Consider the following 247,622-nt stretch of genomic DNA (forward strand, 5'->3'; position numbering starts at 1 on the left):
AAGGCAGCCGAAACACGCCCTGACACTTTCAGGATCAATGGCAATGTGGCTTTGGTGCCAGAAGGAGAGAGTGAAGCGGTGATTTCAAGGTTTTTGTTGTTGCGAAATGTGGACAGTTTCATAAATACCTGTCTACCTCCAGAACATTGAGAAATCAGATGTGTCAGGAGTTGGAGTGTCCCTAAGTGAGTAATGCAGTGCACACCCCTTTCTGGTGGGATATGTCTCTAGGTCAGTGGTTCTCAAAGTGGGGGTCCCTGGATTAGCTGCATCAGCGTTATCTGAGAACTTGTTAAAAATGCAGCTCCTGGCCGGGTGCCATGGCTCACACCTCTAATCTCAGCACTTTGGGAGGCGGGGGTGGGTGGATCACCTGAGGTCAGGAGTTCGAAACCAGCCTGGCCAACGTGGTGAAACCCCGTCTCTACTAAAAATACAAAAATTAGCTGGGCATGGTGGTGTGCACCTGTAGTCCCAGCTACTCGGGAGGCTGAGGCAGGGAGAATTGCTTGAACCCAGGAAGCAAAGGTCGCAGTGAGCTGAGATCGCACCACTGCACTCCAGCCTGGGCAACAGAGCAAGACTCTGTCTCAAAAAAAAAAAAAAAAATTGGCTATAAGGATGGGCACGGTGGCTCAAACCTGTAATCCCAGCACTTTGGAAGGCTGAGGTGAGAGATCATTTGAGCCTAGGAGCTTAAGACCAGCCTGGGTAATATAGTGAAACCCCATCTCTACAAAAAGAAAAAAAAACTGTCTATGTTTATTTATTATGCACACATATAAACAGCGAGGATCACATCCAAGCATTTCATCACAGGCATTCCACCAGTTCCATGCACACATGTGCAGTTGCTCTGGCAAGCGTAACACAACCAGATGATTTACACAATTTCTAATGGTTAGAACATCAATATTGAAACCCTTCTCCTCTTGTACAAAGTTTCTCTGCAGAGGAAAATAGTGGCGAAGATGCCAAGTGTTGTTGTTTTTTAAACACTAGTCAAACACGAGGCTCGCTTTTCCAATGTTTGCGTGAGTGAGATCAAACCAACTGTTCTTTTGGCGTGGCATCTTTTAATGTATCAGTGATGATTCTTTCTAACTACAGTGCAGGGAAAACCCTTCTAAATGGTAGCCTACCTTAAAGCTTCAAATGCATAAAAACTTGGTCCTCTTCCTTTTCTTTCTTTTTTTTTCTTTTTTTGAGACGGAGTTTTGCTCTTGTTGCCCAGGCTGGAGTGCAATGGTGCCATCTCAGCTCACTGCAACCTCCGCCTCCCAGGTTCAAGCGATTCTCCTGCCTCAGCCTCCTGAGTAGCTGGGATTACAAGCATGCACCACCACACCCGGCTAATTTTGTATTTTTAGTAAAGATGAGGTTTCTCCATGTTGGTCAGGCTGGTCTCGAACTCCCAACCTCAGGTGATCTGCCCACCTCGGCCTCCCAAAGTGCTGGGATTATAGGCGTGAGCCACCGCGCCCGGCCCCTTTTTCCTTTTCTTGAGACAGTCTCACTCAGTCTGCACTCCAGGCTGGAGTGCAGTGGCACCGTCATGGCTCACTGCAGCCTTGACCTCCTGGGCACAAGTGTTCCTCCCACCTCAGCCTCCTGAGTAGCTAGGACTACAGGCACGCACCACCACACTCAGCTAATTTTTTTTTCTTTTCTTTTCTTTTTGTGAGACAGGGTCTCACTCTGTTGCCCAGACTAGAGTTCAGTGGGGCGATCTCAGCTTACTGCAACCTCCGCCTCCCAGGTTCAAGCAATTCTCCCGCCTCAGCCTCCTGGGTAGCTGGGACTACAGGCACGCATCACCACACCTGGCTAATTTTTTAATTTTTTGGTAGAGATGGAGTTTCACTGTGTTGGCCAGGCTGGTTTCCAACTCCTGACCTCAAGTGATCTGGCTGCCTTGGCCTCTCAAAGTGCTGGGATTACAGGGGTGAGCCAGCGTGAGTGGCCTAATTTTTGTATTGTTTCTAGAGACAGAGTTTTGCCATGTTGCCCAGACTGGTCCCAAACTCCTGGGCTCAAGCAATCCTGCTGCCTCAGCCTCCCAAAGCATTGGTATTATAGGCGTGAGCCACCGTGCCCAGTCTTTTTTCCTTTTTTGTAATAATAGTTTGAGTTTGTACAGCAATCCAGCTGTATGCTTAGTGAGACATTGCCAAGTTTACCAAATGTGCGTTCAGAACCACATGGAGGAGCCCCTTCTTCCACTCCTACATTCTGGTGGCCCATCCATCTAACATGATTATCTTGCCATTCGTTGATATGTTCTTGCAATTTTTTTTTTTTTTTTTTTGAGATGGAGTCTTGCTCTGTCGCCCAGGCTAGAGTGCAGTGGAGCCATCTCAGATCACTGCAACCTCCACCTCCCAGGTTCAAGCAATTCTCCTGCTTCAGCCTCCCAAGTAGCTGGGATTACAGACGCCCACCATCACACCTGGCTAATTTTTGTGTTTTTGGTAGAGACAGGGTTTCACCATGTTGGCCAGGCTGGTCTCGAACTCCTGACCTCAGGTAATCCGCCCACCTCAGCCTCCCAAAGTTCTGAGATTACAGGCTGAGCCACCACGCCCAGCCTGTTCTTGCAATTTGAAGGAAAATGGCAACGGCCAGGAATTTCCTATGAGCAATGGGTGCTGAGTTAGCATTAACTTAGTATATCATATTTTATTTATTTATGTTTTAGATACAAGGTCTCACTCTGTAGTCCAGGTTGGAATGCAATGAAACAATCATGGCTCACTGTAGCCTCGACCTCCTGGGCTCAGGTGATCCTCCCACCTCAGCCTCCCAAGTAGCTGAGATCACAGGCATGTGCCACCATGCCCAGCTAATTTTTTTTTTTTTTTTTGAGACGGAGTCTCGCTCTGTTGCCCAGTCTGGAGTGCAGTGGTGCGATCTCGGCTCACTGCAAGCTCCACCTCCTGGGTTCATGCCATTCTCCTGCCTCAGCCTCCTGAGTAGCTGGGACTACAGGCGCCCGCCACCACGCCCCGCTAATTTTTTGTATTTTTAGTAGAGACGGGGTTTCACCGTGTTAGCCAGGATGGTCTCCATCTCCTGACCTCGTGATCCGCCCGCCTCGGCCTCCCAAAGTGCTGGGATTGCAGGCGTGAGCCACCGCGCCCGGCCTTAATTTTTAAGTTATTTGTAGAGACTCCAAGTCTCCTTGTATTGTCCAGGCTGGTCTCAAACTCCTGGGCTCAGGCGATCCTCCCACCTCAGCCTCTCAAGTAGCTAGGACTACAGGACTGCACCACCTGGATAATTTTTAAATTTTTTAGTGGATACAGGGTCTCCCTATGTTGTCCAGGCTGGTCTGGAACTCCCGACCACAAGCAATCCTCCCACACTGGTCTCTTAAAGTGCTGAGATAGTTGTAAGCCACCATGCCTGGCAGCAGATAATATTTTCTTACGGGCCTGATGAGACACGTCACCTGACTGTTTTCCAATTTCCAATGCCAGAAATCCTGGATGGGAAAGAGAAGCCACTTGCCCCAGTGAACATGCAGAGGCTGTGGCGAGAGCAGGGAGAGAATTCCCTCATTTTCTGTACTACTCCCCTGAGGCCCCTTTCTCTGGGTGAAAATGCCCCCCTGAGTTGCAATGACAGGCCCTGGGAAGGGGAAGAGAATTCCTCTGTGGGAACTCTCTGTCTTCTAGGGATAAACCGAGTCTGCTGCTGGACACAGGGCGGGGAGGGGAGGCTCGAATGTAAAGAGAAAAGACACTGTGGGCCGGGCGCGGTGGCTCAAGCCTGTAATCCCAGCACTTTGGGAGGCCGAGGCGGGAGGATTGCCTGAGCTCAGGAGTCTGCTACCAGCCTGGGCAACATGGTGAAACCCCGTCTCTACTAAAACACAAAAAATTGGCCAGACGGGACGGCGTGCGCCTGTAGTCCCAGCTACTCGGGAGGCTGAGGCAGGAGAATGGCGTGAACCCAGGAGGCGGAGCTTGCAGTGAGCCGAGATAGCGCCACTGCACTCCAGCCTGGACAACAGAGCGAGACTCCGTCTCAAAAAAAGAAAAAAGAAAAAAAAAAAGAAACGAGACTGTGCCCACATGGAGGCGCAATGACGGCGAGCCTAAGGTGGGAATACTCAGCTCTACACCACTCTCCCCGCACCTAGCACGTCCCCAGCAGCAGGCTTGGTGGGCACCCAAGGCCAGAGCCAGGACTGGGGGAGGCAAGCCAGGAAGCCAGGAAGCCAGGTACAGCGTCTCCAGAGGTTTCCACTCGAGGGTGCCCACCCTGCGTGTGCGCAGCAGGAGAGTGAGCACCCCCTTACAGTCTGCACTGGAAGCACCTCGCTTGCCTCCCCTCATCCAAGCCTCCCCAAAGACACAATTAAACGCTACAGAGGATTATTTAACAAGATCTGGGATCCTCAGAGCCGTGAGGATGATGACGGGCTGAAGCCAGTATCGAGCCTAATTCTTCCAACCATTACATAGTCAGCAGTAAACTATGCAAGAGGGAAAAGGAAATAGGCGAGGGAATTGGAGTTTGTTTCCAAATTCCTATTTGGCCGTCAGTATCATGGTATCAGCAGAAACTCCTTGGCTTCCTTCGTTCTTGTTTCCAGCCTTACTTTCCAATTTGGGAACATCCTAAGGAAGGCGCTGGACGAATGGCCGGGGCTAGGCTCTCTCTGGTCCTGCCACTGCCAATGGTACACGGTGGCGTTGGGCAAGTCGTGGCTTCTACGAGCTTTGTTTTCCTTATATAAAAATGTACATAAGGCCGGGTGCGGTGGCTCACGCCTGTAATCCCAGCACTTTGGGAGGCCAAGGCAGGCAGATCACAAGGTCAGGAGTTCAAAACCAGCCTGGCCAAAATGGTGAAACCCTGTCTCTACTAAAACTACAAAAAAAATTAGCCAGGCTTGGTAGCAGGTGCCTGTAATCCCAGCTACTCAGGAGGCTGAAGCAGAGAATCGCTTGAACCCGGGAGGCGGAGTTTGCAGTGGGCCAAGATGGCACCATTGCACTCCAGCCTGGGCGACAGAGCGAGACTCCGTCTCAAAAAAAGAAAAAAGAAAAAAGAAAAAAAAATTTAAATAATGCCTACTGTGGCAGATCACGAGTTGTCATGAAGGTCAGACAAAACTTGTAAAAGTTCTTTTGAAAATGTAAGATACTCTAGAACTGGAAGGCATAATAACAGTTGCTGTTTGCTCTTTATCATTGACAGTTCTGAAGCAGCTCTCTAAGTATCTAGCCAGTCATTTTCATTTTATTTATTTACTTATTTATTTAAGACAGGGTCTCGCTTTGTCACCTAGAATGTACAGTGGCACACACACAGTTCACTGCAGCCTTGACATCTCGGGCTCAAGTGATCCTCCCACCACAGCCCAGCCCAGATATGGGGTTCCACCATGTTCCCCAGGCTGGTCTCAATCTCCTGAGCTCAAGCAACCCTGCCCACCTCAGCCTCCCAAATTGCTGGGATTACATGTGTGAGCCACCAATGCCGGGCTTACTTTATTATTTTTTTTTTTTTTTGAGACAGGGTCTCACTGTGTAACCCAGGCTGGAGTGCAGTGGTGCAAACATGGCTCACTGCAGCCTCAACCTCCCAGTCTCGAGCAATCCTCCTGCCTCAGCCTCCTGAGTAGCTGGGACTACAGGTACATGCCATGATACCTGGCTAATTTTTTTGTTTTTTGTAGAGACAGGTTGTTGTTAAATTGCCTAGGCTGGTCTTGAACATCTGGGCTCAAGCAACCTTCTTGCCTTGGCCTCCAAACTGCTGAGATTACAGGCATCAGCCACTAGGCACAGCCCTATTTTCATTTTAAATTGCAGTACCCTTGTTTGAAGTTGCAGGAATTAAGAAAGCAAGCCCTGGTGACTTAAATGGAGACTTACAAAACACATAGTGTTTAATTTTTTTCTATGTTATTTCCTGTTTGTGCTTACAAAGCCTATTTAACCCACTAACCCACTAGGCCAAACTAATGCAACTAGACTGCTTCCACACTGGGTTCTGAAAGCAAGGAGGAAATGCAGGCTTACCTATGAGTAAAGGGTAGATCCAACTTATAAATAACACCTGGGCTGGCCTGAGACTAGAGTCACCCATGATAGGCTCAGGAATTGTAAGAAGAAATGCTTTCCAATATCCAAACACTCATCTCCATTACTCAGCTATCTTAATTCATTCACTGACATCTCAAAATCCTCTAAGGATTTTGCTGGGTATTAAGCTTAGAGAAGGAACTGCAAGCTGTCCTCCAGCAAGGGAGACCAAAGGACAACCACGGAGTTCCATTATGAGTATTCCAAGGATTGTGTGTACTAAGTAAGTGCTGAGGAAGACAGAGGAGACACCACCTCCATGGAAGGACGTTGGGAAAGTTTGTCAAGATGGGCCTCAAGGGCTGGATGGGAGCCTGGGAAACCTTGACAAAAACCCGTCTCTACAAAAAAATACAAAAATTAGCTGGATGTGATGGTGCACACCTGTAGTTCCAGCTACTCGGGAGGCTAGGCAGGAGGATTGCTTGAGCCTGGGAATCGGAGTTTGCAGTGAGCAAAGATCATGCCACTGCACTCCAGCCTGGACAACAGAGTGAGACTCTTGTCTCAAAAAAAAAAAAAAAAAAAAAAAAAAAAAAAGCCAGATGGGGCAGAAACATCCCACAGCATTGCAGCTGTCTCAGGCCGGTTGTCCCCTATTTAGTCATTCGTTGACTCTCAACAAATGTCTGCATTGTCTGCATTTCTACACAGGCTCAGGCACTGTTCTTGCCACTGGGCAAGTGAAGGACAGGGACAAGTTCCTACAGTTATGAGAGCTTACGTTTTGGTAGAGCAGACAGACAATAAAATAAATCATAAATAAGTAGAATGGTTTCCTATGTGATAGACACTCTGAAGTGAACAAAGCCAGGAAATGGAATAGGGAATGCGTCACTGAGTGAGTGGAATGGTGGGTGGGATGTTGTTTTAGCTGGAGCTGTGGGTATATTGAGGGGAAGAGCATATTGGTCACAGGGAACAGCCTGTGCAATGGCCCTGAGGAAGCAGTTAGCTTAGTTTGAGGGACTGATAGGACCACAGATGGGAATGAAAGAAGTCAGAACTCGGACGGGCAAGGTGGCTCACGCCTGTAATCCTAGCACTTTGGGAGGCCAAGGCAGGCAGATCATGAGGTCAGGAGTTCGAGACCAGCCTGACCAACATAGTGAAACCCCATCTCTACTAAAAAAAAAAAAGAAAGAAAAAATTACCTGTGCGTGGTGATGCGTGCCTGTAATCCCAGCTACTCAGGAGGTTGAGGCAGGAGAATCGCTTGAACCTAGGAGTTGGAAGTTGCAATGAGCCAAGATTGCACCACTGCACTGCAGCCTGGACAAGAGAGCAAAACTCCATGTCAAAAAAAAAAAAAAAGAAGAAGAAGTCAGAACTCAAGGGGACTTGGCCCTGATGAGGAGTTTGGGTTTTATTATAGATGTAGCAGAAATCCATTTGTAGAAATTTTCAGCAGAGAACTCATATGATCTAAGCTTTTTGAGAGCCAGGACTGTGTTTCTTTTTCTTTTGTTTCTTTCTTTCTTTTTTATTTCTTTATTTTTTTGTTTGTTGAGATAGGCTCTTCCTCTGTTGCCCAGGCTGGAGTACAGTGGCATGATCTGGTTCACTGCAGTCTCGACCTCCCGGGCTCAAACAATCCTCCCACCTCAGCCTTCTGAGAAGCTGTGATTACAGGTGTGTGCCACATGCTCAGCCAATTAAAAAAAATCTTTGTAGAGATGAGATCTATCTATATTGCCCAAGATGGTCCTGAACTCCTGGGCTCAAGCAACCTTCCTGCCTCAGCTGCCCAAAGTGCTGGGATTGTAGGTGTGAGCCATCGTGCCCAGCCAGGACTCTCTTTCTTAATGTTTTCCAACCATTTATTGAACTGAATTGAATTTCACTCACTCTTCCAAGAATTAGCTGTCTGACCTTGGCCAAATCCCTTCACAGACAACTGTTCCACAGGGTCTTCTTTGCACTTAGTAGGCATTAGCCCAGTGTTTGTTGGATGGAGACCTGCAGCTGCCTCACTGTTATAGGAAGTGAGAGGATGACTCCACCCAGCTCCACCATTTGCATGAGTCTGTGACCTCAGACTGCTGAAATGATCATAGAGTTATCCATGCTTCTCCAAATGCTTGGTTCCAGGTGCCTTATTACAGCCTTATTACAGACAAATGTCTCCAGAATGACCCAAACCCCTCCCTGGACCCTCGGCCACAAAGGGGAAATTAACAGTAACATAAAAAGTTAAGCAGGTGAGAGAACATTATCACTCTTGTCAACAATAAAATCTGCTGCTGATCTTCAGTTGTGAGGACAGGCACATCTATTATTTATAGAATACAGATTGTTAAATATTAAATACTTGAGCCTGGGATAGTGTGAACGTAAAACCAGGAGTGTGAACTTGTCAAAATCGTAAAAATGGTAACTCTTTGCAAGGGTGAAGTGCACCTACATTTATTACTGCTTTTATTGCACTATAAATTAAGGGGGGAAGCCCATGATGTGTCAATTTCAAGTTCTTATTTATTTATTTATTTTTTTTTTTTTTTTTTGGGACGGAGTCTCGCTCTATCACCCAGGCTGGAGTGCAATGGCGCGATCTAGGCTCACTGCAACCTCCACCTCCCAGGTTCAAGCAATTCTCCTGTCTCAGCCTCCCGAGTAGCTGGCACTACAGGCGCACGCCAACATGTCCGGCTAATTTTTGTATTTTTAGTAGAGACGGGGTTTCACCATATTGGTCAGGCTGGTCTCAAACTCCGGACATCAGGTGATCCACCCACCTCGTCCTCCCAAAGTGCTGGGATTACAGGCGTGAGCCACCACACCCGGCTGTCAATTTCAAGTTCTAGGTGATAAGCATTATCGTTGGGATGGCATCTGTCTGTACCTAGCTCTGCTTTACAAACAGCTCCTAGCTGACTTGCCTAGAACTATGAACTATTTCATCTGGGAAGGTGGTAAGAGAGAGGATTTCTTCCTTATTTACCACATGACAGAATGGCAGGCAAGTCAAACACTTGATGAACTAGTAATTTTTCTTGTAGTTACTTGCACATATGTCCAAACGTTTGTGTTGATGAAGGCAAAAATACTTCTTAAAAATATTAAAAGTTGAGCCTGGGTGCAGTGGCTCACACTTGTAATCCTAGCACTTTGGGAGGCCGAGGTGGGTGGATCACCTGAGGTCAGGAGTTCAACACCATTCCGGCCAACATAGTAAAACCCTCATCTCTGCTAAAAATACAAAAATTAGCCGGTGTGGCTGCGCATACCTGTAATCCCAGCTATCTGGGAGGCTGAGGCAGGAGAATGGCTTGAACCTAGGAGGCAGAGGTTGTAGTGAGCCAAGATGGAGCCTGGGCGACAGAGTGAGACTTTGTCTCCAAAAAACAAACAAAAAAAACCTTGAAAGTTGCCAAACATCTTACTTTTTTTTTTTTTTTTTTTGAGATTGGGTTTTGCTCTTGTTGCCCAGGCTGCTGGAGTGCAGTGGTGCGATCTTGGCTCACTGCGACCTCCGCCTCCCAGGTTCAAGCAATTCTCCTGCCTCAGCCTCCTGAGTAGCTGGGATTACAGGCGCACACCACCCTGACTGGCGAATTTTTTGTATTTTTAGTAGAGATGAGGTTTCACCATGTTGGCCAGGCCGGTCTCGAACTCCTGACCTCGTGATCCACCCGCCTCAGCCTCCCAAAGTGCTGGGATTACAGGCGTGAGCCACCGCGCCTGGCCTCATCTTAATTTTTATATGATTTTGACATCCCTCAATTTACCCTAATTTATTTCTGCCCTGAATTTTTCATGCAAATTTAGAACTTAACCCACCACCATTTGCTTCATGACATGAAGTGAGATACCATGAGATTTTTCAGTCTGCCCCTAAGGACTCATAGATGTAAGAACTTGATTTCTTGATTTACTGCTCATAATAAAATGATTTTTTCCCTTTTCTTACAAAGAAGATTTGCACATCCAATTTGTTTTTCCTTTTTAAAAAATGTGTTGAATTAAGCCAAAATCTTTCCAACGAAGCACCTGATTCAAACACAAATTCTGTCCCCTGGAATATGCAGCCTCATGTTTAATAAGCACCCAGCAGGGATTATGCATTAAATTATCTCCCTTAAAAACTTGTTGATAGATTTATCAATATTTGGATTAATTTTAATGTTAAAGAATTAAATCCTTAATGTTTCCACTTTAGGTAGGGAAAGAAAACTACAACTTAATTGTATAGCAATTTAACCTTGATTATCTTTTTTTCTGATTGAACCCTATACAATGATATCAAATTCAAAAATTAACCTTGCCCGCAGGATGGATAATTAGTCAAAACCAGGGAAAAGTCAGAATAAATTAACAATGAAATCAATCCCTTCATTTTATGTCACATTCTGGGAATTCTGAGGCACATTTTCAATATGAGCCCATCACCTTCTTCCAAATTCTGCTGAAGTTATATTCTGGAAAGATCTAGGCTACTTTTAGAGATGGGCAAACTGAGGTTAAGCAAAATTCCATAATGACAGGAGTAATAATCAGAAGAAGAAATGATTCAGGTAGAGACTAACCAGGAAGGAGGGAAAAACCAGAGTTCAGAGGAGCTGAGATGACCTGCCCGAGGAGAGAGTAAGGACTTGGGATAAGACAGAGGGAAAATTGCTTTCAAAAAGCTGCTGGCAGCCAGGTGTGGTGGCTCATGCCTGTAATCCCAGAACTTTTGGAAGCTAAGGCGGGAGGATCGCTTGAGCTCAGGAATTTGAGACCAGCCTGGGCAACATAGCCAGACCTTGTCTCTACTTAAAATAAAAATATGAAAATTAGCCACGTGCAGTGGTGCAAGCCTGTAGTCCCAGTTACACAGGAGGCTGAGTCAGAAGGATTGCTTGAGTCCAAGGAGGTCAAGGCTGTGGTAAGCAGTGACTATACCATTGCATTCCAGCCTGGGAGACAGAGCAAGGCCCTGTCTCAAAAAAAAAAAGCCAGTGAGCAACCATCCATCCAGTTTAGATCAGGAAGGCAGAGCGTGCTCAGAGAAAGATCTCTGGTGAAAAAAGGAGATTTAATAGAATAGATGGAATAATTGAGAGCTTAAAAAATAATTAAGAAAAGGATTAACACAAGTCATGCAAGAAAAAAAGGAAAAGAAAGGCAATTAGACACTCTAGGAAAAACAAGCGTATACAAGAAATAATGGCCCACAAATGAAGCAAATGAAATGTGTCATAATGTTAAGCAATCAGTGGAACATGACAGATTTTTTTTCATGTTTGGAAGAATGGTGTACAGCTCACTACTGGGCCAGGCAACAAACCTGAGAATGGTATCATAATGGGAAGCCGTTCATGGGTTTCTGACTTTTAAAGTCAAGCTGCAGACATCGCACCCAAGACTTGGTTGTGTTGGCAAGACAGAACACAAATGTTAACAAGCACTAACACGTGAAAAAGTTAAAAAGTGAAACTGATAGATGTTGTGACGTGGAGAGGAGGAAAAATCGGGTGTAAATATCCTTGTCTGACAAAGTGGAGGATCAAATGAAATTGTGGAAAGTGAATATACAAGAAATCAAAATAGATCCTTTTGCAGTTCATTAGCATAATGTGAGAAAACGTTTTAAATGGTCCATTTTTGGTCCGGTGCAGTGGCTAATGCCTGTAATCTCAGCACTTTGGGAGGCCTCCAGTGATCTGCCCGCCTCGGCCTCCCAAAGTGCTGGGATTACAGGCTCGAGCCTCCGTGCCCAGCCAGATTTTCTAGTTCTTCTTGAATCCTTTCTTGAGTTTTTCCCCTTCTCTTAATGGTTGATGTTTATATTATTACAGTACTTAAATTATTCTATCCATCACCTTTCTAACTTTTAATAGGCTTATATTTTGATTTCTTATTTTATTTTATTTTTCTTTATTTCATGTCAGATGGGTAACGTCCTGATGTCGTAACTCGTTTTGAGGGAGGCACTGTCACACATGCTCGTGAAAACCTAATTATCATGCGTGAGAAACACATATTCACTCCTTCAAACCCAAAGAATAGACTCGGAGACACGAAGAACAGCAGAAGTGAGACTTTTAAAGGAAGTCTTGTAAGATGGGGTGTCTGGTAGGCAGGCACAGCCAGGGCAGCTACAGCAGGTAATTGATCTCCTAGCACACAGTCCCTCCCCCAGTTGCTCATTGGTCTAGTACTATGGGGTTACAGTCTTCCTGGACGTCACCTAAGTTTCATTATCCCCCTTTAAGGTCAGACCCAGGTCCCCTTCCCTGCTAAAGTTTCGATTTCCCAATAATGAAACTTTCTCCCCTTTTATGGGCTGACCCTTCCTCTACATTCTGTTCGCTTATCGTGACCTTCTAGGTGCATGGGCCCTCAGGTTTGTTACACCCGCAGGCTGGCTGCCAGCACTCAGATTTATCATACCTTGAAGATGGACTATTTATGTATTTATTTTTGAGATGGAGTTTCCCTCTTGTTGCCCAGGCTGGAGTGCAATGGCAGAATCTTGTCTCACTGCAACCTCTTCCTCCCAGGTTCAAGCAATTCTCCTGTCTCAGCCTCCCAAGTAGCTGGGATTACAGGCACCTGCTACCACAACAAGCTAATTTTTTGTATTTTTAGTAGAGACGGGGCTTCGCCATGTTGGTCAGGCTGGTCTCGAACTCCCCACCTTAGGTGATCCACCCTCCTCAGCCTCCCAAAATGCTGGGATTACAGATGTGAGCCACCGTGCGAGGCCAAGACAATTTCTTGAACCCGGGAGGTGGAGGTTGCAGTGAGCCGAGATTGCACCACTGCACTCCAGCCTGGGTGACAGTGCAAAACTCTGTTTCAAAAAAAGAAGAAAGGAGTAGGAGGAGGAGGAGGAGGGGGAGGGGAAGTAGAAGGGGAGGAGGATACCTATAACGAGTAAGTAAATTGAATTAGTAATCAAAAACCTTCCTCTACACACACACACACACACACACACACACACACACAAAGCCCAGGCCTGGAATTCACTGGTGAATTCTACCAAATGTTTAAAGAAGAATTAACAACAATCCTTCGCAAGCTCTCCCAAAAAATAAAGCAGGAGGGAATACTTCTCAACCTATTCTCTAAGACCAGTATTCCCTAGTACCAAAACTACACAAAGGCATCACAAGAAAATCACATACCAATAGACCTTATGAAGATACACAAAAAGCTCTACAAACTAGCAAACTGAATCCAGCAAATACTAGCAAATCAAATACTAGCAAATTGAATCCATATAAAAAAGATTATAGGCCGGGCGCGGCGGCTCACACCTGTAATCCCAGCACTTTGGGAGGCCGAGGCGGGCGTATCACGTGAGGTCAGGAGTTTGAGACCAGCCTGGCCAACACGGTGAAACCCCGTCTCTACTGAAAATACAAAAATCAGCTGGGCAGGATGGTGAATGCCTGTAATCCCAGCTACTTGGGAGGCTGAGGCAAGAGAATGTCTTGAACCCGGAAGGCAGAAGCTGCAGTGAGCCAAGATCGCACCATTGCACAGCAGCCTGGGCGACAGAGCAAGACTCCGTCTCAAAACAACAACAACAACAACAACAAATAAAAAAGATTATAGTGGGGCATAGTGGCTCATGCCTGTAATCCCAACACCTTGGGAGGCTGACATAGAAAGATCACTTGAGGCCAGGAGTTCAAGACCAGCCTGGGCAACATAGCATGACTCTATCTCTACCCAAAAAAAAAAATTAATTAGTGGGGTGTGGTGGCACATGCCTGTAGTCCCAGCTACTCAGAAGGCTGAGGCAGGAGGGTTGCTTGATCACAGGAATTGGAGACTGCAGTGAGCTATGATTGTGCCACTGCACTCCAGCCTGGAGGAGACAGCAAGCCCCTCTATGAAAAAAAAAAAAAGAAATCAAGAAAGAAAGAAATTAACATTCTAGATAAATGGAATCTATGTTCACAGATTGGGAGACAATACTGTTAAGATGCCAACTCCCCATATTAGTCCACAGATTGAGCACAATCCCTATCAGAGCAATGAGGAAGACAGTTAAACTATAACCTAAGAAGCAGCAGTTGCAAACATGCTATGTGACAGTTTCCGGGGCTTAACTCCCCACATGGCACAATCAGCTCTGAATGTAACAGCGAAGACTATACAAATCGTAGAAGAAAACACAGGAGTAAAAAATCTTCACGACCTTGGATTAGGCAATAATTTCTTAGAAACATCTCGAAAAGTGCAAGTGACAAAAGAAAAAATAAATTGAACTTCATTAAAAATTTAAACTTTGGTCATGTAAAGGACACCATTCAAGAAAATAAAAAGGACAACCCATAGAATGAAAGAAAATATATGCAATCATATATCTGTAAGGGTCTAGTATCCAGAATATGTAAACAATTGTTACAACTTAACAATAAACAGGCAATCCAATTTAAAAATGACTGAAAGGTTTGTATAGACATTTCTCCAAAGAAAATATATAAATGACCAATAAGCTCGTGAAAAAACAAGCTCAAAATAATTAGGGATATATGCAAATCAAAACCACAATTAGATACCACTTTACATCCATCATGATGGCTATAAGAAGAAAGACAGCCAGGTGAGGTAACTCATGCCTGTAATCTCAGCACTCTGGGAGGCTAAGGCAGGAGGATCACTTGAGCCCAAGAGTTTAGACAAGCCTGGGCAACATAGCAAAACCTCATCTCTACAAATATTTTTTAAAAAAATAATCGGGCATGGTGGTGTGCATCTGTGGTCCCAGCTACTCAGGAGGAAGGTTGAGGTGGGAGGATGGCTTGGGCCCAAGATGTTGAAGGCAGTGAGCTATGATCATGCCATTGCACTTCAGCCTGGGCAACAGAATGAGACCCTCTCTCAAAAGAAGAAGAGGCTCAAGAGGTTGAGGACAGTTAGCTGTGATCATGCCACTGCACTTCAGCCTGGGCAACAGGATGAGACCCTATCTCAAAAGAAGAAGAGGCCCAAGAGGCTGAGGACAGTGAGCCGTGATCATGCCACTGCACTTCAGCCTGGGCAACAGAGTGAGACCCTATCTCAAAAGAAGAAGAAGTCCAAGAAGTTGAGGGCAGTGAGCTGTGATCATGACACTGCACTTCAGCCTGGGCAACAGGGTGAGACCCCATCTCAAAAGAAGAAGAAGAAGAAGAAAGAACGAGAAGGAGAAGAAGGAGGAGGAGGGGAAGAACGAGGAGAAGAGGAGAAGGAGAAGAGGAGGAGAAGGACAGACAGAAAAATAACAAGCATTGGTGAGGATGCCAGGGGTTGAGAAGAATGAATAATAAGAGTCCTTGCTAATGAAGATAGGGGCTTCTTTTTTGCAGGGACAAAAACGTTCTGGTTTTAGAGAATGGTGCACAGTGGATTTACAGATGGTTGCACAACTTTGTGGATCTGTGTACTAAAAACCAATGAGTGGTACACTTTAACGGAGTGAATTTTATGACCTGTGAATTATATATCTCGTTAAAGCAGTGATGAAAAATAAAAAGAGAGAAAAGGGCAGAGAGGGAAGAGGTAGAATGTTTTTGAGCTAAATTTTCATCTTCCTATTTAGGAGTTGGAAGGTATTGTCCAAAACTGATAAATCAAATCAGAGAGGTGTATTAGTCTGTTTTCACACTGCTATAAAGATACTACCCAAGAGTGGGTAATTTATAAAGGAAAGAGGTTTAATTGGCTCACAGTTCTGCGTGACTGGGAGGCCTCAGGAAACTTACCATCGTGGTGGAAAGGGAAGCAGGCATGTCTTACATGGCAGCAGGAGAGAGAGAGAAAGTGAAGCGGGAAGAGACCCTTATCAGGTCTCGTGAGAACTCACTCATTATCACTTCAGCCTGGGCAACAGGGTGAGGCCCTATCTCAAAAGAAGAAGAAAAAGAAGGAAGAAAGAAGGAGAAGGAGAAGAAGGAGGAGGAGGAGGAGGAGGGGAAGAAGGAGGAGAAGAGGAGAAGTACCACTGCACTTCAGCCTGGGCAACAGGGTGAGACCCTATCTCAAAAGAAGCATGAGCAAAACTGTCCCCATGACCCTATCACCTCCCTCCCCTGACAAGTGGGTTTCACGGGTCCCTCCCTCGACATGTGGGAATTACAATTCAAGATGAGATTTGGGTGGGGACACAGAACCAAACCATATCAAGAGGTATGATCATAGAGCAGCAGAGGAAATTCCAGAAGAATTAAAGAAAGAAACAGTTAAAATCGCTTTGGGGACTGGGGTGAGATTGCCGCTTTTCAATATTATTATCTTTCTGCTTTTTTTTACTTGTTATTGTGTGTATACTATTTTGATATGTCAACTTAAAATAATCAAAATGGTCAGAATCTGGTTTAAAGGGAGTTTATTCAGGCACAAAGTTTGAAGATGAGCTGCCTGGGAAGCACGGATTCCAAAGAATGGAAGTCAGTGCTCCAAAGTGTAGAAGTTTGCGACTGTTTATATAGACAAAGCTTGGGGAAGCGGAACAGAATCTCAACGTCTTTCTATATAAGGTTTAATGCATAATTACAATATCTGGTTGGTTGAGGTAGTCTTTTTCTTTTTGGGAAAGGTATATTTAACCTTCCACACTAAAGATGTAATAGACATGGGGTCTTTTGTCCCATCTGGTCTAGGTTAGGCACGGGACAATAAAGAAGGCAGTTCATCTACAACAAAGATCAGTGATTGGAAGGGGAGGAGGTTTGGTCTCTGGTCTCTCCCAGTCATTTACAGAACAAGAGCAATGAGGAAGAGAGTTAAACTATCACCTAAGAGCAGAAGTTGCATACATGCTATGGGAGTTTCCAGGGCTTAACTCCCCACATGGCATAATACATTTAGAGAGTCCTGAATATTTTTTCTTTTACAGATACAAAATATATAGATAGATAGATAGATATTCAAAATGCAAGCATATTTTCCAGGCTTTTTTTTTTTTTGAGATAGCGTATCACTCTGTCACCCACGCTGGAGTCCAGTGGCATGATCTCAGCTCACTGCAACCTCTGCCTCCCAGGCTCAAGCGATTCTCCTGCCTCAGCCTCCCAAGTAGCTGGGATTACAGGTGCTGACCCAACACCACCCAGCTAATTTTTGTATTTTTAGCAGAGATAGGGTTTCGCCATATTGGCTAGGCTGGTCTCAAACTCCTGACCTCAAGCGATCTGTCCGCCTCAGCCTCCCAAAGTGCAGGGATTACAGGCATGAGCCACCCGGCCCGGCCCAAAATGCAAGCATTTTTTCAAAGCTCCTAGAGCTTGAGGCCAGGACAGGGGAAGCTTTGAAAGGTACTCCTGGGACATGGAGATGCAGCTTCGGACCCAGCCTCTTCCCGGAAACTGTCTGCACAGTGAAATCTTGTCTCAGCTCCATGCCTGCTGCTGTTCCCCGCTGCATCTCCTGCTGCTGTTCCCCGCTGCATCTCCTGCTGTGGCCAGATGACCCAGTCTGGGCTTGAGCAAGGGTAATGACTGATACAGATTTTTCCCAACCAGCTGAGAGATCAGAGAGTGACACTGTCAAAAACAGAACGGTGAAAAGAATGAACTGTAAAATTAATTAAATGTCATGCACTCAAAAACGCAGCAAGCCTGGAATAAGAACGTGGGCCAAGGCTTCAACAGTCAGCACTCAACTCCCATGTACCTCTTTATTGTCCCCCCAAGAGCGTGCCAAGAAATTGGGGGTTCATGCTGTCATCAATGTCACCCCCCCCCGCCCACCCTGAGCTTCTATCCCTTTAATTCCAAACTGCTCCTCTCCTGGGTTGACTCTGTTTCTTAGCTAGCACACAGCTCAGACAGCTCTCCATTTGATCCAGTACTCAGGAAATTTAAGAAAAGAAAAAACATCCAAAAAAAAAAATGGTGTGTAAGGTAATTTTGTCCCAGATCTTTCCCTCCGAGTCATGAACATAATAGATTTGACTTTTTACGTTGTGTGCCCCCCTAAGAAGCATAAAAGAAAGGTTACCCTGGCAAGCAGCTAGAAAAGAGTTTAATTAATCCCAAAGTGTGTGCCTCGTTTGGAAAGCACATCACAAAAGAATCCTGTGTTTACTGAACTAGATCCTTAAGGCTATTATCCCTCCACCAATGGTGAGATTTTTCTGAGGGAGCCGCGTCCCTTGTGGTCTGGAAGGTACTGCCATTAAAACTAAGATCCACACAGGGAACTATGATTGAAGATGCTGAAGGTGCAGGAACTTTGCCCTTGGCAGAGGGAATTGGGGGTCCCTAAGTTTGTGCAAAGCTGTCTAAGCCCTAACCCTGTGGATTTCTTCACTCTCCTGAGCAGAGGGGAGGGGTGCCCAGCTGGCTTTCCCCAGACCATTCCCAAGGAGCAGAAGTGGTAGGGAGCTGCCTTTGGCGTGCTTCTGGTTGGCCATCCCTTTTTTGAAAGCAAATGCTGCCCTACCTTAGCAGATATGCTAGGACTAACCAGAAACTGGTTGCCTAAAATAAAAAAATGCAATCATGGATTTTTGTTTTTGTTTTTGATTTTGAGACCAGGTCTCACTTTGTCACCTAGGCTGGAGCGCAGTGGTGTGATCATAGCTCACTGCAGCCTCGACTTACTGGGCTCAAGTGATCCTCCCCCCACCTCAGCCTCCCACCGAGTAGCTGAGACTACAGACACACGCCATCATGCCTGTCTCATTTATTTATTTTTTGGAGAGATGGGACCTAGCTATATTACCCAAGCTGATCTCAAACTCCTGGGCTCAAGCAATCCTCCCACCTCTGCCTCCCAAAGTGTTGAGATTACAGGCGTGAGTCACTGTGCTCAGCCTCCTCTATCAATTAAATGGGTGATTTTTTTTTTTTGAGATGGAGTCTCACTCTGTAGCCCAGGCTGGAGTGCAGTTGCATGATCTCGACTCACTGCAACCTCCATCTCCCGGGTTCCAGTGATTCTCCTGCCTCAGCCTCCTGAGTAGCTGGGATTACAAGCACCCGCCACCACACCCGGCTAATTTTTGTTATTTTTAGTACAGACAGGGTTTCGCCATGTTAGCCAGGCTGGCCTCGAACTCCTGGCCTCAGGTGATCCACCCGCCTCGGCCTCCCAAAGTGCTGGGATTACTGGTGTGAGCCACCGCGCCCGGGCTTTTCTTTTTTTTAAGAAGCTTAGGCCACTACATCATGGGTGAAACTTGAAAACATTATGCTCAGTGAAATAAACCAGTCACAAGAGGACAAATATTGTATGATTACACTCATATGAGAGACCTAGAGTCATGGAATTCATAGAAAGTAGAATGGTGGTTTCCAGAGGATAAGGGGGTGGCGGGGGAATGGGGAGCTCTTGTCTAATGGGTACAGAGTTTCAGTTTCACAAGATGAAGAGCTCTGGAAATGAATGGTGGTGATAGTTGCACAACTGTGAATATACTTATGCCACTGAATGGTATACTTAGAAGTGGTTAAAATACGACTGGAGCGGTGGCTCACACCTGTAATTCCAATACTTTGGGAGGCCCAGGTGGGCGGATCACCTGAGGTTGGGAGTTGGACACCCGCCAGACTAACATGGAGAAAACCCATCTCTACTAAAAATACAAAATTAGCCGCGCGTGGTGGCACATGCCTGTAATCCCAACTACTCGGGAGGCTGAGGCAGGAGAATGGCTTGAACCCGGGAGGTGGAGGTTGCAGTGAGCCAAGATTGCGCCATTGCACTCCAGCCTGGGCAACAAGAGCAAAACTCCGTCTCAAAAAAAAAAAAAGTGGTTAAAATATTAAAATATTACATTTTATGATATGTATATTTTACTAGAATTTTAACAAATAAATTGGGCCAGGCAAGCTGGCTCACACCTGTAATCCCAACACTTTGGGAGGCCATGGAGGGAGGATCACTTGAGCTCAGGAGTCCAAGATCAGCCTGGACAACTTAATGAAACCCCATCTCTACAAAATACACAAAAATTAGCCAGGCGTGGTGGCGCATGACTGTGGTCCCAGTTACTTAGGAGGCTGAGGTGGGAGGATCACTTAAGCCTGGGAAGTAGACGTTGTAATGAGCTGAGATGGTGCCACTGCATTCCAGCCTGGGTGACAGAGTGAGACCCCATCTCAAAAAAAAAAAAAAAAAAAAAGGCCGGGTGCGGTGGCTCATGCCTGTAATCCTAGCACTCTGAGAGGCCGAGGTGGGCAGATCACCTGAGGTCAGGAGTTCAAGACCAGCTTGGCCAACATGGTGAAACCCCATCTCTACTAAAAATACAAAAAATTAGCTGGGCATGGTGGTTCGCGTCTGTAGTCCCAGCTACTCAGGAAGCTGAGGCAGGAGAATTGCTTAAACCCAGGAGGTGGAGGTTGCAGTGCGCTGAGATCGCATCACTGCACTCCAGCCTGGTAACAGAGCAAGACTCCATCTCAAAAAAAAAAAAAAAAAAAAAACCACCAAATTAATTAACAAAAAAAAGCTCAGGTCTTAGTCTATTAAAAAATATATGGTATCCTGCTTTATTGTAGGTGTTAGCATTATGTTGATTTCAAAGACAGCTTAGACGCCCAGGCAGGGGCAGCTCAGTGGGCATCTGAGGGCAAGCCCAGACTCTTCTGGAGCCTGGGAGGGAGGAAACTTCTCCTCCTCATGAGTAATGACTGTGGTTTTCTGGCAAACATTAAGGAGGAAGGAACTAAAAATACTTATCGGCCACTCTGCCAAAACTCCACAGTGCTCGGAACGTACCAGGCCAACATGTTGAAGCACTTTCAGAGTGAGAGGGATCTGCCTAAACACCAAGGTCAAAGTCATTTCACACCTTCGCCTTTGCCTCTCGCTGGGGCTGGTGCACAGGAGGAAGGACGGGGCCCCCAGCACAGCTCTAGACCACTGTCCACCTAGGAGAGAGGCAGCAGCAAGGGGAACCAGCCCAGACCCCAGGCGTGTGGCCACAGAGAGGCCTCCCCCAGCCAGCTGCAGGGCCCAGCCGAGCGCTGCCAGGAGGGGCCTCTTCTGCTGCCAACTCTAACAAGCTAAGGCAGAAAGAGCATCATAGACATTTCCCTAATGCGTCCTCCCGAGCTGCAGGAATCCAAGCCGAGACACCTGCGGAGGGGGCAGAAGAAGAGGAGAAATAGGTGTGAGAAGACAGCCCAGGTGGAGCATGGTCCTGGAGGGAGGAGCTTCTTAAACTCCACTGTACACGTGACTCACTGAGGGGGCTCTGGTTACAATGCAGATTCTGATTAAGCTGATCTAGGGTGGGGCCGAGATCCCGCCTTTCCAACAAGTGCCCAGGTATGCCGACGCAGTGGGCCCATGGACCACATTTTGAGGAACAAAACAAACTCCCCCAACCCCCCGCCAGGCACAGAGGGCAAATAGGGATGGGAGTTGGGGGTTGGCAGTGGTGACTCGGGTGTGGTGAGGTCCTGGTTTGGGGACTGAGGAACATTTTCTGAATCCTGGCCTTACCATACAGGTGGGCATGAAAGCCAACGGCCTGTGACTTTGCATCAGGTGTTGTGATGGTTGAGACTGAGTGTCAACTTGATTGGATTGAAGGATACAGAGTATGGATCCTGGGTGTGTCTGTGAGGGTGTTGCCAAAGGAGATTAACGTTTGAGTCACTGGGCTGGGAAAGGCAGACCCACCGTTAATCTGGGTGGGCACCATTTAATCAGCTGCCAGCTCGGCTAGAAAGTAAGCAGAAAAATGTGGAGAGACTGGCTTAGCCTCCCAGCCTTCGTCTTTCTCCTGTGCTGGATGCTTCCTGCCCTCGAAACATCACACTCCCAAGTTCCTCAATTTTGGAACTCGGACGGGCTCTTCTTGCTCTTCAGCCTGCAGATGGCCTGTTGTGGGACCTTGTGATGGTGTGAGTTAATACTTAATAAACTCCCCTTTATATATATATCATATAATATATGATATATACAAATATATATATTTATATAAATATATATTATATATAAATAAATATATAAATATATAATATATAAATATTATAATTAATTATAAATATATTTATATATTTAAATATAAATATATTAATATATAATTATTAATATATTTATTATATAATTTATAATTTAATATATAATTATATAATATATATTAAATATTTATATATATTATATTATATTATATTATATTATTATATTACTATATATTATTATATTATATTATATATTCTATAATATAATTATATTATTATATTATATATAATATAATATATATTATATTATATTATATTATATAATTATATTATTATATTATAATTATATTATTATATATTATTATATTATATAATTATATATTATATTATATTATATATTATATATACTTATATATAATATATAATTATATATAATATATAATTATATTATATATAATATATAATTATATATTATATATAATATATAATTATATTATATATTATATATACTTATATATAATATATACTTATATATAATATATAATTATATATTATATATAATATTTATATTTTTATACATATTATATATAATATATAAATATTATATATAATTATATATAATTATATAATATTATATAAATATATAATTTAATATATAAATATATAAATGTATTAAATATAAATATATTTATATATTTATATAATTAATTAGAATAACAAATTATATATTTATATATAAATTATTTATATATAATTATATATAATTAATTATAATAATAAATATTATATTATTAAATATAAATATATTTATTATAATGATAAATATATATAATATAATATATAATATATACATATATAATATAATATATAATATATATGTATATAATATATTATATAATATATACGTATATATTATATACTATATATAATATATACGTATATATTATATATAGTATATAATATATATGTATATATTATATAATATATAATATATACATATATTATATAATATATAATATATACATATATAATATAAATATATATTATATATAAATAAATATTTATAATATATAAATATATTTATATTTATATATAAATAAATATATAAATATATTTATATATATATAAATATAAATATATTTATATTTATATATAAATAAATATATAAATATATTTATATTTATATATAAATAAATATATATAATTATAAATATATTTATATTTATATATAAATAAATATATATAATTATAAATATATTTATATTTATATATAAATAAATATATAATATATAAAATAAATAAATATATAAATATGTAAATATATAATAAATATATATATAAATATATAAATGTGTATTCATATAAATATATATTTATATAAATATATTATATAAATATATAAAGAGGAATTTAAGTATTAAGTTTATATATAAATATATAAATATGTATTTATATAAATATATATATTATGTATAAATATATAAAGGGGAGTTTATTAAGTATTAAGTTTATATATATATTTATATATATATATTCCATGAGCTCTGTCCCTCTAGAGAACCCTAATACTGGTGTGAAAGAATGTTACTCAGTTTGGGTGCTGCCAAGTGGGTTTGGGGAGTACAGGCACCCACTAACCACTGGGGGAAAGAGTGCCATTGCAGAAAGGGCACACGCTGACCCAAATGAGTAAGCCTCGGTGTCTGACACACCTGGATTTAAATCCCAGGTGTTCCACATCAGCCATGTGCCCTTGGGCAGGTCATTCTGAGCCTCAGTTTGTTTATTTATCTATCACCTTTCTGTGACCAATAGAATAATGGCCCACAACCATGTATGAATACATTTCCTAACCCTCAGAGCCTGTGAATGTGTGACTTCATATCACAAAGGGTCTTTTTTTATTATTATTTTTTTTTTTGGCGGGACTGAATCTCACTATGTCACCCAGGCTGAAGTGCGGTGGTATGATCTCAGCTCACTGCAACCTCCACCTCCGGGTTCAAGTGATTCTCCTGCCCTAGCCTCCCAAGCAGCTTGGATTACAGGCATGCACCACCACACCCGGCTAATTTTTGTATTTTTAGTAGAGACGGGGTTTCACCATGTTGGCCAGGCTGGTCTCAAACTCCTGACTCCAAGTGATCCACCTGCCTCGGCCTCCCAAAGCACTGGGATTATAGGTAAGAGCCACCTCGCCTGGTCCGCAAAGGGTCTTTACAGATGTGATGAAATGGAAAGATGTTGAGTGAGTTATGGGGACTCTCCTGCATCATCCAAGTGGACCCAGTGGGATCACAAGAGTCCTTAGAAGAGGGAGGCATGAGAGTCAGAGTCTGAGAAGGAGATGGGATCACAACCGCCAAGGTCAGAGCGAGATGTGAAGAGGCAGCACTGCTGGCTTTGAAGAGGAGGAGGAGGGGACCACAAACCAAAGGATGTGGGCAGCCTGGGGGAGCTGGAAAAGGCAAGGAAAGGGATTCTCCTGCAGAGCCTAGAGCAGGAACACAGCTCGGCCAATGCCTTCATTTTGGTCCAGTAAGACCCATTTCCTCCATAACTGTAAGATAATAAATGGATGTGTTGTTTTAGGGCACTATGTTTGTGATCATTGGTTACAACAGGAGTAGGAAACGCATATATTTTCCCATAGGATAGTTACAAAGATTAATGAAATTGGCAGCGGGCAGTGGCTCACACCTGTAATCCCAGCACTTTGGGAGGTCAAGGTGGGTGGATCACTTGAGGCCAGGAGTTCAAGACCAGCCTGGGCCAACATAGGGAAACCCCATCTCTACTAAAAATACAAACATCAGCCAGACTTGGTGGCGGGCACCTATAATCCCAGCTACTCAGAAGGCTGAGGCAGGAGAATCACTTGAACCCAGGAGGCAGAGGTTGCAATGAGTTGAGATGGTACCACTGCACTCCAGCCTCGGCTCTGTCTCAAAATAATAAAAATAATAATAATGAAATTATGCATCTTGGAGCACAGGGTCAAAAAGAGAAAAGAAATTATGCATCTGTAGGGTTCCCAGCACAGAACCCTGCTCTCCTTAAGCTGCAGTTGTTAGCAGGCTTGTGCCATGTCATGCATAGCAGGGTCAAACATGTTTATTACTGTCAGGAACATAGGTGCTGCTCTATCATGGGTGCCCCCCACCGTCCCCTGCACCAGAAGCAATGGAGATTTCTCATACCACGGCTGATCACTAAATGGTGACCACAGACCTCCTGAATCCACACACTTCGATGACTCTCAGGTCGGACAATCACTGGAGTGGGGGAAGGAGGGGTCCCCAAAGTAAGATCAGGAACCACTGATGAAGCACAAAGGGGACATTCGTCCTGAGGATTCCAGCCAGCATCATGCCCTTTCCTTTACCTAAGAGAATTAAAGTCCACTGGGAGAAAAGTCTCTAAACCTGCAAACCTCACAGACACACACACACACACACACACACACACACACACACACACACACACAATGCCATTTGAGGCCAGACATCGTGGCTCACACCTGCAATCCCAGCACTTTAGAAGGCCAAGGCAAGAAAATCACTTGAGCCTCAGAGTTCAAGACCAGCCTGGGCAATGATGTGGCAAGACCTCGTCTCTACAAAAAAATTAGATAAAATAACATTAGCCAGGCATGGTGGTGTGCACCTGCAGTCTCAGCTACTCAGGACACAAAGACAAGAGGATTGCTTGAGCCCAGGAGTTTGAGGTCAGCCTGGCCAACTTAACGAAACCCCCTCTCTAAAAAAAAAAAAAAAAAAAATGAGCCATGCATAATGATGCATGCCTATCTGTAGTCCCAGCTACTCGGGAGGCTGAGGTGTGAGGATCGCTTAAGCCTGGGAGACAGAGGTTGCAGTGAGCTGAGATCACAGCACTGCACTTCAGCCTGAGCGACAGTGAGACCCTGTCTCAAAAAAAAAACAAAAAAGCCATTTTGGGAATGGGGAGGCAATAGTGTAAAATGGGCTCATCTGCAGTCACAATTTTGGGTTGATGTAAATGAAACAGACGCAGAGTGGAGGCTCCGTAAAGGAAGGGGTGGTAGGGACCGAGGCTGCCTAGTCCTAACCAAAACCGAGGTCTCCCCCTTGGCTCTGGGATTACCAGCCTTAGGCCTGGGCCCGGGCATAATGTATCATAACTATGAAGTAAGTTCTTCAAATTATGATCATTTCAGGAACCATTTTTTATGAGAAAATAAATTTTAAATAATAGCATTTTTAACTTTTTATGGCTACATTTGCCATGTGACCGGTGACAAGGTATATTTTTGCACTAAATGGGATGCATTCATTATCTCCGAGGTAACACTCACTCACCGGAACCACATGAGCAGGATGAAGGGACAGGCTGAATCAGACAGCCATTCTTTTCACCTGTGACACATGAGCCCACGTTCAGTGGGAAAAACACACACACACACAAAGATAAAGGTAGGATAGTCGGGCCCGTGAGTCTAAAGTAGGTCCCTAAAAGGCAGAGGAAGATTCTGAACAGAGAAATAGATTTTTGAGACAGAGTCCCAGGCTGGAGTGCAGTGGCGCAATCTCGGCTCACTGCAACCTCTGCATCTCGGGTTCAAGTGATTCTCATGCCTCAGCCTCCCGAGTAGCTGGAACTACAGGCATGAGTCACCACGCCCAGCTAATTTTTGTATTTTAATAGAGTTGGTGTTTCATCAAGTTGGCCAGGCTGGTCTTGAACTCTTAACCTCAGGCGATCAGCCCACCTCGGCCTCCCACAGTGCTAGGATTACAGGCATGAGTCACCATGGCCGGCCCAGACCAGTAGATTTTAATTCAGGCCCAGCAAACATAGTAGTTCGTGTGTGTGTGTGTGTGTGTGTGTGCGTGTGTGCGTGTGTGTGTGCGTGCGAGTGTGCGTGTGTGTGCGCGTGTGTGTGTGCGTGTATGTGTGCGCGCGTGTGTGCGCGCGTGTGTGTGTGTGTGTGCTTTACTCATTTGTTTAGCTGTTAATTAAATAGTTCAACTTTGGTCTTATACTTCCCAAAACTTCCAAAAACGGAAAACAAACTTCAATGGATAATGAATTCTCTACCTATCTCTCCACGTTCCTATGGGAACACAGTAGGTCGGAGTTGACCCGCTGTCTGTGCAGGCTATCAGGGATCGGGCAGCAGACAGTTGGAGCGTATGGATGGGAGGTTTGCTGGCAGGAAGACCCATGAAACTAGGCATAGGAGGCTCACATAGTATCTTTTGTCCCTGGGGAGAAGGACAGGATGCTTTTGTATAGTGCTTCACAGTTTACACACTCCTTTTCTAAATGTTCTGTCACCTGCCTGGGACTGTCTACATAATTCTTAGGGCCTGGTGCAAAATGAAAATGCAGGCCCCTTGTTAAAAATGTATAACTGGATATAGTGGCTCACACCTGTAATCCCAGCACTTTGGGAGGCCAAGGTCAGAGGATCACTGGAGCCTAAGAGTTCAAGAGAAGCCAGTGCAACATACTGAGACCCGATCTCTGCAAAATAAATAAATTAGCCATCTATGATTGTGCACGCCTGTAGTCCCAGCTACTTGGGAGGCTGAGGCAAGAGGATTGCTTGAGCCCAGGAGTTTGAGGCTGTAGTGAGCTATGATCGCACCACCGCTCTCCAGCCAGGGCAACAGAGCTGGAGCCCATCTCTAAAATAAAATTTAAAAAAATTTTTTTAATAGGAATTTTAAGACAGCAAATCATTAAGCCAAGTACAGGGTCCTCTGTGACTTCTCGGCTGTCTGCTTGTGGAGCTGGCCCGCCCCCTGCATAATATTCAGAATTCACCATTTGAAATCACACCCTATGCATTCCCCGCCAGGCCCACAGGCACCCCCTACCCAGCCCACCCCCTACTCCCAGCCATGCTTTTAGCTGCAAATTACAAAAGCCCAAAACTGGCTTAAACAATAAGGACATTTATTGGATCAAATGACTGGAGGCCAAGAGAAAGGGTGGGCTTTGGGACCTAGCTATTCCACTGGCTCTGCCTCAGTTTCCCTGCCATGCTCTGAGTCCTGCCCTCTTGAGCTTGTGATGTCATCCTTGGGGCAGAAGTAAGAATGGCTGCCGCAGCTTGGGGCTCTCCCATTTATTTGTGCACAGCAATGTCCAAAGGAAGAGAAACCACTTCTCCCTACGGCCGTTCCTTAAAAACAAGGACATTTCCTTCCCAACAATGTCCTTGAGAAAACATCGAACTGATCTGCAGACCCATCCCTGAACCTCTCCCTGTCACAGAGGAATGCCACTTGCTGGCCCAACCTTGGATTCTTGGACCAAGAACAGGCAAGGGGAAGGAGTGGAATTAGCTTGATTGGCTTCAGCAGCCCCCCTCCCCGCCCACCTGGTGTCAAACCACTGCACCACATTACTGCTGCACAATGGAGAGAGTGTTGCCCACCACTCTAAATGACAGTCCCCATGACCCGCCTTATCCTTTGGTGAAAACTGTCTATGGGCAGCCATGTTTTGTAGCATATGACATTGACCCTTAGCCACATTTGATAGGACTGTGGGTCTCCTGACCTAGAACAGCCAATCCAGGGACTGTGCATCATCCTGGTTTAGAAAGATGAGGTAGCCAGGCCCAGTGGCTCATGCCTGTAATCCCAGCACTTTGGGAGGCTGAGGAGGGCGGATCACTTGAGGTCAGGTGTTCAAGACCAGCCTGGCCAACATGGTGAAACCCGTCCCTACTAAAAAGACAAAAATTAGCCAGACGTGGTGGCACACACCTGTGGTCCCAGCTACTCGGGAGGGTGAGGCAAGAGAATCACTTGAACCCGGGAGGTGGAGAAAGTTGCAGTGAGCCAAGATGGTGCCACTGCCCTCCAGCCTGGGCAATAGAGTTAGACTCCGTCTCAAAAAAAAAAAAAAAAAAGAGAGAAAGAAAAAAAATGAGCTGGACCAATCAGATTCTTGCCTGGGGCATTTGAAGGAAGAAAGAGTAAGCTTGAGAGAATGGGGCAGTTAATGTTAAAAGTTGATATTTGCAGCCGTGAAAAAGAACAAAATCATGTTTTGTTTTGTTTTGTTTTGTTTTTTTAGATGGAGTCTCACTCTGTCACCTGGCTGGAGTACAGTGGCATGATCTCAGCTCACTGCAGCCTCCACCTCCTGGGTTCAAGTGATTCTCCTGCCTCAGCCTCCCTAGTAGCTGGGATTATAGGTGTGCACCACCACACCCAGCTAATTTTTTGTATTGTTGGTAGAGATGGGGTTTCACCATGTTGACCAGGCTGGTCTCGAACTCCTGGCCTCAAGTGTTCCATCTTCCAAAATCATATATTTTGCAGCAACGGGGATGCAGCTGGAGGCCATCATCCTAAGCAAATTAACGAAGGAACAGAAAACCAAATATCACATGTTCTTACTTATAAGTGAGAGCTAAAATTTGGGTACTCATGGACATAAAGATGCCAGCAATACACCCTGGGGGGCCAGGCATGTTGGCTCACATCTGCAGTCCCAGACCTTTGGGAAGTGGAGGCAGGAGGATTGCTTGACCTGAGGAGACCAAGACCAGCCTAGGCAACATAGCAAGACCTCATCTCGACTAAAAATTAAAAAAAAAAAAAAATTAGCCAGGCATGATGGTGCACGCCTGTGGTCCCAGCTACTAGGGAGGCTGAGGTGGGAGGATCACTTGAGCCTGGGAAGTTCACCAGAGTGCCACTGCACTCCAGCCTGGGCAACAGAGTGAGCCTGTCTTAAAAAAAAAAAAAAAAAAGAAAGAAAGAAAAGGAAAAGAAAAAAAAAAGAAAAGAGACACTTGGGAGTCCTAGAGAGGAGTGGAGAGGAGAAGGAGGGGGACAGGGTTGAAAAACTGACTCTTGGGTACTATGCTCACTCCCTGGGTGATGGGTTCCATTGTACCCCAAACCTCAGCATCACACAATATTCCCATGTAACAAACCTGCACAGGTACCTCCAAATCTAAAATAAAACTTGGAGGAAAAAAAGTTGACCTTTAAACATTATAACATAGAAAGAAGCCAGAGAGGCCATTGTGGGCCCTGTGCAACTGAAGTTATGAAGGAGAAGAAATGTGGATCGGATGAATGTATAAAGTAGATGTAGACTGACAGGCGAGACACAGCAAGAGAGAGCAGGGAACAGGAGGCCTGGAGGAGCCCATGACTGTGTCAAGGGCAGAACACCCGAGTGAAACCCACACACTCCTGCTCCCGCAGCCCCTGGGGCAGCCCTAAATCCAGAAGTGTCCTTTTGCAGCTCCAAGACTTCAATTCGCCTGTCCGGGTTTTCCCGGGCTCCTGTGCCTGGATATCTCCTTCATCACCCACCAGGCTCTCGTTCCTTGAGTGTCTTTTGTTTTTTTCTTTTTTGTTTTTTTCTTTTCTTTTTTTTTTTTTGAGACGGAGTCTCGCTCTGTCACCCAGGCTGGAGGGCACTGGCGCGCGATCTCGGCTCACTGCAAGCTCCGCCTCCCGGGTTCACGCCACTCTCCTGCCTCAGCCTTCCGAGTAACTGGGACTACAGGCGCGCCCGCCACCAGGCCGGCTAATTTTTTGTATTTTCAGTAGAGACGGGGTTTCACCGTGTTAGCCAGGATGGTCTCCATCTCCTGACCTCGTGATCCGCCCGTCTTGGCCTCCCAAAGTGCTGGGATTACAGGCATGAGCCACCGCGCCCGGCCTGTTTTTTTTTCTTACGACCAGAAGAGTCCTTTCTTAAACAGGGATCTTAGATGTAATTGCACTTTTCAGCTGAGTAAGAGGAGATAAATACAAGAAAAGAGCCATTCATTCGCTGAACACATGTTGAGAACTCTCTGTGCCCTGAGCCACTTTGGGGAGACAATGATAACTTGAATCCACAGTATTATAGAGGGAAGAAAGAAGACAGACAGCTAAGCAAGTAATTCTACTGCGATGAGATGAGCATGAGAGGAGGAGGAAGGAAATGATTGTCTCCAAACCCCAGCATCCTCAGAGTCAAATGTCTCCAAAGCATAAACCACACTGGAAATGTATGCTTCGAGTTGAAGATGAGATGCAAATGTTTGATAATGAACAGGCATATGAGAAATTTATTTCAGCTCCCCTCCTTACCACTACCCCGGACCTGCAATCCTTCCATCTCTATTAAAAAGAATTAAAAACAAACAAACAAACAAGGTGTATCCTGAGAGCTTTGCACAGATTAATTTTTACAGTGGGTGAAGCCCACAAAAGTGCAGCCTTTGGTTACGAAGAACTGTGATAACAAAAGCGGTATCCATGGTAACTGATCAGAAACATAGGAAATCTATGACGAATCTCTGATGAAACAGATAATCCGACTAGATGATACTGACTCATTAATCTAGTTATGGAACCTTACAAGAAAACTAATTGTACCTTCAGAGAAGCAGGAGACCCACGTCTCAACACAGTATCCATCTGCATCAGGGATTCCAAGGGAATCACCTTTTTCTCCGAAAATAGATAGGGATCTGAGACCCAAAATCTCAGTGTGTGTTGGCAAGTTGGGGGACGGGCAGGAGGCATGTAATGAGGAAGAGCTTGCATATTCTGATGGGGAAAATTTAGCCTCACTTTCTTGATTCACTTATCTCATGGGCATTTAATATATCCACTGGCCCATGCGTGTAATCCCAACACTTTGGGAGGCCGAAGTGGGAAGACTGCTTGAGATCAGCAGTCTCAAAAAAAAAATCTTGTTTTTTTTGAGACAGGGTCTCATTGTCACCCAACCTCCCCCTCCCAAGTTCAAGCGTTTTTCCTGCCTCAGCCTCCTGAGTAGCTGGGACTACAGGCATGCACTATGACTCCCAGCTAATTTTTGTATTTTTAGTAGAGACGAGGTGTCACCATGTTGGCCAGGCTGGACTTGAACTCCTGACCTCAGGTGGTCTGCCCGCCTCGGCCTCCCAAAGTGCTGGGATTACAGGCATGAGCCACCATGTCTGGCCTACAAAGAAATTTTACAGGTATGGTGGCGCGCCTGTAGTAACAGCTACTTGGGATGCCGAGGTGGGAGGATTGTTTGAGGTTGGGAGTTCAAGGCTGCAGTGAGCTATGATCGCACCCCAGCACTCCAGTCTGGGTGACAGAGTGAGACCCTGTTTCAAAAAAAGAAATTTTTTTTAAGGCCAGGCAAGGTGGCTCATTCCTATAATCCCAGCATTTTGGGAGGCCTAGACAGGCGGATCCTCTGAGGTCAGGAGTTCGAGACCAGCCTGGCCAACATGGGGAAACCCTATCTCTACTAAAAATACAAAAAAATTAGCGTGGTGGCGTGCACCTGTAATCCCAGCTACTCAGAGCCTGAGGCAGGAGAATCACTTGAACCCGGAAGGTGGAGGTTGCAGTGAGCCGAGATTGCACCACTCCACTGCAGCCTGGGCAACAGAGTGAGACTCCCTTGAAAAAAAAAAAAAAAAACAGGTTCAAGCGATTTTCCTGCCTCAGCCTCCTGAGTAGCTGGGATTACAGGCGCATGCCACCGTGCCTGGCTAATTTTGGTATTTTTAGTAGAGACGAGGTTTCACCATGTTGGTCAGGCTGGTCTCAAACTTCTGACCTCATGATCTGCCTGCCTCAGCCTCCCAAAGTGTGGAGATTACAGGCGTGAGCCACCGTGCCCGGCCAAAACCAAAATTTTTAAAAATCTACTGTGGATTCACAGATTGATGTTAAATATTGAAAGGCACGTTTAAGAAAGAGGTAAAGTCCTGTGTTTGGGGAACCCTCTGCCCAGGCCTCTGAAGCAGGAAAGGTCCAAGGAAATTTGTGCCAAACTTTGCAGAAGGACTTTAGCTTTGTGTGTGTGTGTGTGTGTGTGTGTGTGTGTGTGACAGTGACAGGATTTCGCTCTGTCATCCAGGCTGGAATACAGTGGTGCAATCATAGCTCACCACAGCCTCCATCTCCCGAGCTCAAGCAATCCTTCCGCTTCAGCCTCCCGAGTAGCTGGGACTACAGACATGCACCACTGTGCCCACCAGGACTTTAGCTTAATTCTCACAGACTTAGGAGAGACATATGCCATGCACAAGACCCCAGCAAAGGCCTGGGGTGTGATTGCTTGGCAATTAGCCCTGGCCCAGTGGCATTTCTGCTAATGTGGCTTGGAGAGTAACCTGCAACCCTAGGCATGGATGGATAGGACTTTATGCCCAGCTCTTCCTCTTTCTATGAATGTCTCTATACACAAAAGCTGGACAGAATTATGGACCTTCCCCTTCTTGCTTTGTGGGGACCTTGTGAACATGCACTATGTGCTGTTCACTTCTGAAAGAAATAGCACATAGGCGGCCGGGCGCAGTGGCTCACGTCTGTAATCCCAGCACTTTGGGAGGCCGAGGCGGGTGGATCACGAGGTCAGGAGATCGAGGCCATCCCGGCTAACACGGTGAAACCCCATCTCTACTAAAAAATACAAAACATTAGCCGGGCATGGTGGCGGGTGCCTGTAGTCCCAGCTACTCGGGAGGCTGAGGCAGGAGAATGGCCTGAACCCGGGAGGCGGAGCTTGCAGTGAGCCAAGATCGCGCCACCGCGCTCCAGCCTGGGCAACAGAGTGAGACTCCGTCTAAAAAAAAAAAAAAGAAAGAAAGAAAGAAAGAAAGAAAGAAAGAAAGAAAGAAAGAAAGAAAAGAAATAACACTACATAAATCATATGGGCTGAAATTTAATTTTTATATTACAATCGAGAAAATCAAGCCTGTGAAGATGGCCCTAAGGTCAGCTGAAGGAAACGGGAATTGATTTCTTCATGAAGTCATGGTGTGACAAACCCCCGGCCAGATGTGACCTGGCAAATGTCCACATCTGCATCAGAGAACCCACACTGTCATCCTTTCATACTTAGAAAACAGTTTAATAACGTGGCAGGGAGTGATTACATTAACCGTGGAACAGCTGCCTATCTGATGAATTGGAATGGGCAGCAGTATATGCAAGTTACATTTCAGAGTCAGTGAGTTTTGATAATTGAGTTTATCCGTAGCAATGAGTACAGTTCTAGGAAGTCTAGATAAAAGCGTTATGGGTTCTGTTGGCTTAAGTGTTTCCTGAGCAAGGACCATTAGCTTTGTGTGACTTTTTTGGACTTTTTGTTGTCATTACATCTGGGATAGAACTTCAGTGTTCTCCAGCCTCGTTGCTACCCCACAGAACCCCTTTTTATTGTTTTTGTTTTTTGTTGTTGTTATTTTGAGACAGGGTCTCACTCTGTCCCCCAGGCTGGAGTGCAGTGGTGTGATCTCAGCTCACTTCAACCTCCACCTCTGGATTCCAGTGTTTCCCCTGCCTCAGCCTCCCGAGCAGCTGGGACTACAGACGCACACCACCACACCCAGCTAATTTTTGTATTTTTGGTACAGACGGGGTTTCTTCATGTTGTCCAGGTTGTTCTCGAACTCCTGGCCTCAGGTTATCTTCCCACCTCGGCCTCCCAAATGTTGGGATTACAGGCGTGAACCACCTTGCCCGGCCCTAATCTCTTCTTATGAAGACAGCAGTCATGTGGGATTACAGCCCACCCTAATGACCTCCTTTTAACTTAATTACCTCTTGAAAGACCCTATCTCCAAATAGAGTCACAATCTGAGGTACTAGGGGTTACAATTCATATGAATTCATATGAATTTGGGGAACCATAGCATCAAGATTTACATTTACCTTATATATTCATGTTATAATATATACTACATATGTTAATATAATATACTTATGTTATAATTTATAATATATATTTATGCTATACAATATAACTATTATATATATTTAAAAATCATCTGTCAATCGTGCAAAATAAATTTGATAGGCCCCAGGCATAGTGTGGAAGTGGAAGGAGTGAAAACAAGGTGAATCTGGAAGATGCAGCACGTAGCGCTGTAAAATAGCACAGGTGCAATAAGCGGAGAGCAATAAAAGGTGGTAGTAATTAAACGCTGGCCAGGATGGTGCAATCCCTAACTACCACAGGAGCTCGGGGAAGGGAGAGAAATCGGCGGTGGGCAGAAAGTGTGGAAGAGGCTTGTAGAGGGGTTGGACCTCAAAGCATGGGGCGGTTGTAGGTAGGAGAATTAAGGGGGAGCTACCTTAATAAAGAGGTGCAGGCAGAACCATGAGGACTGGCTTCATAGCTGGAGCTCCAGTTTGCAAAGCTCTCTATTTAAGGTCTGGACAGGACTGCATTGCTGGGGTCTTCTCAGCCAAACTCATTAGCTTAGGAAGCCGCTGCTCAGGGCACAGTATTTAAATATGCAGGACTCTGCCCTTGCGTCTTAATTGATCCTGAAGCAATGCCCAGACATAACGCTGAGAACCCCAGTCAGCAGGAAGAGCACTTCCTTCATTCAGTGACTTGGTATTTTGCATCGGCATCCTATTGGAACCCACCAGGCAACCTCTTACTGCCTCCGAAGCCCTCTGAGGAACTTACAAATGCCAGCCCCCGACGGGGGAGAAAGGTGGGGCACCGCAGTGGGAGCAGTCACAGGAACCTGACACCCGCTGTCGGGTACATGGCTGTGCGTGTTTCAATGGGACTGATTTTTTTTTTTTACTTATTTTTAGACAACCTCAAATAACAATCTAGAAAAGCCAGACTCCAGAGAACAATGAGAAAATGTAGAGAAGCCAAATATAAAAATACCGGCACATGCAAAACATAAAACAAAATAAAAAAATCAATTCACTTCCACAGATTACAAGTGGAAATTCCCAGAGGGACGAGTAGATTTTTGGAAGAGAAAAAGAGATTATATTTTATGGGAAGAGATACAATAACCATTCTCTTCCCATAAAACAAGTGATGGAAGATTGTCTCTGCTTCATAGATATACACTGCACATTTTCAGGATGATACTAACAGGAAATCAATAGGATCTTTTATATGTGAAAAGACATTATCTCTCTGGACTCCCAGCACGGCTAATCGGGCTACAGAAGATCTTCACGAAAACTTACCACTGGCCATTAATCTTGGTCCTGGGACAGTAAGTAGCCTGCAAATCCAGATCTTTGTTTATTTTTAAATTATACTTATTATTTATTTATTTTTTTATGGGGGAGATAATCGCGTTCAAAGCATCACCCTCCATTAGAGCCACAGAGCCTCCAGATGACAAGTGTCTCCACAGCAGACCAGATGCTCCCAGAGAGCCCCTCCTGCCCGCATCCACGCTGGGTGATGGCCATGTCATTAGCCACCAGAAGCTTTATCTGGGTATAATTTGATAGCTATGACAGGCTCAGCGGGATTTATGGGATCTCCTGGTTTTTGCCTTTATTGATCTAAAATAGAACCAAAGTTAATATTAGCAAAAAACACTTTGTGCTGGGGTCATTTACCCATGAAAGGCTTTGGTGACTGGTGGCTTTGAACATTTATTATACAAGTGTTCTTGGCCAGCTCTAGGTCATGAGCCTCATGATGGCCGACAGACTACACATTCTGGCCTCTCCTGCCACGGGAGTATCTAACCACTGTCCTGGTAAGACCCTTTCTTTTTCCAAGACACCTTAATCATCACAGGGTATAGAGCCCATTAGTATCAAGTTTGGATTTAGCACTGGCAGAGCCAGTGGCATTAGTTTGCTCCAGCTGCCCTAACCAAGTACCAAAGTCTGGGTGGCTTAAAACAACAGAAATCTCAGTGGGGCACAGTGGTTCATGCCTGTGATCCCAGCACTTTGGGAGGCCAAGGCGGGAGGATCACTTGAGGCTAGGAGTTTGAGTCTGGGCAACATAGTGAAACCCCCATCTCCAAGAAAAATACAAAAAAAAATACACACAAAAAAAATTACAGGCATAGCAGTATGTGCCTGTAGTCCCTGCTACTTGGGAGGCTGAGGTGGGAGCATTGCTTGAGCCCAGGAGGTCAAGGCTGCAATGAGCCAGGATCATGCCACTCTACTCCAGCCTGGGTGACAGAGACTGATATATACATATATATATATATGATATATATGTGATGTGTATATATACACGTATATATGTATACATATATACGTGTATATATACACATCTCATATATATATACACATATATATATATATGACAGAACATATATATATTCTCTCATAGTTCTGGAGGCTTGAAATCTAAACCCAGGCATCCCCAAGGCCATGCTTTCCCTGGTGGCTGTAAGGGAGGATCCTTCCTTGTCTTTGCAGCTTGCAGAGGTTGCCTCGACATCCCTCGACTTGCAGACCCATAATCATGCCCAAAAGGTGGCCGTCTCCTCCCTGTGTCTTCACATCATCTTCCCTCTGTGTGCACCTGTGTCCGAATTTCCCCTCTTTAAAAGGACACCAAGGCCGGGCACGGTGGCTCACGCCTGTAATCCCAGCACTTTAGGAGGCCAAGGCGGGAGCATCATGAGGTCAAGAGATGAAGACCATCCTGGCCAACATGGTGAAACCCCATCTCTACTAAAAATACAAAAATTAGCTGGGCGTGTTGACGGGTGCCTGTAGTCCCAGCTACTCGGGAGGCTGAGGCAGGAGAAACGCTTGAACCCGGGAGGCAGAGGTTGCAGTGAGCCGAGATCACGCCACTGTACTCCAGCCTGGCCACAGAGCGAGACTCTATCTCAAAAGAAAAAAAAAAAAGACACCAGTCGTATTGGATTAGGACCCACCCTAATGATTTCTTTTTTTTTCTTTCTTTTTTTTTTTTTTTTGAGACAACGTTTCATTCTTGTGGCCCAGGCTGGAGTGCAGTGGTGCGATCTTGGCTCACTGCAACCTCTACCTCCCAGGTTTAAGTGATTCTCCTGCCTCAGCCTCCTGAGTAGCTGGGACTACAGGCATGAGCCACCGTGCCCAGCCTAATGATTTCAATTAAATTACTTCAAAGGCCCTATCTCCAAATACAGGCACATTCTGAGGTCCTGGGCATAGGACTTGCCTTCAACATAAGAACTGGGGGACCCAATTCAACCCATAACAGCCCTCAAAAGACCTCCCTCGTATTAAATGCAGACTAGATCATTCCTAATATGATCACTGTAGATTGGGGTTCTCAGCTTCAGCACAGTTGACATCTGTCCAGGTAATTTTTTGTTATGGGAAGCTTTCCAGAGCATGACATAGGGTATTTATTAATAGCAGGATCTCAGGCCTCTACCCGCTAGATGCCAGTAGCACTTCTCCTCTCCCTTGTAAGAACCAAAAATGTCCCCATTTATTCATTTATTGCCAAATGTCCCCTGCAAGGGGAAGAGCGCCCCCAGTGGAGAGCCACTGAATTAAGTGAAATGTAGGCCGACCTTAGAGAAGCATTGCAAGGGGACTGAACACAGATGAGGAGGTTACAGCGCTCACACATCAGGCAGAGAATCTTCCCTAAAAGCGGCGGATTCTGAGGAACCCCCTAAATGTCCAGATTCCTTCATGAATTTCAAGAGTGGTTATTGTGTGCCAAGTATATATCAGGCGCTGATCTGGGCACTGGAGGAAAAAAGAGAACAAGACATTTTATTTTTATTTATTTATTTATTTTGTTGTTGTTGTTTTTTGAGATGGAGTCTCACTCTGTCACCAAGGCTGGAGTGTAGTGGCGTGATCTCGGCTCACTGCAAGCTCTGCCTCCCAGGTTCAAGCGATTCTCCTGCTTCAGCCTCCTGAGTAGCTGGGATTACAGGCGTCCGCCACCACGCCTGGCTAATTTCGTATTTTTAGTAGAGACGGGGTTTCGCCATGTTGACCAGGCTGGTCTTGAACTCCTGACCTCAGGTGATCCACCTGCCTCAGCCTCCCAAAGTGCTAGAATTACACGTGTGAGCCACCATGCCTGGCTGAGAACAAGACATTTTAAAACCCCTGCCTTAAATATCATACATTTGAGTGGAGAAGACTGAAAATAAATAAGATAAATAAAATATGTAGAATGCTGGATCATCATATGTGTGAATGTGAAAAAAAAAAAAAGGGAAGCAAGGAGGACAAGAAGTGCTGGGAGGATGAAAAAAAAGTGCTTTTTGTGTGTGTGTTAGATGGAGTCTCGCTCTGTCGCCCAGGCTGGAGTGCAGTGGCACGATCTCGGCTCACTGCAACCTCTGCCTCCCAGGTTCAATCAATTCTCCTGCCTCAGCCTCCCAAGTAGCTGTGATTACAGGCACGCACCACCACACCCAGCTAATTTTTGTATTTTTAGGAGAGATGGGGTTTCGCCATGTTGGCCAGGCTGGTCTCAAACTCCTGAGCTCAAGCAATCTGCCTGCCTTGGCCTCCCAAAGTGCTGAGATTACAGGCATGAGCCACCACGCCCAGCCTGGGATGCTGAGATTTTCCAGGGTGGCCCGGGCAGGGCTCACTGAGATGTGGGGACAGGCTGAGAATGGGGGAGTGGGCATCGAATCATGCAGATTCAGGAAGAGCATTGTAGCAGGAGGGAATAGCCAGGGCAAAGGCCCTGAGGCAGGAGCATCCCTGGGGAGTCTGAGGAACAGAAGGAGGCCTGTGGGGCTGGGGCAGCGTGGACAACAGGGAGAGGGTGGCAGATAGAGTCAGTGAGGGAGGGGCGGGAGACAGATGACGGAGAGCTTTCGGGTCATGGCAGAGACAGGCTGGCACCCTGAGAGTTATGAGGAGCCAGTGGAGCTCCTATGTGTGTGTGGCGGGGGGTGTGGGAGGTGGGGGGTAAATCAGCCAACATTTAGCAGGATTCCTCTAACAAGGGGCTGAAGAAGTGCCAGGGCAGAAGTCCAGCTATGTGACTATTACTACATCCAAGAGAGAAACAGGGATCCACGGACTAGCGCGGTGGGTGGCGTGAAGTGCGGGGAGATCCTAGACGGATGTGTTTGACGGCAGTGCCAACGAGATTCGCTGATGTGCCAGACCTGGGCTCTGAGAGAGCGGGGAGGTCTTCGGCTTCAGCAAACGGAAGACAGAGCCGTGATTAATTTGAGACGAGGAGTCAGCAGAAGCAGCAGCTTTGGAGGGAATATCAGAACGTTTGCTATTTGTTTTCATTGGGGTAAAACAGACATAACATAAAATGTGCTCTTTTAGCCACTGTGAAGGGCACAGTTCTGTGGCCATTATTACCTTCACACTGTTGTGCAGCCATTGTCACCACCCATCTCCAGAACCAGGGCAGGAAGCCCGGGCACTTCGACACTGAGTTCCATAGTGGAGCCAGGTACAAGTTGGCCTAAAGATAGGGTTACAGCCAGCTGGGCGTGATGGCTCACGCCTGTAATCCCAGCACTTTGAGGGGCCGAGGCGGGTAGATCACCTGAGGTCAGGAGTTCGAGACCAGCCTGGCTAACATGGTGAAACCCCCATCTCTACAAAAATACAAATATTAGCCAGGCCTGGTGGCGGGCGCCTGTAGTCCCAGCTACTTGAGAGGCTGAGGCGGGAGAATCAGTTCAACCCAGGAGACAGAGGTTGCAGTGAGCCAAGATCACACCACTGTGCTCCAGCCTGCGTGACAGAGCGAGACTCCATCTAAAAAAATAAAATAAAGATAGGGTTGTCAGATGTCCCTCTTCTCCAGGGACAGACCAGATTCTAGCCATTGCCCTATAATTAATAGCGGCTCTTCTCACTCTGGAAGGTGTTCGAGTCTGGGTGATAACATGGCCACCCCTCTTACTCTGAAGTAAGAACTCCCAGGCAGCATCTCTTGTAAAGTAAAGATGCAGAGCTTCAGGGACTCAGAACCTCCACCTGCGCTCCTCCACTAGAGGCACATCTCAGTTACTTGGACCCAGTTCAAGGATGGGTGAAGGCCTGTTTTTGCCAATGACTAAACAACCTTGGAGAAGTCTGTGCACATCGGTCGCTATGTCCTTGGTTCTGGCAGGAAGCAAATGTAAACTCCCGGTCGTGAGGGCAACCGCATAGCCTTGGGTCTCCTTTCCTCCTCCACTCACTGGTTCTGACGCACTAAACAAATGATAAGCCTAGATTGCTAGTCTTTGGCTGTGATATCTCCTGCTAGAACTTCCATCTCTCCCACAGCCTACCCTGTGGGACCATCTGCTTCTTTACAGCAAATCTCACCTCACCTGTTGACATTTACATGCACATGCCAAAACTAAGAGAAAGCCTGAAGAATGTGGAACATGAGGAGCTGGGATGTTCCTGGGTCGCTCCACGCTTCATGAGTCAGGCAGGCTGGAATGTGGTTGAAAATCAGGGAGTTATGGATACACATTCCAAAGTCCCCGGTGACATGTTCAGAATGAACGGAACTCCATGACAGGCAAAAACAACAGCCCTTGTTTAATTCTGAAGTTTACATGCACATTGGCACTGTTCTATCCTAACCTTTTGTTGCCATGGAAACCATTTATGATACCACAAAAAGAGGATTCTGACCAAAGTAAGGAAGGAATAGCAGCAGTGGAAACTTGCTTTCAAATGAGCTTCAGGTAGAGGGAAGGACAGGGAAAAAAAAAAAACAAAGAAACAAAATGTGGAGCCTGATACGGTTTGGATTTGTGGCCCTGCCCAAATCTCATGTCAAATTATAATCCCCAATGTTGGAAGATGGGCCTGGCGGGAGGTGATTGGATCATGGGGGCAAACTTCCCCCTTGCTGTTCTCGTGATAGTGAGTGAGTTCTCGTGAGATCTGGTTGTTTGAAAGTGTGCAGCACCTCCCCCTTCGCTCTCTTTTCCTCCCGCTCCAGTCACGTGGGACGTGTCTGCTTCCCCTCCGCCTTCCGCCATGATTGTAAGTTTCCTGAGGCCTCCCAACCATGCTTCCTGTACAGCCTGTGGAACCGTGAGCCAATTTAACCTCTTTTCTTTATAAATGACCCAGTCTCAGGTAGTTCTTTATAGCAATGCAAGAACAGACGAATACAGAGCCATGCCCAGAGCTATTGTTAGGGAGAATGACTCTCTCCGGATGCCCTAGGATGGATGTTTGTGGCCCACTCCTCGCAGAGTTGATTCTGACGATCTAGCTGGCTGAGTAACCCTTCCAAAAACTGCTTTACCCTTATGTTTTCTTTTCTTTTCTCAAGAAAAAAAGTGTTGTTCAACCAAGGGGAAAGCACTCTCTGTTGTAACCCAAGCATGCAGAGGCATGGGGTGGAGGAGCAGACGTCACCTAGAGTATTAGTTTCCTGAGCCTGCTGTAATAAACTTGGTAGCTTAAAACAGTAGAAATTTATTTTCTTACAGCTCTGGAGGTCAGAAGTCCAAAATCTGGGTGTCAGCAGATCCACTCTCCCTTTGAAGACTGTAGGACAGACTCCTTCCTTGCTTCTTCTGGTATCGGTGACTTGTTGGCCTGTGGTTGCTTCACTCCAATCTCTGCCTCTGTCTTCTCATGGCCGTCTCCCCTGTGTCTGTGTCTCAAATCTGCCTCTACCTTTTTCTCATAAGGACACCTGTCAGTGGAGCTAGAGTCCATCCTCAATCCAGGATGATCTCAAGATCCTTCATTACATCTGCAAAGACCCATTCTCGAAATATGGTCCCTTTCTCATGTTCTGGGGGTTAGGACTTGGACATCACTTTTGGGAGCCACGATTCAACCCACTATACCCATATAACAGGAGACTTTGCCGTGGCAACTATAAAAATTCACATTCCATTTTGGGAGGCTGAGGTGGCAGATCACGAGGTCAGGAGACCATCCTGGCTAACACGGTGAAACCCCGTCTCTACTAAAAATACAAAAAAAATTAGCCGGGCGTGGTGGCACACGCCTGTAGTCCCAGCTACTCAGGAGGCTGAGGCAGGAGAATTGCTTGAACCCAGGAGGCGGAGGTTGCAGTGAGCCAAGATCGTGCCACTGCACTCCAGCCTGGGCGACAGAGCAAGATTCTGTCTCAAAAAAAAAAAAAAAAAAAAATTCACATTCTGAGCACCAAATGGGAAACCCCGTAGGTCTTGAAGCTTTGGCCAATTTCGGAAAAATTGCATGAGCAGTTCCTACCACTCCAAGACCTGGGCACAGCAGGGAATCTGGGGCGTTGCCATGGTGATTCTAAACCTTGAAACTTTTGTCTTTTCATATTGTTTGCAAGGAACTAGTTACTCAAACCTCATATGAAATGCAGGAATCCAACAGATAGGCTGTTTCTAGAGTAAGCTCATTGCTTGGAGTGAGAACTCCCCTCTGCCTTCATTGAAGAAACAGCACCTGTGACGTTCTTGGGATTCTCCCCAATGACCACCATACTAGGCTTAGCAACAACCTTAAACTTTCAATATAATCAGACATACCTGAGAGTGAGGAGGACAGACGAGGTAGAAGAGAAATGCTCCAACACAGCCCTCCACCACTCCTATTCAGAAGAAATTTTGAAAATGCTTGAAGGAGGCCAGGCACAATGGCTCACGCCTATAGTCCCAGCATTTATAGAGGCTGAGGCAGGTGGATTACTTGAGCTCAGAAGTTCGAGGTCAGCCTGGACAACATGGTGAGAACCCGTCTCTATAAAAAAAAAAAAAAAAAGAGGCCGGGCACAGTGGCTCAAGCCTGTAATCCCAGCACTTCGGGAGGCCAAGGCAGGTGGATCACCTGAGGTCAGGAGTTCGAAACCAGCCTGGCCAACATGACAAAACCCCATCTCTATTAAAGATACAAAAATTATCTGGGTGTTGTGGTGTGTGCCTGTAATCCCAGCTACACAGGAGACTGAGGCAGGAGAATTGCTTGAACCCGGGAGGCAGAGGTTGCAGTGAGCCAAGATTGTGCCACTGCACTCCAGCCTGGGCCACAGAGCGAGACTCTGTCTCAAAAAATAAATAAATAAATAATAAAAATAAATTTTAAAAAAGAAAGAAAATGCTTGAGGCTGGGTGTTGTGGCTCACACCTGTAATCCCAGTAACATGGGAGGCCTGAGGTGGGAGAGGATCACTTAAGGCCAGGAGTTCAAGACCAGCTGCAGCAACCTAGTGAGACCTCATCTTTATTTAAAAATTAAAAAATTTAAAAACAAAACTCTTGACTCTACTAAGATACTGTTGGTAACACGGACAGTGAGTGAAAAGCCTCTGTATGAACAGCTTATCATGATTGGCATGACTCTGCCACCCACATCTGTATTTATAAGCAGCTACAGAGGGCCAGGTGGCAGGTGAAAGCTTGTTTCTCCAGGAAACAACAAACTCAGAGAAGCCGTGGCTTTTGTTGAATCTTCCTGGAACTGTCATGCAGGAAAGCCTGGGAAAGGGAAGATTTGGGTAAGTTCATCAGAGTTTCAGTCTGGACAGGATTTTGGCTGCAGATTCTCTTGGTAATTTCCTTTTACATGAAGTAAAAACCTGAGTGACTTTCCTCATGTTAATGCATCCATCACCTTCTAGATCCAGCATCCCGCTTCCAGTAGCGTGCTGGGGGCCTCCTGTAGCATGCTGGGGCCTGAACACATGGTCTGACTTCGCAGTCATGGCACTGAACCCCTGAGAACCTACCAAAAAGGAGGATGCAGAGGAAAACCCTCTCCTTGATGGTGTCCCGCATGGCAGAAACAGGCTTTGCTCCTGGAATACTTTCAGGCCCAGGATCATCTTCACAATGAAAAACCAAGACTAGGCCCAGGCGTGGGGGCCCATGCCTGTAATCCCAGCAACTTGGGTGGCCAAGGCAGGCGGATGGCTTGAGCCTAGGAGTTTGAGACCAGCCTGGCCGACATAGCAAGACCCTGTCTCCACACAAAATGCAAGAATTAGCCAGGCATGCAGGCATGTGCCTGTAGTCCCAGCTACTCAGGAGGCTGAGATGGGAGGATTGCTTGAGCCCAGGAGGTGGAGGCTGCAGTGAGCCAAGATCACACCATTGCACTCCAGCCTGACAGAGTGACAGAGACACTGTCTCAAAATAAAAAAATACAAAAAGATAAACCAGGACTGGGAAAACAGAACTAAGGTGGTATGCCCACTTATTGTGAGCCTTCTGGAAGGAGGTCGTGCACTTTTGAAAAGAACTAGAGAGGCCAGGCGTGGTGGCTCATGCCTATAATCCCAGCACTTTGGGAGGCTGAGGCGGACAGATCACCTGAGGTCAGGAGTTCAAGACCAGCCTGGCTAACATGGTGAAACCCTGTTTCTACTTTAAAAAAAAAAAAAAAAAAAATAGCCGGGGCCGGGCACGGTGGCTCACGCCTGTAATCCCAGTACTTTGGGAGGCTGAAGCGGGTGGATCACAAGGTCAGGAGTTCAAGACCAGCCTGGCCAACATAGTGAAATCCCGTCTCTACTGAAAATACATAAAATTAGCCGGGCGTGGTGGCGGGCACCTGTGATCCCAGCTACTCGAGAGGCTGAGGTAGAAGAATCGCTTGAACCCGGGAGGCAGAGGTTGCAGCGAGCCAAGATCACGCCATTGCACTCCAGCCCGGATGACAGTGTGAGACTCTGTCTCAAAAAAAAATTAGCCAGACGCGGTGGTGCATGCCTGTAATCCCAGTGACTAGGAAGGCTGAGGCTGGAGAATTGCTTGAACCCGGGAGGCGGAGGTTGCAGTGAGCCAAGATTGCGCCATTGCACTCTAGCTTGGGCAACAAAAGCAAAATTCTGTCTCAAAAAAAATAAAAATGAAAAGAAAAAAGAAAAGAACCAGAGAATCAAACACATTGTCCACAAAACAGCCCTGCTTCTGCACAAGCAGGTGATGGGGGCGCCATTTTCCTGAAACATCCCCCTTCCTATTCTAAACCTTCAAGTGCTGTTTCTTTGTACGCTTCTGTTCATTGGGACCACAAGTCTGCCCTCTGCTGGTTAAGGGACATGCAAGCATTATTACAACTGGGAAGGGGACCAGTGCTGTGGCCCCTTAACCGACATTTTTCCCAGAGGGGCAGTGATGTAGGCAGTAATGTACTTACCTCCTAACTCATAGAGACTTTATCTTAAGAGTCAGAGCTATTGAGTGGCCGATAAAACATTCTCTACCTTCATGGGTCACAGATAACATCTACACGCCGCATATCCCAGGGAATTCTAAAATCAAGCTGGTGTTATCACACCTATGGCTAAAAGTCCTCTGAAACATCATCATATAAGTTAATCTCAAAGAGAAAACATAAATAAACCAAGGAAACATAAAAACAGTCATTGAAAGATACAAACCTGAGTCTGAATCCTGGTCTTTCTATTTACTAGCTCCGTGAGCTGGAACGAGTACTCAGCTTCTCTTTTTTTTTTTTTTTTTTTGAGACACGGTCTGACTCTGCTGCCTAGGCTGGAGTGCAGTGGGGCGATCTCAGCTTACTGCAACCTCTGCCTCCTGAGCTCAAGGGATCCTCCCACCTCAGCCTCCCAAGTAGCTGAGACTACACACAAGCACCACCACGCCTGGCTAAGTTTGTATTTTTTGTAGAGATGGGGTTTTGCCATGTTTCCCAGACTGGTCTCAAACTCCTGGGCTTGAGCGATCTGTCCACCTCAGCCTCTGAAAGTGCTGGGATTACAGGCATAAGCCACTTCGCCCTGTTATTCAACTTCTCTAAACCCCAGTTTCCTCAACTGTAAAATGAGGCTGTCTATAATTACATCAGATAATTGTTGAAAAGATTAAATGAGATCATTAATCAGGTAGCACAGTGCAGTATCTGGCACATTGTAAACATTCTTTAAATCAGGGGTGTCCAGTCTTTTGGCTTCCCTGGGCCACATTGTTAGAATTGTCTTGGGCCACACATAAAATATATTAAACACTAACAATAGCTGATGAGCTTCAGCAAAAAAAAAATAAATAAATAAAAATAAAATTAAAAAAAAGGCCAGGCACCGTAATTTACGGCTGTAATCCCAGCACTTTGGGAGGCTGAGGCAGGCAGATTACCTGAGGTCAGGAGTTCAAGACCAGCCTGGCCAAGATGGTGAAACCCCATCTCTACTAAAAATACAAAAATTAGCCAGGCGTGGTGGCACATGCCTGTAGTCCCAGCTATTCAGGAGGCTAAGGCAGGAGCATCACTTGAACCCAGGAGGCAGAGATTGCAGTGAGCCAAGATCACGCCACTGCACTCCAGCCTGGGCAACAGAGTGAGAGTCCATCAAAAAAAAAAGCAAAGACATCTCATAATGTTTTAAGAAAGTTTACAAATTTGTGTTGGACCACATTCAAAATCATCCTGGGCTGCATGCAGCCCACGGGCCACGGGTTGGACATGCTTGCTTTAAATGTTAGCTTAAATATTTTTCTTTTTCAATGCATTTTATTCTAGAAGCTAGAAATCTTTGCTCACAGTGGCGCAGTAGGAAAAGCCAGTGTTGGAGAAGAGAAGTGTGTATTGAGACAGACAGCTTCGTCACCAGTGGTCCTCAACCAGGGGCAATTTTGTGTGCCCAGGGGCTTTTGGCAAAGTCTGGAGACATTTTTTGGCTGCCACACCCGGGGACTGGTGCTGCTAGAATCTGATGAGTAGAAGCCAGGCATGCTGCTAAATATCCTTCAATGCATAGATCAGTTCCTACAACAAGGACTTATCTAGCCCAAAATGTCAATAGTGCTGAGATTGGGAACCCTCTCCGGCCTCACGAGAAGCGTCTTCAGCTTTAACACTGAAGACCTGAGTCCTTGGCCAGCCACTGTACACAATCAAAGCTGTGCTTCTCTAAAGTTGAAAACTCATTTAGTAATGCCAGCTGTGAGCACTGTGAACAGGTATGGCACTAAGCAATGGTGACTCTGCTGAGTTCCAGAACTTTCTATCTCTTACTAACCAGTAGCATTTCTGCTTACAGCTTGGCTTTCCAGATGACAATAAAAATAGAAGCAAAGTATCTGGATTAAAAAGCCACCCAAAGTCAAGGGGTCAAGGCTCCATATATATATATTTTTTAATCATAATAAAATACACATAAAACTTACCATCTTAACCATTTTTAAGTGTTCAGTTCAGTAACACTAAGTACATTCACGTTGTTGTGAAATCAATATCCAGAACTCTCATCTTGCAAAACTGAAACCCTATACCCATTAGACAAGAACACCTCCATTTTCCACCCCAAGGACTCTCAGTATTTTCATAAGATAAAATACTCACAGAAAAACAAATTGAAACAAAACAAAACACAAACCCACCAACAAAAACCCAGAAGGTTTTTTGTTTGTTTTTTTTTGTTTTTTTTTTTGAGACAGAGTCTTGTTTTGTCACCCAGGCTGGAGTGCAATGGTGCCATCACAGCCCACTGTAGCCTCAACCTCCAGGACTCAAGCGATCGTCTCACCTCAGCCTCCCAAGTAGCTGGGACTACAGGCATGTGCCACCACACCCGGCTAATTTTTCAACATTTTTTGTAGAGATGGGGTCTCACTATGTTACTCAGGCTGGTCTCAAATTCCTGGGCTCAAGCTTCCTGAGTAGCTGGGATTACAGGTGCCTGCCACCATGGCCGGCTAATTTTTATATTTTTAATAGAGGCGAGGTTTCACTATGTTGGCCAGGCTGGTCTCGAACTCCTGACCTCATGTATTCCGCCCACCTCGGCCTCCCAAAGTGCTGGGATTACAGGCATGAGCCACCATGCCCAGCCACAAAATATTTTTAAAAATTATCTGGGCATGGTAGTGCACGCCTGTAGTCCCAGCTACTTGAGAGGCTGAGGTGGGAGTATTGCTTGAGCCCAGGATTTGGAGGCTGCAGTTAGCTATGATCATGCCACTGCACTCCAGCCTGGGTGACAGAGCAAGACCCAGTCACTAAAAATAAAAATTAAAAAATAAATAAATAAAAGGGGCCCTGGAGAGGCACCTCAGCCCTTCTGCCATATGAGGAAACAGAAGACAGACGTAAACCAAAAAGCCAGCCCTCACCAGACACCACATCTGCCGGCACCATGGTCTTGGAGTTGTCCAGCCTCCAGAACTGTGAGGAATAAATGTCTGTTGTTGAAGCCACCCAATCTATAGTCTTTGGTTATGGCAGCCCAAACGGACTAAGACACGAAGCTTACCAAATGGCAGAGCCATGTGCTTCCCGAGATCAGCGATGCTGAGGAGAAGGCTGATGTACCCCAGTGCAGGAAGAGGGACTTAGGGCTTTCCTTGGCAATGTTCTGCTCCTGGGGGGTCCTTGGTACTCAAGTGTGAACTCTGTTCCTCTGCCTATCAGTGAATGAAAACATCTCCTGGCTTCTCCACTTCCATCATTTTTTTGTTTCCAGCTCTTTCTCTCCTCCCCGTTTTAGCATACAGTAGTCCCCTCTTATTCACAGGGGATATGTTCCAAGATCCCCAGCGGATGCCTGAAACCTCAGATAGTACCCATCCCTATGTATATTGTTTTTTCCTACAGACTACATGCCTATGATAAAGTTTAATTTATATATTAGGCACAGTAAGCAATTAACAATAAGTAATAATAAATAGGACAATTATAACAATGTGGCAGCATCACTACTCTTGCAAGTTGGGGCCAATGTTAAGTACTACAGGGGTTTCTTGAACACAAACACGGTGATACCATGACAGTAGCCCTGACAACCAAGATGGCTAAGTGACTAACCAGCAGGTAGAGCCTGGATGCACTGGACAAAGGGAGGATTCACGTTGCAGACGGGATCAAGCTTACAGCGAGAGATCTCATCACGCTGCCTAGAATGGTACACAGCTTAAAACTCATGGATTATTTCGGCCGGGCGCGGTGGCTCACGCCTGTAATCCCAGCACTTTGGGAGGCTGAGGCGGGCGGATCACAAGGTCAGGAGATCACGACCATCCTGGCTAACATGATGAAACCCCGTCTCTACTAAAAATACAAAAAATTAGCCGGGCATGGTGACGGGCACCTGTAGTCCCAGCTACTCAGGAGGCTGAGGCAGGAGAATGGCGTGAACCCGGGAGGCGGAGCTTGCAGTGAGCTGAGATCGTGCCACTACACTCCAGCCTGGGCGACACAGCAAGACTCCGTCTCAAAACAAAACAAAAGACTCATGGATTATTTCTAGAATTTCACATTTAATATATATTTCTTTTCTTTTCTTTAAGACGAGGTCTCACTCCATTGCCCAGGCTGGAGGGCAGTGGTACCATCAGAGCTCACTGCAGCCTCCACCTCCTGGGCATAAGCCATCCTCCCACCTAAGCCCCCCAAGCAGCTGAGATTACAAGCGCATGCCACCACACTCGGCTAATTTTTGTATTTTTTGCAGAGACGAGGTTTTGCCATGTTACCCAGGCCACTCTTGAACTCTTGGACTCAAGGGATCCACTTACCTCGACCTTCCAAAGTGCTGGAATTACAGGCATGAGCCACCATGCTTGGCCCATTTAATGTTTTCAAACTGTAGTTGATCATGGGTAACCGGAACCTGAGAGGGTGAAACTGTGGATGAGGGAACTACGTACACTAAATACGTTCCTTCAGGTACATGCGCGAAGAACCGATTGTATGCTAGGCACACAATGCTGCTGGAAATAGAAATATTTCAACCGCTTTTCTCAAGGTGTTTACAGACTAATGAGAAATTAAATTTAGTTTTTTGTTTGTTTTTGTTTTTGTTTTTTTGAGACAAGTTCTCACTTTGTCTCTGGCTGGAGTACAGTGGCACAATCTCGGCTCACTGCAGCCTCTGCCTCCCAGGTTCAAGCAATTCTCCTGCCTCAGCCTCCCAAGTAGCTGGGATTACAGGCGCCCGCCAACATGTCTGGGTAATTTTTGTATTTTTAGTAGAGATGGGGTTTCGCCATGTTGGCCAGGCTGGTCACAAACTCCTGACCTCAGGTGATCCACCACCTTAGCCTTCCAAAGTGCTGGGATTACAGGTGTGAGCCACCACGCCCGGTCCAGAAATAAATTTCTTTTTTTTTTTTGAGACGGAGTCTCGCTCTGTTGCCCAGGCTGGAGTGCAGTGGCACAATCTCAGCTCACTGCAAGCTCCGCCTCCCGGGTTCACGCCATTCTCCTGCCTCAGCCTCCTGAGTAGCTGGGACTACAGGCACCCGCCACCACGCCCGGCTAATTTTTTGTATTTTTAGTAGAGACAGGGTTTCACCATTTTAGCCAGGATGGTCTCGATCTCCTGACCTCGTGATCCGCCCGCCTCGGCCTCCCAGAGTGCTGGGAATACAGGCATGAGCCACCGCGCCCGGCCAATAGATTTCTAAATGAAGGAAATTTGGAAATGAAATATAAGTTGTACAAATGGACAAGTGGCATAATATTATGTTGTACAAAGGGACTTTCATTATTCCTGATGAAAACTCATGCCAGAGCTTACATTTGTTCCCTCCAGAAATCTCAATAAAATTTTTAAAAAAGAAACATTTATAAATGCTTATGGACAAAAGGAATGGAAGAGAAGATGATATCAGACAAAAGACATCAATGAAATTTTGGAAGATATAAAATGGAGGGGCCCGTGCCACCTGGAAAGTAAACTGGTTTGTGCTGCGGGACCCAGGAGTGGTCAGGGATCGGAGGCTGAGCAGCAGTGTTGATGATAGTCTTTAAAAAGAATAGATAAGAACCCCAGATCTCCTTTCCCAGCCCACGCAGCCACGCAACTACACCACCTCCACCACTATGGGAAGTTTATTAACTCCAAAGGAAGACTTTGGAGCCTCAATATCAAAACATAGCTAGACACCAGATATTGTTCCAAAAAAGGGAATTTTGTGAACATTTGGGTACTGAGATGCTATTCCCAGATCCTTCCCCTGCAGGGCTTTTACCTTCCCCAGGCAGGAGAAAGGAGGAAAACTCTCTGGGAAAACTGATCCATCGGCCGGGCGCGGTGGCTCACGCCTGTAATCCCAGCACTTTGGGAGATCGAGGCGGGTGGATCATGAGGTCAGGAGCTCGAGACCATCCTTGCTAACACGGTGAAACCCTGTCTCTACTAAAAATATGAAAAATTAGCCGGGCATGGTGGCGGGCACCTGTGGTCCCAGCTACTGGGAGGCTGAGGCAGGAGAATGGCGTGAACTCGGGAGGCAGAGCTTACAGTGAGCCGAGATTGCGCCACTGCACTCCAGCCTGGGCGACAGAGCGAGACTCCATCTCAAAAAATAATAATAATAAAGAAAGAAAACTGATCCACCCAAGGGGGAAAAAAAACTACAGATCTAACATCTGGGGACCTGACCTAATGACTCTTCATGACACTCACCAGAAGAATAGCTTCGAACATGCACATGGAGCTGCGATGAATAGACAGCCAAAGACTACTAGAGCTCTGAGGGAAGTCCGCCCCGCAAAAAAAGACCAAAACATGGCTGGGCGCAGTGGCTCACACCTGTAATCCCAGCAATTTGGGAGGCCAAGGCAGGCAGATCACCAGAGGTAAGGAGTTCAACACCAGCCTGGCCAATGTGGTGAAACCCCGTCTCTACTAAAACTACAAAAATTAGCCAGGCATGGTGGCAGACGCCTGTAATCCCAGCTACTCGGGAGGCTGATGCAGGAGAATTGCTTGAATCAGGAGGTAGAGGTTACAGTGAGCCAAGATCGCACCACTGCACTCCAGCCTGGGTGACAGAGCGAGACTCTGCCTCAAAAACAACAACAACAACAACAACAAGAAAACGCCCATACAAAGTACATCACATGGAATTTCAGAACACCAAGAATGAAAGCAATGCTTCCAAAGAAAGAAAGAAAAATACAGTTACAAAGCCTAGGACAGAATCAGTCTTAGTGCTAACAATACTGGGAAATTGAAGATGGTATAATAATGTCTTCAAAAGTCTGTGGAAACATTTTTGCAATCTAGACTTTTATACCCAGCCACACAATCTACTATACAGGTGGAATAAAAATATCCAAGTTCTCAAAAAATTGTGAGAAGATTTGGTCGATCAAAACAATGGAATAAAACAGACAAAAGAATAGGAAACAGAGCATTCAGGAAACAGGGATGCCAATACCGGAGAGAGAAAAAGGGTTATCCTACAGTGATGGTATAGAGAAGATACAGGATTGGAGCAAGCCATATGATTCCATATATAAAATTCTAGAAAATGCAACTAATCTATAATAATAGATAGTGGACCAGTGGTTGCCTGGACATGGGGGTGAAGGGAGGAATAGATTATAAGGGAGCATGAGGAAACTTTTGAGTGTGCTGGAAATGTCCATTATTTTAATTATATTAATGGATTCATGGGTGTACACGTGTCAAAACTCATAAAATTGTTCACTTTAAATATATGCATTTTATTGCACCTTAAATCAGAATCAAGTTGTCAGAATCAATAAAAAATAAAAAACAATAAAAGGCCAACCCTGATAAATGAGTCAGAGAAGGTCCTGAAGAGAGGGTTCTCATGCTTGTATGCCTCATAAAACACTATCACAAATGTTGCAAAACACAACCTAGTGCAACAGCCATCCCAACCTTACACAAAAAATACTTCTGCAAGGACATCTGCTCGGCAATTGCCTGTCCAACCTCAGACTGGTGCCACCCTTGTTACTGATCTTTGTAGCAAGGATAATTATTTCAAAACAACAATTATGTAATCTTTCTCTTTTTTTTTTTTTTTTTTTTGAGATGGAGTCTCCCTCTGTCACCAGGCTGGAGTGCAGTGGCACGATCTTGGCTCACTGCAAACTCCACCTCCTGGGTTCAAGTGATTCTCCTGCCTCAGCTTCCCCAAGTAGCTGGGACTACAGGTGCACACCACCACACCCAGCTAATTTTTTTTAAATTTTCAGTAGAGACAAGGTTTCACCATGTTAGCTAGGCTGGTCTCAAACTCTTGACCTCAGGAGATCCGCCCACCTCGGCCTCCCAAAGTGCTGGGATTACAGGCGTGAGCCACTGCACCCCATCTCTTCCTTATTTTTTCCTGTAAACAATGTGTCTTCCTATCTGAATATGCACATAATTTACCACGGCATGCATATTTCCATTGCAATGCTCTATTCCCAAACAATACCTTTTTCTTTCGGAGAACTTCTCTCTCTTTGTTTTTTAGGTTGACACTTTTGTTTTTCTTTTTCTTTTTTTGAGACAGAGTCTCGCTCCATCACCAAGGCTAGAGTGCGGTGGTATGATGTCAGCTCACTGCAACCTCCGCCTCCTGGGTTCAAGTGATTCTCATCCCTCAGCCTCCCGAGTAGCTGGGATTACAAACACCCCCCACCATGCCCAGCTAATTTTTGTATTTTTAGTAGAGACGGGGTTTCAGCATGTTGGCCAGGCTGGTCTCAAACTACTGACCTCAAATGATCCACCTGCCTTGGCCCCCCAAAATGCTGGGATTACAGGCGTGAGCCACTGCACCCGGCGGCTGACACGTTTTATACCAATAAAGCAGTAAAAAAAAAAAAAAAAAAAAAAAAAATTAGGAAAACAAGTGAATTGGTGAAGTGGAAGATTGGTCAGAGGTAACTATCCACAAAGAAGCCATAGAAATAAAAAGAAGCAAGATACAGAAGAGATAATAAAAAGCAGATATGACATGCTCGAAAGGCCTACCGTGTTTTTTTGGAGTCCCAAAATGAGAAGAAAGAATCCCTTTCCAATAGCTCTAACAGAACCTAAAGGAAGAGAAATGATATCACCAAAGTGCTGGAAGACAAAACAACTGCTAAAACAAATTTTCTACCCAGAGAAAGTATCCTTTATTAATGAAAATAAGAAAAAGACATTTTCAGATTAGCGAAAGCTGAGAGAGTTCTCCAAGAGCAGGCCCCCCCAACTCAAAGAAATTCCATAGCGTGTTTTTTGGGCTGAAGATCAATGACCTCCACATGGAAGCTCAGAGACGCAGCAAAGAATGAAGAACTAAGACGTTCAAGGAGTGTTCAGAGAATAAGCGATATATTTTTCTGACTAGAACCAAAGATCTATAAAGGAAAGCTGGAGGGTATAAGGCTGAAAATATGTGAACCGAGATCAACAAGGGTCCTAAATCCCAGGCAGGAGGAAGAAGAAAGGGGAGCATATCTGGAGAAATATTAAAGTTAAGAGAGGCCAGGCATGGTGGTTTATGCTTGTAATCCCAGCAACTGGAGAGGCTGAGGCGGGAAGATCATGTCAACCCAGAAGTTTAAGGCTACAGTGAGTTATTATGACGCCACTGCACTCCAGCCTGGGTGACAGAATGAGACCCCATCTCCTTAAAAAAAAAAAAGGAGAGAGAGAGAGAAAGAAAGCTCACCAGCCAAGGACAGAGAGGTTACAATGAAGAGAAGTCAGGTGATATTGTTAAATAATGCCTAATCCAGGCAGATGGCAAGAAAACAAGGCCACTGGGTTCAAGAAGTCATAGGAAACTTTGAGAAGGTGATATTCATGAAATGATGGGATAAGCAAAGAATTCAAGAATGAGTGGTGGCCAGGCATGGTGGCTCACGTCTGTAATCCCAGCACTTTGGGAGGCTGAGGCAGGGGAATCACCTGAGGTCAGGAGTTCGAGAATAGCCTGGCCAACATGGTAAAACCCCATCTCTACTAAAAATACAAAAATTATCTAGTTATGGTGGGAGGCTGAGGCGGGAGAATCGCTTGAACCCAGGAGTCGGAGGTTACAGTGAGCCAAGATTGCACCACTGCACTCCAGCCTGGGCGACAGAGCAAGACTCTGTCTCAAAAAAAAAAAAAAACACCAAGAGTGAGTGGTAAAGGAAGGAGAAGCAGTAGGTGCTTCCACTTAGAAGTCCAACAAAGACCAAACTCTACTTCTACAAAATAGGACCCTTGGTCACTCCCCTCCCCAGCCTGCCTCTTCCCCAGTCTTCCTCAGCTCCACAAACAGCCTTACTACCTAGTAACTCAAGCCAAAATATAGAAGTAATCACCAATTCTTCTCTTTTCTTTATTCCCCAAGCCCAATCAATCAGTAATTCCTGTTGCCTCCAATCCAATGTGTGGTCCATGTGTGACCATTCCCATTGCTCCTGACTGAGTCTAAGTCCAAGGCCACCGTCATCTGTTCCTTGGAACACTGCAATAGCCTCTGATGGGGTAGGGGTGAGGGGATGCCTCCATTCTTGCTCCTTTGAATCCAATCTCCCTGGAGAGATCATTCAGGTAGGACAAAAATCAGACCATGTCATTTCCCTGCTTAGAATCCTTCAGTGGTTTCTCATTGTGGCCAGAATGAAATTTCAATTGCTGAGCACCATGTTTAAGGCCCCTGGTGATACCGCCCTGGTGTGGCTTCTCTAACCTCCTTTCCTATCACTCTCCCACCTTCGTCAGCTCTGCGCTCACCTGCTCTCTCCCTGGTCCTGCACACCAAACTTGTTCCTGCCTCAAAGGCTTTGCCCTGGAAGATTCTTCCCCCTGGTCTTGCAAAGCTGGGTCCTTCCCATCATTCAGTTCAAAATCACCTCCTGGGATAGATCTTCCCAGACCAACCAATGTAGAGTATCTTTCCTGCACCGGAGATGTTCCACCATTACATCACTATGTTGTATTTTACTTACAGCACTGATCATCTCAAATTATCTTGTGTATTCACTAATTTGTTTCTTGTCTGCACCTGCCCCGTGCCACGCTGAGTGTTCATGTGGCGCCCGGCCTTGAGTGTTGCTTTCACTAGCACAGCACCCATTTCTCTCTTGTGAATTGCTGAGACTCTAGTGCCCATTTCAGGACTCTGTCTTCAGACTTAAGGATAAGAGGAATAGACACTAGGGTTGGGGGAATGTATAGGGTATTAATATGAGATGAAAATGAAAAGATTGCCAGGTAACACTGCAGTACAGTTGAAGTTAGATAGCACGAACTCTGTATTTTCCAAGACTTTCTCCACCTACTCTTGACAGCCTGGGAGGGAATAGAAAGGTTGACAACAGAGACAACACAAATTTTGGGCAGAGCCAAAGGACAAAGGACTGTATCACTGAAACGGCCAAGAAAGCAGACTGGAATGGGGTACCCCTAAGAGATCTGACGGATTTTGATAGATCAATACATAGAGACTAAGGACCTAAAGTCCCAAGCAGTGAAAACCAGTCCCACAGGCACAACGGAAGAATGACATTGCAGGTAAAATGCTGAGTGGCGTTAGATTCTCAGCCTCTCTGGGCGGCTATCTCCAAAGAGGCAGGTGTGGCTCTTCCCCCGGGGTATCCCGACCCTTCTGTAATGATCATCTTGGCTAAAGACTAGTCAGTGAATACTCAGAAAGAAGATAACATCAAGAAAATTTAATTATTGAATGCTGGCAAAGTTCCCCTTCTTTCCTTAAGCAAAGGATCTTTTTTCCCTATCTCCTTTAACAGGGTTGTCAGAGCTCATGAGGGAGAGGAAGGGCAGGCTATGAATGGCAAGCATGCAGTAAATCCCAGTCTGGACTCAGTGACAAAGGAGTAATAAAAAGATTATAGGTAATTTTTCCTCCTGAATTATAGAGAGGGTGTGGATTCAGCCTGGCCGTAGAAGGGGTGGGGCAGGCTGCCCACCTCTGCTCTCAGGAGCGTTACTCAGGAAAAGGGGGAAGGGCTGCAAGGCCCCCAGCTGGGGTTACAAATCAAAATACAGGATTCTGGCCAGTACGGTGGCTCACGCCTGTAATCCCAGCACTTTGGGAGGCCAAGGTGGGCTGATCACCAGAATTGCTTAAACCTAGGAGGCGGAGTTTGCAGTGAGCCAAGATCATGCTGCTGCACTCCAGACAGGGCAACAAAGCAAGACTCCATCTCAAAAAAAAAATAAAAAAATAAAAAATAAAGCAGGATTCCCAGAAAAGTAGTTATTTAGTATATGTATACATCCCCATACAATGTTTGTGTGTGTGTATATATATATATATATATATATTTTTTTTTTTTTTTTTTTGAGACAGGGTCTCAATCTGTCACCCAGGCTGGAGTGCAGTGGCATTATCACAGCTCACTGCGGCCTCGACCTCCCTGGGCTCTGGTGATCCTCCCATCTCAGCCTCCCAAGTGGCTGGGACCAAAAGCATGTGCCACCATGCCTGGCTAATTTTTGCATTTTGTGTAGAGTTGGGGGTTTCACCATGTTGCCCAGGCTTGTCTTGAACTCCTGGTTCAAGAGATCTGACCACCTTGGCCTCCCAAAATGATGTGATTACAGGCATGAGCCACTGCACCCAGTCCTTGGTATACTTATACTAAAAAATTATTCATTGTTCATCTAAATGCAAATGTAACTGAGCACAGTGTATTTCATCTGGCAACCTACCTCCAGTGCTAGAGGGAGGGTCCCAGCGCTGGACTGAGCCATTAACAGGGAAACCTTCCTGAGTGGCTACACAGAGTAGCTGTGCTGGAAGCCAAACTGTTTTGGGGTCATTCTGCATATGAATCATGGTGGAGGTAAATATTCTTATGTTTACTATTTAAAGATGGGGCCGGGTATGGTAGCTCAAGCCTGTAATCCCAGCACTTTGGGAGGCCAAGGCAGGCGGATCACCTGAGGTCAGGGGTTTGAGACCAGCCTGGCTAACAGGCGAAACCCCCATCTCTACTAAAAATACAAAAATTAGCTGGGCATGGTGGCAGGCACCTGTAATCCCAGCTACTTGGGAGGTAGAGGCAGGAGAATCACTTGAACCCAGGAAGCCGAGGTTGCAGTGAGCCAAGGCTGTGCCACTGCACTCCAGCCTGAGAGACAGAGTGAGACTCCACCTTAAAAAAAAAAAAAAAATTGGCTGGGTGCAGTGGCTCACACCTGTAATCCCAGCACTTTGGGTGGCCAAGGTGATCAGATCATTTGAAGTCAGGAGTTCAAGACCAGCCTGTCCAACATGAAAAAACCCTGTCTTTACTAAAAATACAAAAATTAGCTGGGCGTGGTGGCACATGCCTGTAATCCCATCTACTCGGGAGGCTGAGGTATGAGAATCACTTGAACCCAGGAGGTGGACGTTGCAGTGAGCCGAGATCATGTCACTGCACTCCAGCCTGGGCAACAGAGTGAGACTCTGTCTCAAAAGAATAAATAAAATAAAGATGAGAGAATTTGTTAGCAGTTGCATAAATGCGTATATCTCATATAATATTTGCATAAATATAAAATACATATGCCCATGTATGTATAGTTACATAAATATATTACATCAGTTTATATTTAAATGTCACCTATTACGTTTTGCTTTACAGCTATGTTACAGACTGTTTTGTGGTTTCACCCAACAAAAAGAAACCAAAAGGCCAGGCACGGTGGCTCACACCTGTCATCTCAGCACTTTGAGAGGCTGAGGCGGGCAGATCACTTGAGACGGGAGTTCCAGAACAGCCCGGCAACGTAGCAAGACCCCGTCTCTACAAAAAATACAAAGCTTAACCAAGTGTGGTGGCGGGCACCTGTAGTCCTAGCTACTCTGGAGGCTGAGGTGGGAGAATTACCTAAGCTTGAAGAGGTGGAGGCTGCAGTGAGCCATGATTGCACCACTGTACTGCAGCCTGGGTGACAGAGTGAGACCTCGTCTCAAAAAAAAAAAAAAAAGAAAGAGAAAAGAAAAAGAAAACAAAGTGCAAGGCATGAGTTAAAGCGGCAGGGTTTTGTCAGTTGCTCGGCGTGAGTAGTTTGTTGGATGTGCGTTTTTAACTTATAAATTTGTACTGCCTTTGGTTTCCATTATTTTGCCCGTTGAAGATTAGGGTTTTGGAGGAGAGAAACGAGAGAGCCAGCCTCAGAAATAGATACATTCCTCAAGCCTGTGGAGCATCTAAGTTAGCTTTCTATTTATCACCACCACTTTCCAAGTAACCATAACACAAAATCTCGTGGGCCCAAGAGAGGACAGCCACAGAGCATTCCTGAGTCACTATTTATCTTGTTTGAGTGGTGATAAAAACCAGGTCATTCTCAATCATAGAAACACAGACCTGGGCGTAGTGAAACATATGTTATGTTCCATTTATATAATTCCTAGAGGCTGTGTTTTCCAAAGCAGAGGAGGGATGGCAAAGAACTTCTCTACCCAAGTAAGCAATATGGCCCAATTAATGTCTACAAACCTAAGGAGGCCGGGCGCGGTGGCTCACGCCTGTAATCCCAGCACTTTGGGAGGCCGAGGCGGGTGGATTACTAGGTCAGGAGATCAAGACCATCCTGGCTAACATGGTGAAACCCCATCTCTACTAAAAATACAAAAAAAAAAATTAGCCGGGCATGGTGGTGGGTGCCTGTAGTCCCAGCTACTCGGTAGGCTGAGGCAGGAGAATGGCATGAACCCAGGAGGTGGAGCTTGCAGTGAGCCGAGATCGTGCCACTGCACTCCAGCCTGGGCGACAGAGCAAGACTCCAGCTCAAAAAAAAAAAAAGGAAAAGAAAAAGAAAAAAAAACCTAAGGGAAAAAGGAACGTCTCCATATTGTCGTTTTTACCCCCAGTCTCTCTGTATGAAATTCTTGGCTGGGTGCGGTGGCTCACGCCTGTAATCCCAGCACTTTGGGAGGCCGAGGCAGGTGGATCACGAGGTCAGGAGTTCGAGACCAGCCTGGCCAACATGGTGAAACCCCGTCTCTACTAAAAATACAAAAATTAGCTGGGCGTGATGGCGCACACCTGTAGTCCCAGCTGCTTGGGAGGCTGAGGCAGGAGAATCGCTTGAACCCGGGAGGCGGAGGTTGCAGTGAGCCAAGATCGTGGCACTGCACTCCAGCCTGGGCGACCGAGTGAGACTCTGTCTCAAACAAAAAAAAAAAAAAAGAAAGAAATTCTTAAAGACTGTCAAATGTCAGCATGCAGTTTGGCCCTAACGACAGCTCTTTTCTCTGCAAAGGAGAAAAAGGCAAAGCCCATAACGTTGCTGGAAGAGCTGATGGACCATGGAAGCTGTTGTGGAGAAGCTTCACACAACTAAAGAAATAGCCCTTAATTTACAACCTGGGCTGACAGTTTGTTTCAGGCTGACTCAACCCACCCGAACAATCTGTCTCAGCACACCGAAGTGTCTCATGCCAAAAGATCCTAAGAGGGCTGGGCAACTTGGAAGGGATGAGACAGAGGCCCAGATGGTGCACATCTGGCCAAAAATTAGAAAGAGAAAGAAATCAGCGTCTCAAATCCACAGACAGGTGTTCGGGGCTTCCCAGGAGACCTGCTTATGAAGGGCAACGGGGATGGCTATGGACTGGTGGTTAGTGAAGGAACAACAAAGGTTTCTGAGACTTGCGCAGGTCAGCGGGAACCAAACAGGTGGCAAGAGTGGGCTGCTGTCCACCTTCCCTTGACAATGGCGTCATTTTGAAGACCTTTAAATTATTTAGATTATTGTAACCAAGACATCTTTAATAATGCACCAAACAGCAGGCACCAGGTTGAAATCAATTACACTCCACCGATAAATTATAAGGGAGAAATTTACAGGAGAATGGCTCTGGGGTAGGGACTGCAGGTACACATGCCTGCCAGAGACAATTATATCAGGAACCAAATAGTTATTGCTTTGTCATTTAAGCAGCAGGAAAGATGGCCAGGTGCTCCTAAATTAGAGCAATAACAAATAACTAAAATGAGGAGGCCTGTTCTGGGCGGGAAGGCTTCTGGGTGGCCAAGAGAAAAGACAATGGAGGTAGGAATAAATCTCATTTGGGGGATATCTGGGATCCGGATGCACCCTGCACTGGGTGCACCTCACGCTTCTTCCAGGAGTTTGGGGCCAGTGGGGTAACAGGTGGTATCACAGGGGTTTGTCTCCCAGAGGATGACAATCTCCTGGAGGTGACTTCAAAGTTTCCCTTTCTAGGCAGGACGCGGTGGCTCATGCCTGTAATCCCAGCACTTTGGGAGGCCGAGGATCTCCTGAGTTCAGGAGCCTCAGACCAGCCTGGCCAACATGGTGAAACCCTGTCTCTACCAAAAATACAAAAAAATTAACCGGGCGTGGTGGCGCGCGCCTGGAGTCCCAGCTACTCGGGAGGCTGAGGCAGGAGAAGCGCTTGAACCCGGGAGGTGGAGGTTTCAGTAAGCCGGGATTGCGCCACTGCACACTAGGCTGGGCGAGAGAGTATAACTCCGTCTCAAAAAAAAAAAAAAAAAAAAGCAAAGTTTCCCTTTCTAGTACAAGAAAAGCCCTAGGGAGTCCTGGCTGGATCTCAGGCCCCCGAGGACGCTGCCACGCGTCCATTGGGAGCACGAAGAGAGACCCGCGTGGTCACCCCGCCAGGGCTGCCTAGGCGCCGCGTCCGGCCCTCGGCCGCGCGGGGGCGCAAAGCGCAGGCGCACTCCTGCCGGGCGCGGACGGCTCCGGGCCGCCAGGGGCCGCTGTGGCGCAGCCGGGCTGGCCCGCGCTGTCCCTGACGCGGATCACTGGCCCCTCTTGAGCACGGCCTTGCCGGTTTGGCGGGGTGAAAGGTTGCGAAGATGGCGACGGCCTTGAGCGAGGAGGAGCTGGACAATGAAGACTATTACTCGTTGCTGAACGTGCGCAGGGAGGTGAGGCCAGCGGCTGTACGCTCTGGGGGCTGAGGCCGAGCCCGGTCGTTCGGGAGGGCCGGGCTGGCGGCGGCCGCCCCGCCCCCGCCACGGGAGGCTCGGGTCCGGCGGGGAGGCCGCGTGACCCCGGCGACGTGCACGCCAGCCACCCGATGGAGCCGTCCCCACCGCCCAGACCCTTCCGCCGGGGGTGCCGGGGCCGGCCTCCGCCCCAGCTCCTGGAGGCCAGTGCGCCGCGTGCACTGTGTCCGGGCAGGGCCAGAGGCCCCCGCACGCACAAGAGGAAACGGGGGGCCCGAGGAGGCCACCGTAGTGGGGTTCGCAGTCCTCCGAGACCCCGTCTCGCGCTCAGCCCACATACTCGTCCTGGCTGAGGGGCTGTGTCATCGCCCGCCGCCAGCAGGATGGCGAACTGAGTCTCACCCACCAAGGTCAAAGCCACTAGGGAACGTCCTTAGGGCTTTTTCCGGTCCCCGAGTCTTTCGTGGGGACGCTCTGCCTCTGAAGTGGGTCCAGCCTCAGAGGCACGCGTCTCGTGCCCTCTTTCATTCCCCTGGACCCGCTGTCTAGAAATTGCAGGCAGAGCCTCCGGGACACAGACCCTCGGCTCGGAGGCTGCAGATTAGGAAGAAGCCCCAGGCCAGAAAAGTGGTGCCCTAACAACAGCTTCAACATTCACACCAAGCACTTGTACCCTGTCTTCTCAACGAATAAAAGATAACATGAGAGAGTCTCACATAGTCTGGCAGTAGTAGGGCCCCACTACACTCCTTTGTTCATGACTAGTCTGGAGTTGAGATAGGTGTGAAGGGCGAGAAGGCTTCCAGGGTCAGGTCATGAGGTGGATCAGTTTCTTTAAGCCGATGGGTCCAGACTTTTCAGCCCTGCCAGAGAATTCCTAATTCCATCTCTCAGGTTTTCCAGTGGTAATGAAAGCTAGCCAAGTTTGGCTATGCTAACCAAAGCGGGTTCAGTGTGTGTTGTCAGTAAATATTAGTCTATGTGGTGTTAATAATACGAACTTATCTTGTGTGGGACCACTATGCTGAATGAACTTTGTACTGTTATCTCATTTAATTCTGAGGATAGCTCTTAAGGTAAGTATTATGATAGCCCTTGATTTACACTTGAGGAAACCAAGGCATAGATTAGTGTGTCTAAAGTCACACTACTAGAAAGTGCAAGAGCCTGAACTCAACCCAGGCAGTCTGACTCTGGAGCCCAGCTTGTGAGCTCCATGCTAGTCTGTCACCTTACCTTACCAGTCCTTGGACTACAAAGCTGCTAGTTCTGGTACTGTATCCTTGAGTGTCACGCGCGTCCGTGTGAAGAGACCACCAAAACAGGCTTTGTGTGAGCAATAAACCTTTTTAATCACCTGGGTGCGTATGGGCTGAGTCCGAAAAGAGAGTCAGCAAAGGGTGGTGGGATTATCATTAGTTCTTATAGGTTTGGGATAGGCGGTGGAGTTAGGAGCAATTTTTTGTGGGCAGGGGGTGGATCTTACAAAGTACATTCTCAAGAGTGGGGAGAATATTACAAAGTACCTTCTTAAGGGCGGAATATCACAAAGTACATTATCACAGGGGTGGGGAGCGTGTATTGTCATAAGGCCAATTGACCAGTTAGGGTGGGGCAGGAGCAAATCACCATGGTGGAATATTTTCCGTTAAGGCAGGACCTGGCTATTTTCACTTCTTTTGTGGATCTTCAGTTGCTTCAGGCCATCTGGATGTATATGTGCAGGTCATAGGGGATATGATGGCTTAGCTTGGGCTCAGAGGCTTGATACTGAGCACCTCATGAAAGAATCCCTCGAATGTATGGGCCACTGTACTGTGAGAATGTCCAGTGAGATATCTTTGGGAATTGCAGATTTTGTTAGGCTGCCATAGGGCACCTGGGGGTTCTTGTTCTCATTAATCAACACTTTGGGCTAATCACTCCTTTTTTTTCCTTTTTTTTTTAAATTATACTTTAAGTTCCGGGATACATGTGCAGAACGTGCAGGTTTGTTACATAGGTAAACATGTGCCATGGTGGTTTGCTGCACCCATCAACCCATCATCTAGGTTTTAATGGGCTAATCACTTATTTAGCCTTCAGTCTCTTTCCCTTTAAATGAAGATGTCTGGCTAGTTGTACTTTTTTTCCAGTTTTTAGAAGTCAAGCAATAAATGAAGCCAGCGTTTCTGAAATCATTCGTACTTAGTCTGGGTTGTCAGTAATTGAGCAGCCATTTATCAGGTGTACTGAACCGTAGGCAGCTGCTGCAGATGATCAAGCAGGTCTAGAATAATAGTTTTAGCCAGAGTCCTAGGTGAACATTTTGTCAAAGGTATACCTTGAAACTGCTGAAACTGTAGAGCCTGTCATTGTTTTTGGACTTACGGATGGGAGCCAAAGAAATTTTGTTTGTTTGTTTAGAGACAGGGTCTCGCTCTGTTGCCCAGGCTGAAGTGCAGAGGTGGATCATGGTGCACTGCAACCTTGACTTCCCCGGGCTCAGGTGCTCCCACCTCAGACTCGCTGGCAGCTAGGACCACAGGCACATGCCACCATACCCAGCTAATTTTTGTATCTTTTGTAGAGACAGGGCCTCTCTGTGTTGCCCAGGTTGGTCTCCTGAGCTCAAGCGATCCTCCCACCTCTGCCTCCCAAAGTGCCGGGATTACAGGCATGAACCACCATGCCTGGCCAGGCCTGTCGCTGTTATTAGACTTAAGGATGAAGTATATATAAAAACATAGATATAAATATTTATATATATAATTAAACTTCACCCAGGCTGGAGTGCAGTGGCGCAGTCGTGGCTCATAGCAGCCTCGACCTTCCCCGGCTCAGGTGATCCTCCCACCTCAGCCACCAGAGTAGCTGGTATTGCAGGCACACACCACCACAGCCAGCTGATTTTTGTAGTTTTTGTAGAGACAGGGTCTCACTGTGTTGCCCAGGCTGGTCTCAAACTCCTGAGCTCAAGCAGTCCGCCCATCTTAGCCTCCTAAAGTGCTGGGATTACAGGCATGAGCCACGGCACCCAGCCAAAAAATATTTCTTAAAATTTTTTTTTTTTACTTCTCCCAATGAGTGAAGGCACTTTCCATATTTATGGCTATATGACTATAGGTTAAATCCATATGAAATATGCCCCCTTGCAGAAGTCACTTTCTGTTGTCTTCGTCAGCAAACTCGGTGTTAAATGTCATACTCAGGTGTGGTGTGCTGGTTTTCCATCCCGGGATTCCATTAGAAGCTCTGAAGGTGATGTCTGAACTTGATATTTACTGGAATTTTTTGTGTGAAATCAAACGTGAAGTTGAAATAACGTGATTTAGTTGGAAAAAAGTCAGAGTAATCTTAAATCTTCATGTGTGGTTGGAAGAATATCTTAATACCTGTTTGTGTGTTTGCTGTCAGTTCTAGAGTAGTTGCCATTTAAGTATAGCTGTGAGAGGCAAGGCCCTCTTCCCACTTATACTTCAAAGTACCTTCAAAAGAGCGTCCTCAAAACTCTCAATGTTCAGTAGAGTTCAGAGACTTTTCTTTAGAAATCTCAAATGGAAACAATTCTAGACAAAACCAGGGAATCCTGCTTTAAAATTATAAGCATAGGCTGGGCGCATGGCTCACGCCTGTAATCCTAGCACTTTGGGAGGCCGAGACAGGCGGATCACGAGGTCAGGAGATGGAGACCATCCTGGCTAACACGGTGAAACCCCGTCTGTACTAAAAATACAAAAAATTAGCCGGGCGTGGTGGCGGGCGCCTGTAGTCCCAGCTACTCGGGAGGCTGAGGCAGGAGAATGGCGTGAACCCAGGAGGTGGAGCTTGCAGTGAGCCGAGATTGCGCCACTGCACTCCAGCCTGGGTGACAGAGCGAGACTCCATCTCAAAAAAAAAAATTATAAGCATAATAGAGGTATATAATTGGATTAATATAGAAATGTCAACAATCAGCTGAAGAATCTCCCTCTCCAGGATTTAAACTTTAAAATATCCCCTTAAATTTGTATTCTAGAGCAGGGGTCCCCAACCCCCTGGCCATGGACCAGTACTGGTCTGTGGCTTGTTAGGAATTGGGCCGCACAGCAGGAGGTGAGTGGCGGGCAAGCAAGCGGTTAGCATCGGGCAAGCAAGCATCACCGCCTGAGCTCTGCCTGTCAGATTGGTGGTGGCATTAGGTTCTCATAGGAGCATGAACCCTATTGGGAACTGCACATGCAAGGGATCTAGGTTAGGTGCTCTTTATGAGAATTTGACTAATGCCTGATGATCCCAGGTGGAACAGTTTCATTCCACTCCCACTAGTCTGTGGAAAAATTATCTTCCGTGAAACCAGTCCCTGGTGCTAAAAGTTTGGAGACCCCATTGTTGCCGCTGTTGGAGAGAGTGAAGCAGGCAGCTGGACAGGACCCCCCGTTCTCCTATGACAAGACCTATGATCTTTAATGATTCTCCTTCTAGATTTCCTGTTTACAGAGCAGGGCCATCATCTGTCGTGCCTGCCTCACACTGAGAGGAGGGAGTACTTTATCACTCACTGGGCACACCAAAGCCAGACTGGTTTTCTGGTTTCGTGTTAGATGCATCATCTGGTGCCTAAAATCTCACTCCTCTGAGATTTCCAGGATGATTTTCCAAAATTTATTTGGAGAAAGGATTCCTTAACTATAAATCAGAGTTAAATTTACCTGATCCATTAATTAGGAACTTTAATTGACACATTTCAAACCTAATTTATTCCCAAGACAAATGGCTACAGTTCTAACTTTATCAATGTCTTTGAAAGAATTTCATTTTTGCAGTGTTTGTAACCTGTTTGAAGACCTCTGGTCCCAATTGTTTTCACCTTAAGGAGCCATCCTCCTTTTCAAGTTTTAAACACTTTTGGAAAAACACAGTTAAGTAAAAAATGAAGTTGTTAATAAATAAAGTTTTTTTCTTGCAGTCCATATATGGAGGTCAGTGTTCTGAGATCTTCATCCTTCCAGAACAGCCATGAAACTAGAAGTACAAAAGTATCACCTACCAGGAAAAAGTTTACCCCAAGTCCCTGCATTTTCATTCCTTCTCTGGTACAAGGTAGATCATTATTTTCACAATTCTGTGTTGTTGGGGTTTCTTTAGCTGCAGGTTACAGCCACAGAGTAAGGCCCACCAGTTGAGTTTGAGCTGCAGATTGAAAGAAAGGGCTAGAAGAGTAGAGGAAGGTCCCCTGGTCACTCTCAAGATTGTCCTGGGGTCAAAGTCACCCACAAAGAAGGAGGCAGCAGACCCTCCAATCAGGACCACTGACTCAGCCATCTGCAGAAATTGACATGTAAAGGGCTCAACTGTGCCAATTTGAGCCACTCAAATACCTAAAGCAGTGAGGCGGTGTGTGTTTACACATTCATTGCTTTCTTATCAAACCTCATGAGGGGCAGTTAATTTTGTCTTAATAAAAGAAATAAAGATGGCTCTGAAAAGGTCAGTTCCTTCATTTTCCATCTACTACATTATGTTAAAGTTTGATATTTATAATGACTCCAGTTAAATGTGTGCCTCAGGCACATAGAATTAAGCCTCGGTTGTCCAAAAACAACTTATCCAGATGTCCACATTCCATAGGGTGTTCTGTAAGCCAAGAGGCTGAGAAGCAAGAATTTCAGCCCATGCTGCCTGCCTCTTGTGTGACCTTCAACGAGTCATTTAACCTCAGCCTCTACTTACCTGCAGAATGGAGGCACCAGTACTTCTTAGTTAACAATAGGATAGAGGGAGGCCACCATGTAGGGCTTTGCAGCTGGAATCCAGTATTCAAATCCCATTTTACTCTTCTGGAAGTTCTATGCTTCAGGGCTAGTAATTTAACCTTTCTGCTTCTCAATTTCTTTTTTTTTTTTTTTTTTGAGATGGAGTCTCACACTGTCACCCTGGCTGGAGTGCAATGGCACAATCTCAGCTCACTGCAACCTCCAACTCCTGGGTTCACGCAATTCTCCTGCCTTAGCCTCCCAAGTAGCTGGGATTACAGGCACACACCAGTACACCCGGCTAATTTTTTGTTGTTGTTGTTTTTTTTTTTTTTAGTAGAGATAGGGTTTCACTATGTTGGCCAGACTGGTCTCAAACTCCTGACGTCATGATCCATCCTCCTCGGCCTCCCAAAGTGCTGGGATTACAGGCATGAGCCACTGCACCTGGCCATCAGTTTCTTTAATGTTAGAATGTAGGTAACAGGTAATAATGGCTTAAGCACTTACTGTAGGCCAGGATGACCTGTGTGGTATGTGCGTTGCTAGGTGCTGAGAATGTATATAAATTGCCTGTCATAAGTAGGTATTTAGTTAATATATATTGTTATTTCTTGGATTTTGATAAGTTTGAAGTTTTGCTTATTTTAAAAAAAGACATAAGGATTGAGGGGTGGCTCACACCTGTAATTCCAGCACCTTAGGAGGCTAAGGCAGGAGGATAGCTTAAGGCCAGGAGTTTGAGACCAGCCTGGGTGGCATAACGTAGCAAGACTCCATCTTTAATTTTAAAAAAGTTTGGTTTTTTTTTTGTTTTTTTTTGTTTTTTTGTTTTGTTTTTGAGAGAGTCTCACTCTGTCACCCAGGCTGGAGCGCAGTGGCGCAATCTCGGCTCATTGCAAGCTCTGCCATCTGGGTTCACGCCATTCTCCTGCCTCAGCCTCCCGAGTAGCCGGGACTACAGGCACCTGCCACCACGCCCAGCTGATTTTTTTTTTTTTTTTGATTCGGAGTCTCGCTTTGTTGCCCAGGCTGGAGTGCAGTGGTGCGATCTCCGCTTATTGCAAGCTCCGCCTCCCGGGTTCACACCATTCTCCTGCCTCAGCCTCCTGAGTAGCTGGGGCTACAGGCACCCACCACCATGCCTGGATAATTTTTTTTTTTTTTTGTATTTTTAGTAGAGACGGGGTTTCACCGTGTTAGCCAGGATGGTCTCGATCTCCTGACCTTGTGATCCGCCCGCCTCAGCCTCCCAAAGTGCTGGGATTACAGGTGTGAGCCACCGCGCCCAGCCAAAAAAATTTTTTTTTGATTAGCCAGGCATGGTGGCATGAGCTGTAACCTGTAGTCCAGCCTAAGGTGGAGGTGCAACCGAAAAGCAGGTCAGTTGTTTACCGCATGCAGAGTCCAGTTAACAAAAGTGAGGCGCATACAAAGCCAGTGAATTTACTCTGAAGTCAGCTTGGGGAAGGGGCACGATGTCCTGCTGTACCGCTTCACTTTTAGAGCAGAAAGCAGGCACTTTTATAAGGTATAGGAGGAAATGAGCAAGGGCAGGGGTCCCCCTGCTATCTGGGTACTTTATCTAACTGGCAATTGAGTTGGCACCTTCCTGGGCAGAAGTAAAAGTGGCCATGGGGACATGATTTGGTCTGCAAATCCACTGTCAAGAGATCAGTCTTGGAGCACGTAGTTAGCTGAACTTGCCCCATAGAAGATGTCTGGTGAGGGGGAGGGGAAAGGTTATATTTGCATTTCTAAAGGGCTAAGTAGGAAGCAGGGTACCAGGGAAAGGGGGAGAGGAGAAAATAATTAAACTATCTCTTAGAAAAATGGGGCTGGGCATGGTAGCTCATGCCTGTGAATCCCAGCACTTTGGGAGGCTGAGGCCAACGGATCACTTGAGGTCAGGAGTTCAAGACCCACCTGGCCAGCATGGTGAAACCCCATCTCTACTAAAAATACAAAACTTAGCCAGACTTGATGGCAGGCACCTGTAATCCCAGCTACTCATAAGGCTGAACCAGGAGAATCTCTGCTGGGAGGTGGAGGTTGCCGTGAGCAGAGATCGCACCACTGTGCTCCAGCCTGGGCAACAGAGTGAGACTCTGTCTCCAAAAAAAAAAAAAAAAAAAAAATGAGGGTACTTGGTTACAGGAGGATTGCTTGAACCTAGAAGTTTGGGGCTGCAGTGAGCTACAGTCACACCACCACACTCTAGGCTGGGCAACAGAGCGAGACTTTGTCTATAAAAAGCGAGACTCCGTCTATAAAAATAATAATAATAAATAAAAGGCTGGGCGTGGTGGCTCATGCCTGTAATCCCAGCACTTTGGGAGGCCGAGGCGGGCGAATCACGAGGTCAGGAGTTCGAGATCAGCCTGGCCAACATGGTGAAACCCTGTCTCTACTAAAAATACAAAAACTAGCCGGGTGTGGTGGTGGGCGCCTGTAATCCCAGCTACTCGGGAGGCTGAGGCAAGAGAATTGGTTGAACCTGGGAGATGGAGTTTGCAGTGAAGCAAGATCGCACCACCACTGCACTCCAGCCTGAGCGACAGAGCAAGAATCCATCTAAACGATAATATAATAATAAATAAATTTAAAAATGTGAAAGACATACATGTACATAAATAAATTTAAAAATGTGAAAGACATACTTGGTATGCTTCATCCTGGCTAAGGATGAACTTTGCTATCCACTTGTAATATTACTAAAAATCATAGTGCTAGAATGTATGCTAAGCATTAGTTTATGAAATTCCTGAGGTTGGGTGTGGTGGCTCACGCCTTATAGTCCCAACGCTTTGGGAGGCGGAGGCGGGCAGATCACCTGAGGTCAGGAGTTTGAGACCAGCCTTATTAACATGGCGAAACCCTGTCTGTACTAAAAATACGAAAAAAAAAAAAATTAGCCGGGTGTGGTGATGGTCGCCTGTAATCCCAGCTACTTGGGAGGCTGAGACAGGAGAATTGCTCAAACCCAGGAGGCGAAGGTTGCAGTGAGCCGAGATTGTGCCGCTGTACTCCAGCCTGGGCAACAGAGCAAGACTCTGTCAAAGAAAAAAAAAAAAAAAAAAAGAGGCTGGGCGCAGTGGCTCATGCCTGTAATCCCAGCACTTTGGGAGGCTGAGGCGGGCAGATCACCTGAGGTTGGGAGTTTGAGACCAGCCTGACCAACATGGAGAAACCCCATCTCTACTAAAAATACAAAAATTAGCCAGGCGTGGTGGCAAATGCCTGTAATCTCAGCTACATGGGAGGCTGAGGCAGGAGATTCACTTGAACCCGGGAGGCAGAGGCTGCAGTGAGCCAAGATCGTGCCATTGCACTCCATCTTGGGCAACAAGAGCAAAACTCCATCTCAAAAAAAAAAAAAAAAAAATTCCTGAAGCATTTTTTACTTTCTGTTCAAAACACTGAGTTTGTTCTTTTTAAAAGACAGTGATCTCTGAACTTGTGCTTCCTGGAAAGTTGACATGGGGATAGGGAGCTTTCCTGGAAGTTGGGGCTAAGTATGGGAGTAGGGTGCAGGCTCAAGGATAACCTTTTTTGGGTGTTTGGGGTAAAGATAGGATAGTTGTGAGCCAAGCAGAGAGGAGGCAGAGCTGGGGGCAGGGGTGGGCTCAAGAGGGTGCCCGGGAAGTGGAGTTTAGAGAAGCTGCCTGTGTGCAGGGAGGGGGCTGTTGAGGATGCCCCACCACTTGCAATGTCATCTCATAATGTGATTGGCAAACCTGAGGTTACATTTCACAATGTGTTTCTTTAATGATCTATAAGCCAGTTATTTTCTGCTTTGGGCATTTCAAACAATTGCTTCTTGAAATGTTAATGCTCTAATTTTGCATTATCTACCAAAACACCTCTTTTATTTTCTTTCTTAAAGAGAATTCAATGGAAAACTTTTGTATTTGCTGTGAATTTAGTAATAAAACAATGGAAAATAGGGGACATGAGAGCAACATGTTTTGCTTGGCTGTAGAATTTTAGTGTCTGCTTTTTATTAACCTTTCATTTTAATTTTACTTACACCTTTGTTTAAGAAAGGATGTAAGACAACAGATGAAAAAATAAAATAGCATATATTTTTTAAAGGAGACACACATTTCTTAAAAAGAAGACAATTGAGAACATTGCTGCATTATTACCACTGTTACAGCATATGCCTGGTACAGATCTCAGTCCCTGGAAGGAGCTTGCAGCTTGGAGTGGAACCTCCTTCAAGATGAAAATCTGACAGCTGGATTCCTGTTTGGCTCATGGACTGTTGGAACCACTTCTGCATGTTTTGAGTGTGCAGCCTACCCTCCCTAGTTGACAGGAGCCAGAAAATTCTTCAGCAGTAAAATGCCAAGCCAATAGAGATCAACCACAAGAAGTCTGCATGAGTAGGCAGGGTATAACAGATGAACACGAATGACAGAAGGTATAAGGTCAGGCTTTTAGGGAGAAATAAGCCGATTTCTTACTGTGAAGATAGGATCTGAGCCATCAATTTTGGTGCAACTCTGGAGCTTGTTTCTAGAGACTGGGGCCTTTTGATTTTCTATTAGTCTCAAGGGCAACAAATAAATATATGAACATGACCAGGAAGAGTAATGAAAACCAAGTTGTACCATGGTAGCAGAAGATTTCCTGAGCCCTTGCAATGACCTCTGATTGGGAGTCAGGATTTTTGCTCCTTGGGCCCATTTGTTCTTGAATTCTGTGATTGTAGCCAAGATGTGTGCTGCAAGACCTGATTCCTTCTCTGCCCCGTAAACCTTACAGGTGATGTGCTTCCTGCCTTTTTTTTTTTTTTTTCTCCAGTATTTGGGATTCTGTTATTACTAATTGTGTAATCTTTTTTTCAAATTTATATTGCCATCTTGGAGGTATTGTGTTTTGTGAGTTTTGTAAGTTTTTTCCTTAACTTTGTGTTAAGTAGAACTCACTTAAGTTTCAAAAATTATTCCTATTTGTAGAAACTTTTTAGAATTGTTTTATCTGTTTCTTTGTTCAGCTTTTCTGACTCATTTGTGATTTGATTATTTCTCTGCTAAGCTCTTTCCAAAGTGAAACCTAAAATGGCTGTAGGAGCCAAACTTCCAAAATCAGTGTAGGTCAGCCTGACCTCTGGCCTCAACAAAGATGTGATAGAATTCAGGGTTTTTGTTTGTTTGCACCATTCTCCTGCCTCAGCCTCCCGAGTAGCTGGGACTACAGGCGCCCGCCATCACGCCCAGCTAATTTTTTGTATTTTTGGTAGAGACGGTGTTTCACTGTGTTAGCCAGGATGGTCTCGATCTCCTGACCTCGTGATCCGCCCACCTCAGCCTCCCAAAATGCTGGGATTACAGGCGTGAGCCACCACGCCCAGGCAATTCAGGGGTTTTAAGTGAAGGACAACTGAAATCACCTAGCCCACCCTTTGCGTGTTTAAGCATCAAGGAGCATTCATTGGTGATGATTTGAATGTCCTGGGACAGTGGTGGAGCTTCAAAAGGGGTCATTGTGAAGATAGCACAGCCGCAGGAGTCAGATCCGAGTTTGAGTTTCTAGCAGGTTTTGTGGGGGGCAAATTACCTAACCTGTCTGAGCCCATTCATCCAGAAAATCCAGACAGTTTTACTCTCATAGAGCTTTTGTGGGAATGAAGTGGGAGTGCATGGAAATGCTTGACATAGCAGTGGATATGCGACTGTCAAATGAATGCCGTGTATTTCTATTAGTGTCATGAGCATAGCCATTAATAAGGAAGGCTCTTATTGGTTACTTATATAATTTGGATGAATCGTTGATCTGGTATATATATATATTGTAAACGCCTCTTCCTTCTATGTTGCCTTTCACTTTCATGAACTAAGTTTGGTTTGAGTTAGGCTACACATTATTAGTTTCTAACAATCTTTCGGGTTAGGGGTCCATAACCAAATAAACTCCTCCTCCATCTTCAATAAGTCACTTGATCTTTCCGATCCTCGGGATTTTTATCTGTAAAATGGGAGTCTGATACCAACCTCAAGGCGCTTTGAGTATTAAAAGTATTAAGTGAGGAAATAGTGGAATTATTTTGTTAGCTGTAAATCTGTGTAAATGCATTTGTGACACCATTGACAAGCCTTTAAAGCTCTGTGATGCATCTCGGTCCTTCCTTTTCACTTTGCCAGTTGCACATTCCCTGTCCTCCTTACATAGCCCTTTCTCCAGTTCAGTCCTCACCTCCTTGGATTTTTTTTTTTTTTTTTTTGACGGAGTTTAGCTCTTGTTGCCCAGGCTGGAGTGCAATGGTGCAATCTCAGCTCACCACAACCTCCGCCTCCTGGGTTCAAGCAATTCTCCTGCCTCAGCCTCCTGAGTAGCATGCGCCACCATGCCTGGCTGTTTTTTTGTATCTTTACCAGAGACGGGGTTTCTCCATGTTGGTCAAGCTGGTCTGGAACTCCCAACCTCAGGTGATCTGCTCGCCTCAGCATCCCAAAGTGCTGGGATTACAGGCTGAGCCCCCTTTTTAAGTCTCTTGCTTCAACCCTGCATCTCTATCTGCCTTCTGGACATCACACCACCTAGGTGTTCAAATTCACCTCTGCCCCCAAGCCTGACTACCTCCCAATTTCTCCCTAACCCATATTCGAGCCAAAACCCTGGAATGCTCGTTGATTCTTTTCCATTTCACATTCAGTAACTGTCCCGTAGATCCGTGAATCCTCTAGGACTTCAGCAGACTCTGATCCTTCATTTCTGTTTCAGCTTCCAGGCTGCTGGCCGCACAACCTCAGCCTTGAATTTCTGCTGCTGTTTCCTTTAGCTCTGTCTGGTTTTGTTTTTTGTTTGTTTGTTGTCTGTTTCAGTCAAGCTGTACCAAATTAATCTTAACAAATAATACTGGTGACATTATTTCTCTACCCAGAAACCTTGTATGACTTCCTCTTATTTCTTGGGTCAGGGTCAAACTCCTTGGCTCCATTTTTAAAGCCCTGTATAAATTAGATGTTTTGTGTATTTTCTGGCTACTTTGTGGTGATGTTCTGCCCTCTTCCACCGCAGAGGAAGCACCGTGTGGTCAGGGGCCGTGGCTGTCTGAGTCACCATTATATCCCCTGCACAGTGCCAGGCACATAATGGTACTTAACAAATGTTTGCTGAATATATTGAGCAGATAGATGGGTGTCCAAATTAGTTTCTTACCTACTTCCTGCCTTCTTATGCCCCTTTACGCCTGCTGGTTTGGTCAGTGTTCTGTGTTTCTGTCCCCAACACCGGCCTGTTATTATTTTCCCCTGAAATGCCGCAGCCCATCTTGGATACCCAAAGCAAATCAGAGTCCACCTTTGTGTTCTCACTGGGGTCTCACCACCTCCATGAAGTTTTCTTTGCATTCTGACTTCTGTGAACTTCTTTCTGCCTCATTAATGTTAGCATTCCTGTTTTATATTGTTCAGTTAAATCAATGTTTGCATGGAGTTTTTTTGGGGGGTGGGGAATAGGAAATAGATAGGGATCTATGTGTAATTTCTTTGAGCTACGGACCATATTATATTTCTTTTGTGCCCCTAGTTGTTTCTAAAGCCGGTTGACATTCAGTAAACTTACTGATTGAAGGGGTAAGTATTTGCTAACGACATACTCACCTTGTCTACTGGTATTCTTGAGGAATACATTGCAATTTTAGCAATCAAATTCTAGAGGAACTTATTATTGGAAGGAATTTATTTGTTGTTAATTTGGTAAATCTAAGTCAGGTACAAGAGGAAGAGAGCAAATTCAAACATATGCCTTTATGCTCAGGCTCCAGAGTGAGTCAGGGCCTATGGAGACTCAGTGCAGGACTGAATAGCATGCCAGAAGAGGAAACAACGGCTTTTCCCTTTCGCTGGGCTTGTCCTTTTCATCTGGCAGATATTGATTATCTTCCTCTTATGTTTCTTATTGTGGTGGGAAAAGGTTACTTTATCATCTTTTGCACTAGCACCACTAATGACATTTGTAAAAGAAAATAAGTTTCAGATGGATCAGATATATTTTTTTGTATGGTATTTGGTTGTTTTTTTGTTTTGTTTTGTTTTTGTCAATTAAATGGAGCTGCATTTGTACCGTAGATACAGGTTAGTCTCACGTTAAATCCTGTTCTACTTGCATTGTTCCTGTGGAGATCAGTCAGACAGAATGAGTTACTCCAGTCTACACAGTGCTTGATGTTGTAGTATGATTCCAAATACATCATTGGGGTTTATTTCTGTTTGACGATGAATCCCGTATTTCCAGACTTTCCAAAGATATTCTACATGTGAATGAAAATGAGAGAAAGGGGGGGTTGAGCAGGAAAAATGCCATCAGGATATTGCGGAGCTGGGAATAAGAGGAACTGTGGCTGGGCACGGTGGCTCACGCGTGTAATCCTAGCACTTTGGGAGGCCGAGGTGGGTGGATCACGAGGTCAGGAGATTGAGACCATCCTGGCTAACACGGTGAAACCCCGTCTCTACTAACAAATACAAAAAATTAGCCGGGCATGGTGGCGGGCACCTGTAGTCCCAACTACTCAACAGGCTGAGGCAGGAGAATGGCATGAACCCGGGAGGCGGAGCTTGCAGTGAGCCGAGATCATGCCACTGCACTCCAGCCTGGGCGACAGAGCAAGACTCTGTCTCCAAAAAAAAAAAAAAAAAAAAAAGAGGGACTGTATTGTGTAAAGCCTCAGGCCATATGGTTGGAACCTTTACAAAATGAAATAGGGAATTTTTTTTTTTTACCAAGTCCAGTTAAGTAGTTGCTTTTTAATGCCTGATAAGTAAGTGGCTTGGTCTCTTAGTATAATCAGTATCTACTAAATGACACCAAATAATATGTGACACCCTTTCTCTCCGTAGAACAGCTCTTACTCAGCACAAAGCAGCCATGCTGTCTTGGTGTTAATTAGCTCTGAAATCTGCTTTTTCTTTTAAAGTGTGTAAGCACCAACTATCATAATAAACACTGCAGGTTTTTATGAGCTGATGCAGTTTCTTTCCATCAAATTATTGGGGAACATATGGACAGTAATGAATCTTCAATTGTGGTAATCAGGCAAACTTCCCAAAATCCAGTAGAATATAGTTTGTGGAGCCTTCATTGGTGAAATTTAGTAATACAGATACATCGCCTGGAAGTTCGAGTTTGAAAATACAGGCTAAAGCAACAAAAAACCTGGTGGCTTTAGTATTCCCAAAGTGAATATAAATATGAGGTATTATTAAGTTGTTATTTGCATGCTCTATTCAGTCTTCAAAGTATCAAATTAAGTATCATCATCATGGTAGGTATAAGTACCGTTCACCCAATGTGGTTGGTTCTTTGCTTGCCCAGCACATGGTAGGACTGCACTTGCTAGTGTCCTTGTGGTCAAGTGAGACCTTGGGACTAGTTCTAGCCGGTGATGTCAGTGGAAGTGAGGTGTGTCACTTCTAGGTCCAAGCATTGAAATGCCAGTGTGAGCCAGGGAGCCTGCTGTCCCCTCTGCCTTGGTGATTGGCACAGGATGACTGCTCTGTCATCCTGGGACCTGAAGACATTGCCAAACTGTACTAGCTGGCCTCAGATGGACATGTAAAGTGAGAGAAATAAGCCATTGAAATTTTTGGATTGTTTGTTACTGCAGTATCATCTAGCCCAGCAGTTATCAAACTTTTTGGTGTTAGGATTCCTTTACATTCTTAAATTATTCCTTACATTCTTAAGTTATTTGGTGTTAGGATTCCTTTACATTCTTAAGTTATTACATTCTTAAGTTATTCTTAAGTTATTCCTTTACATTCTTAATGTTATCCTTGACATTCTTAAGTTATTAAGTTATTGAGGATCCCAAAGAGCTTTTGTTTATGTGAATTATAGCTATCGATATTTAATCAGAAATTAAAACTGAGTAATTGCTAAAATATTGTTGTAAAACAAGACACAAATACAAATGTATTTCAGTAGAAGCACAAGGAAAACGTTTAAGGATTTAAAATGACTGTATTGGACAATAATGAGGTTATAGATACACAGACATCACCGCAGATATAACCAATGATAGCACAGTCAAGGAACTGAGAGCTAATTGAGTTAATCTCAAAACTCTTGTATTTATTTAAACTCTTGTATTTATACCAACCTTAGAAATTTCTAGAAAACATAAGACATGTACACACATTCCATTAAACATCAGAACAATGATATTGTAACTAAAAGTTCTCTGAAAGATAATTTGGAAAAAAGAGATTTTACTCCAGTGAATACTTTGCAAACCGGGGAAACCCAGCCTCCAGTATAAAACAAAGGTGGGTTCTAGAGAACAAAAGGAAAACTCAGGTTTTATAGCCAAAGTTCCTGCCTGGGTTCCCAGTCAGGTCCATTTATGTAAATGAAGGATAGAAACTTGCTTAGTTCTTATTGGTTGATACAGGTGAGTCCTGATTGGCTGGGGCAGAGGAGCTCAGATTGATTGAGGTGGGTGAGCTCCAAAGATAAAAAGATGTGGATTTTGGAAAACTCTGTGCGACCTCTAGTCAGCAAAAGGCCACCTGACTGTTTTAAATTTAGGTATGTCAGGATCCATCTTGAAGGATTGCCTCTTTTAGGCTCACGTTTGTTCCCAAGATCATCACACATCCTGTAACCTCGAGATTCCACTGTACACTGAAGAAAGGATGAGAGTGAAAAAGGCAAATAACAGCTTTGTGTTATTAGAAAAATAGTTTTGACTTTGTGGATCCCTGAAGGGGTCTCAGAGATTCCTGGGATGCCCCAGACCACACTTTGAGAACCACTGATCTAGCCTATCCTAACCAAATGCAATCGTGGTACAGACATATTATCCAGACATGTTTTAGCTTATTTTGCCTTAGCCTCCTGAGGTGCTGGAAGTACACCTGGATAATTTTTTTAAATTTTTTTGTAGAGTCAGGATCTCGCTATGTTGCTCAAGCTGGTCTTGAACTCCTGGCCTCAAGCAGTCCTCCCACCTTGGGATACCAAAGTGCTGGGATTACTGTACTGGTGTGAGCCATTGCACCCAGCCCTGTTATTGATTTCTGACTTCATCCTCTTGTGGTAGGAGAAGATATTTTGTATGATGTCAGTCTTTAAAGTCTATTGAGACTTAATTTGGGGCCTAATATATAGTCTATCCAGAAAATATAACCAGGTGATTGAGATGATGAAAGATTATAGACTTAAAGTATGATACATTTCTTAATTTTTATTAACAGAATTTTAGGATAAGAACGTACCTTTAGGTATCATTCTTAATGATAATCTCATTGCATTTTGAAATAACAGTATTTCTGTAAGAGTGAGAGGTTCTCATTTATGAAATATCGAACCAGTGACCTTAGCTATTCAGTTATAATGAAAGGACCAATCTAACCTTTTATTGAATGTGATATTTATTAAAAATGAAACATCTTATTTACATTACTTAATCAATAGCATATTAAGCCATTTATTAATAAGATTAAAGAATGTCTTGCAGAGTAGATATTCTACTCTCTTATCATCTAGTTTAATTTTAATAACCAGGAAATAGCAGTCTAACTGAGAGTCAGTCAATCGGTCTAATCCAGTACTTGTAACTTTATGAGACACAAAAAAGGACAATTAAAATTTGCAGAAAGAAAATGATTTGTGACTGGGTGCAGTGGCTCACGCCTGTAATCCCAGCACTTTGGGAGGCTGAGGCGGGCGGATCAGCTGAGGTCAGCAGTTCCAGACCAGCCTGGCCAACATGATGAAATCCCATCTCTATTAAAAATACAAACAATTAGCTGGGCATGGTGGCGTGCGCCTGTAGTCCCAGCTACTTGGGAGGCTGAGGCAGGACAATTGCTTGAACCCAGGAGGCAGACGCTGCAGTGAGCCGAGATCACAGCACTGCACTCCAGCCTGGGTGGCAGAGTGAAACTCCATCTTAAAAAAAAAAAAAAAGAAAGAAAATGATTTGTAATGGCCGTGTGGGAAAAAAAAATAAGTCCCTTTTACATCATCACATAAGTAAACCTACCTGGAAAAGATTATTTTCCCATGATTTATGTTTGAAACACCAGGGTTTGGTATAGGTGGTATATTGATAAGTGTAGCAAGAAATGCATTTAAAGTTGGGAGGAAAACAAAACACTACAGCAAGAAGAAGAAAAAGGAGAAAATGCAGAGATGGAAATATGGAGGCCCACCTCTTCTAGAGAACCTTGTATTTTTATAGAAATAGAATATACATGCAGAAAAGTGGTCATCTCCTGAGTATACAGCACAATGCACCCCTCTGTCACCCAGGCTGGAGTGCAGTGGTGCAATCATAGCTCACTGCAACCTCAGCCTCCCCAGTCTCAGGTGATCCTCCCACCTCAGCCTTCCAGGTAGGACCACAGGCAAGCGCCTCCACGCCCAGGTAATTTTTGTATTTTTGGTAGATACGGGGTTTCGCCATGTTACCCAGTCTAGTCTTGAACCTGTGGGCTCAAGCAATCTGCCCACCTCTGCCTCCCAAAGTGCTAGGTCTACACGTGTCAACCACTGCGTCCAGCTTTGTTTCTTTTCTGGATAGCAGAATCCAGTAAAGTTAGAGCCAGAAGGCTCCTGGAGGTCACCCACGCCATCACCTACTCCTCAGATGAAGCTGGCCTGAGCCTGGTCTAGGGCTGAGGAGATGGGCTTGAGGGAGCAGAACCCGGGCCCCAGCACCGCTGCCCCCTCAGGCATGTGGGACCGATGGGCCAATGTCCTCTGCACGTTTTCCAGTCACGTTTATTGTCTTCCTCTTGGAGTCCTTCAGAATTCCTTCTTTAGAACCCCTGGTAAACTCGCACAAATACCCTGGCTTTCTAGCATCTGAATAACTTAATCCTGTAGAAAATATTTAGATTCTGGGCCAAAAATTATTACTAAAGTACAGTAAAATTGTATTTTTTTTGCTGGTGAAGAAGCTCATTAGTCCTGGGACTGAAAGATATTGAAATATTGTGGAAGTAACAGAGAATACAGTCATCTTTTTTTTTTTTTTTTTTTTTTGTAATTATGGTCCCAGGACTAACTTATGTCTCTGTGACCTCTTTCTTTGAGGATCTGTGTTCCAGGCCCTCATCCTAGAGGACTGTCAATCCTCACATCCCCTCCTGGCCCCTCTAGCATGTCAGTGACCCAGAAATGCGCTTCAGTTGTCAAAACGGTGGGGATACGTCCTCAAATCAAATGTTCTTTAACTGATATACCAAAGGGTAGAACTGCCCATCCAGTACCACCCCGATAGGCCAAAATAGCCTCTAGAATCAAACATAACACTTCCCAAAAGCAGACCTGCGGGGCCAGCCACATAGCCCGCTCAGTGTCCCAAGGCCTCTGAGGGGCCCTGTCTAGAGACCCTCTTGGTGGCTATGAGGCAGGCCACAGTGAATGTGGGTTTGCCTCGTTGGCACCCGCCCCCCACTGTGGTTAAAGCACACCAGAGCCCGTCTGCCTTGTGCCACACCTTCAGATGTCCTGCATAGGAGAATTGGAGAGTTGATGCCTTTTGGTTTTTAGGGGGTCTGGGGGTTTGGGGGAGGGTTGGTTACTACAGGTTAGGGAAGCATTTCTGCCACTGAATGTGCTGCCTTCTGGAATTGGAGGTTGCATTCGAGTGCACGTGGGCCTTACAAGTTTGTCTTTGAATTTCAAGGATTCATGTTCGTTATGTCATTAAATTGATGTCATTTCTGTCTAATGGTATATAGCTTTTCTTTGCCTGAACCTGTTCTGTTTAGACTGCCTTGGCATGATTTACTTCAAATAAGTTAAAGAGTTAGCACGTCTCTGTGACATTTTTGTTTCAGCTCAGAGCACACTGAGCCATTCCAGAGACCCAAACGTTCATTCATTGGATAGCAGCACTTCCCAGCAAAACCCAGTCCCTATTGATGTACGTAATTGATCACTTTATTAACTGGCAAAAAGAAGCCTTGTTGAGGTGATAAACCGAACTTCATTACATCCTGTATGTCGAGAGCAAACACATTGGGACGTGGCTGATGGGTTCCCATTTCAAGGCTGATTCTGATAATGATAATGTTTAAGTAGCATTGATTGTTCTCTAATTGAATTTTTCTTTCTTTAGGCCTCTTCTGAAGAGCTGAAAGCTGCCTACCGGAGGCTCTGTATGCTCTACCATCCAGACAAGCACAGAGACCCAGAGCTCAAGTCACAGGCGGAACGACTGTTTAACCTTGTTCACCAGGCTTATGAAGGTCAGTGGAGGGCTGGGCTTTGTAGAAACATCCTGGTAACAGATATTCGATTTTTAGGAGGTGCGATTTGTAGAGGATAGAAAAAGAGAGTCCTTAGAGGTATATAAAACAGGTGGTTAGTTGAGTACTTTTCACTGACAGGGTCCTTTGAAAGAGTAGTATTTTGCTTTGGAAATCAATATGTGTCCAGTAAGTAGAAAATGACAGACCGGGCGAAGTAATAGACAGAGTCTCAATTGCAAGGGAATACTCAAGTTTTAAATCGTTTACCAGTTTTCTTCTAAAGGGAACTCTTACAGGTAAAAGGCTGATCGTTACAGGGAAGGTTTCTTTGTTCTCTTTTTTGTTAGAAGATACAAGGACATTTTTTCATCCAAAAGTGATTTTATTGGTTCTGAAGCAGTTATCGGTTCTAATAAAAGAAAGAAAATGATGTTAAGAAGGCTTATAGGAAATAGAACCAAGCGATTCACATTTTTATACTTATGTCTTATGTATGTCAGAAAGAACATTCTGTGATGTATTTGTTTATAAAATATGAAAGTCACTACCAGATTCAGAGCTTCTGTTTGGGATGGCAAAAAGTTCTGGAAATAGAGAGTGATGATGGTTACACAACATTGTAAATGTACTTAATGCTATTGAATTGTATACTTTAAAATGGTTAAAATGGTAAATATTATATGTATATTTTACCACCATTTTTAAAATTTAAATTTAAAAAAATGTTAAATCACTGTTATATACATCAACTACAATAAGTTATTTGTTCCAGAACCATCTGGTGATTTGCTTCTTAGACCAAAAATTAGATAATGTGTTTCTTTATAAAATCATAAAGTCATCTCACTGTATACATAATAGCTTGTAGTGTTTTTCACTTTATAGTTTTACCAAAAAGTTAGATTTTAATGGCCAGTGAAAATCAGGCTGCAGTGTGTGATAAATGTGTACAGTCGGTGTAGTGTCATTACCAAATTTAACTGTATTCAGATCATTTGCATGGCGGTTGTGAAGAGTAGCCTGTTCTTTTTATTGTATTCTGTTATCTAAATGGGTGCATTAATTTTACTGTTGTCTAAATTAGCCACATAGTTTGCTTGTATTGTGTTGGAGACCTGGGGAAGAGTTAAAGAAAAACCCTACCAGTGCTAGTGAAAGTGCCACAACAGCAGACCTGGCCTCATGTTTAGCCTAAAGGGAGACTCAGGCAAAATAGTGAATGAATAATTCCTTATTAAATGCTGGAGAGGAACACAAGTTTGGCTCCTGTGTTTTCCAGGGGCCAGCATTTCTTCCTTTCCCGTTAGATTTGATTATGCATAGGATCATTTATGTGGTTTTTAAATTAGGCCTACAAATATATGGGAACTGTCAGGGGAGAAGAGACCCAAAGGTCTTGGCAGAAATTGGTGAAGCAGAGGGGGAAGAGAACGACCATTGGCCTTGCTGACATTTGAGTTCAGTTGGGATATTGTTCAGTTGGGATATCGTTCAGTTGGGATATCGTTTGAACAGCCCTCACCGTTAGCTGAGAAATCCTTTTCTGATGTATTTTGGGTGATGTGGCCAACAACATGGTAAGAGGTGTTCTTGTCTTTTAAAATTATTTACAAATAGAGAGGAGAAGTGCACAAAAGAAATGTAGCCTGTCTTTGGAGTTAACAGAACTCTATAGAGTAAATAACAAATCAGCTTTTTCTAGTATCTGAGCCTGTTTCTACTTTTATAGCAAGCTTCTTTAGAAACTGGAACCCACTCTTTCAAGTCAGTGTACTTTTATACACCGTGGCAGAAATTTACCAAATTATTTTAAAAACAACGTTCATGTCCTTTCCCAATGCAGGAGCCCATGCCGCTTCCTGCATGGTGCACCTTGTACACCTTGTAGCTGTACCTTCCAATCAAGAGTAACTTGGACACTGGAAAATCTGACTTTTCTCATTTGTAGCCGCCTTTAAACATATCCTACATTAGCTGGGTGCAGTGGCTCACACCTGTAATCCCAACATTTTGCAAGGCCAAGGCAGGAGAATCATTTGAGGCCAGGAATTCGAGATCAGCCTAGGCAACATAGTGAGACCCCATCTCTACAAAAAATAAATTAGCTGGGCATGGTGGCACACACCTGTAATCCCAGCTGCTTGGAAAGCTAGAGCAGGAGGATTAGTTAAGCCCAGGAATTCAAGGCTGCAGTGAGCTATGATCTTACCATTGCACTCCAGCCAGGACAACAGAGAAGGACCCTGTCAGTCAATAAGTCAATAAACAAATCCTAGGTTGAATCGAAAAAGCAGTTGGGAGGAAAGATGTGTAGAAAATGAAAGGGGTCTCTAGGAAGATTGTGATCAGACAGGGAGAACAGGAGATGGGCTTACCTAATGATGTCAGTATTCTCAGGAAGGACTGAAGGTGAATTTTATATTTTATAAACATGTTTAATTTTTAATTTGCAGTGCTTAGTGACCCCCAAACCAGGGCCATCTATGATATATATGGGAAGAGAGGACTGGAAATGGAAGGATGGGAGGTAAGAGAAACTGTGCGTCTGGTGTTCCAGAAAAGTCATTGAACAGTTAGAGAACATCTCCCCAAAACCCTGCAATCTGTAATAATGTCTTTGGGAATATTTGAAACCATTAGAGCCCCCTTCCTTGCCCTGTATTTTTGTTTTAGAGGTTGAGTTCTGGACTTGGCTTTGCCACTTTATAACTCTGAACTTGGGCCAGCCACTCATCTGACTTGTCCTTCGTTCCCTAACCTGTCAAGTAAAACGGAAGAGGGATGGACCGGACCAGTAATTTTTAACCCAGGTGTGGGGCGGGAGCAAGCGGAGCAGGGGGTTGATGGGAGGCGATTTCTTCAAGGGTGCAGTTCTGTCTCCATATACACTCCCTTCCACCCTCCACAGTTCTGTGCCTCTCTCTCCACCTCAGTTCTGAATAATTGCTGTGAGGAAATATTTCAGATGGGAGTATGTTATGCACGTGAGCAAAATGGAAGCAGAGTTGCTGAGGTTGCATTGCCTGTAATGACCCTTTCAATTCTCATGTATTATAATATTCAAGCTTTGTCAAATGTGATGAGTGAAACAAAATATATAGCAAATGTGTCGCCCTGGGCAGCCATGCTGTGGGAGAGCAGTCACTAAAATCCAGACAATTTGTTTGCTTTCACACTGCCACTGACTAGCAGTAGAGTCTTGGGCAAGTCATTGGGCTACTAGTGCTTCCATGTTACTATCTGAAAAATGAATGTGAAGATTAGTTGTGAAACCCTTAAGTTGCTACAGGGATATATAGGTATCATTAAAGAAACTTTGTTCTGACCCAGGCAAAGTGGCTCACACCTGTAATCCTAACACTCTGGGGAGCCAGGCTGGGAGGATCACATGAGGCCAGGAGTTCGAGACCAGCCTGAGAAACATAGCAAGACCCTGTCTCTACAAAACATTTTTTAAAAAATTAGGCGGGCTTGGTGGCGCACACCTGTATTCCCAGCTATTCAGGAGGCTGAGATGGGAGAATCACTTGAGCACAGGAGGTTGAGGCTGCAGTGAGCTATGATCACGCCACTACACTCTAACGTGGGCAACAGAGCAAGACCCTGTCTCACAAAAAAAGAAAGAAACTTGGTTCTGATGCCCAATAAATTTTGCTAGTCTGTTTAATAACATTGAATTGACCTTCATTGAGTTATATTTTCACCATCATGTAAGATTACCCTTGAAGTTCCTTCGATTTTTTTTTTTTTTTTTTGAGACCGAGTTTTGCTCTTGTTGCCCAGGCTGGAGTGCAGTGGCGCAATCTTGGCTCACCGCAACAAGTGATTCTCCTGCCTCAGCCTTCCTGAGTAGCTGGGATTACAAGGCATGCGCCACCACACCCAGCTAATTTTGTATTTGTAGTAGAGACAGGGTTTCTCCATGTTGGTCATGCTGGTCTCGAACTCCTGACCTCAGATGATCCGCCCACCTCGGCCTCCCAAAGTGCTGGGATTACAGGCATGAGCCACCACACCTGGCCGAAGTTCATTCAGTGTTTAGTCTCAAGCATGCGTGCCTGTCTCTTCCAGTTCTGGCATCAAAGCCTTGTAAAGGCCTTCAGATGAGGAGTGGAAGAAAAGCAAAAGAGGATCCTATTTCCTTTCCTGCCTTTCCATTGCTGCTTCATATTGGTGGCTCATGGGCCATATTCCACTAATAGCCTTTTTTGGTGTGTGTGTGTGTGTGTGTTTGTGAGAGAGAGTGCGCACGTGCTCTGTCGCCCACACTGCTCTGTCGCCCAGGCTGCAGTGTGTTGGTGCCATCACGGCTCACTGCACCCTCGACCTCCCAGGCTCAAGTGAGTCTCCCACCTCAGCCTCCCAAGTAGCTGTGACTACAGGCACACACCACCATGCCTAGCTAATTTTTTAATTTTTTGTAGAGATGGGGTCTTTCTATGTTGCCCAGGCTGGTCTCAAACTCCTAGCCTGAAGCTACCCTCCCACCTCAGCCTCCCAAAGCGCTGGGATTACAGGTGTGAGCCACCGCGCCCAGCCTGTTGCCATTTTTTGATTGCCTCACACAGTGATTTCTAGTTGCTAACATTTCAACCCTGGGAGGTTCTGCATGATAATTCAGTCTTCTGTCTTTTCTTGAAACATCTGAAGATCTGGTAACAGTGGATCTGAGGAGCCCTTGCCCTTCAGATGGGGCTGGGCTGTCCAATTTGTCCCAGTCCCCACCACTCCCCCTTGCGTTATGTCTGGCTCTTCTCATCTGCATGTCCTCCTGGCTCCAGTGGGCAGTTGGTATTTGGCCTCTGGCTTGATGGGAATAGCAGTGCTTCCTGTCACATTGGTTCATTGCAGCTAGGTATTAAGCCAAATAACTTAGCATTTTCTCATCCAAAAAGGAAAGTAGAATTCTGTTGTATTTATTCAATTTCCCCCTCACTCTTTATACACTCCTTAAAGCTTCTTTGTTTTTTTAAGATGTGAGTTGGCTACAATTTTTCAAGTCAGCAATTGGAGTCACTGAAAAGCTGTAGGACTCCATTACATATTCCCTCTTCAAAGACTAGGTTTTTAGTCCCCAGCAGCATTATCCCAATCAGTGGAGCACTGGGGTCTGCTGGTAGAATATTGTATGGCTTCCTTTCATCAGACCAGATTATCTTCCCATTGGAAACAAAGCAAATCCACACTCAAAATGGTGGTTATACAAATATATAGGGCTGGGTGCAGTGGCTCACACCTGTAATTCCAGCACTTTCAAAGGCTGACACAGGAGGATCACTTGAGCTCAGGAGTTCGAGACCAGCTGGAGCAACACAGTGAGATCGCATCTCTACAAGCGATAAAAAATGAAAAAATTAACCAGGCATGGTGGCGAGTGCCTGTAATCCTACTTCTTGGGAGGCTGAGGTGGGAGGATCGCTTGAGCCTAAGGAGGTCGAGGTTTCAGTGAGCCATGATCACACCACTGCACTCCAGCCTGAGTGACAGTGAGACTGTGTCTCAAAAAATAAAAAATGAAATAAATAAATGAAAATAAAAATATGTGCACAGTCGTGGGTGGCAAGTGGTTAAACATTATTTTCGTATTTTTTTAGTAAACTAAGGAAGTCAGGTTCTCATAGATCAGAATTGGCTTTTTTTTTTTTTCTCATGTGGATACTAAGCTTTTGCTGCAAGATAAAAATGCTTTCAAAGAAAACTAAATGAAGATACCTCCCCAGATATTTACTCGGAGATGTATTAGTGCTTAACATCCAATAGGAAAATTGAGCCCATTATTCATAATACACAGAAAGTCTCATTGAACTCAAGCACATTCTGTGAAGCTGGAATCAACATTCCTTCAAGGAATTCCTACAGCTGGATGGATTGTTCCATACGAGGATTCTCTCACTGCAATAATAGCTTTCACTCCAGGGAGGAAGCTATATTCCCTTCATGCTGTTGCTGGTATTTTTAGACTGTTAAACTCTTCAGTTGCTGAAGGGTATCCATTTACCACATATTTATTAGGCTGCCATATGGGTAGTCAGTGAAGGGTGAAGGGCATTGACTGTTGGTATCCTGAGTGTCTGAGACGCCTTTAATCCAAAGATCTCAAAGTACTCCACCAACTAGAAATCACTCCCCAACCCTGGAGCTTCTTTAGAATGTACAAAATACTGGCCCAGTTGTCAGTCATTAGGTAAATTTTCAGTCTTTTTTTTTTTTTTGAGACAGAGTCTCACTTTGTCACCCAGGCTAGAGTGTAGTGGCACGATCGTGGCTTACTGCAGTCTCGATCTCCCAGCTCAGGCCATCCTCCTACCTCAGCCTCCCAAGTAGCTGAGACTACAGGCATGCATCACCACGCCCTGCTAATTTTTTTATTTTTATTTTTTGAGACGGAGTCTTGCTCTGTTGCCCAGGCTGAGTGTAGTGGCGTGATCTTGGCTCACTGCAACCTCTGCTTCCGGGGTTCAAGTGATTCTCCTGCCTCAGCCTCCCGAGTAGCTGGAATTACAGGTGCGCACCACTATGCCTGGCTAATTTTTGTATTTTTGGTAGAGACAGAGTTTCACCATGTTGGCCAAGCTGGTCTCAAACTCCTGATCTCAGATGATCCTCCTGCCTTGGCCTTCCAAAGTGCTGGGATTACAAATGTGAGCCACCATGCCCAGCACCCCCACTTTTTTTTTTTAAGGCTTCTAGAGACTGTTATTCTTTGGGAGGATTCCCAAGGAATGAGATGTAACCATTCCCAACTTATAAAACCAGCCATACTGTTTACTTCTTGAGGTTGGTTAGTGATGTTTGTGCAGATATCCACATTGAAAATGAAATTGGTCATTTTTTCAGAATGGCAAAAATCTAACCTTGAACTGTGAATACTTTGACAGGGTTGATTCTGGTAATGGCTGGCAACTGCCATGGAAACCACGTAACTCATCTCCTGCAGATGTCACTTTCAGATGTTAGATTACACCCAGAGTTGCATCCTTTGGCCCAGATCATCTGCAGTTTGGTTTTTGTCTGCAGTCCTTTACATTATTTATATTTTACTTTTCCCTGTCTCTGACATCGGTTTTATAGTATATGAGAAAGTCAGCCTGTATTAAAAGCAGTAATATGGTCAAGATCATGAAAAACCAGCAAAGGTTTAGAACTGTCACAGAGCAGAGAAGACTAAGGACACCTCGTGTCTAAATGCAACGTGGAATCTTGGATTGGATCCTGGAACAGAAAAAGGATGTTCGTAGAAAATCTAGTGAAATCTGAACCCTAGGTTTAATTAGTAGAAATGTATTAATGTTGGTTTCTGAGATTTGAGAGCTCTTCCATGGTTATAAAAGGTGCTAACATTGGGGGAACCTGGGTGCAGGCTATACTAGAAATTTCTGTACTGTTGTTGTAGCGTTTCCAAATCATTTTCTAAAATTATCCCAGAATAAAAAGTTTACTAGCTAGAACCAGATGACACTTTTCAAATGATGTCGCTTAACCCTCCTCATTTTATAGCAGGGAAACTGAAGCTTAGAAAGGTGACTTGCCTGAGGTCTCCCAGGAGGTTTGAGGTCCTGTCTGTCCTCCTTCCATTATGCCACCTAGCTTTTGGATATCTCCTCATTCCTTTCATCAATAAAGTCAGTCTTCTTGGTGGTTGTTTTTTTGTTGTAGAGATGGGGTCTCACTATGTTGCCCGGGTTGGTCTGGAACTCCTGGGCTGAGTCGGTTTTCTTTTCCTTTTTTTTTTTTTTTTTTTTTTTTTTTTTGAGATTGAGTTTCGCTCTTTCACCCAGGCTGGAGTGAAGTGGCACGATCTCCGTTCACGGCAACCTCTGCCTCCTCTGCCTCCTAGGTTCAAGCAATTCTCCTGCCTCAGCCTCCCGAGTAGCTGGGATTATGGGCGCCCGCCACCACGCCCAGCAAAATTTTGTATTTTTAGTAGAGACAGGGTTTTGCCATGTTGGCCAGGCTGGTCTCAAACACCTGACCTCAGGTGAGCCCCTGCACCTGGCCGCTCAGTCAGTTTTCTGGTTAGCATAGGGATAGACCTAGTTGGTGAATGCTCCAGTGAACAGCAGTTGTATGGATTCATGAGCTGCATGTGATACACTCTGTCCATGAGAAACATTGAAAATGTCTGGTATTTATCAACTGTCATGCAGCTTTGGGTGCTGTGTTCCCAGATGCCTCTGTCTGTAAGGGTTGCTGATAAGGAGAAGAGCGGCTCACAGCTGGCTTAGTCCTGTTCCCCTCTCTGGCATCATGTATTCTGTTTAAAGGAAGATATAAATAATCAAGGCTGGCAGAGGCCTGTGGGAGCTGAGAATGAAGTGCCCTGCCCTGCTAAGTGTCTTCACCGCTCCAGAAAGGCTGGCCATTTTGGCTTTGCTGTTAGCTCTGATTATGTACCAACTATTTGCAAAATTTGTGTAAAATATGACTAAAAATGGAATGATCTGCCACCTTTGGATTATTTGCGTTCGTAATTCATCACAGAATGTAACAGAGAGAAAGTAATTTTCAGCTGTTAGTTCAGTCTTCAAAGATGAAACAGCTAAAATTCCTGAAAATGAATCTTTTCCTGCTGCAGCCTTTGTGAAGCCTCACACTTTCCAGGCTTTGTTTTCTTTTTTCTCCTACAGGGTTTGAGTCCAGGATTTTAATTCTCAGCAGCTAGCAAACCTGTTTCTGAAAAAAATAGTAGTGTATGGGCATATTCATGGGCCTGCTCATGTCACTGATTAAAGTTATGGCGAATCAAACTTTCATTAAAATCTGCATTTTTTAAAACTAATATCCTGTTGAATAGAACACTCAATTATAAAATTTCTATCCAGGCCGGGTGCGGTGGCTCACACCTGTAATCCCAGCACTTTGGGAAGTCAAGGCAGGTGGATCACTTGAGGTCAGGAGTTCAAGACCAGCCTGGCCAACATGGTGAAATGTCATCTCTACTAAAGATAAAAAAACTGGCTGGGTATGGTGGCACAAGCCTGTAATCCCAGCTACTCGGGAGGCTGAGGCAGGAGAATTGCTTGAACCCTGGAAGCGGAAGTTGCAGTGAGCTGAGATCTCATCGCTGCACTCCAGTCTGGGTGACAAAGCAAGACTCTGTCTCAAAAAAATAAAATATTAAAATAAAATAAAATATCGCTGGGCGCAGTGGCTCACGCCACTTTGGGAGGCCAAGACAGGCAGATCACGAGGTCAGGAGAACAAGACCATCCTGGCTAATACTGTGAAACCCAGTCTGTACTAAAAATACAAAAAAATTAGCCGGGCGTGGTGGCGGATGCCTGTAGTCCCAGCTACTCGGGAGACTGAGGCAGAAGAACGGCATGAACCCATGAGGCGGAGCTTGCAGTGAGCTGAGATTGCGCCATTGCACTCCAGCCTGGATGACAGAGTGAGACTCCATCTCAAAAAAAAAAAAAATGGCCAGGCGCAGTGGCTCACGCCTGTAATTCCAGCACTTTGGGAGGCCAAGGCAGGCGGATCATGAAGTCAGGAGATCAAGACCATCCTGGCTAATACGGTGAAACCCCGTCTCTACTAAAAAAAATTAGCCGGGCGTGGTGGCGGATGCCTGTAGTCCCAGCTACTCAGGGGGCTAAGGCAGGAGAATGGTGTGAACCCGGGAGGCAGAGCTTGCAGTGAGCCGAGATCGCACCACTACACTCCAGCCTGGGCAACAGAGCGAGACTCTGTCTCAAATAAATAAATAAATAAATAAATTGAGCAAGACTCTGTCTCAAATAAATAAATAAATCAAATCAAATCAAATCAAATCTCTTTATCCAGATTGGAACATCCTGCGTCCTCTGGGCTATGTAGAGGAACTGTCTGCATTCAGACAGCCTCACACTTAGACCTCCTTGTCCTTGGGATGGTCACCATCCACTGAGTCCAGAGAAACTGTGGCTCCACAGTCAGGTCCACTGAATTGGGCTGTAAAGTCATGAATAATTTTTAAAGTATTTTAAAGCATATTTTCTGGATCTTCAAACTTAATGGAATAGTTGATTACCTACATTTCCCTGAAGCTCTTTCATTTTTATTTTCTTTCGATGCAGGGAGGGGCTGACATGAGATTGAGAAGATAATGGAAACTTTGAAAAATTGTACCTTGCTTTTGTCTATGTCAGGATGGGTGGTATTGGCAAGTGAGAGTGCTGTAGATAGGTGACGCACTCTCGATGATTTTAAGCCTGGGCAGCGGGAACGCATCTTGTTCACGAAATAGAACCCAGAATGCCCTTGCGAGGTCACAGAGCAATCACTGTCATGCCACTTAGGACCTTTAGTTTGTTCTTGGATGATTTTAACAATCTTTTTATTTTAAAGCTTCCTTAAAAAGAACCACTTCCCCCTTTTTAGTAATTATTGATTTATATTGGGTTATTAGAGAAGAAAATGTTTTCAATATTTTTAATGTTTAAAGTAGTGGACAAGTTCCTAGGATTTTTTGGATGCGTTTTTGTATTTTTTTTTTTATTTGTTGAAAAATAAAATCAAGTTGCACAAAGCCTGTAATATTTATATTGAATGTGTGTATGTGTGTGTGCACGTGCATATGCGCACATACGTAGGTACATAAGCATGCATAGAGAATTTTTAGGAAGAGATACAAAAAAAATTGAGTGTGAGCCTGTGAGATGAGTGTGAGCCCATGAGAAGAGGGAATATGGGTAAGGGGAATCGCATACTTTTTATTTCCTATCCTTCTGTTCTATTGATTTTTTGCTATAAGCTTGTATTTTAAAAAATAATTTGGGCGGGTGGATCACGGGGTCAGGAGAGCAAGACCATCCTGGCTAACACGGTGAAACCCCGTCTCTACTAAAAAATACAAAAAAAAAATTAACCAGGGGTGGTGCCGCACACCTGTTGTCCCAGCTACTTGGGAGGCTGAAGCAGGAGAATGGTGTGAACCAGGGAGGCGGAGCTTGCAGTGAGCTGAGATCGCACCACCGCACTCCAGCCTGGGCGACAAAGCAAGACTCCGTCTCAAAAAAAAAAAAAAAAAATTATTTTTTGAAACGTGAAATTTCCAAGGAAACTTTTTCTCACATCACACCTTTTTAGATAGTCTGTGAGCAGCAACTCAAGACTCCCCTGTGTTTCTCCCATGGATGGGCAGAATCTGCTTTCGTATACCCCTGCCGCCTCCCCCATCCATCTGATAACTTTGGTCGTGATAGAAAAAGAGTAACCACTGTTTCTGTCCTGTTCCCACACTGTGTGTTTCTCACCGGTGCACACAATTTCACACCATAAACAGGACCCTTAGAAATCGTGCAGTGCGGTTGCCTCTTTCACAGTGGCCTTTCCACTTCTTTGAAATGTCAACTAGATGGTCTTCCTTTCATGACGAGCTAAGAAGGGCTGAACTGGAATTGGAATGCCTTTTCTTTTCTTTTCTTTTCTTTTCTTTTCTTTTCTTTTCTTGACAGAGTTTCTTGCTCATGTTGCCCAGGCTGGAGTGCAATGGCGTGATCTTGGCTCACTGCAAACTCCGCCTGCCGGGTTCAAGTGATTCTTCTGCCTCAACCTCCCAAGTAGCTGGGATTACAGGCACCCGCCACCACGCCCAGCTAATGTTTTGTATTTTTAGTAGAGACAGGGTTTCACCATGTTGGCCAGGCTGATCTCAAACTCCTGACCTCAGGTGATCCACCCGCCTCGGCCTCCCAAAGTGCTGGGATTACAGGTGTGAGTCACTGCGCCAGGCCTCGAATACCTCATTTTCTTTTTTCTTTTTCTTTTTTTTTTTAAGAGAGAGTCTTGCTCTGTTACCCAGGTTGGAGTGCAGTGGCATGATCTCAGCTCACTGCAACCTTCACCTCCTGGGTTCAAGCAATTTTCCTGCCTCAGCCTCCCAAGTAGCTGGGATTACAGGCACCTGCCACCACATCTGACTAATTTTTGTATTTTTAGTAGAGATGGCGTTTCGCCATGTTGGCCAGGTTGGTCTTGAACTCCTGACCTGAGGTGATCCCCTCACCTCTGCCTCCCAAAGTGCTGGGATTACAGGCGTGAGCCACCGCGCCAGGCCGGAATACCTTATTTTCTCAGATTCGACATTACTCTGCGTCCCCGAGTTTAATGAGGTCTGCTGTGTGGTACCTGAGTATTGTTACGCCAGCCTATAACTGACAGCCCACATTCTAAGGTTCATATACTGTTATAACAAGAAGAGTCCCATGATTCTGAAAACACTCAGACCCACCAGACATGGTGGCTCGTGCCTGCAATCCCAGCACTTTGGGAGGCTGATGTGGGAGGATCCTTTGAGGCCAAGAGTTTGAGGCCAACCTGGGCAATATAGCAAGACCCCGTTTCTACAACAACAGAATAAAAACACCTAGACCCGACAGCTCGAGATCCTTGGTCCAAGAAGCTCAAAAGGAGTCTCTAGCGATTGTCTCAGACCACTAGGGAGAGCCAGCTTGCCTTCGTCTTGATATTTAACATTTGTTATCTGAGATTCATTAGGAAATTTACACTATGAAATTTAAGGTAGGCCGGCGCAGTGGCTCAAGCCTGTAATCCCAGCACTTCCGGAGGCCGAGGTGGGTGGATCATGAGGTCAGGAGATTGAGACCATCCTGGGTAACATGGTGAAACCCTGTCTCTACTAAAAATACAAAAAAAAATTAGCCAGGGGTGGTGGCGGGCGCCTGTAGTCCCAGCTACTCAGGAGACTCAGGCAGGAGAATGGTGTTAACCCGGGAGGCGGAGCTTGCAGTGAGCTGAGATAATGCACTGCACTTCAGCTTGGGCAACAGAGCGAGACTCCGTCTCAAAAAAAAAAAAAAAAGAAAGAAATTCATAAGGTGACATTTTCCTTGTAAGATTTCTGCAGCCTCAGAGATAAGTTGCTAAAATAAAGAATGTTTAAGTCACTCTGGAGAGCTGAGTGAAAACTCATTTCAACCTTGGGAAGGGCCAGGAGGGCAGTGAGCTCTCCCTCACCCAGGCCTGAGCCATCGGATGGTGGAACTCATGGTTTGGGGTCCTTCCTGAGGAAAGGCTGTGGCCGGACCCCAGGCAGCATGCACACACCAAAATCAATGGCTGCAGCTCTTTGTGTACGTTTCCCTTACCTCCTGGGTCCTCAACTGTCTTCCCATCTTGATTCTGTGCATAGGTTGTGGAAAGGAGGAGGACCCCTGCTGAAATTCGAGAGGAGTTTGAGCGGCTGCAGAGAGAGAGAGAAGAGAGGAGATTGCAGCAGCGAACCAATCCCAAGGTAAGCCAGGGGCCACGTTTCATGAGGACACTTCATGAAAAGGCCTCATAACTAGGAGCCAGGTCTGAAATAATGAGGTGCTGGTGGATTGTTAGAGTAAAAACATACAAGCTGCTGGGACAAAATTTAGCTTATATTATGTCAAAGTTGTGTCTTTCTGGAAAACACCTCCCTGGTAGCCATCAGTCATGCTGCTGCTCATCTCCAGGAGATGAAGGTTTTGTACCATGTGGAGGGAAGACAAAACCCATCCCCTGTTTTTTCCAGAAGTCTGGGAGTTTTGCCAAGCAGATATACAGGCTAGTCATTGAAGGCTGTTTCCTCCAACTGTGCTGCCCAAGTCCTTGACACTGGAAATCAGAGGACAGAGGCAGGCAGGGCAGAGGACAGCCACCTAACCACCTAAGCATTGAGGCAGCAGAAGTCCTTGCTTACCTGTTAGGATACGGAGAGCCAAATAATGCAGAGGGCTCAGGGCACGTCCGCATGGCCTTGAGCAGAAGTCCCTGCTCACATCACCCCAGGGCATTGGTGCCGTGACCACCGGTCACTGGGTTGTTTGAGCGGCATCGGTGTCCCAGATCACCGATGGAGTTTAAGTCCTTTAACTACTGAGTCAGAGTTACTTTTCAATGCTAAGTATGCTCTCTTTTTCCTTTCAGTTTGCTGGGGAGGTTGTTTTGCACGTGTGCCCCAGCTCTGTGGCAAGTAGGATAGCTTGGTCACTTTGAGATTCCAGTTGTACTGAATGGCTAATGAAACGTGGCCCGGTGTACTGTTCAGCTGTGTTTAAAAAGAGGGCTCAGTGGCCAGACCCTATCACTGTGGCCAGGATGGCCTGGCAGAGAGCCTGTATCTGTCATGATAAGGAGCTGGGAGCTCCCCGGTCTTCCATCAGCCTCTTCTCCCATGATCTGTGTCAAATCATCAACGTTGTTGGAAGGAGAGCAGAAGCCATACAAAGTTATAAGAAGCATTATTATTTTCTTTAAACCTTGTAAAGGAATAGAATAGGCCGGGTGCAGTGGCTCACTCCTATAATCCCAGCACTTTGGGAGGCAGAGGCGGGCAGATCACCTGAGGTCAGGAGTTCGAGACCAGCCTGGGCAATATGGTGAAACCCCATCTCTACTAAAAATACAAAAAAATTAGCCAGGCATGGTGGTGCATGGCCACCAGCCTCCCGAGTAATTTCAGCTACTTGGGAGGCTGAGACAGGAGAATAGCTTGAACCAGGGAGGTGGAGGTTGTGGTGAGCCAAGATCATGCCACTGCATTCCAGCCTGGACAACAGAGTGAGACTCCATCTCAAAAAAAAAAAAAAAAGAAAAGAAAAGAAAGAAAAAAAACAAATGCTGGCTTAAACTGGGATGCATAGTAAGATAAACCTCTGATGAAATACATTCCGGAAAGCAGTTTATTTAAGACCCATACAGCATTGAAAGGACCATATATCCAGAACATGTCCATCTCTTTGAATCCCACATTTCAAAGTATACCTGATCAGATAAAATTATGGATGGGAATGAAGCTTGTGTATCACTCATTATCATGTGTAATCAATAAATGATTTAATTCTCTTGGGAAAAAGGTGTATATTTGAAAATGGTAACACCTCTGCTCCCATCTACTCACTCTCCCCCTCAACAGAAGTGCAGGGTTACCTTTTGGTCAGATGGAGGTAGAGAATCAAAACCCTGGGTGAACCGAGCCAGGGAGTTAGGATAATTGGGAGAGTTGAAAATCTCCGAGGTGCCCTGAGCTGTGCTCATGGTTCCTGCTTGGATCTCCCAGCCAGGTGCCCGGAGGGAGGTCTGGCTTGGAAGGTCGGTATTGGCAGATGGAGGTGGGATGGGGGAGGTGGGGGTGCCTGGCAAGAGCAGGCTGTTCCTTTGGTGTTTTTGATGTTCTGGCTGGAGGTTTGCTGTGTTAGGAGCAGTGAAAGGGAAAGAGAACCTCACTATCATCCTGCATCCGTGTCCCATGATCAAATCGGCCGTCTGGGGGGGTGTGGCAGTTGCTTATTGGGACTCTATGCAAATGTGTCTGCAGGCCATGTTTCTGTAGAATGAGGGAGCACAGCTGTGACCATCTCACACAGGCATGCAAGTGATTTTTAAAATGTCCTATACTTTGCTACTTCCATAAAACTGCTTCCAAATACATAAAACATTTTCTAATCAGAAATATTGAGTGATAACCAGATGTTGGCTGTCCAGCATTTTAAGGAGAGGATTTGAGGTATATCTTTCTTTCCATTTCTGAGGGGTTTTTTTGCCTTTCAAGATGAGCAAACATCTTGTCCTGAGAAGAAAGGGGTGATCTCCGCTTTAAGGAGACCATGGAGGGTGGGCGTGGTGGTGCATGCCTGTAATCCCAGCACTTTGGGAGGCCAAGGCAGGAGGATTGCTTGAGTTCAGGAGTTTGAGACCAGCCTGTGCAATATAACAAGACCCCCATCTCTACAAAATATTTACAAATTAGCTGAGCACAGTGGCACATACCTGTAGTCCAGGCTACTTGGGAGGCAGACGAAGGAGGGTTGCCCGAGCCCAGGAGTTCAAGGTTGCAGTGAGCCGTGATTGCACCACTGCACTCCAGCTGGGCAACAGAGCAAGGTCCCGTCTTAAACAAAAACAGAAGGACACTTTTGATGACTTAGAGGTCAACCTGTCAGCTGGACCCCCCACAGAGGACCTCAGCTCAGAGGGGTTTGCAGGCTGTATCCCGTGCGTGATATTGCCGCCTGAAACGCGGGTGCATATTTCTCTCTGTTTTCGTCAATAAGAGCAGATTAGGTAGGGATTTCCAGTAGATTGATGTATCTACCAAGCAAAAAGGCCTAGTGAGGAAAAGCCCAGGTTAGAAGGTACAGCTGCCAGCAGGAGGCAGGACACAGAGTGAGCCGTTTGACAGTGCTCCCTTTTCTCTTCTGTAAAATGAGGACGTCTGTCCTGACTACTGTGCCAAGTTGTGAAAAGATTGAAAACACATGAAATAGATGTTAATTTATTAGGGAAAGATAATCTTGCTATATAAATGCAAAGTGGTACTGGTACCAAAATGACGTTCAGAACTAAATGTGGTGGTGGTGTTTCATTCAACACTGAGGAGGAAATTCTTGGCTTGGTCAGGAATGGTGGGACCTGTGAGTTGGGATTTGTAAATGGCCCTTGAGGCCGGGCGCAGTGGCTCACGCTTGTAATCCCAGCACTTTGGGAGGCCGAGGCAGGTGGATTACGAGGTCAGGAGATCGAGACCATCCTGGCTAACACGGTGAAACCCTGTCTCTACTAAAAATACAAAAATTAGCCGGGCGTGGTGGCAGGCGCCTGTAGTCCCAGCTACTCGGGAGGCTGAAGTAGGAGAATGGCGTGAACCCAGGAGGCAGAGCTTGCAGTGAGCTGAGATCGCACCACTGCACTCCAGCCTGGGCCACAGAGTGAGACTCTGTCTCAAAAAAAAAAAAAAAGAAAGAAAATGGCCTTTGAACCATTCTTGCAGCCTTTGCCTGGGGCCAGGCCCGGTGCTGTTTGCAGTATGGCTGGCTGTGATATGGACTAGTGTGGAATGTGCCTTACCAGGCACCATGGTGCCCAGGAAGGAACGTGTGAAATCCCCAGCCCCGGCGTGTGTCCACTTTGCCTGCTGGCTCCAGCTGATGAAACACGTGCATGCACACACACACACACGCAGGAACACAGGCACATCCATGGGAGGCAGCATGGGAGAGCCTTGGACTTGGTGTCCAGGGCCCTGCATCCAGACTCAGATTCCACCTTCCTGTCTGTGCCCTTGATCAAGTCCCTTCTGCATTCTTAGTCCAGTTTCTGCCTCCATGAAATGGGAGGCCCGCTTTCTGGGTTGAGTCTTTGGACCCCACAGTCCTTAGCTCTAATCACCTGTTTTCTGCCTTTGCTTTGCCCTGTGGGAGTAAATTCCTGTCTGTATGTCCTGCTGGAAAACGCCACCCTTGGGTTGCTGGGGTCCCAGTGTCTTTAGGGCCCTCCACATTGAACTGGCGTCAGGGAGAGAATTGGTGGCTGGGCAGGACGTGGGTTCATCCCTGAGAGCAGTATGCGAAACTGGACCCGACTGGACCACCCTGGGCATCCTCCTGCCATCTTCGGATTTCTGTTTTATTTGCATAATCCATCCGCATTTCTTGCATTTTAAGGACTTAAGATCATGTAACAGTGTCGTTCTGTGTTGTATTCACTTCGTATTGATTATTTTAATTCCTTTTTTCCTTAATACCCATAAATCTTCTCCCTCTGTGGAGGGCAGCCACTTTGAGCATATTTAGAAGGCAACTTGATCCCAGGCAGCTTGTCCGACTTCATTGCTGCCTCCTTCGTGATCTTGTTTAGATCCTGTGTGGAGCAGATGATTAAGTTAGGTTTGTTTGGGGGTGTGGGGGCAAAGGAGTTTGACTGTCTCTGCGGGCATATATTGCTTTAGTTTTTTGACCCTATGACAAAATAGTTTGATGGAGATTTACGTTATTTCCTGGCCATTTTTGCTATTACAGAGGTTGATATACACTCTTTGGCAAGACCTCTCTGATCTAGAAAACTCCATCATCAGCATGGTTTGTGTAATAGCTGAGAGACACAATTCAGCTTTATTAGAAAAAAATGTAAATGATGTATCGGCCAGGCATGGGGGCTCACACCTGTAATCCCAATGTGTCCAGAGTTCATTCCTTTTGGTGGGTTCATGGTCTCACTGACTTCAACAATGAAGCCATGGACCTTCGCGGTGAGTGTTACCTTAAAGGTGGTGCGGACCCAGAGTGAGCAGCAGCAAGATTTATTGTGGAGAGCAAAATAACAAAGCTTCCACAGTGTGGAAGGGGACCCGAGCAGGTTGTTGCTGCTGGCTGGGGTGGCCAGCTTTTATTCCCTTATTTGTCCCTGCCCATGTCCTGCTGATTGGTCCATTTTACAGAGTGCCGGTTGGTCCATTTACAGAGTGCTGATTAGTGCACTTACAATACTCTAGCTAGCCACAGAGCACTAATTGGTGCTTTTTACAGCGAGCTGATTGGTGCATTTACAATCCTCTAGCTAGCCACAGAGCACTGATTGGTGCGTTTTTACAGAGTGCTGATTGGTACATTTACAACCCTCTAGCGACAGAGCGCTGATCGGTGCGTTTTTACAGAGTGCTGATTGGTAACATTTGTAAGACATAAAAGTTCTCCAAGTCCCCACCTGACCCGGGAAGTCCAGCTGGCTTCACCTCTCACCAACACTTTGGGAGGCTGAGGTGGGTGGATCATCTGAGGTCAGGAGTTTGAGACCAGCCTGACCAACATGGTGAAACCCCATCTCTACTAAAAATACAAAAATTAGCCAGGCGTGGTGGCAGGCGCCTGTAATCCAAGCTGCTTGGGAGGCTGAAGCAGGAGAATCACTTGAACCTGGGAGGCGGGGGTTGCAGTGAGCCGAGATCGCGCCACTGCACTCCAGCCTGAGCGACAAGCTCAAGACTCTGTTTCTAAGTAAATAAATAAAAATAATGTAGCAAGAGCCTGGGCAACATGGTGAAATCCTATCTCTACCAAAAAAAAAAACAAAAAACAAAAAACAATTAACTGGGCATGGTGGCGTGCTCCTGTAGTCCCAGCTACTCGGGAGGCTGAGGCAGGAGGAATGCTTGAGCCCTGGAGGTGGAGGTTGCAGTAAGCCAGGATCGTGCCAGCCTGGCTCCAGCCTCCAAGATGTACTCCAGCCTGGGTGACAGAGAGAGACCCCATCTGAATAACGTATCAAGGAAGGCATATAACCATAAAAATATTTTTAAATGCCAAAATGTTTTCATAAAGATGTAAGCGTGCATCACTTGATTATTTTTAAAGGATGTTGGGGTTGCCCTGGCTAATAACCGTAGCCAGCAAAGTCGCCCATGGTTATGACTTCAGTCTGTTCTGCAGAAGTGATTCTGATGTCATGAAACTGCCTGGACTTGGCTGAGAGGATGATGGGGCAGAAGAAGGGTTGTTTAAGCCATATGTTTGTTGTGCTTAGTGGCAGGAAGGGGCAATTTACCGTCTGCAGAAATGGGCTGCTGTTGCAATTGGAGAACGTGAGAAGTTGTCTTGTAAGGAGAAAAGGGACGAAAGCCTGGTTAATCAGGTCTGGGAAAGCGCTGTGATAATGAAACTGAAACCCTGGAGAAGAAGAGTGGTCTTGGCAATCGGGATAGAAGGCACAGAGGGATTCAAAGGTAAAACAGCTGTTTGTCTTGAAATGAGTATCCGTCAGAGGGCTGTTTTCACCCCCTCATGTCAGCATAATCACTCACAAACAAGGTTTCAGAATTAAAGACTACTGTTTATACGGGGAGGACAGGCTCTGACTTCCATCTGAGATAAAGTGATTCTGTGGGAAGCGTCATGAGTGCCATGCTGGGTTCACCAGTTATAAAACAGGTGAATTTCACATTGCCTCGTATCACCTCTTTTGGTGGAATTTTCAGTTAGTAAAGAGTTCCTTTTGAGATTGCAGTTGACAGAAATTTCTTATGTTACCCTCATGGCCAGATAAATATAAACATGAAAATCATTCCACGTGGGTGGCGGTGAATGTGTTAACGTGATTGTGACCATCACTACACAGTGTCTGCGTGTATCACATCAGCACCTGTACACCTGGCACGTGTGCAGTCTCTATTTGTCAGTTAAATGTTTTACATGTTTTTAAGAAGATTTGAAACCAAAAAATTAAGACTACATTCCTGGCTGAATAAACAACTGATTCTACTCAACGAGTACAAATACATCATTTCCTACCTGGTAAGAAGTTTCTCATCGTGGGAGAAAGGCTCTAACTCAGGCTCAGAATTTCTGAATGATGTCAGTGAAGACGTGTTTATCACATTCACAGTTGACCCAAGGCAGAAGGTTCTAAAAGAGCCCAGTAAACAAGAATGAAGGGATTAAACTGCAAAATAACATTTAACAGGGAGAAATGTGCTAGCTACGAAAGGGGGGAATCAGGGAAAATGGTTATCTTTCGTTGACTTGGTTTAATATTAGCAATTTTGTGGGTTGGAGGTGGGTAAAAATGGTTGATTTATTCGCAAAGTAATTTAATTTGGGTACCTGTAATGTGCCAGACACTTTAGGAATGTGAACATTCCACAGAGAATAAAACAGACAACCTAATCCTGCCATGAAGCTTAATGATCTAGTTGAGGGACAGAGAAGCTGCAGTAAATGCAATATATAAATTATATATTAAGACTGGGCGCGGTGGCTCATGCCTGTAATCCCAGCACTTGGGCAGGCCGAGGCAGGCAGATCATCTAGGCAGGAGTTCAAGACCAGCCTGGCCAACATGGCAAAACCGCATCTCTACTAAAAATACAAAAATTAGCCGGGCTTGGTGACGTGCTCCTGTAGTCACAGCTATTTGGGAGGCTAAGGCAGGAGAATCACTTGAACCTGGGAGGCAGAGGTTGCAGTGAGCTGAGATCTCGCCACTGCACTCCAGCCTGGGCAACAGAGTGAGATTCTGTCTCAAAAAAAAAAAAAAAATATATATTAGAAGGAGAGAGAAATGACGTGGGGGGTACATAAAGCGAAGGAAGTGGGGAAGGCTGCAGTTTTTTTGTTTTGATTTTGGTGGTTTTTTTTGTTTTTGAGACGGAGTCTTGCTCTGTTGCCCAGGCTGGAGTGCAGTGGCGCAATCTCAGCTCACTGCAAGCTCCGCCTCCCGGGTTCATGCCATTCTCCTGCCTCAGCCTCCCGAGTAGCTGGAACTCCAGGCGCCTGCCACCACGCCCAGCTAATTTTTGTATTTTTTGTAGAGGCGGGGTTTCACCTTGTTAGCCAGGATGGTTTCGATCTCCTGACCTTGTGATCTGCCCGCCTCGGCCTCCCAAAGTGCTGGGATTACAGGCGTGAGCCACCGTGCCCGGCCTTGGTATTGTTTTTGAGACAGAGTTTCACTCTTGTTGCCCTGGCTGGAGTGCAGTGGCACTGTCCTGGCTCAATGTAACCTCCATCTCCTGGATTCAAGCGATTCTCCTGCCTCAGCCTCTGAGTAGCTGGGACTACAGGTGCATGCCACCATGCCCGGCTCATGTTTTTGTGTTTTTAGTAGAGACGAGGTTTTACTATATTGGCCAGGCTGGTCTCAAACTCCTGACTTCAGGTGATCCACCCGCCGCGGCCTCCCAGAGCACTGTGATTACGGGTGTGAGCCACCATGCCCAGCCTGCAGTTTTAATTAGAGTAGTCAGGCTTCACTGAAAAGGTGCCACTGGAGGAAGGATGGGAAGCAGATGACAAAGTTAGCCACGTGGCCATCTGGTGAAGAGTGTTGCAGATAGAGGGCAGAGCCAACGCAGAGGCCAAAATGGAGAGGTGAATCTGGTATGTTCAAGGAACAGCAAAGAGGCCAGTGTGTCTGGAACGATGAGAGAAGACATTAGTAGGAGTTGAAGACATTCCATTTCCCCAATGTGAAATAGGGACCAGGCTTAATGTGTGATGGTTCAAGAGACAAGAACCAATAGCAACAAGTCAGTGTTACTGGGAGATGATTTGGGGTTAATATAAGGAACATTGAGCAAGTTGGGCTGCTGGGGACTCATGGAAACTGCTTTGATCCACTGTCTAGTCATGAACACAATGTGATGAGGACCTCTGTCTTCCAACAGGTAGCAGTGGGTGGGATGGGTATGTAATTTAAATAAAAACTAAGTCTTACAGACTATTTGCAGAGCCAGTGCAGGACTAGACCCAGGGCCGGCAGGCATTGCTCCTATCTGGGCTGGATTAACTTGGATCAGGAATTATAGGGGCCATTGATGACATCTGCTGGCCAGGGGGGCAGCAGTTGGCCTGTGAGTATTGATGTCATATGGTTATGTTGGATCCTCCCATGGGAGAAGCAGCTGAGGTTTACGGACACAAGAACTCTACTAATTTAAAAATAGGCCTATAAAGAATTTCTCTATAAAGTAAGTTTTTAGATAGCTTTTTGTTTGGAAGTCCTTAAGATATGGGGAATTTTTTTTTTTCAATTTTTTTTGTCAGAGTAATATGTGTACAAGGTTCAAAAGTCAGGTATTTACTAGACTTATAAAGAAAAGCCCTGCCGCTCCCCCCTTTCTACTCCTGACTCCTGTTCCCTTAAGGCAGCCACTCCCAGCTCTTGGAGCTGTTTCTTCTGACATGTTTACGTGGTTCTCTCAGTTTCTTCAGTTTTCAGTCTACCCAGTGTAATTATAATTGGATTACATTAATATTCACTATATACATTGTGGTGACCATATAATTACTCAGTTGACCCAGATGATATACCAGGATTACCTAGCCTTTCTTAACACTTTTTCCTCTGTGTTATTAGTAATTGTCTCATTCGTTTCCTTTGATTAGTTTTCTGTAAATCTATCACAAAGTCATCTCCAGACTCTCTTGTCAGAGCCGAAATGTTCCTCCCAGTTTCATTAGACGCTTCAGGTATTGTGTCACTCATTCTGATCTCAGTGGCATCCCGGAGCCCTCAGTCCCCAGATCCCGTCTGAAGGTGTCACTCCATTGCTGCAATCTCACGATCAAGCTGGAGCAGATGAGGAGTATCGATGCACAGAAATGGTGGTTTCTTGAGATGGAACCTAGTCCTGGTGAAGATTCTGTGATCATTGTTGAAATGACAACACAGGATTTGAAACATAAGTTAGCGGATAAACCTATTTTCACTTGGTTATCTTTAAATCCTAGAGTCTGGCTGGGCACCGGGGCGCATGCCTGTAATCCCAGCACTTTGGGAGGCCGAGGCGGGCAGATCACGAGGTCAGGAGATCGAGACCATCCTGGCTAACACGGTGAAACCCCGTCTCTACTAAAAATACAAAAAAATTAGCCAGGCGTGGTGGCGGGCGCCTGTAGTCCCAGCTACTCGGGAGGCTGAGGCAGGAGAATGGTGTGAACCCAGGAGGCAGAGCTTGCAGCGAGCCGAGATCGTGCCACTGCACTCCAGCCCAGGCGACAGAGCAAGACTCCGTCTCAAAAAGAGTAGGAATCATTATTTGGGGCATGTGTCTACAGACTTTAGTCTGTTCACCAACCCTGTCTATCTCCAGTATCAGTGTTCTGATTATGTGCTGCTGTATAACCATTTCCAAACTTGGTGGCTTCCAACAATAATTCCATACTGTCTCACAGTTCTGTGGATTGGCTGGGACTTGACTGTGATGGGATGGTGCTCACAGGGGTTGCAGTCAGATGGCAGCTGGGTCTCATCCTCTGAAGGCTGGCTGGTCTGCATGTCAGCAGTGGCTTCTACATTCATGTCTCACGCACCTCAGCGGAGGTGGCTGGCATCGCTGTCTCTCTAGGCAACCTCTCCCCGGGCCAGCTCAGGCTTCCTTGCGAACAGCAGTCTCTAGGTAGTTGGACTTAATACGTATTAGCTAGTGTCCCCCAGATAGTGCATTTTAGAGACCTGGGCCAAGCTGCAAGGCTTCTTGTGAGCTGGTCTTGAAGTCAGCACCATCACATCCACGCATTCCGTTGGACAAAAGCAAGTCTGAGAGTTGCTTTTGTGAACCTGAGAGGTTCAGGATCAAGGAGAGGGCTCTGTACAAGGGCGTGAGTACCCGCAGGCATGGTTCCTTAGGAGGCCTTTGATCTAACTTCCACAGTGTGTCACACTATTTTTTGAAGAGTGTATTTCCTGTGTCTTTTTCTTTTATAACATTGCCTACCATCTTTATGAAAGTTGCATTTATATTTAGCAAGTTATATTTTACTTTGAGATAGGGTCTCATACTATCACCCAGGCTAGAGTGCAGTGATACAGTCACAGCTCACTGCAGCCTTGACCTCCCGGGCTCAAGGAATCCTCCCACCTCCCAGTGGAATCCTCCCAGTCTCCTAGGTGACTGGGACCACAGGCGGATACCACCACTCCCAGCTAAACTTTTTTTTTTTTTTTTTTTGGTTTTAGTTTTTTTGTGGAGACAGAGTCTCAACATGTTGCCTAGGCTGGTCTCGAACTCCTGGGCTCAAGCAATCCCTCCACCTCAGCCTCCCAAAGTACTGGGATTGCAGGAGTGAGCCACAGCACTCAGCTGAAATTTTTGACACATTTAATTGATTCATCTCTGTATATCATATTTTTAATTTAGAAAATATTCTCTCAATTCTAAATTTCTTCATATTAGAACATAAAAATATCTTGGCCCAAGTATTTTGACAGGTATTGTCTTTTTAACTTTATTCACAACAGTTTTCTTTGACACATTTTTCTAAATCATCTTTATTTATGATCTTTTGAATGTTTTATCAAATTTAGATGCTATAAAACTGTAGACCTTTTCAATTCCATTTCATTCTTGAACAGAATATAAATTTACCCAATTAAACATGACAGCTCCACCAAGATTCCTACACAAAATAAAGATACTCCAAAATGCCGTTATGGAATTTCAAAATTATATCTCATTATATCTCATAAACTCTTATTTATTTTGTATGGTTTTTTTCCCCGTAAAAAGATCAGCTTCAGATTATTTTTCATTACAAGCTTTATTTTCAGTGATTGTAATTTTTTTTTTTTTTTTTTTTTTTTTTAGATGGAGTCTTGTTCTTTTGCCCAGGCTGGAGTGCAGTGGCACAATCTTGGCTCACTGCAACCTCTTCCTCACAAGTTGAAGCAATTCTCCTGCCTCAACCTCCTGAGGAGCTGGGATTATAGGTGCGCACCACCACGCCCAGCTAATTTTTGTATTTTTAGTAGAGATGGGGTTTCACCATGTTGGTCTCAAACTCCTGACTTCGTGAGCCGCCTGCCTCGGCCTCCCAAAGTGCTGGGATTACAGGCATGAGCCACCGCACCCGGCCTGTTCTTGTTTTTGAGACAGAGTCTTGTTCTGTCACCCATGCTGGAGTGCAGTGGCGCAATCTTGGCTCACTGCAACCTCCACCTTTCAGGTTCAAGCAGTTCTCCTGCCTCAGCCTCTAGAGTAGCTGGGACGTGTACCTGGCTAATTTTTGTATTTTTAGTAGCAACAGGGTTTCACCATGTTGGCCAGGCTGGTCTCGAACTCCTGACCTCAGGTGATCCCACTCCCTCAGCCTCCGAAAGTGTTGGGATTACGGGTATTAGCCACCACACCTGGCCACAGATTGTTCATATACTGCCAGGCAGTTTTGTTGATTATTCAGAATCATCATCATGACAGAGATGTGTTCATGCTGTTACTCTGTGAATATAAAAAATTTGTAAATTTTGGCAACTACAACTTCATTTTCCATGGGTAGAATACCACAGCTTGTTTTGACACAATTATACATTATGCGTATCACTACAACTAATTCTAAGGATGTTTCTAGTCCATGGGTTTCTTGATTTAATAAGAAAATTTTTTACCATAACACTATACTGCCTCCAAGTTGGTATTTGAATATCACCGCAAAAACAAACACGTTTACCTTTAATGTGGAACCTTTTAATTGAGTTTATAGTAGCATTTATAATGTCAGGTGTTTCACCCTCAACAGAAATCAAGTAATTATTAGGGTTAATGCATTTTCAGATTGAAGCATCTGATAGAAAGCTAGCACCAGCTGGGCGTGGTGGCTCACGCCTGTAATCTCAGCACTTTGGGAGGCCGAGGCGAGTGGATCACGAGGTCAAGAGATCGAGACCATCCTGGTCAACATGGTGAAACCCTGCCTCTACTAAAAATACAAAAAGTAACTGGGCATGGTGGCGTGCGCCTGTAGTCCCAGCTACTCGGGAGACTAAGGCAAGAGAATCGCTTGAACCCAGGAGGCGGAGGTTGCAGTGAGCCGAGATCGTGCCACTGCACTGCACTGGACTAATGGCTAATGTTGCCTGGTGACAGAGCGAGACTACAAAAAAACTAGCAAAAAAAGCTAGCAAAAAAACATTGTTTCAATGGGCTGCAAAAAGTTTAGTTAAAAAAATGTGTGTGGCCATGGTTTCATATACTGGATTAAGATATATGTCCGTTTTTAAAGTTGTGACTATCAAAGAATAATAAACATTGATTTTCTGAGTAACAAGCATTTTTATCAGCAAAATTTTAGCTTAGAATTCCTTGAGCAAATACAGTGTTCTGTTTCTCAAACTTAATTCTCATTAATTTGAGAAGGTGGATTAATTTTAAAGTCTCCCATTTGTTCATAATTTGTGCTGCTTTATCTTTGAAGGTATTTTTATTTAAAGAGTTTTAGGGTAGTTTTGTGGTATAAGGTTGTTTACCAAAAGATGTTTAATCCATGTAGCTCATTTCTAGGTTGTTTTGTGCATTCTTGGGTCCTGTTTGGTCTCTGAAAATCAAACTGTGTAGCTCTTACTCCTTTGACTAACACTTTTGTCTTTGGCGTGTCATTGCTCTGCAGACATGCGGACCGGCTCTCCTGGTCAAATGATGTTTTCTAGCTCTGGATGTCTGTGGTGCTCTGCAGTTTGGTTCGGACTGTGACATTCATGCTTTGTGGGCTTCCTGGTGGAGTGTCCTACCTAAACCCAGTGAACCCTGAAGTCAAATGACTTGTTCAATTAAAGCGAGCTGGCTGTTGAAGTGTAGCATTGTCTTTCATTCCACAAATACCACCCGTTCTGCTGACGGCTTGTTTTTCTGCCCCAGGGAACGATCAGCGTTGGAGTAGATGCCACTGACCTTTTTGATCGCTATGATGAGGAGTATGAAGATGTGTCCGGCAGTAGCTTTCCGCAGATTGAAATTAATAAAATGCACATATCCCAGTCCATTGAGGTAAAGCACACAACCACCTCTCCGAGTACAGCAAGGGCTCGAGTTAATGAGGCACAGCACACCAAGCAGCTGGAATGAGAGTCTGCCCAGGGTTTTTCTCATCTTTATTTATGAAAGGATGCAATTAGCCACTTAAAAAAGAAAGCGCTTCAGTCCCAGCCGTGTGTTACCGCTGTGCTGGCATGTGAGCCAGCAGGAGTGTGGGCTGGGGCACTTGGCTCCCAAGGTCTTGGGCCTTTCCAGCAGAGGGTGTTAATGGTCTGGGAGAAGTAGAGGCCCAAGGTCATGGGGTTCTGGGAGAGAAAGCAGACCTCCATGGATCATTCTAACAACCGGTTTTAGTTTTAAGGCAAATTCTGCTAGGTGCCGCAAGGCTATAGCAGCTTTCATCCTGAGCCCTGGGCACGCAAAAATGTCACCATTCTGCCCACTATTTGGATGTGGCGAGGTCAGGTCATTCTCCTGAGCGTTTATAGTAGGTCTTTGTCTCCTCAGCTCATTAATTTATTCTCCATTGCATCAGCCAACAACGTGGAGTCCTAACTTGGGGAAATTTGCCCCCTCTTGGAGCTCCCTGAGTCAGTTGATACAGAATACAGCCATGGGAAGGTCTTCAGTCCCCCCGGAACCCTGATGGCAAACCACAGAGGGAAGGCACACAGTGAAGTCACTGTGCTATCTGATACCATTGGGACATGCAGCCCCATGTTTCCCCTGGTGTTGTGAAATGTGCCCATTAAAGCTTTTGCAAAGCATATTACCCTCGTGGTCACATGCAGACCAAATAACAAAGCGGAAGAAAAGTGAAGCTGTTGCGGCAGTTCTGCATCCATGTGTGCTTCTGAACAGAGGAATCGTCTGCACCTTTGGCCTTGGGCTCACAGTGCGTTCTTTAGGCTGCTGCCATTGGCACTTCCTGTTGTTTTGATTCATTCATTACCAGCAAATACCATTTTTAGGCACCCTTGACAGCGACAGACACAGCCATCCTCTCTGGAAGCCTCTCAACCCAGAATGGAAATGGAGGAGGTTCCATTAACTTTGCGCTCAGACGAGTAACTTCGGCAAAGGGATGGGGAGAGGTAAGAATGTCTATTGGCTGAGTTGTGTTGTCCGTGCAAAGCCTTATTTCTGAACATTTACACTCTCAAAGCTCACCCTCAAACTCACCCTGGGGGCCCCGTTGTTGTGTAAGAACGGTACCAAGTGTCAAGCTTCCATAAGTTGACTGGTCCTAAAAGAAAAATAGGTCTCATAAGCCTGGCCAACATGGTGAAACCCCGTCTCTACTAAAAATACAAAACTTAGCTGGGCATGGTGGCACCTGCCTGTAATCCCAGCTACTTGGGAGGCTGAGGCAGGAGAATCACGAGAATCACATGAACCCAGGAGGCAGAGGTTGCAGTGAGTCAAGATCGCACCGTTGCACTCCAGTCTGGGGGACAAGAGCAAAATTCCGTCTCAAAAATAAATAAATAAATAGGTCTCATATCTGAGAAGTCCTGTCAGTCTTCCTCACGGTTTAAAATTAGCATAGAAAAACAAGGTTTCCTATGAGATGCCAACTTCTAGAAATCCAGCCTCTGAAACTCCGTGTGTTTGTTCCCTTTGAGCAAAAAGCCTGTGGGCTCTTTTTCCTGCACAATTCAGAAGGCAGGTGCTCTCTTCAGCGTGATGGTTCACTGATTGGTGGCCATTTAACAGCCAGTTCTGCCGAGCAAATTGAGCTGCATCAAATTAACATCGAAGAGTTGCTTGAAAGTCACCCAGACTAGTAAACATGGCAGCCAGGCTCAGCTGTGACTTCCAAGGCGGTGCGAGTGTGGAACCACGGCTGGGCTTTAACATCAGGCCCCTGAGGACCGCCCCAGTGACCTGGGAGACATTTGGCGCAGGATGAAAATGAAAAGGAGTCGGCAGTGCATGCGGAGGTGGGGGGCACACCGGACCACAGTCGGTGCTCTGCAGGTGGTGGGGGGCTGCGCCGGGAGGGGTAGGGGGAGCCAGCTGGTCTCCTGACCTCAGCCTGGGAGGCAAGGAACAGAGGTGAGCAGTTTTTTCTTTGGAGGGACACCAATGAAACATGTGCCTTTGAAGCCTGGGTCTCCTTTGGATCTGTGGCAGCAGACAGCTCCATTTGGCAAAGGTTAAGATGAGACATTAACAATCTTCCACCCCCTTCTTTTAGAGCCCTGGCAAGACCAGTGAATTGAATGAAGGAATTATACCCAGAGGTACATACCTGAGCCTGGGTTGCTGCTATGAGATAAAACACCATTAATGCCTTCTCTTTTTCCTTTTCAAACAGTTGGAATTTGGAGCCGGAGACCTACAGGGGCCTTTGTTCGGTCTCAAGCTGTTCCGTAATCTCACACCAAGATGGTAAATATGAGAGACAGCAGCTCCTCTTTGGTGGTCTTTGTTGGCTTAGGAGACTAGAACTGTGTGTTCTTTTTATCACAGTGGTTGGCACTATCTTGTCTGTCCTACAAGGTCACTGCATACATCAAGGGCAGGTATAGCACTGGCGTGAAGCCCAGGCAGTGTGCAGGTGGGAAGAGGCGGGATTGCAGGGGCCGGACCCTTGTCCCAGCCCTGGCCAGGCTGCACCATCCAGGTCTCGCACCTCCCTTACCTATGCCACGAGGCCACGGAGAAAGAGTGCCTTCAGGGAGAGTTGGTCAGTGGACCGAAACACTTACAGACTTATGGATCGTTCCATTGTCCCAGAGAATGACAGACTGCCTCATCATCGGGTTGATTGACATATGCCAGAGATGTAGTCCCCAGCCAGCCTCTGCTTCCTGTCGTCTCTGCTGCTGCCATGTCAACACTCCTAGAACTGTATATCCCTGTCCCTTCTAGAACGACAGCAGTGTCTTCATTTCCTATATGGTGGGTGCAGTGATGTCTGTGTGAGCTCAGATAAAAGAATTGGTGGAGGGTAAATAATACCTCTTTCTTCCAGAGGAAGATATAGCTGAAGGAGTCCTAGAATGGAGCACACGGAGTTTATTTTATTTATTTATTTATTTTTGAGACAGGGTCTTGCTCTGTCTTGCCCAGCCTGGAGTGCGGTGGTGTGATCTCGGCTCACTGCAGCCTCTGCCTCCTGGGTTCAAGCTATTCTCCTGTCTCAACCTTCCGAGTAGCTGGGACTACAGGCGTGTGCCACCACACCCAGCTATTTTTGTATTTTTAATAGAGATGGGGTTTCACCATGTTGGTCAGGCTGGTCTCGAACTCCTGACCTCAGGTGATCCACCTGCCTCGGCCTCCCAAAGTGCTGAGATTACAGGCGTGAGCCACCGTGCCTGGCCTATTTTATTTTACTTTATTTTTGTTAGAGACGAGGTTTTGTTCTGTTGCCTAGGCTAGAGTGCAATAGTCCGGTCATAGTCCACTGCAGCCTTGAACTCCTGGGGTCAAGCAGTCCTCCTCCCTCAACCTCCCGAAAAACTAGGACTACAGGCGTGTGCCAACATGCCTGGCTCATTGTTTAGTTTTTTTTTAGGGATAAGTTATCTCTATGTTGCCTAGGCTGGTCTCAAGCTCCTGGATTCAAGCAGTCCTCCCACCTTGGCCTCCCAAAGCACTGAGATTAGAAGCATGAGCCACTTCAGCAAGCCTGGAGTACATGTTTTTTGTTTTGAGACAGGTCTCACTTTGTCACCCCGGCTGGAGAATAGTGATGCAATCTTGGCTCACTGCACCCTCAACCTCCCAGGCTCAGGTGACCCTCCTGAGTAGCTGGGACTACAGGTGTGCACCACCATGCCTGACTAATTTTTGTAGAGTTGGGGTTTCTCCTTGTTGGCCAGGCTGGTCTCTTAACTCCTGACCTCAGGTGATCCTCCCACCTTGGCCTCCCAAAGTGCTGGCATTACAGGTGTGAGCCACTGTGCCCAGGCACAGTGGCATGAATAACTTTCTTATCAAACATGTATTGTAGGCTGTACAAACATGTACAGGAGTTCGAGACCAGCCTGGCCAACATGGCGAAACCCCATCTACTAAAAATATAAAAATTAACCAGGCATGGTGGTGCTTGCCTGTAGTCCCAGCTACTTGGGAGGCTGAGGTGGGAGGATCTCTTGAATCCAGGAGGCGGAGGTTGCAGTGATCCAAGATCACACCACTGTACTCCAGCCTAAGCAGCAGAGCAAGACTGTCTCAAAAAAAAAAAAAGAAAGTTATTACACTTCCAATGAGACATGTATCTGTGTGCCTGCCAGGCTCTGCAGGGGTTGACCTAATCCCTGCCCACTAGTCTGGTCGTTTGTCTGTGGGGCATGGGGCAGAGAACACAGGCAGGCTTGCAGGTCAGCCTGTTGTAGGGAGAGCAGGAGAAGTTGGGAGAGAGCCTGCGAAACAGGAGGATGTGGCCTGTGGGGCAGGCGGAGGCCGCTTAGGCACCAAAGCAGTGCTTCCTGGCTGAGCACGGTGGCTCATGCCTCTAATCCCAGCACTTTGGGAGGCCGAGGCGGGTGGATCACGAGATCAGGAGATCGAGACCATCCTGGCTAACACGGTGAAACTCTGTCTCTACTAAAAATGCAAAGAATTAGCCGGGAGCGGTGGCAGGCGCCTTTAGTCCCAGCTACTCGAGAGGCTGAGGCAGGAGAATGGCGTGAACCCAGGAGGCGGAGCTTGCAGTGAGCCGAGATCGCTCCACTGCACTCCAGCCTGGGCGACTCTGTCTCAAAAAAAAAAAAAAAAAAAAAAGCAGTGCTTCCAGACACACAAAGAGGAAAAGGAGCCGATGTGACTCACACCTGCAATCCCAGGGCTTTGGGAGGCCAAGGTGGGAGGATTGCTTGAACCCGGGAGGTTGAGGCTGCAATGAGCTGAGATTGCACCACTGTACCCCAGCCTAGGCGACAGAGCAAGACTGCCACCGAAAAAAAAATTTTTTAAAAGATGGAAGGAATGTGGGACATGCTGCCATGGGGCATCACCTGGGTGCTGCTCACAACACAGCTCCACAGTCCCCTGCTCTACGTAATTGGATTCACCTACTGGGTCTGAGAAGGGGACTGGGATTCATACTTAGAAGAGAACAGCAGGGAAACAGCATCTGTATACACATCAGTGTTGTCCTGACCCTGTCTACTTAGATTGGTCACCCCAGATGCTGGTTAAAAGCCACCTCGGGGGCAGGGTGTGGTGGCTCATGCTTGTAATCCCAGCACTTTAGGAGGCCAGGTGGGACGATCACTTGAGCTCAGGAGTTTGAGACCAGCCTAGGCAACATGGCGAAACCTTGACTCTACAAAAAATATAAAAATTAACCAGGTGTGGTAGCACACACCTGTAGTCTCAGCTACTTGGGATGCTGAGGTGGGAGGATCGCTTGAGGCCAGGAGGTCGAGGCTGCAGTGAGCCATGATGACACCACTGCACTTCAGCCTAGGTGACAGAGCAAGACCCTCTCTCAAAAAAAAAAAGAAATGCTGGTCAGGTGCGGTGGCTCACTCCTGTAATCCCAACACTTTGGGAGGCCAAGGCAGGCGGGTCGCCTGAGGTCAGGAGTTCAAGACAAGCCTGGCCAACATGGTGAAACCCTGTCTCTACTAAAAATACAAAAATTAGCCAGGCGTGGTGGTGGGCACCTGTAATTCCAGCTACTTGGGAGGCTGAGGCAGGAGAATTGCTTGAACCCGGGAGGCAGAGGTTGCAGTGAGCCAAGATCGTGCCACTGCACTCCAGCCTGGGCGACAGAGCCGAGACTCTGTCTCAAAAAAAAGAAAAAAAGCTGCTTTGGGTCTTATGAGGGAGGGGACTGGGAATCTAGGTGTTTTAAGCGCCCCAGGTGATTCTTAAGGTCACACAAGCTTGGGAGACACTTCATTAAGCAAAATCTTTTGGCCGTTTTGTTCTGGTTGAGCCTCAGTGTCTATTCATTGAGTGGTCACCAAGAGTTTGGGGTGGACTGATCATCAGCATTTACAGGTTTGGAAATTGAATTTAGTTCTACTACTCAGAGCTTATTAGACTTGAGCAGATTTAAACAGAAGGACGACTGATTTATAAACAAGGGGGTGATGTGTGACCAAGGATGCCAGCTTCTTTTTTTTGTTTGTTTTGTTTTGTTTTTGAGACGGAGTCTTGCTCTGTCACCAGGCTGGAGTGCAGTGGCGCAGTCTTGGCTCACTGCAACCTCCACCTCCTAGGTTCAAGCTATTCTTCTGCCTCAGCCTCCCAAGTAACTGGAACTACAGGCACATGCCACCACGCCTAGCTAATTTTTGTATTTTTAGTAGAGTCGGGGTTTCACCATGTTGGCCAGGATGGTCTCAATCACTTGACCTTGTGATCCACCCACCTCGGCTTCCCAAAGTGCTGGGATTACAGGCGTGAGCCACCACGCCCGGCCTCCTAGCCCAGTTTCTTAATATATAGTGGCCAGGTTAGTTATGGATGTCTGCTAACCAGGGTCCTCTAATCCTTGGATCAAGTTGCAGATGTTCCTTGATTTACGATGGAGTTACGGCCGAAGAAGCCATCTTAAATCAAAAATATCGACCTGTTGGCTGGGCACAGTGGCTCACGCCTATAATCCCAGCACTTTGGGAGGCTGAGGCGGGTGGATCACCTGGGGGCAGGAATTCGAGACCAGTCTGGCCAACATGGTGAAACCCCATCTCTACTAAAAATACAAAATATTAACCGGACATGGTGGTGGGCGCCTGTAGTCCCAGCTACTCAGGAAGCTGAGGCAGGAGAATCACTTGAATCCAGGAGGCGGAGGTTGCAGTGAGCTGAGAAGATCACGCTACTGCACTCCAGCCTGGACGAGCGAAACTCCGTCAAAAAAAAAAAAAAAAAAATGACCTGTCCAGGCTCAAGTGCTCCTTCCTCCTCAGCCTCCAGAGTCGCTGAGACTACAGGGCGTGCCACTACACCTGGCTAATTTTGTGTCTTTTTTGTAGAGATGCGGGTTTTGTCATGTTGCCCAGGCTGTCCTTGAACTCCTGGGGTGAAGCAATTTGCCTCCTCAGCCTCCCAAAGTGCTGGGGTTACAGGTGTGAGCCAATGAGCCTGCCTACTGTTATTTTAATGGCATAAACATCACCTCCAGAGCTTAGAAAGGAGAGAAAGAAACTTAGGCAATTGATGTGGAGCTCTTTATTAAAGAAACCAGCTGTTAGTTTACCCTTCAGCACCTTGAATGAAGTGTGAATTTCTGTTAGTAAAATGAAATACCTCTTTTCAACCAGAAGATGGGGCTGAACTCCTTGGAAAGAAACTGCAGAGGCTCTTTTCGGGAACCGGTTTCCTGTGCTCGCTTTGCCTGTAGTTTCTGTCACTAGTACCCAGCTGTGGTCACTAGTACATCAGAAATCACACAGCAGCTCCAAAAATATACTGATGCCTCCACCCAGAAATTCTGGTTCCATAGGTCTGGGGTGTCCTCTAGGTAAGTGATTCTCAAACTCTACTGCACATTGGAATCATTGGGACACTTAGCACTCCAAGCCCACACTGAAGGAGTCAGCGTGCCGGCGGAGAAGCCACCAGCCGTGATTTGTGGATGAGCCGGGTGATTCCAGCGTGCAGTAGTTTGAGCACCACTGTCTTGGACTGCTTAATATGAGACCCTCCGTAGGTGATTCTGACTTGCACTCCTTGGCCCCCATCCATTCTAACTTGAGTGGGGTTGCATCTGCTGGCTTAGGAATGCAGACAGTCAGGTGCCTATTTGGTTGTAGCTAAAGTTAGGGCGGCTGAGGGGAGTCGGGAGGTTACTAGGAAGATTCTGGCTAGGACCCTCCCCCTCTGTGTGGATAGAGGCCTGACCTCCTGCTTTTTTTTTTTACTGGGAGCTGGCCCAGGGATGCATAGACGTGACAGTAAGTGAGGTCTTAGCCAGGCAGAGAGGAAGTAACAGAACAGCTGAGAGCAGGTGCCATCCAGGACCTATTCTGTCTCTGTGTCTCTCCAGCTTTGTGACAACAAACTGTGCGCTGCAGTTTTCATCCCGTGGAATCCGACCCGGCCTGACCACTGTCCTAGCTCGGAACCTAGACAAGAACACCGTGGGCTACCTGCAGTGGCGATGGGGTATCCAGTCAGCCATGAACACTAGCATCGTCCGAGACACTAAAACCAGCCACTTCACTGTGGCCCTGCAGGTGAGCCGAGCAGCCATCATCTCCTGCAGACAGAGCTCTGGGAGGACCCCTCCTCCCAAGCACTCAGTGCTCCCCTTAAATCCTGCGTCTTGATCACCACTAAGTCTAAGCCCACGCAGGGCCCTGAGGGGCAGGCTCTCGGTGCTCACACTCGAGTGACCTGGTGGAACCTTCGAGTATGAAATGCAGTTGCCTTCAGGCGCCTGGGGCAGCTTTGTTGGATCATCTTAAAGCAGAACAACATCTTAATGTCTGGTGGGAGCCACCCACGGAATCGGGGGCGGGCAGATGAAGCCCCATAGCAGAATCATGCCCTCGGACGCCCCTGTGGCCACACCAGGGCTGGTACATGAGAAGCCCCACACGGGCCACTGCTCCTTGGCTCTCACCAGCCGCTGCCACCTAGGAGCATAGGCTCAGTGTCACCAGAGTTTTTTATTTCTTGTGAGAAGCTAGAAAACTGGGTTTTCAGTGAAGTCTCCCAGTTTTTAACTACTGGCTGCTAATAAATCATGGTGCACTCACTGCGGCTGCCAGACCGTGACCCCTGCCTTAAAGGCCTGTGTGCAGCAGATGCCCAGAGCTAGTGGGAGGCAGATACCCATCTCCCCATGGAGTCACACGCCCTAGCCACGCATCCTTGCACCCTCTGTCTCCCCAGCTGGGAATCCCTCACTCCTTTGCACTGATCAGCTATCAGCACAAATTCCAAGATGACGATCAGACTCGTGTGAAAGGATCCCTCAAGTAAGTCCTGGCCTGGCTAAAATGGAAGCACACTGGTACTGCATGCGGGTCTTCACAGTGGAACCAGTTGGTGTAAGATACCTTGCTCATGTGAATATCTACGTGTGTGTGACATTTTTGGAGAGCTTCCTATTTTGAGGCTGTGGGGGATTTAACACGACAGTCCCAGCCCTTGAGGGGCTTAGAGAGTGTTGTGGAAGAACTAGACCATGGGTGTCCCGACCTTCTTCTGTCATGAATCTGCTCCCTGGGGGTCGAGGAGGCTGGAGGGAGGGAAGGGAAGGTACCTGGCCCCTTCTCAAATGACAGCTGCCCCTGAAGTGATGAATGAGGGGCACAGGCACAGACCGCGTTCTCTCCCTGCAGAGCAGGCTTCTTTGGGACGGTGGTGGAGTACGGAGCTGAGAGGAAGATCTCCAGGCACAGCGTTTTGGGTGCAGCTGTCAGCGTTGGAGTTCCACAGGGCGTTTCTCTCAAAGTCAAGTAAGTTGAACTTAGGCCTTTCTGGTCAAGGAATGCCTGTCACCTTCACTCAACCAGGCTTTACCCAAGTTAAGGCTGAAATAGCCTTTGCATTGTAATTTTGTTCTTAAAGACACAGTTGCTTGGCTAGGTGCAGTGGCTTATGCCTGTAATCCCAGCACTTTAGGAGGCCAAGGCGGCCGGATCGCCTGAGGTCAGGAGTTTGAGACCAGCCTGGCCAACGTGGCGAAACCCCATCTCTACTGAAAATACAAAAATTAGCCAGACGTGGTGGCACACGCCTATAATCCCAGCTATTTGGGAGGCCGAGGCAGGAGAATTGCTTGAACCCGAAGGCGGAGGTTGCAGTGAGCTGAGATGGAGATCGTGCCACTGCACTCCAGCCTGGGGGACAGTGAGACTCCGTCTCAAAAAATATAAAAAAAAAAATTCAGCCGGGTGCCATGGATCACGAGGTCAGGAGATCGAGACCATCCTGGCTAACATGGTGAAACCCCATCTCTACTAAAAATACAAAAAATTAGCCAGGGGTGGTGGCGGGTGCCTGTAGTCCCAGGTACTCAGGAGGCTGAGGCAGGAGAATCGCTTGAACCCAGGAGGCGGAGCTTGCAGTGAGCCGGGATCGCTCCATTGCACTCCAGCCCGGGTGACAGAGTGAGACTCCGTCTCAAAAAAAAAAAAATAACAGTTGCCTGTGTCTTTGCTGAGTAAGCAAATGTCAAGCAGTGCATAGTTCCAACACCGAGGGAGTGAGGTGTACGTCTGAGCTCCAGCAGCCTCGCCTGATGTCACAGGATGCATCCTAGCAGCCCAGGCCTCCTGGAGTCACTGGCCTGGCAGCTATCCCCCGGGCACAGCATCTCCAGTAGCAGCTGCCATATCGGTTCATCCCTCTCACCAGGGGTTTCCATTGGCACACACACCCTTGCTCCACCTGAGTCTAGTCACTGTCCTCTCCTTAGTTCCTCAAAAGAGTTGTCTGGTTTTGGCCGGGCACTGTGGCTCACACCTGTAATCCCAGCACTTTGGGAGGCCAAGGTGGGCAGATCACGAGGTCAGGAGATTGAGACCATCCTGGCTAACACGGTGAAACCCCGTCTCTACTAAAAATACAAAAAATTAACCGGGCATGGTGGCGGGCTCCTGTAGTCTCTGCTACTTGGGAGGCTGAGGCAGGAGAATGGCGTGAACCCAGGAGGCAGAGCTTGCAGTGAGCCGAGATGGCGCCACTGCACTCCAGCCTGGGCATCAGAGCAAGACTCCACTCAAAAAAAAAAAAAAAAAAAAAAAAAAAAAGTTGTCTGTTTTCGCTTGCATCCGTCTTCTTTCTTTCTAAACGTGTTCCAGTCAGGCCTCTCCAGAAAAACCAGCCCTCTCCAGAATCAGCCTTTCTCACCTCATCAGTGGGGCACCCTCCCTCCTGTGGCAGATCAGAGGGTGATTCTTCTTCATCTTATTTGGTCTCTGCACCTGCTGTCGCGGTGGCCGTTCCCTCCTGCCCTTACAGCCTCTGCCCTGAGTTTCCAGGATACCAGGCCCTGCTCTGGCTTTCCGTACCAGATGGCTGCTGTCTCCCAAACCCCTAAATGGAGGCACCACTGCAGGGCACAGCCCTTCTCTCTCCAGACTCACTCCCAAGCAGTCATGTCCAGCCTCATGGCTCTCATGCCCTGAGGACTCACGTTGCAAGTGCCAGCTTGGACCACCCCCTCAATCTCCAGCTCATATATTTGTCCAGCTTTCTCTTCCTAATCTCTACTTGGATACCTAACAGCATCTCAGATGTCACGTATCCAAACAGAACTCGATCCCTCCCTGTGCCCCCAGAAACGAAGAACCTTCAGAACCTGCTCTGCCCGAAGTCTTTCCCATCTCTCTCTCTTTTTTTATTTTATTTTTATAGAGACAGGGTCTCATTTGGTTGCCCAGGTTGGTTTTGAACTCCTGGCTTCAAGTAGTTCTCCCGCTTCGGCCTCCTAAAGTGTTAGGATTACAGGTGTGAGCCACAGCGCCCAGCCTCCTTTCCTATCTCAGTAAATGAGAGCTCTGGCCTTCTACTTGCTCTGTCCAAAAACCTTGGAGTCAGCCTCGATCTCTTTCTCTCCCACACTCCAAATCATACATATCTCAAAATCATCTCCTGAACATGTACTCCAAAATTGTATCCCCAGTCTCGCCATTTCTCAACCTCACTGCGGCCAGCATCTTTGTCTTAGTTACACAGCACCCTCCCCACTGAACCTGTCTCCCTCCTTGTGTGTCTGCTTTCCGTAGGAGAGTCCTTTTTAAAATTGAAGGCAGTTCACGTCTGTCTTCTGCCTAAAACCTCAGAGGTTCCCTCAATTCCAGTCGGAGGCCAAAGCCCTTCAGAGACTTTGGAGCCTACAATGCCCTCCGTGATGTAGTACTCCTCTCTACCCCAACCCCAGCCATCCTGACCCCCTGGAGCTATTCCTGGCACACACCAGGCCCCCTCCTGCTTATGAGGTGGCCTTTGCTATTTCTCAGTCTGCAGATAAATACGTGGCCATTTCCTTCACTCCCTGTAAGTATCTGCTCGCTGCTCAAATGTCCCCTAATTCATCTTGTATAACATAGTAGCCCTTCCCCTTGCCCCAGGTGATCTCCCCCACCATGTTTACCATGTTCAGTCTCCAGCGAACCAGTCTCCATCTGAAGGGCCATCTCCTCCACTCCTCATCAGACATAAGCTCTTGGACTTGGTCCATTTTATTCTCACCTGCACTTCTAGAACCTAAAACCCATCGTAGTACTTGAGAGGAACTCAGTGAGTGAGTCAAAGTGGATCACAGCTCAGTTTTGGAAACAAAGCCAAATCACTTACCTAGATTAGAGCTGGCATCAGCCATCTCTCCTCAGATAATATTTGAAGGCTCAGTACAGTGGAGCGCACACTTTGGGAGGCCAAGACAGGAAGATCACTTGAGCCCAGGAGCTCAAGGTGGTAGTGAGCTGTGATTGTGCCCCTCAGCCTAGATGACAGAGTGAGACCCTGTCACTTCAAAAAAAAAAAAGAGAAAAATTTTTGTCTTGAAGTCTACCTTATAGCTTTTTTAGTTTTCTTATGCTTACTATTTATTTTTTTACCCATTCACATTTAACCTGTCTCTGTGTGTGTGTGTGTGTGTGTGTGTGTGCGTGTGCGTGTGTATATATATATATATTTTTTTTTTTTTGGAGACAGAGTTTCGCTCTTGCACCCCAGACTGGAGTGCATTTGGCTCACTGCAGCCTCCACCTCCCAGGTTCAAGCAATTCTCCTGCCTCAGCCTCCTGAGTAGCTGGGATTACAGGCGCCCACCACCACACCCAGCTAATTTTTGTATTTTAAGTAGAGACAGGGTTTCACCATGTTGGCCAGGCTGGTCTCAAACTCCTGACCTCAAGCAATCCGCCTGCCTCAGCCTCCCAAAATGCTAGGATTACAGGCGTGAGCCACTGAGCCTGGCCAAGTTTTGAGTGTTCTTTATCAATTCTGGAAGAGCTTTTATTCTGGAAGAGTGCGGTCAGATATTGTCAGTGGCTACTCAGCATGTTTTCTTTTTCTGGCTTTTCAGCAGTTTGTGATGTACATAGATAAGGCTGTTGTATTTATCATGCTTGGGGTTTCCTAAACTTCTTGCATCTGTAAATTTCCTTTTCCTCACTGGGGCTCTAATTACCAATATATTAAACTTAACACTCTTCCATGGGTTTCTGAGATTCTGTCCATGCATCCTCAGTCCTTTTCCTCTTGTTGACCAGGCTGGAGTGCTGTGGTACAATCTGCCTCCTGGGTTGAAACGTTCTCCCGCCTCACTCAGCCTCCCGAGTAGCTGGGACTACAGACAGGTACCACCACGCCCGGCTAATTTTTGTATTTTTGGTAGAGATGAAGTTTCACCATGTTGGCCAGGCTGGTCTCAAATTCCTGACCTCAGGTGATTCGCCCACCTCAGCCTCCCAAAGTACTGGGATTACAGGCGTGAGCCACCGCGCCTGGCCAAATTTTTTATATGTGGTCCAGAGTTTACACATTGGTCCAATAGGAGCTACTCAGCCACCACTGGAAGCAGAAGCTCCTTAACTGACTAACTTTTGAAGTCTTCACCAACTTCTTTGGAAACCTCAGTTAAGAACTGGGATGTGACTCTCCAGTGACATCTGGAGGAGCCCATTCCTGTCCTCTCCAGCCTATGACTGAATGCACCTGTAGGGGACGTTGACCCTGTGAAGTGTTCCTCTTGCTGCTTTGGCTTGAGGTCAGCAGACACTGGGATCTTTCTTCTGTCACAGTGTCAGATCCATCAGCCAGACTTTGGAACGGGAGGCCAGCAGAAGGTGGTGGACTGTGAAAGGAGCAGACTGCAGGCTCCTTTAACTCGCAGCTGCACGCAACACAAGTTCTCTTCCTGTGCCTGACACCCCATTGCCCTTCCCTGGAAAAGCTGATTCATCTGGGCTTTTTTTTTTTTTTTTTTTTTTTGTATTTTTCCCCAGGCTCAACAGGGCCAGTCAGACATACTTCTTCCCTATTCACTTGACGGACCAGCTTCTGCCCAGCGCCGTGTTCTATGCCACCGTGGGGCCTCTAGTGGTCTACTTTGCCATGCACCGTCTGATCATCAAACCATACCTCAGGGCTCAGAAAGAGAAGTGAGTTGACACGTCATGGGCATGTCACTAGCCAGCCCTGTGCCTCAGTTTCCTCACCCTTAAAATGGAGAGGATAACAGAGCCTCCTGCGTTGGGTGATGAGGAAACCTGAATTAATTAATGCATGTAAAGCACTTAGGCTGATGTCTGGGTCACGATTGGTAAATGTTAACTATTGCTCATCATTGTCAGTAGTTGGACTGCTGTTATCTCTTCGTTTGTAATTCTTACTCTCAGAAAGGACTGGAGTTTATAGAAGTGTTGGGCCTCGGCTGGGCGTGGTGGCTCACACCTGTTTTCCCAGCACTTTGGAAAGCTGAGGCAGGTGGATTACCCGAGGTGAGGCGTTCAGGACCAGTCTGGCCAACATGGTGAAACCCTGTCTCTACTAAAAAAAATAGAAAAATTAGCCGGGCGTGGTGGCACGTGCCTGTAATCCCAGCTACCTGGGAGGCTGAGACAGGAGAATTGCTTGAACCTGGGAGGTGGATGTTGCAGTGAGCCGAGATTGCACCATTGCACTCCAGCCTGGGTGACAGAGCAAGACTCGGTCTCAAAAAAAAAAAAAAAAAAAAAGTGTTGATCCTCTAAACCATGGCCTCAAGAAAGAAGAAGTTTTCCTTTCTCCTTTCCCGGCGCTGAGTTTAAGAGGAATGCGTTCTGGATCCGTATGTGAGGGGCCTGCGTTAACTAGAGTCTTGAAAGTCACAGAAACACAATGTTTTTGTAGTTTCTTAGATAATCCATTGGGGCATGCCATGAAACCTAAATTATTAGTGCAAGCATCTCTACAGAAAACTGAGAGCTGGTATAGATTTGTTACTTTATAATATCTCATTTAGTAAAGCACTGCACTTAGAGAATCTCAGATAAAGGAATGAATCTCCTCTTCTGGGCCCGTCTGGCCTTTGGACTCAGAATCCTAATTCCCTAGGAGGCTTGAGGCTTAGAACAAGACATGTGCTGGCCCAGCCTTCTCTCAGAAGGGAGGACAGGCATATGCTGACCCCAAGGCCCATACTTTATTACAGGAAAGCGGATCTGTGTGTCTAAAGTGGTATTAGTTGTTCCTACCAAAAGTGTTATTTAACAACTCACGCCTGTAATCCTAGCACTTCGGGAGGCCGAGACAGTAGGATCACTTGAGCCCAGGAGTTCGAGCTAGCCTGGGCAATATAGTGAGACCCCCATCTCTATCTTAAAATTAAAATTAAAAAAATAATAATCCCACAAGGTTGGTGGGATCTCCTGAAATTCTCATGTGGTGGGGTCTTCTTTCCAAAGAGACTGACAGTCAGTGTCCCGTCAGCTTGGTGAGGAGGTGGGGCAGAGCCATCTAAGGGTAAAATGAAAGCTGCCAGCCTGTGACTAACAGACTTGCCTGAGACTGTCGTGGGAATATTTTTTAAAGTTCTACAACTGAACTCCAGTAAGATCACAGACTGTTTGCTGGGCTCGGGTCCAGCACGGGAGGGGCTGTGTTGGCTGGAAGCTGGGCAGCGCCGCGCTAACGTGGGGCTTGTGTTCCTCTCGCGTAAGGGAATTGGAGAAGCAGAGGGAAAGCGCCGCCACCGATGTGCTGCAGAAGAAGCAAGAGGCGGAGTCCGCTGTGAGTGCTGCCCCGCCGTTCCCAAGCGAGGGCTGTAGGGGACACACTCCACACCCCACATGTTGGTCTCAGGGCCTTAGAGGTCAGACTTCTCTTCTCCAACAACTTGGCCCTCCATTTAGTCTTTATTGTGGGATGCGACACTGGGCTCTGCAGTCCCTGCCCTGAAGATAATTACCCTCCAAAGGCATAACAAGGGCTTTTTTAAAGTGGTGAGTATTGGCCTCTTTTTCTTCCCTCTGAGTGTTCTGCCTTTTACTGAGCAGGAGGAAGCAGGCTTCCTGGGTAAGTGGCGAGCATACTGCCAGGTGGCCATGGGCCGTGTGCGCGGCCTGGCGAGCACATGCCTGTCTGAGGGGGCGGCACAGCTATGCCCAGCAGAATGGCACCACAGGAGAACACAGGTCCTTTCTCAAGAGGAGCTGGGATTCCAGCTTCTCCTGTGAAATCTCTTTATTTTTAAAGCTGACAACGCATTGTTTTTTTATTGGGTCAACAAATCCCACCCACGCATTAATGATCCCTAGAAAGGGAGCTCCCACCGGTGGCCACGGGAGGGTCACGCCGTTTCAGGTGCTTCTCACCTTCTGACCCAGAGCTGCCTGCCCTAGGTCTAGGAGTTTCAGAGTGAGCCACTCGGGTAGCAGAGCTGTCAGGGCGCCCACTCCCTTCCTTTCCAGGCCCTGAGCAAGTATGTTGCCGTGGACAAGACTGCCTGCCTGTGGCCCTCTGACCAGAGGTGGAACAGGCCTGGCGGGGCCCTGACTGTGTCATCCTTGTTCTCTGGCAGGTCCGGCTGATGCAGGAATCTGTCCGAAGGATAATTGAGGCAGAAGAGTCCAGAATGGGTGAGAACATGTGTCCTCTCGGTCCAGGGTGGGCGCTGGGGGTCTCTAAGCCACACAAGGAGGTGCCTGGAGGCGGCCTTCCTCTACTCGGAGTCTGTCCTTAGGCCTCATCATCGTCAATGCCTGGTACGGGAAGTTTGTCAATGACAAGAGCAGGAAGAGCGAGAAGGTGAAGGTGATTGACGTGACTGTGCCCCTGCAGTGCCTGGTGAAGGACTCGAAGCTCATCCTCACGGAGGCCTCCAAGGTACAGCAGCACCAGCCACCACATGCCATGTGCTCACAGATTTGAACAGGCTGGGCGCGGTGACTCAGGCCTATAATCCTAGCACTTTGGAAGGCCAAGGTGGGCAGATTGCTTGAGCCCAGGAGTTCAAGATCAGCCTAGGCAACATGGCAAAACCCTATCTCTACAAAAAGGAGAAAAAATCAGCTGGGCATGGTGACACACGCCTGTTGTCCCAGCTGTTCGGGAGGCTGAAGCGGAAGGATTGGTTGAGCCCAGGAGGTTGAGGCTACAGTGAGCTGTGATTGTGCCACTGCATTCCAGCCGGGGTGACAGAGCAAGACCCTGTCTCAAAAAAAAACAAACAGTGGTTTGAAGAATAGGTTCAGTCTGACAAGGACAGCCTGGCCCCTTAAAGTGGGATCTTTGCCGTCATCAGCATCTACTGCATGGGATGCTGCCCAGCTCCTGAGTAGTACCCACGTTGGAGCTATTCTCTTCATTCAGTCATTTCTTTCACCACTCAGTAAGGATTTACTGAGCCCCTGGTGTGTGCCAGTCACACCAGCAAACAGAACACACGCCTGCCTTCATGGCATTTGATTCTGTTTATTTTTGCCTCATTCCAGAAAGAGCATGAGGTCACTTGTAACATGTGTGAGTCTTGCCTCTGGGGCCTGGGGCATGGACCATCCAGAAGGATGAAAATGCAGGTTAGCTCAGGCCAGAGAGCTCCTGGCACCCTAGAAGTCATCTAGTGGCCTTGTCTTGGTGTGAGGATAGGGCCTTTATTAAGAAGCGAGTCTTGGCAACTTTTTCAAATTCTTGTTTTTCTTCAAGCCCCAAAGTTTGCATCTCCCCAGGGAATGTCAGAGCCTGTGCACACTGCCCCTCTGGTGGTAGTAAGGAGGAGTGCTGGTCTTAGACCGTCTGGAGTATTGAGAGTAGCAATTTGTTTGTTACAGGCTGGGCTGCCTGGCTTTTATGACCCGTGTGTGGGGGAAGAGAAGAACCTGAAAGTGCTCTATCAGTTCCGGGGCGTCCTGCATCAGGTGATGGTGCTGGACAGTGAGGCCCTCCGGATACCAAAGCAGTGTGAGTAGCCGTCCCTTCGCAGTCACCAGCTAACGGGAGCGGGGACCTCGAAGCGGCTGCTCAGTGTGTGGGCTGCCAGCCACCTTCCTCAGCTGCCCACCTGGGAGCAGAGACGCCAACTAGCCCTTGACCCGTGATTCACTCAGAGCCCATGATTTGTGCCCTAAAAAGGGGGCTGGGGCCCTTTCACAGGTACAATTAGAGTGAGCGCGTTGGAAACTGCGGCTTGAGTGGCGGGGGATGAAAGCAGACCTCTACGTTCCAGCAGCAGTTGATTTTCAGCAGCGGGTGCTCTGCCTCGCCTGGGCCCAGCCAGCTGCTGGTCCGGGTGACTGCTGAGCCCCATCAGTAGAAAGGTGCATGGGAACGGCCACCTTCTGATCACCTGTGTCTGTCTTTTCCTTTACAGCCCACAGGATCGATACAGATGGATAAACTGCCAAGAACCAGATTTTTAAAAGGCTGCAAAAAATCTTTTGCTGGGAGTCTACAAATTTGGAAATGGAAAAAACCCAGACATCAGATGTTTTTATTTTATATTATTATTATAGAAGGTGGTACCATTATCAATTATGTGAAGGGACATGCAGACACCCTAGCTTTTGAGGGTGCTGGGGGTTAGGACTGAGGCAGCCCCACTGGGAACCAGCCTGCAGCCTGGCCCATGGCTGTTTTCCCAAGGACCAGTTCCTGGAGGGAAGGGCTCTGGCCCTGACTCCGCTGGGTCCCCTGAGCACACGCGCTGACCGCAGCCCGCCGCCCCGTAGTTCTTGGCTGGGTCTGGAGGTGTCTGTGGAGCACCCTGCCCTCACCACAGGAGCGTGAGCCACTTCTGCAGTCCACGCTGAACATGGGAAACAACCTGAAAAGCAGGCAGGCCTCCAGGTCAGGGAGCCTCTGCTGCGCTGGCTTCCCATGACCACCTCCTCCTGCTGTAATATTACTGCTTGAATCTGGAGCAGATTGCGGGTTTATAAAACTGCTTTTTATCTGAGAACAAACGGGTTTGGAAATTAGTCTTTCTTCCCCACTCCCAGAGCTGCTCAAATCATTCCACCGGCCCCCTCGGCTTGGGACAGGGTAGTGTAACTCCCGATCCCAGGGCCTAGCCCTGACACAGGTGGCTTCCTGTATCCCTGTGGGAAAATGCCCTGCCACCAGCGGGCTTGAGCTGGCCTGTGTCCCTCCACCACCTGCACCACCCACCTCCAGAGTGCAGTGCTGGGCAAGGGCAGCTCAAGAGGACAGGACCAGGCGCTTGGCAAGACATCAGACACACCCAACCCAGAGGCGTGGACCCCAGGCCTGGCCCGTGGTACCCAGCAGGTGGCACTGCAGCTCCACTGCAGGTCCAGCGTCCTCACAGGAACACCAGGGCCTGTGCCCCGGAGCCTTCCTTCAGACCCTTCCTCCACGTGCCCACTTGGGATGCAGAATGCGCGGAGATAGGACCCCCTCCACGGCCTGGACCTCGGCTGCAGTAAAGTTACGTGAGGCCCGTCTCACGGGGCCTGGAAGTGGCAGCCATCAGTTGCTCTTGCTGACCCCTCGGAGCAAGCGCTGCACAGGTGGTGGCTGAGACAGCTGGCGCCGGGGGCCCCAAGCTGCGCCGGCCTCCAGCCCACCCACAGCTGTTGCTGAAGTCAGGCCTCCCTCCCCAGCACTGGTATCTGAGTAACGGCTAAGAACCTCCTTCCTCTGGTTTTGAAAAGCAGTTCAGGTTGTCCAATTCTGTAACATTCATCTCCATTTTTTAAAAAGGTTTCTCTGACGGCCCCACGGCCCGAGCCGCGGTGAGTGTCGTGTTGCATGAGCCTGGGCCCCAGGCTTCCCGTGCGCCTCTGCCGCAGGTGCTTCTGGGCACCCATCCTCTGCGTTTCATTTGCAGTCGACTGTACAGAAGGCACTCACCACAATAAACCTTTCCTGAAAGCAGAGGCTGGCGCTCTTTCGTGTATCGTATCGTGTGTTCATCTTCAGGAGGGAGGGAACCCCTTCCCCAGAGGCCTCCTCCCCATCCTTCACTCCTCACTCAACCACAAGGCTTCACGTGAAGCTGGGGTTCCATTTTCTACATTAAACATTGCCTGAGAAATAAATAGACCCCAACTTAGGAAGTCAGGCTAGAACTTTTCTTTAATTCACTAAAGCTATAAATTAGACAAAATAGGAAGTCAGTTTTTTTTTTCAGACTGAGTCTCGCTCTGTCACCCAGTGACAATACTAGAGGGCAGTGGTGCGATCTCGGCTCACTGCAACCTCCACCTCCCGGGTTCAGCTGATCCTCCTGTCTCAGCCTCCCAAGTAGCTGGGACTACAGGTGTGTGCCACCACGCCTGGCTAATTTGTGTCTTTTTAGTAGACATGGGATTTCACCATGTTGGTCAGGCTGGTCTTGAACTCCTGACCTCAAGTGATCTCCCCACCTCGGCCCCTCAAGGTGCTGGGATTACAGGCATGAGCCGCTGTGCCCGGCCATGGAAGTCAGTCTTCTTAGCAGAAGGAATCACGGCACTAGAGAAAATGATGATGGGAGTGACACTGTATAGAAAGACACTTTATTACACTGCCCACTCACACCAGGCCAGGACAGGAGTCACTCCTTAGAACCCCAAGCGGCTGTCCAGGCTGATGGAGGAGGGGACCACTCACCCGCCACAGAGCCGGCCCCCTCACATGGCTTCCTCCCTGAGGAGCATCTCCCACACTGGGGCTTCCAACGATCTTTGCTCTGCGTGTGCTGAAAGGACAGCATCCAGAATCAGCCTCAGCCTGGACTTCTGTTACCATGGGAGGATAAGCTTGTCATGCTCACAGATGTGCACTCCTAGTGCCACGCCTCTAAACGTCCCCCAGACGGCATCGGGCTCTCGCCGGGAAGCTTGGCTACTGTCTCGATCCCCGGCCAAACAGGCCTCATGGCCAACTTTCTCAGTGTCCACAGCAGACAAAAATGTCCACAGCCAGAGCTCCAAAGCTCTGCCGGCCCTGGTGCCACTGCCACCTCTGCGTCCGGAGCCTGTGGGGCTCAGCTCTGCTGCTCTGGCCCAAGTCTGGCCTGGAGTCCCTGGTGCCCTTTGCAGGCACGGAGGCGGCTGGACATCCTTCGCATCACTAGCCTCTGGGCCTGCAAGCGCTTCCGGAGCTTTTCATTTTCCTTCAGAGTGAGGAAGAGTTTTTTCTTCAGGGAATCTAAGTCCAAAAGGGCATAGCTGTGATCAGATGGCTGCTTGTTGGGGGGCCTTCTCAGGCCTGCAGGGCCAGTCGGCCGGCCAACAGCCTCTGTTGCTTGCGGCCTCCGTGGCGAGACCTGAGGACAGGGGAGTGAGAGCCGAGAGCTGCATCACCAGCAGGAAGGCGGGCCATGGTGAGCAGGCCACCAGACACGCACACAGCACAACCCCAGGGCAGCCGGACACTCCTGGCTGCTCCCCCAAAATCCAGATGTGCCCACACCATGGTGGAGAATTTGACTGGGGAGCTCTGAAACCCAGGCTGCACACCCTGCCTCGGCCACACAGGTCTCATGGTGGGTGCTCACTGGTTTCCATTTTGTTTGGAGCAAGTCATCCTGTGTCCAACCACAGACCACCTTTGCACTCAGTCTTACCTGTTTTACGTGGCCTTCGGCATTTGGGGGCAACTGAAGCTCTTCAAGTGCAGTGTCCATGTTTCTCCCAGGACTGTCCTCTCTGGCCCCCGCCTCAGGGAGGACCTGGGAACGGCAGGGTGAAGTCAGGCACTACAGCCCTGCACATGCAGGGCCCTCCTGCAGCTGCTCCTTGTCCCTCTAGGGGAGTGGCAACAGCCAGGGACCAGCTCCAGGGTCTGTGCCCCTCCACAGCCAGCTTCTCCCTAGCACACACCCTGGAACTGAACTTTTTTTTTTTTTTTTGAGAGAGTCTCGCTCTGTCACTTAGGCTGGAGTGCAGTGGTGCAATCTCGGCTCATTGCAACCTCCACCCCCAGGGTTCAGGTGATTCTCGTGCCTCAGCCTCCTGAGTAGCTAGAATTACAAGCATGTGCCACCACGCCCGGCTAAATTTTTTCTTTTTTTTTTTTTGAGACGGAATCTAACTCTGTCACCCAGGCTGGAGTGCAGTGGCATGATCTCGGCTCACTGCAACCTCTGCCTCCCGGGTTAAACCAATTCTGCCTCAGCCTCCTGAGTAGCTGGGACTATAGGCACATGCCACTACACCTGGCTAATTTTTTTTTTCTTGAGATGGAGTTTCACTCTTTCACCCAGGCTGGAGTGAAGTGGTGCGATCTGCAACCTCCACCCGCTGGGTTCAAGTGATTCTCCTCCAGAGTAGCTGGGATTATAGGCACCCACCACCATGCCCAGCTAAATTTTTGTATTTTTAGTAGAGACGGGGTTTCGCCAGGCTGGTCTCGAACTCCTGACCTCAGGCAATCCACCTGCCGCAGCCTGCCAAAGTGCTAGGATTACAGGTGTGAGCCACCAGGCCCAGCCTAATTTTTGTATTTTTAGTAGAGATGGAGTTTCACCATGTTGGCCAGGCTGGTTTCGAACTCCTAACCTCAGGTGATCCGCCTGCCTCGGCCTCCCAAAGTGCTGGGAATACAGACGCGAGCCACTGCGCCCAGCCCAGCTAATTTTTATATTTTTAGTAGAGATGGGGTTTTTACCATGTTGGCCAGGCTGGTCTCAAACTCCTAGCCTCAAGACATCCACCCGCCTCAGCCTCCCAAACTGCTGGGATTATAAGCGTGAGCCACCTCGCCTGGCCCTGGAACTGAACTTTAAGAAATCAGGCACGGCCAGGTGCGGTGGCTCCCGCCTATAATTCCAGCACTTTGGGGGGCCAAGGCAGGAGAATCCCTTGAATCCAAGAGTTTGAGACCAGACTGGGCAAGACAGCAAGACCCCCATCTCTAAAAAAAAAAAAAAATTTAATTAGCTGGGCATGGTAGCACATGCTTGTGGTCCCAGCCACTTGGGAGGCTCAGGTGGGAGGATGGCTTGATCCTGGGAGGTTGAGGCTGCTGCGAGCCATGACTGCACCACTGTACAGAGCCTGAGCAACAGAGTGAGACCCTGTCTCAAAAACAAAGAAAAAGGTTGGGTGCAGTGACTCACATCTATACTCCCAGCACTTTGGGAGGCTGAGGTGGGAGGATGGCTTGAGCCCGGTAGTTTGAGACCAGCCTGAGTAAAATAGCAAGATGCTATCTCTACAAAAAAAAAAAGTGGGGGGCCAGGCGCGGTGGCTCACACCTATAATCCCAGCACTTTGTGAGGCAGAGAACTCCTGAGGTCAGGAGTTCGAGACCAGCCTGGCCAACGTGGTAAAACCCCGTCTCTATTTAAAAATACAAAAATTAGCCGGGCGTGGTAGCGAGCATCTGTAATCCCAGCTACTCGGGAGGCTGAGGCAAGAGAATCACTTGAACCTGGAAGGAAGAGGTTGCAGTGCGCCGAGATCACGCCACTGCACTCCAGACTGGGTGACAGAGCGAGATTCAGTCTCAAAAAAAAAAAAAAAGAAAAGAAAAAGGGAATCAGGCACCATCCCTACTAGCAACTGAGATTCTTTGATATTGAAAAGAAGGAAGCTGAGAGGCTTGGGCCTTCCCTCCAGAAAAACAGGGAATCCAAAACTGGCATATGAGGAAAGGCGACAGCCCTGCGGGCCGGCCTTGCTGGGAAAATCCTGCCTCCCTGTCTCAACCCACAGCATAATTTAAACGTTCAAGTACCTGGCCCGGTGCACTCACCTTTTCTTTCTGAGAAGAGCTGGCATTTCCTCTCTCATTGGCAGGGTCTGTGTTCTCCCTCACCTGCTGCAAGAGACACACACTGAGTGGATGCAGACCCCAAGAACCCTCAGAGCTCAGGGCAGGCCTTGGGCATCATGCTTGTCCCCGCTGCTCGGCCCACTGCGTGCCCCAGTCAACGAACAGCTGCTAAATGAAACAGACCTGAAGCTCAACCCAACTCACACTGCCCGCTTGGTGTGCTTCTCTTTCTCCAAAGATGTCCTCAAATCACAGTCAGAGTGCCCTGAATAGGTCCCTGTAGAGCTAGGGACCCATCTACTTCCTATGTGTCACCCCAGGGCCTGGCACCTGGCCCCATGACCGCCAGCAAGCAGCAGAAGCCCAGCTCACCACTCGAGGTGCCACTGACGCAGAACCTGCAGCCCCTGGGCCACACTGGAGTGGGGCCCACAAAGCAGAGCTGGCAGAGGCCGTACCCAGCTTCTCCCCACCAACCGGGCACTGGAAGCACCGAGGGCTACAGTGACAAACGTCCCCACTCCCAGTGGCTCAAGTGTCATCTTTCCAGGACAAACGTTATCACAAATACGTGAAGGTGATTAAAGTGTTCATCTATGGACACATACCCCGAGCACCGGGGCTGTGCCAGGCAGCGTCCTGGGTGTGGGGCCTGAAGCAGGGAAGGCAGCCCCTGCCCTCATGGAGATTCTGTTCCAGGGGAGAAGACAAAACCAATGAGGGAAACAGGAAGGACAGCAGGGGCCAGAGGGGCCAGGAATACTGAGGGGCAGGAAGGGGTCGGAGGCAAGAGGGGGTTTGAGGGTCCAGAAGGGCTTCCTGAAGGAAGGGACTGCCAACCTGAAGAGGTTGAGGCAGACTGCATGAGGCTATCTGGGAAGGGTGCTGGGGAGGACAGATAGGGCAGGGGCTCCCAGGCGGCCACTCTGGGCGTGTTTGCTACGTGGCCGCCTTGTTCTTCCCATCGGCTCCACTCTCCACTCACGGATCCCTTTCCTCTCCCCATAAATCCACCAATGCAGGGAGCTGCTGGCCTGTGGCTTGTCCCGCCACTGCCCTGCCTGCCCACTCCACGTGGGTGCCCCTGTGGCCTATCATGCGATCTCAAGGCTTCAGCAGCCAACTCTTTGTGAGCCCTCTCCTGAGCCAGGCCCACACATCCCACCTCCACCAAGGCAAGCTTGGCTCACTGCAACCTCTGCCTCCCGGTTCAAGCGATTCTCCTGCTTCAGCCTCCCAAGTAGCTGGGATTACAGGTGCCCACCAACACACCCAGCTGATTTTTGTATTTTTAGTAGAAATGGGGTTTCAACATGTTGGCTGGGCTGGTATCGAATTCCTGACCTCAGGTGATCCACCCACCTCTGCCTCCCAAAGTGCTGGGATTACAGACGTGAGCCACCACACCCAGCCATAGAATAATTCATTTTTAAAGTGCCTTTAATTTATGACTTCTCTTAAAGCCGAGGTCATGGCCAGCAGGGCCACAGGGCTGTGGACCCCAGAGGCGTGACAGTGCTGTTGTCACTGGAGTTCTTGGCCTTGGCTTTTCCCACACATGCCGCCACCCCCACTGCCCCCAGCTGCTGGTAAACAACGCAGGCTGGATGTGACCAGACAGAAGGTGCGGTGCCCTCCTACCTGTGTGGGGTCCTGAAAGGCGAACACCGTGGGCACGGCATTGTGCTTTAGGTTCTTGCGGTTTCCAAAGGCGCTGAAGCACTCTGGCCGGAAGTGCTCGGAGCAGATGACCGTGTGCTGCTTGGGCTTGAAGTTGCCCCGGCCGATGTTCAGCACCCATTCCTTCAGCAGCTCTGGGCGGCTGAACGGAAACCTAAGGGCAGAGGCACGGGGTGTGAGGCCCAGCAAGGCTGGACCCAGCGCCTCAGAGTCATTCGGAATTTTCACATCACTACAGAGTACTTCCCTGGACAGCTGTGGACATTCAGTCCTCTTGGTTTGTTAAATCACATCTAATTTCTGGAAGCTTCTGTCACAGCTGTTAAAGCACTCTTAATAGGAAACCCGAGACCACGAGCATGGCCAGAGAGCCCAAGTGAGCTGCTTCCGATGCTACATTTGCCAGGAGCCTACCAGGAGCCGGGCCCTGTTCTTCATGCTAGGGATGGGGGGTAATGAGACAGTCCTGGCCCCCAAGAGCTGATATTCTGGAGCGGGGGCACAGCGATGAGCCACACAGATGTGGACGGTGTCTTCTGGGGATGATAGCTGCTCCAGAGAACAGACAGAGGGAAGCCCTGGGGTGGTGAGGAGAGGCAGCTGAAGGGGTGATGTTTGAGCACAGACCGCAGGAAGTGGCAGCACAAGCGACGCAGGCTTCAGAAGGGACAGCAGGAATGGCCACTCACGCAGGTCCAGCTGAGACAGCGAGAGGGAGTGGGGACTGCATGACGCAGGGCCCTGAGCAGTTGGGGAGTCCCTGCAGGCTCTGGACAGAGGTGAGATGGAACCTGGGTCCACCCTGGCTGCTGTGGGACCAGGCATTGGCAGGAAGTGGTAATGAGAGGGCAGATTTGGATGTATTTTGAAAGCCATGCAGTAAGGTTTGCCTGTAGATGGTAAAATTGAGAAGGAAGGAGTTTCATGTTGGAGATAAAATTAAGTTACAGGACGGCAGGTTAAGGGGATCAGAAGTTTGTTTTGTAGCAGCTGAGCATGGTGGCTCACGCCTGTAATCCCAGCACTTTGGGAGGCCAAGGCAGGCAGACTGCCTCAACTCAGGAGTTCAAGACCAGCCTGGCCAACATGGTGAAACCCCATCTCTACTAAAGATGCAAAAATTAGCCCAGCGTGGTGGCGCACTCCTGTGATCCCAGCTACTTGGGAAGCTGAGGCACAAGCATCACCTGAACCAGGGAGGCGGAGGCTGCAGTGAGCTGAGACTGTGCCACTGCACTCCACCTGGGCAACAGAGTGAGAGTCTGTCTCCAAAAAAAGAAGTTTGTTTTTTATGTCAGGAGTTAAATTTGAGGTGCTTTTTAGGCTCTCCATGTGCTGGGGTGACAGGCGGCCACACGCATCTGGAGATGTCAGTGTGGAGGCCAACCCTGCGGAACCGATAAGCCTGGGTGAGATGGGCCCCTGGGGAGCAAGTGTGGCTAGAAGCCACCCCTGGGCCATGGCCTACACCCCAGGGCTCCAACACTTAGTGCTGGAAATAAGGAGGATCCAGCAAAGGAGACTGAGAAGAGACACCTGTGGCCAAGAAGTGTACCAGACGCCATGCGGGAAAAGTGACCCAGGCTCAGGGGTCAGTTGTGTGAAATGCTATGCAATCGATCAGCATCACAAGGCTCACTAGTGATGTGACAGAGCTCTCGTGGGAGTGGAGGAAACGACTTCAAGAGAGAAGGCACGGCAACTCCATCCCCAAGTACATACCTGACGGAGGCAAAACAGATAGATGCACCGCAACACAAGTCCCACCAAAACTGGCTAAAACAATGTTTGTTTTGTTTTGTTTTTTGGGACAGAGTCTCGCTCTGTTGCCCAAGATGGAGTGTAGTGGTGCGATCTCGGTTCACTGCAAGCTCTGCCTCCCAGGGTCAAGTGATTCTCCTGCCTTAGCCTCCTGAGTAGCTGGGATTTCAGGTGCGCGCTACCACGCCCGGGTAATTTTTGTATTTGTAGTAGAGACGGGGTTTCACCATGTTGGTCAGGCTGGTCTCCAACTCCTGACCTCAGGTGATCCACCCAGCTCGGCCTCCCAAAGTGCTGGGATTACAGGCGTGAGCCACCACGCCCAGCCTCCAGAACCATGTATTTCTCATCCAAAAAATGGGGCCACCCAAATGCCCTTCAATTGTAGAACAAATCAGTAAATTCTGGCACTTGCATTCAATGGAATATTATGTGGCAACGAAAGCGAATGAACTGCAATCCACTCTGATAGCGGGCAGGATAGGGTTCCCTTTGGGCAGGAGAGAGGAGGAGGGCCTGGGAGGGGGTCCAGGTAGGGGTTCTTCTCGGGGGTAGTGATGTTTTATTTCTTATTTTGAGATGAGGTATCGCTCTGTCACCCAGGCTGGAGTGCAGTGGCAAGATTATAGCTCACTGCAGCCTCGAAGCTGGGTTCAAGCGATCCTCCTACTTCAGTCTCCCGAGCAGCTGGGACTACAGGTGCACACCACCTTGCCTGGCTAATTTTTTAAAATTATTTGTAGAGGTAGGGTCTCCTTCTGTTGCCCAGGCAGGTCTCGAACTCCCAGGCTCAAGCGATCCTCCCGCCTCGGCCTCCCAAAGTGCTGGGATGACAGGCTTGAGCCACCGCGCCCAGCTGGTAACGTTTCAGTTCAGTGACGTTCACTTGGGGAAAACTCGCTGGGCTGTATACTTATGATTCGTGCATTTTTCTGCATGTACATTACGTATACTTCAAGCAAAGCATTTATCACAAAACAGAACAATAGGAGCAGAGGGAATGGGAACGATGAGCACAAGCCCCCCTTCGGAATGTGCCCAAAAGTGGGTAGAGAAATGGTGCCGTGACTGGACCTTGGAGAAAGCGCAACTTTGACTAAGGACGATTGCTCCTGGGCCGGGCCGGGCCGGGCCGGGCGAGTGCAGGAGCAGACTCCAAAGTCTCCAGCATCCTCCCGCGACCCTGCAAAGTCCCTTCGCACTGCCAGGACGCCCCTGGGGGTTCCACTCCTCCACTGCACCGCCCAGGTGCCGGGCTCCCTTCAGGACCGCGCGCGGCGGGGGCTGCAGCGACCAGGGACACAGCAAACCCCGGCCGCGGCCCGCTAGTCTGTTCAGCAAACACCTGCTCCGCTCCCTGCACGTCCCGGCCCCGGCCCCGCCAGGTGCGCCGCTGCCCCTCCGTCCGCCACTCCCCGCATCCCCGCGGCGGGCGCGGCGGCGCCAGCCCCTCTGGGCCCAGGACCTCGGCCTGTCCCCGGGCCCAGCGGCCGCACGCCTTCGGGCCTCCCGGGCGGTCCCGCCCGGCGCGCCAAGGCCTCGGAGTCGCTCCGCGGGCCCCGGGTCTGGGCCTCCCGCGCCCCCGGGTCCCCGCCTCTTACCGGTGGAAGGTGAGCTGCTTCCTGCGGCTGCTGTAGCGGTTGCAGCACTGCCGGGCCGCGCACGACTTCGGCATCTCGAGCCAGGCCCGGCTGCCCCCAACAAAGATGGCGGCGGCGGCGGCGGCGGGGCCTGCGGGGAGGGGAGGGACCTGCGGGGAGGGGCGGGGCCGCTGGGAGGTGGTGACGGGCCTGGCTCGCCTCCAGGGCGCGCTCATCCTGCCATCCCAGCCACCCGCGTCTCCCCAGGGTCGGACGGGACCCGGGGCGCCACGTCAAGGGGTGCTCCGGGCCCCAATTCAGGCCCGAAACCCCAACTCCTAGCCTTGGGCCTGTGCAAGTCTTACCCCATTCGCCAATGCTGGTCGCCTTTCACCTCCTTGCTTTGAGCACCCAACCAGGACGCATAGCCACTCACAGGCTTGGACAACTGGAAACCAACGGCCAACCCCTCAGTGTTTTTAGGGCTTTGAATTGTGAATAGGTCTGGACTCCTCTGACGTCACTGGAGGTGGTACTAGTTGGCCACTGGTGGTGTCAGTTCAGAGGCCAGACAGCTCACTGCCCTTAAGTTTGGTCACAGGGAACCCCCAAACGTGAAGAGGCAAAAAGGGCAACTGAAGGGGAGGGAGATTCCAGTTCAGGCCTTGCAGAAACTCCGAGGAGGCTGCAGCTTTCTCAAAGCAGCCTATAGGGAAGGCGTCATCTTGTGAGAAGAAAAAAAAAATATATCAGCCAGGCGCAGTGGCTCACGCCTGTAATCCCAGCACTTTGGGAGGCCGAGGCAGGCGGATCACCTGAGATCAGGAGTTCAAGGCCAGCCTGACCGACATGGTGAAACCCCATCTCTACTAAAAATACAAAAATTAGCCGGGCATGGTGGCGGGTGCCTGTAATTCCAGCTACTCAGAAGGCTGAAGCAGGAGAATTGCTTGAACCCGGGAGGTGGAAGTTACAATGAGCCAAAATCTCATCACTGCACTTCACAGCCTAGGTGACAAGAACAAAACTCAAGTCTCAAAAACAAAAAAAAAATCAAAAGTAGGCTAACCACTCACTGGGGCTTGAGCTAATCCTCAATCTGATGAAGAAACTGCAAAAACCATTCACATCTACTCGTCCTGTGGTTTGTTTCTGAGGAATTCACCAGCAAGGTACCTTAACACCGTGGGCATTTTCCATCCTGCTAAGTGCACACTGAGACGCTGCCTTCCCAGAGACTTGATGTAATCATGCTTTGGGGAGGTAGCAAGGAGAAAAGAAACACAATTGTCCTTCAGCACAGAACGCAATCGCCTGAACCTTGAATCATGAACCTCAAAGTAGCAATATATTTATTTACAAAATATACAGTTTCACAGAAACAGCTTCGCTTTATACACATAAACTTTAAAATTACACAGAACCATGTAAACGATGTGAAGTGTCTGGCCTGGCCAAAGCCGATGGGAGGGCCTACCTTTGGGGTGACATCCCTCCCTCCCCTCACTTCATTAGCCACCAACCAGGAACCCCAGATGGGTCGTGCCTAATTTGCATATAAAGAAGCTGATTGCAGCTGCCCAGCTCAATCTAACACAAAAACCAAGGTGTCCGACTTCTTAGACACCACCCACAGGGACAGATCTGCTAAAAGAACAAAAATGCAATCAAGGAAACAAAATGGAGATGAGTATCACATGCATTCCAGAGGCATCGAACCTTCTAGCACACGTGACAGTTGCCAGGGCTGGCAGTTCCATTCTAAAGTCACATGGATTCTTAAATGCACCTTTAAAAGCTTGTGGAATTTTTTTTTTCAAAGCAGAAAAACACTTTGGAGCGCTGGTTATTCATGTGGTGAAGACACTGGACAGGCGTTATCTCAGGGTAGATCTTTGGCAAATTCCTCTCCAATGCGTCCTGGCTGTTTGCCCTCGTCAGTTTCTAAACCGGCTTACTATTTTTCTCTACTGAACCTCCCCCTTGGGGATCTTCACAATAAACTGGCTTCAGAAACTATTTCTCTATAGTTTCGTGTTAATACAAGCAACAGAACTTTTAAAAAATAAGACGGTTGGACAAGTGTGAAAGATACTAGGACAAAAAAAAATGCCTCTGATTAGCCAAATTACGGTTCAAGCCCCTTGGTGCTTCAGTGGGAGAAGGTGGGAAGAGTCTGCCTGGTGGCCTGGCACAAAGGTGCCACATGAAGGGGAAGCCCCCAGCAGGGAGAACGCGGGCCCATCCCGCTGAAAACAAACATGACTTGCTTGAGCATTCTTCCCTTTCCATGCCTTAAAGAAACAATGCTTATGAAAACCTACCAATCAATTAGAAAATGTTTTGAGAACAAGTACTTGAACTGCTGAAGAGCAGTGTTCATTTCAGAGAAAGCCGGAGCCCCTCTCCCTCCCAGCCCCAGAACTACCAGTGTTCCAGGGCACCCTGCCCTCGAGCAGAGTTCTTCCACAGCCTCCGGCATCAACTCCCAGGTTTTTCCAGAGCTGGCCCTCACAGGGGCCTCCCAGGTCCAGGATCCCAGCTGAGATTTAAGGAACTCGGCACAGTTCCAAGGGGTCATCCTGAAGGCCCATGTTACCCTATCACTCACTCACCAACTCAAAACAGAAAAAGACTCAAGTCCTAACTGTGCCCTGTGGAACCGGCAGGCCAGCCTGTCTAAAGGGCACACAAGAGTCACCCAACGGAGAGGGCTCCCTCCCAGCTCTCCTTTACCCTATTCTTTGGAGGAACACCATGCGGGTCCCAGTGATTGCCTAACCTTTATGCTGCTACCAGAATGAGGTGAAAGGAAGAGACAAGGACAGAACCTATGAGTTCCCACACTTGCAAACAGCTGGCCTGGGCCCACCAAGACCTCACACACCAACTAAGAGGGCGCTCAGCAAGAAATCAGCCAATACTTTTGGCTGTATCGTGCAAAAAGACAGGGTTTTTACATCGTGCAAAACAGGAAACTGAGTTATGAACACGGGCCACCTCAACCCCCCAACCAACTCCCTTTCCACAGAGAAGTGGCCACATTGTCCCTTTTAACAAACAGAAGGAAACCTAAGAACCACCAGCTGACCCGCCAGCCCAGCGCCCTTCCAGGGGAGCCCGAGGCCTCCCGCCAGTGCCTCCCCCAGCCGGTCAGGCAGCAGCTGAGGCAGGCAGAGGGCAAGCCACTAAGTAGGGGCAACTTGGATGGCTGCTGTACAGACACTTTTGGTAAAAGACTTAACACTCAAGAAAAAGCTTACACGTATGGCTGTTCATTAACAGGCTGGGGAAACCGAACACCTCTCCCCAACACAGTGGAAGCAGAATAACAGCTGGCACTGAGCCCAATCAGCGGGAATCTCTTAGCAATGATAGCAAAACGCACAGCTACCACGGACCCTCATTTTCAAATGAGCCAAACCCGCTGCACGTGGGTGTCCAGTCCACCTCCACTGCAGGGAACGCAGCTCTGGCAGCAGCTCTGGCTGGCAAAGGTCGCATTCGGTCACCGGCTATGTACAGTTTCTACCTTGGACAGCCTGTCCTTTTGCTTAGGCACCTAAATGGCAGGGATCTGCCCGCACCAGAGCTGAGGGTTCTGTGCTCAACTAAGAGAAGGGCAAAAAAGCCCACGGTCGCTTCCGATTCCACGCTCGCAGCCTCCTCGCCAGCCAGCAGTCAGTCCAGGAACAGCTTCCGGGAGCCCGTCCGCGAGCGGTTGGAACGGCGGATGTCAAACTTGGAGTCCCGGCACTTTTGGCAGACAAACACTTCTGGAACATTGGATTTCCGGATTTTCGCACAGGACAGGTGAATCCAGGTGTGGCACTCATTACACTCGATCATGGGGCGGCCGGCAAATGGCTTCATGCAGAAGCAGGTCACGAGGTCCCAGGAATCGTCATCTGGAAGGAAAGATACTCTCAAGGAGGGAAGAGAAATTCCCATCATTCCTCGCCATCAGCTGGGCTTCCATGAAACCCCATTAACTCTACTGACGAGAACACTTCCAACTGCCACTCGAAGCTGACACCTCTCTCTGAAAAGGCACGAGGGGCTCCAAAATGTGTGGGAACCAGGTATTACCCAGGAGATGCTTACTTTTTTTTTTTTTTCCTAAGACAGGGTCTCACTCTGTCACCCTGGCTGGAGTGCAGTGGTGCAATCATACCTCATTGCAGCCTCAAACTCCTGCAGTCAAGCCATCCTCCCACCTCAGCCTCCCAAATAGCTGGGACTACAGGCACACACCACCACACTCGACTATTGTTTTTTTTTTTCTTGAGACGGAGTTTTGCTGTCGCCCAGGCTGGAGTGCAATGGCGCGATCTTGGCTCACTGCAACCTCCACCTCCTGGGTTTAAGTAATTCTCCTACCTCAGCCTCCTGAGTAGCTGGAATTGCAGGCGCTCACCACCACGCCCAGCTAATTTTTTCTTTTTTTTTTTTTTGTATCTTTAGTAGAGTCGGGGTTTCACCATGTTGGTCAGGCTGGTCTCGAACTCCTGACCTCGTGATCTGCCTGCCTTGGCCTCCCAAAGTGCTGGGATTACAGGCATGAGCCACTGCGCCCAGCCTTTTTTTGTATTTTTGCAGTGACAGGGCTTTGCCATGCTGCCCAGGCTGGTCTCCAACTCCTGAGCTCAAGCAATCCACCCGCCTTGGCCTCCCAAAGTGCTGGGATTACTGGTGGAGCCACCGTGCCCGGCCTGGATGCTTACTTAGAACTATACCCTTTTATGTTCTAAGGTCAGAATCTCAGCTGTCTCTAGTGGCAATCAACCCCTTCCTAAACATCTCAATATCCACATTCCTGCAGCTTTTCTCCTCCTTGGACAGTGGGGCTGTCACACTCTACGGAAGGAACCAGACCCTGTGCCCCAGAGAGATGACCATTTAATAAAATAACCTCTCTTCCAACCACAAGCCAACAAGGGTCATCATCCCTCAGGGACCACTCACCTGAGTCCACCATGATGTCCTCATCATTGCCAGTGCTGTCCTCGTCTCGGAACACCACCTGCTTTCCCTGCCGGACGATAGTCCGTTTGCCTTCAGTTTTTATTTCTTTGACCTGATCAGGTGACACAGTGGCACAAGATCCACTCGAGGGAGTATCGGAGTCCCAGCCCGAGCAGGGGTCGCTGGGAGCCTGGGGGATATCCTGCAAGGTGGGACTCGTGGGGGTCTCCACGTAGGGGTCAGCGGCTTCCAGCTTCAGCAAGCCCCCCCTGTACCCCTCTTTCCCAGGCGCATCACTGTCCCTGCGCTTCCTCTTCTTCTTCTTCTTCAGCTTGTCCGTTTTCTTTCTGTCCAGCAGGAAGTTACTGGGCTTGGCTCGCTGCAAGAGAGTGGGCTGCAGGTGGCTAAAGCAGCGGTCAGAGACTGGCAAGGGCACTGAGGACGCGATGTCTGAGAAACCCGCGTCCCAGCCGTCGCTGTCAATGGTACCAGCAGTGCTGTTAGCAGGGCTGGGGCTGCTCCTTAAAGGGAGTTCCTAAAAAGACAAAGGTGGCAGATTCCAGTTACTGGTGACAAGATCCAGCCCAAAGCAGAGCATCCCCAGCCACCCAGCCATGTCAGACCTCCAGAGACATCTGCACAACTTTGAGCTTCTCTGCCCATCAGCATCACACTTGAAACAACAGTAACATGAGTTCTAGCTGGGCGTGGTGGCTCACACCTGTAATCCCAGCACTCTGGGAGGCCAAGGCAGGCGGATCACCTGAGACCAGGAGTTCAAGACCAACCTGGCCAACATGGTGAAACCCCATCTCTACTAAAAATACAAAAATTAGCTGGGCGTGGTGGTGGCGCCTGTGTAGTCCCAGCTACTTGGGAGGCTGAGGCAGGAGAATCGCTTGAACCCGGGAGGCAAATGTTGCAGTGAGCCACTGCACTCCAGCCTTGGTAACGGGAGGGAGATTCTGTGTCTCAAAAAAAAAAAAACCCAGTGCCATCAGTGCCATGAGTTTAATGTGATGCCACGAAGAGAGAAACTCCCTGCTGAACCCTCAGCCCCATCTTAGAGACAGAAAATTCATCAGTGTGCAACAGGTGTCTGTGGGAAGGAGTGCTGTGGACACCCACTCCTATCTGCTCATCGTTCCCTGATTGTAAAACCTCTCCTTCCATTTGCCCTCCCAAGAGATATATTGTTTTAAGTGAATTTAAATTAGTTTTGAGAATTTCCTGACAGTCTTAAAAAACTAGACATTCCAAAATATTGCAGAATCCAAGTAGGTAATTACTGCCCCAAAGCAGTGAAGTAAACTCTATGGTTCCTTCAGATCACAAGCATATCATTTGCGAACAGTGGCAACGTTCTCCTTGTCTTGTTAGAAAACAGGCATTAGGCTGGGTGCGGTGGCTCACACCTGTAATCCCAGCACTTTGGGAGGCTGAGGCGGGTAGATCACCTGAGGTCAGGAGTTCGACACCAGCCTGGCCAACATGGTGAAACCCCCCTCTCTACCAAAAATACAAAAAAATTAGCTGGGCATGATGGCTGACACCTGTAATCCCAGCTACTTGGGAGGCTGAAGCAGGGAGAATTGCTTGAACCCAGGAGGCAGAAGTTGCAGTGAGCTGAGATCGCACCACCACACTCCAGCCTGAGCCACAGAGCAAGACTCCGTCTCAAAAAAAGAAAAAAAGAAAGAAAAGAAAGCAGGCATTAGCCACCTATGTAGCAGATGGAAATAAACCAATGCTGGCAGTTTGCCTGCTAGAAATATACTGAATGCAGCTGGGCACAGTGGCTCGTGCCTGTAAACCCAGCACTCTGGGAGACCAAGGCAGGAGGATCACTACCTCGAGACCAGCCTCGGCAACACAGTGAGACCTTGTCTCTATAAAAAATAAAATTACGGCCAAACGCAGTGGCTCACGCCTGTAATCCTAGCACTTTGGGAAGCCAAGGCAGGTGGGTCACCTGAGGCCAGGAGTTTGACACCAACCTGGGCAACATGGCGAAACCTTGTATCTACTAAAAATACAAAAATTAGGTGGGTGTGGTGGTGGGCCTGTAGTCCCAGCTACTTGGAAGGCTGAGGTGGGAGGATCACTTCAGCACAGGAGAAAGAGGCTGCAGTGAGCCAAGATTGTGCCACTGCGCTCCAGCCTGGGCAACAGAGCAAGACCTGTCGCAAAAAAAAAAAAAAGCTGGATTGTTCGATTTTGAGCTTAATCGAATATGAAAGAGGCCTGAAGTCTGAGCACCACAGCCGCTCTCCTCCAGTCCTGCCCTTTTCTCAGCAAGTGAAAAACAAAACCTCCTTCATCTACATCAAGTTGCAGCCATGAGTCCCTGAAGACAATCATACGCATTTCGGGCAGCCAGGGAGCTGAGACAGAGGCAGCGTGTGCACTGAGTCCAGCCATCTGGTTGAACCCCAAGCTCCACCACTAATCAGTGGGTGACCTAAGACCAAGTTTTCCCTCTCTATGCCTTAGTTTCCTCAGCTTATAAACTGGAGATAAAAAATAGCACCTACCTCATAGCATTACATAGGCCAAGAATAGTGTCCAGCTATGGTCAACAGTCAGTAACTACAGACCCTTATTAAAAGGAAGCAGACAGCCAGGTGCAGTGGCTCAACGCTTGTAATCCCAGCACTTTTGGGAGGCCGAGGCGGGTGGATCATGAGGTCAGGAGTTCGAGACCACCCTCAACAACACAGTGAAACCCCGTCTCTAGTAAAAATACAAAAAACTAGCTGGGTGTGGTGGCGCGCCCAGCTACTCATGAGGCTGAGACAGGAGAATCGCTTGAACCCAGGAGGCAGAGGTTGCAGTGAGCCACAATTGCACCACGGCACTCCAGCCTGGGCGACAGAGCCAGACTCCATTTCAAACAAACAAACAAAAAGAGCAAGCAAATATCACATATTTTATTTGTAAATAAACTGAAAGTTTACTAAACCGGCTGGGCGGTAGCTCACGCCTGTAATCCCAGCACTCTGGGAGGCCGAGGCAGATGAATCACCTGAGGTCAGGAGTTCGAGACCAGTCTGGCCAACAAGGTGAAACCCTGTCTCTACCAAAAATACAAAAAAGAATTAGCTGGGCGTGGTGGCGCACGCCTGTCATCCCAGCTACTGAGGAGGTTGAGGCAGGAGAATCCCTTGAACCCGGGGGTGGAGTTTTACGACACTGCACTCCAGCCTGGGCGACAGAGCAAGTTTCCATTCCAAAAAAAAAGAAAGTTTACTAAATCATTTTCTGGACAAGCCTGCATTTTCTACCAGAGTTTTTACCAGAGTTTTAGAACCATTTCCCCAGCTAATTCAAACTCTCAAGAAACAGATTTCTGCCAGACTAGTGACTGGGGTCACCACAAGCAGCCCCTTCCAAACCTACTGACCCTCTGACCAGTCAGAAGCCCACAAACTTGCGGTGGAGGCACTGGGTTTGACTACTCATCAAGAAAGGTCTCAGAAACTCAGAAGATTACCTCCTTCGGATAAGGGATGTAGCCAGCATATGCCAAGACAAAGGTGCAGAATTTGTTGAAGTCTTCCACGGTCCTGCGCCTCTTGTAACTGGGGGAGTATTCCTATTAAGGGGAGAGAAAAGGGAATGTGTTTGAAGGACAGGCTTCTAGGCGGAATCACAGAAACAAAAGGAAGTAAGCTGGAACTTTTGTAGTCAACCACTCAAAAAATACCGTTAGATTTACACAGTCCACAAACAAGATACGGTAAGTTCAGGTCAAGAAATAAAACCATTTTCAGAAAGCAAAAAGAGGAGTATTAAGACTTTATGCCAAGAATGCTGGGAAATCAGCTGGGAGATAAAAACTTCTACAAAAGTCTATTTCTTAGTGCTCATGTGGCATTTTCTGACTTTATCTATTAGTTTCCACAGGCCTATCAGGCGAAGCTCTAATAACTACTTTTTTGCTACAGATTTTCCATTCTGAGTATGAACTGCTGCAGCAACAGCTGTAACTGATGTACGTTAAGTGATTTCAAAAATCAACCACTCGCCGGGCGTGGTGGCTCTCGTCTGTAATCCCAGCACTTTGGGAGGCCGAGGCGGGCGGATCACGAGGTCAGGAGTTCGAGACCAGCCTGACCAACATGGTGAAACCCCGTCTCTACTAAAAATACAAAAATTAGCCGGGCGTGGTGGCGTGCACCTGTAGTCCCAACTACTCAGGAGGCTGAGGCAGGAGAATCGCGTGAACCCGGAGGCGGAGGTTGCAGTGAGCCAAGATCGCGCCAACTCAAGATTCCAACTCAAAAAAAAAAAAAAAAAAAAAAAATCAACCACTCATTCTCCAGAGCTCTCGGAGACCTGGACCCTGGAGCTCACTCCGGGCTGACCCTGCCAAGCTAGCGCCACCTGAGGACCCCTCTCTCGTGCTCAGAGGGTCCCCTCCACTCTCCCAGCCAGTCGGGATGCCAGGCACCCAACTATCTCAACGCACAATAAACCAAGAACCTTACTGCGAAGCTTAGTCTTACATTTAAACGGAATAGTGGAGGTTTTTGCTCGCGGGTCCCAGCCCCATTCAATCTAGAAACACCCATCACAAAAAGATACTTTCTCCTGAGAGAGAAGCACGGAGAGATGGAGCTCTTATTTGCTCCTAAGCAAAACAAGTGTGCCGTATTGCTGTTTATTCGCCCGGCACGTTCCCTGAGGTTCCTTTCAGTGCCTTGTCCGACCCACCCCCATCCTTCCCGAGGTGCTGTTACCCGGCCGCCACTCTGCTGGGGGAAAGCCGGTGGGGAAATGGGGGGCAGGGGTCTCGGGCCGCCCCTCCCGCCGCGAGGAGCAGGCGTGCGGCCCGCGGGTTTTCTTTCGAGAAAGTCAGTCCCCTTAGAAAATTATTTTCTCAACCTGGTTCAAGCAAACCTCCTCCTCTCCCACCCCCTTGGACCCCAGGGCCGCCCACGGAGCGGAGGCGAAGGCCCGCGTTGACCGCGCTCCCCGCACTGGCGAGCCTGCCCAGCCACGGGAACCGCGGGCCGCCACCCGGGCCTCCAACTCCCGCGAAGAACTTTTCTTTCGGCGGGGAACCAGCAGAAGTGGGTCAAAAACCCGAATGCCAAGTGGAGGGCGGCGACGGCCTCGGGCCGGGGGCGCGCAGGAGGCACCGGCGCGGGGACTGGGGGGCTCCACGCCGCCCCCACACGGCCCACGCCGCCCGCCCCCCCGGCCGCCTCCTCGGAAAGCAGATGGCGGAGCGGCCCCCACCCGCCCTCCCGCGGCAGCCGCCCCCCGCGACACTCGGCCCCGGAAGGTGCGGGGCCCATCCCGCGGGTATGTGTGAGGGGGGTGCGCCAGGCAGGATTCCGGGGTCCCAGGCCTGGGGAGGCCCTGCGAACCCCCAGGGGCGGCAGCGAGACCGGCGGGCTCCGGCGCCGCCTCCCCTCCCCCACCCGCCCGCGGTCGCCGGACCCGCACCCCCGACCCCAACGAGCCTCGGCTGGGGGGAGGGGACCGCGCGGGGGGGAGGCCGGGAGCCCCGAGGGCCGATCCCCGGAAGGAGGGGGAGTGAGCCGGGGCGGAGCCAGCAAAGCCCGCGGGCGGGGGGCGGGGGCCCGAGGAGAGAGGCCAGCGCGCCGGGGGGCGGTGGGTGGGGGCAGGACTCGGGTCCCCAGAGCGGGTGGGGCCCCCGGAGGACGCGGCCCCCGAGAGCCGTAGGGGGCGGGGGCCGACTGGGCCCCGCGCGGAGTCAGGGGGCGGGGCGCGGGCCACCGGGCCCGGGGGATCGGGGGAGCAGCCGGGGGCCTCGGGAGCCGACCCCGGTCAGAGGGGGGCCTAAAACTCCTCGAGAGCAACCGGAGCCAGGGGCGGGCGGCGGCTCGGACCGCGTCCCCGGGGGCGGGGAAAGAGTAAGCAGGCCGGCGGGGAGGGGCTGGGGGCGCCGACAGGTCCCAGGGCGACGCGAGGCCGGAGAGGGGCGGCCCGGGGGAGAGAAATAGGCGCAACGGCCCTAGGGAAAGGGCGCGGGGAGGACGCGGAGGTCCGCGGAGGGAACGCGGAGGCGAGGCCCGGCGGAGAGGACCGAGCGCGGGCCCGAGCAGGGGGCGGGGGTTGGGCTCCCGGGGGGGCCGACGAGGGGAAAGCGGGGGAAGGGGAGGGCGGCGCTCCGGGCGACCGGGGGTCCGGCTGCCTGAGGAGGGCAGGATCGCGGAGGGGGTGGTCGGGGGCGATTCGGACGCACAGCTTCACTCACCTCCGGGTGGAAGGCGGCGGCGCAAGAGTCAGAGTCCATGTTCCGGGCGGGGGGCGGCGGCGGCTGCGAGAGTGCAGGGGCTGGGATGCTGGAGCGGGGCCGCCCGGGGCTGGGGGCTCGGGCGGCTGCGCAGGGCGAGGGCGGACCCGGGAGGGGTCGCCCGGGCTGGAGGTGATGGGGGGCTCAGCGCGTCGCTTCTCAAGCTCTGTGACCCCGGACTGGCGGTTCCACCGCCGAGCGGAGTGGACGATGCAGCTCCCGCGGCGGTAGAGGCGGGAGAGTGGCTGCAGGGGGCGGCGGCGGCGGCGGTGAGCGGGAACCCGACCGGCTCCCCGACCTGACGCCCAGTTCGGCTCGTGTCTCCGGAGGGAGGGCGGGAGAGCCGTGAGGCCTGTCGGGAAATGTAGTCTGGGTGGCGACTGGAAGCCAGCGGCGAGGGGGCGTGGCGCGGGAGGCGGGCGCGGTGCCTTGTGGGAGTGGTAGTCCAAGGCCCCGCCAATACTGCGCACAAAGGAAACCTTGGGGACTCCAACCCCCATGAGGCTCCGCGGCGGCGGCCCCGGTGTGTGGAGGCGGGTCTTCTGGACTCGAGGCCGCGCAAGCGGGGGAGGTGCGGGGGCCCGCGCCGGCTCGGCCGCGGGGGGAGGGGCAGTGTGAGCGGTAGCGCCTCGGTCTCGGCGGGCGCGGGGGCGGGAGTCGCTGCGGCGGTGGGGGCGGGGCTGACGGCCCGGGTTGCGAAGGGCGGCGGCGGCTGGCACCTACCCTTCCTCGTCTCCTGCTTAGGGTTCGCGCCCCTTTGTGGGGCGGGGGTCTCCGAGGCCTGGCCAGGAGTAGGGGCGGCAGGGGCGGGGACGCTGACGTCGCGGCCGCCCCGGGCATCGCTCCCCGCTCCCCGCTGAGGGCGGAGTCGCCGCCCGGGCCCCCGCTCCAGGCCGGGCTCAGCGAAGTTGTTTTCGCGGCTGCGGGCTTCGTGCGGCTCCCTGCTCCGGGACCGCGGGGCCGGGACTGGACCGGGCTCTTCTCTAGGCATCTGCGGGATTCACTCGAGGGGGCCGGGTTCGTGCATTAAAAACACCGGGCCAGCGTTGTCAGTGTTCTAAAGAGGTGTGCGTTGAGTTTGCTTTCTGTTGCCGCCTAAGCTTAACCTTGGGACCGGCCGTTTTCCCACTCTCCTGAATATCCTCCGGCCCGCAGGGCGAGGCGGAGACGCGGTGTTTGGTGCTGGCATCGACTGGTACTTGTTTAGTGGTGTTTAACTGGGATGGGCAGTGTGTAAACGCTGGACCGCAGAGTATCCGACAGCTGTACGTGTGGAAGGCTGGCCGGACACGGTGGGGACTGCCCCTATGCGGTGACCAAAAGGCGGTCTGACGGGAACATTTTTAATAACCATTCGAAAGTGGGGGAAAAAGGTAAGTACAAAACGCAGATGATTCAGTAACCTGTTTGGTAGCTTCGAAGAAGTTAAAGGGGAGTGACACAAAATTTAAAATTCAAATTAGAAAACGAACTCTTGGAGATACTAGTAAGATATTTGACAGGCGCCGAATGCCCCATCAAGCTGGCTGTTGCTATTTCAAGGGTTATGATCATTCTGATGAAGATATTTAATAGTTAGGAGATGGTGTTAATCTTAGAAATACTTCTCTGAGCGGCCGGGCGCGGTGGCTCGCGCCTGTATTCCCAGCACTTTGGGAGGCCGAGGCGGGTGGATCACGAGGTCAGGAGTTCGAGACCAGCCTGACCAACATGGTGAAACCCCGTCTTTACTAAAAATACAAAAATTAGATGGGCGTGGTGGCGGGCGCCTGTAATCCCAGCTGCTTGGGAGGCTGAGGCGGGAGAATTGCTTGAACCCGGGAGGCGGAGCTTGCAGTGAGCCGAGATCGTGCCACTGCACTCCAGCCTGGGCGACAGAGCGAGACTCTGTCTCAAAAAAAAAAAAAAAAAGAAACACTTCTCTGAGCCTCAGTTTCCTAAGCTGTTAAATTTTAGCGTAGTGCCTGGCTAAATAAATGGTAGCTTACTGTTGTTGTTGTTTTATTATTTCTGCAATATTGTAGCCCATTGGAGGGCTTCCCAAAGGTGATAAATTGAGGTACTTTACAAGATAAAACATAAAATTACTGATTAAAACAGAGACATTGGACTTGGCCCATCGAGACTTGATTAACAACTTCTTATACAATTGCACAGATGATTTAGCCAGATTTGGAGTGTTACCTGGTTACTGTGACCAAAGCAGATGCCCCGAGGTTAGCCTGTATTGCCCAAGGCCATATTCACAAGGAGCAACTCGTTTTGCCAGAATAAGAAACACTGCTAAGGTGTTGATCCCGTTGGTAGTTTAAAAATGTAAATACCAAAAAGAATAATTCTTTTTTTTTGGAGACAGAATCTCCCTCTGTCGCCAGGCTGGAGTACAGTGGCGCGATCTCAGCTCACTGCAACCTCCACCTCCCGGGTTCAAGCGATTCTCCTGCCTCAGCCTCCCGAGTAGCCTGGACTACCAGCGCCCACCACCACGCCCAGCTAGTTTTTGTATTTTTAGTACAGACAGGGTTTCACCATGTTGGCCAGATGGTCTTGATCTCTTGACCTCGTCATCCGCACACCTAGGCCTCCCAAAGTGCAGGGATTATAGGCGTGAGCCACCGCGCCTGGCCAAGAATAATTATTAGAGGTGAAACCCAAGTGAAAGAAGAGGGAATTTTTTTTTTTTACACCTCATTATTATCTCCTGTGGTAAATGTTTCACATAATAAACATTAAATCCTTCCCCCCACACACACATATTAAGAAATTATTGGGCCAGGCATGGTGGCTCACACCTGTAATCCTAGCACTTTGGGAGGCCGAGGCAGGCAGATCACCTGAGGTCAGGAGTTCCAGACCAGCCTGACCGACATGGGTCAGAGAGGTGGAGGTTGCAGTGAGCCGAGATCACGCCATTGCACTCCAGCCTGGGCAACAAGAGCGAAACTCCATCTCAAAAAAAGAAAGAATGGCCACCCGCCTCAGCCTCCCCCAAAGTGCTGGGATTAACAGGCGTGAGCCACCATGCCAGGCCTAATTTTTTTTTTTTTAAGACAGGGTCTCCCTATGTTGCCAAGGCTGTTCTGGAACTCCTGGGCTCAAGGGATCCTCCCGCCTAGGCCTCCCAAATTGTAGAGTTTACAGTCCTGAGCTATCTTGCCTGCCTGGAGTGAATACCCATTCTAAGCAAAAGTTATCACTTGAGTCTGAAAATCTGTCCCCTGACTCAATCCATGTTTGGGATTTTCCTTCCTTGATGTAACCAAGTAGTCCAATATAGGCCTGTGAATTCTAAGCTCAGTTTTGTCAACAAGTCCATTATTCTGAGTAGGTCCTTCATTTCCAATTTGAGAGTTTATTCTTCTTTCTTTTTTTTCTTTTTTGAGACAGTTTCACTCTTGTTACCCCTGCTGGAGTGCAGTGGTGTGATCCCGGTTCACCACAACCTCCATCTCCCGGGTTCAAGCGATTCTCCTGCCTCAGCCTCCTGAGTAGCTGGGATTACAGGCATGCGCCACAACACCCGGCTAATTTTTTGTATTTTTAGTAGAGACGGGGTTTCACCATGTTGGCCAGGCTGGTCTTGAACTCTTGGCCTCATGTGATCTGCCTGTCTCAGCCTCCCAAAGTGCTGGGATTACAGGCATAAGCCACCGCACCCAGATATTTATTGAATATGTTTTTAGTAAACAGTAATTTTTAGTACATAGATATGACCTGTACCTTCCTGCTACTCCAGTGAAAGAGAAAACTTCAAGAAAAAGGACCTCTTTTGTCTTTCCTTCTATTTCCCTTAGAAATACAGCCCTTTGGAGGAAAATTTAGACATTAATGTTTACCATCCTTTCCCTAAATTCAGAAAAAGGACTATACCACTTGTAGTTGACCCAAACGATCTCATAATATGTAGCTGTGGAGTAATAAAGTTGATTTTCTCACGCCTGTAATCCCAGCACTTTGGGAGGCCGAGGCGGGCGAGTCACGAGGTCAAGAGATCAAGACCATCCTGTCCAACATGTTGAAACCCTGTCTGTACTAAAAATACAAAAATTATCTGGGTGTGGTGGCACGCATCTGTAGTCCCAGCTACTCCGGAGGCTGAGGCAGGAGAATGGCGTGAACCCGGAAGGCAGAGGTTGCAGTGAGCAGAGATCATGCCGCTGCACTCCAGCCTGGCGACAGAGTCAGACTCCGTCTCAAAAAAAACAGTTGATTTTCTGTGACAGGATTAGGTTTGTTCAGTAGTTCCCGTTTTTTTCATAGGTGTATTGTACTACTCCTGGGCTGCAGGGGGCAAATCTGAAATTCCTTGATTAGTTCAAGAACATTCACCACAGTAGCCAGATCCTTGGAGTCTATGATTCTTTGTTTTCTGCTAAAAACAAAAAACAAACTAATTATACCAACTGCTGAATACTAATTCTCAGATGATTATAGTTACTTAGGAGAGGAGGAAAAAAGCCAACGTTAGCACAGGTTGCAACAAGTTAAAAATACTAAGAATACCATGGTTTCCCAGTAAGTAACTTGAGAATGTGGTTATTTTAATTGAGTTACCAAATATAGCTTCACCTTCCTAAATCTCAGCAGCTACACTGCATCCACTTGAGGGAACATACAAGAAAGCTTTCTGTCTCCCATTTTAGCTCTGTGCTTTAGTGCAGGTGTGAGCATAACCAAAGGTTTGCTTTTCAAATGTTTCAGCTTTTTGTTCAGCTTAATAGTTTTTGTTTTTGTTTTTCTGAGACGGAGTCTTGCTCTGTCACCCAGGCTTGAGTGCAGTGGCGCGATCTGGGCTCACTGAAACCTCTGCTTCCCGGGTTCTAGAGATTCTCCTGCCTCAGCCTCCCAAGTAGCTGGGATTACAGGCGCGTGCCACCGCGCCCGGTAAATTTTTATTTATTTATTTATTTTTTATTTATTTATTTTTAATTTTTTTTTTTTTTTTGAGACGGAGTCTTGCTCTGTCGCCAGGCTAGAGTGCAGTAGGGTGATCTCGGCTCACTGCAACCTCTGTCTCCCCCGTTCAATCAATTCCGCTGTCTCAGCCTCTCGAGTAGCTGGGACTAGAGGCGCACGCCACCACGCCCAACTAATTTTTTGTATTTTAGTAGAGACAGGGTTTCACCATGTTGGCCAGGATGGTCTCCATCTTCTGACCTTGTGATCTGCCCATTTTGGCCTCCCAAAGTGCTGGGATTACAGGTGTGAGCCACGGCACCCAGCCTAATTTTTTGTATTTTTAGTAGAGACAGAGTTTCACCATGTTGGCCAGGCTAGTCTCAAACTCCTGACCTCAGGTGATCTGACTGCCTTGGCCTCCCAAAGTGCTGGGATTACAGGCCTGAGCCACTGCGCCCAGCCTTTGTTTTTTTGTGGGTTTTTTTTGTTTTTTTTTAGCCTGGAGTGCAGTGGTTCGAACACGGCTCACTATAGTCACTGCATCCTAGGCCTCCTGGGCTCAGGTGATCCCCCTGCCTCAGCCTTCCTAGTAGCTGGGACTACAGGCATGCACCAGCACATCCAGCTTATTTTTGTTTTTTGTTTTTGTTTTTTGTTTTTTTGAGGCGGAGTCTTGCTGTGTCGCCCAGGCTGGAGTGCAGTGGCGCGATCTCGGCTCACTGCAAGCTCCGCCTTTTGGGTTCATGCCATTCTCCTGCCTCAGCCTCCCGACTAGCTGGGACCACAGGCGCCCGCCACCATGCCCGGCTAATTTTTTATTTTTTTAGAAAGACGGGGTTTCACTGTGTTAGCCAGGATGGTCTTGATCTCCTGACCTCATGACCTGCCCTCCTCGGCCTCCCAAAGTGCTGGTTATTTTTGTATTTTTTGTAGAGAAGGGATTTTGCCACATGGCCCAGGCTGATCTTGAACTCCTGGTCTCAAACGATCTCACCACCTCGGCCTCCCAGAGTGCTGGGATTATGGGCATGAGCCACCACGCCCAGCCCAGTATATTCTTAGGAATTCTTTTTACCCTCTGTTTTTTGCCTTGCTCACTTCCGTTTCCAGGAGATGGGAAAAAAAGTGAAAATTCCACAAAATCTTCTTTTCAGCTTTTAGTAACTTGAAAACTGTATGAATATGTGTGTGAATCATTTGAAATCATTAATAATTTATAGACTATAGATTGTCAGTGTTTCACACAGTGAATCTGACCTATAGATAGAAGAATCAAATGAGCTTCTTGAGTTCATACTGGTAGAATACAAAGGTAATAGCTAAGCTGGACCTGGTGGCTTACACCTGTAACCCCAGCACTTTGGGAGGTCGAGGCAGGTGGATCACGAGGTCAGGAGTTAGAGACCCGCCTTGCCAACACAGTGAAACATCGTCTCTACTAAATATAAAAATTAGCTGGGCGCTCTCTCCTCTCTCCTCTCTCCTCTCTCCTCTCCCCTCTCCCCTCTCTCCTCTCCCCTCTCCCCTCTCCCCGTTCCACGGTCTCCCTCTCATGCCGAGCCAAAGCTGGACTGTGCTGCTGCCATCTCGGCTCACTGCAACCTCCTTGCCTGATTGTCCTGCGTCAGCCTGCCGAGTGCCTGCGATTGCAGGCGCGCGCCGCCACGCCTGACTGGTTTTTGTATTTTTTTGGTGGAGACGGGGTTTCGCTGTGTTGGCCGGGCTGGTCTCCAGCTCCTAACGCGAGTGATCCGCCAGCCTCGGCCTCCCGAAGTGCCGGGATTGCAGACGGAGTCTCGTTAACTCAGTGCTCAATGGTGCCCAGGCTGGAGTGCAGTGGCGTGATCTCGGCTCGCTACAACCTCCACCTCCCAGCCGCCTGCCTTGGCCCCCCAAAGTGCGGAGATTGCAGCCTCTGCCCGGCTGCCACCCCGTCTGGGAAGTGAGGAGCGTCTCTGCCTGGCCGCCCATCGTCTGGGATGTGAGGAGCCCCTCTGCCTGGCTGCCCAGTCTGGAAACTGAGGAGCGTCTCTGCCCGGCCGCCATCCCACCTGGGAAGTGAGGAGCGCCTCTTCCCAGCCGCCATCCCATCTAGGAAGTGAGGAGCGTCTCTGCCCGGCCGCCCATCGTCTGAGATGTGGGGAGCGCCTCTGCCCCGCCGCCCCGTCTGGGATGTGAGGAGCGCCTCGGCCCAGCTGCGACCCCGTCTGGGAGGTGAGGAGCATCTCTGCCCGGCCGCCCCGTCTGAGAAGTGAGGAGACCCTCCGCCTGGCAACCGCCCCGTCTGAGAAGTGAGGAGCCCCTCCGCCCGGCTGCCACCCCGTCTGGGAAGTGAGGAGCGTCTCCGCCCGGCAGCCACCCCGCCCGGGAGGGAGGTGGGGGTCAGCCCCCGCCGGGCCAGCCGCCCCGTCCGGGAGGGAGGTGTGGGGGATCAGCCCCCCCGCCCGGCCAGCCACCCCGTCCGGGAGGTGAGGGGCACCTCTGCCCGGCCACCCCTACTGGGAAGTGGGGAGCTCCTCTGCCCGGCCAGCCGCCCCGTCCGGGAGGGAGGTGGGGGGGTCAGCCCCCGCCCGGCCAGCCTCCCCGTCCGGGTGGGAGGTGGGGGGGGTCAGCCCCCCGCCCGGCCAGCCGCCTCTACTGGGAAGTGAGGAGCCCCTCTGCCCGGCCAGCCGCCCCGTCCAGGAGGGAGGTGGGGGGGTCAGCCCCCGCCCGGCCAGCCTCCCCGTCCGGGTGGGAGGTGGGGGGGGTCAGCCCCCCGCCCGGCCAGCCGCCTCTACTGGGAAGTGAGGAGCCCCTCTGCCCGGCCAGCCGCCCCCTCCGGGAGGGAGGTGGGGGGGTCAGCCCCCCACCCAGCCAGCCGCCCCGTCCGGGAGGGAGGTGGGGGGATCAGCCCCCGCCCGGCCATCCGCCCCATCTGGGAGGGAGGTGGGGGACCCCCCCCACCCGGCCAGCCACCCTGTCCAGGAGGGAGGCGGGGGGGCTCAGCCTCCTGCCCAGCCAGTCGCCCCGTCCGGGAGGGAGGTGAGGGGGTCAGCCCCCCGCCCGGCCAGCCGCCCCGTCTGGGAGGTGAGGGGCGCCTCTGCCCGGCCGCCCCTACTGGGAAGTGAGGAGCTCCTCTGCCCGGCCAGCCACCCCGTCCGGGAGGGAGGTGGGGGGGTCAGCCCCCTGCCTGGCCAGCCGTCCCGTCCGGGAGGGAGGTGGGGGGGGTCAGCCCCCCGCCCGGCCAGCCGCCCCTACTGGGAAGTGAGGAGCCCCTCTGCCCGGCCAGCCGCCCCATCTGGGAGGGAGGTGGGGGGGGTCAGCCCCCCCGCCCGGACAGCCACCCCATCTGGGAGGTGAGGGGCGCCTCTGCCCGGCCGCCCCTACTGGGAAGTGAGGAGCCCCTCTACCCGGCCAGCCGCCCCGTCTGGGAGGGAGGTGGGGGGGTCAGCCCCCTGCCCGGTCAGCCGCCCCGTCCGGGAGGGAGGTGGGGGGCTCAGCCCCCCGCCCGGCCACCTGCCCCATCCGGGAGGGAGGTGGGGGGGTCAGCCCCCCACCCGGCCAGCCGCCCCTGTCCGGGAGGGAGGTGGGGGGGTCAGCCCCCCGCCCGGCCAGCTGCCCCGTCCGGGAGGTGAGGGGCGCCTCTGCCCGGCCGCCCCTACTGGGAAGTGAGGAGCCCCTCTGCCCGGCCACCACCCCGTCTGGGAGGTGTACCCAACAGCTCATTGAGAACGGGCCATGATGACAATGGCGGTTTTGTGGAATAGAAAAGGGGGCAAGGTGGGGAAAAGATTGAGAAATCGGATGGTTGCTGTGTCTGTGTAGAAAGTAGTAGACATGGGAGACTTTTCATTTTGTTCTGTACTAACAAAAATTCTTCTGCCTTGGGATCCTGTTGATCTATGACCTTACCCCCAACCCTGTGCTCTCTGAAACATGTGCTGTGTCCACTCAGGGTTAAATGGATTAAGGGCGGTGCAAGATGTGCTTTGTTAAACAGATGCTTGAAGGCAGCATGCTCGTTAAGAGTCATCACCACTCCCTAATCTCAAGTACCCAGGGACACAAACACTCTGCCTAGGAAAACCAGAGACCTTTGTTCACTTGTTTGTCTGCTGACTTTCCCTCCACTATTGTCCTATGACCCTGCCAAATCCCCCTCTGCGAGAAACACCCAAGAATGATCAATAAAAAAAAAAAAAAAAAAAAAAATTAGCTGGGCATGGTGGCGCACACCTGTAGTCCCAGCTGCTTGGGAGGCTGAGGTAGAAGAATCGCTTGAACCTGGGAGGCAGAGGTTGTGGTGAGCCGAGATCGTGCCACTGCACTCCAGCCTGGGCAACAGAGCAAGACTCTGTCTCCAAAAAAGAAAAAGGAAAGTTAATAGCTAAAGGCTGGGGTGCTGTGGCTCACGCCTGTAATCACAGAACACTGGGAGGCCAAGGGAGATGGATCATTTGAGGTCAGGAGTTGGAGACTAGCCTGGCCAACATGGCAAAACCACATCTCTACAAAAAAAATACAAAAATTAGCCAGGCATGGTGACAGGTGCCTGTAATCCCACCTACTCTCCTGAGGCAGGAGAATGGCTTGAACACGGGAGGTGGAGGTTGCAGTGAGCCGAGATCATGCTACTGCACTCCAGCCTGGGGAATAGAGCAAGACTCTGTTTCAAAAAAAAAAGATAATAACTAATACTATATGTCAAACACTGTTTAAATGTTTTTACTTACCCTATCTCATTTACATATGTAAATGCATTTAATAAATAGAGAATAGCGCAACATTCCTTAAAGAAAAAATGTTTAGATTGGGCACAATGGCTCATGCCTGTAATCCCAGCGGAGGCTGAGGTAGGCAGATCACCTGAGGTCAGGAGTTCAAGACCAGCCTGGCCAACATGGTGAAATGCCATCTCTACAAAAAATAGAAAAATTAGCCAGGTGTTGTGGTGCGTGCCTGTAATCCTAGCTACTCGAGAGGCTGAGGCAGGAGAATCACTGGAACTCAGGAGGCGGAGGTTGCAGTGAGCTGAGGTTGCGCCACTGCACTCCAACCTAGGCTACACAGGGAGACTTCGTCTCAAAAGAAAAAAAAAAAAGGAGTTATATATGGTAAGTGCATTATACACCATACCTTAGAAAACCTGGAATCTGAAAAAATCAGGGTGTATGATATGATACAAGAAAAGGCACAATAGCTGTGGACGTAATCAAGGCTAAGGAGTGTGTTCCTAAATATTCTTAAAGAAAAAAAAAAAAATAACAGCTGCTCTTTTTTTTTTTTTTGAGACGGAGTCTTGCTCTGTCCTCCATGCTTGAGTCCCATGATCTCGGCTCATTGTGACCTCCGCCTCCTGGGTTAAAGCGATTCTCCTGCCTCAGCCTCTGGAGTAGCTGGGATTATAGATGTGCACCACCGCGCTTGGCTAATTTTTGTATTTTTAGTAGAGATGGAGTTTCACCATGTTGGCCAGGCTGTAAACAGCCACTTTTAAAATGACCTTAGGGTCTGGCGTGGTGGCTGATGCCTGTAATCTCAGCACTTTGGCTCAGCACCAAGACTGGAGGATTGCTTGAGTCCAGGAGTTTAAGACCAACCTGGGTAACACAGCGAAACCCCATCTCTACAAAAAATTTAAAAAATTAACCAAGCGTGTTGGCTCACGCCTGTAGTCCCAGCTCCTGGGGAGGCTGAGGTAGGAGGATCACCTGAGCCTGGGAGGCAGAGGTTGCAGTTAGCTGAGATTGTGCCACTGCACTCCCGCCTGGGCAACAGAGGGAGATCCTGTCCCAAAAAAAAAGGTAACATGGCCAGACCAGGTGGCTCATGCCTGTAATCCCAGCACTTTGGGAGGCCAAGGCGGGTGGATCATCTGAGGTCAGGAGTTTGAGACCAGCCTGACCAACATGGAGAAACCCCATCTTTACTAAAAATACAAAATTAGCCGAGAGTGGTAGTGCATGCCTGTAATCCCAGCCACTCAGGAAGGCTGAGGCAGGAGAATTGCTTTAACCCGGAAGGCGGAGGTTGCGGTGAGCCGAGATCGCGCCACTGCACTCCAGCCTGGGTGACACAGCGAGACTCTGTCTCAAGAAAAAAAAGGTAATGTAATTTTAGTCACCTCTTGCTCTGTCTGCCTTAAATTAGAATTTAAATACCAAAATTAAGTTGTTTTTTAAAATAATAACTATTTGTTAAATCACATCACACATTAAATCACTTTTTAATTTTTAGCCTCAGAATGTTCAGGTAAGTCACATTATCTTAAATTACTTAGGCAATGGCCATTTTTGTAATTTTAATTTTTTTTTTTTTTTTTTTTGAGATGGAGTCTCACTCTGTCGCCCAGGCTGGAGTGCAGTAGCGCGATCTCAGCTCATTGCAACCTCCTCCTCCCGGGTTCAAGCTTGAAGTGTTTGAACCTGGAGGCAGAGGTTGCAGTGAGCTCAGATCATGCCAGTGCACTACAGAGTGAGACTCCGTCTCAAAAAACAAACAAAAAACATGTCATCTAGGTGGTTATGTTCATTTTGTTTTTGCTTGCCTGCATTCTCTTCTGTACTACACGTACATTATCTGTTAATGTTAATTTAAGTTCAAAATAAAATTAAGAATTCATATCTTGAGAAAATAAGTATTTCATTGATAACCGGGGCCTACCAGGCATGTGAAACCATGTATATATATAGATAAGTCAACAAAGGAATGTGGTGAGAAAAGAAAGGAACCGATTTAGACCTATCAGCTGTGTTAGGAATTTTGAATAACCTACTAACCCAGGCATGCTATTTAGCTCTTTCTTTTTTTCAGGGGTGGGGCAGGCAGAGTGGGAGCAGTGGAACAATGACAGCTCACTGTCATCTGGGCTTATGTGATCTTCCCACTTCAGCCTCCCAAGTAGCCGAGACTAAAGATGCATGCCACCACGCCTGGCCAATTTGAAAACTTTTTGTTGAGACAAAATATTGGGTCCCACTATGTTGCCCAGGCTGGTCTCAAACTCCTGGCCCCAAGAAATCTTGCCCCAGCCTCAGCCTCCGCGTAGCTGGGATTACAGGCGTGCGCCACAGCACCCAGCTAATTTGTTTTATTTTTAGTAGAGACAGAGTTTCGCCATATTGGCCAGGCTGGTCTCGAACTCGCTACCTCAGGTGATCCACCCACCTCGGCCTCCCAAAGTGCTGGGATTACAGGCGTGAGCCACGGTGCCTGGCCGAAAATGTTAACTTAATAAATTTTTTTAGGCATATGAATACATATAAATCAATTTGGGTCATACAATGAGTAATCTGATTTTTCGCTTTATAGCTCAAACATCTTTCCATTTCAATAAATACATCATTATTCTTCAAGGCTACATAGTAAGACTGAAATATGATGTTTAAAAATAATCCCTGTTATTGGGAATACAGAAAAACCGTACTCAATCCTCAACTATGGAAACATTATTGATTTAATCATTGGACTTACGCAAGATGGGTAAGCTGACCCAGGGGACGGGAGTTCTTTTCCCTACAAACATTCCACTTCCTGGCTATTCAGCCTTTCTTGTCACAAAGCCTGTGCAAGGAAGCTATTGGCCCTGCTCCTGGGCCCAGGAATGCTGCCGCTGCCTTGAATAGCTGTGTGAACAGTCCTTCTATGGGCAACAGGCGGCCCGCCTGGGTACCTGAATGTTTTCTGATTTGGGCCTGTGCTGCCCATGCTCACCCTGAAATTCAGACCAGATGCATTCTTATGGCAAAATGACGTGAAACTCTTAAGTAGAAGAGAAAGCCTGCGGTTCTCATTTCAGAGGTGGAATAAAAACAAAATGTCTTCTGGAAACGCTACGCGGCCCTAGACCTCGCTGGAACCAGGGAATGATAGCCAGCTCCCATGCGCGTGGCCTGCTCTGGGACCCACGTGGGCGGGCGCCTTCTTCAGGAATGCGTTCTCAAAGGCCCACCGGTGTAGGGGGGCTGGAAAACAGCACAAGCCCAAGTGTTCTCTGCAAAGCAGCAGTCCTGGCGGTGAAATAGGGGTCTTTTCTAAAACTGAGCAAAGCCTACCTTCCACTGAGGAAAAAATGGCCTCCAAGGGAGGGCTCTTTTTCCCCTACAAGTGACATTCAAAGTGGTGCTGTCTCTATCGGAACTAAAATAAGGGCGATTCCTTCTTTCACCATTCCCCACCGCAGTACAAGTGACGGCGGGACTGTGCTTAGTGGCGTCATCTAGTTTCAAGGCGGTCTCCTATCTGACTTTGAACCCTCGCTCTTTATACCCAGTTACCCTCTCGTGGAGTCCGAGCAGCTGCTTCAGGGAGGCCCGGGAGCCCCTAGGGCGGGCAGCCCCGGAGCCCGCAGCTGCGACGCAGACTCGGAAACTACAACTGCGCGTGAAGCCGACTAAAGTTAACGCCTGTGTGGTTGAGTCAGAAGCTCCTTCAGGAACACAGGAGTGGGGCCGACTCCTGGAATCCGGCCCCGGGTCGCTTATAAATGCGCCGAGAAAAAAACGTCACCGAAAAACTTTATACGCGTTCTTGCTTTGGTCCAGAATGGTAAAAAGCCTATCCTTTGAGTGTGTCCCGTGATGGGGTTAACTAGCAACCCTTGAAACTAGTGGAACTCAAAAGCAAAACAAAAAGCCATTGTACCCAGCCGCCCCAGGACCTGGGCCGGCGCCCTTGGGAAGTCTGGCGTGAAAGGAGGGGTGGCTTTGGTTTCAGGGCCGAGCTCGCCTCTCCCGGGTTGGGTTCAGCAGCCGGGCCGGGTGGGTCGTGGGCAACCCCGGGAGGCCCCCGGTCCCGGCGCGCGGCGAGGCCGCCCTCGGAGCTGGCACTTGTCACTCGCTGTCCCCGGCCCGGGCGTCAGCGGGGAGACGCAGAAGGGCGGAGGGAGGGAGCCGGCCGCGGACAGCGGTGACTCAGCCTGCGGAGCCGGGGGCGGGCGCCGCGCGGGGGACAGGCGAGCCCGCACTCGCGGGGGGCGGTGGCGCCGGGCATAGAGGGGTTAAGGGGGCGGTGTAGACGTCTCCCCGCCCATCCCGCCCCTCGAGAGCCGCGGCGCCCCGCCCTATTTATAGCAGCGGTGCCTAGAGCGCCGCGTCTCTCCGCAGGCCCCGGCCGCGGCGTCCTCGACAACCTAGTGAAGGCGCCATGGAGCGACCGGCGCCCCTGGCCGTGCTTCCCTTCTCGGACCCCGCGCACGCCCTGAGCCTGCTGCGCGGCCTGAGCCAGCTCCGCGCCGAGCGCAAGTTCCTGGACGTGACCCTGGAGGCGGCGGGCGGGCGCGACTTCCCGGCGCACCGTGCAGTGCTGGCCGCCGCCAGCCCCTACTTCCGCGCCATGTTCGCGGGGCAGCTGCGCGAGAGCCGCGCCGAGCGGGTGCGCCTGCACGGAGTGCCTCCCGACATGCTGCAGCTGCTGCTGGACTTCAGCTACACGGGCCGCGTGGCGGTAAGCGGCGACAATGCTGAGCCGCTGCTGCGCGCCGCCGACCTGCTGCAGTTCCCGGCCGTGAAGGAGGCGTGCGGGGCCTTCCTGCAGCAGCAGCTCGACCTGGCCAACTGCCTGGACATGCAGGACTTCGCTGAGGCCTTCAGCTGCTCGGGACTGGCGAGCGCGGCGCAGCGGTTCATTCTGCGCCACGTGGGCGAGCTGGGCGCCGAGCAGCTGGAGCGGCTGCCACTGGCGCGCCTGCTGCGCTACCTGCGGGACGACGGGCTGTGTGTGCCCAAGGAGGAGGCCGCCTACCAGCTGGCGCTGCGCTGGGTCCGCGCTGACCCGCCGCGCCGCGCCGCGCACTGGCCGCAGCTGCTGGAGGCCGTGCGCCTGCCCTTCGTGCGCCGCTTCTACCTGTTGGCGCACGTCGAGGCCGAGCCGCTGGTGGCGCGCTGCCCACCCTGCCTGCGCCTGCTGCGCGAGGCGCGCGACTTCCAGGCGGCGCGCTACGACCGCCACGACCGCGGGCCCTGCCCCCGAATGCGTCCTCGCCCGTCCACCGGTCTCGCCGAGATCCTCGTGCTCGTGGGCGGCTGCGACCAGGACTGTGACGAGCTGGTCACTGTCGACTGCTACAACCCGCAGACGGGTCAGTGGCGCTACCTGGCCGAGTTCCCAGACCACCTGGGCGGAGGCTACAGCATCGTGGCGCTGGGCAATGACATCTACGTGACGGGTGAGTGGGCCAGGGGCTGGGCAGGCTCTCTGGGGTTGAACCTCTCCGGTACGGGAGCCCAGCTATTCGCGGGGGAAGCGCACAGAGCCTGGAATCCTAGGGCCGCACCTGAGTCCAAGCTGGGGCTCTGGTGACTATATTTCTCTGGGCGATACTTTCAACCTTGAAGAAAGGCCCCTTGTGTGAGCCGGGACAAGTAGCTGCTTGTGGGCTCTGTGCCCCGTGCGGCCGGGGCTGCCAGGCTGAGCCAACTCCGTGCCCAGGAGGTGCCTCTCCACTTGGTTGGAAGATACTGGGGCATTCACCCCGCACAATGGGTGCTTTCTTTTTCTCCTTAAGGAATCCAGGGACGGGCAGGAGGCCGACGCCCGGTGAGGCATCTGTTCCCCACAAGCCGGGGAATTTCTCCCTCCCTGCTGAGCCACACCGGGCCCCCTGACTCACTCTTTGTCACCCGGTGACAAGGTTCCCTTGGGCTTGCACCTAGGCTCTGTGCTCTGGTCACATGGTGTTTAGGCTGAACTCCCCAGAGACTGTAAACATGGTCACATGTTAAGAGGTTTTCTTCCAGTTACTTGGCCCAAACCCCAAAACACTGCCGAGTCATGGTAGGCGGGTCCCAGTCCGCCTGAGTTTGGGCTTCTACGGTTTTTATTAAAGATAAATCCCAGTTCAAACATGAGGCTACTTCCTTTGCCGGGGTGAGGAAGGGCGGTCTCTGTGACTGCTATATAAGGAAAGAACCCACCAGGCAGGCGTGTGAGGCGGTTATCAGGCAAGGAGGTGGGGACTGGGATGTCACAGCTGCTGTGCCCAGCCTTGCATGTTCGCGAGAGAGCCCACTCTGGGACGTGCTCCGAGTTCCAGTGGGGCTCTGAGGTGTCAGGTGGGACAGTTGCTGGATTCTGTTGCCACAGCTTCCTTAGCCTGCTGCTCTGAGTCCAGCCTCTGCTGGGTTCTGCCAGAATCTGTGCCTCTTTCCAATCCAAGGTTGTCCCCAAGTTGATTGGGGACCGTGTCCCTCCCCTCTTCTGAAAGTCTGACCAGTGGCTTTGAGCAGATAATTTCTTCCCAGAACTGGCCAGACTGGCCCCAGCTTTCTGCACAGCCTTCCATAAATGTCCCAGCAGAGCAGTTAATCCCTTGGGTTTAGGCAGGTGGCTGGTTCATTCCTTTCAGCTGCCTTTCACACAGCTCCATGGAAGGGAGGAGGCCGGCAGAGCTCACTTCCTAAGAACAAGAACTTGCTTTTCTCCCTTTAGAGCTCAGGGCTGTGAAACAGAATGTCTTGTCCGCTCTGTCCTGTGGCACCAGCCTGGGAGGCCAAGGGGTACAGCCCCCAGGATGCTTGGGGTCCCTTCATGTCATGGGGTTTCTAATAGACCTGGTGTAATTTATGATTACAGCCAGTACCACTTTTTATTCTTAGCTTTTTATTGAAATTAAAAATACAGGGCCGGGTGCAGTGGCTCTTTGTAATCCCAGCACTTTGGGATATCAAGGTGGGTGGATCACTTCAGCTCAGGAGTTCGAGACCAGCCTGGACAACATGGCGAAACCCCGTCTGTACAAAAAATACAAAAATTAGCCGAGCGTGGCGGCATGTGCCTGTTGTCCCAGCCACTCAGGAGGCTGAGGTGGGAGGATTGCTTGAGCCCAGGAGGTGGAGGTTGCAGTAAGCTGAGATCATGCCACTGCACTCCAGTCTGGGTGACAGAGCAAGACTCTGTCTCAAAAATAATAATAATAATACAGGCAGAAGAATATATATATATATATATTATACTTACACAGCTTCGTGGATTTTTCTAAACCAAACACAGCTTTGTAACCTGCACCAGAATCGAGAAGTGGCCTCGCAGTGTAGCGTTAGGTCTCTTGCTTAAAGCAGGAAGTGGGTTTCCGCTCATCTTGTCCTGGCAGAACCTTGCTTGGAGGGTGCCCAGGAAGCCTAGGAGTTAGTGAGCAAGTCCCTGTGTGCCCTACCGACAAGCTCTGTGGCTCCCCAGGAGAACTGTCCCAAGGCCCAGGGCTCTGGTCTGCTGAGGTGTATGCATGGCTGGGGGGCGGTGTCCAGAGGAGGCTGCTGGATTCTTCCAGCATTGCACTCAGGACCTTTGTTTGGTAGAGGCTTGGCAGCAGTCATCTCGCTGGACAGTGGTCAGCGTGTGCTTTGCCTTAGCCACAACATGTGGACTGGGCTTTGGGGAGAGGATGTGCGTCTGGGGTGAAGCCCAGTGATGTTAATTCCTCCCAAGGGAGAGGCCCTCGCGGAAGTTTGGGAGGGTGCAGGTGGGTGACTCACCTGAGTGGGCTGATCTTCTGCCTGTCATGCGTCCTGGCAGGTGGGTCCGATGGCTCCCGGCTCTATGACTGCGTGTGGAGGTACAACTCAAGCGTGAACGAGTGGGCGGAGGTGGCGCCCATGCTGAAGGCCCGCGAGTACCACAGCTCCTCTGTGCTGGACGGACTGCTGTACGTGGTGGCCGCCGACAGCACCGAGCGCTATGACCACACCACCGACTCCTGGGAGGCCCTGCAGCCCATGACCTACCCCATGGACAACTGCTCCACCACTGCGTGCCGTGGCCGGCTCTATGCCATCGGCTCCCTGGCCGGCAAGGAGACCATGGTGATGCAGTGCTACGACCCGGACACCGACCTGTGGTCGCTGGTGGACTGCGGCCAGCTCCCGCCCTGGTCCTTCGCCCCCAAGACTGCGACTCTAAACGGACTCATGTACTTTGTCAGGTGAGTTCCAGGTGCCGAGCCCCACTGTGTGTTTGGTGTCTCTTACCAGGCCCTCCCTGTCCTAAGCACACATCATGGCTGTTCTCCCTTTTCCACAGATGAGAAACTGAGGCTTAGCTGGGGTTGGAGGCTGGGTCTCTTTGTTTTTGTTTTTGTTTTGTTTTGTTTTTGAGACGGAGTGCTGTGGCGCAATCTCAGCTCACTGCAAGCTCCACCTCCCGGGTTCACGCCATTCTCCTGCCTCAGCCTCCAGAGTAGCTGGGACTACAGGCGCCCACCACCATGCCTGGCTAATTTTTTTGTATTTTTTGTAGAGATGGGGTTTCACCGTGTTAGCCAGGATGGTCTTGATCTCCTGACCTCATGATCGGTCCGCCTTGGCCTCCCAAAGTGCTGGGATTACGGGCGTGAGCCACTGCACCCGGTCTGGTTTTTTTTGTTTTGTTTTGTTTTTTTAAGAGAAGAGTTTCGCTTTTGTTGCCCAAGCTGGAGTACAGTGGTGCGATCTTGGCTCACTGCAACCTCTGCCTCCCAAGTTCAAGCCATTCTCCTGCCTCAGCCTGCCAAGTAGCTGGGCTTACAGGCATGTGCCACCATGCCTGGCTGATTTTTATATTTTTAGTAGAGACAGGGTTTCTCCATGTTGGTCAGGCTGGTCTAGAACTCCTGACCTCATGTGATCCAGCTGCCTCAGCCTCCCAAAGTGCTGGGATTATAGGCACGAGCCACCACACCTGGCTCATTTTTTAACTTTTTGTAGAGACAGGGTCTCGCTGTATTGCCCCAGCTGGTCTCAAATTCCTAGCTTCAAACAATCGTCTCACATTTCCTGCCTCCCAGAGTGCTGGGATTGTAGGTGTGAGCCCCCACACCCAGCCAGGCCTGGTCTTTCGGAGCCCAGAGTGCTTGTTCCATTCCTTTGGGTTTAAGGAAAACCCCAGGCTTGCTTAAGCGATTTCACAGGTGGTGGAGTTGAGCTCTTCCAGCAAGAGCAGGCTGTAGGCTGAGCAGCACGGAGCAGAGACAGGCAGCCTGCGGGTCATCATGTGTCTGCTGGCCTTGATGACCTGTCTGGTCACAGCCAAATGCTGCCTCCGGCTGGTTTCTGGGCATCAATGATGGCGCGGGGCAGCCCCTGCCTGCTGTACTCCGCTGCTTGTTCACATATCCTGCTGCTCCCTCCCAGCCTAGAGCCTGCCTGAAGCTCTGGGTCCAGGAGGGAAGGGGAAGAACTGAATGACAGTCCCCACTGTGCCCTTTCGTGCTGGGGCTTTGAACGGGGAGCTTGGGGGATGTGAGCTCCCTGCTCCTTGGCCCCCTGCCTCGCACTGCCAGAGCTGCCCTGGCCTTGGCGTCTGCCCCACCATCCCCCCAGACAGGAGGCTCCTTACCAGGCTTTTGGAGTGAGCACCAAGAAGAACAGGGGTGGCGTTGCTTGTCACGCAAGTAGCTGGGCACCACCACATGCCCAGAACCAATGGTCTTGCTCTGAGAAAGCCCTGGAATCTCAGCCAGCTCTGGTCCCATTATAAAACATCATCTGACCCTTTGCCCAGCTCTCCCTCCCCCAAGTTGTGAAGGTGTCTTCAAAGAGGGGGTGGAGATGGCTATAAATACAACTTATCAGAGGGCCAGAACCTTCCTTTCGGCCCCTAGGCAGTGGTTCCAGGCCCAGTGTCTTTGAGAGTCCTCCTCCCCTCCCCCATCTGTCCTAGAGCAAGATGTGAAGATGTGCGCCAGGGAGGTCTGCCTGCTGGGTTCACCTTCCCATAGGGAAGCATGAGGGTCTGCCCCGCCACCCCCACCCACTGCTGACCTTGCCAGGGGTTTCCTAAGCCACTTGCACGTGTGGGAGGAGGCAGTGCTCTGGATAGGCTGCATGCGTTCATCTTACCAGTGTGACCTGTGCCGGAGCACAGAGGAGGGGCGCCCAGGCTCAGCCTGAGTGGAAGCTGCTTGAGCCCTAGAGAGAAGGCTAAGCATGCAGGGGCCCTGCTTGGGGCTGGTCCCCCTGGGCTATTTGTCCCAGTGTCACTTTGTCTGTGCACTTTGGCTCTTCGAGAGCCACATAACCCTCTGCCCAGAACACCACCTGTCTTTGGGCAGCTTGTGCCTAGGACGTGCCATTCTCAGGGAGGCCACAGCCTCAGCCGTTGTCCATGTGACCCACAAATGACCTGGGCCTCCCTCCCCTTGGTTCTGGTACAAAATGGTTCCTTGGCTGGGGTGCAGTAGCCCCCTCTGGGAATGCCAGTGAGCTCTGTCCAGCCTCTGGGCTGTGGTTTGCAAGTCTCTGCTGGGGAAAGACAGGGCAGCCTAGCAGGTTCCAGGGTGTAATCATCATCACCATCACCACCACCACAGGGCCCACAAACCGAGGGTGACTTTGACATTTTGAAATGATTGGGGGCAAAAAATCAGGAATAACATTTCAAGTTAGACGAGATGTAAATGTCTGTCCATGGATAGTTTTCTTGGCACACAGCCAGGCTCGTGTCTATGCATTGTCTGTGGCTGGTTTTGTGCTGCCGTGTCAGGTTCACAACTACTGTTGTTTGTCTTGTAGTATCTTTGTTTCTTTTTTTTGTTTTTGAGACGAAGTCTCACTCACTATGCCTCCCAGGCTGGAGTGCAATAGCACGCTCTTGGCTCACTGTAATCTCCGCCTCCCGGGTTCAAGCGATTCTCCTGCCTCAGCCACCCGGGTTCAAGCAATTTTCCTACCTCAGCCTCCTGAGCAGCTGGTATTACAGGCACATGCCACCACACCTGGCAAATTTTTGTATTTTCAGTAGAGACGGGGTTTCATCGTGTTGGCCAGACTGGTCTCGAACTCCTGACCTCAGGCACTCCACCAGCCTCGGCCTCCCAAAGTGCTGCATTACAGGCGTGAGCCACAGTGCCTGGCCTGCATCTTTGCTTTTCAAGGCTGTGCCTTTGAGCCTTTTACTGTGGGGATATGAAGGGTGTCAGATGAAGTTGAAGGGTCTTGACCCCAAAGTGAGGGGTACTTCAACATAGTAGTGAACAGGACAGGGTTGGGGGCTCACAGTGATATTGGGGACAGTGGCAAGGAGTGTTCCAGGGCCTGTGGGGATGCACAGTGGAGCAAGGAGGCTTCTTTAAGATCTCAAGGGAGCTACTGTAGGCTTGGGGGGTGGGGGACAGCCACCTTGGTACTGGGTGATGGGAAGGCACTGAATGGGCTTCAAGTACTCAAAAGCCTGATCTTCAGGTTTGGGAGTGAGGGTTCTGGCCCTGGAGCCCTGGCTGAGTGGGCACAGGGGGCTGAAATTGGCTCCTAAGAGCTGGGGATGGAGCCTACCTGGCAAGGGTGCTGCTGGATGGCATCAGAAAGATCCAGGTCACTGGAGGAGTCAGTGACCCAGGGGAGGACTCCGCTCCAGCCCTGCATGTGTGCACTTCCTCCTCGCTCTGAGCAGTTGTCCTCCTGCTGCCCCCTCCACAGGGATGACTCCGCCGAGGTGGACGTGTACAACCCGACGAGGAACGAATGGGACAAGATCCCGTCCATGAATCAGGTAAATTTTCAGGCGGGCCAGCATTGGAAGCACAGGCTGGTCCTGATTTTGCAACCCAAGTGTCGTCGTGATGAGTGTTTGGGATCCACAGCCATGATGGGTGGGTCTCATCTCAATTAATAGAAGGCTGCTCTTACCCTTATTTTGCACTTAAGGCTCACTGAGACACAGATGTTAAGTAATACCCTAGGATTACACAGCTTAGCACACATTTGAGCAGTGTTTATTGAGTATCTGCTGTGAGCCAGAGAGCAGAAGGAAGTGAGGGAGCAAGGCATACAGTCATCTGGGGACACCTGTTCCAGAGAGGGACAGCAGGTACAGAGGCCCTGCAGCAGGGCACCCTGGCGTGTTCTTGGATACACCAGCAGCCCGTGTGGCCGGAGCAGAGTCAGCATGAGGTCTGTGACCTACCTTTTTTATTTTTGAGACAGGGTCTTGCTCTGTCACCCAGGCTGGAGTGCAGTGGTGCAATCATGGCTCACTGCAGCCTCCACCCACCGCACCTTCCTGCATAGCTGAGACTACAGGCGTGTGCCACCACACCCAGTAATTTTTTTTCTCATATGTAGATACAAAAGGATATTCTTAAAATTTTTATAGAGACAGGGTCTTGCTGTGTTACCCAGGCTGGTCTCACACTCCTGGCCTCAAGTGACCCTCCTGTCTCAGCCTCCCAAAGTGCTGGGATTATAGGCGTGAACCACCACGCCCAGCTGGTTCCTGAGGAAGTCAGTGTGGAAATACTTTTTTTTTTTTTTTTTTTTTTTAAGACGGAGTCTCGCTCTGTCACCCAGGCTGGAGTGCAGTGGCACGATCTCGGCTCACTGCAAGCTCCATCTCCCAGGTTCACGCAATTCTCCCGCCTCAACCTCCCGAGTAGCTGGGACTACAGGTGCCCACCACCACGCCCAGCTAATTTTGTTTGTGTATTTTTAGTAGAGACGGGATTTCACTGTGTTAGCCAGGATGGTCTGGATCTCCTGACCTTGTGATCTGCCTGGCTCAGCCTCCCAAAGTGCTGGGATTACAGGCATGAGCCACCATGCCCAGCCCACTGTGGGAATACTTGTGTTGAGCACTTGCTGTGTGTTCTGAATAGGACAACCAGGGTCCACCCCTTCTCTCTGGGCTTGTTGAGAAGAGGGGTGCCCAGCCTGACAGTGATGGGACAGGGAGGCTTCAGTGCCATTTGGCCATGTGAGCAGTGTTAGTCTGAGGTACACATCATATTGCCTACAGCCTTCTTTCCTGTCTGTCTGTTAACATTTCCAAACCTACACTCCGTGACATCTGGCCTCACAGCTTACATCACAGCTTCATGTCCTGGCATTTAAGAGACCCAGCTTTCTGTTTTCCCCGCAGTAAGCTGCACATAGTCGTAGCAAATTTGGGAAAGATGGAAGGAATCATCCAGCCTCGCGGTTCAGAGCCCAGCTCTGCCACTGTCAGCCATGCAAGCCTCAGTTTTCCCATCTGTAACATGGGGAGAACAGCACTGCTCAGCCCAGAGGGCCACTGCAGAGATTCTGAGAGAGAACGTAGGAAGCGCTGCTCGGCACGACCTGCACACGGGAGGCCTGGTGCTGCAGCGGGCACCCTCATCACCATAGGGAAGGCCCAGCTGCCTCCGGGGAGGCCCGTTCTCCTAGGCAGGGTGTTGGAAAGGGGTTGGCCTCTCTGCTGCTTTCTGGGAGAGCCAAGGCCACCCCTCTGGGGTACTGACAGGGCATGCCTTGTCTCCAGTGGTTCCCCAGGTGGGGCCCTGCCCTACCCTCTCCTCTGACCTCCACTCACTCATCCCTTTGGCCCACAGGTACATGTGGGGGGCAGCCTGGCCGTCCTTGGGGGAAAGCTGTACGTCTCTGGGGGATACGACAATACATTTGAACTCTCAGACGTGGTAGAGGCCTATGACCCAGAGACTCGGGCATGGAGCGTGGTGGGGCGGCTCCCAGAACCCACCTTCTGGCATGGCAGTGTCAGCATCTTCCGCCAGTTCATGCCCCAGACCTTCTCGGGTGGGCGTGGCTTCGAGTTGGACAGTGGCAGCAATGACATGGACCCAGGCCGACCCCGGCCGCCGCGGGACCCTGATGAGCTGCACTAGCCCCAGTCTGGCCCGGCACGGGCCTCGGTGCAGGTAACTGGCACCTCTGCGGGGCAGTGCCCCCACTCCTTTGTGCACAAGGACAGGTTGGGCTCACAGGAGGAGCACAGGCTCTTGGGTGGCGAAGCCAGCCCAGGATCCATTACCTGGAAGGTTTCTATACCTTGAGAGCCTGAATCAGAGGCCGTCGGGAACGCCCTCCCTGCAGTTGAGGAAGAGCCACTTTCCTGCCAGCACATGTTTCTGGGTCTTGGAGGTCACCCCCACCCCGCGGATCACAGCTCACCCACGCGGCGCACACCCCTCCTGCCGTTGTCATCTGCACCTACTTGTTCCCACCTTGGGAGAGGACGACGACTTGGGAGGGACGCGTGAAGGGAGAAGGGTCCTCCCATGAGGCTGAGGATGGCCTGAACCTGGAGCAGCGGACCAGGCAGACAGGCTGAAGTGGGGTCCCAAATTCCATGTCCAGAGGTGTGGGGAGCCTGCCTCCCTAGCTCCTGGCCCCTGCCAGGGGCTTACATCAAAACACTTCAGAGGGCTGCCCTCCAGAGGCTGCACCCAGAACAGTGGGACATGAGCAGGGGTGTGGGCTTGGAGGGTGAAGAGGATGTGGTCCTATCAGATGCTGGGCCTCCTCAGCCATAGCCCCCTGCTCCCACCCCGTGACTGGCTCTTGTGTCCTCACCTCTCACCCTCTCCTTCCCAGGAGGCCCTGGGAGGTGATCATTGACACCCAGCCAAGCAGACAGCTGCGGGTGCCCAAGCCCTTGCTGGGCCTGCGCGTGAGGAGTCCCACTGCTTCTAAAGGAAGTCCTGGGCAGGAGGTGGCTTTGGTGGTTGGTTCCAAAGTTGAAAATGCTTGCAGTTTGACCTTAGAAGAAGTGGGAAGAAGAAGGAGCTCTACAGGGTCAGCTTTGTTTGATTTTTCCAGTCTAAGAAGTCCCATTGCCAAAGCTTTCTGCAGGAGCTCCTGGGTGAATGCCGCAGCTTGGCAGCCCCTGGTTTTCTCTTGGAAATGGTCAGTTTCCCCTCAAAGTACCCAAAGTAGCCTTGGCTTGAGTTTTTGTCCTTGCCTCCTTTTTAGAGAAGAGGGCATTTAGACTGCATTTTCCTCGTTAAAGAAGGTTAAAGCAAATGTTTATTGCCTTTTCTAGTGAACTAACTCATAGAGATGTTCTCAGCAGGAAGACAGTCTTAGCACTGTCACTTAGCAGATTGCACTTAAGTCCCTTGTGCTGGCCAGATGGCATGGCTGGTTGCCTTAATATGTCCCAGGACCCCTGACAGGGCTGCCTGGCCTCTCCCTCATGCTCCTCAAGAGCCCAGTCCATACACTGTGGATGTCATTGCTGTCGGGTTAGGAAGTCTTGTCCTAGAACGCCCTGGCTGGTATGACCACAGTTCATGGCGGCTCTTCTCGCTTGGGTCATGGTCATCTTCCAGCACCTGCTGTGCTGGGAAGGCCGAGGATGGGGGCCCAGCACTGTCCAGGCCTGCTGGGGCCTGGCTGGGAGTCCTGTGGGCAGCATGGAACGTGCAGCTGGGCTTCCTGTGACCAGGCACCCTCTGGCACTGTTGCTTGCCCTGTGCCCTGGACCTTTTCCTGCCCTTCTCCTTCCTCTGCTCCCTTGGGGCTACCCCTTGGCCCCTCCTGGTCTGTGCAAACTCCCTCAGGGAGCTCCCCTGCCCTGTAGCTCTCGCTTAACTTCCTAGGGGCTGCTGAGCCCACCCAGAGGTTGTTGGAGTTCAGTAGGGCAGCTTGTCTCCCTTGTCAGCAGGGGTGTAAGGGCCGGGTTTGGCCATACAAGGTTGGCTACGCCCTCAATCCCTGACCGTTCCAGGCACTGAGCTGGGCACCCAAGGAAGGACATGCTGTCCAGACTGTGTGATGACTGCCAGCACAGGGCATCTCGGGCTTGGCTGGTCTGCAAGGCCTTGCCCCTGTGGAACTCTGGGTTCCTGTTTTCTCAGTCTTTTTGCGGCTTTGCTGTGGTTGGCAGCTGCCGTACTCCAGGCTTGTGGCGGCCACTCAGATGAGGGCTGTGGTGCGAGCCAGTGCAGGAGAGCTGCGCTTGGGATTGTGCCCTCTCCTGTGTCTGTCCTCCGGACCTACCCAGGTCTCCACCATCAGGACCCTGTCTTTGGGTTTAGAAGACCAAGTACGGGGAAGACCAGGCACCAGCCTCTGCAGCAATGGGTTCCTCTAGCCTGTGGACACCAGCTGGGGGATCCAGGGTCAGGCCCCCTCCTCTCCCCAGTTCCCCTCTGCTGTGGGTTCTGGGCTGTCATGTCCCCACCACTTAAGGATGTCTTTACACTGACTTCAGGACAGATGCTGGGATGCCTGGGCATGGCCACATGTTACATGTACAGAACTTTGTCTACAGCACAAATTAAGTTATATAAACACAGTGACTGGTATTTAATGCTGACCTACTATAAGGTATTCTATATTTATATGACTTCAGAGACGTGTATGTAATAAAGGACGCCCTCCCTCCAGTGTCCACATCCAGTTCACCCCAGAGGGTCGGGCAGGTTGACATATTTATTTTTGTCTATTCTGTAGGCTTCCATGTCCAGAATCCTGCTTAAGGTTTTAGGGTACCTTCAGTACTTTTTGCAATAAAAGTATTTCCTATCCATTTGGAGTCATTGCCTTTGTCCTCCTGCTACTGTCTTCTGGGACTCTTGGGCTGAGGACAGATGTCGGGGGAACAGGCAGCATGGAGCCCAGGGTTCACACTGAGGGTCTTAAACAGCCTTCCAGGCCCTTTCTCATCTCAGATTGTAGCAAGCGATGAAGCAGTGGAAAAGACATGCCCAAGAGGCTGGGTGTGGTGGCTCACACCTGCAATCCCAGTGCTTTGGGAGGCTGAAGAGGGAGGATCACTTGAGCCCAGGGGTTCAAGACCACCCTGAGCAATACGGGAAGACCTTGTCTCCATTTAAAGAGAGAGGCCTGAGAAGTAAATGCTGTGGAACGGATGATGCCCAGGAAACCTGCCTGCTCCAAAGCTGGTCTTTGCCTGTTGGTCCTCTGCCCGGGCCCGGCTCCCACAGCCCTTCCTGAGGTTGCGGTACGTACAGGTGGTGATGAGACTCCCATCTGTGATGAGATGGCCCTTGGACCTGGGGAGGTGGAGCCCTTCAAATACAGTCCCAAACCAGGCTGTGAATCCACACAAGCCGTCTGGCTCAGGATGTTTTTCCTATCTGCAGAGTCCATCTGAACCTGAGGGAGAGGCCAGTGTCTCGGCTGGGAAGGAGCAGTGTTGAGACCACAGTGGGCCTCTTTTTTTTTTTTTTTAAGACAGGGTCTCATTCTGTCGCCTAGGTTGGAATGCAGTGGTGCAATCTCGGCTCCCTACATCCTTCGCCTCCTGGGTTCAAGGGATTCTCGTGCCTCAGCCTCCTGATGCACTACCACACCCAGCAATTTTGTATTTTCAGTAGAGAAATGAAGCTGTCAGTAACTTACCCAGGGCCAACTTAGTTGGGAAGAAATTTAAACAACAGCAATCTGCTCTAAGGCCCACGTGCATTTGCTCCTTGCCACACAGTACCCCACAGCTATAGAACGTGGGGACCAAAGCCTCCTGGACACACAGACCAGGCTGCTTGAAGGAAGGGCCCCACCCTCCTCAGACCCCCAGGCGTGCTCAGCTACACTAACTGGGCCCAGTCCTTGATTCTGCCCAACAAGGCCAGCCCCGTGGGCCCTGACCACTCTACTTAACTCCAGAAGCTTAGTAATGAATTCTATCTCCAGAAGCCGGTATCACCTCAGCTCTAAAATAGGAATACTGGTGCTCTAACTGGCCAGCGTTCCCCACTCTAAAATCCTGCAGTAATGAACAGAATACAGATGTGGAGAGCAGCCAAGGCCAGAGGTTTGGCCCCCAAAGGAACCCCATCCAAGCCTCGCTCAGCTGAGGTTTCCTGACAGGAGGGGAAGCTGCCAGCTGAGCTGAGGCCCACATAGGACCGGGCAGGGCACCACTCTGTCCTGAAGGCATGGGTGGGAAGGCAGCACTTCCCCAACTCCAGGACACGGGAACAGACCGTCAGGCTGAAATACGAGAGTCCAAAGCCACACGGTTTATTGAGGGGTGGGGCCAAGTGGGCTCTGGTGGCCAGAGTGGGCTATGTGTCACAGTCCTCGGGGACAGCAGCTGTGATGATGAGGGAGGGCTCCAGGACACCTGGGCCGGTGAAGCTCTCCTCTGCACACAGTCTCTGGCCGGGGAGCTGGGAGGCCAGGCCGCCCTGGGCCAGGGACTCCACAATGACCTCCGCCGAGCCCACCTCCAGCTCTGCAGGCGGCTGCAGCGCCACCACCACCATCTTCTCGTCCTCGATGATCAGGTTGCGGAGCTTGCGCTGCCGCGGGTTGTAGTTCTCCACCCGGTCGTGGATCTCCATGTGCCTCCGCAGGTGGGCCTGGCGGGGAGGGTGAGCTCAGGACTTCGGGGGATCCTAGGGTAGGGGAAGGGGCCCGGGCCCTGGCCTACCTGTCGGGTAAACTTGTAGCCACACTCGGTGCACTCAAACTTCCTCACCCCCTTGTGCCGTCTGACGTGCACACGCAGTTGCTCCACGGCTGCAAGAGGGAGAACGCGGGGGGGGGATCATGCAGGAGCCCCGGGACCCTCGAGGAAACCCAGCAGGAGGTTGGGACAGGCAGCAAGGGAGGGGACCAGTGGTTTACAAGTGCTGCACAGGCCCTGCCAGGCTCTCCAGTGCCACCCAGGGTCACTACTGCACAGGACACCCCTGCCTTCAAAGCAGGTCCACTCTCAACTCTAACCATGTGGGGCACAAAAGAGGTTCACTGGCAAGAAAGGAGCGTTTCCTCCTCAGAGACCCTCCAACTCGGATGAGCAGGAAATGGCTCTCCCAGGGCCGCCCAGGTACCTTTGAAGGTCTTGCCGCATATCTGGCAGAAGTGGGGCCGGCCCTCCTGATGGCGGCTGGCCACGTGCCTCAGGAGGGGCCCCTTCTCAGTGAAGCGCTGTTCACAGAACTCGCAACTGAAGGGCCTTTCCCCGGTGTGGGTGCGGTTGTGCTTGTCCAGGCTGGCTGCAGGCACAAGGCAAGAGCTCAGCCTGTTACCTTGGCCTCGGGATGGGGAGGCGAGGGGAGGGGCGGGGCGTACCTCACCTTGGGTTCGGAAGGTCTTGCCACAGAGGTGGCACTGGAAGGGCTTCTCACCCGTGTGCGTGCGCAGGTGCATGTTGAGATTGGCCTTTTGGGTGAAGGCGTGGCTGCAGAACTCACATACGTGTGGCCTCTCATTCCTGTTAAGGTGGGGACATGGGGCAGAGGCCATCACCAAGGGAAGTGACCCCCTTGCTCTGCTACAGCTAGGAGCATGCCTGGTGGAAAGAGGACTTGGGCAGTGCTAGGAAAGGGGCACCACCTCCACCCCGAGAGCAGAAGGACAATCTATGAGCAGGAGTCACAGGAAACTAAGGAAGCTCAGAATCTGCCCTGGGGGCACAGAGGCTTGTCTGAGCCTGAAACATCTGCCCCCAGCCTCTCTGCCTGGCATAGCTGCTTGCCCCTCAGGTCCCACTATCCCAGAGAGGCTGTAGGCACTAGATTCAGGGTGGAGGCCAAGGGCACACTCATCTGTGTAAAAGTCAGCAAACTCTGTCTTCCCTGCCGGTGCAAGCCTGGGCTGGCAGCAGGACTGGGCCCCAAGAGAGAACGGGCAACACGCACCTGTGCTTGGCCTTGATGTGCATCTGCAGGCCATTCCGGCTCGAGGCCCGGTGCCCACACTCCTCACACACAAACAGCTTCTCACCACGGTGCTTGAAAGCTTCATGCAGCTGCAGCTCTGTCCGAGACAGGAAGCACTTGGCACAGGTGGGGCACTGCAGGCAGACCAGGCAGGCAGAGGGAGGGACCAGGGCCAGGGTGAGAGCAGGGAAGGGCTGCCTGGGAGACCCACAAGCACCCCCGCACGGAACAGCAGACCCACACGCCCCCCCACCCCCCGAACAACAGAAAGTACATGGCCGGCTGCCCACTCTGGGCACAGCTCACTCTTGCTCATGCCAGCATCAAAGCATGCCCAGCCCTCCCTGTCACTTACTGCATGGGGCTTGGGGGCTCCATGAAGTTTGATCATGTGGCTCTGCAAGTCCTTCTTCTGCATGAACTGCTGGGAGCAGGAGGAACACTGAAAAAGAGGCCCACAGTCACCTCCAGGGCGGCCTGCACCCATGAAACCCTGCCACCCACCCTTGGGCTATAGGGCAGGAACTAGAGGGAGGCCCCGGTGAGATGATTCTGGGAGGACCCCTGATCTGGTGTGAAGGATGGTGCAAAGGAGGGCCCTCAGGGCTCAGCTGCCCAGAGGATGCCAAGCCTGTCCTCCATGGAAAGAAACAAGGGCCTAATAAGGACCTTGGAGGTGAGGCTGCAGACAGTAGCCCTGCCTAGATAAGGGGGCACTGGACAGGCAGGGAAGGCAGGCTCCCTGACAGCTACTGTGAGGGAGGTGCCTGACAGCACCCCACGTAAAGGGCTCAGCAGGAAGGATCCTGGGGCTACCCAACCCTGGCCCTGGAGACAGGCCAAGCCTGACCTTGTAGGGCATCTCCCCTGTGTGAGACACCATGTGCACCCGCAGCTCCATCCTTCGGCGGAATGTCTCCTGGCACACAGAGCATGTGAAGACCTGGCAGTGTGAGGGGCAAGCAGGGCCGGCATCAGCGGGGGCCTCTGCCTATGACAGCAGCCTCTGCCCGGGCTTCCGCTTGCTGCTGGGAAGAGTCTGCCTGGGGAGGCGGGGGACGCTAGGGTGGGAGAGGGCAACACATAACCTGCCTGGCCTGACCATCACTGAGTGCTGCAAGCCCACCACACACCAGGCCCTTCTCAGGCCCTGACAGACTGGGGGCAGGGTCCGAGTGGCCTCACCCACAGTCCCTGGCCCTAGTGGCTGCTGACAGGCCTCTAGGAAGAGTGGGCCTGGGTTTCGGCGGGCCCTGACACAGAAGCCAGCAGTGGGGTTGCTGGGGGTGGCCAGGGGGCCTTTCCCAGCTGCCATCCCCTGTAGCGGCTCCCCTTCTCCAAAGCCAAGGTGGAGGTGGGCCAGGGGCCTAGGAAAGCCAACCCCAAATGCCTCCCACAGAGTCCCTCCTATGCCTGTCCCTTCCGCCCTCAGGACCTGTGTCCCCACCTGTACCAGGGCATGGACCTCATGACATCCAAGGACCCCACAGCTTTCCTGAGTTTACAGTACCCCTCTCAGACAGTCTCCTGGGGCCCTTCCCGGATGGCACGAAGACAGGCCAGTGTGCCCTGCCCACAAGTACCTGGGCCAGCTCCCAAGTACCTGTTCCGAGCGGTTCATGCAATTCCGGGCTTCATGCTCCAGGAGGTTCTCCTTCCGAAAGTAACACTTCCCACATTTGGGACACTCAAAGGGTTTCTCCCCAGTATGTTTCCTGCCAGGAGAAGCCACAGGGGTGGGGGGGCTGAGAGGGTTTCCCATCTCTCCCTCACCCAGGGCCCCCTCTGGGTCCCTTCTAAGGGGAACAAGTGTTCTCAGGTGACACCAGCTGGTTAAGGTGCAGGGACAAGCCCAGAAGCCTCCCCCAGCATGGAGACTCTGCAAGGGAGAGTGCAGTGGCAAGAAGCTCACACAGGTCCTAAGAGGCTGCCATGGATCTGGCCAGCACAGAGGCCGACGGGGAGGCCCAGCTGACCGCATTCTGTCTGAAGGCAGGAACAGATCTTGGGTCCTGACTATTGGAGAAGCAACTCAGTCTTCCCAGAGCTTCAAACCCATGGCCAGATCCTCACCTGACTCCACTGCCCTACCAAGGCCGGCAACAGCTTCTCCCGGGTAGCCAGGGGAGCTGCCCATCTGGTCTCCCCGCTCCGTGACTGCCTCCCCGACAGGTTTCAGTTCAGGAGCCAGAAGGACCTTTAAGTCCGACCTCAGTACCTCTTGGCTCACGTATCCCCAGTGCTTCCCCAATCAGAGAAAGGGCCCGGGAGGCCTATCAGGGCGCAGGCAGCCCTCCCCTTGCCTGCTTCTCTCCCAGGGTGTCGTCTGGCCACCTGGATCAGGCATGTGCCTCCTTGCTGCCTGTCACGCCCCCAGGATCCTCCTACCCCAGCGCCCTGGCTCTTCTCTCTGCCCAGATGCTCCCCAGTCACCCACTTGGTCAACTTCCTCACCTCCTTTGAGTCTTTGCTTAAATCTCACCTTCTCAGTAAGACTCTAGAGACCCTGGCTACTTAAAATCGCAATCGAACCCCACCCACAACTCCCCAACCCCTTGGCCCGCCTCTGCTTTTTCTTCTTCGGCAGCACTTCCTCACCGTCTACTGCAGGCAGATGGACTTATCTGTTACCTGCATTGCCTGGCAAGCAGGTCGGCTGCACAAGGACCTTTGTTTAGTTCCCTTAAATGCATCCCAAGCACCCACAAAGCCTTGCTGGCCACCTGGTAGACTGCTGAATCAATGAACTAAACGAACTCAACCTCAGAGCCCCTGTGCAGCCTGCGACAGCTCCTCCCACCTTCCAGAGGCCAAGCAGCTCTCTCATCCTCTTCCTCTACAGCAACTATCTTCATCCCCCATCAAAATGACTTCATGAAGCCATCCCCTCCCAGTTCTCAGGGCCAGTCCAGCAAGCTGAAGCCCAAGGAAGGGATGGAAACTGCCCCAGAGTCTTACCCCAGCAGAGTACTTGAAAGCAAGCATCCAGCAGTACACAGGCTGCCCCAGGACCCCCCTGACACTGGGGTTATCCCAGCATTCCACTGGCAGCAGCTGCCCTGAACACGGTGCACAGGGACAGTGAACAGGTTTCCCCCTGGCTCCCATTCCAGGTGATTACTAGTGTGCCGCCCAACCTGGCATGGCAAGAAAACACACCATGATAGACTAGTGATGTCTTGACTGGGAGTGGCAGGATTGGAAGGCATGCCACTGGGCCGCCATCCCCACAGGCCTTGCAGGGACTCCAAAGCAGTGCTGCCCAAGGGGATTCTCCACGATGATGGAAATGTGCTATGTCAGCACTGCCCGATTCAGCCACCAGGAGACACGTGGTTCCTCACCACTTCAGATGTGGCTAACGTATCTGAGGAACTGAATTTTTATTTAATTTTAAATTTTAAGTTAAAATAGTCCCTGGGGGCTGGGCACGGTGGCTCACGCCTGTAATCCCAGCACTTTGGGAAGCTAAGGCAGGTGGATCGCAAGGTCAGGAGTTTGAGATCAGCCTGGCCAATATGGTGAAACCCATCACTACTAAAAAGTAAAAAAATGGCTGGGCACGGTGGCTCACGCCTGTAATCCCAGCACTTTGGGAGGCTGAGGCAGGTGGATCACAAGGTCAGGAGTTCGAAACCAGCCTGACCAACATGCTGAAACCCTGTCTCTACTAAACACACACAAAAAAATTAGCCAGGTGTGGTGGCGCGTGCCTGTAATCCCAGCTACTCAGGAGGCTGAGGCAGGAAAATCGCTTGAACCTGGGAGGCAGAGGTTGTAGTGAGCTTAGACGGAGCCACCACACTCCAGCCTGGGCGACAGAGGGGAGACTCCATCTCAAAAAAAAAAAAAAAAAAAAAAGTAAAACAATTAGCTGGGCGTAGTGGTGCGCACCTGTAGCCCCAGCTACTGAGGAGGCTGAGGCAGGAGAATCGCTTAAACCTGGGAGACAGAAGTTGCAGTGAGCCAAGATCATGCCACTGCACTCCAACCTGGGCGACACAGTGAGACTGTCTCAAAAAAAAAAAATAACAGGCTGGGCACAGTGGCTCATGCCTGTAGTCCCAGCACTTTGGGAGGCGGAGGCAGGTGGATCACAAGGTCAGGAGTTCAAGACCAGCCTGGCCAAGATGTTGAAGCCCCATCTCTACTAAAAATACAAATATTAGCCAGGCGTGGTGGCAGGCACCTGTAATCCCAGCTACTCGGGAGGCTGAGACAGGAGAATCGCTTGAACCCAGGAGGCGGAGGTTGCAGTGAGCTGATCTTATGCCACTGCACTCCAGCCTGGCAACAGAGTGAGACTCCGTCCCAAAAAAATAAAATAAAATGAAAAACAACATAGGCTGAGCGTGGTGGCTCACACCTGTAATCCCAGCACTTTGGGAGGCCAAGGCAGGTGGATCACAAGGTCAGGAGATTGAGACCATCATGGCCATCATGGTGAAACCCCGTCTCTACTAAAATACAAAAAATTAGCCGGGTGTGGTGGCACGTGCCTGTAATCCCAGCTATTTGGGAGGCTGAAGCAGAGGAATCACTTGAACCCAGGAGGCAGAGGTTGCACTGAGCTGAGATCACGCTACTGCACTCTAGCCTGGTGACAGAGCAAGACTCCAACTCAAAAACAAAAACAAACAAAAAACATAAAATAGCCCCTGGGGGCTGGGCATGGTGGCTCACACCTATAATTCCAGCACTTTGGGAGGCCAGGGTGGGTGGATCGATTGAGCCCAGGAGTTTGAGACCAGCCTGGGCAACAGAGCAAAACCTTGTCTCCACTAAATGTAAAAATAAAAATTGTAATAGCTCCTGGAGTTCCTGGTTACTTTATTGGACGCTGAAGGTTTAGACAAATAGACTTGAATGCCCCACTGACACCCCAGAGTGAACACTTCCCTGGAAACGCAGGTAGCACTGAACCAAGGCTTGGCACTGTGGCCCAAAGCCCACACTGCCAGGCTTCAAGCCCACACTGCCAGGCTTCAGAAACACCTAAGGTTGGGCCCCAGCTCTAGCACAGGGGCCACAGGTTTCTCATTCTGTTAGCAGAGACCAGCTGGAGGTCAAGGTCCACAGTGGGTGGAACCTGTTGACAAGATGTACACAAACCCATCTCCAACCAGAGTACTCACAGGACAGCGAGGAAGAAGAATCCAACCCAAAGCAGGCTCTCACTTCCTGATTATCAGAGGTGTACCAAGACCAGACACTATGTGGGTCTGAGATGGATCCCCCAGCCCCTACCTCACCCAGAAGTGGGAAGTGCAGGACCCCTCCCCCAACGTGGGAATGGCAGACAGGAAAAGAAAATAGAAAAACAGAACGTTTACCTGTTGTGGACTTTTAGATAATATTTGCTGAGGAACTTTTTATGACATGTGGGGCATTCGACCGGCACCGCTGTACCTTTTCTGTTCTCAGCAGGCTCAGCTGCTAGGGAGCCCGCGCTCAGGGCTGGCTCAGCTGCACAGGGCTTTCGGATTACATTTGACTTCCTCCTGGTCAGCACAGCCTCAGGCTCAGACATGTAATCGCCATCCCCATCGTCCTCCACTTGAACCACCACTTCCCACTAGAGCACAATAGGCAGCAGGAGGGGGTGGTGTCACCAAATGAATCAGCAGGAGTTGTAGGGACCCAGCTCCAGTTCCATCCCAAGCCCCAACCCTGACAAGTCCCTTCATCAGACAAGTTCCTTCAGGGGCCCAAGGCAGAGCATCTGAATCTTGGATTCAGAGGAAAGTGGCTGTGTTTGTGGGGAGCTGGAAGCTCAGCTGGAAACACCGCCCTGGGGAAACACCTGTAACCCTGATGGCTGCCCACTCCTCTCAGGAAGGTGGCAACCATGAACAGCTGGGGCTTGCAGAAAGGTCAGCCTGAGGTCACCAGCTTCCTTTGGAGAAAGCCTGTTCCAAACCCACATTAACAGAGATTGTCTTAAGGTCCACATATTTTTTTTTTTTTTGAGACAGGATCTTGCTCTGTCGCCTAGGCTGGAGGGTAGTGGCACCATCTCAGCTCACTGCAACCTCCACTTCCTGGGCTCAAGTGATCCTCCCACCTCACCCTCCCGAGTAGCTAGGACTACAGGTGTGTGCCACCGCACCCGGCTAATTTTTGTATATTCTTTGTACAAATTAGGCCTCGCCATGTTGCCCAGGCTGGTCTCGAACTCCCAAGCTAAAGTGATCCACCCTCCTTGGCCTCCCAAAGTGCTAGGATTACAGGCGTGAGTGAGCCATCACACCCAGCCCAGGGTCCCTATTATACCAAAAAAGTGTCTATTCCCTCTATTTGTCTCCCCAGTCCCAACACCCTGGGCACAGTACCTCATTACTGCCGCCCTGCAGCTGGGCACCTTCAGCCTCTAAGGGCCTTGGGGGCATTTTGCAGTCCTCGGGTTTCTTGTCCTCAGGGGGACAAGGCTTCAAGGCCTGCTTGAGTTTCCCACAGAGGGAGGAGGGGCCCTCACTCTGAGCTGGGGAATGGAGCTGGGGCCTCTGAGGACTATGACTGCCTCTGGGCTCCTGATCCCTGGGGACTAGACCCAGAGTCCTCGAAACTTCCTCTTCTTCCAAGCCTGCCGGCTCCTTGACGTGGCTGTTCACATTCTGGGAGGCAGGGGGCCCCAGCCCACTCTGGCCACCTGCTGCCTGTCCCACTGAAGTTTTGGGCTTGAAGCTCTGGCACAGCTCTACGGCCTCTGGCACTCGCAACTCCCTGGCTGCCAGGAGCACCTGATCCCGGTTCCCTGAGGTGAGAGCGAGGTGACCAGTGTAGAAAAAGTCCAACAAGAGGCCAAAGATCTCAGCGAAGCCAGCAGGGAGGACGACACTGCCCCCTGAGCCATCCCCGTAGAGGCTCTGGAAAAAGTGACTGCAGCAGGCAAGGACACTCCAGTGCGCCTTAAACACCAGGCCCCCCACGTCCAGAGTGGCGTCGCAGTACTGGCCCTTCTCCCGCTGCTTGTTGAGCTCCTGCAGAACCCTCACACTGTGCTGGACGAAGGAGCCGTCCATGGTCTGGAGGGCAGGGAGGCAGAAGTGACACCCCGGCCAGCCTAAGCGAGGGTATGCAAGAGAAAGCCCCTGGAGTCAAGAGAGAGAAACGGGAAGTTGGCCTCTACTCAAATAATCATATTTATCAGCACGAGGGCTTGGGTCAGGGTAAGGGGTGCACGCGGAGGGCTGGAACACACTGACAGCCTGCCGGGGGCCATATTGGATTGGCCAGGGGGGATGCTGATGGGGGGCCAGGGTCGTGAAGAAGGGCCTGGTGAGAAAAATCCAAGTTTGGGGAAAGGAGACATGGGATGAGCGCGAACGGACTGGCCCGGCACAGTGAGAGGATCCTGGACGGCGGAGGGCGGCAGCCGCGGACAGGTGAGCGAAGCCCACGCCGCGCCCACAGGTCCCGAGCGGCCGAGCGGAAGGCAGCCACGGCGGCCCGCAGCCCCTCCCTCCCTCACCCTGCGCCCTCCTCACCCAAGCAGGTCCTCCCTGAGCTGGCCCCACTGGCCACCTGCTCCGTCGCCTCCACAGCCCACGAACCTACTGCCCGGCTATGCGTACCCCGCCGACAGTGCGGAGACTCCACCGCCTCCGCGCCGGACGTGACGTCAAAGCGTGCAGGCCAGGAGGCGCGCCTCGGAAGCGTAGAGCTTCTAGCTCCGGCCCCCGAGGGCGGGGCCCCGCAGAGAACGGCCAATGGGATGCAGGGACGACGCCTTGCCCTGTTCTTTTGGCGCTGGGCCCGCCTCCGGAGTTGCCTAGCAACGTCAATCTGGGTGGTCAGCCTTTTCCAGGCTCTGGGTTCAGACTTGAATCCGTTACACCTCACACTCTCCCACGACAGGAGACCAGATACGCATTTCACTTCTTTATTGGCAGCCCGGAGCCTGGTCTAGGCTCTCCCAGGCGCTTACACGTCCCAACCCCAGACTGCGATGCCCAAAGACCTCCCGGACACCCCGGCCTGCTCGACCTTCGACCCTCAGGGCAGAGAAGGCTGCCAGCCGTGCCTGCTGACCCACTGGTCAGGTGGAGCCGCAGCGCCTCGTGTAGTCCTGAATGGAGGCCTGGAAGTGCTCTGTGCTGTTGAGGTCTGGGCGGTAGAGGATCACGTAGCACTTAGGCAGAAAATACCCGCCGAAGCCGCTGCTCAGGCTGCTCAGCCCAGCCATCATGTTGGCCGCAGGCAGGTACTTGCCGTCGTAGACGCTGGCCGTGGTGAAGAAGGCGATCCAGGACACGAAGTTGAAGAGCAGGCTGAAGGTGACACATTTGGCCTCGTTGTAGTTCTCTGGCAAGTCCTTGCCCAGGTAGCTGCAGGCAAAGGCACTGATGGAGAGGAGGCCATTGTAGAGGAAGGCCAGTATGAAGCCCAGGGAGTTGGTCTCTGTGCACTCAAGCATCACCAGATGGGGGAAGCGCTGGTATTCCCTAGTGGGCAGTGGGGTCCACACCACCAGCCAAGTTAGACAGATAAGCAGCTGGGCCACTGAGCTGATCATCACAAACAGGCCAGCACCGTGGTTTTGGACCCAGGCGTGGTACAATGTAGGTACCTTGGTGGAAAACTTGAAGATGATGATTAGTTGGAATGAGCGAACTGTCAGGCAGGACAGGAAGATGGTGAAACCAAGGGCAAAGAGGGCCTGGCGCAGCAAGCATGCAGGCCTTGTGGGTTCCCCAAAGAAGCCATAGAGGCTGCCACTACCTGCTGCCAGGGAGCCCAGCATAAGAAAGCACAGGCGGCCCCCTGCTGACCTCACCACAGGGGTGTCTAGGTGCCAGGCAAACAGGCCAGCAGTCCCAAGCAGCAGCAGCAGCAGCAGCGTGTTAGCTGCCAGCAGCACCCAAGAGGTGTGCTCATGCAAAGCCAAAAACACCACAGTGCGCGGGAAGCAGGTCTGGCTTCCCTCAGGTGCCCACTCTTCTTTCCCACAAGGCTGGCATCTGTAGAGGTCTGAAAGGGAAGGCCAAGAAGGTTCCTGAGAGCTAGATGAGCAGAGTAGGAATAGGAAATAGGGGCCTGCAAGATACTGGGAGAATTGTACCAGGGCAGCTAGACTATACTAGGCATAGTGGGATGGGGGTAGCCGGGAGTGGGGCCTGAGGCCACACATTTCCTCAAAATGCCTGTGTTAATTACAGACTCTGGAGACACACAGGTCGGTTCTGTATGGCTCATGATCCCATGAGGGTTTTGCAAACCCTAGGGAGGACCTTAACCTGGTAGCTCTGCCCACATACCAGAGAGGTTACGATCTGATGGGAGCAGCCTGCTCCCAAGGGAGGGCATTGTAACCCCTCTCTCTTGCCAGCATTTCCATGAACCACTTTCCTGAGCTGCTGCTCTGTGGTTTCTCTGAGTCCTGACCCTCTGAGGACAGAAGGGAAGTATTCCTGTCCCTACAGAGATGGTGAAAGGAAAGAATGTGGCCCCTGGACACCAACTAAGGACCTGAGTCCTTAGCTACCTAATTTGCTCTCTGTTCTTGACCTTGCATTTCTGGATGGGGAATGCTGTTTTTTTTCTCTGCTGCAGACACGCTAATATCTGTATTCAGGCCAAGCTGTTCAAGAAGCTAGCTGTCTTTGGCATGGGCAACAGAAGGGACAGTAGGACAAGAGGGCACAAAGGGAACAATAGCTATATTCATTTAGAGAAAGAGGTTGAATTCAGGATACGACTGCTTTTGTAGGAGTTGTGATGACAGCTCTCTAACAGAGGACACACCTCAGTCTAAGGCTTTCAGTTGGCTAATTCTTTCTTTCTTTCTTTCCTTTTGAGACGGAGTTTTTCTCTTGTCGCCCAGGCTGGAGTGCAATGGTGCAATCTCGGCTCACCGCAACCTCCGTCTCCCGGGTTCAAGCGATTCTCCTGCCTCAGCCTCCCGAGTAGCTGGAATTACAGGCACACGCCACAACGCCTGGCTAACTTTTTTTGTATTTTTAGTAGAGATGGGGTTTCACCATGTTGGTCAGGCTGGTCTCGAACTCCTGACCTCAGGTGATCCACCCACCTCGGCCTCCCAAAGTGCTGGGATTACAGGCGTGAGCCACCACGCCCGGCCTCTTTTCCTTTTTTTTTGGGACGAATTCTCGCTCTGTGGTCCAGGCTGGAATGCATCTTGGCTCACTGCAACCTCCGCCTCCTGGGTTCAAGTGATTCTCCTGCCTCAGCCTCCCGAGTAGCTGGGATTACAGGCACGCGCCACCACACCCAGCTAATTTTTTATATTTTTGGTAGAGATGGGGTTTCACCATGTTGGCCAGGCTGGTCTCGAACTCCTGACCTCAAGTGATCCACCCGCCTCAGCCTCCCAAAGTGCTAGGATTACAGGCATGAGCCACCGCACCCAGCGGCTGATTCTCTTGATCAGAATTCTGTCTGGTAGCAGGTGTCCTCCAACCTGAAGCTAACTGGCAGCCCAGTGACTGGGCCTTGGTTCTGGGGCAGGTCACATGGGGCCCAAGGGAGGCCCTCCCTCCACCGTGCAGCCCCCGGGAGTGCTGGGTAGCTCGCCTGCTCCATTGCCCACTCACCACTCTTGTTGAGGAAGGTCCCAGCCCCACAGGGCACACACTCAAAGCAGCAGTGATGGAAACCCGTAACCACTCGCTGGTGCCCTTCAAGACAGTCGCTGGAACACACAGACTTAGGCACCTGTAAGAAGCCAGAGGGGCCACACGTAGGGGCCCAAGTCAAAGGACAGCTCACATGTGGAACAGAAAACAGAATCTCTGTGCATCTGCCCTCAGGGCTCACTCCCAGGGCAGGGCCCCTGGTCGTGTGAACTTCCGCCCCAGGGCATCTGCACACTCGCCTACGGAGTGTCTTCCCTGCTTCCCTGGCCAGGATGGGTAGAGTGGTGGCAGCTGGACCCCTGGGGCCCCCCTCCTGCTCCCTGTACACTGTGTCAGCATCACCCCCAGGCTCTAGGTTGCCCATAAGCCAGTTACGTGGTGAGTAGCCACATCCCCATTACCTGGTTGTCCTTTCCGTGCCACTGGATTTTGGTCTCATTTATGTTTAGCTGAACTGGAGACCATGTGGAGGAACCGAGGACCGTGAAGGTCCACTTGGGTCCATTCCAGTCCCAGGCAATTATGTTATAGCTACTGAGGGGATCTCCGTTGTCATTAAACGCCACAGTGTCCTTGTGTAGAAGGAAATGCACCTTGTGGATCTGCTCCAAAAGCTGAAAGAAACGCGTATCATGAAGCCACCACAGACAGCACAGACCCACATGGTCCCAGAAGCAAGGGCCTGGGGCCTTCCTGGGTTTCCGTCCTGGTGGTTTCAGCCCATCAGGAAGGTCTCGTCCCTTCCTTCTTAGGAAGCCCCTCAATCTTCCCCACCAACCTCCTGAGAGGAGGCCTCTAACAAACACTCCTTTACAGACAGTTTTAGCCCTGGATCTTATCACTTGACACTTCCAAGACACAGTGGGTGAGAGAAGGCAAGGATCAGAGAGAAAGATCTGTCTAAGAGAAGAGAGCTAATGCTTGTAATCCCAGCACTTTGGGAGGCCGAAGCAGGAGGATCACTTGATGCCAGGAGTTCGAGACCAGCCTGGCCAACATGGTGAAACCCCATCTCTACTAAAAATACAAAAATTAGGCCGGGTGCGGTGGCTCACGCCTGTAATCCCAGCACTTTGGGAGGCCGAGGTGGGCGGATGACAAGGTCAGGAGATTGAGACCATCCTGGCTAACATGGTGAAACCCCGTCTCTACTCAAAATACAAAAAAAATTAGCTGGGCGTGGTGGCGGGCGCCCGTGGTCCCAGCTACTTGGGAGGCTGAGGCAAGAGAATGGAGTGAACCTGGGAGGCGGAGCTCACAGTGAGCCAAGATCGCGCCACTGCATTCCAGCCTGGGCAACAGAGCGAGACTCTATCTCAAAAAAAAAAAAAAATTATCCAGGCGTGGTGGTGGGTGCCTGTAATCCCAGCTACTCAGGAGGCCGAGGCAAGAGAATCACTTGAACCCAGGAAGTGGAAGTTGCAGAGAGCCGAGATCGCATCACTACACTGCAGCCTGGGTGACAGAGCCAGACTGTCTCAAAAAACAAAACAAAACAAAACAAAACAACTCAAGTTAGTGGCATTTATCCCCGTTGGCATTTAGAGTGACCAGAGAGTGCCCACTCTGCTCATCTCAGGATTGGCTGTTCTCCCTGACAGGAGGTGCTGGGGTGGGCTCTCTTACCTGCCAGGGGTAGACTCGGCCCCTGGAACAAGCTCCAGAGGCACAGCCCAGGAGCTGGTGGAGGCCATGGGCCACCGCATACACAGCCCGGTACGCGTTGTAGGCAGAACTCATGGAGAAGGCTTTGAGCTTGGGCATCGTGTGTGCCATGAAAGCTTGGCATTCTCTGCAGAGCTGATTGCTGCTGCACCAGGAGCCCTTGTGGCAAGGCCTAGGGGCCTCCTTGTCTGCCCGGGCATAGGCTTCTTCAAACGCCTTCAGGCGAGGGACAGTCCTCTTCTGGATGGCCACGCCCAGCACCATCCCAATGCGCTGGATCCCGGGCACCCCAGTGATGTGCCTGGAGAGGGCCCAGGCTTCTGAGGCGACCCACACCTTGCCAGTCAGGTTGGTCAGCACCACGGACTCGAAAAACACCCTGGCCAACTGCCGGCTGGAAAAAACAACCACGACGGTGGCCCCAGCCTGGGCCAGGTGGCGCATGAGGCACTGCATCCTCTCATCGCCCACCTGGGCAGAGAAGGGCATGATGTCCTTGAAAGCAATGCAGATCCCCTGACCAGTGGCCTGGTTCTCCAGTGCCTGCACCCCTAGCTGCCCATAGTCGTCACTGCTGCCAACCAGAGAGATCCAGGTCCACCCGAACTTCTGCAGCAGCAGCACCATGGTCTCCACCTGGTACTTGTCGTTGGGGATGGTGCGCAGGAAAGAGGGATACTGCCGCTTCACGCTGAGCGTCTCACTGCTGGCCGCATAGCTGATCTGTGGGAGGTCCCGTTCAGCCATTTCAGTCTCCACTGAAGGCCCCCCCAGTGCCTGGCCCTGTGCTGGGTGTGGGGATACAGGGAGCCGGGGGGACCAGGAGAGCACCCCTCATCCTGTGAAACTGACAAATCACCTGCGAAGGCTCCACTGGGGCAGGTTCTGGGGGAGGGGTGGGAATCTGCCTGGGGACAAGGGGTGAGGGGATGCATTCCAAGCAGAGGAGACAAAACCTGCATAGGAGTGAAATAGTCCCGTGTGTTTGGGGACCTTCAGGGACTTCCACTGGAGGCAGTTTGCAAGGAAGAAGAGAAGCATGTGTAGGTCAGGGCAGAAGTTAGGTTAGTGGCCTGTTAGGAACTGGGCCTCACAGGAGGAGGTGAGCAGCTGGTGAGTAAGCGAAGCTTCATCTGTATTTACAGCTGCTCCCCTCCTGTCAGATCAGCAGCAGCATCAGATTCTTGTAGGAGCTTGAACCCTACTGTGAACTGCGCATGCGAGAGATCTAGGTTGCACGCTACTTATGAGAATCTAATGTCTGATGATCTGTCACTGTCTCCCATCACCCCCAGATGGGACCATCTAGTTGTAGGAAAACAAGCTCAGGGCTCCCACTGATTCTACATTATGGTGAGTTGTATAATTATTTTATTATATTAATACATTATGGCCGGGCACAGTGGCTCACACCTGTAATCCCAGCACATTGGGAGGCCGAGGTGGGCGGATCACGAGGTTAGGAGTTTGCGACCAGCCTGGCCAATATGGCAAAACCCCATCTCTACTAAAAAATACACAAATTAGCCGGGCGTGGTGGCAGCGTGCGCCTGTACTCCCAGCTACTTGGGAGGCTGAGGCAGGAGAATTGCTTGAACCCGGGAGGTGGAGGTTGCAGTGAGCCGAGATCACGCCACTGCACTCCAGCCTGGGCGACAGAGCGAAACTCCGTCTCAAACAAACAAACAAATAAATATATATGTATGTATAAAACAATGTAATAATATAAAGTGCACAATAAATGTAATGCACTTGAATCATCCTGAAACCAACCCCTCACACACCCGTCCTTAGAAAAATTGTCTTCCACGAAACCAGTCCCTGATGCCAAAAAGGTTGGGGGCCACTGCTGTAAGCCACAGGGAGTCCCTAAGGATGTCCACAGAGAAGTGCTATGTTCGGACTTGCTTTTTTTCTTTTCTTTCTGAGACAGTCTTGCTCTGTCGCCCAGGATGGAGTGCGGTGGCGTGATCTTGGCTCACTGCAACCCCTGCCTCCTGGGTTCAAGAAATTCTCCTGCCTCAGCCTCCTGAGTAGCTGGGATTACAGGTGCCTGCCACCACGCCTGGCTAATTTTTGCATTTTTAGCAGAGACGGGGTTTCACCACGTTGGCCAGGCTGGTTTCCAACTCCTGACCTCATGAGCTGCCCACCTCAGCCTCCCAAAGTGCTGGGATTACAGGCGTGAGCCCCCGCGCCCGGCGCCCGGCCAGGACTTGCATTTTATGAGCGTATCTCTGACTTCAGTGAGGAATGAGTTAGAAGAAATTTAAGACTAGAATCAGGGGGAAGCCTTAGGACACTGATGGGAGAATCTAGCTGAGGGGTGATGCTGGTCTGAATTCCAGCTGTGGCTGTGGCAGTGGAAAAGGAGGCCAGAAAGGATGAAAGGTGGGGAGCAGGGCAAGGAGGATCGGCAGTGGGCAGGACTCCAGGGTGATGGCCACTCCCTCACTACCCTCCACCAGAGGGTTGGGGCTAATACAGGAAGAAAAGAGGCTTTTGTTGTGTAGGGAGGTAAGGTCAATCTGGGCCTTGCTGGGTCCATGATGTGGCAATGTTGGGCCAGCATCAGGGGCTCAGATCAGAGGGGAGGGGACTGAGAATAGGAGGTTAAACCACGAGCCCACAGCCTGCCTGGGAACTGGAAAAGGGGAGGAGAGGAGGGTGAAGCCTGCTCCGGGGAATCACCTACCTTTTCAGAGGAAGTAGGGCAAAAGGAGAGAAGGGCTGCAAGTGAAAGCCAGGTGGGGGCAGGGGGCTGAGGGGGGCATAAATTCCAAGGAAAGACTCTCATAGGAGGACTGGTCAAAAATGTCACAAAGGGCACGGTGCCTCATGCCTGTAATCTCACCACTTTGGGAGGCCAAGGCAGGTGGATTGCTTGAGCCCAGGAGTTCAAGGCCAGTCTAGGCAACATAGTGAGACCTCTATCTCTACAAAAAATACAAAAATTAGCCAGGCATGGTGGCACATGCCTGTGGACCCAGCTACTTAGGAGTATGAGGTGGGAGGATTGCTTGAGCCTGGGAGACAGTGAGCCAACACTGCGCCACTGCACTCCAGCCTGAGTGTCAGAGTGAGACTGTGTCTCAAAAAAAAAAAAAAAAAAAAAAAATCACAAGTCACCTTAGATAAAGAAGGACTGCAAAGTAGGATTTGGATACCTAGAAGGTGCCCCAGCTCACAGCAAAAGCAAGAGTGGTGGGGACAGAATCGGGCTGAGGGTCAATGAGGGCAGGGAGAGGCCAGCAGGAAACTCCCATGGGAAGGGGCAGGGAGTCAGTGCTCAGGGTAGAGGGCCTGGAGGAGGGAGAGGAATGAGGGCAACCACAGGCCAGGCAGGAACCCATGGGGAAGGATCCATAAGCCAAGGAGGGGCTGTGGTCCAAGGTACAGGGCAAGAATAAGCACAGAGACAGGACTGACATCAGCAAGGTGAGGCATGTCAGCACCTCTGAGCCAGGAGGGAAGAAGGAAAGGCAGGCAGGAGAGACTGGGATGATGTGGAGCAGTCTATGGGGTGGGAAGCAAAGGGTGTCCTTTTTTGGGGGGAGGATGGAGGGGACAAGGTATCACTCTGTCACCCAGGCTGGAATGCAGTGGTGCAATCTCAGCTCACTGCAACCTCCACCTCCCAGGTTCCAGCAATTCTCCTGTCTCAGCCTCCCGAGTAGCTGGGATTACAGGCACACACCACCATTCTCAGCTAACTTTTGTATTTTTAGTAGAGATGGGGTTTCGCCATACTGGCCAGGCTGGTCTCGAACTCCTGGCCTCAAGAGATCTGCCCAGCCTCCCCAAGGGATTACAGGCATGAGCCACAGCGCCCGTCCAGGGTGTCCATTCCTAACAAAGGCAATGGAACCTCTGGAGGGAGGAGGGAAGTGGAGGGCAGCAGGGGTACAGCTGAGTGGCAGTAGTTCCCAAGGAGAATGGGTTTTCCCATGAGAGTGGAGGGAGGGATCTGGAAGCAGCTCTGGAAAGAGAGGAAGGCTGGGGCAGGAACCACGCTGGGCAGGGACCCCTGACTTGTGACTAAAGAGCAGTGACCACCCAAGAGATCCAGGGGGCAGGCAGCCTTGGGGGGACAGCAGCTCTTGCCCACATGCCCCAGCCCAGACTTGCCTGAAGGGAGATGGGCAAAGGTCTGAGGCTCCAGCTTACCATGGGCACCAGGAAAGGGCTCAGCAGGGCGGCTGTGGTGGCAGCACGGTTGGTGCTGTCAGGCCCAATCACTGCCAGCACCGTAGGGGAATAGTGGAGAAGGTCTCCTTGGAGCTCTATGTGGTGTTGCCCTGGCAGGGAGAGCACTCTCAGCGTGGCATACACATTGGCAGAGTCAGAACACACATCATACAGCTGGTACCCCAGGGTGATGTTGGGCAGCAGGGCCGTGGAGTTGTTTATCTCCTCAACCCCAAGCCGCATAGCCTGGAAGAGGTGGTAGCCATGCTCATTGAAGCTACAAGACCTGTGGAGAAAGCCAGTAAGAGACAGCTGAGAAGGACAAGGCCCTGCTGAGACCCTCTGGCCTCCTAGACTCTGAGGCTTGGGAGCAAAGGGAACCTTTGAGGTCATCGGTCCAGTCCCCCAAACCACAACTTCAACAAGGGCTCTGAAGCTCAGTAGGAGGAACAAGCTGGCCCTGATGGAGAAACTTATTAGCACCGAAAAGGTCCTGAAGTCCTGGAGCAGAGAAACCTGCTACATTAGTCAGTGTTTTCCAGAGAGAGAGAGAAAGTGAGAAATTTAGTTTAAGGAATTGGTTCACATTGTGAGGGCTGGCAAGTTCAAATTTTACAGGACAGGCCAGCAGGCTGGACATTCTATAAAGAATTGATGTTACTATGCTCTTCAGTCCTAAGGCGGTCTAGAGGCAGAATTCCCTCAATTCCCTCCTTGTGCAGAAACCTCAGGCTTTTTTTTTTTTTTTTTTTTGAGATGTGTTAGGGACCCAACCCAGCAAAGGCCCTCTGCCAAGGCAGATGTTCCCCTCACCTTGTTTTTCTCCATCCCCTCCTTTTCTCACCACCTGCAGGCCCTCTGCCAAGGCAGATGTTCCCCAGCTGTTGTTTTTTCCCCTAACATCTGCCCATCAACCAGGATGTGGCTCTACCCAGAAACAGCCCCCACTCCCTAAAATATACTTACACCCCATAAGCCTGTAAATTTTGAAAAACTTAAAGAAACTTCCCAAAAGGCAGACGAAAATCCTGCCCAATTCCTTTCCCGCCTTACAGAGTCTCTCCAAAAATATACCTGCATCGACACTGCCTCCCAAGAAGGAACTATTGTTCTTTTTTTTTTTTTTCTTTTTTGAGACGGAGTCTCACACTCTTGCCCAGGCTGGAGTGCAGTGGCGCAATCTCGGCTCACTGCAAGCTCCGCCTCCCGGGTTCACGCCATTCTCCTGTCTCAGCCCCCGGAGTAGCTGGGACTACAGGCACCCGCCACCACGCCCAGCTAATTGTTTTTGTATTTTTTTTTAGTAGAGATGGGGTTTCACCATGTTAGCCAGGATGGTCTCAATATCCTGACCTTGTGATCCGCCCACCTCAGCCTCCCAAAGTGTTGGGATTACAGGCGTGAACCACCGCGCCCGGCTGGAACTATTGTTCTCAATACCTATTTTATCTCCCAATCTGCCCCCAACACCTGGTGTAAACTTAAAAAGGCTGAAGATGGCCCTCAAACCCCACAACAAGACCTCCTTAACCTGGCTTTCAAAGTCTTCAATAATAAGGATGAGCAAAGTAAATTAGATAGAGCCTAAAGAGATCGCGCTAAATACCAACTTCTAGCTGTGGCTATCCGTCAATCTAGCCATAGTACACAAGGGCACAAAAGACCCGATAGCAGTAATCCTCCCGGGCCCTGCTTTAAGTGCGGCAAAGAAGGCTACTGGGCAAAGAAGTCCTAATCCACGAGTGATGAAGAGCACTTGCCCAGTCTGCCAGCAGACAGGCCACTGGAAGTCTGACTGTCGCCTCAACAAATGGACAGAAAAGCCTGCACCTCAGAATCACCTCCCCTTGAGTGAGACAGAAGGTGAAGAATTGCTTACACTCCCGCAGCTCCTTGACCTAGCCGCTGAAGATGGACGAGGCCCAGGGCCCCGGGCCCCAGGCCCCAACTGCCAAACTGCCATCAATGCAGCAGAGCCCAGGGTAACTCTGCTAGTATCAGGTAAGCCGATCTCCTCTTTTTTTTTTTTTTTTTTCTTTGAGACGGAGTCTCACTCTGTCGCCCAGGCTGGAGTGCAGTGGCGCGATCTCCCCTCACTGCAAGCTCCGCCTCCCGGGTTCACGCCATTCTCCTGTCTCAGCCTCCCGAGTAGCTGGGACTACAGGTGCGCACCACCGCGCCTGGCTAATTTTTTGTATTTTTAGTAGAGACGGGGTTTCACCGTGTTAGCCTGGATGGTCTCGATCTCCTGACCTCATGATCCGCCCGTCTCAGCCTCCCAAAGTGCTGGGATTACAGGCGTGAGCCACTGCGCCCAGCCGCCGATCTCCTTTTTAATCAATACCAGGGCCACCTACTCGGCCTTGCCTGAATTCTCACGACCAACTCATCCCTCTCAGTCTCAGTTGTGGGGATTGACAGATTCATCTCGCATCCATGTGCCACCAGACCTCTTACTTGTTCCCTATTCAATACCATTTTCTCATAGTCTTTCTATCATGCTTCATTGACCCATCCCCATTCTAGGCTGAGACCTTTTAGCCAAATTCAAGGCTTGTATCACCTTTTCTTGCCTCCCCCAACCTGAGTCCCTCCTACTCCTCTCTGCCAGTCCAGTCCCTGACCCCTCTCCCCAGCACCCACTTCCCACCTTTCTTGTTAACCCAATAATGTAGGATACCACCATCCCTTCCCTAACTGCTCATCATGACCCCATCAAAATCCAGCTAAAAGGCCGGGCGCGTGGCTCACGCCTGTAATCCCAGCACTTTGGGAGGCCGAGGCGGGCAGATCACGAGGTCAGGAGATCAAGACCATCCTGGCTAACATGGTGAAACCCCGTCTCTACTAAACATACAAAAAATTAGCCAGGCACGGTGGCGGGCACCTGTAGTCCCAGCTACTTGGGAAGCTGAGGCAGGAGAATGGTGTGAACCTAGGAGGTGGAGCTTGCAGTGAGCCGAGATAGCGCCACTGCAGTCTGGCCTGGGCAACAGAGCGAGACTCCATCTCAAGACCCCTCCAAATTCCCCAACATCCCCCAATACCCCATTTCTCTAACCCACCAAAAGGGTCTACAGCCCATCGTAAACAAGCTCTGCTCACGTGGTCTTCTTTGACCAACACACTCTCCTTGTAACACCCCCATCCTCCCCATTAAAAAATCAGATGGCTCATATCGACTGGTTCAAGACCTCCAAGCCATTAATCAGGCAGTCCTCCTATTCACCCTGTAGTCCCTAACCCCTATACACTTCTCTCTCTCATCCCCTCCAGTACCACCCACTACACTGCTATTGACCTAAAAGATGACTTCTTTACCATTCCCCTACATCCTGATTCCCAAAACCTCTTTGCCTTCACCTGGACTGACCCTGACACCCTCCAATCACAGCAACTCATAGGGACTGTCCTTCTCCAAGTCTTCAGGAATGGTCTTCATTTCTTTGGGCAAGTCATAGCCCAAGACCTCACCTCCTTAGACCTTTCCCCCAGCCGTCTTCTTCAATATGTGGATGACCTCCTCCTCTGTAGTCCTTCCCTAGAAGACTCTCAGACTCACACTATTACCCTTTTAAACTTTCTTGCTAACAAAGCATATGGGGTCTCCCCCTCCAAAGCACAACTCTCCACCCCAACAGTAACATACTTAGGAGTCCAACTCTCCCCCAGGGCCCAAGCCATGACCCTGGCATGGGTAGCCTTAATAGACGGCCTACCCCCACCCTCCTCTAAGAGTGAAATTCTCTCTTTCTTAGGAATGCAGGCTTCTTCAGAATATGGATCCCCAACTTTGCCCTCCTAGCCAGCCCCCTCTATGAAGCAGCCAAAGGCTCTCTAAATGGGCCTCTAAATTCTTCTCACAACATAATCCCCAGCTTCCACAAACTTAAAACTGCCCTTGTGAATTGCCTGGACCCAGGAGTCGGAGGTTGCAGTGAGCTGAGGTGGCGCCACTGCACTCCAGCCTGGGCAACAGAGCGAGACTCCGTCTCCAAAAAGAAAACAAACAAACAAAAAAAAACGCCCTTGTAACCACTCCTGCTCTATCTTTGCCTGGCATTTCTCAGCCCTTCACTCTCTACACAGTTGAGAACCATGGAATAGCCCTTGGTGTCCTTGGCCAACAAAAAGGAAGCCCTCCTTCTTTTGCTCCTGTAGCTTACCTTTATAAACAACTATACAATACCACTCGAGGATGGCCAACTTGCCTCAGAGCTCTAGCAGCAGCGGCCACCCTAGCCTTAGAAAGCAAAAACCCAACATTCGGTCAAGACACCACCGACAGCCCACATAATCTATAAGATCTTCTTTCCTCCCGAGCACTAAGTGCCCTTTCTCCATCCCGCATCCAACCACTTCATGCTCTCTTTCTCGAAAACCCTGAGTTCTGTCTCTCCAAAAGTGCTCCCCTTAACCCTGCATCTCTAATTGCAGTATCTTCCTCTCCTCCCACCCCACTCCCGTACTGAGATGCTTAATCACCTGCAGTCTAATTTCCCTAATATCTCCCATGAACCTCTCCTCAATCCTGAAGTTATTCATAGAAATTCTAACATCTCCTCACTAATCCTTCCATATGGGTGCGTGCCCCCTGTACCTACTCCTTCACCCTTATTTCTCCTCCCCCCACTTATTCACCGCACTAAGAGACATAACCTCCAACTGTCGTATATTCTGTTACTTCCTCCCAAGCAGCGCTCCGCTCCCCCCATCCCTACACATCAGCTCAGAGGAACACTCCCAGGGGAGGACTGGCTGGTAGACTTCACCCACTTGCCTCCCGTCAAGAGGACAAAATTTCTTCTTACTCTTATAGACACCTTCTCTGAGCAGGTAGAAGCATTTCTGACCTCTTCAGAAAAGGCTGCAGTAGTCGCCCAAATTCTTATAGCAGATATCATCCCTAGATTTGGTCTCCCTTGCTCCATACAATCAGACAATGGCCCTAGCTTCATCTCCCAAATCACCCAACAGGTTTCTCAGTCCCTCAGCGTCCAGTGGCGCCTCCATATCCCATACTGACCCCAGTCATCAGGAAAAGTTGAAAGGGCAAATGGCATCCTTAAAACTCGGTTAACCAAACTCACTCTTGAAGTCCAGAAACCCTGGACCTCCCTTCTGCCCATAGCCCTAGCCCACACCAGAGCCAGCCCAAAAGCACCCTCCTTCCTCAGTCCATTTGAGTTAACGTATGGACGCCCTTTCCTCTTACAAAACAGGCCCCCTTCTAACTCTCAGCTAGGAGAATACCTCCCAACACTCTCTCTCATCCACCATCTTCTCCACGAACAAGCCGACCAGGCCCTCCCAAAACCCCATGAAGCCTCCACGACCAGACTCTCCTTCTAGGAGAACATGTCTTCTTAAAAACTCTTAACCCAACCAGCCCCAGGTCTAAGTGGGAAGGCCCTTTCCAAGTCATCCTCACAATCCCCACCGCAGCCAAACTCTCAGGACATGCTTCTTGGTACCAACTTTCTAGATTAAAAAGGGCTCCTACGACTAGTCTGCCTACAAGTGACCCACCCGCCACCTTCCGCCGATTCTCCAGTACCCTCCTTGGCCCAACTAAACTCTGCCTCATGCCCGTCCCTAAAGGAGACCCTTAAACAATACCCAGACTCCTCCTTCTCCTCCTGACAATCCCAAGTACATTCCTGATTTCTCTCAAATGCCCTGTTCCTGCCTACCTTGCCACTTCACCGTCTTCATCCTCTCCGTTTGCCAAGACATCTCCTGGTTTCAGCCCCGAATTCCCACTCTCGACTCTCTTTTAGAGTGAATAGATGACCTCCCCTTTCAAGGCACCCTGTGTGACTTTTCCCCAGCTGAAACACACTTATTTACTTTCCTACTTACTCTTTGCCTATCTACCGCTCCTAATCCCTTGGCTGCCCCACGTAGCCACACCTCCCCTTTCCAATAGTACCCAGCTACCTCTACAAGACCCTTAGCTTAACTCCCTCCCCACTAAACCAGTCCAACCCCATCCTAGCAGAAGATTGCTGGCTCTTTATCTCCCTATCAACTACCACCTATGTTGCCACCCCTATTCCCTCAAAAGACTGAGTTCTTACTAAGTTAAACTGTCACCCCCGTTATGAAGGAAAAAGCCCCTTACAACTTTTAGACATGCAATCATTGGCTAAATTTTCTATCATAGATACAACAGAAAACACTCTGACACGGCGCATAGTACAACTTTTACGCTCCTGTATCTCCAGTCTTACCCAATATACAAGTAATGACAAGCCCATTCACGGCCCTGTGGCCGCCGGCACCGGTCTGACTTTCCAAGCCCCTGTGTGTATCCAATGCAACCTGCCCTCAGGTCTGACTTTAGGTCACCTACTGTCCCATCAATGTAACCATACCTTACAGCTTCAAGCCCCAAATGACCACCAAAATTTTAAGGTCACCCAAACGGCCCAATTTAAACAACTCATCCACTTTTCAGGACCCCTAAAAGTCACCACCAGCTCTTTACTAAACAATCAAGATTTTGTAATGGCAGACATACAGGCTGTATGGCCATTCACCCATGGGCCTCTTGCAGCACAGCTCCCCTCCCTGCCAAATGCCTCCTTATACCCTCTTTCAATTACTCTTCCAAATGGCTCCTGGTAGACACAAAACGATTCTTGCTCCAGTGGGAGAATAAAACACGAGGAGCCTCTCCAATTATCCCTGCAACTCCTTTTCAGCCACTCACTGGAGCCGCCTTAGCAAGCACCCTAGGCAGGTAGGAGGATGAAAACAATAAACTCACGTGCTTTTTCAGTATACATAACCAGTTCTCTCTGCCCCGCCAAGGTACATTTTTCTTGTGTGGAACCTCAACCTATGTCTGCTTCCCTACCAATTGGACCGGCACCTGCACCCCAGTCTTCTTAAGCCCCAAAATTGACATTGCCCCTGGAAATCAGAGTTTACCAATCCCTATTAAAGCTCAAGTCCGTCAACGCAGAGCCGTACAGCTAACACCCCTGCTTATAGGACTAGGAATTACCACTGCAACAGGAAGAAGGATAGCAGGCTTGTCTGTTGGGAGAAAAGCTGAGTGTTGGGAGAGGAGCTGAGGCAGGGTTTGCATGTCTGACATAATGTAAAAGAGTCTTGGAACATGCCCAGGGTCCAGGGTCTAAAACCCCCATGGCCTGGGCAGGCGCGGTGGCTCATGCCTGTAATCCCAGCACTTTGGGAGGCCGAGGCGAGTGGATCACAAGGTCGGGAGATTGAGACCATCCTGGCTAACATGGTGAAACCCCATCTCTACTAAAAATACAAAAAATTAGCCGGGCGTGGTGGCAGTCGCCTGTAGTCCCAGCTACTTGGGAGGCTGAGGCAGGAGAATGATGTGAACCTGGGAGGCAGAGGGTGCAGTGAGCCGAGATCTCTGCATTACACTCTAGCCTGGGCAACAGAGTGAGACTCAGTCTCAAAAACAAACACAAAAACCCTCCTGGCCTTTGGAGTGTGTCTAGACTTGCTGGCTCCTTGCTTCTAGCACTCCCATTATCTCAAGTAGCCATATGTTTCAAAGAAAATGCTAAACCGGCACAGCTGCAGCTCAGTCACTTGATACAGCACTTCCTTTCAACCCCCACATCCTCACCACCTGTTTCTTTGTTTGATCACCAATAAATAATGTGGGCTCCCAGAGCTGGGAGCCTTCGCAGCCTCCATACTAGAGTTGGCCCCCTGGTCCCACTTTCTCTTTTGTCTTTTCTTACTCCTTTAACTCCACTGGACCTCGTAGCCCCCACGGCCTGGTGTTGGGCCTGATCACCCCAACCCTTGTCCACCTCTCTGTCCTACTATCACGGTCTCTCAAAAGATCTCTTGGACAGCCTATAAGACAGCTGAATCCATCCTTACTCTCCAATCCCAAATAGACTTTTTTTTTTTTTTTTTTTTTGAGACGGAATCTCGTTCTGTTGCCCAAGCTGGAGTGCGGTGGCGCGAGCTGGGCTCCCTGCAAGCTCCGCCTCCCAGATTCAGGCTATTCTCCTGCCTCAGCCTCCCAAGTAGCTGGGACCACAGGCACCGCCCACCACCATGCCCAGCTAATTTTTTTGTATTTTTAGTAGACATGGGGCTTCACTGTATTAGCCAGGATGGTCTTGATCTCCTGACCTCATGATCGGCCCGCCTCAGCCTCCCAAAGTGCCGGGATTACAGGCGTGAGCTACCGTGCCCGGCCCCAGATAGACTCTTTAGCAGCAGGGTCACTTCAAAACTGTTGAGGTTTAGATCTCCTCACTGCCGAAAAAGGTGGACTGCGCATCTTCTTAGGAGAAGAGTGCTGTTTCTATACTGACCAGTCAGGACTAGTACGAGATGCTGCCCAACGGTTAAATGAAAGGGCTTCTGAAATCAGGCAGCACCTTTCAGACTCCTGGCCCCAGTAGTTTTGTAACCCCTAGGCACCCTGGCTAATGCCCCTCCTAGGCCCTGCCATAACCCATTTTCTCCTTTTAGCATTTGGCCCTTGCCTCCTACATCTCCTTACCCAGTTTTTACAGGACCATATTAGAGCCTTCACCCATGGGACAGTACAAGACATGATGCTACTTCAAGAACAACCGTCCCAACCCCACAGCCTTTCTCCATAAACATCGTCCCTCTTTTTTTTTTTTTTTTTTTGAGACAGAGTCTTCCGACTCTGTCGCCCAAGCTGGAGTGCAGTGGCACGATCTCGGCTCACTGCAAGCTCTGCCTCCTGGGTTCACGCCATTCTCCTGTCTCAGCCTCCCGAGTAGCTGGGACTACAGGCGCCTGCCACCACGCCCAGCTAATTTTTTTTGTATTTTTTGTAGAGACGGGGTTTCACCATGTTAGCCAGGATGGTCTTGATCTCCTGACCTCGTGATCCGCCCACCTCAGCCTCCCAAAGTGCTGGGATTACAGGCGTGAGCCAACATGCCCGGCCAACATCGCCCCTCTTTAGCTAGAAGCAGTCAGAAGGCAATGACACCCCCTCTCTATTACCTATTAAAGGATGGAATGTTAGGGACCCAACCCGGCAAAGGCCCACCGCCAAGGCGGATGTTTTCCCCACCCCTTGTTTTTCTCTGTCCCCTCTTTTTTTCACCACCTGCAGGCCCTCCGCCAAGGCAGATGTTCCCCAGCTGTTGTTTTGCCCATCGACCAGGAAGTGGGTTTACCCAGAAACAGCCCCTAGGAGCCCCTGCTCCCTCCCTAAAATACACTTATACCCCCTAGTCTGTAAGCCTGGGCTGCTGCCTCCTCTGATTGCTGTGGAGCAGCCCAGCAGGTTAATAAACGCTTGCCTGACTTTGGGTCTGCTTGTTCTTTCTCTCGGCTAACCTTACAAGATGGAGTTTCGCTCTTGTTGCCCAGGCTAGAGTACAACGGCATGATCTCGGCTTACCGCAACCTGTGCCTCCTGGGTTCAAGCGATTCTCCTGCCTCAGCCTCCCAAGTAGCTGGGATTACAGGCATACGCCACCATGCCCGGCTAATTTTATATATTTAGTAGAGAGGGGGGTTTCTCTATGTTGGTCAGGCTGGTCTTGAACTCCTGACCTCAGGTGATCCGCCCGCCTTGGCCTCCCAAAGTGCTGGGATTACAGTGAGCCATTTGCACCCGGCTTTTTTTTTTTTTTTTTTTTTTGAGACGGAGATTCACTCTTGTTGCCTTGTTGTCCAGGCTGGAGTATAATGGCAGGATCTCGGCTCATTGCAACCTCCACCCACCAGGTTCAAGTGATTCTCCTGCCTCAGCCTCCAGAGTACCTGGGATTGCAGGTGTGCACCCACACGTCCAGCTCATTTTCGTACTTTTAGTAGAGACGGGGTTTCACACGTTGACCAGGCTGGTCTTGAACTCCTGACCTCAGGTGATCCACCCGCTTCAGCCCAGGTGATCCACCCGCTTCAGCCTCCCAAAGTACTAGGATTACAGGCGTGAACCACCTCGCCCGGCCAAAACCTCAGGCTTTTTTTTTTTGAGAGGGAGTCTCGCTCTGTCGCCCAGGCTGGAGTGCAATGGTGTGATCTCTGCTCACTGCAACCTCCACCTCCAAGGTTCAAGCAATTATCCTTCCTCAGCCTCCCAAGTAACTGGGATTACAGGCACCTACCACCACGCCCAGCTAATTTTTTTGTATTTTAGTAGAGACAGGGTTTCACTGTGTTGCCCAGGCTGGTCTCGAACTGCTGAGCTCAGGCAATCCACCCGCCTCAGCCTCCCAAAGTGCTTGGATTACAGGCGTGAGTCACTATGCCCAGCTCAGGTCTGTTGATTTAAATGTTTACTACATCTAAAAAATAGCTTCAGGCTGGGCACGGCGGCTCATGCCTGTAATCCCAGCACTTTGGGAGGCTGAGGTGGGTGGATCACTTGAGGCCAGATGTTCGAGAGCAGCCTGGCCAACATAGTGAAACCCTGTCTTTATTAAAAGTACAAAAATTGGGGCCGGGCGTGGCAGCTCACGCCTGTAATCCCAGCACTTTGGGAGGCTGAGGCGGGTGGATCACGAGGTCAGGAGATTGAGACCATCCTGGCTAACATGGTGAAACCCCGTCTCTGCTAAAAAAAATACAAAGAATTAGCTGGGCGTGGTGGCGGGCGCCTGTAGTCCCAGGTATTCCGGAGGCTGACGCAGGAGAATGATGTGAAACCAGGAGGCGGAGCTTGCAGTGAGCCGAGATCGCGCCACTGCACTCCAGCCTGGGCGACAGAGCGAGACTCCATCTCAAAAAAAAAAAAAAAACAAAAAAACAAAAATTAACCAGGCATGCTGGCACATGTCTGTGATCCCAGCTACTTGGGAGGCTGAGGCAGGAGGATTGCCTGAATCTGGGAGGCAGAGGTTGCAGTGAGCCGAGATCGCACCAGTTGGCTCCAGGCTGGACGACGGAGGGAGACTGTCTCAAAATAATTTTTTTTTTTTAGACTGAGTCTCGCTGGAGACTCTAGCCCAGGCTGGAGTGCACGATCTCGGCTCACTGCAACCTCTGCCACCCCGGTTCAAGTGATTCTTGTGCCTCAGCCTCCCAAGTAGCCAGGATTACAGGCACCAGCCACTAAGCCTGGCTAATTTTTGTATTTTTAGTAGAGGCGGGGTTTCACCATGTTGGCCAGGCTGGTCTGGAACTCCCAACCTCAAGTGATCTGCCTCCCTTGGCCTCCCAAAGTGCTGGGATGACAGGCATGAACCACCACGTTCGGCCAAAATAAATAAATTAAAAATACCTTCATGGCAACAGCTGGACTAATGTTTGACTACACAACTCTCGGCACTATAGCCTAGACAATCTGACACGCAAAATTCACCACCACTGCTCACACCTGTAATCTTAGCTCTTTGGGAGGCCTAGCACTGTGAGAGGACTGCTTGAGCTCAAGAATTTGAGACCAGCTTGGGCAATGTAGTGAGACCCTGTCTCTATAAAAAATTTAAAAAATTAGCGGTAAGTGTTGGCATATGCCTGTAGTTCCAGCTAGTAAGGAGGCTAGGGCCTCACTGAGGCCCAAGCAAAGCTGCAGTGAGCTATGATTATACCACTGGACTCCAGTATGAGCAAAAGAGGAAGACCGTGTCTCAGAAAAAAAAAAAAAACAACAACAACTAACCACTACACCTGCTTAACCTTGTTTAATTAGCGCTTCTCACCAGGACACTTACGAATGTGTTGAGGGCCTATATGCCTTATCACCCCTACTTCGGGAACTCCTGTCTGGAGCCCACCAGGAATGAGCCAGGGACAGGATTCAGCCCCGTTTAAAGAGCAGGCTAAGCCAGGTACAGTGGCCCATGCCTGTAGTCCTAGCTACTCAGGAGGCTGAGGATGGAGGATTGCTTGATCCCAGGAGGTGGAGACTAGCCTGGACAACATAGTGAGATCCCAGCTCAAAAAAACTTTTTTGTAATGGCTGGCACAGTGGCTCACCTAGAATCCCAATGCTGTGGGAGGCCCAGGCAGGAGAATCACTTGAGACCAGGAGTTTGAGACCAGCCTGAGCAACACAGTGAGACCACCTTCTCCACAAAAAATTAAAAAATTAGCCAGGAGTGGTGGTGCATGCCTGTAGTCCCAGCTACTTGGGAGGCTGGGGCAGGAGAATCACTTGAGCTTCAATGAGGCCCAAGTAAGGCTGCAGTGAGCTATGATTGCACCACTACACTCCAGCATGGGGGAAACAGCAAGACCTCATCTCTATAAATAAACAAATAAACAAACAAATACATAAAGTGTGCTAGCCTGTTCCATTTTCCAGCCTCTTGCTTATTAGAAGGTCTTCCATGGTTTCTACCACTTCTGTCCCGAGTCTCTCAAAGGAGGGTTCGTGCCTCCTGCCTGAGACAATTCTTCAGGTATCTGAAGCCAGTTTTCATGTCTTCCCTCCTCCTGCTCTACCCAATCTCTCTTCCCAGCCCATTCTCTTTATCTCTTTATCCAGGTTTCTAGCTGTAGCCCTTCGAGTAGGTCGTCATACACTAGATTTCCAGAAACTTCTTCCTGAGCCAACCATCTCGTGTGCTTCATGGGTAGGACATCCTGCAGCCAAGCCTCGGCAGCATTCTTGGGCCTCTGGGTCTGTGACTTCCACAGTCTGCAAGCAACTGTCTACGTCTTTTTTTTTTTTTTTTTTTGAGATGGAGCCTCGCTCTGTCGCCCGGGTTGGAATGCAATGGTGTGATCTTGGCTCACTGCAACCTCCACCTCCGGGTTCATGCGATTCTCCTGCCTCAGGCTCCTGAGTAGCTGGGATTATAGGTGCACACCACCACACCCAGCTAATTTGTTGTATTTTATGTAGAGACAGGGTTTCACTATGTTGGCCAGACTGATCTCGAACTCCTGACCTCGTGATCCGCCTGTCTCAGCCTCCCAAACTGCTGGGATTACAGGCGTGAGCCACTGTGCTCGGCTGCAACTGTCTTCTTTAAAAGAAAAGCAGGCTGGGCGCGGTGGCTCAAGCCTATAATCCCAGCACTTTGGGAGGCCGAGGTGGGCGGATCACCTGAGGTCGGGAGTTGGAGACCAGCCTGACCAACATGGTGAAACCCCTGTCTCTACGAAAAATACAAAAATTAGCTGGGTATGGTGACACATGCCTATAATTCCAGCTACTCCCGAGGCTAAGGCATGAGAATCACTTGAGCCCAGGAGGAGGAGGTTGCAGTGAGTCAAGATTATGCCACTGCACTCCAGCCTGGATGACAGACTGAGTCTCCATCTCAAAAAAAATATATATATATATATATAGATAGATAGATAGATATAAATAAAAGAAAAGCAGTAGTTTCCCTCTACCTAGATTGTTGACTTCATGATGGCACCGGCACCAACCTAATTTATATTTGTCAAGCTCCTAAAGCATCTAATGGGATGTGTCTTCCCTTCCCACCCCATGAAGAACCATGGAGAATCATACTTGTCATCTGGGACTCTAGGGAACTTTGAACATGGGTAGGAGTGGAGAGAAGATAGAAGAGGGAAAAAGCGGCTGAGCGCGGTGGCTCACGCCTGTAATCCCAGCACTTTGGGAGGCCGAGGCGGGAGGATCACGAGGTCAGGAGATGGAGACCATCCTGGCTAACACGGCGAAACCCCGTCTCTACTAAAAATACAAAACATTAGCTGGGCGCAGTGGCGGGCGCCTGTAGTCCCAGCTACTCGGGAGGCTGAGGCAGGAGAATGGCGTGAACCTGGAAGGCGGAGCTTGCAGTGAGCTGAGATCGCGCCACTGCAGTCCCACCTGGGTGAAAGAGCGAGACTCCGTCTCAAAAAAAGAAGAGGGAAAAAGCTGCCCTTGCTTAGGCCTGGCCACCTAGGTATGGTACAAAGCCAAGAACCAATTTCAATGAAGTTACAATACAACACATTCTAACAGCAAGGGTGAAATAATTGGAAACTGGCCGAAGTGTCTAGGAAGGTCTAGTCAGCACTTAGGTGGCAAGTGGATTGATGAACAAGGCCTGGGGACAGTTCAAGGGGCAAAGGCAGAGGCAAGGTCCTGTTTGGAGGATGGCAGCCAGAGGGGCCCTATAGCCAGGGGTCCCACTAAGTGTGGCTCTGCTGGCCCCTCACTCACCTGTCACACAGGGTCACCTCGGGTCTGTGCCTCACCTGCAGACAGCCAGAATGGAGAGGGAACAGGCCTGCCAGGAGGTAATCTCCGGGGAGGGTGAAGTCAGGAGAAGACTCCGTGCTATGGCAGGCAAAGGCCCAGCAGCAGGAAATGAGAAGCTGCAGGCCGACCAGGCGAGCCTTGCAGAGCAGCATGCTGGCCAGATGCCCGCGCCTGGCATGGCCAAGGAGTGGCCTCTAAGGAGGCCAGTTGCTTAAATAGAAGGCAGCTGCCGGATGCTTCCTAACTTCAGGCCCCCAAAAGGGGTGGGACTGGAGCCCAGTGGCTAAAGCAGGACTGTTTGCCTTGACATTCCGGGCCTGCGGTCCCACTCAGGAACTGGGCAGGACGAAGGCACAGATGCAAACCAGGTGGCACCCAGTGACCCTTCCTCTGGACGGTTGTGGGTTCTGTCCACGCTCTGTGACTTCACCTGGCTTAGAAAAGGAGCTCTGGCATTTTGGGGCGAGGTGGGAGGCTGGAACACAACTTCTCCGGGTGTTGCGAGGTTTCAGAACTTTTTACCTGGGCCTCAGTTTACTAAATGAGACACAGCTTTGAGTCGACACCCCCCTGCCCCAGTCTCCAGTTTTCTGACATTAAGATTCTGAGCAAATTGTCATATACTTTCGCCTTGTTACCCAGGGTTGCTCACTTCGAAACAAATGCATGCAAACCGAAGGTATGCAAATAGACATGTTTTGTTTAAACTGCCAATCCTAAAGCTTTTTCTGCAGGAGAAAAAAAAATCCCGGTGTTTTTCCGGAGAGGTGGCCCATGGCTGGTCGCGAGGTTTCTGGCTTTCTCTCTCCGGCCGGCTGGGGTAGGGAATTTGCGTAATGTAAATGGAGTCCTCCGTGGAGCCCCTCGACCAGATCGGAAGGAACCTCCTAGTGTGCTTCCGGAGGGTGCCGGCAGAGGGCGCCGGCGGCTCCGAGGCCCCTCCTTTCGGCAGCTGGGAGGGCAGCGGGGCGGACCTACGGGATCTCGCGAGATTCTCGCGCGGTAGGCCCTGAGGATCCAGCATGGCGGACTCGGGGGTGCTGTTAAAGCGGGGTTCCTGCCGTTCCACTTGGCTGCGGGTCCGCAAGGCCCGGCCCCAGCTCATCCTCAGCCGCCGGCCCCGCCGCCGGCTCGGGAGCCTGCGCTGGTGCGGTCGGCGGCGCCTACGGCGGCGGTTACTGCAAGCCCAGGCAGCCGGCGTGGACTGGAGGGAGGGAGCCCGCCAGGTGTCGCGCGCGGCGGCGGCCCGGAGACCCAACACCGCGACCCCCAGCCCGATCCCTAGCCCGACCCCGGCCTCCGAACCCGAATCCGAACCCGAATTCGAATCCGCCTCGAGTTGCCACCGGCCTCTCCTCATCCCACCGGTGCGGCCCGTGGGCCCCGGCCGCGCGTTGCTGCTGCTGCCGGTCGAGCAGGTAGGTGGGGGGCGCCGGTAGTAGTCCCCGAGGGCAGGGAGGGCTGGAGAGGCAGCCCCGGGAGAGCTGCAGGGTAGGAGAGGACCGTGGTCCCCCGGGCCTGTTCTCTGGCTGCCAGTCGGATTCAAGTCCATCCTCTTGATGGTTGGTGGCAACTAGGCTCCCCTGAGCAGCAGGGTAACAGGTACCTGCTAAGGGGTCCCTAGGCCTTACGAGCTAAAGGGACTTTATTTTGTTTTGTTTTCTTTCTTTCTTTTTCTTTTTGAGACAGAGTCTCACTCTGTCCCCCAGGCTGGAGTGCAGTGGCGCAATCTCGGCTCACTGCAACCTCCGCATCCCGGGTTGAAGCGATTCCCCTGCCTCAGCCTCCGGAGTAGTTGGGACTACAGGTGCGTGCCACCTCGCCCGGCTATATTTTTTGTATTTTTAGTAGAAACGGGGTTTCGCCATGTTAGCCAGGATAGTCTCGATCTCCTGACCTTGTGATCCACCTGCCTCGGCCTCTCAAAGTGCTGGGATTACAGGTGTGAACCACCGCACCTGGAACCCTGAAAGGGATTTTAATAGTTTAAAAAAAAAAAAGGTTGCAATTACTGAGAGCTCAGAAATTCCAGGATTTAAGGGTTCCAAGTGTTTAGGCTTTGAACCCATTTAAACATCCAGCTCTCTTATGGAGTAGTTGTCCCTCTCTCTAAGTGTTTACAGACGAAGAGACTGAGGTTGGGTAACTTACACAGTAGAGGGAGAGCTAGGAGTCGAACTCAGGCAGCCTGATTCTTAACGTGGATGCCATTCCTGGAGATTCCCTGTCTAATGCAGGAGGGAAGGTAAAACCCAGAAAGTTCTGGAAGAGACTTGGCAAGCTGTGGGACAGAGTGGTAGAGTCTGTCTGAACCAGGAGCACAGAGCCGAGTTCACGGTCACCATGCTTTCTCTGTAGCTGCCATGGGGTATGATCTTAGGTTAAAAATATAAAGTATGGGCCAGGCGCGGTGGCTCAGGCCTGTAGTCCCGGCACTTTGGGAAACCGAAGCTGGCAGATCATCTGAGGTCAGGAGTTTGAGACCAGCCTGACCAACATGGTGAAACCTCATCTCTACTAAAAATACAAAAATTAGCTGGGCATGGTGGCACACGCCTGTAATCCCAGCTACTCAGGAGGCTAAGGCAGGAGACTTGCTTGAACCCGGGAGCTGGAGGTTGCAGTGAGCCAAGATCACGCCATTGCACTCCAGCCTGGGCGACAGAGTGAGACTCCGTCTCGAAAGAAAGGAAGAAAGGAAGGAGGGAGGGGAAAAGAAAGAAAGGAAAAGGAAAAGAGAGAGCTGGGCACAGTGGCTCACGCCTGTAATCCCAGCACTTTTGGAGGCCTAGGTGGGCGGATCACCTGAGGTCAGGAGTTTGAGACCAGCCTGGCCAAAATGGTGAAACCGCATCTCTACTAAAAATAGAAAAATTAATGGGGCGTGGTGGCACACGCCTGTAATCCCAGCTACTCTGGAGGCAGAGGCAGGAGAATTGCTTTAACCCGGGAGGCGGAGGTTGTGGTAAGCTGAGATTGCACCACTGCACTCTAGCCTGGGTGACAGAGCGAGACTCTTGTCTCCAAATCTCTCCAACTATATATATATATATGTATATATATACATATATATGTATATATATACACATATATATGTATATATACACATATATATATGTATATATATACATATATATGTATATATACACATATATATATGTATATATATACATATATATGTATATATACATATATATATGTATATATACATATATATATGTATATATATACATATATATGTATATATATACATATATATGTATATATATACATATATATGTATATATATACATATATATATGTGTATATATACATATATATGTATATATATACATATATATGTATATATATACATATATATGTATATATATACATATATATGTATATATATACATATATATATGTATATATATACATATATATATGTATATATATACATATATATACATGTATATATATACATATATACATGTATATATGTATATATATACATGTATATATGTATATATACATATATATATGTATATATACATATATATATGTATATATATACATATATACATATATATATATGTATGTATATATCACCTGAGGTCAGGAGTTCGAGACCAGCCTGGCTGACATGGTGAAACCCCGTCTCTACTAAAAAATAGAAAAATTAGCTGGGCATGGTGGTATGAGCCTGTAATCCCAGCCACTCGGGAGGCTGAGGCATGAGAATCACTTGAACCTGGGAGACGGAGTGTGCAGTGAGCCAGGATTGCGCCACTGCACTCCAGCCTGGGCAACAAAACAAGACTCTGTCTCAAAAAAAAAAAATAAATAAAGTATGTTATGGTTACCCAATACAATGCGATCTGTTACTTAGAAATCAGCTGCCTTTTTAAGTTATTTTATTTTATTTCATTTTTCTTCAACTTTTAAGTTCCAGGGTACATATGCAGCGTGTGCAGATTTATTACGTAGTTAAATGGGTGCCTTGGTGGTTTGCTGCACAGATCAACACATCACCTACGTATTAAGCCCAGCATCCATTCTTCCTGATGCCCTTTCCCAGACCCCCACAGGCTCCAGTGTATGTTGTTACCCACCATGTATCCATGTGTTCTCATGGTTCAAATCCCACTGATAAGTGAGAACATGCCATATTTTGATTTTCTTTCTTTTTTTTTGAGATGGAGTCTCGCTCTGTTGCCCAGGCTGGAGTGCAGTGGCGCAATCTGGGCTCACTGCAAGCTCTGCCTCCCGGGTTCACGCCATTCTCCTGCCTCAGCCTCCCGAGTAGCTGGGACTACAGGTGCCCGCCACCACACCTGGCTAAGTTTTTTGTATTTTTTTTAGTAGAGACAGGGTTTCACCGTGTTAGCCTGGATGGTCTTGATCTCCTGACCTTGTGATCCACCCGCCTCGGCCTCCCAAAGTGCTGGGATTACAGGCGTGAGCCACCACACCCGGCCGATATTTGATTTTCTGTACCTGAATTAGTTTGCTGAAGATAACGGCTTCCAGCTCCATCCAAGTCCCTGCAAAGGACATGATCCAAGTCCCTGCAAAGCCCTTTTTATGGCTGCAGCCTTTTAAATTTTTTAATTTTTATTTATTTATTTATTTTTGGGACAGTATCACTGTCGCCCAGGCGGCAGTGTACTGGCATGATCTCAGCTCACTGCAGCCTTTGCCTCTGGATTCAAGCGATTCTCATGCCTCAGCCTCTGGAGTAGCTGGGATTACAGGCACATGCCCAGCTAACTTTGATAATTTTAGTAGAGATGGTGGTGGGGGGGGTGGGGTGCAGGGGGGTTTGCCATGTTATCCAGGCTGGTCTCAAACTCCTGGCCTCACTCAAGTGATCCCCCCACTTCCTTCTCCCAGAGTTCCGAGATTACTGGCGTGAGCCACCGTGCCTGGCCCAATACTTATTACTGATGGAGTGGAGTGGTGTAATTACGGTTCACGGCAGCCTCTACCTCCGAGACTCAAGCAGTCTACCCACCTCAGCCTCCCAAGTAGCTAGGACCACAGAGGCATGCCACTGCACCCTGCTAATTTTTAAATGTTTTGTAAGGAGAAGTTTCACTCTGTTGCCTAGGCTGATCTTGAACTTCTGGGCTCAAGTGATCCTCCTGTCTCAGCTTCCCAAAGTGTTGGGATCACAAGCATGAGCCACTGTGCCTGGCCTTACCTGCCTTTTGATGTGTGAATAGCAAGTTAAGATTTTAGAATTTGGCCAGGTGCGGTGGCCCACGCCTGTAATCCCAGCACTTTGGGAGGCTGAGGTGGACGGATCACCTGAGGTCGGGAGTTCAAGACCAGCCTGACCAACATGGAGAAACCCTGTCTCTATTAAAAGTACAAAATTAGCCGGGCGTGGTGACACTCACCTGTAATCCCAGCTACTAGGGAGGGTGAGGCAGGAGAATTGCTTGAACCTGGGAGGTGGAGGTTGCGGTGAGCCGAGATTGTGCCATTGTACTCCAGCCTGGGCAACAAGAGCAAAACTCCACCTCAAAAAAAAAAAAAAAAGATTTTAGAATGTTTCAGTCATTAGTGACATGATCTATAATGTTTTTTCTGTTTTCTCTCCCTGCTAGGGTTTTACTTTTAGTGGGATCTGTCGTGTGACTTGCCTCTATGGCCAGGTGCAGGTATTTGGTTTTACCATCAGCCAAGGCCAGCCTGCCCAAGACATCTTCTCTGTGTATACCCACTCTTGCTTGAGTATCCATGCACTTCACTACTCACTGCCTGAGGAAAGCAAGAAGGAACTGAAAAGGGAAGCCCGGAATTTGCTCAAATCTCATCTTAACCTTGGTAATGAAAAGAACTGGGTAATTTACTGAGGGCCTACTGTAATAAGGCTAATTCATAATTTTTAGGGCCAGGCGCGGTGGCTCACGCCTGTGATCCCAGCACTTTGGGAGGCCAAGGCGGGCGGATCATGAGGTCAGGAGATCGAGACCATCCTGGCTAAGACGGTGAAACCCTGTCTCTACTAAAAATGCAAAAAATTAGCCGAGCGTGGTGGCAGGCGCCTGTAGTCCCAGCTACTCGGGAGGCCGAGACAGGAGAATCGCTTGAACCCAGGAGGCGGAGTTTGCAGTAGGCTGAGATCACGCCACTGCACTCCAGCCTGGGCAACAGAGCGAGACCCCATCTCAAAAAAAAAAAAATTATTTTAGATGCTTACTATGGTCTAGACAGTGTGCTAAGGACGTTGTGGTATCTCTATAAACCCTTACAAGGGTCCTGAGAGTGAAAGTACTATTGTTATCACCATTTTACTGAAAAGAAAAATTGTTCAAGGCCACAAAATTATTATGTGGCAAACCTCGATTGACTTCTCCTCCCAGATGTGTTCTTAGTATGTAGTATGGCCCCCTGAAAAAGGCTCTCAACCGTAATTCCTACTCTCCTAACGTTTATAGTTTAGCCGAGGAGATGGCAGTCCTAAAGGGCGTGGAATGTAATGAAGTTACTGCTTCTAAGGTGGTTTATTTTTCTCTTTACAGATGACAGGCGTTGGTCGATGCAGAATTTTTCTCCTCAGTGTTCCATTGTGTTGCTAGAACATCTGAAAACTGCCACTGTAAACTTCATAACCAGCTATCCGGGTTCATCCTACATTTTTGTGCAAGAGGTAGAACCCGTTTTCATTCAGAGTTTTGCTAATTACTTGCACCAAAACAGTGATTTCAAATGACTATGTAGGATGTTGTCTTGGAAGAACAGTTGGTCTATCTAGTGCTCTCAGTCCTACAGAATGTAATACGTGTATATGGAAACTATTGTAGAAAGGTATATCGTGAAAAATGTTCATCCTCCCCTCCTTAGTTTCATACCTGAGCCACCATTTTATATCGTAGTTGGTTAAGTGCTTTTTGGGTTTTTATTAACACCATGCTCCAGCCCTGCTTTTTTGGTTGGTTGGTTGGTTCATTTTTTTGAGACGGAGTCTCACTCTGTCACTCAGGCTGGAGTGCAGTGGTGCGACCTCAACCTCACTGCAATCCCGCCTCCCAGGGTCAAGCAATTGTCCTGCCTCAGCCTCCTGAGTAGCTGGGATTACAGGCGCCTGCCACCATGCCAGGCTAATTTTTGTTTTTATGTTTTTTGTTTTGAGATGGACTCTCTCTCTGTTGCCAGGCTAGAGTGCAGTGGTGTGATCTCTCGGCTCACTGCACCCTCTGCCTCCCGGGATGAAGTGATTCTTCTGCCTCAGCCTCCCAAGTAGCTAGGACCACAGGTGCATGCCACCATGCCCAGCTAATTTTTTTGTTTTTAGTACAGACGGGGTTTCACCATGTTGGCCAGGTTGGTCTCGAACTCCTGACCTCAGGTGATCTGCCCACCTCTGCCTCCCAAAGTGGTGGGATTACAGGTGTGAGCCACCATGCCTGGCCTTTTTTGGGGTTTTTAATGGTTGTCTTTATATTTCAGTTTATTAATTTGAGATAATATAAATTGTCTCTAAACTATGAATGAGTAGTTTAAATGAACTTATATTTTCTTTTATCTCTTTCCTTACCTCTAATTTTTAACGAGTCGTAATTTTTATTAGTCAAAAAGGCTTCATTTTTTATGTAGCTTTCTGACTCTGTGCTTGTGCCTTCAACACTTTTACAATGATGCTCTCCTCCTCGAGAAGGAAAGCACGCTTGATCCTGTCCTGAACACGTTTAGCACGCATGGAACCACCGTAGGCTCTGCTGACATGGTTTTTGTTTTGGACAATCTCTTAAGAACTTTAGGTCTTGGCGGGGCGTGGTGGCTCATGCCTGTAATCCCAGCACTTTGGGAAGCTGAGGTGGGCAGATCACTTCAGGTCAGGAGTTCAAGACCAGCCTGGCCAACATGGCGAAACCCCATCTCTGCTAAATATACACAAAATTAGCAGGGCGTGGGGCATGCACCTGTAATCCCAGTTACTCCAGAGGTGAGGCGGGAGAATCGATGGAACCTGGGAGGCACAGGTTGCAGTGAGCTGAGATTGCGCCACTGCACACTCCAGCCTGGGAGACAGAGAGAGAATCCGTCTCAAAAAAAAAAAAAAAAGAACTTTAAGTCTCATGGCACGGACCCCTCGAAGCCTGCCTGGGCTGCGCCAATGCAAATTTTGGTGTTTTCCCAACCTTCTTGGTACAGAGACAAACAATTTTATTACCAGGGGTTCGGGACAGCCTAGTTTTGTTAGAGGCTGTATTGTAGGAAGCCTATGACGGTGTGTCAAATGCTGGACCATTCTCACTTCGTGTAGACAACGTCCCTAGAAGAGAGCTTTTATTTTTATTTTTGAGATAAAGTCTCTGTTGCCCAGGCTGTAGTGTCTGTTGCCCAGGCTGTAGTGCAGTGGCAGGAGCTCAGCTCACTGCAGCCTCAACCTTTCCGGGCTCAGGTGACCCTCCCACCGGAGCCTCTCAGTAGCTGGGGTTACAGGTACACACCATGACTCCCAGCTAATTTTTGTAGTTTTTGTAGAGATAGGATTTTGCCATGTTGCCCAGGCTGGTCACGAACTCTTGGACTCCAGCAATCCACCTGCCTCCAAAAGTGCTGAGACTGCAGGTGTGAGCCACCGTGTCTGGCCTCACCTCTAAATTTTTGCTGACCGTATTATTCATTTCCTTAAGTTCTTTTTTTTTTTTTTCCATTTCCTTAAGTACTATTACTATAATTGTCTCCCATGGGCCAGTAGGTGGAGTCTAATCTCCAGGATTGGCAGACAGACTGGATATGAGGGGTGAGGAAGAATCAAGGAATCACAGCAGGTTTTTGGCTTAATGACTGAGGTGCATGTAGTTGCCATTAACTGGGATGGGGTCACCGCAGGAGGAGTGGGTTTCCATTTGTTAACCTTGAGATGCCTGGTAGACATCAGCTGGACATGTCAAGTGGGCAGTTGAATATGTGGGCCTGGAGTTCAGGGAAGAGTTTGGAGGTGTAAATATGGGAGCCTTCAGCAGAGAGGATACCCAGGCCACCAGATGCGATAATAATGCTGATGGAGTTGAATAGACAGAAACAAGATGGTTCCAGCTCTGAGCCCTGGGGCACTCCAAGAAGAGGTCCAGGCAAAGATGAGGGAGCAGCAGATAGTCATCGGTTTTGGTGGAAAACCCAGTGCGTGGTGTCCTGTAGGTCAGGAAGTCTTTAAACGAGAGTTAACTGAACAGCGGTGGCGAAAGCTGCTGGTGGTCAGGTGAGACCTGAGAAAGCGCTGGCTGTAGAGGCCGGGAAGTAGCCTGATTGGAATGGGGTCAAGAGCCTGGGCGGAGAGGGACTCACAGGCTTAGTAGTAAAGTATTTTGCTTTGGTAGAAGTTAGCTGTAAAGGGAAGAAAAGAAATGAAGCACTAGTTGCAGGGATAAGTATGATCAGGAGAGTTTTGTAATTTTGTTAAGATGGATGAAAAAAACATGCTGGAACATGGCAGATGGGAATGATCCAGAGGGAGGGGGAGGTAACCACGCAGCAGAGAGAGGAGAGGCTGCTGGAACTATGTAAGTTGGCTACCAGGGATGGGTCCGGTTCTGGCATCATGTGGCCTTAGGAGCATAGCCAGGTCATTCATAGTGGCTAGAGGAAGTCCCTAGGAGAGGGCCAGAGGAAGTAGAAGTTGTCCTCTGATTATTTCCTGCTGCACTGGGAAATGGAATCAAGGTCGTCACTGTGTGGGAAGCAGATAGATACGAGGTGGGTGTGGGGAATTTGAAGTGAAAGGAGAGAAGAAATGAGAGCGGGACAGCGAACGGACTGTTGTGATTGCCTTTTAGTCTTTTGCAGAGTCCAGTAGCTGGACCAGGACTGCAGAGGAGGAGATGGAATTGCCTGTTCTCAAGCCTTGGTTACTGAAAGTGAATGTTCCAGATGCTATGGGGCAGCCACATTCTTTTTTCATTTATTTTCAGCTTTATCTGTTTTTCTGGGACTTCACCACCACTGTTCATATTTCTTATGCTCTTTCTTGGATACTTCCCTCCCTATCCCACCCTCTGGATGCGTCAGTAGATTCTGGAGTTGTTTTTTCACATAAGGGAGATAGTAAACTTGATTATCTAATTTTGTTAGATGTTCTTGATTTGCCCTCAGTGATTGATAATTGCACACAGTGTAGAATGGTTGGTTCAACAGACTTTTTTCTCAAATTGTTGAAGGCCTTGTTCTGTTGTTTTCTAGGATCCAGCATTGCCGATAGGAAGCCTCACACTAGGCTGCTTCTCTTTTTTTTTTTTTTGAGACACAGACACAGTCTCCCTCTGTCGCCCAGGTTGGAGTGCAGTGCCACAGTCTTGACTCACTGCAACCTCCACCTCCTGGGTTCAAGCGATTCTTGTGCTTCAGCCTCCCAAGTAGCTGGGATTACAGGCGTGCACCACTGCGCCCAGCCTGCTTCACATTTCTTTATGGTATCTTTATTTTCAGTGTTGATGAATTGCAAGAGGATGTGCTCATGGGCGGGGCCCTTCCTTCATCCTCTTCTGTGGTGAGCTGGTTCCAACTGAGCCTTACCTGCCTCAGCAAGGGTCTGCTCTTCCTTTCCTTGGGTTGCTTTCCCAGTCCTTCTGGACTTCACAGACCTGTCTTCTCCCTCCTTTCAACTCTTTTTGCTTTATGTTTTCAGAGGTTGCCTTGACTTGATTCTACATCACTCACCTGGTCTAGAGCCAGGGCCTCCTGCTGAATGTTTCCTGTGCAGTCATGTCTTACCAGACATTTTCTTTTTCTCTGGAGTCTCCTGCGGAGGCAGTGGCAGCTCGGGAGAAAGCAGAAACTGAAAATAGACATGGATAACTTCAGGAATACAGTTGGCAACACTTGTTGATGGGTTGGATTTTGGGGCAGGAGACAAAGGGAGGAAACAATTTATCTTCTCTGGCTCACAACTGTGTGAGGCTTGATTAATTTAGTACTGAAGAAAAAAATGTGCATTTTTTCACCTTAAAGTTTAAATTATTGATTTCAGAGTCCAGCTCCCCAGATTAAACCTGAATATTTAGCCTTGAGGTCTGTTGGCATCAGAAGAGAGAAAAAAAGGAAAGGCCTTCAGTTAACTGAGAGTACCCTTTCAGCCCTGGAAGAGTTAGTCAATGTTTCCTGTGGTGAGTAATACACATTGATCACCCTGAATGTCTGTCCACCAGACCCCCAGAGGAAGATTAGTCATAATTCGAGTCCAAGGAAGACGGCTAATTCTAGCGATCAATGTTTGTTTCCCATTCAGAAGAAGTAGATGGCTGCCCTGTCATTCTAGTTTGTGGATCCCAGGATGTTGGAAAGTCAACATTTAATAGATACCTGATTAACCAGTTGTTAAATAGGTAAGAGTGCTTTTCTTATGGCTTTGACACATTGCTAGGTTTTTGTCATGAAGTGGGATTTTTGATTTGGAGGGAGTGCTTCTTGGCTTCTAGCTAGAGATTACATACAGGTCTAAAGCTGCCCAGCTGAAGCATCTGGTCCTCACTGCCATCTGCTTTGCAGTATGTGACAATGCTCTAGCGTAGGCTGACTTTGCCTTACCTGCAGGCGGACTTCCAAGAGGAGACACTTGGTCTCAGAGTCTGTATTTATAAGTTCTGGTGTGTGTGTGTGTGTGTGTGTGTGTGTGTGTGTGTGTGTGTGTGTTTTCAGACAGGGTTTCCCTCAGGCTGGAGTGCAGTGGCACAGTCATACCTCATAGTCTTGAACTCCTGGGCTCAAGTGATCCTCCTGCCTCAGCCTCCTGAGCAGCTGAGACTACAGTCATGGGCCACCATGCCTGGCTAATTTTTTAATTTTATTTTTTATTTTTGTAGAGATGAGGTCTTGCTATGTTGCCCAGTCTGGTCTCAAACTCCTGGGAATTTTCTTTTAATTTTTTTTTTTTTTTAGACCGGGTCTGACTGTGTTGCCCAGCAAAAAGTGTAGTGGCACAAACGCGGCTTGCTGCAGCCTTGACGTCCTGGGTTCAAGCAGTCCTCCCACTTCAGCCTCCCAAGTAGCAGGGACCACACTAGCGCACCACCACACCTGGCTAGTTGTTTGTTTTTGAGACAGAGTTTCACTCACCCAGGCTGGAGTGCAATGGCGTGTTCTCTGCTCACTGCAACCTCCGCCTCCCAGGTTCAAGTGATTCTCCTACCTCAGCCTCCCGAGTAGCTGGGATTACAGGCGTGCGCCACCATACCCGGCTAATTTTTGTATTTTTAGTAGAGACAAGGTTCCACCATGTTGGTTAGGCTGATCTCGAAATCCTGACCTCAGGTTATCTGCCCGCCTTAGCCTCCCAAAGTGCTAGGATTACAGGCGTGAGCCACCATGCCCGGCCTCTGGCTAATTTTTTTGTTTGTTTTGCTTTTGTAGACAGAGGATCTTGCCATGTTGCCCAGGCTGGTCTTGAACTCCTGGGCTCAAGCAATCCTCCTACCTTGGCCTCACAAAGTGCTGGGATTACAGATATAAGCCACCATGCCAGATCTGAAATTTTACCTTTACAACAACAACAGAGGTGGGTTATGGTGGCTTACATCTGTAGTCGCAGCACTTTGAGAGGCCAAAGTGGGAGGCTGGTTTGAGCCAAGGAGTTCGAGTCTACAGTGAGCTATGTCACACCATTGCACTCCAGCCTGGGCAACAGAGTGACACTGTGTCTCTAAATAAATAAATAAATAAAGCCTGGGCGCAGTGGCTCACGCCTGTAATCCCAAACCTTTGGGATGCTGAGGCGGGCAGATCACGAGGTCAGGAGATCGAGACCATCCTGGCTAACACAGGGAAACCCCGTCTCTACTAAAAATACAAAAAATTAGCTGGGCGTGGTGGCGGGCACCTGTAGTCCCAGCTATGCGGGAGGCTGAGGCAGGAGAATGGCGTGAACCTGGGAGGAGGAGCTTGCAGTGAGCCGAGATGGTGCCACTGCACTCCAGCGTGGGCGACAGAGCGAGACTCTGTCTCAGAAACAAAAAGAAAAAAAGGCTGGGCACCGTGGCTTCTGCCTGTAATCCTAGCACTTGGGAAGCTGAGGTAGGAGGATTGCGTGAGCCCAGGAGTTTCGGACCAGCCTGGGCAACGTAACGAGACCCTGTCTCTACAAAAAATTTAGAAATTAGTCAGGGATGGTGGCGTGTGCCTGTGGTCCCAGCTACTTGGGAGGCTAAGGAGGGAGTATTGCTTGAGCCCAGGAGGTCGAGGCTGCAGTGAGTTCTGATCACTGCATTCCAGCCTGGGTGACTCGGTGACACCCTGTCTCAAGAAAAAATAAACTTATATGAAAGATGGCCGAGTGTTAGCTCATGCCTGTAATCCCAGCACTTTGGGAGGCCGAGGCAGGTGGATCACTTGAGTTCAGGAGTTCAAGACCAGCCTGGCCAACATGGTGAAACCCTGTCTCTGCTAAAAATACAAAAATTAGCCGGGCATGGTGGCTCATGCCTGTAATCCCAGCACTTTGGGAGGCTGAGGCGGGTGGATCCCAAGGTCAGGAGATCAAGACCATCCTGGCTAACACTGTGAAACCCCGTCTCTACTAAAAATAGAAAAAATTAGCCGGGCGTGGTGGCACATGCCTGTAATCCCAGCTACTCGGGAGGCTGAGGCAGGAGAATTGCTCAAGCCTGGGAGACGGAGGTTATAGTGAGCCGAGACTGCGCCACTGCACTCCAACCTGGGCGACAGAGCGGGACTCTGTCTCAAAAAAAAAAAATTCAGCCGGGCGCAGTGCCTCACGCCTATAATCCCAGCACTTTGTGGGACCGAGGTGGGCAGATCACGAGGTCAGGAGATCGAGACCATCCTAGCTAACATGGTGAAACCCCGTCTCTACTAAAAATACAAAAATTAGCCGGGCGTGGTGGTGGGTGCCTGTAGTCCCAGCTACTCAGGAGGCTGAGGCAGGAGAATGGCATGAACCCAGGAGGTGGAGCTTGCAGTGAACCGAGATTGCGCACTGCACTCCAGCCTGGGCAACAGCGTGAGACTCCATCGCAAAAAAAAAAAAAAAAAAAAAAAAAAATCTGGAAGAGCAAATTGTTATCCGTGTTACAAATGGACATTGTGACCATGCCTGCACTGCGTTTCTCTGGACTCGTTTTTAAACAGCGATTGTCATCTTGAGGCTTCACTTCTAAAGTGCTGTGTGTGGTGGATTATGCCTGTGTGTCACATGAAATCTTTACTGTGTGATTATCCTTTCTACTGAGTAAAGCTAGTTAGGATTTTCTTTCTTTTTTCTTTTTTAAAAATTTGCAGTCTTCCCTGCGTTGACTATTTGGAATGTGATCTGGGACAGACAGAATTTACCCCTCCTGGTTGCATTTCTTTGCTTAATATTACAGAACCAGTTCTGGGTATGTATTACATATTTCTCGAATGTCTTGGTTTTATGAAATTTATATGTGATGATGCTTACAAAAACTCAGAAATAGAAGAGTATAAAATATTAAAAGTGAACATGCGCCTACCAAACTCATGGTCTTTCCATAACTTGTTCCTCTAACCTCCAAAAAACAAACTATGGTGCTTTCTCATTTTAGGAAATGGAACTGCTACTCATTTTGTTTTATGAAATTAGTTGGGTGTGGTGGCAAAAATTATTTTGTTTTATGTAAATTAGAAACACATGTTTCCCTAATTTCAACATCTTATATACAACTATCTAGACCAAGAAATTAATACTGAATCAATACTGTTAATCAGGCTGCCTGTGGTGGCTCACACTTGTAATCCCAGCACTTGGGGAGGCTGAGGCTGGTGCATCACCTGAGGTAGGGAGTTCGAGACAAGCCTGGCCAACATGGGGAAACCCCATCTCTACTACAAATACAAAAATTAGCTGGGCATGGTGGTGCACGCCTGTAGTCCCAGCTACTCGGGAGGCTGAAGCAGGAGAATTGCTTGACCAGGAGACGGAAGTTGGAATGAGCTGAGGTCAAGCCACTGACTTCAGCCTGGGCGACAGAGCAAGTCTCCATCTCAAAACCCAAAAAAACAAAAATTAGCTGGGTTTGGTGGCACGTGCCTATAGTCCCAGCTACTTGGGACGCCGAGGCAGGAGAATCGCATGAACCCAGGGGTGGAGGTTGCAGTGAGCCAAGATCATTCCACTGCACTCCAGCCTGGGCAACAGAGTGAGATTCTATCTCAAAAAAAAAAAAAAAAAAAAAAAAGCTGTTAACCAGTCTACAGATTTTATTGAAAATTCACCAGTTATCCACAATTCTACATCACTTTAAAAAAATAATATGTTATCCTTGTGCGGGGCCCATTGCCAGTCTTCTCTGTATCATTCCAGTTTTTTAGTATATGTGCTGCTGGAGTAAGTACCACCTTGCTTGCTTTTTTTTTTTTTAAGATGGAGTCTTGCTCTGTCACCTAGGCAGGCTGGAGTGCAGTGGCGTGATCTGTGCTCACTGTAACCTCCGCCTCCTGAGTTCGAGCTATTCTCCTGCGTCAGCCTCCTGAGTAGCTGTGACTGCAGGTGCGCGCCACCATGCCCAGCTAATTTTTGTATTTTTAGTAGAGACAGGGTTTCACCATGTTGGCCAGGCTGGTCTCGAACTCCTGACCTCAGGTCATCCACTCACCTCTGACTCCCAAGTTCTGGGATTGTAGGCATGAGCCACTGTGCCTGGCCACAACTGTTTTTGTTGTGTTTGCAACGTGGTGAGACCCTGTCTCTACAAGAAATTTAAAAATTAGTCGGGTGTGGTTTTTTGTCATCCCAAAATGAAAACTGTACTCATTAAAGAATAACTCTCGGCTGGGCTTGGTGGCTCATGCCTGTAATCCCAGCACTTTGGGAGACCAAGGCGGGTGGATCACGAGGTCAGGAGATCGAGACCATCCTGGCTAACATGGTGAAACCCCGTCTCTACTAAAAATACAAAAAATTAGCCGGGCGTAGTGGCGGGCGCCTGTAGTCCCAGCTACTTGGGAGGCTGAGGCAGGAGAATGGCATGAACCCAGGAGGCGGAGCTTGCAGTGAGCTGAGATCTCACCACTGCACTCCAGCCTGGGCGACAGAGCGAGACTCTGTCTCAAAAAAAAAAAAAAAAAAAGAATAACTCTGCTTGGGAGGCTGAGGCAGGAGAATCACTTGAACCCGGGAGGCAGAGGTTGCGGTGAGCCGAGATCTCACCACTGCACTCCAGTCTGGGCAGCAAGAGCAAAACTCTGTCTCAAAAAAAAGAATAACTCCCTTAACTCCCTCTTGTCCTCCTCTTGTCCTCTTTCCTAGCCCCTAGAGACTTCACCTCTGTTCTACTTTTTGTCCCTATGAATTTGGCTATTCTCATGTAAGTGGAGTCACACAATACTTATCCTTTTTCTGGCTTATTTCACTCAGCATGGTATTGTCAAGATCCATCCATGTTGTAGCATGTATCAAAATTTAATTCCTGGCCAGGTGCCATGGCTCACACCTGTAATCCCAGCACTTTGGGAGGCCAAGGCCGGCAGATTGCTTGAGCCTGGGAGTTTGAGACCAGGGTAGCATGGTGAAACCCAGTCCCTATAAAAAAAATACAAAAATTAGCTGGGCTTGGTGGTCCATGCCTATAGTCCCAGATATTTGGGAGTCTGAGGCAGGAGGATCACTTGAACCTGGGAGGTAGAGGCTGCAGTGAGCTGAAATTGCACCATTACACTCCAGCCTGGGTGACAAAGAGTGAGATTCTGCCTCAAAAAATAATAATAATAATTCTTTTTGATGGCTGAATGTTATTCAATTGTATGTGTATATCACATTTAGTTTATCCATTCAGCTGTTAAGGGACACTTGGCTTCTTTCCACATTTTGGCTTTCGTGAATAATCCTGCTGTGAACATGGGTATTCAGATATCTCCTCCATATCCTGCTTTCAGTTCTTTCAGGTGTATACCGAGGAGTGGAATTGCTGGGTCTTATGGTAGTTCTGTGTTTACTGTTTTGAGAACTGCCAAACTGTTTTTCACAGTAGCTGCATTTTACATTCCCAGCAGCAATGCACAAGAGTTCTGATTTCTCCGTATCCTCACCAATGCTTATTTTGATTATAGCTGTCTGAGTTTGTGTGAAGTAATGTCTCATGTTGGTTTTCATTTACATTCCCTTAAATGACTAATGATGTTGAGCATGTGCTTATTGGCCATTTGTATATCTTCGTTGGAAAAATGTCTGTTCCAGTCCTTGAATATTGCTTGTGTGTTTTTTTTGTTCGTTTGTTTCTGAGACAGAGTCTTGCTCTTTCGCCCAGGCTGAGGTGCAGTGGCGTGATCTTGGCTCACTACAGCCTCCACCTCCCGGGTTCAAGCAGTTCTCCTGCCTCAGCCTCCCAAGTAGCGGGAACTACACCACGCCTGGCTAATTTTTGTATTTTTAGTAGAGATAGGGTTTCACCACATTGGCCAGGCTGGTCTCGAACTCCTGGCCTCAGGCGATCCACCCGCCTCAGCATCCCAAAATGCTGGGATTACAGGCATGAGCCACTGCACCCAGCCTGCTTGTTTTTTTGTTTTTTGTTTGTTTGTTTTCCTTTTTGAGACGGAGTGCCGAGGCTGGAGTGAAGTAGTGTGATCTCAGTTCACTGCAACCTCCGCTTCCCGGGTTCAAGCGATTCTCCTGCCTCAGCCTCCCGAGTAGCTGGGATTATAGATGCCCGCCACCATGCCCAGCTAATTTTTGTATTTTTAGTAGAGATGGGGTTTCACCATGTTGGCCAGGCTGGTCTCGAACTCCTGACCTCAGGTGATCCACCTGCTTGGCCTCCTAAAGTGCCTGGATTACAGGCGTGAGCCACGGCATCCGGTCCCAGCCTGCATGTTTTTGAATTGGATTGTTACTTTTTGTTGAGTTTAGTAGTTCTTCATATTAATAGTAGTTCTTTATATTAATCCTTTATGAGATGTACAATCTGCAAATGTTTTCTCCTGTTCTGTAGGTTGTTGTCTTTTTGCTTTCTTGACAGTAAGCTTTGATGCACAGTTCTTAATTTTGATGAAGTTCAGTGTATCTATTTTTTCACTTGTTGCCTATGCTTTTGGTGTTACATCCTTGAAATCATTACTAAATCTAATGTCATCATGATTGTCTCTAATGTTTTCTTGTAAGAGCTTTATAGTTTTTAACTTTTTAAATTTTTTTACTTTTAAATTTTTCAGCCTGAATTTGTTTGTTCAGTTTTTACTCTTTTTTTTTTTTTTTTTTTTGAGATGGAGTCTTGCTTTGTCGCCCAGGCTGGAGTGCAGACGGGGTTTCACCGTGTTAGCCAGGATGGTCTCGATCTCCTGACCTTGTGATCCACCTGCCTCGGCCTCCCCAAAGTGCTGGGATTACAGGTGTGAGCCACCGCACCCAGCCCAGTTTTTACTCTTAAGTTTAGGTTTTTGATCCATTTTGAATTAATATTTTCATATAGTGTAAGGAATTGGTCCAGCTTCTTTCTTTTGAATATAGATATTGAGATTTTCCACCACCATTTGTTGAAAAGACTATCTTGAAGATTGTTTGATCTTATATGTATGGGCTTATTTCCTGGTTCCGTTTTCTGTTTCATCGGTGTACATGTCTGTCCTTGACCCAGTATCATATTGTTTTAATTACTATAGCTTTTCGGTAAGTTTTGAAGTTAGTACAAGTGCCTTACCCATTTTTCAGTTGGGTTATTTGTTTTCTTGCTGTTGAGTTTCTTGTGTTCCTTACATATTTTGGATGTTAACTCCTTATCAGATGGATGATTTACAGACGTTTTCTCCCATTCTGAGGGTTGTCTCTTTGGAATTTTTTCCTTTGTTATGCAGAAGCTTTTTAGTTTGATGCCATCTCATTTGTCTGTTGTTAACCTTTGTTTTCGGGGTCATATCCAAAAAATTGTTACCTAGACCAGTGTCATGAAGCTTTTCCTCTAGTAGGTTTACAGTTTCAGGTCTTAATACTTAAGTCTTTATTCCATTTTGAGTTGATTTTTGTATATGGTGTTTGATAAGGATATCTAGTATCCTTCTTCTCCCCGTGGATAACCAGATTTCCTGGCCTTATTTATTGAAGACTGTCCTTCCCCCTTGTTTTGTTATTAGCACCTTTGTCAGAAGTCAATTGGCTGTAAATGCAGTGTTTATTTCCAGGCTTTCTATGCTGTTCCATTGGGTGATATGTCTTTTTTTATGCCATTACCGTGCTTGGTTTCTGAGAGAGACAGTGTCTCACTCTGTCACCCAGGCTGGAGTGCATTAATTAGCACAATCATAGCTCACCGCAGCCTTGGATTCCTGGAATCAGGTGATCTGCCTTAGCTTCCCAAAGCACTGAGATGGCAGAGCCACCATGCCTGATCCTGCCATGCTGTTTTACTTAAAAATTAATTTAAAAATATTTATTTATTTATTGAGACCGGGTCTTGCTCTGTCACACAGGCTGGAGTACAGTGGCGTAATCACAGCTCACTGCATCCTCCACCTTCTGAGCTCAGGCTAGCCTTGCAGGTAGCTGGGAAAACAGGTATGCACCACCAAGCCTAACTCCATTTTTTTTAGACTTTGTAGAAACAGGGTCTCCCTATGTTGCCCAAGCTGCTCTCAAACTCCCGAGCTCAAGTGATCCTCCCACCTAAGCCTCCCACAGTCCTGAGATTACAAGTGTGAGCCACTGCACCTGGCCTTATTTTTTCCTTTGAGACAGGATCTCAGTCTGTCACTGAGGCTGGAGTACAGTGGTGTGATCATAGCTTACTGCAACCTCAAGCTTCTGGGCTGAAGGGATCCTCCTACCTCACTTGAGTAGGTAGGATGACAGCTATTATTAGCCACCACACCTGTCTAATTTTTATTTTTTTATTTTATTTTATTTTATTTTATTTTATTTTATTTGAGACGGAGTCTCGCTCTGTCACCCAGGCAGGAGTGCAGTGGCGTGATCTCGGCTCACTGCAAGCTCCGCCTCCTGGGTTCACACCATTCTCCTGCCTCAGCCTCCCGAGTAGCTGGGACCACAGGTGCCTGCCACCACGCCCGGCTAATTTTTTGCATTTTTAGTAGAGATGGGGTTTCACCACTTTAGCCAGGATGGTCTCGATCTCCTGACCTGGTAATCCACCCGCCTCAGCCTCCTAAAGTGCTAGGATTACAGGCGTGAGCTACCGTACCCGGCCCACACCTGGCTAATTTTTGAACAATTATTTGTAGAGGCAGTGTCTCACTTTGTAGCCCGGTCTGCAGCATGCTCTTTTAATTATAACTGCTTTTGAAGTCAGAGAATGTGATACCTCCAACTTTTTTTTTTTTTTTTTGAGATGGAGTTTCGCTCTTGCTGCCCAGGCTGGAGTGCAATAGCACGATCTCGGCTCACTGCAACCTGTGCCTCCTGGGTTCAAGCGATTCACCTGCCTCAGCCTCCCAAGTAGCTGGGATTACAGGCACCCGCCACCATGCCTGGCTAATTTTTTGTATTTTTAGTAGAGGTGGGGTTTCACCATGTTGGCCAGGCTGGTCTCAAACTCCTGACCTCAGGTGATCCACCTGCCTTGGCCTCCCAAAGTGCTAGAATTATAGGTGTAAGCCACCATGCCCAGCTGACCCTGTCTTAAAAAGAAACAAAAACAAGAAAACTTGGCTCTCATTATTCTGAACACATTAATTTATGTGTACAATATCCCTATGTATAAGCAGCCGCTCTGCCCTGCCGGCCACCTCCTAGGACCTGTCTGTCTACTGAGCTCCTCTTACGTCCTAGGTCCTGACTGCACCCTTGGCCTGGGCTCTCCAGCTGTACTGACCCTGGCTACTCCATGGCTCCATCCTTTTTTGAGCACTGTCTTAACTTTCAGGAAAAACAGGAAGTTCTGGGGTCATCTTTCACTTTCTCTTCCATAGCCTTGGAATGAGCTATTTTTCCAGAGAGCCCTGGCTCCTTTTCATGGAGAGAGATTGAAACCAGAGTTTCAGTACTGTGCACGCTTGTTGCCTCTGGTGTGTTATTGTTTCTAGATCCCCTCAGTGCACAGAGCTAGCATATATTGCATATTTAAACTCAAACATACATATGTATATGTGTATGTATGCATATAGATCTGAACTTCTGTAGATACCTTTTCTATCTGTTTCATTAAAACCAGGCACGGTGCTTCATGCCTGTAATCCTAGCACTGTGGCAGGCCGAGGCAGGCGGATCACTTGAGGTCAGGAGTTTGAGACCAACTTACTTGGCCAACATAACAAAACCTCATCTCTACTAAAAAATCCAAAAATTAGCCAGGTGTGGTGGCGAGTGCCTGTAATCCCAGCTACTTGGGAGGCTGAGGCAGGAGAATCACCTGAACTCGGGAGGTGGAGGTTGCAGTGAGCTGAGATTGCGCCACTGCACTCCAGCCTGGATGACAGAGTGAGACTCTGTCTCAAAAAAATAAAAAGAAAAAAGAGAGAAAGAGAGAGAGACAGAGAGCCATGAGTTTCCGACTCATCCGATTCTGGCTTAACACCCCAGGGGTCACTCTCGTTAGCCTTCCTCACTTTCATATTTGTAAGTTGGTTCTCTGGTGGGAAGAAACCTGCCTATGATTATTTACAATATATTTGCATATTTGCTCAGTCTTCTCTGAACTATACAGGCCACTCCCTCTGCTGCTGGCTACCCCACATCCCTGCCCTTACTGGCCCCAACCTTGAAAGGAGCCTCGCTGGCTGAATTCGCAGCTCCCATCATAGTGGCCACTCTGAAGGTTGAGTGGCCCTGCTGCAATCACACTGACCCAGGCCATCTCCCTTCTGACCCTGTCACACACAGTCCTGGTCACTGGCCTGCTGACTGTGCGGACCCTGCCCTCATTGAACTGCTCAGCGCCCTGTCCCTGGCCAGAGGAGATATGTCATGATTAGGAGTGTGAACGCAGGAGCCGGCCCCTCTGGGTTTAAACCAGCTTGCTGTTTACTGACTGGCTGACCTTGTTCAAGTTGATCTCTTTCCCAATTTCCTCATCTGTAAAAATGAGGATACTACTACCTGCCACAGGGTTATGAAAATTAGAGGCTCTTGGCTGGGCATGGTGGCTCACGCCTGTAATCCCAGCACTTTGGGAGGCTGAGGTGGGTGGATCACCTGAGGTTGGGAGTTCAAGACCAGCCTGACCAACATGGAGAAACCCCGTCTCTACTAAAAATACAAAATAAGCCGGGCATGGTGGCACATGCCTGTAATCCCAGCTACTTGAGAGGCTGAGGCAGGAGAATCGCTTGAACCTGGCAGGCGGAGGTTGCTGTGAGCCAAGATCGCACCATTGCAGTCCAGCCTGGGCAACAAGAGTGAAACTCTGTCTAAAAAAAAAAAAAAGAAAGAAAATTAGAGGCTATATGTGAAGGGCCTCTTAGAACAGAGTCATTGCTGTATTGCTATAAGACACACATGGCTATTCATTGCCCTTTCATTGGGATAGAAGCCCTGTGAGGGTGGGGATGTTTGTCTGTTTTGTTTACAGATATGTCCCAAATCACTGGAACAAGCCCAGCAGTTAGCAGATTTGTGTGTTCGCTGAATGAATGGCCATGTTAGGACATAATTGGCATTAGCCGTTTATGTGAAAGTGAGCATGTCTTTGTGTTAAGTTGAAAGCTTAGATTTCCAAAAAATGGAATTAGAGTGTTCCTGTAGGTAGGATGATCTCAGATTTCCTAGGGTTCTTTGTCAGTGATAACGGCTGAAACAAAACCCTCACCACCTTTTAAGTGGCCAGGATTGGTCACTCACCTTACTCATCTGATTACTCATCTTTGTCTTTTTAGGGCCACCTTTCACTCACCTGAGGACTCCACAGAAGATGGTATATTATGGGCAACCTTCTTGTAAAAACAACTATGAGAATTATATTGACATAGTGAAATATGTGTTCAGCGCTTACAAGAGAGAGTCCCCTCTCATCGTCAACACTATGGGATGGGTTTCAGGTAAGCCTGCATGTGCACATCTGCAAGGGAAGGACAGGCAGTGTGAGTACTGTTAGTTTCAGACATTCACGTTAAAGCCCAGTGTTTTGTTTTTTGTTTTTAATTGAGGCAGGGTCTCACTCTGTCGCCCAGGCTGGAGTGCAATGGCGTGATCTCGGCTCACTGCATCCTCTGCCTCCCAGGCTCAAACAATCCTCCCACCTCAGCTTCCAGAGTAGCTGGGACCACAGGCGTGTGCCACTCTGCCCAGCTAATTTTTGTAGTTTTAGTAAAGATGGGGTTTTGCCATGTTGGCCATGCTGATCTTGAACTTCTGGCCTCAAGTGATCCGCCCACCTTGGCCTGTCAAGGCATGCTGGGATTACAAACATGAGCCACTGTGCCCAGCCGAAGTCCAACGTATTGATGGTTTCTTTGTCTTAGAACAAATGCATCCATTTGTCGTAGGAGCATGTCACTGTTCTTGAGCGCGTCACTGTTCTTGAGTGTATCAGCTGTGCTAATGTCTCTTCCCCACAGACCAGGGGCTCCTGCTTCTCATTGATCTGATCCGATTGCTGTCTCCCAGCCACGTGGTTCAGTTCCGCTCTGACCACAGTAAATATATGCCAGACCTTACCCCGCAGTATGTAGATGACATGGATGGCTTGTACACAAAAAGCAAGACCAAGATGAGAAATCGACGTTTCAGACTCGCAGCATTTGCAGATGCTTTGGAATTTGCTGATGAAGAAAAAGAGAGTCCAGTTGAGTTCACTGGACATAAACTGATAGGTGTTTATACAGACTTTGCATTCAGAATAACTCCAAGAAATAGGTAACTAACCCTCATTTGGCTGAAGAATTATTTTTCCTTCCGTCGAAAAAGACCTGCCATTCTCAATTCCTCTAAAGGCCTGAGTCCTCTAATATCTTCAGGTCTCTATCACAGCTGTGCACTTACAAAGACGAACCAGTTGTTTTCTGAACTGTTATGTTCCCAGTGGAAATATCCAGAAGTGTCCCCTACCTCTGGCTGCCAGCAACTTTGACTTAAAGGAGTCTTTACACTTCCTGTTTTTCCAGTTGGGGTCCGTCAAGGGGGGGCAGTGCTGGAAAGCCCAGTACTCTGTGAAAATGTGACCTCTGTGATGACAGGTGTGGGAGGTGGCCGTTGAGGGTTAAATGTCTACTTACCTTGTTGTGATTTGCCTTTCAGAGAGTCACATAACAAAATTCTTCGAGATCTGTCCATCTTGAGTTACCTTAGCCAGCTGCAGCCCCCGATGCCCAAACCACTTTCTCCTTTACATAGCCTGACACCCTATCAGGTAATCTGAACTTACAGGAGAAATTGTCTTCATTTTGTTACACCCTTGTGTGGTTTTCTGTGTGCTGGGCACTCTCCTAACCACTGCATAACTCCTCGCTCATTTAATCCTCAGAACATCCCAGTGACACAGGTTGTGTCGTTATTCCCACTTTATAGATGGGGAACCTGAGGTGTAGAGAGGCTGAGGGACTCAGCACTAGGGGCTGGGCTGGCATGCAGGCCCAGGCAGTTCAGCTCCAGTGACTGCTCTTAGCCATGGTTCTGTACTGAGGATAAGTGTGGGTCCGTGCTGGGTTTGAATGTCCCACCTGGTCGCAGGGGCTGCTCCAGCACTTCCACTTTTCAGCTGTAGAGCAGGGGTGCTACTGGGCCTCAGAGAGTGAACGTATGGATTCAGGGAGCGTTCACAGTGGAACCTGGCACCCAGAGAACACTCTTAAAGTACTTCACATTAGCTGGGCGCGGTGGCTCACACCTGTAATCCCAGCACTTTGGGAGGCCAAGGCGGGCAGATCACGAGGTCAGGAGATCGAGACCATCCTGGCTAACACAGTGAAACCCCCTCTCTATTAAAAATACAAAAAATTAACCAGGCATGGTGGCACGTGCCTGTGGTCCCAGCTACTCAGGAGGCTGAGGCAGGAGAATCGCTTGAACCCAGGAGGCGGAGGTTGCAGTGATCTGAGATCACGACACTGCACTCCAGCTTGGGTGACAGAGCGAGATGCCGACTTAAAAGAAAAAAAAAAAAGAAGTACTTCACATTACTGTCGTCAAAAGTAGATTCCACCACCAGAGTATTTGCAACTTGGAATCCAGGCTGCTAATAATTGTTTTGGGAGGAAAGCATGATAGTGTTAGGATTCGGGATGATGAAAAAACAAAACTAGCGGCAGGTAGCACTTCTGAAATGCTTACTCTGTGCAGTACTCTGTTCTAAGCCTGTGTAACTCCACTACTTACCGTGGTCCTGTTATTATCCCCATTTTACAGATGGTAAAAGCAAGGCCAGGGACTGGGAGTCAGCTTGCCCAAAATGGTGTAGTCAAAGTTGAGGCTAGGACTGAAGCCGCAGGACGCCCGACTCTGAGCCCAGGTCTGTGGTCTGCCACACAGCATGTCCGGTTTTGAGCGCTTGCTCCATGCCAGGCACTCTGCCAAGCATGGAGGGGCTCAGTGACTTCATGGCCACCCTGTGAGAGAAAGGCTAAGACATGCTTCATTTACAGCTTTGAGCATTGGGCCTTGTCAGGTGGAAGCATTTGCCTTAGGTCACATAGGCTGAAGCGGCAGACCTGGGCAGCAAGGATATGTTTCTTGGGCCCGATGGTGGTGTGGGCTCCAGGCTTCTGAGTTATCTCCCCTGGAGAGTCTAAGTCACTTTGCTAATGGGGTTTTAGTTTATGGGTCATTTATTCACTTGGAGATGCTCTTTAAGTGAATGTGAAATTTATCTGCCAATACTTTAATCTGTCTTGTATTACTCCACATTTATTTATTTATTTATCTTTTTGAGATGGAATTTCACTCTTGTTGCCCATGCCAGAGTGCAATGCCACGTGCTCGGCTCACTGCAACCTCCGCCTCCTGGGTTCAAGCGATTCTCCTGCGTCAGCCTCCCGAGTAGCTGGGATTACAGGCACGCGCCACCACGCCCAGCTAATCTTTTGTATTTTTAGTAGAAACGGGGTTTCACCATGTTAGCCAGGCTGGTCTCGAACTCCTGACCTCATATGATCCACCCGCCTCAGCCTGCCAAAGTGCTGGGATTACAGGCGTGTCCTCCGCACCCGGCCCACATTTATTTTTTAAATTTAAGTGTTTTTTGTTTCTTTTTTTTTGGAGACAGAGTCTCTCTCTTTCACCCAGGCTGAAGTGCAGTGGCACAATCTTGGCTCACTGTAATCTCCACTTTGTGGGTTCAAGTGATTCTCAATTCTAGTACCTCAGCCTCCCAAGTAGCTAAGACTAAAGGCATGCGCCACCACCCTTGGCTAAATTTTTGTATTTTATTTATTTATTTATTTATTTTTAATTTTTGTTTTTGAGATGGAGTCTTGGTCTGTCATTCAAGCTGGAGTGCAGTGGCACGATCTCAGCTCACTGCAACCTCCGCCTCCTGGGTTTAAGTGAGTCTTGTGCCTCAGCCTCCCAAGTAGCTGGGACTACAGGCACGCACCACCATCCCTGGCTAATTTTTGTATTTTTAGTAGAGACAGGGTTTCGCCATGTTGGCCAGGCTGGTCTCAAATTCCTGACCTCAAGTGATCAACCCACCTTGGCCTCCCAATGGGTTGAGATTACAGGCGTGAGCCACTGCACCCAGCCGAAAGAATTTTTTATTTTATTTTATTTTATTTTTTATTTTTATTTTTTATTTATTAATTTTTTTTTTTGAGACCGAGTCTTGCTCTATCACCCAGGCTGGAGTGCGGTGGCGCGATCTCTGCTCACTGCAACCTCCGCCTCCCAGGTTCAAGCGATTCTTCTGCCGTAGCCTCCTGAGTAGCTCGGATTACAGGCGCCCACCACCATGCCTGGCTAATTTTGTGTTTTTTGTAGAGACAAGGTTTCACCATGTTGGTCAGGCTGGTCTTGAACTCCTGACCTCGTGATCCACCCGCGTCGGCCTCCCAAAGTGCTGGGATTACATGCGTGAGCCACTGTGCCTGGCTGTTTTTATTCTTTAGAGATACTTTTGAGTAGGCACTTTGGCAGACCTATCTTTAGATAGCTGGTTAATCTAGTTGTAGAAATTAAGTGGTCTTTCAAAGTAGCAATGAATAGAGTGAGATGCAAATTCATTTTCCAGGTCCCTTTCAATGCAGTCGCACTCCGGATTACCCACTCTGATGTCGCCCCTACCCATATACTATATGCTGTGAACGCCAGCTGGGTTGGTCTTTGCAAGATCCAGGATGACGTCAGAGGATACACGAATGGGCCCATCCTGCTTGCCCAGACTCCAATCTGTGACTGCTTGGGCTTTGGTGAGTCTGAGAGTAAAACATATCCATAAACCTACTGAAAAGGATCCACTGCTTCAACTGTAGATGACTGGTCTTGACCTTGTAGCTGTGTCTAAGCTACAGAGGTCAGAGAACCCCCACTCATCTATATAGCACGCCTTAAGGGCTGGAGGCCAGGAAGGAAGCAGCTATTTCTCTGCTTCGTCTGCCAGCTCCTGTAAATGTAGGCTTCCCAAGGGCCTGGGCTTGGCCCTCTTCTTCTTGCTCGACACTTCTCCCCTAGGCTGTCTCAGTCACTGCTGGGTTCTAAATCCATTTTAGGCGTTGCCTTTTTGCAGTGTCCTCCAACACAGCTGTTCATCTGCGTTCCAAACCCACCTTGTCGGTATGCATCTTCACTTGAGTGCCTGACTGGCATGCAGACCTGGGACCCCCAGGACCCTCCTGCCCTCACCCTCTCCTCCTTGCCCCAGGCTCGTACTTGGTCCATTGGAAGATTCACTCTGACATCCAGGTCAGACCCTGGCCCCTCCTTGGCATCCCCTAGCCTTCATTTGGTACTTTCAGCCCATTAGATGGTCTGGTGGCTTCTCTCTTCAAAATATGTCAGCTTCTTCCACCTCTTCTCAGCATGCTAGTCAGCCACCGGCATCTACTGAAAAGTTTCTTAACTGAACTCTCCACTTCCTCTCTTAAAATTCATCCCTACAGCCAGGAATGACCTGAACCCAGGCACAATTGTGCCACAGCCTGGCACTTCCCATCACTCAGATCCAGGGTCTGGACCAGGGCTCGAAGTGCCCAGCGGGATTGGGTCCCCACTTCCTTGACCTGCCCTGGTTTCCTGAGGTCAATAAATGTGGAGTTTTGGAAGGGTGCTGGAGCTAAGTAATCCCAAATTAGCAAAGTCCTCAAATGCACATTTCAGATTTGGACAACACTGTATTTCTCAAAAGCATTTTCACAGACCATAAAGGAGGAACAGTAATATCAGGTTGTCTTCTGTATGTTCCTTAGTGGTGGATTTTCCCCCTGGCCTGTACTCACCAACAATCAAGGACTTTTTTGTTTTTTTTTTTTTCCGAGACGGAGTCTTGCTCTGTCGCCCAGGCTGGAGTGCAATGGTGTGATCTCCGTTCACTGCAACCTCCGCCTCCCAGGTTCAAACGATTCTTCTGTCTCAGCCTCCTGAGTAGCTGGGATTACAGGCATGCGCCACCACGCCCAGCTAATTTTGTATTTTTAGTACAGATGGGGTTTCACCATGTTGGTCAGCCTGGTCTTGAACTCCTGACCTCGTGATCTGCCCACCTCGGCCTCCCAGAGTGCTGAGATTACAGGCATGAGCCACTGTGCCCAGGCTGTTTTTTTTTGTTTGTTTGTTTGTTTTGAGACAAAGTCTCTCTCTGTCTATTTGGGCTCACTGCAACCTCTGCCTCCCGAGTTCAAGTGATTCTTGTGTCTCAGACTCCTGAGTAGCTGGGATTACAGGTGCGCGCCACCATGCCCAGCTGATTTTTGTGATTTTAGTAGAGATGGGGTTTCACCATGTTGGCCAGGCTGGTCGCAAACTCCTGACCTCATTCGATGCACCCGCCTCAGCCTCCACAGTGCTGGGATTACAGGCATAGCCACCGCAGCTGGCCCAATCTAGGACTTTTGCATGTAGACCATTTTGGTTCCTCGTGGCTGAACACAGGGAAGGTACGAACTGCCCCAGTGTTCAAGGACTCCATCTCTTGACTCTTTGTATTTTTTTTTTTTTTTTGAGACAGTCTCACTCTGTCACCCAGGCTGGAGTACAGTGGCGCCATCTCGGCTCACTGCAAGCTCCACCTCCCGGGTTCAAGCTATTCTCCTGTCTTGGCCTCCCGAGTAGCTGGGACTACAGGCGCCCACCACTACGCCCGGCTAATTTTTTGTATTGTTAGTAGAGACAGGGTTTCACTGTGTTGCCCAAGCTGGTCTGGAACTCCTGATCTCAGGTAGTCCACCCGCCTCGGCCTCCCAGAGTGCTGGGATTACAGGCGTGAGCCACTGCACCTGGCCAGCTCTTTGTATTTTCAAAACAAAACAGAGTTGATATCAAGACTTATGTTCAAAACCATTCTGCAGTTTCTAACGATGGAGAGGTTTGATGTTTTCCAAAAGGGTGATTTTTGTGTTGTGCGCGTGTCTTGAAGGCATCTGTAGAGGCATTGACATGGAGAAGCGGCTGTACCACATCCTCACCCCTGTGCCCCCGGAAGAGCTAAGGACCGTGAATTGTCTGCTCGTTGGAGCTATTGCCATTCCGCATTGTGTCCTTAAGTGCCAGGTGAGCCTTCCCCCGGGCACAGCCCTGGAAGGAGCCTACTCAGGTCCACAGAAGTGAGGAGCTGAAGTAGGGTCAGGGGTCATGGGAATGGGTGATCTGGGAAACCTATACTTTGTTGTAGATCCTGAGTGAGCCGAGACGGTGTCAGGGCCGCCTCCAAGGCCTGAGACTATGAATCACTGTCACTCGTGGTGTCAGTGTCGCGATCTGGGCTCACTGCAACCCGTGGTGGAGCCTTTACATAGGAGTAGGTTGTGTTGGAGCAAGCAGAGGCCCTCCCAGGTTTGCCCTCCTGAGGACAGTCTTCAGAGGCATCACGGGACCAGGTCAAGGCGTCTGTGTGCCCCAGAGCCAGCCACAGGGACTGAGAGTGGGCTCTGGGAACGGGGGATGTTCCTACCATTCTCATCCTCCGGTGTCCCTCATTTGAAAGGGACGCACACTGCACCCCCACTCTGCCTCACGCTGTTTGCTGTGTTGATGGAGTGGGACAGAAGGGAGGCCTTGGCACGTTTGTTACCGAGCCAGTTGATTAAAGGGGGCTCTGAAGGAAGGGATCAAATGCCTTAAAAGTGAGAAGTCCCCACCCAGACCATCACCATGACACTGCCTTCTAGGTGTGAGAGAGCACTGTAAACCCCTCTGGGCTGGACCTGGAGTGTTTCCATGCATTCTCTGTGTTTCCATTTCAGCATGGGATCGAAGGGACAGTACCTTATGTCACAACGGATTACAATTTTAAACTTCCTGGAGCATCAGAGAAAATTGGAGCAAGAGAACCTGAGGAGGCACATAAAGAGAAACCATACCGAAGACCTAAGTTCTGTCGAAAAATGAAGTGATGCTCGCGTTTTTAATAAGGGAAGAAACTTTCCTACCAGAAAGTTTTGTCTCAAGCCTGACCACAAGAGACATGATGGAGTTTCATGGCCATGAATGGTGCCCTTATTAGCAACAGTGTTTTTTGTGTAATTCGTGAATGTCGTATAGTAGTCTTAAGTTTCTCTTTTAAAGCTGCATGAGCTAGAATTTGTTCTAGTCTTCTGTGTGATACTCATACTTGCTGTCCAGAGGGAGTAAAACAGCAGAGAACAGTTTGTGTGCCATTAAAACAGAGATTCCTCAGAAAGTTCTTCAAGGACCTGGTTATTAGAATCAGGATAAAAATAAGGAAACTGGGGCCATTACAATGTACTGAGAAGGAAGGAAGAAGGCCGATCTGCAGGATCTCAAGCATAATGGATACAAGGGCTCACCACGGGCCTTGCTGAGCCACGTGCAGAGCTGGGGTCCAGCGGTCTGCTTCCTTGGAGCCAGTGTGGATGGTTACAGCCCATCCATTTGGTGCAGTTGTACTTGGTGTGTTATATTCAATCAAGGTTTAATAGATAGGGCTGGGCATGGTGGCTCATGCACACCTGTAATCCTAGCACTTTGGGAGGCTGAGGCGGGAGGATTGCTTGAGCCTCGGAGTTCCAGGCTGGAGTACACCAACTACTCCAGCCTGAGCGACAGAGTAAGACCTTATCTTTTAAAAAAGAAAAGAAAAATTTAAACGGGTTTGATAGATATAAATTTGGACCCAAGAGCCCTTCCTTTTTTTTAATCCTGAGGTTTTATGCTGAGGAAATTTCTTTCAAATCTGGAAAACCTCGGGGCCAGGCGCGGTGGCTCACGCCTGTAATTCCAGCACTTTGGGAGGCCAAGGCAGGCGGTTCACGAGGTCAGGAGATCGAGACCATCCTGGCTAACACAGTGAAACTCCGTCTCTACTAAAAATACAAAAAACTAGCTGGGCGTGGTGGTGGGCGCCTATAGTCCCAGCTACTCAGGAGGCTGAGGCAGGAGAATGGCATGAACCCAGGAGGCGGAGCTTGCAGTGAGCTGAGGTCACACCACTGCACTCCAGCCTGGGCAACAAGAGCAAGACTCCATCTCAAAAAAAAAAAAAAAAAAAATCTGGAAAACCTCTTCTGGGGGCTCTTAAAAAGTAGATTTGTCCAAATTGACTTCTGATCTGAGGCCAGAGACAACCACAGGGCAGAGCTGGAGACTGGGCTGTTTTGAAGGAAGAAGGACTGGCAGACCAGCTCTTGGGAAAGCTCCATTTTTGCCTGTGGGAGGCTGGACCTGAACTTGCACCTATGAACAACCCTGCCATTTAGAGCTTTTTCCTGGGGGCGCCGGCGGCTGGTGACCAGACTGCCATTCTCCATGTTCTCCCTGGTGCTTCCGACTCTGTCCTCTAGGTTGGAAGTGGTTTGTGTAAACGGGTGATGGGACCAGGTCACATCATTTCTGCATTTAAGACAGCAGGATACTTCCTGGGGCTGAGGTTCAAACTGGTATTGTGACCACCGCTTTGACAGAATTCCATCTTCCCAGCATGATCACATTGTAAGACTATTAGGATGTGTGGGTTTTAACACTTATATACACTTATATACAACTGTTGGTTATCATTGTCTTTAGTATTTTACAGTGGCCCCTCAGCACCTCTTAGACCCAACAGCAAAGGACTTAAAATAAGCACAGGAAACCTTGCTATGGTGATTAGTTTTGATACCTTTGAGACAATTGAGTCTAGCTTCTTAGTTGCCCCTTATTTATGTTGAAATCTGGCTCATTCGTATGATGTTTTACTGTGCTGGCCTTGTAAAGAATTTTAAGACAATCCATCACCATCAATGTTTTGCCTTTCTCCACTTCCGTGTATCTTACAGTTATACTCACCGGAGGTCATTTGCAGCAAGGCTCTGGAAGAATGAAACTGGTGCCCTGTAATTGCATTTGCATTCAATCTAGGTTTGCCTTCAGGCTTTAAATGCGGCCTGTATGAAGGTCAAGTCTTTTTCTTCAGTCCCTATCAGTAAAGAAAAATCGTTGCCTCTAGAGGGAGCTATCAGCTGTGGGTCAGGTGGCCGTACTGGGGCTAGAGTTGGCCCAGGAAGCTGTACAGGGTTTAGGGAAGGAGGTTCGGAGACCGGGAGCCAAGGCCTCTGTCAGGTCTAGCTTGTGCCGGTCAGACCTGCAGCAGCACCATTCTCCAGGATGACGATTCATCCCATTATTGATGGCAGTGGCCTTTTTATCCTTTTTTTTTTTTTTTTTTTTTTTGAGATGGAGTTTCGCTCTTGTTGCCCAGGCTGGAGTGCAGTGGCGCAATCTGGGCTCACTGCCACCTCCGCCTCCCGGGTTCAAGTGATTCTCTTGCCTCAACCTCCCGAGTAGCTAGGATTACAGGCATGCGCCACCATGCCTGACTGATTTTCTATTTTTAGTAGAGAAGGGGTTTCACCATGTTGGCCAGGCTGGTTTTGAACTCCTGTCCTCAGGTGATCCACCTGCCTTGGCCTCCCAAAGTGTTGGGATTACAGGCAAGAGCCACCGCACCCGGCTGGTGGCAGTGGCTTTAAGGGCATTTAGAAGAAGGACAAGATTGGACTTTTTATCATTTCCACAGTCTGTTATGGGTCAGATTAGGTAGTAAGGAGTTCTCCATTGGAGCTATTCTTTTTTTTTTCTTTTTTTTTGAGACAGAGTCTCGCTCTGTCACCCAGGCTGGGGTGCAGTGGCACGACCTTGGCTCACTACAGCCTCTCCCCTCCCGGGTTCAAGTGATTCTTCTGCCTCAGCCTCCCAAGTAGCTGGGATTACAGGTGAGCGCCACCATGCCTGGCTAATTTTTATATTTTTAGTAGAGATAGGGTTTCACCGTATTGGCTAGGCTGGTCTCAATCTCCTGACCTTGTGATCCGCTTGCCTCGGCCTCCCAAAGTGCTGAAGCAATTTCTTTTCTTTTCTTTTTTTTTTTTTTTTTTGAGACAGAGTCTAGCTCTGTCACCCAGGCTGGAGTGCAGTGGAGTGATCTCGGCTCACTGCAACTTCCGCCTCCCAGGTTTAAGCGATTCTCCTGCCTCAGCCTCCTGAGTAGCTGGGATTACAGGTGTGTGCCACCACGCCCAGCTAATTTTTGTGTTTTTAGTAGAGACAGGGTTTCACCATGTTGGTCAGGCTGGTCTCGAACTCCTGACCTCGTGATCCGCCCGCCTTGGCCTCCGAAAGTGCTGGGATTACAGGCGTGAGCCACTGCGCCTGGCCTGAAGCTATTCTTTACAAAAGCTCTTAGGTTTTTTTTGTTTGTTTGTTTGTTTCTTTTGCGACGGACTCTGTCGCCAAGGCTGGAGTGCAGTGGCCTGATCTCAGGTCACTGCAACCTCTGCCTCCTGGGTTCAAGCGATTCTCCTGCTTCAGCCTCCCAAGTAGCTGGGATTACAGGCGCCTGCCACCACACCCGGCTAATTTTTGTATTTTTAGTAGAGATGGCGTTTCACTTTATTGGTCAGGCTGGTCTCGAACTTCCAACCTCAGGGGATCCGCCTGCCTTGGCCTCCCAAGGTGTTGGGATTACAGGCATAAGCCACTGTGCCTGGGCCTCTTAGTAATTTTTGTATGTAATTTTCAAAGTATCCGGGATTACAGGCGCCCGCCACTACACTAGCTAATTTTTTTTTGTATTTTTAGTAGAGATGGGGTTTTACTATGTTGGCTAGGCTGGTCTCGAGCTCCTGACCTCGTGATCCGTCCACCTTGGCCTCCCAAAGTGCTGGGATTACAGGCGTGAGCCACCGCACCCGGCCTAGGTCATTTGTTTTTGGGTTTGGATGGCAAGATCATGGATAAGACAGCAGGCTTTGATTATAGAGCTCTGAGTTCAAATCCTGGCTCTACCACTTGTCAGTGGTGTAACTTGGAGGAAGATGCTTAGCCTGAGCCTGTTTTGTGTTTTGAGGATTGGGTAATTGTTCTTCCTTCAGTGTTCCTGGGTGAGGAGTAAGTGAAGTCATGTCTATAAGACATGTAGCACAGTCTCCGGCATGTAGAAACGGTCAGTAACTCCTAGTGTGTGGCTAGCCTCTGATGAGATGGTAAACTCAGGAGGCTGGCACCACGGCTGTGCTACTCACGGTCATGCTGGAGGGATGCAGAAACTAAATGAATCCACAGCTACTTACTCATCTTGCCTCTGGCAGGTTCACCTTAAAATTGTTGCTACCAAGCTTCCTGTGGTCAAAGAGCCCTTGAGGAAGCAAGCTCCACGGCCACCATAGATAACCCATTCCTGAAAGTTTTTCATAAACCCCCACTTGTTGCTTTTAAAATTTTATAAGCAGCTTACACATGTAGAAAATGATCCTCCAGCCCACCACCACATAGTAATCACTGACACTGTGAGGTGTCTCAGCTGGGGTTCTGCTGTGTGTGTGTGTATTTTACAAAATATGTATGGTTTCTGTTCAGCTCTTTTCAGTTAACAGATGAACTTTTGTACCATTAAATATTTTTGAGAACATGAATTTAGTTGTGTAATTTTATGTAGATAGGTCATTTTATTCCAGGCAATCACTTAAATGCTTAGAAGAAACTATAGTGAAAAAACACTGGGAGGAAAAAAAATGTTGAAAGGCGGTTAATGAAGTCTGGAGACTCCAGCAGATGCTTGTGATGTGTTTGTTTGTTTGTTTGTTTGTTTTGTTGTGCCCTTTTTTTTCTTTTTGAGACAGAGTCTCTTTTGCCCAGGCTGGAGTGCGATGGTGCAATCTCGGCTCACTGCAATTTCCACCTCCCAGATTCAAGCGATTCTCCTGCCTCAGCCCCCCGAGTAGCTGGGACGACAGGCAGGCACCACCACACCCAGCTCATTTTTGTATTTTTACTAGAGAGGGGGTTTCACCATATTGGCCAGGCTGGTCTTAAACTGACCTCAGGTGATCCACCCGCCTCGGCCTCCCAAAGTGCTGGGATTACAGGCATGAGCCACTGTGCCTGGCCTGTTTTGTTGTTGTTGTTGTTTTTAACCATTGAAGTAATGAGTGCAATGGGAGTTTATTTTTTCAGTATTTTTAATTTTTATTTGTCACTGACTTGAAGCTCAAGTGGGAGTTTAATTTTCCTGTCTTGGTTCATATGTAAGTAAAGAGGGGATGTTGCATTCTTTCTGGACTGTCTTTGGGAGTGTATTAGAAGGAAACAGGGCTTTGCTCTTGGAAGAGTTCAAATTTTAAAAAACTAAAATGACTCATGCCTGTAATCCCAGCACCTTGGAAGGCTGAGGCAGGAGGATCACTTGAGGCCAAGAGTTTGAGATCAGCCTGGTCAACATAGTGAGACACCGTCTACTTAAAAGAAAAACAAAAAAAAAACTGAAACAAACCCCCACCTAGTGCTGTGCCGATAAAACTGCCTCTCGGCAGCGAGGACTCAGCCCTTGTCTTCCCACACCTCATAGGGTTGGGCCTAGCAGAGAGAGATTGGCTGACAAGCCCAGCCTGAACAGTGGCTAAAATAAATATGGGGGCCATCTATGCAGTAAGTGGGGAAGCCTGCGTGATGTTCAGGGCCTTTTCAGAAAGACCTTGCTAAGTTCAGTATTCCCAAGGCTTTGCCAGGAAGAGCGGTAGCCCCCGAGTTGGGGGCAGCAGGTCCAGTCTGCAGTGCCAGGAGCTGAGCAAGCAAAGTCTTGCGAATCAGCAGAGTTGAGCTGGGCAGACATGTGCTGGGCTGGGAAGCCAAGGGTAGCTATGGTAACCGGCCCTGAGGCGGCTGCGGTGCTCTGCAGACTGGCTTGGGTTTTTCTAAAGTTTTGAGGCTCACTTGATCTCCCGCTGTGACCAGCCCCTCTCTGCCTGGCAGGGGAAAGCCACCAAACTAAGGCCTTCCTGGTAGCCAAGGAGCCCAGCAGAGGGGCTGCTGCTGGCTGCTGGGATTGCAGAGGCCGGGGTCTCTGTGGTGTTGCTTTCCTGGAAAGGAGGGACGGCACCTCCAGGGCAGCCAGCAGTGTGGGAGCCCATTCCAGGGCGCGAATGGGCACTCAGGAATGGAAAATCCAAGAAGGAACCAACCACCAACAAGGAAATGCAGTGTGAGCGGCGGCTGCGAAGTCTGTGCCTTCAAATATACAGCGCCCAGGGGACCTGTGTTGGACGGGGAGCAAATTGGCAGGGCTGAGAGCGCCTTGGTTTTCTGTGCAGACAGGTCCAGCTGCAGAAATTAAGACTGGGGCTGAGTCGGGGAGAAGCCTTCCATGTTGAGACGGCAACTGGGCAAAGCAGGACGGAGACCTGTGTGTCTGATTAGAGAGGCCTGTGGCATTGGCATGTGGCTGGAGGTCCAGGCAGGGTGCCACCACCGCAGAGGTCAAGCATGAATTCAATCCTGACAAAACATGGGTCTCCACCTCGAAGCTGGCTCAGCCTTTGTTCAGGAACCGGTGAGTATGTTTTCTATCTCTTTTGTCTAGAAAGGAGGTTTGAGGACACAGAGTGAAAGGAGGGGCTTTGCAGGTCTTGGAGGGCTCCAAGGACTCACACTCACTGAATTAGTCCGGACGGTTTAAGAGCCACTTGCAGGCTGGATCCATTTTGTCTCATTCTTCCATTAATCAGTGAGTTAAGCCCTCCAAGCCCTGCAGTTTGAGCCATCAGCTCTGATTTGAGGGCAGAGGAGGGGGCCTTGCCGCTCAGCCATCTAACTCCTGACAGAAGAAAGACCTAGACTCCATATGCCGAAGGGTTGCTGGGCGCAGTGGCTCACGCCTGTAATCCCAGCACTTTGGGAGGCCGAGGCAGGCGGATCACAAGGTTAGGAGATCGAGACCATCCTGGCTAACACGGTGAAACCCCGTCTCTACTAAAAATACAAAAAATTAGCTGGGCGTGGTGGCACGCACCTGTAGTCCCAGCTCTCGGGAGGCTAAGGCAGGAGAATGGCGTGAACCCGGGAAGCGGAGCTTGCAGTGAGCAGAAATCGTGCCACTGCACTCCAGCCTGGGCAACAGAGCAAGACTCCGTCTCAAAAAAAACAAAAACAAAAACATATGCCGAAGGGTTGCTCTGGTGGCAGGTTGGCTTTGCTGCTGTGGCTCTCGTGTTAGAGGAGGGTTACCTGTTTCCTCCTGTGTGACATAGAAAGTGGGGCAAGAAAGATGCCCCAAGGCCCTTCAGACTGTCCCATTTTGTGCCTTCAAGTTGCATGCCCCTGGCAAGGATGGTCTGGAACCGTTCCCAACCTTGTCTTTGTAGCTCTCGGGAAGGGCCAGGAAATTCCTCCTGCACATCCATATTTTCTTTTCTTTTTTCTTTTTCTTTCTTTTTTTTTTTTTTTTTTTGAGATGGAGTTTCACTTTTGTTGCCCAGGCTGGAGTGCAATGGTGCGATATGGCTCACCACAAGCTCCGCCTCCTGGGTTCAAGTGATTCTCCTGCCTCAGCCTCCCGAGTAGCTGGGATTACAGGCATGCGCCATCAAGCCCGGCTAATTTTGTGGTTTTAGTAGAGACGGGGTTTCTCCATGTTGGTCGGGCTGGTCTTGAACTCCCAACCTCAGGTGATCTGCCTGCCTCGGCCTCCCAAAGTGCTGGGATTACAGGCGTGAGCCACCGCGTCTGGCCCTGCACATCCATATTTTCAAGTTTACTTTTAATATCCGCCATGACACGGCCGGGCGCAGTGGCCCACACCTGTAATCCCAGCACTTCGGGAGGCTGAGGCGGGCGGATCACAAGGTCAGGAGATCAAGACCATCCTGGCTAACATGGTGAAACCCCGTCTCTACTAAAAATACAAAAAATCAGCTGGGCGTGGTGGCAGGCGCCTGTAGTCCCAGCTACTCGGGAGGCTGAGGCAGGAGAATGGTGTGAACCTGGGAGGCGGAGCTTGTAGGGAGCCAAGATGGAGCCACTGCACTCCAGCTTGGGCGACAGAGCGAGACTCTGTCTCAAAAAAATATATGTATATATATATCCGCCATGACGCATTTTGGGAGTCGGGGGTCAGGAATAGCGTTCATGAAATCCAGTAACATTCTCCTACCCGAGTTGGAGCCTGGTCTGGGAAACATCCCGGCCCCAGCGGGATAGCCTGGCCTGGCCTGGCCTCAGGGCATTTGGGCCATGGACCCTTCTGTTTGTCGTCAGATCTGAGCCTGTTCCAACCTTTATCTCTGTCTCCCTGATGGCTGGCCCGACAGATTTATGAAGCTGACAGCGAGTCATGGAGAATTCCTCCCAGGGCCATCCCCTCCCCAGCAAGGAATCTGAGCTGCTGACTTTTTCTTCCTTTGCTCACCCCCACAAGCTCATCCCCTGCTAGTATTCAGGGAATATAGAGTTATGTGAGCCACAGTGACAGCGACAGCATGTTGGTATGTGAGCCCCTAGCACTCACATAGTAAAATGGCCACTTAATTAAATAAGCCTGGCCCTGCTTATTTACTGAAGGGAGATTGCGTCCAGGTGTGGGTGACACTGGAGGTTACAGACCTTTTGGAGTGTCCCCTGTATCACACCTACCCCATGAACAGCAGAGAATGGTCACCTATTCTCAGCATATGCTTGGTTGTATCTTTTTTTTTTTTTTTTTTTGAGATGGAGTCTCACTCTGTCGCCCAGG

At 49.2% G+C, this 247,622-nt stretch overlaps 8 protein-coding genes and 2 non-coding genes across 27 annotated transcripts in view; 4 read left to right on the forward strand and 6 right to left on the reverse strand.

Moving 5' to 3' along the window:
- Window positions 1-11,965: 11,965 nt before the first annotated feature.
- On the reverse strand, window positions 11,966-12,064 carry LOC112438731 (small nucleolar RNA U13). The gene has a single exon (XR_003027100.1). It is a non-coding gene; the product is annotated as a small nucleolar RNA U13 (small nucleolar RNA).
- Window positions 12,065-61,936: 49,872 nt separating this feature from the next.
- On the forward strand, window positions 61,937-128,858 carry DNAJC11 (DnaJ heat shock protein family (Hsp40) member C11). 3 transcript variants are annotated; one of them, XM_008975686.4, is made up of 16 exons: window positions 61,937-62,172; window positions 81,991-82,120; window positions 84,577-84,650; window positions 95,259-95,360; window positions 108,996-109,124; window positions 110,084-110,206; window positions 111,433-111,506; window positions 117,070-117,259; window positions 117,921-118,006; window positions 118,373-118,489; window positions 122,990-123,145; window positions 124,685-124,754; window positions 125,545-125,602; window positions 125,707-125,849; window positions 126,794-126,923; window positions 127,333-128,858. In XM_008975686.4, exons 1-16 carry the CDS (start codon window positions 62,101-62,103, stop codon window positions 127,356-127,358), a joined length of 1,680 nt encoding a protein of 559 aa, XP_008973934.2. In that variant the 5' UTR covers window positions 61,937-62,100; the 3' UTR covers window positions 127,359-128,858. The 3 variants fall into 3 exon arrangements, with proteins under 3 accessions (XP_008973934.2, XP_008973936.2, XP_054954651.1); XM_008975688.4 differs by lacking the exon at window positions 122,990-123,145; XM_055098676.2 differs by lacking the exons at window positions 61,937-62,172; window positions 84,577-84,650 and having other exon boundaries at window positions 81,989-82,120.
- Window positions 128,859-128,944: 86 nt separating this feature from the next.
- THAP3 (THAP domain containing 3) lies at window positions 128,945-138,216 on the reverse strand. 6 transcript variants are annotated; one of them, XM_055098708.2, is made up of 6 exons: window positions 138,073-138,216; window positions 137,729-137,877; window positions 134,328-134,520; window positions 132,666-132,728; window positions 130,534-130,638; window positions 129,468-130,233 (listed from the first exon to the last, which is right to left on the reverse strand). In XM_055098708.2, exons 2-6 carry the CDS (start codon window positions 137,800-137,802, stop codon window positions 129,952-129,954), a joined length of 717 nt encoding a protein of 238 aa, XP_054954683.1. In that variant the 5' UTR covers window positions 137,803-137,877; window positions 138,073-138,216; the 3' UTR covers window positions 129,468-129,951. The 6 variants fall into 6 exon arrangements, with proteins under 6 accessions (XP_054954684.1, XP_054954688.1, XP_054954683.1 ...); XM_034954415.3 differs by having other exon boundaries at window positions 132,666-132,731; XM_055098709.2 differs by lacking the exons at window positions 129,468-130,233; window positions 138,073-138,216 and adding an exon at window positions 128,945-129,010 and having other exon boundaries at window positions 132,666-132,731; window positions 137,729-138,052.
- Window positions 138,217-139,033: 817 nt separating this feature from the next.
- Window positions 139,034-151,250, reverse strand: PHF13 (PHD finger protein 13). Its single transcript, XM_034954384.3, has 4 exons — window positions 148,902-151,250; window positions 146,166-146,267; window positions 142,673-143,207; window positions 139,034-141,615 (listed from the first exon to the last, which is right to left on the reverse strand). Exons 1-4 carry the CDS (start codon window positions 148,938-148,940, stop codon window positions 141,389-141,391), a joined length of 903 nt encoding a protein of 300 aa, XP_034810275.1. The 5' UTR covers window positions 148,941-151,250; the 3' UTR covers window positions 139,034-141,388.
- An 11,530-nt stretch (window positions 151,251-162,780) lies between these two features.
- KLHL21 (kelch like family member 21) lies at window positions 162,781-175,034 on the forward strand. 2 transcript variants are annotated; one of them, XM_008975690.5, is made up of 4 exons: window positions 162,781-163,983; window positions 166,329-166,734; window positions 170,204-170,276; window positions 171,642-175,034. In XM_008975690.5, the coding sequence occupies exons 1-4, from the start codon at window positions 162,963-162,965 to the stop codon at window positions 171,642-171,644; spliced, it is 1,503 nt and encodes a 500-aa protein (XP_008973938.1). In that variant the 5' UTR covers window positions 162,781-162,962; the 3' UTR covers window positions 171,645-175,034. The 2 variants fall into 2 exon arrangements, with proteins under 2 accessions (XP_008973938.1, XP_003822188.1); XM_003822140.5 differs by having other exon boundaries at window positions 162,789-163,983; window positions 172,093-175,034.
- Window positions 175,035-176,467: 1,433 nt separating this feature from the next.
- On the reverse strand, window positions 176,468-185,788 carry ZBTB48 (zinc finger and BTB domain containing 48). 6 transcript variants are annotated; one of them, XM_003822142.4, is made up of 11 exons: window positions 185,712-185,788; window positions 184,470-185,228; window positions 183,471-183,712; window positions 179,741-179,852; window positions 178,988-179,080; window positions 178,493-178,579; window positions 178,117-178,271; window positions 177,553-177,689; window positions 177,307-177,471; window positions 176,904-176,992; window positions 176,468-176,832 (listed from the first exon to the last, which is right to left on the reverse strand). In XM_003822142.4, exons 2-11 carry the CDS (start codon window positions 185,157-185,159, stop codon window positions 176,536-176,538), a joined length of 2,067 nt encoding a protein of 688 aa, XP_003822190.2. In that variant the 5' UTR covers window positions 185,160-185,228; window positions 185,712-185,788; the 3' UTR covers window positions 176,468-176,535. The 6 variants fall into 6 exon arrangements, with proteins under 6 accessions (XP_003822190.2, XP_003822191.2, XP_063458069.1 ...); XM_003822143.5 differs by having other exon boundaries at window positions 185,625-185,770; XM_063601999.1 differs by lacking the exon at window positions 176,904-176,992 and having other exon boundaries at window positions 185,712-185,776.
- A 215-nt stretch (window positions 185,789-186,003) lies between these two features.
- On the reverse strand, window positions 186,004-209,983 carry TAS1R1 (taste 1 receptor member 1). 4 transcript variants are annotated; one of them, XM_055098627.2, is made up of 7 exons: window positions 203,422-204,777; window positions 201,598-201,629; window positions 194,565-194,871; window positions 190,359-191,120; window positions 189,134-189,346; window positions 188,691-188,811; window positions 186,004-187,107 (listed from the first exon to the last, which is right to left on the reverse strand). In XM_055098627.2, exons 1-7 carry the CDS (start codon window positions 203,422-203,424, stop codon window positions 186,176-186,178), a joined length of 2,370 nt encoding a protein of 789 aa, XP_054954602.2. In that variant the 5' UTR covers window positions 203,425-204,777; the 3' UTR covers window positions 186,004-186,175. The 4 variants fall into 4 exon arrangements, with proteins under 4 accessions (XP_054954602.2, XP_003822192.4, XP_054954608.2 ...); XM_003822144.5 differs by lacking the exons at window positions 201,598-201,629; window positions 203,422-204,777 and adding an exon at window positions 208,657-209,983; XM_055098633.2 differs by lacking the exon at window positions 203,422-204,777 and having other exon boundaries at window positions 194,565-194,831; window positions 201,598-201,623.
- Window positions 209,628-243,531, forward strand: NOL9 (nucleolar protein 9). The gene is made up of 12 exons (XM_003822145.5): window positions 209,628-210,113; window positions 214,287-214,506; window positions 215,205-215,332; window positions 219,656-219,791; window positions 219,914-220,010; window positions 222,919-223,016; window positions 231,415-231,576; window positions 232,096-232,393; window positions 232,775-232,886; window positions 235,701-235,878; window positions 238,041-238,174; window positions 238,867-243,531. Exons 1-12 carry the CDS (start codon window positions 209,718-209,720, stop codon window positions 239,014-239,016), a joined length of 2,109 nt encoding a protein of 702 aa, XP_003822193.1. The 5' UTR covers window positions 209,628-209,717; the 3' UTR covers window positions 239,017-243,531.
- Window positions 223,882-223,992, reverse strand: LOC117978657 (U6 spliceosomal RNA). The gene has a single exon (XR_004669336.1). It is a non-coding gene; the product is annotated as a U6 spliceosomal RNA (small nuclear RNA).
- A 1,694-nt stretch (window positions 243,532-245,225) lies between the features above and the next one.
- PLEKHG5 (pleckstrin homology and RhoGEF domain containing G5) overlaps window positions 245,226-247,622 on the forward strand; it is a 53,143-nt gene continuing 50,746 nt past the window's right edge. For both annotated transcript variants that reach the window (XM_063601990.1, XM_063601991.1), the window contains exon 1: window positions 245,226-245,444. In XM_063601990.1, coding sequence (XP_063458060.1) covers window positions 245,378-245,444 — 67 coding nt within the window. In that variant the 5' untranslated portion in view covers window positions 245,226-245,377. The remainder of the gene's footprint in view (window positions 245,445-247,622) is intronic.

This window comes from Pan paniscus, chromosome 1 (genome assembly GCF_029289425.2).
Source record: "Pan paniscus chromosome 1, NHGRI_mPanPan1-v2.0_pri, whole genome shotgun sequence".
NCBI classification, from domain to species: Eukaryota; Metazoa; Chordata; class Mammalia; order Primates; family Hominidae; genus Pan; species Pan paniscus.

Bases quoted from the DNA above. Each gene is read 5' to 3' on its own strand.
- DNAJC11 (XM_008975686.4), top strand. From the start codon at position 62,101: ATGGCGACGGCCTTGAGCGAGGAGGAGCTGGACAATGAAGACTATTAC. The intron at 109,125-110,083 runs GTAAAGCACACA...TACCATTTTTAG, and splicing joins ACATATCCCAGTCCATTGAG to GCACCCTTGACAGCGACAGA. The intron at 118,007-118,372 runs GTAAGTCCTGGC...CTCTCCCTGCAG, and splicing joins CGTGTGAAAGGATCCCTCAA to AGCAGGCTTCTTTGGGACGG.
- THAP3 (XM_034954404.3), bottom strand. From the start codon at position 137,943: ATGAGCGCGCCCTGGAGGCGAGCCAGGCCCGTCACCACCTCCCAGCGG. The intron at 134,521-137,728 runs GTAAGAGGCGGG...CTCTGCCCTTAG, and splicing joins AAGCAGCTCACCTTCCACCG to GTTTCCGTTCAGCCGCCCAG. The intron at 130,234-130,533 runs GTAAGACTGAGT...CCCTGTCCTCAG, and splicing joins CCGAAGGCCACGTAAAACAG to GTCTCGCCACGGAGGCCGCA.
- PHF13 (XM_034954384.3), bottom strand. From the start codon at position 148,940: ATGGACTCTGACTCTTGCGCCGCCGCCTTCCACCCGGAG. The intron at 146,268-148,901 runs GTGAGTGAAGCT...TCCCCTTAATAG, and splicing joins CCGCCGCCTTCCACCCGGAG to GAATACTCCCCCAGTTACAA. The intron at 143,208-146,165 runs GTAATCTTCTGA...TTGTCTTTTTAG, and splicing joins ACATCCCTTATCCGAAGGAG to GAACTCCCTTTAAGGAGCAG.
- KLHL21 (XM_003822140.5), top strand. From the start codon at position 162,963: ATGGAGCGACCGGCGCCCCTGGCCGTGCTTCCCTTCTCGGACCCCGCG. The intron at 163,984-166,328 runs GTGAGTGGGCCA...GCGTCCTGGCAG, and splicing joins CAATGACATCTACGTGACGG to GTGGGTCCGATGGCTCCCGG. The intron at 170,277-172,092 runs GTAAATTTTCAG...TTTGGCCCACAG, and splicing joins AGATCCCGTCCATGAATCAG to GTACATGTGGGGGGCAGCCT.
- ZBTB48 (XM_003822142.4), bottom strand. From the start codon at position 185,159: ATGGACGGCTCCTTCGTCCAGCACAGTGTGAGGGTTCTGCAGGAGCTC. The intron at 179,853-183,470 runs GTAAACGTTCTG...TTCTCCTGGCAG, and splicing joins TATCTAAAAGTCCACAACAG to GAAACATACTGGGGAGAAAC. The intron at 177,690-178,116 runs GTGCGTGTTGCC...CCACCTTAACAG, and splicing joins CACATCAAGGCCAAGCACAG to GAATGAGAGGCCACACGTAT.
- TAS1R1 (XM_003822144.5), bottom strand. From the start codon at position 208,847: ATGCTGCTCTGCAAGGCTCGCCTGGTCGGCCTGCAGCTTCTCATTTCC. The intron at 189,347-190,358 runs GTAAGAGAGCCC...CGTTTCTTTCAG, and splicing joins GCCGAGTCTACCCCTGGCAG to CTTTTGGAGCAGATCCACAA. The intron at 188,812-189,133 runs GTAATGGGGATG...GGCTTCTTACAG, and splicing joins GGCACGGAAAGGACAACCAG to GTGCCTAAGTCTGTGTGTTC.
- NOL9 (XM_003822145.5), top strand. From the start codon at position 209,718: ATGGCGGACTCGGGGGTGCTGTTAAAGCGGGGTTCCTGCCGTTCCACT. The intron at 232,394-232,774 runs GTAACTAACCCT...TTTGCCTTTCAG, and splicing joins AGAATAACTCCAAGAAATAG to AGAGTCACATAACAAAATTC. The intron at 238,175-238,866 runs GTGAGCCTTCCC...TTTCCATTTCAG, and splicing joins ATTGTGTCCTTAAGTGCCAG to CATGGGATCGAAGGGACAGT.